The sequence below is a fragment of the Anser cygnoides genome, chromosome 2 (genome assembly GCF_040182565.1).
Source record: "Anser cygnoides isolate HZ-2024a breed goose chromosome 2, Taihu_goose_T2T_genome, whole genome shotgun sequence".
NCBI classification, from domain to species: Eukaryota; Metazoa; Chordata; class Aves; order Anseriformes; family Anatidae; genus Anser; species Anser cygnoides.
The window spans coordinates 139,905,638-140,193,995 of NC_089874.1; the positions used below are offsets into that span (position 1 = coordinate 139,905,638).

General features: G+C 41.5%; 1 protein-coding gene and 1 long non-coding RNA gene across 9 annotated transcripts; both read left to right on the plus strand.

Annotated features, from left to right (window-relative positions):
- Window positions 1-9,243: 9,243 nt before the first annotated feature.
- CPQ (carboxypeptidase Q) lies at window positions 9,244-194,524 on the plus strand. 8 transcript variants are annotated; one of them, XM_066990613.1, is made up of 9 exons: window positions 9,244-9,398; window positions 30,214-30,665; window positions 41,235-41,442; window positions 66,218-66,425; window positions 109,050-109,161; window positions 125,472-125,563; window positions 136,765-136,966; window positions 169,612-169,768; window positions 177,436-177,767. In XM_066990613.1, exons 2-9 carry the CDS (start codon window positions 30,239-30,241, stop codon window positions 177,539-177,541), a joined length of 1,512 nt encoding a protein of 503 aa, XP_066846714.1. In that variant the 5' UTR covers window positions 9,244-9,398; window positions 30,214-30,238; the 3' UTR covers window positions 177,542-177,767. The 8 variants fall into 8 exon arrangements, 6 of the variants coding, with proteins under 6 accessions (XP_066846714.1, XP_066846715.1, XP_013035414.3 ...); XR_010828728.1 differs by lacking the exons at window positions 9,244-9,398; window positions 136,765-136,966; window positions 177,436-177,767 and adding exons at window positions 13,435-14,360; window positions 193,382-194,524; XR_001206680.3 differs by lacking the exons at window positions 9,244-9,398; window positions 177,436-177,767 and adding an exon at window positions 141,775-141,931 and having other exon boundaries at window positions 169,612-169,753.
- A 50,370-nt stretch (window positions 194,525-244,894) lies between these two features.
- On the plus strand, window positions 244,895-259,357 carry LOC106035248 (uncharacterized). The gene is made up of 3 exons (XR_010828729.1): window positions 244,895-246,659; window positions 249,355-249,523; window positions 256,453-259,357. It is a non-coding gene; the product is annotated as an uncharacterized lncRNA (long non-coding RNA).
- The last annotated feature ends 29,001 nt before the right edge of the window (window positions 259,358-288,358 follow it).

Here is a 288,358-nt window from a genome sequence, read left to right on the forward strand (position 1 = left end):
TACTTCCTTTTAAGTTTCTTTGCTAATGAGGCCCAGTGCAAGTAGCCTAAAGCTTGCATTAGAAGGAGTCTCTTTACGTTAGGTGGAGTCTCTCACTTTTGTTTTATTTGTGGAAATATAAATTCAGAACTTGACATCCTGGTTCCTCTTCTTTCTGACTTTAAAAGTGTATTGTAGCTCATGTTTCCAGGCTGCATTTCCTTTTTTTTTTTTTTTCCTTTGAGCATTACAATTCATCAAAACTTCAGAAATTAAAAACAAAATTGTCCTCTTGTCAATAACTGATCTGCATATCAAGAGAATTGCATATTGCATATCCATGACTTTGGCTACATGTTGCTTATTTTCCCTCGGATTTGTGTATTGAAATGATTATGGAGTGTGGTCTTAAGTGACAGACGCTGTTTTTAAGCAACTTAACAATACGGGAAATTTTTGTTAGGGAAGAATTATCCAGATTTTAAAATATTAAAACTATAGGTCTTATTAATTTTAATAGAGATTATGACAGTATGCTTAGTATAGTTTGTTCAAGTAAGCGAATGAGATGTGAAAAGGAATCTGTTGGGGGACAGATCTCTAAGAAAACTGTTACTCTGATGGATGGAAATAATATAGCAATTATTTTTATATTTTTATATATGTGTATCACACAGCTCTGAGTCTTGGCGCGAAAACGTAGTGCTGTGAACTTTCAGATCCCTGCCCATCCCTAACTTTCTTCTGGTTCAGGAAGCTCGACTCTGATGCACAGCTTGTCTGAGAAGAGATAGAGCAAAGTGTCCCTCCTCCTGGCACGTCCTCTGGCCCTGGGATTGCTGGTGGCTGTAGCAGAAGGGCTTCGCTAAGGAGCTGGAACAGGAGCAGGACTGCTGACATGTGCATCTCATTTCCTCCTGCCTCTTCCGATGGCCCGGCGCTGGGTTCAGCTGTGTGGGTGGGACGTGGAGGAGCTGTAACCCAACCCCGCCGGTGGAAAAGATGCTTTGCAGAGCTTTCTTCCTCTCTCAAGTCAAGCGAGTTGTATGTTTTTGCTTTAAAAGCAAACAAACGATAAAGCTTAGGCTCAGCGTAGCTGGAAATGGAAACGTGGTCTCCTGGCCTGGCTCCTGTGAAGCGATTTCTCACGTGCATCAGATGTGCAGAGTAGCCACTCTGTGTGGGTGGAAATGCTGAAAAAACCCTCTGTGTGCCTGCAGTATCCGTGCTTAGTTTTGGGAGGGGGTGAGGGGCATGTGTGGAGGAGACAGGGACCATGTGGAACCACAGATGTTAATTTGGGGTGAGTGGTCAGAAGGCAAGAAGAGAAACTGTCCTGACAGCGCATGCTTTCTGCTGCAAGTTACAAGGCTTTTTGTTTCCTTGAGTTGTTGCCGTCACACTGAATTTGCTCTTTGGAGAGAATCTGTGGGCAGGAGCGGGGGCAGATGGTGGTGGTGTTGCCTGAGAGACTCCCTGTTTGCATACAGGGACCCAGGACAGTGCTACCTGCTGCCGCTGTTGCCAGCCTCAGCTTCTGCTGGCTACCTGCCCCCCAGATTTGCAGAGGGATTACGACAGCAAAACACGTGGAGGGTCTGCAGGGGTGACCCCTGCACCTTCTGCTGTCCCCAGGAGGTGCAGAGAGGGCAGCAGGAGGCGAGGGTGATGCGTTGCACTTGGGACGGTCTCATCCCGTTGTCCATGCAAGGTAGGACGTAGAGGACGAGACGCAACTGGGGCCTTCCAGTTGGGGTGTGCTGTTGAGCACTGAGGCAACTTTCCATTTCTTTTTCATGCATGGGAGATGTTGAGCCTTCACTACCCCCAACTCTTTTGGAATCAGATGTATTTATGGTTGAGTTTTTTAATTCATATTGCAGCTTTAAAACTGTGCTGGAGTTGGGCTGGGGCTGAGGCTGCAGGTCAGGCCCGTAGAGTTCTTCCAGCATGGCAGTTCAGCCTGGAGTGAGAGGAGTTAGGAAGGCTCGTGGAAAAAAATTCCAGAAAAAAATATTACAAAACCTGTAATAGTTTGTTTAAAATAAACAGAGCCTAAGCTCTCCGTAGGAGGTGACTTCATTTATCTTTCTTCTGGGGCATTATGCAATTTTTCTCATGGAACTTTTGTTGATTTGTTGAATGCAGAGGAAGCTTCTGATTTTTTATTTATTTATTTATTCTGTTTTTAATCCTAAAATGAACCCGGCACTGACGTATAAGAAACAGTAATTCCACCAGGCATGGCAGCTATTTGAAGCTTATCTAGCGGTGGGAAACTCAGCTCTGCAGAGGAAAAATGTGTGTCCTAGTTACTCACACCCCCTTCGTACGGCCATACGTGGTCCTAAAGTCCAAACAAAGTTTGGTGCCCATTTTCCTGAACTCCTGTGGTGGAACTGGAGCTCTCTGTAAACACTGCAGTTCTCCAGAGGACACCAAAGAGAAATGGGAACAGACTTACTTTTGATGTTTTTGTGTCATAGCCCATAATACTAACGCTCATCTCCCTCCTACACCCCTTTCTAAATATAGCAGCCGGGGAGAAGTCAACAACCGCCGGGCTAAATACTACTGAAAGAATGTAAAACAGCCCAAAGTTCAGTTTTCCTCATTCATCCCTGTAATTTCCAATACCGCAGAACTAACCGAGGAGCCTCTTGTCACAGAAGGAGCAGTGCAACATGCGCGTCCTTCGGGACCAGCCCACGGTGCCGGCTGAGTTAATGCTGACCGGGGAAGAAAAGCTTCTTGTGAAGGAAGAGCTCTTGGGGCCGAGGCCCAGGCTGCTGATGGCACGGTTTAACTTCTGTCCAGGCTGAAAAGCTGGAAGGGAGGGCTGTGCTCGGACCTGGTGCCTCACTTCTGGGCTGTGATATTCATGCTGTCGATGCAAGGCCTGAGGAGCAATTCTAGAAAATCTTTATCATCTGAGCTCCATCTCGGAGGAAAACCTTCCCTGAGGATCACAATCGGTTTAAGTTATTGACTATAACTAAAGCAGCAGCAAGAAACCTTACTTTAAAGCATCGGCTTTTACCTTGCTTTGCATATGTTCGGTTATTTTCCTGAGGAAAATTAGTTTTCATTGGTTTACTTGTAACTAAACATAAACTTTATAATCAAATTTGTCCTTTTTGCTCTGCAGGAGCACACACTATTTACATATTTATATTACCACAAAACTTACCTTACACTCTTTAATTCTAGTTTTGCCTTTCTGTTATGCTAAAAATGGTAAATAAATATTTATTTACCAGCTGACTCAATTTATAGCTGTTATTTGCCTTATTGACTGAGGGATTCAACCACAGTGTCTTTTAAGCCTTTGAAACCAGTATGTCTCAATCTTTCATTTTCTATAGGTTGGAAGAGTACCAGCTTTCCTGATATTTTTTTTTTTTTATTTTAGCTTCTAAGTGATTTTATCAAAAAAGGACTGAAAATGAAGAAAAAAAAAAAGAGAGATTTTTATTCCTTCAGAAGAGCTGTCAGAGAGTCTAAAGTTTTCTTTTATCCTCTCAAACTGGTTAGCGGTGCTCAGCCATGTGATTTCTCCCAATTCATAGTTTGATTTTTGTAACAGCCCTGGCAGTAGAAATCATCATTTTTCTCTGCCAGTCTTTTTATAATGCATTCAACCACTAAAAGCTCAGTGGAATTTTACTTCAGCCTTTCCTGATATGACTTTTAATGTTGATTCTGAAACTCCATAGACTTGTTCAGGTCTGGTTCTTCTGGATTCCAAGAAATACCATACCTGGTCTTAAAAAAAGCAATATATTCCATACACAAGCTCTTAGGATCTTTGCAACATGTGTATCAAACCTTTCAAACTGAGGTCAGACAGACGTTTACAAATTTGAGTAAGAACCATGCCATCTTGTAAATATTTACTGTGGGGGTTCAGAAGAGGTGAACAAACTTTTCCATTGTACCCTGCAGATGGATGCCACATAAATATTTATTTATTTTTTAATTGTAACACATTGACTCTCTTGCAGAATCACAGTTTTTCTGCATTTAAGTGATTAATGATATACCAGCTCTTCTTGACTTGAGTGGCCAGTTTGGTTTATCTTGTAGATAAACCTAGAACAAGGTATTGGTAAAGTATGCAGCGTTGTACGGAGCTGGGAGTTTTATCTGTTTGCATTCAAAACCCACCAAAACCAACGAAACCAAAATCCTCTCACTTTTAGGTATTTTTAGGTGGTAACAACCTATTTTGGCACTCAGGTTCTGTCCATCTGTCTCATATCTGCCACTCCAGGAACTCTCTCTCTCCCAGTCTAGCAGTTGACCAAAGCATCATTACCTACGGAAGTCAAACTCCTGTTCAGCCTTCCATCTGCCTCCAGTAGATGGATATTTTCTTGGCTCACCCTTCATGAAGACAGTCTGTACCATGTTCAACACAGCTCAACCCAGTCCGGAGCCCAGGGAGTAACTGTGTTTTCATGCAGGACATTGGGGTTGCAATGAACGTCCTTTGAACTTGGAACTCACTGTTGCAATTAAGGTGTCATGAAAAAAATATTGCTTTGGTACGTGGCAAGACAGAGAACACCATTTACTCTAAGTCCATATAACCAAGAAGAAAATACGTATTTTATTTGCATTTTTAGAAGAATCAATGGATTTAAAGACATTGAGGACAGTTATATGTTGAATAAGTTGAACCTGGACTTTATAATCATGAAAATATTGAGATGAACAAAGGTCCATAGCTTTAGTGGAGAGAGCTCCTGAGAAAAATTGCTCATAATTGAATTCCTTCATAAGGAAAGTTATTTATAGCAGTATTATTTAATGTATATTTAATGCAAATATATGGTAATTGGTGTTAGATATCCATATGCCTTTTTTTTTGTAAACACAGGAATGAAGGAGGACTCATGTATTACTGGCCCAACTACTACCTGAAGACTGGAGATCCATAGGAATGAACAGAGCAGGCTCCTTGAATCTGCGGTTTTACACTAGGTGCCCTTGCCCTGCATCAGTGGCAGCACAAGTAACCCAGGTAATAAGGAGATTCAAATGGGAACAGATTCTATCAGCGCTTAACAAAACCTTTCTGTAGTATGGCAAATGTATTGCCACTGTAAATAGTTTTCTAGTAATCTACAGGAGAACTCGCATTGCCAGGCCGTATCTTACTAGCTGGTTTTGCTGCCAGAACTTTTGTCAGGTCATGAGTTACTGATATTTTTATGTCCCTGGAGCATGTGCGCTCATCGGTGCTTCTTCGAGGTGCTGCATGCCCCCACTGCAAGAGGTTGTAACAGCAGAAGGCTGCTGCACACGGGGAAAGAACCCAAGGCTTGCAGCTGACAACTTCGGTATGTCCTTGGAGAATGCACGCAGTGGCATGTTGCTGTTAGCTATATGTTGCCTTGTGTTGTTCAGAGAGGAAATTTAAGGAAGAGAGGCTGGATTTTGTTGGCTTGTAAATCAAATTAGTTTGAGAACGAATAGACACTTGGGGCAACTAATGCCAACTTCTGATGATAAACCTGTATAGCACATGCTCAGCTGAGATATCTCCCAGGCAAGCATGCCCTACCAACCCACTGCCTTCAGGTGTTCTGCTCTCTGCTGATCGTCCCAATATAGGAAAAAAAGTCTCCAACACAGCAGCAGAAAAGCTAGAAAAATGAAGAACTGTGTAGAAAGATAGATGCCAGAAGGTGCTTGCTGTTTTTTTTTTCTTTTTTTTCTTTTTTCTTTTTTAATAGTGTCCCTACATTTTTCTCCATTATATGCACAATTAGGCTATATTAATTTGCTGCCATGCTACATGTATAGAAAGACATACAAGCCAGGGTTAAACTTGAACACTTTTTCCTAGGCAGAACTGAAAAACAGCACTTTTTGGGAACTTAAGAATATTTCTTTTCAGCTCCTTTAACTGAAAAAAAAAAAAGGAAAGAAAAGGTGAAGTTTGCATTAATTAGTAGTCCATGGTTATCTGCCTACAGTGGAAAGAAAAAAAAAAAAAAAAACTTTAAATGAACAAAACATCTTCTGGTGGTACTGAAATACGATGTGGACCTAGAAGAGACTTTTGGGAGAGTGTCAAAAAACGGAAAATACTTCAACAAAGTAAACAAATGTCATAAAATGAAAGTAGAGAGCACGCTTATAAACACGGGGAGCTGGTATATTGGTAATTCCTTCAGGCTGATACAGTGTGCTCCCACTTCAAACACCTTTTGTGTTTGTACCTGCACTGGCAGCTTTTCAAAGGAATCTCATACTTTCCTCTCTTCCCACCCCCCCACTTTACATAATAATTAGTATGTGAATATGCTTGTGATTTCTTCATATTATTTTAATATAGTCACAATGTAGAGACTTCAGTGAAGTTTGGAATGCCACGGAAGCAGCCCTTGCTCCAGAAAATATGCAGCCTAAACAGACTGGAAAAACAAAGCACCGAGAAATAACATCACACCGATCCCATGTGGGGAGAAGCATAATACCAAGCAACTGTCATTTCAGAAGAGATTCAAGATATTTTCAGCCAGTTTCCTGTGCCTAACAGCAGACTGCACCAGTTGCTTCATATACTGTGTAGTAAAAGGTGAAAAAATCCAGCAGTAAGAAGCGTCATCCTTCCTCACATTTGGTTTCATTCCCCTTTCTAGGAGTTAGATACTGGCTTATTCCCTGAAGCACTAAGTTACAATCAGATAATTCTGATTATTTTTGACATTCTTATATATCCAATCCCTTTCTTGAATATTAAGTAAGTTCTTTATTCTGACACTGTTCCTACCAGTGTCATCATAGCAGCCCTGTAAAGATACATCCATATGGGTGACTTCAAGCACTTGAATTGTCTAAATCAGTTCAAATCTATGCAAGATGGATCACATGGGTGATTTGGAGATTTCAGGAGAGGGTTGGGGGCTACGGTTTTGCCCAGTGTAGCTTATAAAGTCTGGGAAAATTAATGCAGGTCTCCTCAGCTCCAGCCTCTCCCTGATTTGCAATTACAATCCCTAGGAGGGAAGAACAGTAATCTGAAAGTCCTAAAGCTGCTAAGTGAAGGAAAACAAAATTATGCATTTAGTGAATAATGCAAAATATGAGAAAATAATGTAAGAGATGGGTGTGATGAAAATACCTTTCCTGAGGCTAAGTGGGTATTGATGTGTTTCAAACCCATAAACAGATTTGTGCATGTTCCTGGCTGAAGAGGAGTGGGGTGGAGCTCTAGGTTGTGTTATTACCTCTCTTTACATGCTCTTATTTTTTGCTTCACAAGCAAAGACAGCAGCAGACATGAGCAGTGTGTTTTTTTTTCCTTCTGATCCGGGATCAGTGACAGCCATGGCAAGATTTCTCCATCCATCTGACTATTTGATGACAGGGAAAAAAGATGGCTCATTATCATCACTCATTCTTCTAAATCCTTGGCTGGAGAAGCATTAATAAAGGAAGCTAATTCAGGAAAAAATAATTGGAAGCCAGGTTTGGGAAGTAATGTAATTGAAAAGGGGGAAAATGGAGAGAGAAGGAATTACTCTCAGGAGTCAACCCAGATTCTAAATTCAAATACAAGTGCATTTTTATGTGAGCTCCTTCACGCAGATCTGTCCTATGTTCCATCTCTCATTGGAAGCAAAAAGGAAATTCATACATTGGTAGTTAAGTTTCAGAAGTTGTGGTGGCAATTCCCAGTCTCTGAGGATAGGTGGTATATTTTCTTGCAGGACTTAGAGCAACTCATTTATAACTACTCGTTCACTGTGTATAATCTCTTTACAAAGTCCCCGACTCTGATGCTTACAGCCTGTAAGGCAGGGTATGTAAAGAATATACATAACCCACAGGGAGAAGACAGAAGGACAGGCAGATCTGTAATAACAATTTATATGTGTAACAGTTTCATTTAAACAGTTATTTTGCCACCCTCAGTGGAGCAGGGCTCTCAAGGACTGTGGCAGTTTGAGTGGAACATATTACTGCATCCCACTGGAGTGCTCTGTTATCTATGGAGAAGAGGACACAGCCAGTGCAGCAAAAAACGTGTTATCTAGATTGTCCACTGAAAAACACAAGTGAAGAAATACAAGTGCCTCACCTCAAATAAACGGGTGGAAGAGCCAGGCTAGCAGGGACAGCCATTTCTTATAATAATGTCTCTTCCAAATCCCCCAGCAAGGTACTCACTGGTGAAACTTACTAGTATTACAGCCTTTTCACTTAGGGAGAAAGTTCATGAATACTAGAACACTGCTGAACATTAGAGGGAAATTCTTCACCGTCTTCCTGCTAAAGCAGCTTTTTGGAAACATACCAAGGGCTTTGATCCCCAAAACACTTACCTGTAAGCACTTGGGTAGTCCCATTGACTTAAATGGAACTAATCAAGTGCTTAAATTCAAGTGTTTGCAGATTAAGACTTATGTTTGAATTTTAAGATCTTATCTACAGAAGAAATTGCACCCATTTACTTAAGTGTTTTCATAAACACACCTTTATTTAAATGAGTGCAATGTTACTCGTGGATGAGGCCCTAACGTGAAGAGTGGTGGCCCTACATCAGTTCGCAGCAGCGTGAAGACAAGTGACAGCTCTCAGTGCTGGAAGCCATCAGCAGGCGATGTGATGCTGTTATGCTCTGAAATACCCACCGAGAAGGCGATTGCCACTGTGCAGGAGGTGTGAAAGCCTCCCTGTGCCTTGTCCCTTTGCCACACGCCCTCACACAACAGACACAACGAGCCATCCTACAGCCATCCTGAAGCTGGTGAGGGGCCTGGAGCACAAGTCCTGTGAGGAGCGGCTGAGGGAACTGGGGGTGTTCAGTCTGGGGAAGAGGAGGCTCAGGGGAGACCTTAGTGCTCTCTACAACTACCTGAAAGGAAGGTGTGGGGAGCTGGGGGTCGGCCTCTTCTCACAGGTAACTAGGGATAGGGAATGGCCTCAAGTTGTGCTAAGGAAGGTTCAGGCTGGAAATGAGGAGACATTTCTTTCTCAGAAAGAGCAGTCAGGCACTGGGACGGGTTGCCCAGGGAGGTGGTGGCATCACCGTCCCTGGGGGTGTTCAAGGAAAGGTTGGACGTGGTGCTTAGGGACACGGTTCAGTGGGTGACATTGGTGGTAGGGGGATGGTTGGACCAGGTGGTCTTGGAGGGCTTTTCCAACCTTAATGATTTTATGATCCAGAACCGCAGACCCGCATAGCAGCGTAACTACCGCGGTGGGCTCAGCAGGAAACTTCTGAAACTGCAGGGACAAGAAATTTCGGCACCCGGTCGGGTTCCTCTCCGAGGCCCTGCCTGACCCCGTCTCCGTCCCCCGCCCCGCGGCCGCTCCTCCTCCTCCGCCCCCTGCGGCCCCAGCCGGCCCGACGGAGGCGGGGGCCGTGCTGGCGCCGCGGCAGCCCGGTGTGCTCGGGGAAGGTGCGTGTTCGCTCCCCTCCTTCTCCTCCTCTTTCTCCTCCTCCTCCTCCTCGCAGGGAGCCGGGCGGGGCGGGGGTTCGGGGGACATCCTGCGGGGAAGCTTGCCTGGGCACCCTCGCCGCTCTGCGGGGACCGCTCCTGTCGCTGAAGATGGGGGGGGCGGAGGCCGCCATCTTGTCCCGGAGCCGGCTCCCCCCCGACATGGCGCCCCTGGGTGCTGCCGTGCCCTGCCCTGCCTTGCCCGGCCGGGGGGCAGTGGGTCGGAGGGGGCAGCCGTCAGCCCTGCTTCCCCCCACACAGCCAGAAACACGTTCCTCCCGCCTCCTTCCTCTCATAGGAATTAAAAAAAATATATGTGGACGTCAAGATACAGCTGGCACTACGCACGTGGGACGCGTGGTCAGCGCCCCTGCAAAGAGCCGGGCACGGTGCTGCCCCCACAGCAGTGGCACTGGAAACGAGGGCGTAAATTAAATGTTATGTTTCATGGCACATCATAGCGGAGAAGTGCAAGCGTGCAAAGTGGTTTCGTGCTTCTGAGCAGGAAGCTTCAGTAACCAGTGCCGTTTAGGTTTGTTTTGACAGGAATTTATTCTTCAAAGCCTACCTTTTCCAAGTTGATGCGAAAAAGTATAGAAGGAGAGAGGCAGTTTTACATAAGTATATACAATTTTATGTACGTATATACATATTTTATAGGACTACTCCATATATGAAAGAAAAGATATAAAAACCTGTAAATTCTGCAAACTAAATCAGATTTTTCTAAGGAACTATTAGATACGGAGCAGCATTTGAATCTCATGGCTGTGTCTGACAAGCTATAAGTCTACTTCGAGTACTACAGAAGTGAAAGTTCAAAATACAAGCACTGGATTTGTATTGGGTTGTTGATTACCAGCTTTTGCCTTCAAGCATTTTTTGGGTCCTGACTTTTCCAGGTGCTGAATGAGCACCCAAAAGGCCTGTTCGTCCAGCACCTGGAATCCCGATTTTGCGTTTTTTTAGGCCTCAGTTTTAAAAAATCTGTCTGTCTGGTTTTCATTCAGTTCAAAATTAGATTAATTTTTACTGTTTCTGGAAACTGTTCCACATCTGCTCTCCTTTTTATATCAAAACGCTGCGAGAGTGTATTAATCTGTCGATGAAAGGGGCGTGCGTGGGTGTTTTCTCTTATAAAGCAATCTTTGGTAGGACTGTAGAACAGATTCCCTGTGAGGGAATTGGAAGGACTGCTTACATCTACGTCTTTATCTAGAATGTATCTTTCTCTTTTAGCTTGAGACATTTGTAAGATTTAAGGTATGATGACAAAGGTTGGCCTTGATTTTGCTTCAGTTATTTGTCTGCAAGGACGAAGCCATTCTCATGCTTATCTACTATCACTCCTTAAAAACAGATCTTCTAGTCTTGACTGGTGTTTTTTTCTGTTAGATTATTATTTTAAATAAAATCTACAATGCTTCTGTCCCCAAGGAAACCCAGCAACACCTACTGTATCTGTCAGAGTTTGTAAGTCTCTTGTTTTCTTGTAAATTTTTACACTCGTTTCTTCAGACATACCCGCTCTGTCTTAATAGAACATATGAGTTGTGCCTTGCTGTCGGTGTTGCTTTACCCAAACTGCAGTCTTTTTGATGTAGTTTGTAGAGAGAAACTTGGATCAGAGCTGCTGCAGCTTTACAGATTCATACTAAGCCTTTGTCTTACCTGATCTTGTTTCTTGGTGTTTAAAATGTATGTAATTCTTCTGAACAGCAGAACAATAAGATACTAAATCAGATAAGAGCAGATTGCAAATCTGGGCTGAGGAAGAACAACCTGGCATTGACCCCTGTTGGGAGACATCTGTCAGTAAAAGCTCATATAAATTCTTATTTGGTTTTATAACATGGTTTTGCAAATGCCTGCGTGTCTTTAACACCAAAACGGGAAAGGAAACAACTTAGTCTCTCATTGTTGATATAATTGCACAAACTCATAATGCTCATAGGATTCATTTTTCTGTTCCTGCTATAGCATATAAACTTTCTTGTTTTAAGCTTGAAAACTTTGTCATGTCATTTCTTCCTGCCTTTCCAGTTGTGGGAGGATGAAGATGAAGGATGGCAGTACATCTAAGAGATAGCAGCTGCAGGGGTGAAATATTTTGCTTAAAAAAGTACTTTGTGCGTAGAAATGTACAAAACGATTACAATCTTGAAGCTCTACAGTTCTTTCTGTTCTGTCTCGACAGGAAATATTATCTGTCAAAAACTGCATTGCAGCAATCTTTCACGTTTTTGTTACCAAATGTCTACAGTAATCTCAAAGTACTGAAATAAATGTAAGCTCTTTCTTCATTTGACCCCCAGTCACTTACATTTTTCACTCTGATGGCAATAGTGAATTTTTAGCTCTGATTTGTAATCTCCTAAATGCCGATTTCTTGATTAAGTCAGAATTTCAGACAGAATCTGTGGAGAATGTTCCACTCCTTTTTGTTTCGGTTTTACAATAGAAGACAAAACTGTATGTCAGCTTGAGAAAAATGTTAATCTTGTTAGCCTCTAGTTTTAAAAATGATGCTTTGGGTACCTTGATTTTACAAGAGGCATAATTTCTTTTTGAGACAGAGAGAATGGACCCATGTTTTTATTATTGTGGTGGTTTTTGTTTTTAACAGAGAGCATTGAGACGTTTGGATTTCTTAATTCTCATTTGGATTTCTTAATTCTCATTTGGATTTCTTATTTCTGTACGGGTATTAAGAATAGCAATGTTTTCTCAGAGTCTTTTAAATCTAATTAACATAGATCTGTTTGAAGAATTTTCTCCACAGTGGGTGTAAGAGAAAAAAGTGAAAAATCCTTTTGGTACTGTTGCTGTCAAGGAGGGATTCAGCTGAAGTATCTAATGAACAGGCATTCGAATTAAGACACGTCCCTGAGAAGCTGTTTGTACGTTTTGTCAACATGTTTCTCTGTACTACCCACTGCAGTGAGAGGTGTGGTAAAAGATCCGCGATCTTTAAACATGACTTTAAAAGATGAAAAATTTGTTTTAGAAAATAAAAATTCTAGTCAAATTGTTCTCAGTTCTTAATCTCTGAAGATGAATTCTAAATCAGGAACCTATATGTTGTAGTGAGGGCATGTTAATCTTGGGTAATGTATCATAGACATTTCTTACATCATAGGAAATACAAGCAGCTAGGAAGATTTACTTTAAACTTTTCCAGGTGACCATTCTGCCTTCAGTAGAACAGTGACACTTGCCACCACTTCAAGATTTGCCCAAACTTGTTTTTCGACCCCACTGATTTAGCATCTCGTGCAACTGAGAATTGTTGTTACCCTCGTGAAGTCCATTTTAGTACTGACGTGAGGAAACAGTTCTGGTTTTAATCTATTTGATTTTTTTTTTTTTTTTTTTCCAGTTGCTCATTATGGTGTCTGATCTTTTACTCAAACATAGCACTAGTACATTTCCTGCTGGAACACTGTGTATGAAAGGGAATGAGATCACTCTTCTGCCCTCCCCCAATTTTTCTAGCTTTCATCTGTTACATGTATATTGATATCCTGTGTCTTTAATTTTTGTGTTAGTTTTTTTTTCAGAGGAGGCACTTGACTGGGAATTTACATAAGACAAGTGAGTCGAAAGTAATTTTGTGTTTCAAGTAGCCCCACAAAAGGGGCTTATGTAATATTGTGCATGTGCCAATAGACATTTGAGAAAGCACTGTGCTTTTTCGAGGCCTTGAAGTGAGATCTGAGGCAGTAGACTCAGTTGGGAGAGCGGGCACTTTTTTATCCGTAGCTGTCGAAAACCAAAACATAAATTTGATTTATCTGTAATGGTTTCCCCTTCTACTCTCCACAGGTTTTGAGATTAGCATTTCTGGTCTTGCTGATCCTTACTATTCTGAATCGCAGGGCTCACCTTCTAGGGCTCTCTGGTTGTGCTCTCCCATACAAAACGTGAGTGCTCTTCCACGGCAGACTGCAAAAACACGCCTTGGAGTTCTAGTTTGTTGAAATTCTTTATTGCTTGGGAAGCAGAAAGAATTCTAAGTTACTAATTTCTTTAAGATTGATCATGTAGTGCAGTGGGTTGTTAGTATTTCCTCTTATGACAACTAGATAAGCCAGAAAGGTGTACTGCTCCTCTCAGGTAATGTATTCAGCACTGCCAAAACATGTACAGAGCAGACAATTTCTACCTTGCTGATGCACTCTGGGATACCCTAGAAGGAGAAGTCAACTTAATTTTAATTACTTGTTCAGTTTGGTTGTCTTGAAAGAGTTGTTAGGTAAGGAATGTATAGAGGCTGTTCAGAAGCAAAAAAAATGTCTCAGGAACAGGCTGGAAAAAAATTGTGTATAGGCTCTGAGTTACTGCCCTTGTCAAATTTGGCTGCAGTTACTGCAGGGGTTTCCACCCCAGTGCCAGAGGAGGTGGAAGGAGCAGAGTTTTCAGGATGCTTTTTAGGATCCAGGCACTGCACAGTCCAACCAACCTTCCTTTGAGTAGTACGCCCCATTTTCTCCTCGGCAGTCACCTAGTGGTACTAATGCTCATGATTAATTTCTGCAAGCAGAGAATCAAGATGTTTTTCACTGGATTGGTTCCCAGAACCGACTTGTTGCCTGGCCACATGGGCAAGGTTCTGGTGTAATTTTGTGGAGGGCAAAGCCACAGCAGTGCTGACCTAGATGGACTTAAGCCACCACTGATCCAAACTTTGGTGCACCATCCGTAGACTGTTAAAATACACCTACAGTGATTTTAATACACATTACTACTGCAGCTAACATCTCTGATTCATGCTTTATTTTGGAGTTACCGGTTAGGGCTGAAGAAAAAACTTGCAGAAAGGGTGGTGATGAGCAGGAGTCTCTCCATGGCCACTCTTCAAGGAGTAACCGAATGAGGATGGATGTGCATGTTTCCAGCAAGTCATGCTGCCCAGGCCAGCAGGTACATCTCGCAGTGTTACCTCGTGTACAGTACAGTCGTAATTACTAAAAAGACTTGGCATAGCCAAACCCAACACGTCTGGTGCAGGTGGATCATATGGGGCTGTTGGGTGGTTGTCCAGTTTTGGACTGCTGCAGAACCACTGGGCACCTCTGGGTCCTTCTAGCAAATCTGGTGGAGAGAGAGGAGAAAGTAGCTGACCTGGAAGAAATTTGGAGGGAGCAGCTTACCCTGGAGGTTGAAACAGCTTTTAAAAGTCTGCTGTGCTTGTAGCAGGTGGCAACAGTGTCTTCAGCCTCACATCTTAATTTGGCTGGGACAAGAAGATATGGGCAGAATAAAATGATTGTTCTTTTTTTTACATATGGCTCTAGGTGAGCTGAAAACTTATTAGCAAGTCTTTTCGCCTAGAGAAAAAGCTATTTCTCAGTATTTTTTCAATTTGCGATTCTCTCATTGCTCAAAGTAGGTCTATTTTTTTTTTTTTTTGGCCCAGAATATTACTTTTGAGTAAAGATAATCCTATTGACACAACAGCATGAGTTATTTTGTGTTCGTAAGTGAGCAAGACTTTACGCTTTCCCTAGAATGGGAATTTTGGCATGGCTAGAAATGCTGATTTTTTTTTTCCATGTCATACTCTCCTGTCTAATGTTGTTTGTACTCTAACAATCCGTGAAAATTGCTTTATGGCTTAAGCTATTAGGCTGAAAGAAGTTTATGTGTGTGTTAGGCTTTATTTGAAGAGGTATCGGTTATCAGTGGTGATAGATCCCACGTTTCTTTGATCCAAATCATAAGACAAATTTTATTTAAAGTAGAAGGGTAAAAACTAAGCCTACAAAGTGAGTCCTTTATTCGCGACCCTAATATTAAGGCAGAAAGTGAACCCGGCAGTTAAAAACCATTTGGGCTGCGATATGTGTGCCTGTGAAGCAGATCTGGACTTTATGTGCTTGTTTGTTTTTCTGAAACCGGATCTGTTTCCTTGGGATTATGGCGCAGCCCTCCCAGCTGGCTTAGCACTGAGCTAGATACCACACTCGTGTCTGAGCTGCCACCGTGCTTCTGCAGCTCTCGAGTGTTTACCGAAGCCAGAGCAGTTACTTGTGCGTGTGTGTGATAGTAAATAGGCATTTGATTTTCCAACTCTTTTCTTCTGTCCTTTCACATGCTGCTCTGTCTTCTTTGGCATGGCAGTTCTCTGTTGCTTCTTTTCTCGGTGCCTTGGTATTGGAATTAAATGTAGTCGGGCGCCTGCTCTCTGAAACCCAGAGCATGCAGCCCAGTTGAGTAGCGTGCAAACAGGAGTGGGAGCATGGGAAAGTTCCTTTGAAGAATGCTATATAAAAATAACTATTGCAAGCTTATCAGTATGTGAACTGTATATAAAAAAACAGATGCACGCTGGATAAATAATAATAACTAGAGCAGGCATCTAATACAACCTCCCCAAACTATCAGAGCGAAGCATGCTGTCTAACAGCTGTCCCTCCAGAGAAGCGGCACGGGAAGGATCGAAGTCAGCTAACAGGAGCCTTTTTTCCTGGAAAACATTTTCGGCTGTGGTGCGGTAACAGCTGGGCTGTGAGCTGCAAGCATCTCTGCAGCTGTGGGTGGTGGGCTGCGCAAGCTCAGCTGCTCCTCTGACAGCAGCAGGTAACTTCACTGCAGCAAAAGCTTTCATCCGGGAATTAAACGGGAAAGGAAGCTTAAGAAATGCAGGCTTTCTGCTGACCTTGCCTCTCTCCACATGTACCTATCAAAGTACTTTGTATTCAACGAGTAGGGCTGTGGTAAGCGTGGAGTAAGGGGTGTAGGATTAGCGTTGCCTTTAGTCCTGTGCCAGTGGCTAACTGGGAAGTTGTCAGAGTTGTCAGACTGCTACGTCCTGCGTTGACCAAAGCACTGCACGGGGCTCAGCCCGGCTTCCAGGTGGTTTCAAAGAAGAGCTTTCTGAGGAGCGGCCCTAGTAGGAAATCATGGAAGCACGGGCAAATGTGGTGAGCTTGTCATCCAGCATGGAACGCTGCTTTACTTTTGTGTGAGCTCTACCTGATGGATTGACCCTGCTAGCAGGCTAATATATGTGATAAAATCTAAACCACAGTTTATGTAAGTGATTTCTAAGGGGTAATTTATGTATCCCCCAATATCAGTTGTGTTTTAATTTGCACTTGCAGTTCAGTTCGTGAAGGGACTGACATTTACATCATCTGGATTCGCTGAAGGAGGCAGAGGCCGTGTTTGTTCCTCCCACTAATAATGCCAGACCCCCAATGTCAAATAGTCCCCCTGTTCATGCCGTGGACAAAGCCCCCTGAATTTTACACCATGTGTGACAAGGCAAATGAGTGGTTTTGAAGATCACTGGTCATTTATAACTCAATCAAAGTGCTCTGAGTGGGTTGATTCTGCAAGCTTTTGTCTCCTTAATGGTTGGCCTTGTGACTAGAAGCACTTAAAGGTGGCGTTCCCAGAACTGTGTTTGCAGAGAGCTGCTTAACAGGTAGGGTAAAAGCCAGAGGTGTCCCAGTACCAGGGGACCCTGCCCAGTTTGATAGCACCAAGGCTAAAAGCAATTTAAAGAGGAACTGGCTTCGCTTTTTAGCGTGTTCCAGGCCACTTTACATTTCTGTGGGAAAATCACAACCGTAAGCAAACCTACAGCAGACCCAGGAGCTTTGGGCTGTCACGTGCGAGAGCAGAAGGACAGGGTGTGCAATTTGGGGCCTGGCTGTGGAAGTGAGGGCCCTCCGGGCTCTGTGTGCTTCCTGAGCTCGAGTGCATCCCTTCTCCTGGGCCTGGTGTGTTCATGGCAGCAGCTGGGAGCTGGCTTTCTCTAAAATAACCAGTGTAAAAGCTTCCTTCGGAGTGTGGGAGCTGACACCTGCCTGTCACCTTCCTCTTACACAGTCTGAACGATGCAGCAGTGTTTAAAGCCTGGGAGGAAACCTTTAGCTGTTTTGTTTCCTCCTGTATTTCCTTGGCATCATTTAATCCGTGAGTATTACCAGTCAGGCGCAGCGGTAAAGTCATGTCGGCGTAAAGACAGAGAGATGTCTTACCATAATATTTGCAGAAAGAGGGCTGATCACCCTGTCTTTAATAGCGCTGCAGATGCCGTACAAGGTGTGCCAGATGCTGTACGACGCGTGCCAGACAGTGACACATCTGTACACCTCGTCGGCTCCAGCCTGCTAAGATCAGTATCTTCCCTTCACATGATGCTCAAGTACAGTATCAGCTTTTGTGCGGTCGCATTCAAAACTGTGGTAAATATCTGGGTCGAGGAAGTGGTATCACAGCTAGCTGGACAGCTAGAACAAAGCTAGGAAAAAGAACCTGTGAGTATTTTAAAGGATGGATCTCTGTTTCTTTTTCCAATACTGTGGGATTCAAACAAGAACTGTGTTGAGAAAAGGCGGTTTCATGGTTCATTAAACCACCTTCCTTCTCACAAATATTTTTTTGCCATTTTGGAAAGCCGTTTCCAGTGTAGCTCATAAACATCTTTTGGCATTGGTACTTTTTCATGTATTTTGAAGCTCCTGTCAGTATTTGTGTGTGTACATCCTGTGTTACCTCTGCAGGTATACCTATGCAAGAACAAGGCATTTATTTTTGCTTGGAGAGTTACTCGTGCTAACAACATTGTCTAAGTTATATTATATTATATTACATTGCTTTTGATCTTTTTTTCTAAAGACTTTTTGATGAAACTTTGAAAAAAAAAATTTCTGGAAACCAGTGGCTTCTCTTGAGAAATGCTACTCAAGGGCAGGGGCTAATGATCCTGAACCTGAAAACTGTACTGTACACATATTCTGCATTTAGCTTTAGAGACAATTTGTTATGTAAGCATCTTACTAAGTAGCAAATGTAGTTTATAGTAGGTGATACCATTAGTCCAGTGCTGCTGTACTGAAATATTTTAATTTGAGCACACGGGTGGGATTTAAACATATAAATTGGTAATGCAACTGCTTCTCCTGGTGATACATCTGTGGACTGAGAAATAAACATAGCCCTCCAAAAGAAGCTTTAGACTCTTGATTCCACTTTGAACATCTGCTCAGGCTTGTGCTGTTACTTTTGGCTACTTCAGAGAGAAGTTTATTCTGTTTTCAGCCTTCTGCTGAATGGTAATTCGTCAAAAGGTATTAAGAAATTGGTGTTCGTTCAGGTGTCAGTTGTTTCTTGGTTCTGAGCAGTGTGCTTCTGCCTTTCTCATTAAAAAACAGAGGACGTATAACACACACCTTGCTACTTCCAGCTACAGTATCTTTGAAAATAAATATTCAAAACTAACTTCAAATTTTGCACTGATGTGCTTTCACCTGAAAATTTTATACATCTAGGCTTCGCGGTATGTATTTTCCCATCTTAAAATCTTGTCTACGCATAAAATGTTTAAGACTTAAAGAAGTTTTTCTAACGTGTAACAGCTCAGCTCAGTGTAAGATCTTCCACAGATCACCTGCCTGATGAATCCTTGGAGCCCCTGCATAAGAATTCTGGATAGAAACATGCCAGCTGTGTTAGTGCTTGAACAAAAACAAATGGAGAACAGGCTTTTTTGGGTTTTTGATAACAGCATACTAGAAACTGTAAGTGTTTACCTTTAGAAATATTTTGCTCTGCCCCATAAAAAAACTTAAATACATCTTTAAAAATTCGTTTTTGGAAATAGAATTGCTTGACTCAGAAAAGCATGAATCGCCATACGCAGACTCACTTGTGTCAGCATTTGTTACTGTTATCTCTGTATAATTGGTGTGTTTACTCCATGGTATGTTCTTTTATTCTTTTTTTTTCTTTTTTTTTTTGCTTTGATTTCCAGTTGACTCTTTGTACTCCGACCATATGTCTCACTGCAGCAAGCTTTTGATCGGCTCCTCTTGATGGTGTCAGCAGAAAGGGCTTGAATGATCAGGCTAATTGGAACGTCTTTCATGTTGCTACTGAGGAACTTGGAGATGTCGCTTTTGGGTTCCTCCTCCAGTCGTTTATCCATTTCGTCTGTCTGTAGTTTTAAGTTTGTAATGGCGTGCCTATCGCAGTGCCTCTGCAGTGGCTAGTGCTGTGAACCTAATCCGAACTGGGACTTAAAAAAAAGTAAAAGAATATTTACGGTGATAGATATCTTCTCTAATAACTGACTTTTTGTTGTTGTTCTGCAATAGCAAAGTTGTTGAATAACTTTTGTCTCTTAAATGGCAGTGAAAAATAGAAGTTTTATCTGGAATCAGAACCTCCTCGTGCATAGTAGCTGTACTGAGCAGAGTAGGCAAACGTGTGCTGCACTGGGGAGTAGCTTTGGCTAAGAAGTGGTGTTGGAGCTTTCCTCAGCATCAGAAAGAGGTCTGGCTTTGCAGTTTGTTTCTCAAAATTGGCTAAACCCCAGCTCTGTGTGTCAAGCTCTTGGAGGAAAGTATATTTATCTTGTTTACAGTCTGTTCTTTTCCTTGGTTCTTTACATTTAAACATGCCAAGCTTTCTTCTGTTTGTATATTGCAGTGCAGTCTGCTCTGGCATGGTGGCCCCAGCCGTACATCGCTGCTGAGCTGTAGCAATTTATGTCTGATGTTGATATGTTGGACTACAGTGAGATATTTGAGCACCCTATATTATGCCCTTGTGAGCATGACAAAATCATAAACGACATACTTCATAGCATGCCTCGTTGAAATTAATATCCTTTTCCACCCTTAATACGAGCAAAGAAATGTGTACATCATAAAAATCATTTTTCTGTCAAGTGTAGTGAGCAATTCTTGATGCTGCCCCCTTTCATATGGTTAGTTGTATTTACAAATTCGCCCTTTGTTGCTCTGGAAAGCGAAGGCTTGGTGGATGTATCTCACAGTGAGGAGGCAAAAGACTAGAATATCAGTTTCCTTAGCAAGTCTTAGCAGTATGTTCACCGCATTTATAAGCTTCACAAAACCACTTGAATGTTGATACTATACTATGAGGAGCACAACTTTTCTTGTGACTACAAAGACTATGAAAAAACTTCAAGATATTCAGACAAGTTACAATAATTTTAATTGGGAATTTTTGTTTATTAGTTTGGAATTGTGGCGCTAGCTATACCTGTAAAATTAGATTGTAGGTGTATGGAGAAAATTAACTAAAGTGGTTGGATGCTTTTGAATATATTGGTCTTTTTTGTCCTTTTCTTCAAAGCATTTACAATTTGCATAACTGGTTGACTTAAAATGAATATATTTTTTCATATTCTTTGTAGGTATGTACTCACAGAGGAATGCTGTGTCATGTAAGGAAAAGCAGAGAGTTTAATGTAAGAGTTTGCAAATCCAGAGTGATATATGATGAATACAGTTGAGATTATCAGCTGGCATAACTTTCAGTAAGGCCAGACAGGTCACTTCATCAGAAAACGTGGCCAGTTACACTCCATTACATAATTAATAACTCAGGTTACCTATTTTGTTGCTTCATTTTGGCAAAAAACAACAACAAACCCCAACCTTAGTAGCGTACAGTCACCCTCAAAACTCAGATTTAATTGTCAGGAGGCACCGAAAGTATTTTCGTTTCCTGGCCCAAATGCGGAGCAACATGAAGCACACACGTGTTCCCTAGGACTGAGCAGCCTTTTGCTGGCCTGCTGCTTGGAGGAGCGCCAAGAGGCGCCTGCGTGTGCCAGATACTTGGCATTTTGATTGCTTTCGGCTTTCACAGGGGTCGCAGACCAACTTGTGACGGTGACAGCCCTGCGCTGGCTGCTGGTAGAAAAACTCGCTTTGCTCCTGTTATAACTTCGACCCATCAACCTCAGCAGTTTATGCTAACCAGCGATAAGGACTGCTCAGTTGCTCAGAGGTCTTACCTTCTTCATTTAGGCTTTGTCCTGGTATGAAGATAGATTTCATCTTTTGGCCAGATGCAATCTGCTTGTCTTTGAGTAAAAACTCAGAAGGAAAATATTCAGCATCAGAATTACTGGAATTAACAGTAAGTGAAGCATAGAAGATGGCTTGCTGAACATGTTTTCAAAAAGAAGCTTGGTTTAGGGTGTTGGGTGATAGGTATTGAAGTATGAGACCATATGGGCAATTTTTGTCTTTGCTGACCCCTAATTTATAGCCTTTTGTTTCTATCTTGGTCCCGTTATCCTTTTCCATAGCCTAATTCACCTTCTCAGGTAAGAGAATAAGAAGAGGTTGTGAGAGAAGATTCCTGTGCTTATATTGTCTCAAGAAGAAGGGTGTGTTTTTCTCCTGTAGGAGAGGCTGAAGACACAATATGCAGCTCTGAAGAGTTTATGTCTCAGTTATATAGGAATTTTGTGAAAAGATACAAGATGTACATCTGTCCAGAGGACCTTCACAATCAAGAAAGGCTCACTGAATTAGTAAGAGGCCACCAAGGTTTAGTCTTGGAAGGGGTGTGCATGAATGTACTTCTTTTTCGTGTGTGTGTTTCTGTGTCTGAAGACAACATCTCTTGTTTTTTACACCAGAACAATACTGACGAGCTTGAAGGAAATGTCACCTAAGTTGAGCATCAAAATACCAGATAAATTTAATTACATCCCTGTTCTGTTACATTATGATTTAACTGTCCAAAATCTGCCCCCCTCATTGTCTTTTAATGCCATCAGCTGGCGTTGGCTCCATACTTTGGCATTCACTGGAGTATGAACAACATTGTGTACTTCTTTATTGTTGCTTCCGTGCTGTCTTACTTCCATTGAATGTTTCTGCTCTATTCAGTTATTCTCCTCTAAAAATCCCACTGAATTCTTGTCTTTTGCCTCTGAAAAGATAATGTTCTCCCTTTTGTGAACTGTTTGTGTTTTGAATGCTCATTAAGAATTACATCAGCTGCTACATGGCCTAGGCATTGTTCTGTGCTAATTTCTTTCTTTTTTTTTTTCCTTTTTAAACTTTTTGTCTTGGCTGCCACTGCTTCTTAGGGAAGTTGCAGAGTGATTGTTTCTGGAGCTTTGCTGGGAGGGAGCTCTGCACATGGCTTGCGGCGTGATTCTTTGGGGTTACTCTCTTCCATTTTAGCAGCATCTGCTGAGTGTATCAAGGTACCTGTTGCTGTTCTGAGGCTTGGAGGTGCAGAAAGAATTAAGTGCAGCTCCTTTTACTGCTTCCTTCCTATGTTAAGCTGGAGGACTTCTCACATGGAGTATAAATATGGGTTGACCGTTTTCCTTTGCCAGATTGGGAGCTACATCTGTGGTGTCTCTGAGCAGATTTGGACTTTCTCTGTTTTGATCCTTAGACCTCTTTAAACGTTTTCTTTCCTATTGTGTTCACGGAAGTCAGTATCACTAATTGGTCATACGTGGTCATGCACAACTAGGCCATTCTTATCTTTTCAAGGATTTCAGGATGTATCTTGAGTTGCAGTAAATCTGGATAGTTCTACTGGAGTTAGCAGAGGTAAAACAGCTCACAATTTGTTGTTCTCTGTGGACTTCATGGTCAAGTATAATAAGATCTGGTAATGTTTTCAAAGTCTTGTATCCATATTGTGTTACGCTCTTTCTTTCCTTAGCTTTAGGTGTAAAAAAGCTGATTTTAAGGACTTAGTAATATAAAAGGGAACTTTTTGTCTGTTCCCTAAGCCAAGATCTTCTAACTGACTTGTGAATAAAATGTGCTCCCAGATGAGGAGTCTTGACAATCCTGCAAGAGCAACCTTTGAGGAATGTCCGCTTTCCTGCTTCACTCTTCAAGATCATAAAGCCTTTTTTTTTTTTTTTTTTTTTTTCCCGTTTTTTCCCCGTTGTCTTTCTAAGTGATGGAAGAACTCAGTGACTTTATTTTTAGGCAGAAATCTCCTCCTCACTTTGCAAGTCCACCTAGCCTTCCAGCCATCCTACTCCACGGCTGTCACAACAAACTTCCTTTCAGATGCTGTTAAGTGCATGAGACATCGCTGTGCAGCATGTGAGTTTGTTACCCTGGGGCTTCTCAGTCTATTCTAATGTTATCAAAACTCCGGTGTGCTTTCAAGGTTTCCTGCATTCCTTGGAGGAAAATCAAATGGTACATGGTTGGGAAACTGATAGATACTTCACAGGTTTAGCAGATTTTACAGATTTTCTAGAGAGAAATTAAGTGGTTAATGTCATCGATTTAATGTTTTCTTTCCTCGTTTCCCATAATCACGATTCTTGTGAACTCTCTCTACCCTTTTGTCTGTATTTTCAACTGGGATTTTGGGAAAACTTTGCCCCACTGGAGCAGAAGCATTGCTCTAGCTTTGTTTATCTTATATCTGTTCCCTCTGCCCCTCTTTCAGTTATCTGGTTGCTGGAGATGGAGCTCTCAGCTGAGATATTTATTTTTTTTATCCTTTCTGTTGCGCTTTTCTATCTGTTATGTGTAAGTAATTTGTATTACAATGATTATAATGGAGGTAACGTAGGTAGTCTGTTTACAGATCAGTTGTGCTAACGCTCTTTTATATAAGGAAAAGAAGAAAACCACAAAAGATGAAGATTCCAATGATCTTGCTCTTTAACATCAAAGACTGTAGTTTGCTGTGGACAAATGGATCAGTCAATAGGTGGAAGCATCTTTAAAGTAGCTACTTAGCTTCTGGTAAATGCATCTGTTACATTCTCTGCACAAAGAAGGTAACATTGTGCTGTACATTTTATTCTCTCATACTACTCCTTGGAGCTGTAAAGCACTTAATTCCTGCCTTTTATTTCTCTTTTACTTCTCTAACCTTTTCCCTGTGATATTTCAGTCCTTTCAGCTTGTGTTTACGGGTTCATCTCATACATCATCTCATTCGGTCGCAGATTTAGGCTGAAAGAGCCTTGAGCTCATGTAGTCCATACCCACCTACTTAAGCAGGGTCAGCCCATAGTTCTTCAGCTTCCCTGCGAGGATCTTATGGGAGACTGTGACAAAAGCCTTACTAATGTCACGATAATCCACTGCTCCTCTCTCATCTACCAAGCCAGTCATTTTGTCCCAGAAAGCTCTCGGGTTAATTAAGCATGGTTTCCCCTTGGTGAGATTATGATGACTATTCCCAGTCACTTTCTTGTCCTTCATATATTTGGAAATGGTTTCCAGGAGGATCTTCTCCCCTCACCTTGCCAGGGATCGACTGGCCTGTGCTTGGCCACATCTTACTTCTCGGGGTTAGGACTGACATGACCTTTCAAAGACAGCTGAGGGTGGCCTCGCAGCGCCGTCAGCCAGCTCTCTCAGCACTTGGGGGAGCAGCCCATCAGGCCCTATGGATTTACAGATGTCCAAGTTGTTTTAAGTGCTCACTAAGTGGGTGCTCCTCCACTGAGAGTAAGTCTTCCTTGCTCCGGGCTTTCTCACTGAAAAGTTTCTCAGCTTTTTCTCATTGTCTTTTGCTTCCCCCCCCCCCCGCTTTTTTTTGATTAGGATTTTTTCAGGGAGAAATCTCTCTACTCAGACTATATTCAGAACAAATCCATCCCTCTGCATATGGGTTCCAGGTACTGCCTTGGCTGGATGCCCCCTGTCTACTCCACCTGAAGCTAAAAGAACCGGAACCCTTTTACCTTACTGCCTTTCAGCTTTGCCCCTCATTTTGGACCACAGAGTTGCCATGGTGGCTAAGCATGCTCCTCTACCCTGGAAAGCTAGGAGCCTGTATAACCCTTCGAGCTGGAGCTGATTAAGCCCTGAGCCGTGCTGAAGTTTGAGAAACCGAGTTCATCTGGCAGAAACCTGCAGTGCCTAAGTTCTGCTCAGACCCTCAGTTCTGCTCAAAATGGCAGGAGGAGCAGTGGTGGCTCCCACTTTTTGCTTCACATGCCAGCGATCAGAAGTCCACCTCAAGAAGTGAAAGGTGGGAGTTGTAGGTTTCACACCTCCTTGAGAGCTTCGCTCTTTAGAACACCCTAAAGACGAGTGTGGGCAGGGCTGGAACGGGACCCTTCTGTGTCCTTGCCATGCTTGCAGGGTTTGCAAGGTCAGGGAAATAAAGCAGAGGAAGCTTAACAGTAACGCTCTGTTGAGCATCCATGCCTGCTAGAAGGGCAAGGAGAATCCCAGATGCTTAACCCTAATTTAGAAAATGCTTATTTTGCACTGAAGACCCACGGAATGAGTTGCATTAACAGGGCTGCGAGAAAGGACAGTACTTCCTGAAAATGTGTTTTCTTCCTATCTCATTTTGCTCTAAAGTTTTACCGAAGACATAGAATGAACCATTAAAAGCATTGAAAATTTGTGCCTGTCCTATTATTTATTTATTTATTGAATTCGGCTGGCATGGTGATGTTCATTTGCTAGTGAAATGTGCAAAAATCAGTACTCTTTTCCCAGCTGACTCAAAGGGGTGACAAACTTGATGCTGCAGAGACGGAGACGACAGATGAGCTGTTCTCTCTCTGAATTAGCAGTGGAGTGATTCCTGTATTGCAGTGCAAGAGAGTATGACACTACCTAGTAAGGAATTATTTCTGAATGCTACTAGCCATTGGCTATTTTGCTATTAGACTATTCAAAGAAGGTACAGTAAATGATATTCCTATTCCTGTGTCTTTGCCCAGGATTTGAGGCCAGGTATGTGCCCTACCACAGGGCAGAGGCAGGGTGCTTGTGGTGAGTATGTTGCATCCTCAAAAGCCCTGGAAACACGTCTGTGCTCAGTGTTCAGGAGGAAATCCCTGGAAGAAGAGCAGCTCTTAAATGCAGCTCCTCTGGGGCAGCCTTTGGAGCGAGGATGCTGCTGGTTTTGAACGAGGCCAGGAAGAGCGAAGGAAACATTTCTTAGTTAAGGAGAATGTGATAACTGTGTTTTCATTTCTCCATTGAAAAAAACGCGTGAAGTTGGTAGCTCGGGGCTCTTTGAGATTTTAAATGCTAATTAAAAAATCCCCCAGTGTTTTCCATTTAACAACCTAAGTGCATCAGCATTGTCTAGTAGATTTTCAAACCCTTAAACAAACAAAAGCCCAAATATAAAATTTTTGAAACTAATTCTACAAAATTGTTGTCTTACTCCACTTGGCAAGAATTTGTCTTTCGGCAGAAATCAGATTATCTTGCTTATTTCTTTGTGGATGATGAGTCTGGCAAAAATCAGGGAAGGAGCATGGTCATCCTGAGAAAATTACTGATGTCACTTGCAGAGGATGTCTGTGAGCATGTAATTAACTGGTCCAAAGGGAAGGAGCATGGGGAAAGTACAGAGCTGAGCAATAAAAATACACCAATGCTCTCTCTGTGTAGTGTAACCACAAATGAGCAGTAACTCAGACTGTCACAGGCTTTTTGCAGTTCTCTGTCAGTGTCCTGAGATAGCCCCGGAGCCTTCTGCTCCTGCTGGTGTAAGACCTTTGCCCTGTCTTGTGGCAGTGAGAGAGGAGATCTGTGCTTTATTGTTCATGGGTAAGATCGCAGGTGACTTCAGAGAATCAGAGTTACAGAATGGTTTGGGTTGGAAGGGACCTTAAAGCCCACCCAGTTCCAGCCCCCTGCCATGGGCAGGGACACCTCCCACCAGACCAGGTTGCCCAGAGCCCCATCCAGCCTGGCCTTGAGCACCTCCAGGGATGGGGCAGCCACAGCTTCTCTGGGCAGCCTGCGCCAGGGCCTCACCGCCTTCATAATTTCTGTTCCTTTAGGAAAACAGCACTTCACCGTGAAGAATCTTCTCCTGCCTCCATCTCAAGTTTAGGAGACATTTGACTAGTTGAGGAGAATAGCTTAATATTATATTGCTCAAGCTATTAACTTGCTTGACGTAACTTATTTAACTTGCTCTTTGTGAAAAGGCCCATAAAGGCTTTTGAAAGGCTGGCAGTTCGTACTGATTATCATATGAACTGGGCTTGGTGGCTCCAAAAGTCTTGTGTACATTTTTATTTTATTTTATTATTATTTTTTGTTTGTTTCCTGTGATTTCCTGGATTCTGATGAATCTGAATTTCCATGATTTTGATGAATCCTGGAAATGTGCTTTAATCTTTTTCTTCTTCCTATGTTTTAGTTCTACAGATTTTTTATTGTACCAGCCGGCGTTTGAGATGGTGTCTTATGAGTGCATGCCTGGTGGGTCTGCCCTGTTTCTTGGGAGCTGATCAGAGCTCTCAATCCATCTTGTGGGTTGCTTCTTCTGTTTCCACTGATGAAGCTGTGCTTCTAGGTGCACTAATACGCGCAGCATGGGGAATACACCCAAGGAATTGGAGATCTGTGAGCAGGTGCAGGGCTATCACCCTGTCGGCATCATGGAGATGTGGTGAACTATCTAGCTCACGTGCCTGGTATGCTGCGATGGATGGATACCAACTCTTTGGGTTTTATGGATTTGATGGCCTCCAGGGGTCCTTCCCAGTGTCACCATCCCGTGATTCTGTGATACTTTCCTCACTTTCCAGAAGTTATGCTTTAAAGTTACAAGTGGTTTCTTATAGCAATACATAGAGACTGGTACCAACTAGACTCTTCACTGTAGTTGATAATTCAGCTTTTCCTAGCATGCTCCGTCACTGTTAAGGTGAAGCTTCTTCGGAAGGACAAGGTGAATACAAAAAAGGAGAAAAAAAATCAGAAGTGGCCACTGTACAAACTACCAAACTTACATCTGCATTTCCTAGATTCTTGTTTATCTCGTAAGTTTTCTGGAAAGAGGGGAAGACAAAGGAGTAGCTCCTGAACCTTACACCAAGACAAAGATTTCTGGGTGGAAATATAAATACACTGAAGCTAAGAGAGGACAGGGGAGGAGATGGGACACGACATATATTAGCTGCGATGCCAGATTTCATTGTATGTTGAGGTAATTTCATTGTTTCAAAGGCTTCTTTTCATTCATTTATTTATAGCAAACGCTGGAAAATGGTCCAGAATAAACTTCTTGAGAAACTGAGTTTGGCTATTTGTGTTTAATTTTAACAACCATAGACAGAGAGGTAGTTTCTTAGCTTAGATCATTCAGAGCGGAGCTTGCAGAAGCTCTGGACACAATTGTGGTGTGCTGTCCCTGGGGTATGAAACTGGTGTGCTCATTTCTGCTCTCTCACGAATTGGCTTGGCTGCTGGCTTGCTCTGTGGCTTTTGGTAGTGGGAGCTGATTCAAGAATATCTTGCAATCAGTGTTCTGTGGTGGTCGAACGAGACAAACACTCTGCTCCTTTCTGACGTTTTGATTTACAAAGTTATTTGTGAAATATTCCTGCTCTGTGAAATGGCTGGGAATTGATGCTCTCAGTTAAAGCTCCCGTAGTGTGGAATGCTATGGAAATAAGAGCAGTTTTCTTTGTACAACGCATGAGAATATCATATGTGGATATAATATGTGCAAATACATGGATATATGCTTACACACTCACTGCCTTCACCCTGCTTTTGTACTGGATGCCTGTAACATCGTGAACCAAAACCACAAGCTGAGTATATTATCATAATTCCTCAGGTCGGTGTTTATAAAATGAAGGGTATAACTCATCAGAAATACTAACTAAATACAAATAGGAAAGAAGGATATCTTGGAAATCTAACAGTGAGAGGTTTTAGCAATACTTCTGCTGTACGTGTCTGCTTTATCTGTCTTTTATCCACGTTACCCAACTAATTAGTCCTTGGCTATTTGTAGAAAAATTGTTTCAAAGTAAAACATCTTTTGTAGAGTAAAGTTGAACATTAGCCTTTAGTATTACTATATTTCAGGGGCAAATTTCATTCTTTTTGAAAAACATCAATGTGTTCATGAAAATGGCAAGAGTGCTGAATCCAAATCTTCTCTGCCTACTAGTAGTTGTCACTTCCCTGGCTGTCACTAGTCACTGTTTTTTAAGTTTCTTAGTAGCTGCAGGTATAGGACTGATTTAAGGGCCTTATTTCTTAGTGTTTGGTTTTAGGTGTTTAATGTTGAAGACTAATATTTAATGTGCAGATTTCAGGCTGATTTAAATTCAAAGGAAAATGAGACAATTACATTTCCTTTTGTGTATATCAGTAAAGACCTTTATATTTTGGGTTTGGATAGTCATGCTTTGTGTGTCGTAAGAGAGCTTTGCAGCTACTCCAGCTGATCCAGAGGCTTCTTTGTCAGTTCAGTTACTACAGATGAAGTGCAGAAAAACTTTCTTTTTTCACAGGATTGAAAATTTAAAAAAAATCTTAAAAATGAGGACTTTTAATGATAAAATGGATACACTATAAAGTTAATGAAGCTTACTTCTGGTATTCAACATGGAATCAATGCCTCTGGCACTGCACCTCTCTGTGGTGCTGCTGGCATCAGTCCTGAAGAGATACACCAGATAATATGAAATTTTGTTTCTTTCTTAATTATTTATGCACTGGAGAAATGAATACTTTCTTCATGGGGAGCACTGGGCCTAAATTCCTTCGACATCTTTCTAGGACAAGAGAAAGTGCTTTCCTGATCGTGAAGACAGAGATTAAGAAGGAGTTTTATTCATGAATGGTTTAAGAAATGTTTTTGTCCGGATGTTTTGTGCGAAGGCATCCAGTTCAGCACTTATGGCAAATCCTGCTTCTAGCAGAAAGGACTCACAAGGCTCCTGCTGGATGGAAGCAGCACCGGGTTTTTATTCAGTGGAGGGTATGATTATTTAAAGAGATGCTGCATTCCACAGACGTTTCTGAAGACCACAACAAAGGTTGTGTCCAGTTGTCTAAGTATCTTTTTCATTTGCTTTCAATAATTGTGTCCTCTATTTGAGTCTGCTTTCCTGCCAGTTCTGATCAAAGCATTTTCATGATAAACTGATTTCTTTTCATTTTGCTTTGTCTGCCAATCTAAATAACAAGAAAAGAATATTGCTGATAACTGTATGATTTTTTTTGTGTGTGTGTGTGTTTTTTAATATTCTTTTTCTCTCTTCCAACAGGCCATCTGTGGAAAAGAGGGAAAAAATGAAATACCTATCCTTAATATTTTTCATGAGTTTATTACCACAATATGCTGGCAAGTCTCTGAGCGGAGATGGCAGTCACCCAAAAACATTTGAAGATATTAAAAATGAGATAGCCGGCTATTCTGATATTGCTAAAGCTATTATTGATCTTGCTGTTCACGGAAAAGCTCAGAACAGATCCTACGAAAGGTTAGCGGTTTTTGCTGATACCGTAGGACCTAGACTCAGCGGTTCGAAAAATCTAGATGCAGCCATCAAGTATATGTTCAGTGCCCTGCAGAAAGACGGGCTGGAAAATGTGCACCTGGAGCCTGTGAAAGTGCCTCACTGGGAAAGAGGAGAAGAGTTTGCCATGATGCTGGAACCGAGGAATCACAGCATCGCTATTCTGGGACTCGGGAGCAGTGTTGCAACTCCTCCAGAAGGTGATATTTCTTTTTGGAATTAAATATCACTTGCTTTTTGACACCAAACTATCATACCCCAACAAAATCTTCTCTCAGTCAACAAACTGAAGTTTTCTTCTGGCTGTAGTTGCTCTGTAAGACAAGACACTGATTTTCTGGGATTTTTACGTCTGACATGGTTGTGAACGATGCAGTTTGGTGGAGTGCAGTTTGGCTGAACTGTAAAATTCCAGTCGATTCCTGAACCCTCCATTAAATCTTTAACCTTTGCTTTAATGCTGCTGAGCCTTGCTCACAAACACCCTGCTCCTCTGCTGAGGAGGGTGGGCAGTTTGTTTTGTGATCTGGGCTTCTCTGGCCCTTCTTTTTCTTGGCCAGAGAAAGTCCCTCTCTCCATGGGGTGCTGAGCTGACGAGTGATTTCTGCTCTTCTTGCCATGCTCTGCCCTGCCAAGCTCAGCACTGAGCTCTGGCAGCAAACAAGACAGCAGGAAGAGGAGGAGAATCTCATGCTGAGCTTGGGGAGTGCTAGCCCCTTGCTAAATGTGGCGATCGGTATCTGTTTGTCCTTTCCTTCGCCCCGCCTCCTCCCCCTTCTTTCCACTCGCTGTCTTATTGAGGCATCTTTGGCACCTGCTGCAGGAAGGTGTGCTGCCTTTTAGTAGATCATACATGACGTGTTACTTGAGGAACATGTAGGGCTCAGCAAAACTCAGGTATTTTGAGCCCCAAAATCTTACCTTCCTTGCTAACAAACCAGTTTGTAAGATTCTCTTTTTGTGCGTATCATTGAGGGGCCTGCTCAGGATTGCTGTGTAGAGCCTGGATGGCAACCTTCTTCTGGGACTGCTCTGCATAAATAACAATAGGCTTATTCCTAGATGGCTTCAAAAGCATTCATGTTCCTTTATGAGAAAATAAATCTAGTTTAGGACATAGAAAGTAACATCATGCTCGTATTTTGTTAGAAACTGTAATTTTTTCTGATAGTGAGCTTTCTGTCTGAAATGAAACAAATCGTGTATATAAGCTGTTCGGTTTAGAAAAAAATTATAGCCCTTCAAAATACAACAGATTCTAATATATTTAGAATAAACCTTACGGGCTCTGAGAAGCTGCTCCTTTAAGTTTTGTCAGAGATATTTCTGCATGTTGAGGTAAATGTGCCTAAATGCAAACCAACTAAAACATTTAACAGTATCTGCTTACCCCACGATATGTCTAAGGCTTAGTGGTTTGACGGGAGAATATTTACAGCAAAGGTTGAACCTACAGCTTATTTTGCACCCATTCCACTCCTATTCTAAGCTTTCTAAAACGGAAGCTAAAATTAAAATGGTGTTCTGGTGTTGTGCAAGTAGTACTGAACCTGCAAAGAGAACCTGCAATTAAATCGTGGTGAACGTCTTTGCATCCTGCAAAGTCTGTGCTGCTGCCCTTCCTCAGCTGCGTGGTCGTTTGCACTTGCCTCGTCTTACTCCTAGGTTTGCTGTTTAGAGAGATGCCAAATTTACATGCTGAAAAATGCTCACAGTGGCTAACTATGTCCTTCGTTTTTGTCTGTGATCTTACTATGTTGATGGCTGAGATCGACCATGGCTCTGAAGAGGTGTATGCAGATAGGAGAGAACTGCCCGGTGGTAAGCTCCCTGATGAAGAGCAGGCAGCTTCTCATACCCGGTAGAATCACCTTGCCTGAATTACTTTTCTTTTACTTAACATCTACATTTCTGTTTGTGGCTGTTGAGATTTCTTCTGGTCTCATCTTGCTCTGTCCGAGCTGTGACAGGTTTTGGTGCAGGAGGAGGGCACGCAAGGTTGCCAGTCCCTGGTGAGCTCTTGGCTCTCACTCCGCCGGACGGAAAGGCCCAGGCAGAGACCTGGGATATGTGCTGCTCAGAAGGCCTCTACGGCTCACACTCATCCCAAGCAAGGAGTAAAATCAGTGTGCTTTGACTTTTTAAAATGGCCACTTCATCGTTTCTGAGGAATTTCTTCCCAGGTTCGTTCCTTCTGCTCTAGCCAGTGATTCTCACTCTGCCCTATTCTTGATAAAAAGGGATAGGCGGCTGCTGTAAATTGCATTTGAAATATTTGAACCATTTCCCTCAGTCAGGGAATATCATCAGTTCTGATTTCTCTTGCTTTAGCCAAGAAGCTGTGGGAATGTGAGTCATCCTGTAATCAAAATAATGCAACTTGATACAAGATGTTTAACGCTGATTGTCCTGGCTTTGCACTGCTGTTGCTGCACAGAATCCGATCGTGGAGATCCACTGGTGCTGCGCCGAGCTGTGCCAGAGGGATGCTGTAAAGGTCGAGGGTTAGCTGCTAGATCTGGCCATTAGAGCCTGGGCTCTAACCCAGGAGTGCAGACACCCATCAGAGCTGCACCCAGAGCGGACTCTACAGGTAATCCCAGAGGTGTTTGTTACTAGCTCGGTGGTTGTCATGCTTTTTTAATCACAGTACTCCAATTGGGATATATTTCAGACCCCTCAGTTTACAAAGCACTGTCTGTGGAGCCTTGACAGATCCCTTCCGTGACACTACTGATCCCTGCTGGCACCCAGAGGACAGCTCTGGCCGGACTTTCCGTCCTTCAGGATCTGGGGACAGGGTTAAAGCAAGGCGAGGGACCCAGTGGCAGGCACAGGAGACCATTTCTTGCTTTCTCAACCTCTCAGCCATGTTCTGAATTCCTCCCTGCCCACTATGTGCCACCAGTCTTGAGAGCCGATGAGCTAAGATAATAGGAAACATTGGCAGATGTTTTAAGACCTGCTTCTCCCCTGGTTGTGACGAGAGCTTCACTCTGGACTCGGTGGCCCCACTGTGCCCGCAGAGCTGCGAGTGGAGCTCTGCTCCTACAGCTAGCAGTCTGAAGGGCTCTTTATTAAAATGGCAGTAGCGTAACAGTGGTTAGAAACCTGGCTTTGGATGCTGGAAATTCAGGGTATATTTTATTTTCTCTTCTAAGGAAATTCAAGCCCATCTTTCCTAAGAGTGACCCAATGGCCAGAGCACACGCTAAGTCTGCTCACTTTCCATTTCGGCATCCGCTGTGAGCATCTGGAAAAAAATCCATGATACTTTGGGGCAGAAACAGGAAGCTCTTAATAGTAGCAGTATTTTAGATTTGGATCCTAAGGCAGTGTTGACTCTGGGATACACGGAGTGTCTCGCTTCCTGCAGGTTTTTTATCTAACCCATCCCTGTGAGGTTGAAAACCTTATGGGACATGGACAGAGCTTTGCCACTTTCTTGGATTTGCCTGGATTTGCCACACTTTGGCCCAGGTAGGAGTTTGGCACGCATCTGGTTGGCTGGCTGAAGGTTGGAACGGTTCTGATGATGTGCAGGAAGCTTTTTGGTACCTTTTGATCTTGTGGAGAAAATCCACATTTCCATATTTTATTCTTCAGGACTGGGCGACATGCCAGGATGACGAGTTTCCAGATTCGATCTGATTTACAGAACAAAAAGGGCAGGACAGAAAAGATTAGAATTTTTATTTAAGAGGAAAAACCATATTCCCTTTTAAATTTTTTAAATTTCAAATCCCAGTGTTTAAAGGTGTTGGGTCAGAGAGAAAGCTTTCTCTTCGTTTGATCTCATTACAAGGAGGGAGTAACTTTCATGCCTGTCTTAGTGCCAGGGAGAAGAGAAACATGAAATGCAGAGTGACCTGGATTTGCAGAAGTCATCAGAGATTGAAAATGGTCACCGTCTCAAAGAAATGGATTCCTAGGTAACACACGGGATTAAATGTTAGAAAGCGCTCAGTTTAGGGAGCTGAGAAGCTAGAGGTTTACCATATTTAGTCAAAGTCCTTGTGTCATTTCCAGTGTTTCAACACTGGCAAAACATACAGATATATATAGAGTGGCTGTGTTGATTTCTGGTAGTTCTGATTATATCCCCGAAATTCTGAGGAAAACAGATATAATTGTTGCTTTGAGTATCCCATAATTGAAGAAAACTAGTAGTTCAGCAGATGTTTGACCATAAAGTATCAAAGAATTCATATTTTTTGCATGTGTTTTAAAATGCACATTATTTTTCCTGATGGATGTCTGCCTCTGACATTTCATTTTAAAGAAATACTGACAAGGAGAATAAACCCCAGAATGCAGCCTGCCCTAAACGCCTCCCCTAGAAAGGAACGTCCTCTGGTTTCTATGTACTGTTTGTTGCAGCGAAACTGAAGTAACCCGAATATAAAAATGATGTATTGGCAGACTTTCTCCTAGTTTGTTTGTTAGAGTCATGGGATTTTTTTGTTTAACTATCAACAACATTTGGTCCAGTCTTGCTCTTACAGAAGGTGGTGGGAGTTTTGCCACTTACATAATAAGAATATAATTCCATCCTGTTACTTATGAAATAGGGATGGTAATGTGTCACGAAGCTGTTGAAGGAGTGTGGTGTCGCCGTAGGCTTCACAGTCTTTCTAAGCCAGGGATGCTGCTGAAAGAAGTGGTCTGGCCCCAGTCCTGTCTGATGTATTTTTCCCTAGTGCTGACCCTCCTTTTTTGTTTCTCAGGGGTGATGTGGATTAGGGAATCCAGCTGGATTAACAAAAGGCCAACAAAAAAGTTGATTTTAATGTGTAACAGAGGAATTAACCTTGAGATGCCAACATCTTAGGTGACCACTGACCTACTGGGAGAGGACATTTTTCTGGAGGAAGAGTAGAATCATAGACTCATTTAGATTGGAAAAGACCTCTAAGATCATCAAGTCCAAGCATTGACCTAGCACAGTACCCACTTTGATGAGGGCTTCAGTGCTGACAAGCACAGGGTGGAGAGAACAGTGCAAGGCAAAGCTCTCCTTCCATGTTCAGTGGATCCCCGTTTTTCTGTGCGTAGGATTGACATTTCATTTTGAGACCGTGAACCTAAATACTGGATGCCTGGATTGTTGTTTTTTATTATTATTATTATTATTATTATTACTTAGAGCAATGCTATTTGCAGAATGATAATTACACTGCTGTTTTTCTTGGAATGTAAAAGATCATGTCCATTAACGACCTTAGACGCTGTGGTTTTCAGTGGCCTGGCATCTGGGCCGAAAGCTATTCCAGTGGCATTTTAAAGATTTAGAGAGTGGGAGTAGCTCTGTGGTTTTGAGGTGAACGTGCTGTCTGGGAAGGACGTGGCTTCCAGTCGCTGCTTTAATGAATATTCAAATGAACTGTATAGACCAGCAGCAGCAGAAAATTGGATTTTCAGGTCTTGACCCTTTTCAGGGTTGCAGAATTTAGGGCGATTATCTCAAAGCCAGGAAGCCCAGGCTGAAGCTTCTGCCTCGCACTAATGGTGTCTGGTTTTCCGAGTGCACGTGGAAACACACGCACAGCAGGGTGCTGCCACCTTCCCTCCCATGTGTTTCCTGTGCATTCGGAAAATCATACACCAGTAGTGTGAGGCATCCAGGAACAGGATCCAGACTCCCCACAGGTTGTGTGGCAAGCCCGTGTACCGTTCAGAGCTGCTCCTGGGAGCAGCAGATGCTGCAGTGCTACCGTACAGCCCTCCCTGCATCTACTGCCCTGCTCGGCTGGCTTCCACGGCGTCGTGCTGGGGGTCGGATCCAGCCCCCTGGCTGCTGGGATTTACTGCCGCACAGTAAGCTACACGTTATTGGAACCAAACTTCTGTAATGAGATCCAGTACTTGCTGGAAATTGTAACTCATATTTGTTGAAAATGTAACTATTATGTAGTGTTTATTTTTCTCCGTGTTCTTCTTCAAGAACTGAGTAGTATATTTAGTCTCTGTGCCGTGCATCAGAGCTGCATAGCCTCATATCCTTTTGGATAACTCTCCTATGTAATTTTAGTTTCATGAAGTAATTCTCTTTGCTGTTCCATGGAGTAGGTGAGGTCACATTTTCCAAAAGTATATTCAGATTTTACAAAATCTTTCTTCCTGATAAAAGCCCTCCTCTTCGTTTCACAGTTTCCCTTAAAATATTTGTTCTTCATTTTATAATTGTTTTCAACGCATTGATACGTGTTGATAGAGCAAAGATGTTGCTAGATGCTAAGAGCATCTTAAATTTTCAGTAGATGCTAACAGTTTTTGAGGGAGGAGAAAATGTGGTGATGTGAATCTTTCATTTGCTTCACCTTGACACCAAGCCTTAGGCTGATGAGATCACTGTGAACACAGAATTTGGGTTAGTTTTTCTGAAAATCTTGTTGAGTTGTGTGGGACTTTTGGAGAAAGCTGAACTAATTCCCAGAGAAAGCTGCAAAGCAACATGCCCTTAAAAATACATAAAATTGTGACAGGTACTGGCTCTTGTTCATAGCTTACAATTACAGAATTGCACATGCAGGTTCATTCTTCGTTGGAAGCCATTCCATTGGAAAGCTTTTGGCTTAGGCCCCCTTGCTAAGTGATAACCTGCATAAACCTTTGCTCTTCTCAGGAGTCCCCAAGAAAACCTTCTCCTAGACATTTAATATGATGAGCATAACTACCATGGACATTGAGTGCTGCTGCAGAGTAGTTTTACTTTTGTTTTCTTTAGAAAATAGACCGAAGTCTAGGTCTTCATGTCATCCAGACCACACTTCCTCAGTTTAGCTGCAAGGATGCTGTAGGAAACGGTGTCAAAGGCTTCACCGACATCAAGATACACCGCGTCCACTGCCTTGCCGTCATCTATCCACCCAGTTGTATCCTCATAAAAGGGTATCATGTTGGTTAAGCACGACTTCCCCTTGGTGAAGCCATGTTGACTGCCCCTAATGACCCTTTTATCCTTGATATGTCTAGAGACAATGCCAAGGATAAGTTGTTCCATCACCTCGCCAGGGATGGAGGTGAGGCTGACCGGTCTATAGTTACCCGGTGTCTCTTTCTTGCCCTTTCTGAAGACCGGAGTGACATTTGCTTTCCTCCAGTCCTCAGGCACCTCTCCTGATGCCCACGACTTACCAAAGATGGTGGAGAGTGGCCTAGCAATGACTTCCGCCAGCTCCCTCAGCACCCGCGGATGCATCCCATCAGGACCCATGGACTTGTGGATGTCCAGCTTGGTTAACTGGTCCTTAACACAGCCCTCATCAACTAAGGCAACTTCATCTGGGGCCTCAGGGGTATGGGGCTCCTCAGGAGAGCCTCTGGCATTACAGACAGAGGCAAAGAAGGCATTCAGTAACTCTGCCTTCTCTTCATCTTCTGTCACCAGGGCACCCACCTCATTCATTAGTGGGCCTACATTGCCTCTAGTGTTAGTTTTATCCACAGTGTATTTGATTTTTCTGTTGTCCCTGACCCCTCTTGTAAAGTTTAATTCTAAGGAGGCCTTAGCTTTCCTAGTTGCCTCCCTACATCCTCTGACAACAGCCATATATTCCTCCCAAGTGACCAGCCCCTCCTTCCATGATCTGTAGACTCTCCTCTTCCACTTGAGCTTGCCCGGCAATTCTCTGTTTAACCATGCAGGTCTCCTGGCGCTCTTTCCTGACTTCCTGCCCCTTGGGATGCTCTGTTTTTGAGCTTGGAAGAAGCAGTCCTTGAACACCAACCAGCTGTCTTGGGCCCCTTTTACTTCAAGTACCTTGTCCAATGGGATTTCCCCTAGCAAATGCTTGAAAAGGCCAAAGTCGGCCCTACTGAAGTCCAGGGCTGCAATTCTGCTCAGTTGCCTGCTTGTTCCCACCATTAACGCTTTTTCTGTACCTTAATTCTCAGAAACAGCATGGTGTGGTTCACTGTTTAATGCAAGAAACGGGAGGAGAGCCACAGTGCTGCCTGGATTCTTCGTCTCCCTGGCCCAACCCAACAACGTGCATACTGTTTGACGTGGCGAGAACAACTAAATGGTCTTCAGCTTCATACAGTCAGCCAAGCCGTGTTCATAATTCTGTCCTCTAGCCTTCGGGCCCTTTGCTTAGCTAATTCACCAAATGTTATTAATCTCCTGGACAGTGCAGGTTATAATTTCTGTATCTTGCCTAAGTAAACAGGCAGTTCAGCTCCCTCCTTACATGGATTTTCTGAACCACTTCTGTTCAATAGCATGCAGCCAAGCTCTGGGTCAGGTACTGATAAGAGTAAGAAAGAAATAGAACAGCGTTGGACATGGGAAGCAGAGCCATGAGGCACTGAATTGGTGGGTGATGCCAGGAGAAAAGTTTGGTTAGTTTGGTTAAAGGCTCAGTAAGGTGAGGCATTTCTCTTTTTTAAAAGCAATAACTCACTCTCCTTTGAGAGAAACCGCTGGGCTTTTTCTTTCGTTTCTGCCTTTGCACTGGAGGTCTTAGGGTGGTTTGTGTGTGTTCACGTATTTATTTAAAACAAACATTGTTCTTGTCACTTTAATAGATGAGACTGAAATGGTATAAAATGGGACCAAAATGCAAATGAGACATTGAATTAGTCAGGAGTTACACAAGAGTGAACTTCTGTTTTGTTATGGAAAGCACCGTAATTGATGCTTTATGTATAGCATGCTGCCATTTAAGTTAAACTTGCAGAGAGAACCTTTGTTCTGCTTTGTCAAAGGATAGCTTTATTTAGCTGCTTTGAGAACACTGAGAAGTAGAGAGATCCTGGGCTGGAGTTTGCAGCTCTGCACTCTTTTCCATAACTTTAGCTCCCATAAGGCTCCCTGCATGAATTCCTAATGCCTGCCTTCTAGGGAGGGCCGTAAATGAACCGGTCCGTGACATTTCGTAGGGATTATAGATAGTTGGTAGCTGTCTGTGGCATTCTTTAAAAACCATCCAGAGTGGGTGTTTGTTCATTAATGCAGCAAAGCACTGCCAAGAACAGTTACACTCCTTGCTTCCCTTGACGAGCAGTCAGTAACACAACGTCTGCCCCTCCAGCGCGTGCTGCACAACCCAACGGGAGCGTTGGGCTGAGCGACTCTCATCTGCTACGAGAGCTGCTGTGAAATACGGATTGCAGCATCAGCCTACTGAGACCTTAACTTGTCTTGTGGAAAATGAAATTTTGCAGCTACCTGGCTTTATTTCCAGTGGCACGGTTCCACGCGCAGAATGATCCTGTCACTGGGATGCTCCTTAGGTAGGTGGTTGAACCTCTAGTTCATTAGTCAGCTGGGGACTGAGGTTTGAACTGAGGTTTGAAGGTGAGTCTTGGTTTGGCTTTCTGCGCCTCTTTTTGTAAAGCTAAGAATCTGAATAGTTATTCACTTACAATTTTTACACCTCTCACACTAGCTTAGTTCTGTAGCTAAAATCCACTGGCCTTTCTTGTAGCAGTAGATATCTCATGCCCTCTTAGTGGTGCACTCTTAAGAAACCAGACTTTTTGTGTGAAACAGTTTCTTTAAGGTTTTGATCTTAAAGAAGCCATGAGCCGGATACACAAATGCCGGGAGAGGTGATCTTCCCATTTTTTTCTGACAGTTCTTTTCATGTATCACAGTGCTAAATGCAAGGCTAAAAAACTCTGCAAATCTTATACCAAAAAAAAAAAAAAGGGAATTTAAAGGAGGTACATTTTCCTTTTAAAACCTGATAGTTTGACTTCTTCGACAAATCTTTACTAGACCTTTGTTACTAGTTTAAGTTTTCGCTGACGTATTTTGTGACTTCTAGGTGAGATGTACAGCACTAAAATTTCAGGCATCCATTACTAGTTCTATATTTAGAAGAGAAGTCCTAGCCTACATTGTTCAGGAGTTCCGACTTATCTCTGTAATCAATCAATAAAATCGGATTTTAAGCATAATGATAATTTTAATGAACTACTTCTTAAATGGCGTGAAGTATAGCTCTTTAATTCATGTCCTGAAAAGTTAGAAGCATTCTCTGGCCTTGGGAAAAGCTAGTTATGTGTAAATTCCTTTTTTTTTTTTTTTTTTTTTCAAGCAGGATAATGTAGCAATTTAAAACTATTCCAGCTATTACAAACAACCAGCTGGGTGGGATCTAACCATGTGTGAAGAGTTTTCCATATGTACCTGCCGTGTTCCTGTATCGTAGCTGGGAAAGATAGGTTCCTGGGAAAATTCCCCAAAGGAGTTGCAGTAGAATTGTGATATTCTTCTGAATGAAATACAAAGATTTTTTGATACATATAAGCATACTGCAACATTTTTTTGAAACTGTAGAGCCTTAATTTCATTTCATTTACGGACTTAATCATTTTCTAAGTGTTTCAGCCTAAAAATATGTGCTTTCATTTGTCTGATGTTAAGCTAAGTTGTTTAGCAACATATCAAAACAATTCCGTGAAAAGATTGCTATCGTTTTTATTAATCCCATAGGCAGCTTTTGCAAATGTTTTTGTACTGTAAATGATTGCTGTGAGGCATTAAAGCACATTTAGAGAACAGAATTCCCCCCGTGTATCCCTCTTGCCCTTCAAGATATGTTTTAACACCAGCCTGATAGATAGCACTTGGAGAACCGCGTGTGCTTGGTTCAGGGTGCTGTTACAGCTATTCGGTACCAATCCCCAATGAAGCTTTTTACGTTGTCTTCCTTTTCCACTAAGAATTTGGTTCAGATTTCTTCTATTCTATACAACCCATGTTTTTTAGGAGAGTTATAGGAAAAGCAGTGTAAAACCACTGGAATACTTTCTTTCAGGAATTACAGCGGAAGTCATAGTGGTAGCCTCTTTTGATGAACTGCACAGAAGAGCTCAAGAGGCCAAGGGGAAGATTGTTGTCTACAACCAGCCTTTCGTCAGTTATGGTGAAACTGTGCGGTACAGATCGCAGGGAGCTGTGGAAGCTGCAAAAGTCGGAGCAGTGGCATCCCTCATTAGATCCATTGCTTCTTTTTCTATCGATAGGTAAGCATTTTCCTCTTTTCTCCCCGTGTCTCACGTTTCAGCCTTTAGTTCACATGTCATTTGTGGGCAGGCATTTTTGTTCTTTACAACCTAAATGTTGCCAGTTATGAGTGGGTGTTTGGTTTTGAAACCATTGGCTGCACAATAGTTCTTTTCCCCTGTGCTTTGTCATTCTTTCAAAATGTTTTCATTTTTTGTTACTGATCCAAATTGTGTGATTTTTTTTTAAAGAACTTCCTGCATTCTCGAGGCTACCATAAATATTCTGAGATAACCACAATCAAATGGCTGTGGTGATAACATGTATCAGACTGTGAGTGATATCTATATATTTGGCTGGAATGGAGGTGCGCAGTTTTTACTGTATTGGTATTTTCCCAGCACTAGGCTGACTTGTAGTAGATGAAGCAGTAGTCTGACATTACTGAAATAAACATGTTTTAGTTCTCTGATTGGTAACAGAGTTCTTTATTTTATCAGGTGATTATTTTCTGACTCTGAAAGCTTATACTTAAAGTGCTCACCTGGGCTGAAAATTACGAGCTGAGGCGTAGAGAGAAAATGGAGAAGAGTCCAGGCATCAGCTACACACAATTTTTTAACACAGCATTTTTAAACTGCGATGCATTTCTTTGTGAGCTTAATGCCTGTGGTGAGCTTTGCCTACGCTAGCCTGCTGGCTGAGAGGAGAAATCCCAGAGGCTCAGACCGCAGAGCTGGACTGAGGGCCATGGACGAGCCAGAGCCTTCTCCCTGCCCTCCCTCCTGAACGTGAGCCGCAGGCTGAGCTCCAGCCGGCACGACTGCAGGCAGGAGTAGCAGGGGCTTTCGCTGGTGTCAGGCACAAAGCTTGGCTGCCTACACTGAAGGGCTGTGGCAATAAAACCCCTTAGGTAAGACAGCATAGAAGAGATGCGTGAAGTTTAGGAAAGGAAGAGGCGCTGTATTTTGTGATGTTGATCTGTTTGGCATACGTGTGATCAGAGCAGTGCGGGTCATCCGTCCCCACACCCCCAGCTGCCCGTTAGGTCTTTACCCAAAGAGGAGTCGTTGGCTGCAGTGACCCTGACCCTGAATGTCATAAACTGGAATTGTGTCCTGTTTGGATAATGGCATGAGTCTTTTTGGTCTGTGCTCCTCAGTTTTCTTTCTACAGGAGTCTTGGGAAGGGGCGGTCTGGCTTTGGGTCTTGGTTCAGGCTGGGACTGGGCCGTGGCTGGGATGGGCACTTGGAAGCACGCTTGATTCCACCATTTGAGACAATGTAAGTGGTCACATTTCGGCAGTATCAAGTGTGCAAGGCTCACCATTTGTGATGCTTCAGAAAGCCTGAGAAATGCAGTAATGCCAACTGACTGAATTGGTCATGTGCAGAGGACAGCTCTGCTGTCAGAGTAGTTTGATAGCATTTTTATATGCTTCATGTTCCCCTGAAGGAACATATTAAAAATATATGCTCCATATTCCCCTAAAGAAGCTGACTTTCTCAGAAATAAAGTATTTTGAATTCACGTATTATCCAAACTATATTAGTGTATTTCTTGGTGCTCCACAAATGTAGGGGTTTACAATATATTTTCTAATACTAATACTTTTCTAATAAATTTAATAATATTGAACAGAGACTAGAATATATTTCAAAACAGTTTTATGAAGGAAAACTTATCTTTTGAAAATAGTCTTATTTGGTATCATCAAAGCATATTGCAACCTATAATGTGTTGATTGTCTGAAAACCAGAAGGTGATCTGAACGCTGTTCTTTCCAGTCCTTACTGCTGTTGCCCTGCAGAGGTGTCCATTTGGAAGTTACCCTTCATATCTTCTGTTTGCCAGACTATTTCTGGAAGTGTATTTTAACAAGTAATGGAAAATTCAGAGCTGAGGAGCAGAGGTGGAGGCTGAAGGTAGTCAAGCCTGTGTGTAAGGTCTGGGTACTGGCGTTACAGTTATATCAGAATTGAATGAAAAGAGAGGAGAAACAGATGCCAAATGCATGTTTGTTTAGAAGTATTCAATCCTTAATCTAGGCTGGGGGCTGAGGTGTCATTCGCAAAAGCAAGTTTGAATTTAGATGCTGCCAGGAAGCATTTTTTTATGAAACGTTCTTTCTGTCTTCTCTCCATTTACCTTCACTTAGGGTTTTCTGGGTGGGGGGAGGAACTGGTTAATCTCCTTTTGCCTGTAATAAGGGAAGTATTCAGTCAGGTCTGGTGTGCCACTTCTGCCCCTCTGTGATGCACAGGTCTGTTCGTTGTGCTTCTACCAGAAAAGAGGCATTGCTGTAGGCAAGATGGGTTCTCTTGCCTCCTGTGCCTCCTCCTGTGTTTTCTCCTGTTCACTGTCTGTGTGTCTCCTTGTCTGTCCTGCTGACGTGCTGTGCTGGCGGACTCTGCTGGACGTGGTGCCTCTCCTCAATCAGTGTCAGAGGCTCTGCTTGTTCAAGTTGCTGTTGCCTTTTGGATTGATTGATGGCAAATGCTGCATTGCTGGAGGGAACAGCGTGCTAGAAGGGTGAGAGATGAAAGGTAAAGAGCTGATAAAAGGCTTCTTAGTGTTGTGAAAGAAACTCTTGCATTCTTGCAGTTTGCCTACTGCTATTTTGTTGACCAGAGCTTTTACTTTGGGGAACCTGCGTGTGTACATTCACACCTATTTATGAGTAGCTGATACATGGCAGTTTTCCAAAGCATCCTGGAAACATGTTGAAAGAAAGTGTCCTCCTCCTCCTCATACTACACTGTTCCTCTTTCCTCAGGTCAGCGAAAGGCAAAACTTCACAATCTTTAAAAATTATATATATATATATATTTTTTTTAAGATTGCAACCTGTTTTGGACAGATCTTGTCACTTATTCTATTTGCAAGAAATGAAATGGGCTGGAACAATGGAAACTACTTCATGGTGTGACTTCTAGGTGATCTTGCAATGCAAAAAAAATATTGGCAGGTTAAAAACAGGTACATTCTAGTAGATTAACATCTTGGGCTTATTAGGGCAGGTTATTAAAATTTACTGACAAGACAGAATTGGTAAAATTCCAGTGTGAATTAAATCAGTGTTCTCTTGCTGGCAGCTTGCTGGCTGTTCCTTGTTCCAGAGATGGCAAGCAGCTGCCATGTTGTCAAGGGCAAAAACTGTGCATCCTGAAAGAAACCTTTGAGCAGAGGTTATGCGGGCAGCTTATTTTTCTTCAAGGTATGGCAGCATAGGTATGGAAGCTATGAAACTGGTAGGGGTCTCAGGCACACCAACGCTGAATGAGGGCAAGAAGGAATGAACTCCAGTATACTCAGGAAAACTCACTGCTGTGTTTCTATTAGGGCTCATGCCAACTCATTGGTGATAGTGAATGAAGTGATGGATTTGTTGCTGAGTTTCCAGGAGTAGATTCATTTATTTAGGAATGAAATGGTAATTGAATAAGAAATAAAATTGCCAAGAGCATCTCTTTTGGCCTGTGCAGAGAGGACAGTAGTTGCATGGTTTGTTTTATCACGTTGTCCAGCTGTTGTGCCTCCTTAGGAGAGATCCTGGAATTGTCCCCATGTTGTTTTAGAGTCAAATAGTTCTCTTGCTACTTTATAGATATCAAGTTATGAGTGAGTTTTTCTACTTAAGAGAAAGCCATAGTAATAGGCAGGTAATTTGCCTTGCCCTCCCTGCAGATGGTGTGTTTATGACAACCTTCTTCCCAGTAAGAAATTCCAAGGTGGGGGCAATTTGGTGGTGAGAACACTTAAATCTGGATATTAGGAGTAAAGAATGACAGAACTACTTTTAATGAACCTTCAATAACATGTTATTGTAATTAGTCAACGTTATCCGTGGTGTTTGGCTTTTTGGAGAAACCAGGATGTTGACTTTTTTGGCTTTATAACTTCGCTGTACTGTGATTAATGGTCTTGTACAAGCTAATGCATGTAATACACACATTTGCTGATGCGTACAATGACTGGATGAATTTCTCAGTTTGTAGCAGACATTCTTATGGCAAAAATACTCAATTTACAAAGTGTGGTTAAAAATGTGGTTCTAATAAACTAGCCCTAAGTCTGCTTTTTTGCTTCCTAGCTCTAAGCTTTTAGAACTTATAGGTAAGAGGTAGCCTTCTGCTGTTGAAATGGCCCAGTAATATTTGTCCTGTGGTGAATGTACTCATCACTCTGAGACTGTAACAAAATCTTTCTGTTCCTCAAGAGCCGCAGATTAGATAAAGTCATAACACGGCGTCTTGTAATAATAACCCTTCTAGAGGCACTAGAAAGAAGCAAAATGGAGTGTTTTTCAAGAACTCAGAAAGTTTCCTAAACTTCTAAGACATAAATGCCAAGGGCTCAATTACTATATATATTTCTTCTAATGCTGCAGAACAGTCTCTCTAATATATATGAAATCCACTGAGTAAAAGGCCAAAATAGGCCAAGTAGTCCTTTGACCTAGTGTGGAGGCTGTTAACAAGGACCCAGAAGTCAGTCAAGTTCTTCTCAAAGGTTTTCTTGGGGGGCTGAATTCAGCATCTTACATCTGCAAAAAAAAAAGTAATTTCCTTCACTTTCTCTTCCCTTCTTCAGGCTACATGTGGCCAGGACACAGTATCTGCTCTAGTGACTAATCAGAAGCTGTGTCTGGATGAAAGCTGAATGCGTGAGTGGCATGTTGCAGCTCAGGATTTATTGCAGAGGTTGCACGGATAGCTTGAGTGGATGCGTATGACACAGCCAAGTGCAAGCATGCCAGGGCTGGAATATCATTTTGTGGAGTGTATGTGAATTTGAAAAGTGTTGCTTTTCCTCTCTCTTCATTTCCCATTTTTCTATCCCTACTCGGTTTGTTTTCTTTTGCCCTATATTGTAACGTACACCATTTGTGTATATATGTTGTACCCTCAAAAATGTATCTTGTATTTTATTTCCCTCTCCTGCTTTTTCTTTTATTCTTCGTAAACAATTCTTTCCCTTCTCAATCTCTCTGTCAGTGAGTGTGTGTGTCATTTTTTGGCTCTCACGTGCTGGCACGGTGACTTCTTACCACGTCACCTCTTCCAAATGCTTGGTCTGCTGCCTTTGGGTCCCGATGCGAAGCTTGCCTGCTAAGGAGAGCTTCCTCCTTCCATTCAAACTCCGGGTCTAAGGAAGGGCTTCTTTTCAGAGATACTCGACGTCTTCTACTTGTTCTGCCAAGTTTTCTGAAATCTGGAATGGTACAGTAGTTTTGATAGGATTTCTTTTGCCTTTTTTTTTTCTTTTTTTCTTTTAGCAAGGAGATGCATCTGGCCTTTAAAACTGGTGTATTTTCTTTGCGTTGCTGTCACTTCTGATTGTGCCATGAGCCCTGGAGGCTCCTTTCCCTCCTGTTCTGCCTCTCCTTCCACTATGTATGCCAGTACACTTAAATTTTGCTGTCATCTTAGGAACCTTTCCTCCTATGACCTGTCCTGCTCTCATCCTTGTGCCTCACCACGAAGGCGGAGCACTGCTGTGTCTACGTGGGATTGAATTTCAGCTCGTAAGCCCTCCTGAGCAGCACTAGGCCAAGACCCATGTGTTAGCAGTTTTCTGGTAATAAGAGAGTTGGTGTGACCTGAGTCCAGCCTGCTCATGAGCCGTGGGAGGGTCCCTCAGCATCTCTCCAGCTCTGTGTAGGGGTAGTCTAGCTGAGCAGACCCCTGTTCTCTTCCATGTGTCGTAGCCTGGAGGTGAAACAGATGAGAGAAGTCACTTCGCCCTAGAAAGCTGCTCCTGTTGCCCATTAAGTGGCCTGGATCACCATTTGGATTTTCAGCCAAAAAATCTTAACCTCTGTGTAAATTTCTAAAAGCTGACCTGCATCATAAAATAATTTTGGGAACTCTGTGGCTAACTACTCCCTGTTTACTAACCTTTTTTTTTTTTCATTTTAGGTATTTAATAAAGCAGTCGCTGCAAGCAGGCAAGCCTGTGGTAGCCCAAAATAGGAGTTAAGTTTGCCATCACTTTTTCTTCAGTAACACCATCTGTTGTAGAGTGAGACTGGTCATCCAGATGGCTCTTCAACTGAAAAATTTAGCTTTTCGGGCATTAGAGTTTAACTATAATTTTTCATTGCCTCTGGCACCCATTGAAAGGAAAATAATGAAGTTTCTTTATATATACAAAATGAAGTAGGATTTTTGTATAATTAATTCTTGTAAGCTTTTGCTTCACTTCCCTTTGTCCCCCCAGTACTCATTCACCCTATTTTCTGATCTACAGATAGCATCCTGGTAGTTACATGATCTTCTGGGCTGCTGGAAGCGTGTGGCCTCCGTGGCATCTCTGGCCACGTTCAGGGACCAGGCTGATGCCTGCAGGATGTGTGATGGAGAAAACCCAACACGTAACATCCCTGGCCAGGCATACAGGCTTCGTGTGTGTGAGCTGTCAGTACCCTGGGTGCTCCTGAAATTTGGTGCCCTCTCCTCAAGCTGTGCCAGTTCAGGAATTTGCAGTTACTCCAGCTTTTGGTTTGTTAGCACGTTTGGTTAATTTCCTGCAGCTCTGCTCAGACCTCTCAATTTCACTTTGCTTCTAATTAAGCTAGGCTTGGGTTCTCAAGTCTGCAGGTGTGGGATATATTTTAATTCATCTGTAAACCTGCTTCCCTGTTTTTTGGTTAATGAAATAATCTTGTGTTTTGTTCTCTTGGGAGTAGGGAAAATATTCTATTGGTTATCTGAATTTTTTGCTCTTCTGAGCGCTCATCATATTGACATCTTCCAAAACACAAATCTTTATTCTACAACCTGATTTTTATTTGATTATATAATTAAAATAAAAAATAATATATTTTTTTAATAAATCTGCAATTAAAGAATTAAAGTTTATTATTTTAGTTGCAACAACTCCGACTGAGCATGTGTTAGCAGTCGGGCCATGCTAGGTGCACTGATGTGCATCTTCTGGTTTAGTTTCATTAGGGGGGAATCCAGCACTGGCACCCTGGGAGGTTCACGTCTGTCAATTCAAACTAAAGGGCTGTGCAGACACACCTTGTGAGACCTTTAAGACAGTCATATTATCTGCGCAGTGCTTGAAACTGTTTGTAGTGGTCAGAGATACGTCTTCTGTGATACCAAGATTCACTTCCCAGGTGTGGGATGTCACTCGTCATTATCAAATGGCAGTTCTGAGAGGGGACAGGGACAGAGCTGAGCCTTTCTGTGCGCCAGGAAAAGGAACTTCAGGATGTTTGCTGTGTGGCAGCCAAGTGTGTCTCCTTGATGCTGATGTGTATGTAAAATCCAACAAGGATTGGAAGGACTGAAAGTAAAGACTTTGCATATATTACTTGTGGGTATGACGCCTTCATTTATTTTACTCAAGAAACTTTCTTTGCTCACCACTACCTTGCAGTGGCGGAGTACCTGTTGTTACTGTTGCCGTGTTTTTTTAGGTAGCTTTGTTCCTTCCTAGCATGTGAATTCTTTGCTCACGAGGTGAAGTGGTGGATGCGGATGTTGAAGAGTTATTTTCTTGCGTCAGGGAGGAGAATGCAGCCTTGGTCAGTTTAGAATTGATCTCTGAGGGAGCTGGGAGACTGATGAGCCTGGTTCTCCCCTGCCCAGTACTGAGTGTGCTCGCTTTTGATGCTGCAGAACTAGTATAAAAATAGTCTCCTTGTGAGCAGGCAGTATCCTTTGTCTGCTTTGCACGGGCTTGAGGAATGCACAGGGAGTAAAGGCAGCAGGAAGCTGGCCATAGCTACACCCAGCAAGAGTCGTTATGTAGCATGAATGAAGAAGAAATCAGAAAGTGCCACCGATTATCTGGGAACACTTCTCACAGATGGATTAGGATAGCAGCAAAAGCTGTTCATAGGAAACGTTGCAATTAGAGATCGTCCTAGGGCAATATCCTATGGTAATGGGATACAGCAATGTTGTCTTCTGTTCTACCGAGGGATGAAGGAACGAGGATAAAACCCTGGTTTGCGGTGTAGCACGGGGGAGTAAGAACATAACATGTTTTGTAAGTCTCTGGTGAAGTTGTGAAAGATTCTAGTTATGTTCCTGGCACTGCGCACGTAGCCTTGTTTCCCTCAGAGGTCTGAATTGGTGGTGTGCTGTGGGATTTATTTCCTTGCCCTTCACTTAGGGGCTTTCCCTCCAGGACATCTCTGTATGTCGTTGACTGACAATTCATTAATTTTTACTTTGCTTCCTATGTTCCCTGAAGGCCAACATGCCAGACCACATTCTGCAGTGCAGGCTTTGTGCTCTCTTTTGGGCAAACCCTAGCTGTCAGCCAGATAACTTAGATGTCCTTAGGAGAAAAGGAGCCTGTGCTTTAGGAGGTGATTGTATTGTACCGTGCTTTCATGTTGTCTGAGCAGTGATTAAGGAATCAAATTTCAGGAAACTTCACAATGGTGAGAAATCTGTAGATGATGGTTCGTAAGTCCTAAGTTCTGTTTGCTTGGAACAGTGTAACTTTATTTTTATTTTATTTTTATTTATTTATTTTTTCCAGTAGGCGTATTTGTTTTCTTACAAAGTCAGTAAAATGTCAGTGAGACTAACAAGGGCTTTCTCTACCTCCACCTAGTTTTGGCTACTGATCTTCAGGAATATATACTTCTAACAGGGAAGAGTTTAATCCATCTACTGTCCAGTAATATAAGCAGTGTCCTGCTTATAAGCATATAAGCAGAAACAGGTAAAAGACTGCTAAAATCAGTGTCAATAGGCTTCGTTATCCAGAAAGATGCTTTGAGAGTAATGGTCCTTTTGAAATCCATAATTCCTCACCAGTAGCTTCCCAAAGCAAACCTTGGTCAATGTAGTATTCAAGTTTTTTCTTCTCTTCTGGCCCACCCACTCTCCTAACTCATAGGTTTTGTTGATGGCTAGATGGCCACCCGTGTCATGAGTAACAAATGTTAACTCTGGCCCTGTTCGGGTACTCTCAACACCCACTGATAGTTTTCCAAATATTCTTCAGTCAAGAAAATAAAAAGGAACAATTTTATTCTGCCTTTGCATTACTGGTTGACGTATGTAAAGATGTTGACCTTAAAAAACTGCCAAGTCTTGGGTTTCTTGTAGTGAACCTTAAGGAGTTATGGCTGTGCTCGCTGTGGGCTGGGCACCGGGATTTCTTGTACTAACGTCTTGCTCCATCAGTCGCAGGTCCTGTTTTAACGTTCTTGCGTTATTCAAATTTCTTGATTAAACTGAGAAATCTCTCACCAATATGTGGAGACCGTAAATACAGAGGATAAAAAGAAAACCTGTCAAAACTGCAGGTAAGGATTCCCCAAAGGGATCTGAGTAATACAGTGCCAACAAATTATTTTCACAAGGGGTGTATTTATTACTTAGCTGCTGATAAGATGTGAGAAGCGTGCGGGCTGTCATTTCATTTCACTATAATTCTCTGTGATTTTTCAGTGGAAGTATAGCGCTGAGGACTTTATCTGGAGTGGTTATCTCCAGAGCTTGTGAGCACATGGCTGTGGACGACTGCAATAGATTAAACAGTAACAGGGTGGTTGTGTCAGAACGGTACATAATTGGTATTTGGGGAACCCTAGCCTAATACTCTCACTTTTTCAACAAAAAAATAAAGAAGGTCATGGGAAAGGCTGTGCTGTGCTGCTTCTTGATGTGTTCTGGGATTACCTCCACTAATTTCAAGATATACTGCAATTCACTTTTTGATTTTCATCTAAAACAGGTTGGATGGATGCCTAGTTTAGAGATTTGCCTGCATATCCAGTTTTGTTATTTTCACGTCTTGTAATTGGTTTTCCAGTTTGTACTTTCCACTGAGCATTGCTTCCACTTCCTATACTACTCAAGGTACTTTTTCAAAATCTATTTGATCTAATGATTTTTTTTTTGAATCTACAAATTACAGAAGTTTCATTATGTTTTAGTTAAGTTTCATTAAGTTTTGTTTATGAAACATTTTGTGTCTGCACTAGAAGATCTGAAGTATTTTTTTTTCAAGGTTTACTACTGATGTCTAAAAGTGAACACAAGTTTACGTGGGACTGGGGCTAGATTTGTGTTTCAAAATCTGTTTGATGGATGCAACAAAATGTTTTATTTTGATGTGTAACCTTTTACTTATGTCCTGTAAAACAAACAAGCAAACAAACAGAGGTGCCACTTGTTGAATACACTTAATGCACTAGTCAACTGTTAATTTCCACAGTCTCTCTGCTTTATGCACCAGGCATGCAGGGGATTTGGAAGTGCTAATTCCTCGTTTTGTTTTGCCTTGTTTGCTCAAACACGTGAGCAAACATGCATTGTTTGCTCCAACAGATTATGATTTCTCTCTGGAAGAATGCTTGCGTTGTTTTTCAGGGGAAGGGGAGCTCTGGTTTTGCTGGTTCTTCCACTTCCCACAGCCGTTCTTGTGGCTTGTCCATATGGTAGGATATTTCTGCGTTATTTCATTAAATGCTGTCTTCACATAGGACGGTCTCACCCTGCTGCGTTAGCTATAGTGTGATGCATGTCAGGCATTTGGGTATGATCAGCTAGACCTGTTTGTATGATGAAAACATATTTCTGGCACAGAAATTTTGACTTGCGTTTCTAGGAAGTCAGAGCCAATTATTACATGGTTATTGTTTAGAATTATTTTCTAAATATATCCCGTTGCTGATAGCCAACAGTAATACTGGGCTCTTCCTTATAGAAGTAATGTCTTGTGCCTCGTAAGTGTAACCGTTTCAATTACTCTAATCTTTTTCTCCAGCTTTGTTTTCCCCTTCAGATCCAATCAGTCACCTGAGCCTCTCTCATCGTGTCCATCTTGTTGCATCAAATACTAATTCTTTGATCTTCCTGCAGGGTAAGGCTAAATGGTGAAGATCCTTCTCCATCTGGTTTATTAAATGAGCGGTGCCAACTCTTGTCTCTGCTCTGCCGGTGATGCCAGCTTTGATTACTTGCCTCTTGTCTTCTCCTTCAGGCTCCTTATACTTTCTCTCATCCTGCTTCTATATTTAGGAGGATGGTGCAAACCTAAAGCTGTAACTTTGCTCTCTTCCAACTTTCCTTTTTAAACCTGACCTTTGGTTTGATATTTATAGATCATTCCCATATGTCATTGGCTAGGTAGGTGAAGAGGGTTTGTGACTTCTGCTAAACTGTTTCACCAATACCTTGTTTTCCTAGTCACTCTCAGCAGTATTTCTGCATTGGCTGTCTAATGTGAATATAGCAAATACTCTGTGACACAGTGGAGTGTTGTCTTTGATATGTTTCTATTCACTATTAAGCAGGATTGAGCTTGGACTACAATTCCTGTTTTTTTGTCTACTGTGATCACAAAAAGAGAATATTTGTTCTAAGAATAAGAAACAGAAAGGATCCACAAAATTTTTGATTTACTATTTCTATTTGGATATCATCACATTAGCAAGCTGGTGACTATGGAGTCAAAGTATACCTCAGTAAGAAACATTTGAAACCATTGCACCATTTGATTCTAGACGTTTGTGCACAGGACAACAAAATAAACTTGTGTCAGATGGCGGAGAATAATCACATGAATTAATTTCAACCAGGGATTCTGCCCTTGGGTTCCCCCGGGATCCTGAGAAGCTCACTGCTATTTCTCTGTTTCCCTGTATTCAAGCAGAGGTAATGTTTTTGGAACGTCAACGTCGTGTAACATTGCATGTTGTTTGCTGAAGAAAGACATCATTAAAAGTTGACTTTTCTAAACTGTGATTAGGTAGTCAATAATAAATTCTGCTGTAATTTGCCTGCACCAAAACCAGTTACAATCCTATCATGCCGTAACAGCGGGTGGCTACTTATGCTAATTAATGCACTATATAACCATGGGGTTTTATTAAGAAATAAAATATGGAGTGTGTGATTGTTAACCTCTGCTGGGTTGAGATTCCAGGTTGCCTTAGCAGAGGTGTGTTGGAAGAGTCTGGCAGGAGGCGAATGGCAGAGACTACAGGTCATTATTTTGAATACCTTATTTTCAAATGTAAATACTTAAAAGCAATTGGTTGACTGTAGCTCAGATCATTTGAATTTTGAGTTCAATTCAGTAACAACTCGCCATGAGACTTGAAGCCTCTGGAAACAGTGTGAAGGAGCTGGAATTTCATAAAAGTACAAGGCTTTTCGTAAGTAACAGCTCTTTATTATCAAGGAGAACATGAAGTTAGAAATCAGATGCTGGGATTTGAAGGTGATTGAGCCAGAAGTCTGAGGTCTGGAAGAAGTGAGCTTATGGGAGGGATGTAAGGAAGGCTTTAATAGTTGTTCTATAACCCGTGTACTGCTTGCTCCTTTTCAGGGAGTAGACTGTGGTCCTTTGAGAAGGGTCTTCGTCTCTCTCTCAGTATCTCCTTCTGCAGTCTCTAAAGAAGGAAACAACTTCCAGGGCTCCCAGTTTCAAGCTCTGAGACGGCTGCAGTTATTGCTGGGGAGGCATGGGAGAGCCAAAAAGAGTTTGAGGGGACCAGGGATTCCCTTGAGCAGGGATTCAGTGCTGCCCAAATGCAGCCAGCACCTCGAATCCAGTATGCTGGTGTGCTGGGTTCATCTGAGAGGTCATCCAAGGCTGTATGTAACTCCATGAAACTGTTTGTGTTTTCTCTCTCTTGCTCTATTTAGCTTATAATGCAGAAAATTGAGGAAAACAGGAGTTGTATGCTGCAGTGTCTGAGAGAATTCTAATACTCGAGTGTTGCCAGAAATGTGATGTGAATGGGCGTACCCATGAGAAAACTTAGCAGAGCTACTTGGAATAATAAGTGCAGCTGCAATTTATGATTTTAGAAACAAATGTTTTTCAGAACCTAAAATTAGGCTTCTATCATGGTAAATCTTTGTATGGTACTTCTCAGTAACTCTCAGTGGGGGATTCTTTTAACCCTTTCCCATTTAGAGCAGTACCTTTTATTCCTCAGATATTTTCAAGTTACTGTTAGATGTAGGAGTTAGAGAAAAGGTGGCAGAATCCAGGAAAGTGGGAAAAGGTGACAGGGAACTGGAGAACACCACCGTGAAGCATCAAAGACATTCAGGTAATGCTTGCCCTTCAAAGTTTCTGGAGAAAGGAAAGGAAAATGCCATTTTTCCTCTGAGGGTCTTCCCCATAAGGTGTCTAAATTGAAACAGCTAGTGTAACTGGTCATACATATAAAATAAATAAATAAATAAATAAAAGAACACTTTGAAATGTGTAGATCAGTGTGAGCTCATCAAGTGATGTGCTTGGCTGTATATCTGTCTAAGCTGAAGATATTAGAAAGAGGATGCTGTTGCTGTCAAGTAGATCTAGCTGAGTAAAGAAAACGTGATGGTATTTCAAAGCCCTCAGAACAGTTTGATGTGTTTTGGAAACTGGGGGATATTAGTTGAAGCATCTGTGGGACTTGAAGGGGGTTTTAATGCAAGTTTGTTTTTGGCTGAGAAATTCTAACCACAGATATGCAACGTTTTCCACCTCCACCCAGGTTTTTCAGAAAGACTTGACAGGGGTTAGCAGGGAGCGGAGCTCAGGAGCTGTCAAGGTTTGCAACCCAGCCTGGCCATCGGGGTTTCAGAAGGATGCTGCCAGATGGGTCTGTCTCACCCAAATGTTTCAGTGTTGTCAAAACAGGAATTTCCAAGAAAGAAAATGTTTTATCTGCATCTTTGCTACCAGGCCATTCAGTATGTTCAGAGCTCTGGTTTTGAGGCAGCAAGACGTGGCACTGTGTGATGTGCCATGGGTCATGTCAGCCATCGCCTGCTCATTGCAGGTGAACAGCTCGGTGGTTAAGTCATGGATCGAGCACTGTGCTGTTAAACCAGGAGTTTTGTTAACTCTGTTATTAATCAGTGTATGGGGTCATCGTAACATTCACCTGCAAGTCAGTGAACCTTTGTGTTCATGTAGATGAGTATTAAAAACCCACTTGTGGGGCTGCGTACAAAGGCTTTGCAAGCTGCAAGTCATCTTTGGGCTGCACTTAGAGAACAACCGCTTTAAACTACATGATGAATAGTTATGAACTGCATACATTCAGAGTTGTTCTGTAGCATTCAGTGTTTGTTTATAGACAAGCTAGGTTTGATAAAAATACCATTTCCAGTGAATTATTTAAGTAACTCCACTATGCTTACACATAAGTGTAGTACAGAGTATTTTACAAAAACAACTTTTTGCTTGACAGCTGAAACTGAATTCAAACTCTATGTACTAGGTTGTAAAAAAAAAACAGTTCTGCCTCTAAAATTGTATGCTACCCTTCTTTCTGAATAGATACGGTTTTTAACAGATTTTCTATTTATAAAGTAATGTATGTGGTCTCAGTGTTAACACTAGCCATGAGCAATCACTAACATAATTTTCCTGCATAATGTTCTGTAGGAGCTAAAAGTTATTCCTCTTTGACATTTCAACACCAGAAGAAAATTCCCACTTGTAATTGAGTTATTGCTCTGCAGCGCTGCGCAAGGTGGGCTTCAGCCTTTTCATGGCCTGACCTTTAAGGCCGTACGTGGTGCATGGTGTGTGTATGTGTATGTGAATGCAGGTGACTCGCTGCATGCCCTTCCTCGTGGAGGCTGCCTGAACAGAAGTGACACCCGGGACAGATCGGGGAGGAGGAAGCCCATGGTCCCCTTGACAGCCCTCTGCTCCTGCAGCTATTGGAGGTGAGCAGGGAGAGCTGCAGCTGTCACTTTTCAGGTAGTCTGGAATCTCATAATGTTCCTAAGTCCAATTCACCTTCACAGAATCACAGAATTGTAGGGGTTGGAAGGGACCTCCAGAGATCATCGGGTCCAACCCCCTGCCAAAGCAGGTTCCCTGGAACAGGCTGCCCAGGTAGGCGTCCAGACGGGCCTTGAATATCTCCAGAGAAGGAGACCCCATAACCTCCCTGGGCAGCCTGTTCCAGAGCTCCGTCACCCTCACCGCGAAGAAGTTCTTTCGCATGTTGGTGCAGAACTTCCTGGGCTCCATTTTGTGGCCATTGCCCCTTGTCCTGTCCCCACAAACCACTGAAAAGAGGTTGGCCAAATCCCTCTGTCTCCCACACCTCAGGTATTTCATACACATTGATGAGATCCCCTCTCAGTCATCTTTTCTCCAGGCTGAACAGACCCAGGTCTCTCAGCCTTTCCTCATAGGGAAGATGCTCCAGGCCCTGTATCATCTTTGTGGCCCTTTGTGGACCTTCTCCACCATTCTTCTGACACGACTGTCCGTGTACTCGTGTCTCTCGATTAGGGCCCAGAAGTGTGCGCATTTAAATTTACTTACAGACTGCCGAAGTCACGATTACTGTTGGACCTTCTGAGTAAAGCCTCCAGCCTGCTACCTTTTATCCAAAACCATTTTCCTTAGCAACCTGGATGAACTAATGAAACGGAAAGAAAATTGTGTTGTTTCAGGCAGTCTCTCTTCCAACAGAGACTCTGATAGGCACTCTTAATTAGGTTATAAAGAGATCCATAAAAGCAGAGTGGAGAATAATCTTCTCTCTCCCCTTTAGCAGATGATGAAGGAATCATCATATATACAGGATTAAATAGAGAGCAAATCCTCAAATAATAAGCAAAATAGCTTGAATAAGTAGAATATATTGAAGAGCGTGATAAACTTGATATTTAAAACAAAAGAGCAAGAGAGGAAATGTTGCCATTTTACAGATGCTTCTCTTTTCTTTTTGAGGAAGGAAAATGCTTGACTTCTTAAGACTGAACCATTTTCTTGGGAAACCCTTGCATTTATTTCCTGGTAGCAGCCGCCATGTGCTGGGTATTCTCCTGCACATTCCCAAGGTGACTGGCAGTACGGGAAGATCCCAGAACGGATTCAGTCATTCTCCCTCCTATGCTTTGCACTGGAAAGATTTCTTTCAGCCTGACGCTGTTCATTTACCAGGAATAGCACTAATTGCGGGGAGAGAAGCTGTTCAGGGGTAATATGGACCTACTGGGGGATTTTGTATTTCATTTGATTTAGATGATGAAGCTTTTGGGAGAATCTGCCGCAGTCAAAAAATACAGCTGGGGAATGAGTGCTCATGCTTGGCATGACGTTTTGCCGTGCTGCTCAATGTTAGAACTAATTTTGAGGAGTTATTATAGTGTTGTAATAAGCTTTAAAAATATGTTCTGTTGCTGAAAGGGACTTTTCTGCTTACAGTGGATTTCAAGCTTCAGACTGACAAATTCAGATTATAACTACGCAGTGACAGGCAGACTTAGCCTGAGTTTTGAAAATAAAAGCAGACTGTTTTATTTGTCAAGTCAGTGTACACTACTGGATAAAGTAACCTGAACGCTCAAACATTTACATTTCATTTTGTGTTTCATGAATGTCACTGTATAATGTATGAACTGCATAGGCAAATAGAAAGATCAGGTGATGCTAGAATAGTTGCTTTCATGTGGAACTACTAAAACCTCTTACTTAAGGAGAAAGTAAGTGGTGTCTCCTCTGTACTATTTTCACTAAAATACTTTTTGTTCTCTCGCCCTCATTTTTATTTTCCACTTGAACACAGAATGTATTGGATTTTATTTCTTGTTAAATGGAACATCAAAAAGGAGTTCACTATTCTATAGAAATGAAATCTGTGGGAGTAAGAAGAGCATTTGTGTAGTGAAGATGTTTCAGAGTTTCAGTTTTCTTCAGAAAATAAAGGGGCTCAATGAGTGTCTTCTGGTGGCTTTTGGTTTGCTCACTGCTTGAGACTGCATCCAGTCAGGTCCTTTGCTCTTTCTTTTCATATCCCTTCAAGCAGTCAGATTTTAAAGCCTGTTTTGTTTTGGTTTGTTTTGGTTTGTTTTTTTTTCCCCTGCTATTGAATTTCATGGAAACTTTGCCACTGATTTTCAGTGAAAACCCCACAAACAACAAAAAAGATCACTAGATTTCTCTATTTTCTCTCTTGTATTTCACTCGTGGGATTTACTTCTGTACTATCTATGGAGATAATACTAAAGTTCTGCTGTCTAGTTTTTCCAGTTAAAAGCTCTCCCCTTTTATCCTTCTAAATGTTTGCCTTTGGTGCTAAGATACAGTTCTTTCTTCTGCAGTCTTCAGGGGCTTTTCCCCCCTCTGTCATTCACATCCCTGTCTTGTGTTTTTTTCCTAGACTGCCCTTGTATTCCTGTTGACCCTTAAAGCCTTATTTTTCAAACTGTAAAATATCTCCATGCGACTTTGTGTTGCAGCACCAGCCTATTGTAGAGAAAAGGTATTCCTAAATATATTTCTGTTTAATATATTTCATTTGTCTGATGGAGGACGTTGCTTGAAGAGTATACTGCTCTAAAGGATGTGAGGTGTAGAGAAGAAAGGGAGGAAGAAAATCTCATCTTTGGTTTTGAAAGTTTTCCCTGACTCTCCTCTACCTTCTTCTGCAATTACCTGATTAAAAGGAAGAAGTTTCATTGTGGGTAAGTATCCTCCTTCCCTACCCTTTCCCTTCAGTTCACTGGAAGCTGTTGGCTGTGCGCCACCCTTTACCATGACCACGTTTTGGAAGGATGAGGAGCCTCCCCTTAACATCCCCTAACGCTCTGCAGTCCGTGCCAGAGGAAGTTCAAGTTTCCAGAGTCACTTCATGTGCGTGCGTGAGTGTGGGAGGCCTTGGCCTTCCCTGTTCCTCACTGCAACGAAGCAGAGATTTGGAAGCACTGATACGGTACTTGGCCCTTCCCTGAAAGCCGAGATGCTGCTTCACACCTGTTTGTGCACGAAAATTTTATTGTGAGCATTCATTACCGGTAGTAATGAACGTCATTAAGTGGAGAAGGTAGGAAGGCCAGATAAGTATTCTAGACAGCTGGCTGACTATAGTTTGCTTATGTATTGCTAGCCCCGTGGAGCCTCTTTGATTCTCTGCTTTCCAAATAAAGAAATGTATTTTTTGTGTGTGTGTGTTTGGATTTATTTACATCCTTCCTGTAGGTATAAAATACATCTGTTAGCACTGAGGTTTTTTAGTCTGTCCTGTGTGCTTGCTAGACTCCGGCGATTGTGGGGTCACTGAAGATATAAATACGGATTCCGCTCAAGGTTGAGGAGCCAGGAGTTCAAGAAGAAAAAATAAAAAGAAACCCCATGAAGCCAGAAGTCTTGCAGCTGCTGGCGATTAGGATTGTCACTGGCGTCCCCTCCAGGAGCCCTCCTCTAACACAGCTATGGTAGCGTGCGGCAGGCAGCTGCGGTCCCACAAGGCAGGGATGTAAACACGGGAGGAAGGAGGTCGGCCGGTCGTGTTGAGCACGAGGAGGCCAAACAGGTGTGTGACTTCTGTGTTCCCTCAAGGTATTGTCAGCTGCTGGAGAATTGGCCTAATGCCTTTAAGATGCAGAAAGCGTCTTTTTTGGTTGAAGAGCAGCTGATAAAAGCTGATATCCACTTTATACTGAAGTTTGGAAAGGGTTGTGCAGGCTGTTCCTCTTTCAGTCTTAACAGTCCCGGGATGGAATTCATTGGATTTGCTTCATTTGATCATTTTGCCATTAACAGTTGCTTTCTGCTTCTTGTTTGACAAACCATATCTAATCCGTGCAATTTTTTAAAAACTTTTGTGGTTTTTGGAGAATTCCCATGGTGTATGTGTACTGAATATTATAATGAAACACAAACATATACGTGTTAGTTGCATTCTGCAGCCTAGCGCATATATAATTATGTCAAAGCTATTATGCTTATTTGGTAAAGCTTAATTTTAATGAATGCCTAGTACTGATTAGATGCAGTTTTCCAAATGTTGATTTAAATGGAGTCCATATGGTAGCAGAGCGATGCTGTTGTCTTTTTCAAAGGGAGTTTTTCTTGGTAAGGCCAGCGGTCTCTGCAATCTCTTGTACACTCTGTTACACTTCTGCAGATGCTACACCAATTAAAGGTTGGTGCAAGTAACCTGGAAGAGTTTGTATAACTAGACTCCAAATATTTTATCCCTGGTAGCAGACAGCTATATTATCTTCCATAGTTGTACAAGATTATACTTTTGCTTCTTTGTTTCTCCCAATTTTCTGTGTGTATTCTTATTTTGTTTCCAATTTAACAGTCTTGCTATTAATTCAGCTTGCAGTAAAACAACAAATGAAATCCTACAAAGCCAATATAAAAAGCAAACAAAGCAAGAGAATATTTGGGACAAATGATGACAGAAACACAAAATTAGACTCGCTTTATTCCTTTCATATTTTGCCAAGTGGCTGTAAATGGGGAATAGTCTTGATTTTATTTTTAAAAACCCAAGTTGTCTCAGAAGATTAATAATACTTTTGACATTTTGACTAATTATGTTACAGTTTAGGACATTTTGGCCTCTCTATCCAGATAATGGTGAGGCTCTTGGAAGAATGTACACAGTCTGAGTGTGCACAAGGACATGCTTTGTTTTGTAAGGCCTCTGCTGCTGTGTACTTCATGGTGCTGGAAAATGCTGGAGTGGAGTTCAGCTTTTGCCATGCTGCTTTTGATAAAGAGAAAGATAACTGCAGTGAGGCAGTCACGATTAGCTGCTCTCCATAGCTAAGCGTGAGATCGAGGTGTACGGTTTCCCATCTGTTTTGCTACAGGATGTTCCATCATTCCTTCAAAACGTAAAGCTTTGTTTGTCAGGGGGAGCCAAAGGAGGAGGAGGACGCAGTCCTATTACCACCAGTTAAGGCTGTGATCTTGCTATGGGTAAGCTAGGGATTAACGCAGTCATAGGGCTATTTAAGAAAGCATTTTGTGATTTTGGTCAATAATGAAATAGCTGATCTAATACGAATGTTGAGTTTACATGTGTTTGGTGTAGTGAACGTGGCACGGGACCTGAAGAAAATCCATGGTCCTGTATGTGACTGGAATTTCACAATTCAGTGAAACATATGCTTAGTGTTAGTATAAGGGCATAAACTAAGCTGCTCAGACAACCTAGATATTGTATTTCCCAGTCCTGTATTTCTGTACAGGGTTAGTGTGAAGAATTGTGCACTGGGAGGTGTGTGTGTGTGTGTGTATGCACGTGATGGCTGAAATAGATCTTTGTAAGCTTTGGTATTAGAAGTTTTTTGTTTCTTTGTTTTAGAATCATGTCAGAGTTCTTGTAATGCCGTGCTTGCTTTTCCCTTTAGGAGAAAAAGTTGTCTTCACCTGAGGCTTCAGCTCGAGACGTGTTTTCTATCAGAGCATCCAGTTTAGCTTAAAGCACTGGTTCTTCAGTTTATTTGTCCTTAGGCATTTTAGCTTATCTTGGGGATAAGGGTCGGTAGGCAAGGAACAAAATAATGAACCATGCGAGGTCAGCTACCACGGCAAAAAATAGTTAGAACTGACCTGACACCAGCAGCACATCCTTTCATCAACAGCTTTTAGTGTCTCCACATTTGATTATTTTACTTGGAAGAGAAGCTAATTAGCTAGCAGCCTCTTGACTGTTCTTACCCTTTCTTTGCACTTTCCTGTAGGATGCGAACCACATCTGTGTCGTGCTGCTTACTTGACGTGCACCTTGAGCAGAGAGAATGTTTTATTTGTGGGAGCCTCTCCTCTGCTGTTGTTATTCGTGCTGTGATACTTCTCTTAAATATCTTCCAAGATGTGAAATCCAAGTGTTTATCAGAAGCAAAACCCAACAGCTTTATTTATCTGACTCTTGACAGCTGTTGAATAGGAATGTCAAGACCGAATGATGATGACTTTTTATTACCATGAACAGGTTTATGAAGAATGATTCTAGCTCAGTGTGTTCAATTTCTTTAAACAGTTTAAACATGGAGATGAGGTAATCCAGTAGATCTAAAATCTGAAGAACAGGTGCTTTTGTTAAAAAACAAAATAAAAAAGGACGTAAAAGCCCAACCCCCTCTCCACTACTGAACACCAAGCTATGGGATTAGAGTATGGGTATGTTAAATATTACATGATGTAGTTACCCTTAATGTTTTCCAAAATGAATTCAGGATGACAGCATCAGGACAGTGTACTTTCGAAGCACCAGAGGCTGGCATCACCCCCAGGTGCGCAGGAGACACTGAAGGTGCACGGTGCCTGCCCGCAAGTACAAACGTTGCAAAGACCAATGATGATCCTGAGTCAGGTTTGCTTTGTGATCCCCCTTTCAAGCTGGTTCTCTCTGGTGCTTTCCTTTCTTTTATTTTTCAATGGGGCAAGGAATGGAAAGTGCAAGTCTGATTTTTTATTTTTTTTTTGTAAAATCCTTTTTCTTTAGAAAGAATATCCACCGTCATATTTGTTTAGACACAGTGAAAGAAACCTTCCTTGTCCACCACTACCCAAATTCTCTCTCCCAAACCACTTCCTCTTTGCTCTGTTCTGAGCCAGACGTAGGGCTGCTTCTGTCCATCTTCATCTTTTCACACACAGGGTCTCATTTCTTCTCTAGTTTGTTTGGCTAGTTCTTGCTCAAGTCTTGCCATATGGTCAGCAGCTGTTAAGTTTTTGGTTATCTCTGCATAAAAGGGGTGTTAATTTACTTTTTTTTTTACTCTTTGACACTTTTTAAAGCAATTTAATGAGATATACTGGACACACGGTGTGTTTTGCATGCATGTAGGCTTTAATCAGGTATATCCCAAGACGCTCAGTCTCTGCTATGGATGTTTCCTAGTATCAGAGTATGCGAGTTGGTCTTCTGGCAGGAATATACGGTCCTGTGATACTGTAGTGGTAATGCTTAGTCTATTTTCCATTTTGTAACGGTCACTTGGATGGTCATTCATTGCCTTCAGATCCTGGTATCATCTGAACAGTTGCTGGCTCTACCTGCCTGTGGCAAAATCTCATGATTTGGGTACTTGGGTTTACCGTAGTAATCTTGGCAGGGTAGTGGTTCGAGCGTAAAAAAGACAAGACTACCAGCTGCCTTCAAGGTTTAATTTTTGTGCTAGCTAAAGTAAACTCTCTACCTGCAAATGTCCATTCATGTGAGTTATGTTAGCACGCACGCATCTCCAGAAGTTGTCAGAAGCTTTATTCACAGTTGCTGTGGAGCACTGGGACCGAGCATCTGAAAGAAATGTAATTGCTCCTTACATTGGAGCAACAGTTTTAGGGGGTTCTTTTGTTGAGCATCTGGGAAATAACGGGAGGAATGAAATCAATACAGGTGGTGATAAAACTTGAATTACTGTAGTTCAGCAGTTCCACAACATGTTAGTACTGAGCCATTATCTTGCCAGAAGACACAGGTGAATGGGTTCATTTAAAATGAGTGGAAACTGCTTGTTTCTGCACCGTTGTTGAAATATAGGGTTTTTCTGAACATTAATACATAAAATTGTCATATCATGGGGTGGTTTTTTTTCCAGTGTGTTGTTTTATTATTTTTTTTGGAAAGTCTACTGGTTTACATTCTGTCTATATCCCCAAACACTCAAATATTAAACGTATGCAGTAAAATGTTGTAGTTTAAAAATTGGGGCTGGGGACTGTTACAGGGGCAAAGGGAAAGGAAAAAGTATGTAAGATCTGAACTTGTAAGTCCCTGTGAGTGCATCCGGCTCAGGAAGGATTGCATGGCACAAGACATTCTGCCTACCTCGATGTTTGTCTGGAGGCTGGGGAAGCTTGGTTATTTTAAAGGTGAGCTTCTGGTTACCCCATCTGCACAGCTGATGAGGCAGAGAGGCTCCAGCCTTCCTATGATGTTCAGCCATAAACAGCAAGGAACAAAAACTTCTTGAACTGTTTCCACCTAATAAAGAGATCTGTCCACACTCTGGGGAAGCTCCTATGGAAGCTCGGTACATGATTTGTAGTATTTTCTTTTCAAATAAATGTTTTTGTATATCTACTCTGCTGGTTGTGTTACTGATTACAGTATGTCTTAATATTGCTAAGCTGAGAAGGATTTATTCTTCTAAACAACTAGAACTGAATAATCTCTCCCATTTTATCTAATCATTTATCCCTAGAAAGTGAATCTCTCCACACATCTCCTCCAGGAGTATCTTAAGTATTTTTTCCAGATCAGAAGACTTAAAAATCACAGATTTTTTGATTTTGTTTGTTTAAATATGTAAAAATATGTGTCTTTGTCTTTTTTAAAAAAGAACTGTCTAATTCTGTTGCATTACGTGTCTGCTTCTGTAAGTAGGTTCATAGGTGAAGATTTTCACATATTGGGCAAGCAGCGCTGGGTGTCCCTCCTTGAGCAGGTGGTAGGACCAGATGGCCTCCAGAGGTCCCTGCCAGCCTCAGTCATGCTGTGATTAATATATGGATAGCATATAACTAATATACGGATAACATATAATTAATATATGGATAGCATATAATTAATATATGGTAAAAGCTAATGTGAAGAATGTCTGTAATCTGGCTTGAAAGCTTCAGCTAGCCTTCCTTTGTAGGTAACATGTAGGTAAAGATAGGTAAAACTATAGAAATTACTTTTGGAAACTTCATTCCGCAGACATTTCACTGACAGTCATTATTTAGTAACTGAGATAAATGGCATATTCATAAGGGTACTGAGGAAGCCTTTACATGACTGGGTATTTTATGGATATTGGAAATGCCTTTCCTGAGTAGTGTCTGAAATCTGAGAATTACAAACTAGACCTTAACTAAAGAGAGAGAAATCTGGTCACAGATGTGTTATTTCAGCTTAAAATCTCAGTGCAGAGGATGGCTAGTACTGAAGAGCTGCTCGTGCAGAGCTTTGCCCTAATATTTCTATGTGCACTTCTAAGCTTACTTTAGGATTTAGGACATGTAATTGTACCCCAGTCCATCTCAGGTCATTCCTGTGCTATCAGAATGGTTCTCAGGTATTCCTTGAGTCTGTCCTCATCTCAGGCTCCGAAGCAAGGAGAGGTGTTGTCCCCAATTTATTAGAGGGAAGTGGAGGAAATGAATGGTTTAGTATCAGGAATTCGGGCATACATCCACATCCTGATTTCTTCCTTTTTTTCCCTGCATACAGTTTTTCAGCAGATCTGCTCTAAAGATCTCAACCCAGGCACCAGAAAGTAAGAAATAGGTAAATAATGGCTAAATGTGAAAAACAAAACAAAAAACAAACAAACAAACAAACTTGGAGGAACTTGTTAAGGAACTTGTCCATTTACTTTTTTTTTCTTTTTCTTTTTTTTTTCTTTTTGATTTAAAATTTAATCTCCACAAGGCACAGCTATTCCTATATAGAAGAGAGTGGGGCCTTTTTGTCTAGTGGGGCATGTTTTTCTTCATTTATGCATAATTTGTTTAAAGTTTACTGATTTTTTTTTGATTTCATTTATTTCATCGACAGTTAGTGGTTGGAGTCTCAAGTTTGTAGAGAATGAGGAAATGTACATTTAGTTTATGGTCTCATTGTCTTATTTTTTCTGAAGTCTGTCATATTAATGCTCTTCAAAATAGGTGTGTTTTAGATAGCCAGTCTGATATTGAAATAAATGAAGTAGTGAACTTTAATTTCATTACTTGTCATAGGAAAAAAATGCACTTCTTACACTTACTTCTGCTCGCTTACCGACTTTTTGTTGTTTTTTCTTCCCGATGAAGCAGCGAAGGAAGTGTGCTATTGACTAGTATCAAAGCATAATGTTGATCTAAATAGTGCTGACACAGAGTAACTTCCCAGACATACAGAACGGGGACAGTCAGATATACTGATTTGTATAAAAACAATTCAGGTATTTTATTGAAAGATATATTTCCACATAGTAACTGTACTCCTTTTGAAGGTATGCTGGGGGTGGCAGTGAAAGTATGCTTTTTAATAATTCTATAGCGGTGATAATAATTTACAAGCTAAGCTGTTAACACTGTATTTTTATTTTTCTTTTCTATAGCCCACATACCGGGTGGCAGAGTTATCAGTCTGGCATACCCCGGATTCCCACTGCTTGCATCTCTGTGGAAGATGCTGAAATGATGTCACGGATGTCTTTGCGGGGCACTAAGATTGTTGTGTACCTGAAGATGGGGGCCAGGACCTATCCAGACTCTCCTTCCTTTAACACTGTGGCAGAGATAGTTGGAAACAAGTACCCAGAGCAGGTGAGTGAGAATATATGAGAAGAAACTTATTTTGCTCTTAAAAAATCAGAAAGAAACATACCCAGAGAACATCACTTTTAAGAAATGCCTCAAATAAGCACCTTTTAGTCACCTGTTCTTCCTCATTTCAGATATCTCAGCATTTCATTCTTTACCAGGTAGCAGGTTTGAAACAACCAGGCTCAGTCCTGATGCACTAGGATGTACTGATGTAGTATTTCACAAGACTTGTAAGAATTATTGTCTTCTAAGAACAGGAAATTCAACTAAATTGTACACAATTTAACCTCCTACGTTGTTTCCGTAGCTTGAAGCTCGCATTAACTAGTGCCATCTGCACAGATACCACAGAGCATGTATGGAAGCAGAAGTGAAATCCTAGCACTGCAACAATACAGTTATTATTCTTAATAACTAAAAGAAAGTTATGGTTACCATAAGGATTTTTGCTCTGAGTTTGCATGTTGTTCTGTTTATAATCTGTAAGCGGTTTCTTTATCAGACAAATAAGCCAGATTCTGCTGTCTGGAAATAAAATTGTGTGTCCGAGTTTTTCTTCAACGGTAAAAGTGAATACAGAATGTCAGTTTAACTTTTTTTAAAATATTTTTTTTTCTTATGCAGACCATTGCTGCATTTAGCTGTAATTGTATGCGTGTCAGGTTGGAGCAATAAGCCGTCAACACTAAAAAGTAGCTACTAGTTCTGTTTGAACATTGGTTGATCCTAAATTGCTCATTTCCATTTTAAGACTTTCTTCTTGCTTTCTCTTTTCTTCCAATTTCCTGGCCAAAAATCATACAAACTAAATTTGTTGTGCTGGAGGACTTGTTCTAGTATGCGGTCTCTTCTATGTCAGCTTACAAGACAGAATGAATTTTCTGGCAGTGTGGTATATCATGAAAATGCTGATGCAGCCTCACTCACAACAGCACTAGAAATTGCTGCTGAAGTACATCTACTGAGCTGTGATTCTTTTTTGTAAACATTGTAGTTTTCTAACTTAAATAGAAAATAAGAATGACTATCTCCGTCCTTTAAACCAGCCATAGTTCTTACAAGGGTTTACCTGTTCTGAAATAGAAATTTTGTGGTTTTGGCTTGTGAGGTCTCAAAATCCTCAGTGTTAGCACAAATGCACAATTTCTGCAGCTTGATCACTGGGCAAGAAAAAAAAAAGTAATGATCATTTGCGGTTGATTGGTTTAGTTTTATGAAACACGTGGACCGAGTTAAAGACGGTGCCCAAACTTTTAAAGTAGGGAACAGCTAATTTAATTATATGTCATCTGAAGTTTTAGTAATGCTTCTAATCAGCTAGTATGCTATCTTCCCTGAATTATGGTTGGTGGATTTCAAAATTATGGCATTTCAACTCAGATTATAAAGTGTCCAAATGTAACCTTCAAGTATGCTTAAAGATGCTTGCATGTGCTTTATTTTCCCTTTGCTATCTGACTCTTGTTTCTTTAAGTAATGAAATTGGTTGTGATCGCTTCACTTCTTACTCTGAGAAGCTCAGGTTTTTGAAACACTGGGTGAAGACTTATTTACAAGCCCCCTGCTGATGTTAATGGGAGTGGTAGTGTACACACTTTGAAAAAGTAACCAAGAAACAGAAAAGTAAAACAAGTGAATGCTTAGTTTTTTATAGTACTCAGTTCCTCTTGGAACCTTAATGGATGCTTCAGCACGCTAATTCTACTTTGTTACTCCATTAAAAACTGGAACCATCTAACTATTCAGGCAATAAAATACACTGCAGACCCAAACTCTTACAATGTCTTTTATACCAGAGTGTTTGGAAATGCATTACAAGTCCAGTGGAAGAGAAAGGTGCTGTTTCCATGGGCCAAAATTTCAATTTAAGGTTTGAACTGAAACAAAAGCAAATCTGGATCTCTGAACTCGGGGTGAGAAATTAGCAGCGGGTGGAATAGCTATTACAAAGGTCTGAAGTCAGAGAGTTGAAAATTAGGCTGGAGTCTGTGAAACATGATCACAGATATCACAGCTAATTATAAGTTAAAAAACTGAATCGTAATTGAAAACGAGGGTCACCGTGAAGCCTGGTGAGAAGTGACACACTTCTGGATGTAACTGCACGTTAGGAATGTTTGTACTTGTCCATGTATTGACTAGAAGTTAATATACTGCCTGGGTTATAAATAATTCATTAATTCCTCCTGTGAGATTTTAGCATGTTTATTAAATGTAATCACTGAGAACCGAAACCATAATTGTCTGCAAATTCCATCTGTTGCAAGCGGAGTTGATTATTGTTATTATTTGACCGCTCTTGCGGCATGACCAGTTCGGTGTCTCCTTTTTAAGTCATTTTTCCAAGTGTTTTTTGTGTTTTTTTTTGCGTGTTACATCTGACAGCGGAGGGAGGAGGGAGGGGTGTAAAACTAGAAAAAAGTTACTGAAAACAGAAAATAAAGTTGAAGTACTTTTGACATATTTTCCTACAAATTTGCTGTATTTTAGACTTAGTGTTCTTAAACTTTTGTAATACTTACTTTTTTTTTGCTGCTGCAAGAAATGTTTGCTATCATGACAACTGGTGGAATTGTTGATCTTGCAGACCTCTATTTAGGCTCCTGTGCTTAACTTTAATACATCTACGTTTCTGAATAACTTAAAGCAATAAGAGAAATCTAATTACTGCTTTGTGGAAGCATCAAGCTCTCAGGAATGTGTGCATCTTCAAAAGCAATTGACGTGACTTGAGTGCAGGTGTCCTGTTGCTTTTTGAGGAAACTCTGCTCCCAGTAACAGTTGGCTGAACAGTTAGCCCAGAGATACTTCAAGTTTCTGCTCTGATATATCCTTTCTGTTTGGCCAGCCAGTAGCAGTAAACAAATGCTTCAGCATCAATTGCTCCGTTCCAACGTGGCCAGCCAGTAGCAGTAAACAAGTGCTTTAGCATCTATTGCTCCAACTAAGATAAATGTACTTTGAAACCTACCATAAGCTGCAACTTTGCACTACCAAGTTTTTAAGTGGTGTATAAAAAATCTGAAGAGTAAAAGTAAGTGCACTTTATCACACTGCCAGTAAAGTCGCCCATCTCATCAGTGTCTCAGTTCTATTTCTCCTTGTATTATCCTTTCTAAGCCAGGGAAGGGCTGCTTTCCCCGGACAGCACCCATAAAGTCACAGCGGGCATGACTTTGTGTTCTGAGCAGAGACATCCAGCGTCCTCACTGTCACTCCTGAGGTGCTTGTTTAGTGCTTGCTGAAGCCTGAATCCCTTTAAATGCCCAAAGGAGGTGAGCCTGTGCCCATAAGATAATGAATTCAAGATCAAGCTTTTCTACATACAAGTAGTTCGAAACAGTGAGAACAAACATGCTATGACTTGATGCCCTGGCAACCTTCCTGAGCTTGGAATCACATTCTCACGGTGCTTAGGACAGCAGCAAGAGTGGAAAACCTGTGGGTTGTGGGACTTAACATATTTCAGCCTGTATGACTCCTGAGAATTGAGCCAAGGAGTTTGTGAAATGAAAAAATATGGTAGCAGAGCCTCCTCAGTTCCAGGCTATTGCAGAGGAGATACATTTACAGCCTGATCCTGCCTTTTGTTTTGGGAAAGGAGTTTTTGAAGCACATTGTTGAACCTGGGACGATGCTGCTAGCATCCTTGTGTACTGCATTGTGTACTGGTGAGATGTTTTGTATAAACTGTGTAAGCTGACACTGGAGACTGGCTGACTGAGAAATTCACAAGTTAACTAGTGTGGTTTTCATTTGAAATTCAGGCAGAGCTGGCAGTAAAACATGTTTGTCTTTTCAGTTTAGTACAGATGTAACATGATTGGTCTTAAAGTGCAGAAGCAACCATTCCCATCTCTGGGGAAATGATATAAATAGTGGCTGTTTCTTGTTAGTCTGGCTTCAATGTACCTAATGTGCCAAACACAGAACCACAAAATATTTGATTAACTGCAAAGGTATCAAAGTGGATAAAGATATAACTCATCTATAATCCTGACTTTCCGTATCTTTCTGTACTGCATATTTCTTGGTGTGCAGTGCTGTTTTACTTATCTTACAGTTACTAAGTGATGGGAAAACTGTTTCCTAAGCACCCTACAAAGTACATACCTTTAATGGGTGCTCATTATTCTGTGATCTTGCATAAATACCGTAGAGCACAAAAAGGGGGGCTTATGAGTGGGTTTTTTAGAATCCTGAATAGCTGTTCCAGGAATTCTGCACTGCTTTCTTGCCTCCTGTTTTTACGGAGTGCCATATCTACAGAAAGTACCATTTGAAAAGTGACTCTATTTTGAACAACACGGGCATAAAAGACCATTAAAGAATGTGCTGTAGCTCTGAGCCAAGTTTGGACAGCACTTTGAAAGTAGAAGTCCTAAGAGTGACCTGAGAAAGAGAGATGCTAAGGTAATAGATTGTGAATTTTTTTACCTATTTGCGACTGGTGGAACAGAATCTGTTCTACAAAGGAAATAGCAGCTTATTTACTTTTTCATTCTTCTTCCTATCCCTTCTTCAAAAATCAGCCCTCTCTTGGAATTTATGATACTGGGCAAAACTCCAGGGAACAAGAGAACATGAAAAATGTCCAGGCTTCTGAGTCTGTTAGGCATTCGTGCACATAAGGAGAGAAATAATTTGTAGACCTCTTCCCCGCCCCCCTCGCCCCAAAAAGAAAAAAAATTAAAAAAATAAAAGAAACAGGAAAAAAAGGCTTCTCTGAAGATGTGTAATACTCAGTACAATGTTGTTTTATGGCCTGGCATCAGTTCTACACATGTTAACAAAATGTCTATCCATTAGCCCTTTGATGTGGCTTCCAGATATCCCTATGCTCAGACTAAACCATGCATACAATGGAGTTTGGAGTGGAGATGTTTTCAGAGCCTGGTGCCATCACGTTATGGCTCCATTATCACATTTTCTCCATGTGGTTTGTTTTGCTGTTCGTTCCAAAATGTTGAAGGGTTTGTAAGTGCACTTCTGTGAGGCTGTCTTGAGTGACTGTAAGTTGATGCTTGTCACAGCTACCCTCAGAATTCAAGAGGTGATTATGGAGATCGGGTTTTTCAGAGTGCCAGCCCATTACTTTATGATAGCATACTAATGGGAAAGAAGATGAAAGAGAAACAGTGAAAAAGAAACCGGAGAAAGGGTGAAGAAGGAACATTGCCATTGTTAGGAAATGTTGTATTTTCTTTGAAAATTTTGGGTCAATATTTGATGAAAGAAATAGTACCCTGTATATGTTTGTGTGCATGTTTTATCAGCAATAGGACTTCGTACTATTATTTGGGGGATAGTTTTTATGGTGTGCCTTGCAGGAGGGGCAATACTGCCATCACTTGTTCTTAAACAGAGGCCTTGTCTTGGTTAAAACAGGTAAATTAATGTGAAACTGATACGGAGGAAGACTTTTCTTTGTAACCTCACCATTTTTCAGATGTTTTCTTCGTTCAATCTGCCGGAAGGCCTACAAAATTGTAATTTTAAAGTGCATGCTAAATTTTATGGCGTATAGAGCTTGCCAAACCTTCTAAAACTTGAAATGCCCATTTAAAACTCAAGATCTAACTAAAAGCATTTAATTCTTCTGGGGAGAACTTGGCAATAGTTTTTCTTCTGATTCTGAATGAGCAGTAAGCATTTAAGTAGGCATTTCTTTTAGAAACCTCAATATCTGTGTATGCAACAAATACATCTTACAGGCGATTTGTATGGACATGATTGATGCTGTTAAGGGGTAGTGGTCAAAAAACATTGTACCACTTAGATTGTGTTTGAAATATTGGTGGAACAAGTGAATGTGTATATGTGGACGAAAGATTCAGAGTGGCTTACATCTTTTTAAAAATGATTCTTCTGATAGTTTTGCTGGAAGGCATCAGTTTACATTCACCAGTGCAATGTGACCGTTGTAATGTTCAGATGTTACCACAATGACTAGACCATATGTATAAACAGGGAGCTGAGAATAGGGAAAAGGGCCTGGTCAGCCATCATTGCTGATCTTTGGGAGGTCTTAGAATCACAGAATCATTAAGGTTGGAAAAGACCTCCACGATCACCTGGTCCAACCATCACCCTACTACCAATATCACCCACTAAACCATGTCCCTAAGCACCACATCCAACCTTTCCTTGAACACCCCCCCCAGGGACGGTGATTCCACCACCTCCCTGGGCAGCCCGTCCCAATGCCTGACTGCTCTTTCTGAGAAGAAATGTCTCCTCATTTCCAACCTGAACCTCCCTTGGTGCAACGTGAGGCCATTCCCTCTTGGCCTATCACTAGTTACCTGTGAGAAGAGACCAACCCCCAGCTCCCCACACCTTCCTTTCAGGTAGTTGTAGAGAGCACTAAGGTCTCCCCTGAGCCTCCTCTTCCCCAGACTGAACAACCCCAGTTCCCTCAGCCGCTCCTCACAGGACTTGTGTTCCAGGCCGTTCACCAGCTTCGTAGCCCTTTCTCTGGACACGTTTCCAGGGCCTTGATGTCATTCTTGTACTGAGGGGCCCAAAACTGAACACAGTACTTGAGGTGCGGCCTCAGCAGGGAAACTATCACCCTCCTGAAGGAACAATATGTTAGCCTTAATTGTCTTCACTGCCGGTGTCCAGTGGGGGCACGAACTTCTTAAAATGGGCTAAGTCAACCTGCTGGCAGGCACCTGGTTATAATCTAGGTTCCTGCAGTGACAGTGTTACAGTGACCAGGGATGAGGACATCTTGGTGGCCTTCTTCACCAGAGTCAATTGGAGTCTGGAAGAACTGAATGCTGCCCCAAACTCCTTGTCAGGCCTTCCCTCTGTACAGTAATCTGAGCATGGGTTTTAGCTACTCTGCTTCCTCAACTGCAACCTACTAAATTGTGACACTAGAAATTAAAATGTAACATTTAGGTTGCTTGTTCTGTGGGCTAGCAAATTTATCTAAGCCCACAGTTTTGTAGTCTTTTTGATGATACTAGTATAAGCAGATACACTGTAATATTTTTTCTTCCTACCTATTCCTTTGTCTTTACTCCCACACAGCAGCTTGAAGAATTACTATGGGATTTTATTTCAGTAATAATTTACAAATACGCACAGGGTTTAGAGAACTATTGTGAAAACTTCTTTTTTTTTTCTCCACGTTGAAAAAGTTATCTTCTAAAATTACACTGGATCCTTGCATTCTAATACACGAGAGTATCTAAAGGGTAGTCGTGGCTTTGGCAGATGTAGTACTGGCCTGAGGCATGAAGTAAAAAAAGCACAATATTGAGGAGGAAGGAGGAAAGAAACTATATTGTACTTTTCACTATGTATAAGTAGGTGCCAGAAATGCTAGTGCCAGGTGTCAAGGATTAGTGTAAAAACATCTGTTCACTACAGTAGTAGTCAAATAGCTGTAGTAATATGCTTTTATTTGTTAGGTGCAGACTGTGTGCTAGACCTTGTACAAGAGAAGGAAGACTACCAAGACAGTTTCATGTCCTAGTGGGTCTGCAGTCCAGGAGATGAATGCAGTGCTAAAAAATTTACATGTTTTCCATGCAAGTCTAATGGAAAACTGCATGTTTAAGAACATGTGGGTTGGATGATCTGTTCAGTGTAGATTCAGAGGTTCCAACACATGGTACCAATGTGGAGGAAGATCTGGTTGATGGAGCTAACATTGTCACTGGAATAGAGGGGAAACACTAAAAGCAGTGAAATCTAAAATGTTCAGGCTGGGGCTGAGGTGAAAGTGGGAAAGAACTTGGTCAGTCACACTGAAATGTTAACCAAAGTGGTTCAACAGTAGAGGTATTATGGCAAGAAATGTACGGTTGCAACAGCTGAGAGAAATGATTACTCAGTCACGTAGGGTTCATAGTTTTGATGGGCACAGACATGGTATTCTTGAGAAACATTGAACCAGCTGCAACAATATGGGTAGACTTCACATACTGTGAATTCAGTTGTTAGGATTTCATGCTTCACATTTCCGCTTTATAAGAACAAGTAGAGATGGTGAAAATGATGAGCTGACCACAGTTGCTGTGCTCTTTAAGAGAATTAGATTCAACTCCTTGGTTTGCCTCACTAGTATGTGCTTCAAAACTCAGATACCATTCATTCTTATTATCTTAAACCATTGTTATACAGTTCTTTATACAGTTTCATCAGCCTAAAAAGAGTATTTTGGGCTTCTAAGATGTTAAAGGCCTTCCACTTAGCCACTGTTGCTTTATTGTACACGTAGGCACAACAATGCAAAATCATTCATTGTGGTTTGTCAATGCAGAATAAACTGTAAAGCACATTATACCAGTAAGGTTTATTCAAACTGATTGTATATGAAACATTAAAGATCTTGTAAGGCTGGCATAAAATCTTAATTATGTCAAAGAACAAGTTTTGTTTATAGAGTTTCTCAGTTACTATTGGTGCTTATACCAACAATATATCATGAAGTAATATGCAAGTTATCTAGAATTTCATTGAGAGCAAATATACTTCTAATTCATTTTAACAGGTAGAAGAAAATTTTTGACAAATTTCTGATTTACATGGTTGACAGATAGGAGCAGCTTCATGTTTGCAGGTCCTGGTCCTCATGAGGGACTTCAACCACATGGATATCTGTTGGAGGGACAACATAATCTAGACATAAGCAATTCAGGAATGCACTGCTGATAACTTCCTTCTCCAACTGACAGAGGAAACAATGAGGAGAGGTGCTCTGCTGGGCTTGATTCTCACCAGCAATGAGGGGCTTGTTGGAAGTATGTAGGTCAAAGGCAGCCTTGGCTGCAGTGACAGAGATGCTGGAGTTCAGGGAATGGGGGCTGCAGCCAGTCCCTGACGCTTTGTCTCCTCCGCTCCTTCATGGTCCCTCTCTGCCCCTGCTCCACGTGGGGTCCCTTCCCACGGGATCCCGTCCTTCCCTAACTGAGCCTGCGGGGGCTGCCCACAGGCAGCAGCTCTTCAAGACCTGCTCCCACACGGCTCCGTACCACGGGGTCCATCCCCCAGGAGCAAACTGCCCCAGCACAGGTCCCCCACGAGAGGCAGCTCCCCCCAGACCCCCTGCTCCTGCGGGGGCTCTCCATGGGCCGCAGCCTCCTCCAGGCCACATCCACCTGCTCCACTGGGGGCTTCTCAATGGGCTGCAGCGTGGAGATCTGCTCCGTGTGGGACCCATGGGCTGCAGGGGGACAGCCTGCTCCACCTGGGGCCTCTCCACAGGCCGCAGGGGAACTTCTGCTGTGTGCCTGGAGCACCTCCTGCCCTCCTGCGCTGACCTGTGGGGCTGCAGAGCTGGTTCTCACTCCTCTCTCTCCCAGCTGCTGTTGCACAGCAGGTTTTTTCCCTTTCTTCAATCTGCTCTCCCAGAGGCACAAACAACATCGCTTATTGTCTCAGCTCTGGGCAGCAGCAGGTCCCTTGGGAGCCGGTTGAAACTGGCCCTTATCTAACACGCGGCAGCTTCTGAACTCTTCTCACAGAGGCCACCCCTGCAGCCCCCTGCTACCAAAACCTTGCCACATAAACCCAGTACACGTGTATAAGAGGGACATGGACATAGCAGGCAGAGTCCAATGAAGGACCATGGAGATGGTGAAGGGCCTGGAGCAGCTCTCCTTTGAGGAGAGGCTGAGAGCTGGGACTGCTCAGCCTGGAGAAGAGGAGGCCCAGGGGATCTCATCACTGTCTGTAAATCCCTGAGGGGAGGGAGCAGGGAGGACGGAGCCAGGCTGTGCTCAGTGGTGCCCAGTGCCAGGACAGGAGGCCCTGGGCACAAACTGGCCCCCAGGAGGCTCCCCCTGAGCACCAGGAGCCCTTCTGTGCTGTGCGGGTGATGGAGCCCTGGCACAGGCTGCCCGGAGGCTGTGGGGTCTCCTCCTTGGAGCCCTTCAGAAGCCGCCTGGACGTGGTGCTGGGCACCCTGCTCTGGGTGTCCCTGCTTGGGCACGGGTGGCACCAGGGGGCCTCCAGAGCTCCCTGCCAGCCTTAGCCACACTGGGATTGTGACTTCTTTCAGTCATACTTGTCAGAAAAGTTAATTGCTTTCTGTGTTTAAGACTGAGATCCTACACTGACAATGTGCAAACTGGAAATGGAAGTGTAAGCATATGAATTAATTAAAAAACATCTAAAATAAATACCACACTTACTTGATTTTTCAAATACAAAGTAAATTTCTTTTTTTTTTTTTGTATTTTTACTTACGTTTCTTTTTTTTTTTTTTTTTTTTCAGGAAAGTTATTCATGGTTAGATATTCACCTTTAGCGTACAAATTCAGGGAGTTTCCAGTACTCAGATTACACTTTTTTATTGAAGTTACAAAGGAATAAAAGCAAAGGGCCTGTTAAAGTGCCTTTAACAGAAAAAGAATATTTGTCCTACAGGTTTTTTAGGTTTACATCTTTAGACATGCTGAAAAGTATGATTCTCACTGTGTGCATTTGGTTTCCCCATTAGTTTTTATTCTGTCATTTATTCCATAGGCCGATTTACACATTTGAACAAAAATAAACGAAAATGCTTGTTCTTCTAATAGCTGCACAGTCCCTTGACATCTGATATCTATTGCAATGTTGAAATTTAGAACCTCTTTGTGAAATGTTGGTCTCAAGACCAGTGTATGATGTCTTGGTATAAACTACTTCACCCTAACCCCCCACCCCAAATCCCATTTCATCTATTCATATTTAAATTATCGTATACAGGGTGGAGAGTGGAATAACAGCATGATGTAAGATGAATCAGTAGTCTGTAAACTATACTGATTTAGAAATTGCATCAAATCAGTGTTTTTTTTCCTCGAGTGCAGAGAAGCAAGCAAATAAAGTAGAATTTTACTTGTGGTTTAAATATTTTAGCTCAGCAGGGATGGATGTTAATGCTGTCTCAGTACTTCTGTATTGTTTAATATTCTGGGCTTTATGTTTTAATCGTGTGCCTGGTCTAATGCTCATTGTGCTTAGTTTGTGCTTTCAGTGATGTTAACTGGACAAAGGCTTTTCTCATCCTTTATGTGTGCCAAGTTTAATGTACTGCTTGTGAGAGAAGGTATTTCATGAAATAATATTCCTTCACTCTAATGGAATTTGTTGCTGTAAGCTATATATATGACAGTTTCAGGACACCTTCTTCTGTGGTGTGCTGCTCAGCAGAGTAGAGCATGTTCTGCCATTCCAAATGGGAAATATCTGTCATCCAGCTTCTTGCCAACAGAGTGATTACTGAGCTCTAAAACGTGATGTCCTCACCACTCTTCCCCTTTCAAATAATCAGGAAGAGGACCTGAGATCACGTTATTCATTGTGAAGGAAAGGAAAAACAAGATCTTGAACTGTTGACAAGAATGTTCCTCTCTGTCTTATCTTACAAGCAGATACTACAGCTTGTGGTCTGCTGGCGTGTGATTTTGTTTCTTGGCATTGCAAACCTGAAGTCAGAGATTTAGATGTCTTGGATCTATGTTCTCTGCTTCTGTCTCAAGTCCACTGACCTCAGTTTATACGCTAAAGTGCTCCAGGGATCTATTCACTTAACTGGAATTAATGCTCAGATGATACTTTATTTGACTGTATCTTAACACATTCTGCAAGTTGCTCAGCAAGTCTTTCTGGAAGTCTGCAGCTGTTACGCTGTGCATATAAATAGCCTATAGTTAATAAGCCTATTTATAGCAAGCCCGAGTCTGAAGGTTTTTTTTCTCATTCATTAGAGTTTCCAACCTTCAAATAAGTTAGACAGGATAATTGGATTGTACCCTTACCCACCAAGTATGGTGCGTCTACTTTTTCATTGATTAATTTGGTAGTTTAATTTAAAATTGCCTAGACATATTTAAATGGTGAATTTCAGGAAAGAGATGCAGTTAAGTATTAAGAAATACAAATGAGCTGGCTTTGATGGGTTGGTGAAATTTCAACACGTTTGGTAATGATAATGTTCTACATTATATTAAAATATAATGTATTTTATATTTGCTTTATATTCTATATGCTTTATATTCTTTATATGTGGACTTAACCCTCTTCATCCCTGTAGAATAACCAACAGGCCATTCAGAATGGTTGAGATTATTTGTTGCAGAAAGTCAGCAATGGCTGACACTCAAATTACTTGCATTTCTATTTATCTGTATCAGGTTTTCCTGTGAATTAAGAAGTAAGGGGATGTTCTCGGTCACACTTCAGTGCAGGCTTCCAAATCTGGTGATGGCTGGAGCAGCATGAGGGAAGGAGGAATGCGATTACAAGTATTGCCAGGGTCATAAAGTACTACATAATCTGGAGGACAGAACAACAATTCAGAATAATCTTGACAAATTGGTAGAAATCGTAATTACTCGGCAGAATGAAGTGTGATCTACTTGTCTTTGGGATGAAGAAATTGAATGTACAGTGTGTGCCTGATAGGGTGGCTCATACAGGGTCCTTGCCGTATTTGCTGAGAACAGTTGTGAGGTACTTAGGGCTCAGCAGGTGTGGTAAAACTTGCGACACAGAAGTGAGGAGATGACATCCAGCTTTTCTTGGAAACACGCGTCCTGCCACGTGAGCAAGCATGTTTCAGGCAGATCCACAAATTGAGGGGTTGAATGGTGGCGCTTGGAGAAGGTGTTCGTACAGAGGCAGGTGGAGGCACTGAGACAGTCCCCGGGAGTGCCTAAAGCTGCTGAGAGAGCTTCTGATCGCTGGGCATGCTGTAACTGCTGCAGAGGTTTTGTTTTTCTAATTGTCTGTGCAGCACATTTAAAGCTGTTTTAGTGACCTGTAAGCATAGGATTGTGCAATATCATAAAGCATGAATGGTAGTGATTTAAGATCCAGACAATAAAATGTAGATGGGAAAATACATGTTTTTCCTGTCTGTCAAATCACTTGCTGCAAGTTTGTGTTGAAAGCACAAAGAAAATTCAGTTCTGTTTCCCAATTAGGGAAAAAGTATGTCTAAAGGAAAAACAAAAAATCCCAACAAAACATTTCCCTGCTTAACAGAGAATTGTTTAATACATTTAATTAAGCCACCAAGAAGTTGAAGAGAGAGCAGCTAGTTGCAGTAATTTTAACTGCTTGGATCCAGTGGCATTGAAGATGTTTGAACTGCTGTAAATAATTTTTGTGTGTTTTTAAAGAATCTTTTTTGTCTATAATTGCATTTTCGTTTACATTTGTATCTTAGGAATAGATAAGGGTTTCTTCTCTCAGGGTGGTAAAAAAGATAATAGCGTGGTTTCAATAACTTCATTTTGCTTCCTTGAGCACTTTAAAATCTCTTGATGAATCTTTGAAGCAGAGAACTGATCCTTTTTTCCTTTCATTTATCTGAAACCACATATTTAACTGTAATGTGGATTATAATTGCTAATACCAACATAAAGCTAGGATGTAGAACCAAGCGGAACCAGAGATCGAGGGACTATTGTGTACTGCCATGAATAAAGACAGCACGTTGCTGTTCGGATGCAGCACTGACCTGGGGTACGTGTGCAGTGAAAGTAGGTAATGTGGTGTCTTTCCCATCACGTAACTCAAAAGCTTCCACCTCCTGTGGTGTAGACTGAGAGTCAGCTTTGTCCCTGTCTTCCCTGGTGAGTGAGCTGCAGTTATAAACTCTACCCTATAGTAGGATATAGTTTAGTATCCTATAGTAGAATACTAAAGTAGGATACTAAGTAGGATATAGTATAGTATCCTATAGTATCCACACAAATTATTTATCTTAAACAGCGTAATACTGTACAATTAGTTTAAAACTAAATTCATAATTAAGAAACCTCAGTTTCTCTAAGGCTCTCTAGACAGTCATATGTGAAGAACCTCTGTGTTTTCAGAACTCTCTTCATTTTTTGCTGCAGCGTCTCAGGTTTAATCAAACCTTTGCCTTTAAAAGAATATAAAATGATTTTCTGCTACAGCTTTAACAAACATGCCCATTTGAAGGTTTTGTTCTGCAATCGAGATCAAAATTGGTTGGATGTGTGTATCAATACGTAAGATCAATACAAAAGTAATAATAATAATGTTTATTACAAACTTTGAACATTTTAAAAGAGATCTGGAAATAGCCTTTTTAAAGAGTTTTCTTACACTTGGTTTTTATGCTTTTTGAAGAGAATAAAAATGAAGGAAAACTGATACCACAAAAAGCAAAATCACTCTTTCACATTCATAATGAATGGCACAAAAATATTTAACTGTGATGAATAAAAGCACTCTCTATGTGACCTGCCTATTACAAATTTACTAAAGCAGGGTAAATGAATTGAGGATGCCACAACGTGACCTACTGCTTCAATCTTTGACCAGGTACAATCTTTACCGTGGGAACAGTACCCCCACAAGAGATAACAAGCTGCAGTGTGAAGACTGCATTGGTGGAGATGCCAAATTTCTTGCTCCCTTTCCCTCCCATCCCATCGTAAACCACCAGCCTTCCCCTGGCCTTAATCCCGGCCAGCTGGATTACTGCAGTCCCTTTTTGAAGTGGTGCAGATAGTCTTTCCTCCTTCTCCCATTCGTTTGAAATTAAGTACAGGGATCATTTTATTTTTTTTTTTAGCTGTGCTGCAGCAAGAGACTTGCACTGTGGCCTGCAAAGTGGCAAATGATTGAAACCCTTTCGGTGGTCGATGAAATGAGTCGGCTCAGTTTAGGGAGGAGGAAGGAAGTGGTGTGCAGGTCTGAAGGCTGTGACTTGCAGCTCCGTGGCTCAGCCGTGAACAGGCTGTCATGTCATGTGCTAGGAGCACGTTTTTGAATGAATACATAGTGTGGAAAAGCTGTATTGAAATACTCATTCTGTGTTTTTCTGTCAACTTGATGTACTTTTGTGGTATTTAACTGTAAGCCCGCTCTGCCGTCACCCTGCTGAGTGCTCACATGTGCGATGGATGTGGCTTCCCCGGCGCTGCTGCTTTGTGCTGGGGAGTTCTCATCCTGCAGGGGCAAATCCCAGGAAAAACTGAATGCAGTATGAGGCTGGGGCTTGCCATTGATTGTTTCTAAAGAGATTTTTCCTCTTCAGTTGACCACTTGATGTAATCCGTGTGGTGCTAGTCATGTGAGGCACATTTGTTTCGGTTACAAATGTAAAGTAATTGCTCTTGGATTTTGAGCTGACCTACAGAGTTGCCTCTGCTACCCAACATCATTACCTCAGTTCTGGGAAGTGGTTAATTATGAAGTGCAAGACAGAAATATTCAGATAATAGTTTCTTGTTCAGGTGGTTAAGCATTAAACCCCAAAGAAACTGAACGTGCCAGCTGCCACTTTCTACTGAACTTCTCACTCCCAAGCAAAGTCATGTAGACAGTACTCAGAGGCTACCGTAAGCTCATCGGATTGAATTTAATGTTCTGGAACTGGCATCGTCACACCCAGGCCAGAAGATGATCCACCTTTGTTGCAATGATAATGTTTAAGAGAGAGACAACATTTATGCCTTCCTGAGTTCTCTGCTAAAATGTGCCAGGTTGTTCCTGATTCAGCACATGTGAGTAGTGATGAAGCTCTCACCATTCAGTGCTCTTTTCCTACTTTTAAACAACCTCATAGAATTTTTCCTACTTTTAAACAACCTCAGAGAATTGTGGGGTGAATTGTTAAGACAACGTGGACTCCAGTATAATAATAAGGGGGTGACACAAAGTCTGCATATTCTTTCTTCCTTAAGACATACTTCTGTAGCAATAGGACCAAGATCGTGTTGATCTGATGCTTAGATGTGGTCAGTTCGTGAATGAAGAGCGGCTAGATAAAGGTGAACTTGACAGAGCATAGTTCTGATGGGAACGAAAGAAGTTCTGCAGATCTGGTACTACCGTTTGATAAATTTGATTTAGTCAGATTCAAGGTAAGGAACCTTCTCTACTGCTGTTCCATTTTATGGGCCTGTGGTATCTAAAAATACAGGATGAAGACTGTAAACTGTGTATTACGCTTCTTTGGTATTATGGACCACATTCTGACAAAGCTGGTGTAGGAGTCATTATTTCTCAAAGGTGGTCCAAGACTGTAGAATTAAATTCCTCAGGAAATAAGGACTTTCACTGGCTGCCTGTTCCAGAGGAAGGCAGCTTCCTTTGATCTCTCTTTCTCTTCCATGGAAATACTGCATCACGTACATCTGCAAACACTGTTTCTCCAGCAAAAGTAAACACAAGTTTCTAGAAGAAGAGATTCCAATACAAGTTTTTTTTCCCCGTGTAATAAATTAAAGGACAAATAGTATGGGACAGATATTCATCCTGCAGAATGATTCACTGGCAGTGGGTGTTTAACATGTGCTGATTATACCAATTAATAGATGGCCAGGATGTACTCTGATGCTAAAGCTATGAATAAAGATATTTTAAACTAACTATTCTTGAAAAAAAACAGCTAAGGATGGACCCAGTATTAGATTTTAGTCCCTTGATTTAGATAATAAGTACGTCTTAAATACCAGGGAAAGATCAGGCTTTGGGAATTGGTGGTTCTACCTGATAAAAGAGGCACCAGTTCCACGAAAATCTCTACCAAAATTTTAGGGCCTCCACCCAGCAGGTTGTCCGGTAGGTGAACTGATGGTAAGAAACCAAAAATGAAATACTGGTTGAAGTTTCCTCAGTTTGCATCTGGTCTGCAAAAGCATTTGAGGGAGGCATTGCCTTCTTCCTGCCACTTGTGTCTGGACTGATCAGGCACTTGGCAACAGAAAATCACTGGGGAACAGCACGGCATGTGTATTCCCCCCTGCAAAGAAACGTATGCCGTGGTGATACACAGTCCAGAGGAGCCGTCCCTGTGAGGATTCACGCCCATGACCCATCAGGTAAAAGAAATCCAACTTCTCAGTCCACACATTCAAGTTCTGCCCTTGGGTGAAGTCATTCCTTTGCCTGGGGATTCTCTTGGATTTGGGCATCCTCCTCGATGCCCAAATATTCATGCTGCTAGTATACACTGGCCTAAACTTAGTTTGCCAAAAGATGCAGTAGGCCAGATCCATGACTCATGATGATGTGTATTTCTCTTTTTAACTTCTAATTCTTTTCAATTAAGCAGCTTCTCCAAGACACAGCAAATAACCAAATAGCAGTAGTCTGCATGCTGAGCTCCCATTTCAGTCTTCTGCTGACTGCAGTAGTTCATTAGCGAATAAAGAATCGAGATCTGATGCTAAGTACCTTAATTTTAATGCTCTACATGTCTCCACCGTCCATTTTTAAATACATTCGTCAAAACCTCTACAGTTAGGTTGTCAGCCATTGGACAAGTAGGAGATAACTGCCAAGGGAACTGAAAATAAATGACGTGGATTCTTTTGAGAAGAAGATCAGACTTCATATCCATTTATTAGGATTGTAACATTCCCTTTCTGCTTGCATGCTCCTTGTCCCAACTAAGTATGTCTCTGAGTGAATGGGGTTATATTTCTTCTGGGGCTAGGAGAAGGAGTTTTCTATTTTTGTTTTCATGGGAATGTGTTGGTACAATGATGAGGGGGACCTTAAGTACCAAGGCAAATGTATTCTAAGTTTATTTTTATTTAAAAAAATAAATTAATGCCATATGTGCTGAGTCCCCTTTTTGGTTGCTGGAAGTTTTGTGTTGTACAGCCTGGCTTGCAGAGCTTTGAGAGAAGTCTTTGGCTGGAAACGCACGTTCTGCACCGAGGCAGGAATATTTTTGTTCGGTTCCTCTGCTCATTCCAAGGAGAGCTGGAAAATTTTGCGAGAAATTTTTGCTGTGTAAGATGCTTTGTTTCTGGGTGTGACAGCGCACAAATAATATATATCTGACTTACTTGGGTTTGGAGTTACGTTGCTTTTGGCGATCTAATCAGGAAGATATTCAGTGAATGTTGTCAGAGCTGGGAATGGACCAGAGCACACATAAAACAATAACTAAAGCAACTCACTTTTTCTTGCAATTCTAACCCAGCTGAGCTTCTTAGTAGACAGATTTTTAAAATTATATCTAGTAACCAGAATTATATCTGCAAACTCTGTTTTGATAAAGGCTTATAAAATATTTATTTAAGAGGCAGTGCAGAGGACAACATGCAGTGACTGAATCAAACAGATTCTGTTTGTTGGGGCGTATTTTTATTCCCTTACCTCTACCACTGTTTACCCATACAGTGTATTTTCAGCTGGGAACTGAACATGCACTCAGTTTTTAACTGCACAGAGACATCTTTTGAAACCTGTGGCACTGTTTTCGGCTTTTTGCTTTGTCTTACGTGGCCGAAAAATAGTACAACCGAAAGCAGATTTGGTACTTTTGATTTACTGTCTTCCTTGAAAGCATGTGTGACATTGCATTCAGGAACTATAACTCTTCTTAAGATAAAAGAAATTGTTATAATCCTTTCACTAGCTAATTTCTGTGCGCTGCAGATGGATTGCTGTGTATCCAGGGAAAATTGCTCAAGGGAAAAAAAGACTTTGTGACTTTTATTTAGTGCATTTTGTGCAACAGTTACCAGGCTAGACAGAATGATTAATAAATTACTGGTTTAGTAACTCGGAGGGAATCACTTTTGCTGTAACTGAATTACTAACAAAATCATACAACAACAACAAAAAAAGGGTTTTACAGTGAAATTAAATATTTTGAATGGTGCTTTCTGTACTTGACAAGCTAATGTACCCGTTTTATGGAATAAATCATTTTGCTGTGGTTTAGCAGGGGTAGAGTTGGGATATCACGCAGGATTTGAACGTTTGTGGAGCACTAGATTTATTAAGATGCCACAAGTGATTCTGCTGAAGAAATATATGCCCTTCTATTTCAACACAGTTTTAGTACTGAAGTTGCCTTAGTATGCGCTCGCACACCCCGCCATGCTGTGACAGCAAGCCTGCGGGATCAGCTTGGTGAAGTTGAACCTGAGCTCCGTGAAGCCGAACGGAGAGGGGAAGAAGGCCGCCTGGAGATGTACCCAGCCCCAGCCCTGCTCCAGGCGTGGTTTGGAAAAGCCCGCGGCTCTGCCAGCATCTCCGTGAAGCTGGGAGGATTCAGGTAAGCGCTGAGGAAGCAGCAGGCCGATAACTCCGTGATGGAGGTGTGCTTCCACCAGCAGTGGAAGTCTGGCTTTAAAGTGCCTTTTGATCGTATTTATTTCCCCACCCAGAAATAAAACGTGAGGTTTCTCAGACTAGCAAATAGGCCAAGCGTTTCAGGACTCCTCAATAAGTGTCTAATGCAGAATTGTTCTTCCCCCCGTGTGCTCCAAGCTGAGCAGAGGCATTCTGCTTTTTAATTTCCTGACTTGCTTTGTGTTGTTTGTGTTGATCACGTTTCCTCTAAGCTTTTAGCAATCCCGGCTAAAGCTCCTTTGTACGCACAGAATGCTTAACATTTGTCACACAGAGATTTTTTTATGTGCACGCTTGTTGTTTAGGGTGTTTCTTTTTGAGGGACGGCACGTTTTTGTCAGCAGAAAGTGGACTTAATCATGAACTGTGCTTTTTTGTGATATTTCGAGCAAGCAAACATGGTTCATACAGTTTCCTTCTGTGTTCAGCAGTTCCGGAAGAGAAACCAAACAGCCGTATCTGTTTAGACTGCCTCCATTCTGCCGGTCCTTTGTAGCCCTGCCAAAGTTCTCCACATCACTGAGCCTCCCAGTTAAAAACAGAGCCCACTTCACTTTGTTCCTGGGGCTGAAAGCCGCTCACAGTATGGGATTTGGGGACTGAAATTCTTTCAAGAATGAATTACACTCTACCAGCTAGAGTAGTCAGAGGAGTAAATCAAAGGGATTATTTGTTTTGACTGGTGCCTGATTTGTTTTTGCCAATATTATGCTCAGTCAGAAAATTAAAAAAAGCCCCTTAATTAAGTGTGATGTTTTTATAAGTAAAAAACAGGCAGAAGAATCTGGCTTAGCTTTCACTGTGTCCTCCATGCAGGGACTTTATCATCTGAACCATACTGGATGCTTTCTGTTACAATCAATCACGTTTTAAAAATTGGGTGAGAGCATTATGGTTTGTATAATACAGTGATTATGCAGGGGACAAAAGATTGTACCTTTATCTAACAATCTGATCATGGGAATTTCTCTGCTTCTATAAATTGTTTATAAAGAATTAAAAACAAAATGACAGAAATGCAGATGACCGTGATATGAAGCAGCCAAAGCAAAATGATTTTAGGGCAAAAAGAAAACTTTTTTTGTTCTGCAGTTTTCTGAGCATTTGAAAGGAACTGTGATGAGATACGACTTTAGATTTATTTATTTTTAATTGTTAGCAAATAATTACAAATGACTGCTGGAGAAACTACTACTCATCCTGGGACTATTTCCAGCAGGTTTTAAAACTATTTAGGAGATTTAAAGAAAGAGAATAGGAATGAACTGTTGCTTTCAATGTTATAAAAATATGTTAAAAATTGTTCTGAAATAGTTAATGTTACTAGCTCAGAATTCTTGTTGCTGAGCTTCAGAAGTCTTTCTTTGATTATGAACTTAAGAAAAGTTGGATAGGGCTAGTTAAATACGCTACGTAATTGCAAGTGAAAATTATGAGCATTGTTACCGTATAGCCTTTGGTAAAAAGATTTCAGGAGATAAGGCAGGTAGGTGTCTCTAGCATTTTATCACAATACCGGAACAGTTGCACATGCAGTGAACTTATTTGCACAGGCAAATAAGGAAATCTACCTGATTGATATTTGTGGATTGCATTTTGACACTCTTCAGTTAAGTTGCAGTGTTAATAGTTGGAAAATACTGATTCTTTGGGTCCTGTAGGACTCAAAATAGTTTTATATGCTTAACATAGTTTTAATAGATAAGGTAAAATATTTCTGAGAATACTTTTGAAAATTAGGTATTTACCCAGGAGCAGTGCTGAAGGAAGGATGCTTGAAGGATGGGAGAAAGCAGCTTTAAAGATGCGATGGATGCCACCTCTGAATCTAGACATAAGTGGTAACCGTATCTGTGTGAAATTACCGCTTTCATTCATTCAAAATTGTTTCTCTTGGAAATTCATTTGGTGATGAATATTTCATAGCTCATGCATATTTTTATTGAAACAGAAAATGTTTTGAACAGTGCTAGTAGGTGAGCTTTAGAGCTGCATTATTCATCTATTTGGTATGATAAATGTGTATATATAGACTGTTAGTTCAGTACTTAGTAATAACTGCTTAAAGCTTTGTACCCATTGCGACTTCAAAATTGAGTGCAGGGAGCAAAACCTCTGGGTCAGGCACTTACATTCTTTCTCTGGGAGAAAGTTTTTTTTTCTGAAAGTGGTCCTGTTGACTTGGGCAAGTCTCTGTTTTATTTAGGGGGATGTAAGTTAGCTGTACGTTAGCCAGTATCATTAAATGTCCCACCCACCGAGCGATGGATGCGGCAGCACCTGCACACCTCTGCTGTTCTCTTGTGTCTTCTGGCAGACTGACTGCAGCTGTGGCAGAGCACTGACTGCGAGCTTTGTAGGATTCTTGGAGGTTTTTACATTCAGGTCACAGAGTTTCTTAACATACAGACCTATAGTTTGAAGCTGAGTGGATGTTCTAGAGGAACGAATGAAGTGGGTTAATTGCTTTCAATGAAGTCTGTTGCTGAAAAGCTACTGTCTTGTGCTCGTACAATGGTGGAATTTCACAGGCACTGAAAACTGGGATCAGATATCCACATCTTGCAGCCCAGGTACAGTTAGCCACATAATGTCATCCTCTGTGAAAATATTTAGTGCCTGCTAAACATGTAAATGAGACCAAGTGGTGTTTTCATCTAGATGGAACAGTAACTTGATTGCCCTTCTAATTTTGCTAAATTCAAATAGCTGTGGTTGTGTCCACAGTATCCCAAGTTTTCCGGACGTTTAAGCAGAACAGCAGGGTAATTACTCTCCCAAAGATTTTACAGTTGAATGTAGGGGTGAGTTAAGTAGATGACACATAGGAAGCAATTAAAATACTGCTTTGTAAAAGTTTAGAAGTACAGAATTTGAAATAAAAGTTCCAAAAGTTCAGAGCAACTACAGAAAGCTGTTTAACAGAAGTGGGTGAAGCAAGGGGATTAAATTCACTAAGAGGATTTTGAGGCATGGGGAGTGACATGGTTGGGCAGTAGAAAGAGAAATCCTTTTACTCGGTCATGTTTAACTGAGGAATTAGGAATGCCAGGAAAAAAGAGGTCACAAAGGGGAGGCAGAGAAAGAGGATGGACAGAGGTGTGAATCGCAGTATGTGCACAAGGAATTAAAACAAAAATTACTTCACAAGATGCTGAGAGAGAGGAGACCCAAGCTTTTGAAATCGTGACACAGAAAGAGAAACAAATAAAGGCAGATAAGAAATTTGAGAGTCTCTTTAACTATTCAGCTCCACTGAAACCATAATCTGTTCTAATAGCAAGCATTTCTTGCAGGCTCTTGTAGGTCCTAGAGGTGTCTGTCAGTTGGCTGCCTCTGGCTCTCACAAACTCTCCTTTCCAGTTATTTTGTTCCTGATGGTCACACCTGGATTTAAATCCTATGTATGCAGTATTTTTTCAACCCTTTCTATGATTAATATTGTCAAGAACTCCCAGCTAACCTGCTTTTAATCCCTTTTTCCCCAGCTTAACATAGAGAGGCTGGAACGAACTTCGTGGAGCTGTCACACCACTAAGTAACACAGTTGTAGGGGTTTCTTGCAGTTCAGTTGTGTTAGATGTGAATTCATCTGGGAGTCCATCTTTCTCATTCAGTTTTAACTCCTGTGGAGGAATAATATTGAGTACTTTAAAGGAATTCAGTGGAAAGAACACAAAAGGTAGGCACAGGATGGGGAATGACAGGAGAGAATGACTGTGGGGTAATTACATATTCCAGAAATGAGTGGGTTGGTGGGGGAGGAGGACAAAATGTCTGCATACAGCATGAATAATTGCTTGAGATAAACTAAGAAGGGAAAATTTAGATTAAATACCATGAAAAGCTTCCTTAGAGAGTAGTTTAGGTGTCTACAGAATGGCTGATTGGTTAGCTCCCAAAGTTTCCCCGTTTCATGTTTTAAATGTTTCAAATACTGCAAAATACTGAAAAGAAGACAAGTTTGCTGTCACATTATGCCTCATCTGTGTATAATTTTCAGTCTGTTTTTGTTAGTTTCACTATTCTATCAAACAAACTTCTACTTAAAAAAGCAAAACAAATCCTACGTGTGAATGAATAAGCAGCTGAGCTGAGCTTTGCTCAGCTGTCTTCTTACTGGAGAGGCCTTTGGATACCCCAGATCCAAAGAGGACGCAGGGCTACTGGGCTGTGGTCTATCATATCCAAACCCCCAGCCTTGGGTTTGTGAAACGAGCTCAAAGCTGAATTTCCCCTTTTCATTTCCTTTGTTGTTTTTGGCTTACGTTCAGTCAGTGAAGGTGACAGAAGGATGTCAGTTGGAACAATTGAGGAAGGTGTTGTTTTTATTTATTTATTTAAATGATTTAGGATTGTTTCTGTGACCTGGAAAGTTTGGGAGAAAAGCAAAAAGGAAAAACAAAGGAGCTTCTAAAGTAGCTGTATGTGCAGCCTGCAGAAGGCTGGTGACCTTCATTTGATAATTCCCCATCCATGTAGCAGACAGTGAATGAGTCAAAGGTAATAGTGACAGAAATGACACAGCTGTTGGGTGAAGACTCCATTGTAGTTGTCTTTATAACAGACTTTTGGAATTGGCTGAACTTCTGCTGGCCTTGCACTTGCAGCCTTGTACATCTTTGATGCTGCTTTGGTATTCACAGTGTGTCGTTAAGATGTTTTCCTCTTGCTCATCCAGTCCTTTGATCTCTTTTGTTCTGATAGAAATTGAAATTAGCCTGGACTCTTTCAGCAGCTTTCTGGACATAATGTCATCCACCTTCTGAAAAATATCCATCTTCTCCTAATATGCATCTTGGTGACCTGTTTTTAGGGCTTTTTTCAAATGCTTCTTGTGTAGTAAAATCTAGCTCTCAAGGCAAGGAATTTTGCATTTTATGTCAGTGCTAACAGTGACTTGACCAAACTGGATGTATTTTGCTGAGCTACATGAAAGCAGCTCCAACTAAATTGTTTTAAAGTGAATTTGTCCAACATGGAGATAAAATGGGATCTAGCCGTATTTACATCTAAGCATTTCATGGAAAAATGAGATGAATTGACTATCTGGTAAGAAGCATCATTCCCGGAGGACAGCCCGTTTGCTGGACAGGGGTCTTAATAGCTGGCTATTTACATGGGACATTAATGCATGGAGTATGTTATGTAAACCAAGAGAAATTATAAATACTCTAAGCATGGCTGGGTTCAGATGGCTGCAGCAAGACTAATCAAAACTATATTTAAACTGTTAGCTGTAAGTGTTTAGACGTGATTGAACAAATTGTTTCTTGGCTGGTGTAGAGAGGGCTTACGTTCAGCTTCAAAGGCTTTCACACAGGGTCAGAGTTTCCTCATCCTTCTCTTATATAAAAGCCATGAGAAAAGATCTATGCCCTTCTCTGCTTTCCTGCTCTGTTGACTTGTGTGTTCATACTTGCACTGATGTCCTTAATGCATTATCCAGTAGTTGTCTTTTGCATCTCCTTTCATAAAAAAAAAGTGGCTCTCATCCTCCGCCATGCTAGTCCAGAGAAAAATGTTTTATTTTATTGTGCTTCTTTTAATAGAATTTTAATTCTGTAATCTGATGGTACTCTCTTCTGCTTCTGTCGTGTTTGTTTTGTTTTGTTTCGTTTGTCTCTTTTTTTTTTTTTTAATCTGTCAAAATGTTGTGTAGGAGATGTTATTTACCATTGCATCTATTAAACAATTCAGGTGTGTGGCAAGTGTTCAGTTGCTCCAGACACTGTACGAGGATAGTTCTTAGAGCAAGCACCGAGAGGAGAAACTTCAGACCCAACCACCAAGCACACACAGTGAATGGCTCCTTTGTGCATGTGGTTAACATGTTCCAACTAATAAACCTCGCTAGCACTTTCATTTATAAAGGGTGCTCTGCCAAAGCCCTTGACACTGAAAACAGCAATTTTATTCAGTAAATATAAATTTATTTTAAATTACAACGTAATTAGTAAAATGGGAGCCTTGCAGACAAAAGCAGCAAACCACGGTCTTTGTTTACCAACCTGCTTGCCACAGACTATTGCTTTAAGTTCAAAATATCAGTCATTCTCTGCAGAGACTCACAACTTTCTCTGGCAAAAGCTTGTTGTGGTAGACATCTTCATTTGGAGAGACATGAGGATATTGTCTGTATATGCAGGGAGCATCCAAACTGCACCAAATCCAATAACCATCCATTGCAGATATAAAGCACACATTTTTTACATTGCTTCAAATCAGAGCGTGACGTATGCAAACCGGGCTTTTTCATCAACAAGAGATTTCCCACTGCGATGGGTAGAAGGAGGGCATATACATGGATGCTGGACACATCACTGAACACCAGGGAAGTTGTTCAAATGCTGTGATGGGTTCTGGGGTGGAATGAAATGAAGTAATAGTCCTAGGTTGTAGTTTCAATTAGAGAAAAAAAAATAGAAAAATATATGAACTCAGAATACAGTCCAGGCTCTGTAGATCATGTGGAGGGAAGAATTGGGAGTAAAGTATTTTTAGCTCATACATTAATTTCTTAGGATGTCTCTGACATCGTGCCTTGTCTGGATTAAAAGCATTTGTATTCAAGAGTTCTTTTGTCTCCTAAATGTAAACAAACAAACAAAAACAAGTATATGTTCCCTGGAATTTCAACCACTGGTCATATGTTCACTGCTCCATACTTCTGATGAGATAGCAATATACTTGGCAGTTATTTCCTTTCTACTGAGAATCCTGGAAAAGCACTTTTTCTTGCTATGTCTGGTTGACGCAAGGAAAATGCCTTTACAAATATTTAATAGTAGGCTGGAGACGAGAAATATGATTTAATATCCAGTAAGATGTGGGTTTATGAAAAACTGTGTATAAGGTCCTGGATTTGGGGGAAAACAAACGCTTTGTGATAACAGAAAACAGAAGCATTAAAGGCAGATCCTTTGTTTTATTTTAACACATTGTTATTGCTGGCCTAGATAATCTAACCATCGGTATTTCCCCTCAAGTATAAGAAAATGTACTTCTCTGGTTTTGGTCTAATTCTAGGTTCCACAACGTTACTTCAGAAAAGGAATTTGCTACAAATGTCACACTAAGTGAACTTTAATCTTGTAACACTCCATTGTGTTTTGTGCATGCATGCATTTTCTCATATTGAAAAACATGTGCATCTCATTTTACATATAAACTGTTGTTGATTTAAGTCTTTGATGATCTGAGATTAGATTCTGAAAACTAAAAATTTAATAACTTGTGGGGCATTTAGGGGTACTTGAAATGTTCCATGTTCTGGTTAGAGTGCATACACACATCGTATCTGAAGATATATGGTCCTTTATGAAGTACTGAAGATGTATGGTGCTTTATGAGGTGTTTTCTGGTTTTCTTCTCTGCTTCCTTCATGGTGGTCAAACTGTCAATAAATTGACTCTAGTGGCTGAATTAGTTGAGAGGAAATTGAGGTTGAATATTGGAGAGGCAGCAGAAAACAATGAAATGGGACAATAAAGTAGCTTTCCAGGAACGCGACGTCTCATTTTCACCATCTCTGGTTGCTGAGTGGAGGTTACCCTCTCCCCTCTGTCCTTACTATCAGTGCTTGTTTTCCTTTCTTTCAGATAAGGCTGCTCTGATTCAGCCCAAGTCAGGGCAGTGGGAGAGGAGAGAAACATCGTGAGAAGAGCAACGCCGTTTCTTTACGGTTTGGTAGCCACAGTTACACACCAAAGCTGGCTGACCGCTTATATCTGTAAGAGAAATCGTGTCAGGATGGGGAGACGGGGAGGGAGCTTTTAGTTACAAGCTGGTAAAGTTTTTCTTGCTCATGAAAACCACTGTGAAAATAGGGATGTGACTGCTAATCAAGATAGTCTGGAGAGTGGGTGAAGGAAGGGCTCCAGCCACTGTTAGAGCAGCCGTGGTGAAGGTGGTGTGTGGGGACACTAAACAACCTTGGGATGCAAAATCATTGGCACAACTTTTGTTACTACTTAAAATGTCACTGCTTAAGAGGTACCTTGAGCTTTTATTGTGCTTTATTCTTATTCCCAGAGGAAATTTAGGTCCCTTATAACCATTTAAAATCTTTTCCTGCAATACATTTACAAGCTGGTCCTGGTTCTCAGTGTTTCATGGGGGTAATCTGGAGAGATTTCCTGACTACAGGAATCTGCTATAGCTCAATAGACACAGATAGATCACTGTTGAGGCAATCTAGCACATTTTTTGTATATGTTTGTGTGTGTTTTCTGAACTTCTGTTATTCAATTGTCTTCACTGGTGACATTCTCAGAGCAAACGACATTACAACACAGCCACTAATACATGAGTTGCCAAGATCTGTTCCCAAGGAGCTGTTTATATAAATTTCTTTCCCTCAAACCTATACTAATTTGATGGTACTGGCAACAAGTGTCATGGGCAATTCTGGTGACATGCTTGAATTTGAGTCAACCCTTTCTACAGAATTGCAGAAACTCTTCATCTGCAGCTTTCTCTGTAGCTCATGTGACTTCTTCACTATTTCTGCTAAATTCTTCAGTAATGCCTTTTTAAAGAAAAAAACATTAGCTTTTGTAGGAAAACATGTTTACTGGGAAATGTAGAATAGCACTGTATCAGTTGTGGAATAGAAAGTAACAGTAAGCTTGCTTGTTGGATTGCAAAGTTTGTAGGCAAAGCCCTAGAAATACTTGGGTGCTGTGTCTTTTTTACTTAAGCGTGTCTCAGTTACAGTTATAATGGTGTAATTATGGTAGCACTGTTAGTATCGGATGTCCTGCAGCTGGAAGGGAATTTACCAGGGTGAGATCTGCAAGTACACTGTGGGCTATGCGGACATAGGGGTTTCAGAAAATGAGCGTGCAGCTCGCATGTTTTGGGGATATGTGCATTGCAGGGGAGCTGTTCTTTGGAGCTGCTTTCTCCAGCCGAGTGTCTTTGACACCTGTTGTTCATGTAAGCCATCCTGCCAAGCTGAGGTTTTTCAGTATGGCAGGAATAGCAGCCCATTAGCAGAGCAGTTTTGTCTTTTTGGATCGTAGTAATAGAACAAGTTAATTTGCATTATGTTTCATTTGTTACATGCAAACTCCAAGAAAATGCTTGCTGGAAGACCAGTCTAGTAAAAGATCACATTTCCTGGTTGTCCTGACCTTATTTTGTCGTCAGCATTTGTCAAAGCCATAATTTCACTGTCCTCCAGTGTTACCACCTTTGAAGCAACCCGTCGCTCACATTCCCTTCTGTCTGTCCCTGCCATATGTAAACAAAAAGGGAACTGTCTGCATAAAGGCTTAAGTCCCTTGAGGAGATAAGAAATGCTGGCCATCCTTCAAGCATCTTTTCTTCTTTCAACGGGAGTGAGGCATCCAAGAATGGCTTGGGAAGTCAGTAGTAAATTTTATAAGACATCGGTGGGAGAAGAGTTTAGAGAGAGCTTACAGATTCCTATCAGTTATTCTGAAATTGTTGTGTTATTAAACCCACTAACATGGGAATAAAAATTGCTGAATGCACTGTAATGATAAACATATGAACAGATTTTCTAATGCAGCTACTTCTGATAACAAGGACTGGAGCTGATACTTTGAGAGAATCTTATTCCTCATGCCCCTAATTCTCTGTGTGCCATTTTGTTAGAGCTTAATTTAAAGGCTAGAATTAGTTTCTTTGAACATTCAACCATTAAAATATTTAAACAGGTACAGTCCTGATACAATCTTAACTAAACATGCCTTTCAGACTTACTAATCTGGGACATAAAATCAGTTTTGTGTACTGCTGTGATAACCATTGTGTTTAATTTTGAAAGCTAAAGGTACAAAACCTAATAAAATTAGAATAGGAGCCTCCGAGAACAGTGCCTGAAGGAGAAATTAAATTCATCTCCATACAAACAAATATGAAATGAAGTACAAATAGTACAGCAATAATAATTTTAGTACGACACAATGTTTCATTAAAAAAATCAACCATCTTTATTGCACTTTAGTGCGAGGGTTGTGGAGGCTGAGTAAATGTAGGGTCTTTTCAATGCATATTTTGGAGGTGATTGAAGACTGATATCTAATAGCGCTCAGTAGAGCTTGTCAGCTGGTTAGCCAGTGCTATAAAGATGTCAGAATTTCTATGAGCTTACATTCCTCTATCATGTGTGAAATTGGGGGCTGCAGGGACAGTTAAGTAAATAAGGTATTTCAACCTGCCGCCACAGGAAGAGAAACTGCAGGGGGATGGCATTGGCAATGAGACACCAAACCTTTCAGATGAAGGTCAGGAATTCGAGTGCAAGGTGAAGTGACAGGGAGTATTAGTTAGCACTGACAGATTTTGAGAGGCCTAGGGACATAAATTTGATGATAAGTCCAAGCAGACAGAAAACCACATCACACAAACCCATCTGTATAACTTGGACCTTGCTGGTGTTTCTGGTCTTTTTCTTTCGTATTTCCCCTCTGTAGCTGGACACAGGGGGAAAAAAAATCATGCTGCCAACATGTTCACAAATTCAGAAAGTTTCCCGTGCTGTGCAGGACGTACAGAAATTTGTGCTGGTGAAAAATGTCAAATGACATCAATCTGCAGCCATTCCTAAGGCACTTGACAGGGAGGAGATGGAGACCCGTATGCAAAGCGTGGCTCAGCTCAATCCCCAAATGTGGCCACGAAGACACCTCTCCCACTTTCAGGATGAGTCCCTTCCAGTGGATACACAGATGTTTCATACAAGCTGGACCAGTTCATACAAGATAATTTCCACTTTCTGGTATTCCAGCCTGTGGTATTTACATCATGATTTTGGAATGAGGCAGGACGAGAGGCTTACTTACCTCGTCCCTTTCTGTTACTGCAGTTGACTTGCTTTCCACCTTTCTCCAGGGTTTGTCCAGAGCCATGACTTACCTATCTGCTGTTATCTTCTGTGCAAGGGAAGCAGTGTTTTTTGCCTGGTATGTGCATATGATAAAAGATGGCAATAGGCAATACCCATGAAGTGCCCAGATGACTCTTGCACTTGAAACACTTCCCAGCCTTGTGGTATGCCAAACCTGTTGAAGTGTGCGTTGCCTCTGTCTTCTGTTTTGCCGAAACTGCACTTTACACCAGGTTTTCTGAAGTCCCCTGCACTCCAAATGAATTCCAGAGCTGTTGCATTACTGGTTCTAGTAATAAAGTGAGACTCATCTGATTTTCAGCAGAAATTTCACCCTGGGAATTATCCTGACAGCTGTTGTCTAATCTGTTATTTTCCAGAAGTTGTTTGATAAATCAACGTATTCTCCATCTTGGTGAAAACTTTTGCCAAACATACTGTAAGTTTCATGATAGTGTATAAACAAAATATTGGGGACGGATGAGCGTGAATGGGGAGCTATCACTTTGTATCGAAAGTCATGGCTTTTGAAATACACTAATGGGAATCGAGTAGGTAAATAAAGTCAGTGTTATTTGCAAGTACATATCTGTGTCTCTGTGAATATAACTTCTGATTTGCTGGAGTTGTAGACAGGTACTAGAAATTGGTGACTGAGTTTTCATTTGTGTAAGTAGATACAGCTCCAATATTTTCCAGTAATATAACGCAGGGATTTTTTAGTACTTTCTGTGAACACTTTCATTAAAATAGGAATAAATGCTAATCATCTCTGAATCTCTACATAATATACAGTTGTTTGGTCCCATTTCACTGATAAAGAGATCAATACAATATAATTAACTAATTTGAATTTAGAGTTGAGAAATTCATGATTTTCTAAGCCTGCATTCTACCTCAGAAGTACTGTTTTAATTTTCTGAAAATAAAGGAAACCAAAGGGACTGTTGATGCCGAAAGAAGAATTGTAATCTGAAAACGATGTTGAGACTTTGAAGACACATCTCATACAATATGTAAAGCAATTCTTTCAGGATCAGTATAAGATAAAGACAGTTTGATGTTGCAAGCCAAATAATGATCTGTTTCTAAGGGTTCTTGCATCAGTTCATAAAAGTGTTAGATGAAAATTGCAAATAATTCCCTGAAATGGATTTCGTACCAACTTTAATTTTTTACCATGATTCTGACTACCCTAAGTAGAAGAAAGGTCTTTTCTTCTTGTGCCAGTAAAATACTGTATTGAAGATTACAATTGTACTTCAGCTGTCTGGATACTGAAGGACATACTCGAGTTTGGTAGAATTGATTTCCAAGTTGTGTTCTGCTTCTTGGTCTCTTTAATGAAATATTCAGAGCCAAAATAAATGTGGGTTATTTATAGTGCCACAAGAAAATGAGAATTATTAATTTTATTAATTCTGGAATCAATGTTATAATTAAAAAAAAAAAAGGGGGGGAGATCTCTGGAGATGATGTAGTCCAAGCCCATGCTCAAAGCCAGGTCAGTTAGAGCAGGTTTCTTAGGGCTTGTGTTTTGCATATCTCCAAGGATGGAGGTTCCCTCACAGCCTCTCTGGGTAATGGTTTCAGTGTTTTAAAAATCTTGTTAGAAAAAAGTTTTTTTTTTTCTTATTTTTAAATGGACTCTCTTCTGTTTCAGTGTGTGCTTGTTGCCCCTTGCTCTGTCAGTGGACTCCGCAGAGGAGTGTACAAACACACTTGCTGAGTGGAAGAATCACCTTCCTTGACCTGAGGGCTGGTACAGTTGTGTACAGCAAGGCCACATTGCTGGCTCATGGCCTCCTCTGCCAAGCTGTTTCCAGCAGGTCAGCTGCCTGCCTTCGTACACAGGAGTTTTTCCTCCCCAGATGCTGAATTTCACATTTCTGCTTGCTAAACTTCATGAGGCTCCTCATGGCCTGAATTCTCCAGCCTGTCAAGGTTCCTCTGAATGGCAGCAGAGCTCTCTGGTTTATCAGATGCTCCTCCCAGTGCTGTATCTTCAGTGAACTTGCTGAGGGGGTGTTTTGTCTTATCTCCCATGAAGATATTTAACATGGTTGGACGCAGTATCGATGCCTGGGGCACAGCACTAGTGACCGGCCTCCACTTGACTTTTGTGATGCTGTTCATGACCCTCTGGCCCAGCAGTTCAGCCAGTTTTCAGTCCACATTACTGTCCTTATAGCTAATTCATACTTCATCAGTTTGTCTATGAGGATATCATGGAAGCCAGTGTTAGATCCTGTGGTTCCCAGGATCCCCCATTTCTGAGGAAAGGTGTTACATTCGCTTTCTTCCGTTTCTCAGAAGCCTCACTGCCATGACATTTCAAGGAGTGGCCCATCAGGACCTAACTCCATCTGCTAACTCCATCCTCCTACACTGAGGTACATATTCCTCACTCCAGACTTTCCCATGTTTCTCAGTAACCTAGAATTCCTGAATGCTGATCTTGCCAGTAGAGACTGTGGTAAAGAAAGCCCTGAGTACCTCAGCCTTCTCCATGTCACTGTGTCACCAGCCCTGTGTTCCTCTGCCTGCTCCCCAGGCAGCGTGGGTTACTGCGTCCCTTACCACTTCTCAGTAACTTCCAACCCCCCCATAGCTGCCCTTCTGGAAATGCATGAAGTTAGTGCTGCTTTGAAAAGTTTTTAAAGATAATCTTAACTAGCAAAATACTGAGGAAACTTGTGCAGATGCCAGGAACGTAGGATAAGCCATAGAGATAAGAAAGGGTTACAGTAATCAAATGAAGGACTAATTGGGTGTTTTAGTATACTTCACAATGAAATCCTTTAAGTAGCCAAGGAAGAAGTGGCAGGAGCCTGGCCTAAGAGTGGATTTGTGGAATAAGAGGAGAGCATCAGAAGAGCCTCCTTTATGGCTGTAATTATAGCTGTGAATGTAGGCCTGTGAATCTGTGACCACTGAAATACTTCATGCTGACAGCAGAAGGTTTTTGCCATCGCAGCAGAAAGGTGTGGAGCCACCCCTACTAGAGAACCAGGAGCAAAAGCGACCATTGTCACTTTTGATAGATCTTTATGACTGTAGAAGTGGGATTGAGACAGTTTTGGAAGAACTGATTCTAATGGTGAAGGACAATAGTGTGGTAAAAGGCAAAAATTTCATTTTCATTGTGTTCAGCTGGTGGTGATGAATTAAGTAAAAGTTTCTAGAGATGTAAAATTATGAGGTAGTCTTGTGAGCTAGCAACATTTGAATCCCAATTTAGCTTCTGAATGCTGCAATGAGGGCTCAGTAGGGCACATTTTAAAAAAGCTTGTGTTAACAAAGGTGTTAGAAAAACTATTTTCCTAATAGCAAACTTTGAAACAGTTTGTCCAGAGAAGTTGTGGAAACTCCATCTTTGGAGATTTTCAGAAGTCAACTGGACAGTGCAATCACGGTGAAGTTGACCCTGCCGTAGGCACGGTGTGGAAGAAGACGAGCACCCAGAGGTCCCTTCCAACCTCAAGTGTTCTTTGATTCCAAATGTCTGGCACTGGGACATAAATGTTATGTTTTATAGCCTCCTGCCTTGTAGTCCTCTGATATTATTATGACCATATAAGGATTTATTTGACTTGCTTCCAACAGCAATGTTGGGAATTTGGAAAATGAAATGTACTTTCTTCAGGATATTTCAGAGCTGGCTACTTAGGATGGCTTTCAGGACATTTTGGGTCATCCAAATGCTCTAAGGCAGTGACAATGGGGCATGGGGTCTGACTTAAGGGGTCCTCTAGTGTTCTGAAAAGAAAATAGCTGTGTAATGTTTTGCAGAGAAATCTACAGTTTCAGAAAGTGATGCTTTCACAGTAGTGCATAGTACCATAGGGTACAGATAGGACGGTTTGGGTTAATACTTCAATGAAACACTAGGCATTGTTAGTGTTTATTTTAGCTGAAATTAATTTAAATATCTGATGAAAGAAATTTCAAAGCTATAACATTTGTGAATATTGCTATATCTGTAGTAATGTGGTAGAATCATATATTTCCCTAAAGTGAAAAATACATAAATGAAGACTCTATAAAATAATTAATTTCTCCATACATAAATCATCTGCTACATATGTAAGGGAAATCTTCCATTGGTAAATGTAGAAAAAGGGTTGTTACTCTCTACACATCAGGTCGCACATTTTCAGCTTTGATACAGGGACATTTGCAGAGTTTCTTTGCTAATCTTTGATCTGTAAACATGGCTTCTACATCATCATCTTTATGCAAGTGTAGGTGATATTCCAGTGGTAGCTGATTTGTTTAGATGTCATTATTGGTATGATTTTTACTCTTAAAACCTCTAAGAGGTGGACTTAAATGTATAAATTGCAATCCTTATTTTTGAAACAGCATTTTGAAGAATGACATTATTTCTGAAACATTGCAGCTTGGGAAATAGGAAATAAAAAATAAAATATTCTAGGAAACTTAAATAAGGAAATGCTAGGTCTAAAAATCCAACATTTAATAAGAAAATGGTAATCATTTCAATTCTTGGTTATCTTTTGAATATTCATGTAGTTTGTGTGTCTTTCTACCTTTACTACAGTTTCCTTATCAGTAATAACTTATTTTCAGACTAATTTCTCCTTCACCATCCTATGCTTCATAAATGCTATCAGCCCATGCTATTTCACTACTCAGTGGTTTTAAGATTGACTTCAAACAGGAAGGTTTTGTTGCAGTACTTTCTGAGTACACTTTATTTTCAACCACTTTTGCAAAATACAGATTCAGCTTTAAAGAGTTTACTGTATATTCTGACACACAGGCTCTTTGAAGGTTAATCAGCTTTTTACCAGTAATAGGGTTTGATTTTTGTGTGACTAAGTGAGTTGCTTCTGTTTCATGTGCAGATCTATCATTTAATCAGAATCCTGGAAGTTAAGACTTACTACGCTGCCTATTAAGTAGAAAAGACAGTTTTTGTTTTAATAATTTTTTTTTTCTTTCTGAACTTCACTGTATCTTTAGGACTGTAAATTAGTTGAGACAGCAAGACTGATTATTTGAAAGCCATTTCTAATGTGCATGAAATCTAATAAAAGGAAATGTACAGTGAAGTCATATTATTTGGACACCAAAGCTAAAAACTAATTTGAAGAAATATTCTTATATACACGAAATAAAATCCACTAAATGTGGTAATGTTCCTGATTTACATTTAGAGCATGATTTAATCCAATTGCAGTTTAACTGGAGGCAGTTAGTGTTTTCTTAAAAGGCAAGTACAGAAACTCACAAATCTTTTTTCACATATTTGTAGCCCAAAACAATTATTTAGAAAATGGTCAGGGTAAACTTTCACAAAGACTTTTTATCAAGTAAGTGTGTTGGTTTTTTTTTTGCAGCTGAACATCTCTGATACAGTTACATGTTTGAATTTAGCTCTTAAGTTGATGGAATTACACATGAAAGAATAGACTTCTGTTTAAACATAACTGGATATTTCTGGTAGTAATGAGCTATGCTTTTTAAAATAGAGTTTATATTCAAAAATATTCATATTATATATTTATATATCTAACCTCACATGTAAATCTAATTCTAATTTTGTGCCGTATAGTGCTATGTTGCTGATGGGCACTCTGCTTTTGCAGTTCTGTTTTCCTCCCATGCAGAGTTTGAAATAATTGCAGTATTGATAACAAATTCAGTGTCCCTGCAAATGCTATTTAAATAATTATTGTTATTATGCTGTGCTTGAGAAGTTTCCTTCTAGTGGCTGCAGTGCCTCTGTTTTGGAAGAGCTGAGTTGGATTCCAGATGGGGAGATCAAGCCAGACAAATTTGCTGCAGTCTTTTAAGCAGATAGGATTAAAAGTGCTGATTTGTTTAGATTTAGGAAGGCCTTTGATGGAAAAGACAACAGACTGATTTACAGAATGTTACTGGATGATACAAATAAATATCTATCATAAATATTTTAAAACTTAAGGAATGTTGGCTTGTGTAAAGGAATGTGATTCTGCCTGGACATGAAGTACTGAGCAGGAATGGTAGATAATTCTTTAATTTGTCATTTGTTTTGCTGCTTGATTTGAAAGGGTGAGTTGAGGTTTGGAGTAGAATAGTGAAGAAAATGGGTCAGGGTAAAAGACCTAATTACACACCAAAATTTCACTCCATTAAGATGACAGATTTTTATTTTTTTTCTTCTAAAAATGCAGAAGAGAATACAGTCTGCACACGAAGAATTACTTTGAAAGAGGGAGGTGACTGTGGACAGTGCTACCAGTTTTGCTATGTGGGTAAACTGTAGAAAAACATACTGCTTGGTGTCGCCATTTTCCAGACCGCATTTGAAAGTGCTTCTATAGATGATGCTAATACATTCTAGGACTGAGAGCCATGCCAGATTTACTATGTGAGTTTGCAAATCGGTGTATGTGAAGACTTAGTTTAATCATAGTTTTGAAGGCAAGGTAACCATGCTGGGCTTAAATTTAGGACTGCCAGCTGTTTTATTTGTCCATTAGGTATGTGATATGCTGTCTTCCTCTTTTCCCTTGTTCTCTCTCTGTTGTTAACACAGTGAAATGAAGAAAATCTTCAGATTCTTATAAACTGAAGCGATCTGGCAGTTCATAGTTGTTATACTGCCCAAATGGGCAGATTACTCAAGATGTACTCACTATACTTAGGAGCACAGGACTATATTACATAGTGGATTCCTCTGTCTGAGAAGTTGGGATTAAGCATTTTTAAGTCGTGGTTTACTTAGTGTCAGAAATTTTGTTTTAGTCTGGGGAAAACAGAAAATAGTGAAGTGAGAGAATGTTTGTATGTGTGAAGAGTAACAAATGTCTGGGGAAGGAGAGAATTTATAGGCAATTTTTGGATTGGATTGAATTTAGAATACTAATTGTTAACTGATTTCTGCCTTCCATTAATTTTAGTCCAAATATGGATCAACTATATGTGGTGTTCATATGTGTAGGTTATGTATTGTACAAATACCCCATGCACTGAAAGGAGGTGATTCCTGCCGATAAAATATCCAGTCAAATAGTGTAAGACCTTATTGTGCTACACAGAGCTAATGATGGTCCTATTTAGAAGCAAACTGAAGAAGAAAGAACCACAAAAAAAATTAATAAAAATGCTTCTCATGAGTTTCCAGGTAATTCATCAACTGGGTTGGAACACCATAGACTGCCTGAGCAAACAACTAAATGGTGGCCATAGTTGGCTGAAAAAGTAGACAAGCAGTTGAAAAGAACTTAAGTTACAGTCTAGACTGCTTCACTGTTTTAGTTTGAACTTCAGGCATACAGGCAGTTGGAGTTTGAATGTGTCTTGGCTAAAGATGTTTGATAAAGGTCCTACTTTATTAAAGGTCCTAGGACATTAACCTCTCTCCATGAAGTCTTCTTCACCCATGAAGGGCAAAGATGAATGATGGCTTCATTACTCTTCCATTACCATCTATCTACCTGAGTGGCATGAAATAACATTGAATGCTGGCTTTTACAACTTGATGCAAATATTATTCTAGATTGGATTCCATGACTGAAAATGTTTCCTAACATTTATCATTTATCATCTCTAATGTTGCATAGAAAGAAGCCTTTGCTTCGTACCTGTAGAGGAGCAAGTGAGTGTACGGAGACTTAACTAGAAGTGAAATGGACTTTTCCTAAAACACCCTCTAACCAAGCAGAACTTAGTTCATCTACATTTTATGGAGTCATTATGTGACAAATTGAATAAGCATGTGTGAATACATATGGAATGGAAGATTAATTTTAGTGGCAAAAACCATCATGCTTAAAAGGATAACCCTGTGACATGTGCAGAAGTGTGTGAAGGGGTGGTTCCTCTTTCTGATCTTATTTTTAAAACATAAAATACAAAAATACATAGTTTTATAAATATATAAAAAATAATTTAAATTTTAAAACATTTTAATATGCTTGATTGAAATGCTGGGCATGACTTAAAAGCAACCAATCATCATCATAATGTTAGTGCAGATGAAAATAGAATAATTCATCTTCTATTTGAAATGTTACCTGAAGTTTCACTTCTCCTATTGCATCGTATCAGGACTGTGTCTATGGTCTTATTTTTCTAGCTGTGTCACTGCAGGAATGCCAAATCTGAAGTTGTCATGTGGCACGTAAGCTATCTTATCTTAATGTGTTTTTGGTCCATTTGTCAAATGTGTTTTGCTGTATTTTTGCTGTCTTATACAAATGCTTGTGGTTTCTCTGTATATTTAGAACAAATACTTATACTTACATATACTTCCTTAAATTGCTTTGCAGTGATTACATTCTGTTGGCATGTGCTGACATTTTATATGGGTGTTTTGTGCAAATGTAAGTCATTAGCCTGTGTGCAGATTTGGAGGTGAGAGCCACGTAACAGATTTGAAAGCAATGTTAAAAATATAACAATCATATTTCCTTGTTCACTGAAACTGCCCTTCTTGCTATCCCACATGTACATACAATTATAATATTGTCTTAAATAATATGGTGGTTTAGCATGAATTTCATGAATATTTCCATTCATTGTCCCAAATATATTTTATCTCCCTAAAGACCAAGATAAACACAGTGTTAGTGTTTTTGTTGTTTTGTGATAGTGTCTTATTTTAAGAATGTCTATGGCTAGCTATCAGCCAGATCACTGAAACTTTCATTTTAGTAGGTGCTGCAGAAACATGATCGTTAAAAAAACAACAGTTCAGCAAAAGCTTTCACACAGAAGTACATTGGTTGTATTTATGTAATTGCTCTTGGCGTCCATTTAAGTCACTTTAAGTAAAAGTTCACCCGTAAAATTATCTAACTTTCTCAATCTACTTGAACCTTGATCTGTTTTGGTGTAATGTTCTGGAGCTGGTAAAGATGCTTTGTGATTGGAGTCTGTAATCCCAAACAGGATTACACCACCTTCTTCTGATTCAAAATTTCCTGCTGTTGCAATATGTGTTGTTCACAGAAATAAGGAGTAGTTCCCTATCAGACACTCATGTTGAGGTTGTTGCCAGGGAACAGCATTAGTGCCGTCTTCTTTCACTGCTAAAGTCAAGGCATTGTTTCTATTGTAAACTTGGTTCTCAATGAGTTTATAAACTTGATGTAAATAGTTCACTTCAGCTTCAAGTTGCATTTCCCAGGAGAGTGAATAGTTATCTTTCTAAAACCAATTTTTGCTCTAAGTAAACAAACCACATGGCAATGTTTAAGTTGTGGAATAGACATCTTTTATACTGCAATTATCCTTTCACTCAAAACCTTCTCTTCTCCTTTTTCTTTTCTTTTCTTTTCTTTCTTTTCTTTTCTTTTCTTTTCTTTTCTTTTCTTTTCTTTTCTTTTCTTTTCTTTTCTTTTCTTTTCTTTTCTTTTCTTTTCTTTTCTTTTCTTTTCTTTTCTTTTCTTTTTTCTTTTCTTTTCTTTTCTTTTCTTTTCTTTTCTTTTCTTTTCTTTTCTTTTCTTTTCTTTTCTTTTCTTTTCTTTTCTTTTCTCTTTTCTTTTCTTTTCTTTTCTTTTCTCTTTTCTTTTCTTTTCTTTTCTTTTCTTTTCTTTTCTTTTCTTTTCTTTTCTTTTCTTTTCTTTTCTTTTCTTTTCTTTTCTTTTCTCTTCTTTTCTTTTCTTCTCTTCTCTTCTCTTCTCTTCTCTTCTCTTCTCTTCTCTTCTCTTCTCTTCTCTTCTCTTCTCTTCTCTTCTCTTCTCTTCTCTTCTCTTCTCTTCTCTTCTCTTCTCTTCTCTTCTCTTCTCTTCTCTTCTCTTCTCTTCTCTTTTCTCTCTCTTTCTTTCTTTTCAGAGGACAACAGAGTCTGCAGCAGTTGGCTGCAGAATGCAGCGTTCTTTGAGATCTGTCCTCCATGCATGTGTTGCAGTGGGGCTGCAGGTGTCACAAGCTCTCGAAGCATGGTTCATACCAGTGCTAGTGTGTGTGTGTGTGTGTGTGCTCTCAGTCCTCCTGTATAAGAAAACAAAAAGACCAATGAGTAACATAGTAAGCATAGCTGTTTTGCTTTCATTTCAGAAAGGTTTCTACCTTAAAAGCTGGCATGGCTTTTTTTAGATTATCTGGTTTGAAGCTATGTTGCTATTGTGGCAGTGGCTGGCTACAGAGTAAAAACTTCTGCAGTGAAGTGTGCCTGAAAGTCCTGCTGTTTGCAGGCTTTCACTTGCGGTCTGGGGAGGATCATGGCACTACACTGGAGGAATACCTCCTGAGTAAATCTGAAGCTTTTGCAGAGGATCCTGCAGTTGAAATTCAAGCATGTTTGCAGGAGCAGAGGTTTTGGAATAAAGGCTGCAACCTGTCTGTCTACTACCAAGAAAATCGTGGTGGGCTGCAAAGCAAAAACATGTTTAGGCAAGGCTGGATAAGCACAAAAGAGAGTTGAAGCATCTGAGAAGGAAAGAGTAAGTCACTCTCAGATTTTGATCACAATGTTTTCCAGCTTCTAAAGCATCACAGTTCTGTTTTTTATCATACACACATTTATAAACATTTCATGATGCATTTTCTAAATATAAAGGGTTGTGGTGCATTCTGATTGGAGCCGTGGCAATACAGTAGATATGACTGTAATTTATCAAGGCCCTTATTAAATACAAAGAGGAGTTTTAGCTGTTTTACCTGAGATTGCATTTAGTTGGATGAAAAAATGCCATGATTTGATGAGCACATTTTTGTCTTGCTGCAGTCCATGATCTGTTTGTGCATTATTTTTAATAACCAGTGAAAACTTACTAAGATATCTCTCATGCGAGGAGGAAAGTAGTTAGTTAGTTCCTTGCAATGTTAGCTGCGCACTTAGCAGCATACGCTCTCACCCTCCGGGGCTGGTAACAGGAAAAATTGTTCTCATTATCTGTGCTATAGTAGTTGTCCTGTGATAAATGAAAGCTAGGATGAAAAGCCAGGAGATTGTCATCCCTTAATTCTTCGGGGAACAGAAGGTAGCAGGAGGAGTAAGTGTTTTTCACCATCTTCTACGCCCCAAAACTCTGAGACCCTATTGACATCAGCTGACTGGGGAGCTGGAAATATCCCCTCATATATGGCCAGTTCTGGGCAGGACATGGGTGTGTGCTCCAGGGTCTCCTTCAGTTTTTCCTCAATGTTGAATTGTCATAGGATGGACACTTCTGCTACATCCCGCAAGTGCTCTTTGCTGGTGCCTGTTCTTCAAAGACTCCTAGGACATGGTAGAGGTTTTCTGCTCTTGCTTTCGTCCTATAGCATCATTTCACCACACTTAATGCCCTGCCTGCTCAGCTCAGATTTCTTTTCCCTCCTTGACCTCCTCATTGCAATTAGAGATTCATCGGCCCTTCAGCTGCAGGTCGAGCTAGGGAAATGTCTCAGAGGCAGCCCCAAGGGCCAACCCTGTCCTGGGCCGCCTCAGGCCCAGCACCGCCAGTCAGTCAAGGGAAGGGATTGTCCTGCTCTGCTCTGCGCTGTGCAGGCTCACCTCAAGCACTGTGTGCGGTTTTGGGAGTCACAGTATGAGGACATAAAACTATTAGAGAGTGGCTACAGAGATGGTGAAGGGTCTAGAGAGCAAGGTGTATAAGGAGCGGCTGAGGCCCCTTGGTTTGTTCAGCCCAGAGCAGAGCAGGCCGAGGGGAGGCCTCATGGCGGCCTGCAGCTCCCTCACGAGGGGAGCGGAGGGGCAGGCGCTGAGCTCTGCTCTCTGGGGACAGCGACAGGACCCGAGAGAACGGCATGGAGCTGGGACAGAGGAGGGTCAGGCTGGGTGTTAGGGAAAGGTTCTGCACCCAGAGGGTGGTCGGGCACTGGGACAGGCTCCCCAGGGCAGTGGTCACGGCACCGAGCCTGCTGGAGTTCAAGAAGCATGTGGATAATGCTCTGAGCCATGTGGTCTGAATTTTGGGTAGTCCTGTGTGGAGCCAGGAGTTGGGTTTGATGGTCCTTGTGGGCCCCTTCTAACTCAAGACATTCTATCATTCTCTGATTCCGTGAGTTCTGGTATTGGTGTGATTCTGCTTGTCAACATTTCAAAAAGAGTTCAGAGTGTTTCTGGAGACACATACAGTGCTATCATCTACTGTAGTCACAAAAGTCTCTTCACAGAAATACCATCTGGGACTTGCTAGCATGTAGTTTTTAATTTAAAATTGCCTTATGGCTAATGGAACTATAAAATACCTTGTCATTGTTGTAGCACATAGGGGATCCAGTAATAAATTAGAGGTCCTCTGTGGTAGGAGCCACAGATATATAATAAAGCAACAACCTCTGTCTGGGAACACTTTAGTCTATGTTCGTATTTCTTACATATGCACCCAGAAATAGGGCTAATCAAATTTCATACTTAAGGGCTTAAACAGTTCACGGCTGGAATGTGAAAGAAATTTTCCCCATTCTGCAATATGGTAGTCCTGGAGAGTATGGACTTTGTTAATGTACAACACAAAACTCTTCATTTAACGTTTCCTCGCAGCGTACCTAGTTTGATTTAGGCAGTGGTTTGAGACAGTAGGATGCATTTGGCCATCTCAGATTTATGTTCAGTGACTAGAGAACAATGTTTTAGTTTTATGTGAATGTTTTTTTCCTCCTGTTTTGAACTAAAAAGTCAAATTTATGACAAAGTCATTAAAATGCATAAATGCTGAACTGACTTTTCTGATTTACTGTTTCCATATAGATATATTTTCTCATAATTGCTTTTCCAGATTGTATTGGTCAGTGGACATCTGGACAGCTGGGATGTTGGGCAGGGAGCTATGGATGACGGTGGTGGAGCATTTATATCATGGGAAGCATTATCACTCATTAAGGATCTGGGTAAATATTTAATTTAAAATATTTTTAATGCATTTCATTTCCAGAACATTTTGTGTGTTGTCTAAACTGGATTTTCTATTTTATCCATTCCTCTGAGAACAAATATTCATACTTAGTATAAATATTTTGCAAGTTTGTCTGTTAACCCCCTTCTTTCATCATAGGGGTCATCCAAAAGCAACACATCAGTCAGTGGTCTAGAAAGTACTTTGAGCCTGCATGGTCACCATTATCAGAGAATGGAAGCACAGTGTAGTGTTACTGTAGTAACTAGGTAACATAGAAAGAAGTCAATCTTTTATTTTTTCTTAATGAATTCCTTCCTATTAAAGATGATGAAGCTTCATGAAATCACATGAATATCAGCCTTCTCATATTTTTCTCTGCCTTTTAAGCAGCACTGTCTTTGAGCACATTCCTAAATCTTTCCCTGTCTTACAAGTCGCTTTTCCAGTGGCTGTTCAGTTAATTTAATTCACAAACTCTTTCCTCACTCTTGATAACTTCTCATCTACATCTCTCTCAAGAAGATGCATCTGTGACTGGATCCAGACCATGATGCTGCCTCTTGATTTCTTTATTTTTCACCTACATATAGGGATAATCATCAAAACTGAGTCTAAACTTAACAGAAATTCATATTTAAGAGTCCATTCTTCTTGAATGTTCTTCCTAAACAAATTTATATCCTGCCTAGACTTGTTCCACCAAATGCTGATAGATACAGCTAGACCATCAAGATGATGGGCTCTTAGGTTTGTATTTTAGGGCTGATTTCCTGATCATTCGCACTTCTTTTATGTTGCTGTGTTCGTGGGCTTTGTTGTGTTTTTTTTTTTTGGACTGTTGCAGCTGATTTCCTTGTCAAGTTAATCCAGGACAGAGGAGGCTCACACTCGAGTTTCCTCACTACAAGGATATAGTTCTGTAAAATTTAACTTAACCAGAGTGCCCTGTCAAAACATTTTGTCTCATCAAGTAATGCGATGGTATAGTTCCTCACAGACTGGAGGGTGAGTGTGGCACAGCCATTGTAAAGGGGCTCCAAGGTCAGCTGTGGGAATGCAGTTCATCCCCAGCATCTCCCAGACTGTGGTCTACAGTCAGGTACTGCTGCCAGAGATCATCTAGACATTGACCTAATTGGCACTGTATTTAAATTAGTCATGAACGAAACATCCAGTTCATGTGCCTGTGTTCTCCATACACCTAGCCTCTCAAAATTTGGTCTGGCGTCCTGCTGTTCTTAGTCTGCTGTGTGATTTCTGATCTCTGAAGTGCGGATTCCAGTCTTACTCCTTGATCTGCAGTTTTTTGCTATTTTTACTTCCATATGGGCTTTTGTCACTACACCCCTCAAAACTAGATCAAAACAGACTTCTTAGATTGTTGCGTTGATATCCATGGATGCTTTCATCAGATGGAACCTATTTTTCCTCATCATTCCTTTTTTCCAGAACTGTAACCTGTGGTCAATAGGAATGCTCTAAGTATTCCTTTAAAAAATAAAATCAGCTGCTGTTCCTGCTCTTGGCTCTGGCAGAGTTTAAATAAGAAACTAGCCTTTCCTGCTTCTAATCAGAAGGATTTGTGCACTTGAACAATCTCAGTGTTTCTTGAAGAGCTCTTTGTAGACAAGCTCTGTTATGAGATTAGCCACTCTCGTACTGCAGTGATGAACATCAGACATCTTTGTGTATTGCTGTGTCTTTATTTTGCATTATTTGAGCTCGTTATCTCTCGTTTTGCCAGCCTCAGAATAACTGGAATATCAGTATGTGACTGAAAACAAAATGCATGTGTTTTACTTTTTGTTCTTTAAAAGTGAACTAAAAAGGATTCTTCTACAGAAGAAACCAGGCCTACTCTTTCTTTTAGTGTTTTTAAATCTTTTTTTTATGATTCTTGGGAAATTGCCTATGCTCCCTCCACCTCCAGGAAGAAAAATTGTGTCTGTATTTGCTGATTCTATTCTATTCAGAACAAACTGTTTTGCGTCTCTTAAGGGCAAATTCATGGTGGCATTGTATAATTCTTATTCACTGGGTTTCCTTTCAGGCATGAATGAAATGCATCACTCTCTGCTTGTTCAAATATTTGGTTTCCTCTAGTAGTAGCTTGTGTGTTTGCTGTACAACCTATGGTGAAATGCTGTTTTCTCAGCTGGGAAATGTCTGAGCCTTTGCTGGTGCCCTCTGTTCTGGTTAGCTGTTGCGTCAAGCTTTTCTTGTTACACCAGTGTTCTGCGGGAACATACAACTGGGAGAGAATATCTGGGTCATCCAATCTAACCTGTAGGTGTAGCCACGTGGGATAGCGCCTTTCATCTTCCGTAGCAGATTGGTTAGTGCAGATTTTATATCTTACGGTGCATATAAAATCTGACCCCAAAAAAATGATGGCAAAGTGACTGATGTGCAGATTGTGTGAGAAGTTAATTAATTAGCTTTATCTACAGCCGATTCCATAAGTTGTATTTTCAGAGTGCGCTATTTCCAAGCATTGTCTCTTGAACTGTGGAGGCTTGGCTTCGTATCCTTCTGGACCCCAATAAAGTTAGCGTCAGTCCATGCGTGGCATGGGAATAAGCCAGCTAAACGGGCTTGTCTGATGCACTTGTCGAATTTTTGGCTGTTTACTGGGACTCTTAAAGTCATGGCGCATTGTGTAGCCATGAAATCTGCGTCTGTGTGTTGTATAACTGATCTTAGAAATACAGATATGTGATCTGAAAGCTGAAGTGAACATTCTGAAATACAAATTTTACAGTATAAAACTTCTGTTACGTGTAGCGAGGACTACTGTTTCCATGTCTGCTGTAGCCCCTTGGTTCCATAAAAGCAAGATACTGCTACGCTATTTGAGCAAGTCTTTTCAGAGGTGATCTAATGATCTAATAGCACTTCATCATGATATCAACTGTGACCTTCGGGCATGGCGAGTGGACACAAGTTACGCCTGGTAATTTGGATTTTGGTAATTCCATTACTTGAAAAATGGTTTTAGTTTGAATAGTATTCTGTACTTTAACATAACCCCTCCCCAAACCGTTTAGTAGCTATTGGCGTAGGACCAAATACATGAAATTCATTTTAAAATCATTAAAATTATTGCTTAAATGATTACATTTTAAGTGATGAAGTTTATTTTCTTGCTCTGGTTAAAAGTATTTAACAGCTTTTACTTTTATTTCTAGATAAATCAAGTACTGAATGTGTTAAGCTTTATATTTTCTGAATCTTCAGTGTTGGCTTTTATTTTTCTTTAATTGAGCTGACAGCTTCTGTGCTATATTCATATCTTTTTTTTCTTAATGGTGTTTTTGTAGATTTCCAGACACTAATAGTTAGCTGGATGTTCACTGTAAGAACACACAACAGTAGCACAGTCTCAAGTAGCTTCACACAGAGACTTCAACACTTCAACTTTTTTGAGGGAAAAAATGGAACCTATTGCTTTTGGTAGGATTTTTTTTTCCTTTTCACTCTTTGGTTTCATGTGGATGTTGCTTCTTTTTGAGACAAAAAGAGTCAGCGTAGAGTCAGATGAAGAAGCATCTTCTGGGGGCGAGTTGTTCTGCATCTTCCGCACCAAGGTGATGAGAACGGGCATCTTCTGGAGGTGCCTTTGTCTCTCCTCCTTTTCCAGAGAGAAAACAGAGGCAGCAAATTCAGACTAAATGCCTACTTTTAGATGGATTACAATTCAACAAGGTGAATCTTGCTCGAAGTGGCTATTCCACTGCCGCTCAATGCAGAAACTGAACCCCACATTTCTGTTCTGTAGCTTCTGTGTTTGTAGCTTCACTCTAGAAAAAAGAAAGCTTTCTACAATGTACTGATAAATGTCTGCACTCATCTGTGCACATGTTGGTACCAGCACAGCTTGTAGGTACCTCCTGACCTGAGCGAACAGAAGCATTTCACGCAGTGCACCCATACCAATTTCTGCTTGGTGTTGTGCCACGCTATGCTCTTCCCACTGCTCGCTTTGCTGGAAGCCAAACTCAGAAACATTCACCAACTAGTGGCCGTTCTGGCTAATGGTATCCAAATGGGTCTTTTCTCCCAGTAAACACTGAAGTTCAATGAAGCACAAAGGAAAGAAAAATACGTGCTTTTTTTTCTAGCGCTCTTGAAGCTTATATATGCCACTGATGGGCAAGAACACTGGCAAGCTACTTCGTGGTTAATTTGCTCAAAAAACAAAGAACTGGAGGCATTTTCACAGAAGTTGTTTATGTGAAGAAAGATTAAAGTTTCAGCCAGTTGGTGCTCTTTATTCTTTTTTTTTATGGGAATAGAGACATCTTTAAAGGCACCAAGGCGCCTTAGCTGGTCTGAGCTGGAAAACTCCCTTTCCATCAGTGGGGCTGTGGCTGTTACGATTATCTGAGGACTTCTGATGCTCGAAAAAATGCCCTTCAGTACTGCAGACAAGGTTTGCAAGGCAGTAAGCTTGTGCAACTGTGCTGCAGTTTGCCTGCAGCTGTGTCTGTCAGCTGCCGCCTTCCCCAGCCCTCCTCAGTTTTTAACCTTTTGATCAATTCTAACTACATTTGATAGAGGCATAGAAATATTTAGAATATGAAGTTCTGATACGTTCTTTGCAAATGAGTGATTGAGGAGAGATGGATGAGTGCCTTTCTGTCCCAGCTGAGGAAAAGGCAGGAAGAAACTCTGCTTTTATCCTTTTTTGAATGATGACAAATGCCTGTTTAATCAGCACACATGTAGCTTTGGAGTAAGCACCAGGTCTTTTTTCTTGTGCCTCTGCCACCAAGTTCTGTGGGGTAGTAGCAAATACTGCTACCGTTGTGAGAGCATTGTTGGGGGTAATTTAGAGATAATGGGAAGGCACTGGGGGTATTTTGGGGAGAAGCAGCTGAGGGGTTCCTGTCTTTAAACAGATGTAATCCATAGGGTATTGCATGAGCTGTGATGTGGTGTGAAGGTATTTGGAAATTGTAGAAGAGACAGCACACAAGCAAGTTGGGGATTTCTCGTTTTGCAGAACAACTCTGTTACTAATTACAGTCTCGAAACCTCAAACCCATCCTGTTTTCAGGTTGGATTTATAATTTTCCAATTTTACATATGCTAGTTCGTGTGCAAAAAAAGGTGTCTTTGGAGATACCCAATGCCATTTGCCTCAGCATTTTGATGGTAGAGTCATTACAGCTCTGGTGTCATTTGAAACACAAGTTTTCTTGTCCCTGTGTCACATGAGGTTTACAAAAGAAGTTGGCTTTCCAGGTGAGGTGAAAGACTAGTTAAACAGCTATTCATAAAAAGTTCCTATAAAATTACCCCAAGAATTATCTTGATGCCATATTGTACCTTTACCTGGCTCTACAGGTTGCACCGACAGCCTGTGGCGCTCTGTCCCACTGTGGATGGTGATTGCCTGTTTCCGTAAAGGAGGAATTTCTGTTCTCTCACCATTTCAAGCCTTCTGCTGCCATGGAGGCCTTGCTCAGAACTAATACTTGCTGCTGGCATTTTTGAGCATGAAGCAGGTGGCATGTGTCCAGTGATTTCAGAGCTCTAGCCGTTGCTTTCTCTTTGCTCCTAATCTCGCTGTGTTCCTGCATCGCTTGGCCCAGGTAGGCAATTCCCACCCGAGGCCGCAGGTGCCCTCCCTGGGGAAAATGTGGGTGAAGCTCTCTGGCAAAGCCACCTTCTCCTCCAGCTCTGGAAACACAGGACTTTTATCCTTAAAAGGAAGCTTGGGGAACTGAAAAACAAGAGTAGTGGAGAAAAGAGTTTAGCAGGTGATCATATGGTGGTTTCCAAGCATAACACTTTATGCCCCTTAAATGCTGTAGAGAGCCCACTGGAGTGAGAGATGCAGTTGATTTTAATTGATGAATTTCACTGCTTTCTTCTGAAAAACTTCAGATATTGTATCTGTTGTGTCTGTTTTTAATTGAAACAGCTGGAGCCAAATTTCTGTTTGTTTGTTTTTTTTTTCCAGTGATTGGAGCTGCTACTTGACACTACAGTCTAACTTATTTTCAGTCTCACCTCTGCTAACAGGGGAGGAATCAAATAGTCTTTTGATCACATCCTGAGTTTCTTTCAGCAACGTTTATGCAGAGGCTCTCCCTCCTTATTCAGAAATGTGCTTTTTGCCTTTACATGGCGGTGTTTGGATCTCAACACTCCTTTGTTAGTCAGCTTGTGTTGTTCTCTGAAGCCCAGATGTGCACATGTCCACCACTGCTGCCCAGTCGTGTGTTTACCTGGTGCGTCCTCAGAAGAAATCCATTGACTGTGCTGTGAATTTGCCAAATCACAAACATACCCTCAGCTACTTGAACAGAAACATGTTGGGAGTTATCACTATCTAAGATCTTGCCCGTGTTGAAGTAGCTGGTAGAGACTTCATGAAAGGCACCTGCATTCCGAAGACAGCTATAACGATGGTTTGTGGCACAGAGTAAATGTTTCCCAGCTTCTGGTGTTGTCTCACGTGCACTGAGCTCATGTCCCGTCATGTCTGCATGGCACATGAGACCAGGAAGTCTCCTGCTAGGACTGGGCCTCCGGGTGCTTCTGGGAATCCTGGTTCTTCCATATAAAAAATATTTGCTATGGGGAAGTGCCAGAGACAGCGAATACCAGGAGTCAAATAGATGAACCAGGCACATTTTCCTCTTCTGCAGGCTAGGGCAGGATGCACGATGCCGTTGCTGCTATAGCAGCCTGATGAAGGAAGGGTTATTGTTGACAAAGTCTAATCCCAGCCATCACACCTTTTACATGGCCTTCCTACATTCCTAGACTATGATCTGTACGCACTCAAGAAAGGGAGAAATTTATGGTGATAGGTTCGGTGCATACTTCCCCCTCTTCCTCTCTTTACCAGTGTTCGAAGGAAATGGGAGTTTCCTGAGCTGACTTCCCTGTAGATGAAGACATGGATCTGGTACAACCAAATTTCTGTTTCCTAGCATAAAGCCATAGAAAACTTAAGTGTTTTTAAAACAACACGCATAAGGATTTCAAGGTGCGACCTGAATTATATTTTATGTAACTCATAAGGAGTTGATTAGGCAGTTTTTTCCACCTTAAAACTTATTTTAAACAGAACTTCTAACTCTCCTCTGAGTTATACCCATGACTAATGTGACTCAAAAACCATAAGACAGATTTCGATTCAGTTCTCTGTAGTCTTTGTATGAAGTTACACTTCTCTATTCTAAATTCACTGGCTAATATATGAGGACTAAAGATACATTTTATTAAAAAAAATTATTGGAGTCATTCCTTTTCTGCTAGTTTAATTGAAGTCATATAACTGCGATTTTAACTTAGTTTATAAAAATTTTGTTGAACGTGTTTTGGAATTTCCTGTAGCTCTGGTGGTGTAGTTGTTTGCTGTCTAGGAGATATGTTGTGAAACATCATTAAATGACTGCTTTTATAGTAGGCTTTTTTTTTTTTTTGATTAAATATCCCTGATAGGAGCTCCTTGTTCTTACATTCTTTCCGCTTCCCAAAAGTTGCACATTTTATTCTGGCCTTCATATTTTGCAAATCTGTTACCTATACTTGATATGAAGTATATGTGTATGCTGGTACACTACAACTACATTTAAACCTTGATTTCAACAAACAACTGAATGCATATTTGACAAATACTTAAATCTTCAATTTCCTTACTGAGTTGACATAGCAGGGGGGTGACTGCAGACATATAAAGTTGTTAATTGAGCAGTAAATTTAGGCTTACAGCTCTCCTTAACCATGCTGCCCTGTGTCCTGTGTACTGCTGCTACTCTGCAAGCTGTGATTTAGCCAGTAAATTCAAGTTCAAAAATGTGCTTTATTTATCTGTGAAAATCTTAAAAACCAGGTGACAGAAGCTATTGCGATTTTTTGTCCAAATCTGTAACTCCGCTGGCGTGGTGCAATACTGAAATCCTTTCTGGATGAAGTCAGAGTCATCTTGTCCTTGCTGTCAGGTCTTCTTTTGTTGTTGTTGTTGTTGTTGTTGTTTTGTTTGTTTGTTCTTTAAGGCATATATTTTCCATATGGTGAGACAATGGTGGTTGGTGCATTTTCTGAATCATCAGCTCTGAGGACAGTGTAGATGCTGCAACAGATTTGGGCTTCTGCCAGTACAAACAGAGGGACAGCAAAAGCAGAAGGTAGAGCCACAACACAGAAAAGGTCAAAACACGTTTTATGCTTGTAACACCAGAGAGAGAGAGGGAGAGAGGCCTGCATTGCCTTTTTAGCTCCAGAAGAATTTTATGAGATCTCTGAATACCTTTCAGGAGGGAGTTTTTTCCTAAAGAGGAAGAGGGTACATTTTCAGGGTGTCCTTTTTAATGGGATGTGGAGGAAATGGCAGCAGCAGCAGAAGCAGTGTAGGGAATGGAAGAGTGCTCTGCTTTCATGTTCTGCTGGTAAACAGGCAAATAGAGGATTTATTTATTTATTTATTTATTTTTGACGTGCCTTTGACTTCATGACACTAGACTAATTGGTTCTTTGTCACAGCATCCAAGAATCCCAAGCACAGAAGAGCACGTTTCTCAGTGCTCCTCTTCCGAGCTGTTTCTGAGCTATGCAGGTTGGTGGCTCGGAGGCAGGCACCTGGCGAGCGCTTGCTGCAGCAGCTCTGCCACCTCACCCAAATGCAGCACAGTGTACGGAGCTCCAGGCAGAGGCACCCTCTTCTCCCCATCTGCCCTGTTAGAAGGCTTAATATGTGTTATTTTTAGTTACTAGACTTGCAAATCACTTGCAGCTTTCCCCTCTAGTCTTGTATATACAGCTCCTTCCTTAACGTTTCCTCTTGGATATTACATCACTTTCTTAAAATAAATCTACCTAAAACTTTTCATGTTCTCCACCTTTATTCTTCTGTAAATCTGCCCTTCCTATTCTGTCATAAGCTTATACTTTCCTAAAAACAGAAAAAAATGCTTTGATTAATCCCAGATTTAATTAATACTGCTTGCCTGCTCCTCTAGCTCTGTAAAACCCAGTCCTTTCCAGATATGAGTCCTGCCTCATATCCTGCTTGCCTTGCAGTTTCCACTCCCCCTCTTTTCAGAGGCTTGTCCAAAAAGCTTCTCCCATTCTGTGAGTGCGGCAGCTGTGTCCTCTTCCCACCCAAAGCACAACATCTGAGCCCTTCACTGGCATCAGTTGTGGTGGAGCTACTGGCCCTTACCTCCAGGCACTGTCTGGCTTGGCTTGTCTCATTTCCTGCTTTCCAGTGTCCTGCCCATTTTCTGTCTTTTTCTTCTTGTGATTCCAAATCTCTTCTCCAGCTGACCCGTGTACCTGTCAGACAGCCTGGCTTTCTCCCAGGCCTGGGAGACCTCATTTTTCTTTACTGCAGAACTTCAAGATGAACTGATTTATTCACTTGCCAGCATCCTGTCCAACCAACATCTTGTCCTCAGTACTACAAGCAAAACCTGTGCAACAGAACAAAGAAAAATCAAGTAGATTACATTATACCTTTTTAATGAGAAAGCAAAGGCAGTTTCTCAAGCAATAAGCTGTTGCCTTTCTTTAACTTTATGCTCACTAGAGAATTAGAAATATATCATAATCATGGTTTACATAATACTAACATTTTTTAAAGTGTGCTTTGTCTTCTCAAAGCTTGTAACTTTGATAGTATTAAGATTTTCTCTGTTAAATCAGTGTTTTTCACTCAATTTTGAAGAAGAAAAAAAAAAACTTCTTTTAAATGAAATGCCTAACTAGAATTTTTTAATGCAATGTCTAACTAGACAAACACTTTCCAGCACAAAGAGCGATATTAGCACTCTTAATCATGGAAGAGTTTTTTCTAATAACAGAACGAATGCGCAAATCCTTCTGTTTTAAAATGAAAACTTCTTCATATTCAGAGGAAAAGTCCGGACATCCTAATTTGATTGCATTATCATTTACAATTTATAAAATGTATCTTTACATGTAGTCTTTGAAATTAGCCAGAGAAACAAGATGCTAAGGTGAAGAGAGTTTTCTCTAAAACAGGTCTTACCCATTCCACAGAATACAGAAATTAGGTAATGGTCTCTAAAATACTTGGGAATATTCAAATATTTGTCTTCTTTTCAAAAGCTATCAGACCTCTCTCAGACAAGTAATAGTGATGGGTAGCAAATGTTAGGAATTTGTGCATTCTCAGCTTATTGGGACCTTAGGCTACATATATAGCAGAGGCCAAAACTGCACAGCAAGTGTGGGCTCCTCCTGTGGAAATACTATGGAAAATAAGACTGCAACACCAAAACTGTGTACAATACATTAGAAGGAAAACCAGCTTAAAAAGTTATCATGGCTTGGTGAAAGTGACCTTACTTGATAGTTCACTTGAGGTCTAGACCGGAATAAGGAAAATTAAAACTAAAAGTATCAGTGGTATATAAAATAGGCAGTGTAATGAGAATGCAACGAGAGCTAAAATATGTAACTTGCCATGAAGCCCAGCAGTTTAATTAAACCAGCAAATAAAGCATTTGCTGAGATTCTGGAAATTTCAGAAAATTGCCTGTTTCCCAATCTGTAAATGGTTGAAACACTTTAGCAGATCAAATCTAAAAGAAAATGAAAAAAACTCTGAATATTTGGCCAGATTAAAAAAAATTAACAGAGCATTACTAGATTGGATAGGATTTTAATGATGCATAAAGGGACTGCTAGTGTGTTGTAAGCAAAACAGAGCAATTAAGAATGAGTATTGATACAGCTAATTTGACCCTGAAATATATACCAGAAATTGCTTTTTTTTTTTTTTTTTTTTTTTTTTCTCCTGAAGGCTGCCAGTAAAGTCACAAGAGACTTGGGAAATTTCCGTGTTAACTGCAACAAAGAAGACATAGCAGGAGAGAGAAAAGAGAAAGCAGGACGCATAGCATGGGAGAAACTCAGACTGGCTGTGTTCATTGTGTTGTGTATCTTAGTCCTTTTTGTATATATATCCTTTTAAAGAAATTTCAGGCAACAGCTAATAATGCAGAAAAATATGTAGCTCATGATGTTAAATACAGCAGTGGGACAGTTTTGGGGATGATATATCTGTATGTACCTCTCCATAGAAGCTCCTGAAGCAAATATATCAGCATCTTAGGCAGTATGAGACAAAGGGATAGGGTAGTGCAATTTGTTCTACTTTGTGGCTCAGTTCAAGGCTTTTTTAGGCCATTTATGTGTGATGTGGGGAGGGTAAAACTGGCAAAGCCCTAAAATACCTAATGGTTTTCATAGTTCCAGAGGGCTTGGGGGGGTTACAGTCATTTTCCTTTGTGTGCTGTATACCGATGAGCTTCAGTCCCATCTTTATACTGCTGAGGAGCTTCTCCTCTCTTCAGGTAATGCAACTTATTACAAATTGTCCTAAAAATCATTAGGGGTGGGAAATAAATGCAGCCCATATATTGAAGAAATAGGAATAGGCTATAGAAATTCAAAACAAAAAGATAGTGTAGGCATGCATATACAGGCATAGCCTGCTTTCCTATGTACAGGCACATCCTAATTGCAGCATGTGTATTTTATCACTGAATACTGTGTAAATGCAAGTTAAAAATGTTTTTTACCTGTTAGTCTAGTAACACAGAATCATAGCATATAGGACGGACAAGGATCATTGAGTCCAGCTCTTGGGTCTGCACAGAACCACCCAAATATCAGGCCATGTATCTGAGATCATTGTCCAAATGCTTCTTGAACTCCGTCAGCTCGGTGCTGTGACCACAGTGAAGGGTGCAGAACCTTTCCCTAACCCCCAGCCTGACCCTCCCCTGTCCCAGCTCCATGCCGTTCCCTCGGGTCCTGTCGCTGTCCCCAGAGAGCAGAGCTCAGCGCCTGCCCCTCCGCTCCCCTCGTGAGGGAGCTGCAGGCCGCCATGAGGCCTCCCCTCAGCCTGCTCTGCTCTGGGCTGAACAAACCAAGGGACCTCAGCTGCTCCTCGTAAGCCTTGCCCTCTAGACCTTTCACCATCTTTGTAGTCCTCATTTGGACACTCTAATAGTTTTATGTCCTTATATTGTGACTCCCAAAACCGCACACAGTGCCCGAGGTGAGATTGCACCAGCACAGAGCAAAGCAGGACAATCTCTTTCCTCAACCCGCTGGCGGTGCTGGGCCTGAGGCACTCCACCACAATGCACATCCATTTGCAGTGTGATAATATGCCTCTTGTAAGCTGAACAGCTATTTGATTTGTTTGCGGGTGATACCAGTGTCTTGGTTTGCAGAGTAAAAAATCCTTTGTTTCACTGTTTTCAAAAGATGATCGGTATTACAACAACATGATGACTTCTCTTGAAGAAGTCTGATTAGCTATCATACACTGTCTTCTTAGAAAACACCGTGTCTTCATACTTAATCCTCCCCATCAGTAAGAATTTATGTTTATAAAGTGGAAAAATATGTACTAAAGGAAATTCAGTATTTAGAATACTGATCTTTATTTTGATTAAAAAAGACACAACTCAAGTTCACCCTCATGGTTTATGTGCTATCATGAGGGTGGAGCACATTTATTTATTTTTTACATAATATGTGACAGATTATCATAATTTGTATATGCTTATACCAGACGATACATTTCAATTTTGCTGTGTGGGAATCTCTCAAGCAGGAGCAAGATGTGCAAGATATAAAATTCAAGTTTTGCATAGTGTCCTGGTAAGTGCCTTATCACAGGGAGATCATCCACTGTCGTACGAACATACGTGGATTAAATCAACACTATCATGCCTAAAAAATACCCATTTTAAAATTATTGTAAAAGTGTGTATATATATACACATATATATATGTACATACATGTGTATACACATATATATATACACACTTCCATGTTATTTGCTGGTAATTATCTCTTATGTAAAGTATGAAAGAAAGGCTTTTGGCAAAGTACTTTATTGTAGTTGACAGTTGACGTCAGACTTCTTAGTTAATACCTCTTTTCTAGTACGATTACAAATCCGTTTTTTCTCAAGCATTTGTGTTTTTTGGCTAACCTAAGCTTGCTGCTGACATCTGCAAGTCTGAGCACTTTAGCATAATTTAAAAGAAACAGAATATCAAATCATTAAGAGCTGCTTCAAAGTATTACTGAAGTGGTCAAGCAATCGTGAAGTACAGCACCTGGAGACAGTGAAACCGCAAGCAGCTACTGCAGCACTGAGGGTGTATAATGCAGAAGTAGCCTGGGATAAATGTTTTCATTTCATCCTTTAACTTGGGAGCCCAGGTGCACCGTAGTGTACCTTTCACTTGGGATAAACCATAGGAGTGCAGAGGCTGATCAGTAAAATGCACCTTTGTGCTGTACTATGACTACGTTTCTCAGTTAAGGGTAACGTAGAGAAAAAAAAAAAGCTGCTTCATTTTTTTAAAAAATAGTGGAAGTATGTAGATTTGTAAACTATTCTGTAGATGGAGGGAGATCTGTAGATGTGTTGGTTTTGGTCTTAGTTGCTTGAGTTTAGAAGGGATAATCTGAGTACCAACTATAACCTTTTGAAGTTTATCCTACTGTAAAATCCCTGCTGTTCTTTTTATTGGGATGCAGCGGTAGGATGGAAGCTGTAGGATTTGGGTGTTTTTGAGTAGGTGTTGAGCTCTGCAACTTCCACTTGAGTTACTTAATTTCAGATCTGCGTGACCCAGGAAAGGCACAGTAGGATCCTTGCACCAGTTATAACTTACTGCACTTTTCCAAAACAATCTATGTATTTAAATATTCTGTGTAAGTTGAAAAAAAAAATCTCTTCTATCCTTTGCTTTAGAATATGTAATATTTCAAAAGGGGGAGGCACTATTTTATTTTGAAACAGTTTTCCTTAATTTTAAAATTTGCTTCACGCCCCTGACACTCATCACAGAACATAGTTTTCTACTCCAAGTGTTTTTATCATGTCTTTTCAGTACGCATTTGGGCTGTGATCTGCAAGATTTTGTGGCAATGTTTTGTTCCTTAGGAACCAGTAGGTTTTAAGAAACAAACCAAAACTGGTAATTTTAATTTAAAAAAAAAAAAAAGTTGTAGCTTAAGTATAGTAGTTCGTATTTTTAATAAAGGCATGCATTCAGAATATTCTTGGCAATTTTACTTGTGAATACTGGATTTATTTGATGTACTTTGATCAGAATAGCTGTGTTTTTAATAACAGGTAGATAAATTCTTATCACTTCAAGATAATGAGGAAATTAGATTTTCCTCTGTATACTTTGTTTTGTTTTTAAAATAAATGCCTCTAGACTTTATAACTTTTTTTTTTTTTTTTTTTTTTAAGATTTCCTATTTAATTTCAGTAGAGCACACAAGTGAATCTGCTCATGGAATTTGCAAAGCTCAGCAGGGCTTTTTCTCCCCTCCATTTTAATAGAAAGATGCTATGACCAGCTACAAAGGGGCCGTATGGACCTCAGAATTCTTCAATGTAAGTGAGCTGAGACCTTCTCAAACTCTGGCAGAGAATCAGAGAGCAGCCAGGCTTACAGCCTCTAGGGGTTAAACACCAACAGGCATCTCTCACCCTTGGTCCTAGCCCCCTGTTGGACAGCAGCGTGTTTATTTTCAGACTAGCAGCGCTTCATCTCCGATGGCTGGAAGGAGGCAGAAGATGCTGTTCCCCTGTCTCAGACATCTCCCACCCAAGCCACTTGCACAGCCGTGGTGTGGTGGGCTGGAGGCTGAGCTCCAGTGCTTTGTGTTTTGTGCTAGGACAAACAGCCTTTTGCTGGCACCTTTGTTCACTGCTAAAGCTACAAATGAAGAGCCACCTCTTGTAATGGAGCCACTGACACATTTGTGGTTATTTTGTGTCTAAATTCTTCCTAACATCAACATGATTACTATTTTAGTATCTTAATTTTCTCTCATTGGCCATCTGGCTGATTTGAAATGCGAAGGAGGCTAATCCTGTGCTGTAATGATTTAGGAGAAGAGCAGGAAATCCACTGGGATGAAGGGGGGGAGAGGGGGAAGAACTGTTTTTAAAGTAATGAGAGCTGATGACCTGTCTGTTTACAGACAGCAGGTCAACATTTAGAAAATCCACTTTTTAATCCCTTGATTCTATTCTTTGTGCTTCTTTCATTATGAAATAATGGACAAGCCAAGGTGGTGTTTTTTTTCAGATTTTGAATATAACTTTTACACTCTGTCTTCAGTTATTAGGATTGCTAACGTGTAATTTCGAGAAGGAAACCTTTGGTTGATTTTCTTTGGGTTGAGGAAGAAAATTAATGAAGGTCAGGTCTATTTGTAGACTTCATCCATTTCAGCTAGGAAATTAATTCAGTTTTGACAGTGATACTGATATTATTTCTCCTCAGCACAGAAGTGTGTGGGGTCATTTATGCTTTATTGTTTGTTATATTCTCCTATCTGGCTTATTTTCTTTCTAATAGTTTTGAGGAGGGTATTTTTGCTGAAACATAATTAGCTTTACACTGTACAGAAAGCACTGTTTATTCTTGGTCTGCTTGCTCTTCAGTGCTCTCAGATTTGATGTCTCAGATGTATTTGTTTATGAGTACAATCAATCAAATAAATAAAGGGCAACAACATCTATCTGTTTGGATGTGCCGTAGCAGAAACAGTTTCAAAATATATGTGAGAACTTATCTTTCTTACTGAGCTATTGTAACAAAATACAGAGTGGCCTTGTGTTTGCCATGTTTTAGAAAGCTTTGCATAGATTCAGCAGGCAGTTGTATTTCAGATTCCAGAGTACAGATTGTCTCTTTTCATTGGTCTGTTAAAAAGCAAAATAATACTGTAGTGCCTCTCAGTTCCTGGAAAGGGGAAACATTTCTCTTGAAAATCGAGTAGCTCATTTCCAATTAATTGTAATAAATTAAGCATGACAAGAAAAATATTAATTCTCATGAAAATTGCATTTGGATCTGCTGAAAGCATACATACATTATTTACTGCAGACCACCAGGATGGCAGCATATGTATCAGAAATCTATCAAGGTAGTCATTTGATGTTACATTTTGCGGACACCTACGTTGTGTCCCCCAAAGTTTGCTCTTCCTCTGCTACTGCATCAGAGGCCTGGTAGCAGCACCACAACAAACTACCTCTTTCTCTCATGGTTTCTCTCCTTGCACCCCAGTCCTTCCCAAAAACGAGCCCAAAGCACTGTGGACAACAAAACCCACACTAGAAGTAGGTTGCGTTTGTTGAAGTTAGACCTGACTGAATGGAAACTGGCTTTTCTGCAATTGGGAGATGGAGACAAATGCAGACAAATGCTCAAATAAACAAATACTTAGTACTAAAACCAACATTTAAAATTATTTTTTAGGACTTCGTCCAAAAAGAACTCTGCGCATGGTGCTATGGACAGGAGAAGAACAAGGAGGAGTAGGTGCTGAGCAATACTACCAGTTGCACAAGGTAAGTAATGTCTTCAGATGATTTGCTTGACAGCACTTTTCTCTATAGTTTTGTGATCTACTCATTATTTTTGTCAGAATGTTCAGCTAAATATCTGACTGGAAATAGTGATTCCAGTTCTGCCCGAGAGTATGTTTTCTGTCTTCTATCATAAATGTAAACTTCGTTTTATATTTAACATAATGTGACGTGTACATACATACACATGTTCCATTTGATTTAACATATTCTATCACAAAACTTCTGAAACAGCTATTTCATGAGGATAGCTGCCATAGCTTTCAAGCGTAGCTAGCTTTCTGGGGATGAATGAGGAATGCTCCACATGTGTTGGTAATATAAATAAATTTTGTTTGGCTTACATATTTCTGCTTCATTGCATTTTCTCATAATATTTTACAATGTAAAACATGAAATAATACAAAGAAAAATCTTTGCAATCTTAACTTATTTTAATGTTGTCTAATCTAAAATACTCTGTGTCAATTATTAATTTTATGGGATCTGGAATATTTTAAATGCTTGATTTCTGATGAGGCAAACTCTGTGACTGGTTATAAGGGTAAAAATATTGTATATTATCACATCTGATCCATCTGTGAACAACGGCATTTTCAAAGTACAGCAAGACATAAAGGACAGTTGCATAAAACGTTTTTGGAGATAAGTCTTTGGAATACTTATCTTTTTCCCCATAAATGTATCCTGTATCTGCATAACTAAGCTTAAGTATTTATCTTTTATTCTGTTCCCTAATGTAGTAGTATTTACTCTCAATGATGGTTGGTATATCTGAGACAAAGATACGGGACAAGTAAGAATGTGTTTAGGAAGTCACCTGCTGTATGATCGTAGGCAAGCAGACTCACAAGAAAGTAATAAATTCCTAAAATAAATTTTTAGTGGTAAACAGCCTAACAGAACAAATATGTGAAAGTTTCACTTTGAATCAACCTCATTGTGATGAACAAGACTAAACCAATTTTCATCTTCAATAGAGTGGTCAGAGATAACATCACAGTGGTTTTGGTTTTGTGGCTAATTGAGGAATGGTCAATTATTTCCCACTAACTTGTTTAACATTACTAAGAACTGTGTTTAACTACCCATGCATAATGTAGTCTCCTTTATACTTTTACATTATAGAGATAGCTCAGCTCTCTCATTTGGAAGAGGAACATAGGAGTTTGCTTTTTCAGATTCAGGGAGGTGACAGATTGCATTTTACCAAGTATTAAGGGCTCCGGATTTACCATGGATACTCTGGTGTTCAGCAGAATTAAACTAGCATGAAATATTCTGGAATACATAGCAAGGGAAAGAGATGCTTCTCGTTTACAGAAGTGCATTTTAGAAGAGCTGGAAGGGACAAAGCAGATGTTTTGTGCCTGGTGCATGCTGCTCGTGAGAAGTGTATCACCTCTGTAGATTTTGAAAAGAACAGTGATTTCCGTCTTGAAAAACCAGCTCCATCCTATGGTCTTAGAATTGTCAGCAACACGTGAAATTGTCTTATCCACTTCTCGTATTTTTCCAAAAAGTCTGTATTTCAGTGTTGTCCCTAGTATTTATATTCAGAATTAGTACCAAAAAATAGGCTTAAGGATCAAATAGGAAAATATAAAAGAGATCTGGGTGTTGTTTGAAAGATATTTGGTTACTTTGCTTTTAAACTGACAAAGATGTGTCTCAATTTTTGCTGTGCTGTTGTGATTCCATCTGGATGGTGTGCTTTGTGAAGAAACCACAGTCTAACTTGACATGAATTTGTAATTTGCATGGAGAATTTAAACAGAAATTACATCCGTCTGTTGTTTGTTGTTCTTGTTTCCCCCCTGCCATGTGATCTGGCATAATTATAAATTGATACAACTCTAGGACATCGCATTACTCATAATAACAAAATAAAGCAGATTAATACTGTACATTATATTTAGCATGAAAAATATCTTAACCTTTTAATGATTCACTTGTGCAAATTTCTGGCAATTAGGGTAGTATGGCACAAAACATTGCTTCTTGATGTTAATGAGTACAAGTTAAGTAAGAGTGGTATTTAAAGATGCCTTGTTAAATGAAAGATGGGCCGTATGACTCATCTGCCTGGCTGGGCTTATTATGACTTTAGTTCACTACAAACAAGTAGAAATATGAATGCTGTAATTCAGCACAGACAGACATGGATTTCCTTGACATTGTAAATTACGTCCTTGTGTCAGTGGAAATGTGGCAGAGGAGAAGAAATGAAGACAATATAGTACTGGACAAGTACAAATACTCTTACTTTTGTAGCTTATTTATTTTTTTCCTTCAATTTAATTTCAGGTCTTTCCTCCTCATCTGTCATAGTAGGTTGCCACTGTTACACAAGTAATAAGTTACTGCAGAAATAACAGATAGCAGCAACGTGGTGATTTTACTATGGTGCAGATAATTAACTCATATCCCTGCATAATTGTGTTATTTGTATCACTCTCAAGTATTTCTGTAGAGCCCAGTTTTGCAGTGTCTGTTTTTTAAAACGAGTCATAGGGTAGGTATATCAGCTGTTGAGAGCTTTATCAGAAAGTAAGAGCTGCCATGTTGGGTTGACCAAAGCACAGCCTAACCCTGTCTCCTGTTTGTGACAGCATTCAGTGAATAGATGCTTAGGAAAAGCGCGTTTGCCCAACTGCAGTTAGAGTAAGCTCAGTCACATAAATTACTAATGCAACTATTTTTTTCATTTTATAAAATATTTTTCTGGAGAGACTCTCACAGTCCTCATCTATTGCTCCCTTTGTATGATTTTTCCAAGACACTTCCAAGAGCCGAGAGCCAAATATCATCCAGCAGTGCCAGTGCCTCCGTTAGTGCCGGGGTACCTGCCACCCACCAGTACATCCCACAAAACCTGCCTGGTTTAGACTGGGACAGAAACCTCCCAGGGGAATCACCAGCATCTTTGCTCCCAAAGAAAACACCCATTGATGCGCTCACTGCTTTTAATTGGTGGCCAGTACTTAGATTTAAACCTAGGCTGGAAATAGACCTGATTTTCCTTTACAGTAAAGACTCCCTACCATGATGAAGGGTAACGAAATAAAAGGATCTAAGTATAAGTCAGGCTCCAGATCTTGGTGTACAACACTACATTTAAAGCCTTTGCCCAGTGCTTAGTTGCGTGACCTGGTTGCTGAGGAGGGCTCTAATGTATAGACAATATAAATAACTATAAAAATAGGAAATATTGGAACTGCCACTTTCCTTTCCAAGTTGCATGGAAGAAACAGGAAGGTGGTTTAATAATTCTGGAGGGATTCCCATTGCACCTCTTCTGTACAGACTCTACTACACCCTTCATCAACAGCACCTGAGTGCCATCCAGTAGGGTTTTAAGTATTTCACACGTTTACTCTTATGTTTTCTTCATGAAGGGAGAAGGAAGTATATGTAATGAAGTGTCTTGCCTTGGTGGAGACTTCTGCAGTTTGTTGTTTTAAATGTATCTGTCACTCTACGCTTTTCAGAGGGAAAGGTCGAAGATGCGCACCTTGCATTCATCTTGCAAGTTGCTGCGACTGGTGTTGGCCCTTTGTTCTGGCTTCACTTCATTGCTTTGGACTGGTCTCTGCCAAAGATACATGTACCACGACCACAAGGTTACCAGTTTTAACCAGTTGAATTAAGGGACTGTGAATAGCAGGTAATTATTTTGGAATAGAAGTATTGAATACAATCTCCCAGGAAAGCAAATACGTGTTGTAATTAGCAGATAAAGAGATACTAAGCCAAATTCAAATTTGCTTTAGTAACTCTGTTACCATCATTGGAGGCATTAATGTGTTATAAATTTATTTAAAACTGTATTAGAGAAAGCGTTCTTACAATATGTCTGCATGTTTTTATTGCTGCCTTAATGATGTTTACAGTACTTACTAAATTCCTCATGCACATACCATATACTGCTTTAACATTAACATTTAACTTTAGGAAAGGTTTGACCTTATGGAAGATATTCATCATCAGTGTTTTCTATGGTTTCCTTTTTGTGTTTATTACCTGGAAGGTCTGCTATTTTGCCCAAGCTGGGTCGGCATAAAAACAGGACTTTCTGCAATTTGCTAATATAAATATTCTTTGTTGATGCTCACACGAGGTTTATCCTGTAATTTACTAACGACTTACTTTCTCCAAGAAGCAAATATCCAAAAAAATTATTGTCGCTTTCAGGTAAAACAATTCTTCCCCAGAACAGATTGGCTCCTCAAAACCGGAGTTTTCAGAAAACTCATGGATTTCAACATTCTGATTATTTCCCAAGATACTAAATACTCTGGTGAAATGTGAGATGTGTTTGTGAGTGATTTGAACCAAACACATCCAGGACTTGCATATGGATTCTTTTATCCCAGTGAAATGTGTTGACCATTTGGCTGTTAACTGTTCTCGGGAAATATTCTCTGTAATCAGAAGTTAAAACTGGTGCTTTTTGTTTTGACCACTGCTGTCCTGATGTGCCCTTACTCTCTCTCCTCTATTTCCATCTCTTGTCTTACCTTCAAAAGACATGGGAGGCTCTTGGGTCTACGACTAGCTTTTTATGTTGTGTTTGTGCTGGAGATAGTACCATGAGTTGTTGGACATGAGGCCTCCTGTGGACGCTACCACACATAATAAACTTCATTAATGCCACCTGATCTTTGTGGGCAAGTCTGATGGTTTTCTTTTTGATTTGAATTGAAACAGGATGCAAAAGAATAATTGAAGCTTTTCAGGATTTGGAAATTATTTCTTGTCCAGTTTCACTGCTGGTCTTTCTGGATGCCTTCTTTCATGATGAATGTGGGATGTGTTTAGCAAATTAACAATAACCATGTTATTTTTTTCTATGTTCTATTAGTTTAGATTTGTGCAATACAATGCCTAAAAAGCAAGAAAGGTTTAAAGAAGAGAAACAAGAAAATGAACAGAAAACAATTTGTTTTAGTTATGGATACAGGTTTATTTCAGCAAAGGGAAAAACACAACTGCACAGGACGCAGAAAGATAGAAATGAAAAAAGAGTCTCTGAAGCCTCAAGCCCTTGGTCACAAAACCTCCTTGCTTTTTGAGTACTTATTTTGAGAATTCTTTGACTTCCCTGTCATTTTGTTGTCCTCCATTTTGATTTAGGCAAATACCCTAATGTGGAGATCTCTATGTAGGAGATCGGGCTGATAGCGCTATTTTAACATTCTGCCGTGAATCACCAAGTTGAGAAATGGAAGAAACGAATAAAAAGAGAAGGGTTCAGTTACAAAACACCAAGAGAAAATAATTGCACTGTATTCTTCAGAACTTCAGTTAACAGCCAGTAGCATCCTTGATTGTATTCACCACAGGAAAGCTAATATAATTATACAATTATATTTTATACCAGTTCTAGGTCAGCAGGATTTCATAATTCTTAATATAGAAGTGTCATGCTGCTACTGAAAACTGCAGAGAAAATCAGATTTTGCTAAAACACAAAGAATTGTTGATTCCTTACCTTGCCTGAAGCAGGGAGGACACAGAATCAGTCATGGCAGCGTGTCTCTTGGCTGCCTGATCTTGGTTCCACCTGAGCAAATTTTGTACATGTCCAGTGTTCAGCAAACTTCTGTCTTTGTATGTTTTCTCCCTTTTCTTTCCCTCATAGAAGTAGCAGAGCTGCCGTCTGAAACTTCAGAATTGGTGGGGTGTCTGCCTGTACTGTCCAGAAGGAAACATTAGGCTCCTTGTATTACATCAGGTACACAAAATGAACAGCAAGCCAACAGATGAAGTCCGTAGACTTGTTTTAATATTTACTTAGTACAGTGCCTCCACAACTGTCACTTGCTTTGCCTTAAAAATGATGTTGCTCATCAAAGGATTGTTTAGGCCTTATGAGAGCAATAATTCAGTAATTAAATGTATATAACAACTAATTTTAAACAGTGTAGAGAGAGAGAATCATATATACACATACATACACACACACATACATGCCTACTAAGTCTTTATTATCTGTAAGCTTCATCTGTGAAGCTAGCCCCAGTATGTATGGGAATGGCCTCCAAGGCCAAACTGGCAATGTAGGTGTCCTTTCTCCTCCTCCAAGTGAACATTCAGTCCTTGGAGGAACCCCTTCTGCCAGTTCTGTCATTGTTCAAGGCTGACTGGAGTTCTTAAAGAGAGACCTCTTTTGAGGATAGCTGTTCCTCTGTCTTCATATTCCAGACCAACCACAGGTCGTCAGTACTTTGGGACGTTGTGCTGTAGGAAAGCTGGGATCCTTCTATCCAAACTCCCCGCAGCTGTGCAGGACACAGAAAACCGTCACCTCCTGTTGGCTCACCATGATGAACTTTCTCCTCAGTGACCTCTCTTCTTTTTAACATTTCACCTCTTATCTAGATCAGAACCTAAAAGCATTCTGTGTAAAAACAAGAAACATTAAAGATCTGCATGCTGTGCTAACTTCTAAGGTGTTGCTGATGTATTTTAATCAATCTGTTCTTGAAAGTTACACAAGTAGTCATTTGCTTGCTGAAAATGCATACATCAGGAAAAATCATCTTTGATTTAAACCACAACCCTTAATTACAAGATACTGGCAGTGTTGCCTGTTTTAAATGAAAACCTGAAACTTTTCAAAAAGGGATCAGTCATTCAGAGTCACAGGGAGTGTGTGACACCCCTGTATTTGAACAGTAAAAGGCTTTAAGTTATGGTATGTTTTCCAGGAAGAGCGCTTCTCTTTGACATGCCTCTTTGTCAAAGAAAAAAAAAGTCTGAAGACAAGGCTACAGGTAATCTGGTGCGTACCTTGCGTGGCGTGCTGCTGTCTTCAGAGCTGCCTACTTTTTCTTGTATATCATCCCTGGGAACTCACAGTCCTGAATGGTGATCTCTGTGACTGCTGGCAAGTGGTTGCAGAGGAAACAGCAGCGGTATTGTACAGGGCAAGACGTGCTAGTAGCATGTTTGTAGTGAGTGAAATGCTAATAAGTACATGACCAAATGCTGCTCCAAGCCTGTTGAAGTTACTGGGGCTTTTGTTGTTGGCTTCTCAGAGGTCACTGCCCTGTAACTCTAAAACTAGAGAACAACCCATAAAATCCTCGGACTGTTTTTCTGGACAGCTTTCCCACAAAGTGGGGCAGGAAAAGCATGGGTCATGTTCGTACCTTATCATCTATCAAAAGTGGTGCTAATCTTCATCCTTACAGCAGCTTTCTCCCATAGAAAGACATGGTGATTTACAAAGATTTCTAACTCTCAGTGTTCCCGATTTTCCCTGTCCTCATTCAAAAAGGGTCTGAGCTGTATGATTGTGCTCATAGCTGTGTTTATTACGTGTGGATGCTGGCGCATCTCTGCTCCCTAACAGCTGGTCTGCTTTTTCCTGTATTTTTATTTATGCTGTTGGCTTCATTAAACAATCTTGATCCTAAACAGCAACTCAAAAATGCACTACACCATGTTTATGTTATTAAATCCTTACGAATATTATCTGTTGTTTTTTTTTTTTTCTTCTTTTCCAGCTGTCACATCCACTTAGGTGTTTACAGTGTTTTCTCTTGACTTTCTCATTGTCCAAGTTGTCAGCCTAACAAACTTGGGTGTCGATTTAAACACACTTCTAAGTAATGCAAGCGGGACGGCTGTCGTTGCACCATAAGTTTTACATCATGGTCGTTGCCTTGCTATATTTGGCTTCAAACTGCTGTGAGTCAAATACTGGAATACATGTGTTGGTGTTTCCTAAGGTGTAAATCAATAACAGAAAGCTGAAAATGCACTGTCAGATTAACTGATGTCTCTTATTACTGGAACAAATTAACCATTAGTCAAGGACAGTGCTCTGCCATTGAAGACTTCAGGATTTTTTCTGTAAAGTGATGATTTTTCTCAGTGGAATTAAAAATAAAACCAGCAATGGGGACAAGTTATAACACTCTGTTTTAAATAGCCCCAAATTACCAAAGGCTTTTAGATAGCTGTTCCCTCCCTTATCCTTACAGATATCTCACTGCTTTAGCTGGGTAGGAGGAATTGCCATCAGTGACTCAGGTTAGTCATGAGATGTTGGAGTCTAGTTTTAACATCTGGTAAGAATTATGGGGATTTTGAGGGAATGAGTAGCTACCTGTATGACTGGCATTCCCAGCATCAACTGTAGATGGTACGTATTTCTCACCAACAGAAGTACCAGTAATTGTTTGTCATGTGTATAGCAAGGTGTTTTTTTCATAATTGAAAGGATCTTACTGCAGTTTCATGTTTTCACGTGTTTACCTTAGAGATGAGAAACACCTATGTTTTGGTTTTGCTTGACAGATAAAAAAAAATCATTTTATAGCTAAAACAGAAATTAAAGAAAATAAAAAATAGGATAAGTATAGGCAAGGATATATGCCTTTTTGCATATTCAATAAAAATAGCAACCTGTAAAAAGCCAATTTTCCTGTGCAATATTTACTGTAATGTTTCATTTAGATATTTAGTCAAGGAGCTAAACACGATAAGATAAAGAGAAGTGACCTATTCTGTGACCAAGTCAGAAGAAGATAAAGAATAAAAGTCTGGTTTGAAGTTCAGAGAATTAGGTAGCAGGTTACGCCACTGAGATACAATTTTCTGGTATGTGCCAAGAGAAGTGGCAAAGTACCAGGATGCAGAAAATGGGATTACTCTCTGAAAAAAAAAAAAAAATGTGTACTGAGTTTAAAATGCTTGTTTAAATGATGCATTCAGTATGGGGAAAAATGAAAGAAACAGCTGAGCCTACAGTTATGTTATAAAATCTTCCTGTTTTGTTCTCCTGTTCCCTTGAATTAGCCAAGGGAGCACTGTACTGTCGCAGCCTGCTTTGATAAGTGCCAGTTATCCCTGCACCGTAAAGCGCAAAGGACAAAAGATGCATCTTCCCTGTAGCATATTTCTCAGTGTGTATTTCTTTCTGTATAAGTAGAAATGCTAATACACATACACAAAAGCAGGTATAGTGAAAGCAACTCCCCCCCCCCCTTTTTTTTAAAATTGCAATACCCTACTTTCATACTTGACAGTGAATAGATTTAAAATTAATCCTATCTTCCAGTAGACAAAATAGGGAAAAAACTTTCTCAAGGACACATGGTACTTCAAGTAGTTGTGACCTGTTTCTTTTCTGTCCCCTAATGAGTCAAGTTTCTTTCCCAAGAGCATTTTGTTTTCGTGTCACTCCCGCACGTTCTAAGAATTGAACAGCTTTCTTCCAGAGCAAGAATATGGTGTAACGTATCGTGGGTGGTTTGCTTTCTCGGTTTCATATTAAAAACACATGTGAACATTTATATGAGAAAGAAAACTATCGAAGACTACAGTAATAATACTAGCAGATTATGAAGTCTTGCTATTCAGATTTATTACACAAAGATGGTTTACATTCTGAAGTATTCTTTCTGTTGTACCTGCAATTTTTTAACATCATTTGTCCCATTTACAATACAGTGTGTTTTTCTTGGCCAGCTTCTCTCCCACCACATCGAAAGAGCCAGCGAATCACGATTTCATGTTGAGACTCATGACCTGTAGTACTGCATTTGGTGGTAGGCTTAGATGTATCCTAATTCCTTACACGTACTCTTTGAAAAAATTTAGGGTTTTTTTCATTGTATAATAATGGTGATTGCCAATTTGGTGGCAGTGTTAGTTATTTTCACCTTGATTTCAAGTAGTTAGATGGGTGGGTAGATAGATTGGTTATTTTAAGTTATTAGAACATTGATGGTTGCTTCTTCTTTTGCGAAGATTTGATATTAATTCTATTAACTGCTGTTTCTAAGTTAGAAATGAATTAGTGAGTAACCTCTGCTATGTTAGAGCATATTCTCAAAAGAGAAATGTCCAGGTAAGGATGAGCATAAAACACAACTCTTGACAAATTCTATAACGAACTTTCGAAAACTTGCAGGGCCGGGTTTTGATACTTGTGCAATATTCACAGCCACGTGTACTTCATATGTGGTTTTATATCCAAAAAAATTGTGAAGAAATTCTTTACTGAATTGTAGGCTTGTATAACCTGCTAATGACATGGATCTGCTACTCATCGGTATCACGTATCTCTTGTAGTGACTTTTTTGTACTAACCTGTGACAGCCATAAAATTTTAGAATCAGGCCTGGGCACAGGAGTAAAATCTACAGTCCCCTACATGTATGAGTAGGTTCTCTTAGTCACATTCAAGGTAGTCTGAAGTATATTTTTTTTTCATCCTGACCTGGCCTATTGTACTTTGCAAAAAATGTTATGTAGCTCTCAAATAGAAGGAAACTTTCCTTTGTGTAAAGTCTGTAAGTACTTTATTCCAATTAGACCTTTGTGATTGAGTGCTCTGGGTGTACAAGAGGCAAATAAATGGTTCTGGATGCTAAGTTTTATTCTTTAAGCTAAAAAGAATCTACCAGGTGTAGACTAAAAGCAAATGTTATTATGCCATTTATACATGAAAACATAACATTTCATGTTTCCTGTAAGGGCTTACCTTGCAAAACGCTAACTTCCCTTAAAACAGACATGACTCCTTCAGGTCAGGAGGAACCTTGGCATTTCAGTCCTCTAACTGGAGTCAGTTGACTACATGGTATATTGAAAATTAAATGTTTCTGAAGAGGCAACAGCTGTTTTTGTCAAGTGGGATGTCCTTCACAGTCTAAGCAAGCTTTGCATGCGTCTAATTTTAAAGCTGACTGGGCTGCTTACCCTCACCTCTGCACCAGAATTTCTGGAGTTGCGGCTCTGAGAAGGAAGTGAGAGCTGCAAGTGAAAGCTGAGATATGGTGGGAATGACTTACCCAACTGGTATTTAGGGACAGGGTTTAGTGGGTGACATTGGTAGTAGGGTGATGGTTGGACCAGATGATCCTGGAGGTCTTTTCCAAACTTAATGATTCTATGATTTTATTTCCTAAGTTCCCAAGTAGCTGGGGACAGCTGGCCAGTCATGTTGTGGCTTCTACCACGTACTGATGCCTCATAACTGAACTTGAACTGTTCCAATGTTATATTAGACCCCTTCGTTTATGCTTATGTACAATCACAGGAAACATTTCTCTGATCCTTAAACAGGTGTATGTTATGCTGTCACAGTGACTTGTAGAATCCAATATATGCTGCCACTTAAAATAGAAATCGCAAACCCATATGTTCTTTCCTTACATGTTTAGGAAAATATCTCCAACTTCGATATCGTCATGGAGTCTGATGAGGGCACCTTCAAGCCATCTGGGCTGGCTTTTACTGGAAATGCTAAAGCTCGTGACATCATCAGAGAGATCATGGCTCTGCTGCTGCCTATCAACATTACAGATGTTTTCGACAACGCAGATGGAACAGACATCAATTACTGGATGAGGGACGGGGTGCCCGGTGAGAGTACTTTGCAAATAAAACCCTTTCCATGCAGTGGCACATTGGGAGGGAGTTCCTGCAGGGCTCTGGGAGTTTGGTGTTTTGAAGATAGTAGGAAGCACTTCCCCTCAAGGAATAATATTTACCGTAGATAAAATGCAGCAATGTCAAAAGGTAGCCAACAAAAATAGGACATAATGGGTATTTGAGCTTCAGTTTAATAATGGTATAGATTATACATAGCATAACATGCCTAAAATCTTCTTTTAGGCTTTAAGGATTTATAATAATTAATCCCAGACTGGTGGTTTATAAATAGTAAACTAAGGCAGAGGGGAATTCTCCAATGCAAAACAAATAACTTTTTTATTATTACCATTTCAACTTTGAAATACGGGGCTTTTTTCCACTGTTTTATATTTATATGAAGAAACAATATTTTTGAGACTTGCCATTTAAAATGTTATGGGGCATTAAGGTGTGCTAAAGAGGTAAAATTCTGCAAAGTTCAAATTGTTTTAGGGATTTATTCGGAGTATTATATCTGTGTCCTGGTAAGGAGAAGCTTGTCGGTGAAGAGGCTTGCAAGCTGGGAGAGAGGTCCCCCACTGGCAGCCTCCCCAGCCAGGAGACCCCATGCTGCATAGGGTTTTACAGAGCACGAGAGTCCCAATTAGAGGCCAGCCTGAGTAAAGCCTTAGTGAATTTCCATGGTAGTTTCCACTCTGAAATAATACTGCACAGAAAAATGTTTCATAACACTGATACTTAAAAAATTATGGTCAGTTTTAAATTTTTAAGGTTCTTTTTTTTTTGGTGCTTTATGACTGAAGTAGGCTGGTGCATTTCTCATACCAGTTTTACTGGTAGTTAATATATGCTTGGAATGTCTTAGTAGTTGGTTAACTGAGTTGTTTCTTACCTGGTCTTATGGAAGACACAGTGAGTTGTGGATTTTATTCTTTTTGTTCAGTGGCAGAACTCTTTTCTTCTTGCTCACGTTGGGTGTACCAAGATACCATAACGTCGACTACCTCATTAAAGGGATGGAAGTCTAATTTTCAAAGCAAAATTTCTATGCTGGACAAGAAGTATGGATGAATGGATATTGTTAAACAGCCAGAGGTTCATCTTCAGTTGGCGTGCTGTTTTGCAGATGATGTTCTAGCTGTTCAGTGCGATGTCATACAGCTGTGACACGGATGTGCACTTATGTCCCTAGGCTCTGCTTGTGCATCTCACATGTGCATTAGGACCTTGTGCTGGGTTGAGAGACTGTAGGCACTGCTGAGAGGCTGTAGCTGTGACGTGCATCGTCCTCCATAGCCTGTAAGTGCCTGTGCAAAGACACGTGGCCCAGAATTTCCAACTGACGTGTCTACACTGTCTTTACTCAGCTGGTACTCAGAAAATGCAAGTGTGTCAGAAGAAATTCCTAGGTAAGACACTGGGGACAGCACATTAGGGATGGCACAGACAGTAACTGGGGACTTCCATTGTAATTCCAGCCAGTGGGTGGTGGATCATGGAAGAAGATGCTAAATAATGGTGTTCAGCTGTGTTCAATAAGACCCTGCTCTCAGGAACAGGACCCAGGAAAAGAGGGAGCCCAGATCTCTCAGCATGGGTCTCAGTGGCCAGATAAGACTCTGGTGTCTTCAGAAAGGATAAGCTATGAAAAATACCATACCCTATTAGCTCACTTTATACACCTTAGGTCTTAGAATATAAATACACCAGCACTGAGATGTCTGTTTTAAAATGAATATGATTTGCTTTCCTATTAAAAATTTGGCACATTAATTGATTGTGGGGTGGGGTTTTTTTTCTGTCCGAAGCTTTGATTCATTTAACTTCCTGTTAAGCAAATAACAAAGTGTTCTTACAGCATAAGGAACAGTGATTCTTTTTTCCCCGCTGAGCCCTGATGGAAAGGAATTAATTCCACTAAAAACGTTTCTGCTGCTTTGGATTGTATTTCATACTGTACCAGGCAGAAGTGTAAGACATCTTGTAATCTTCACGCCTTGTCTGCAGTATTCTCACTGCTCGAATGAGTCCTTATGGTATATAATAACATTGGAACAAATTGAACAGCTTCTATAATTTTGTCCAATTCAAACAAGCAGTCAAGTGTTGACACTTCATCAATTTTATTTAAATATTTTCTTGAAAGTACACTTGGTGGCTTTCTTTCTGCAACAGTTAGAGAAAATATGGTGTACTTCTTGAACAATGAGAATGGTTTCTGACATCATTTCTCTAGCGTTTTGCTCTTTTGCTGTATTAAATGGATTTTCAGATTCAACTTTTTAGATACTATTAAAATTCTGCTCCTCCTGCTCCATTTGGTGGAAAGACCCGCAGAGCACAACACTACGTGTGGCTCTCAGAGCTGTTTGTAGCTGCTTCTGAGACAGCCACAGCGACTCCAGCTTCTTGCTCTCTGAAATTTCCAACATTTTTATTTTTAATGGACATGCAGTGAGATGTCCTTTGTAATGTTCTGTAAATTTTTGCAAGAAAAAGGTGGTGACTACTCTGAGAATTTAGGATGAAAGAGGCCAGATGAGTTCAGAGCACTTTGCAAACCGTAGAATGAAGTTTAAAAACCATCCCTAAAGTACAAGCAAGGTGATCTGCACCAAACACAACATTTTAATGCTTTGTGTCTGCAGGGTATTAAATATATTTCCATCAGTGGCCTTGACATTTGATTATTTTGAGAAGAGTTCAGCCCAGCAATGAGGAATGTCTGTAGCTGTGTTTTTGTAGTGATAGCCAGTTTTTGGCTACTGAAAATATTTGTTTAGCATTTGTTTTGCTTTTTCATGGAGCAGACATCAAATGAATTTTATTTTTTTTTTTGTGGTGGTATATTTTATGCTGTGGTTTTACATTTAGAGGTGATCATTGATCCTAAGACCACTTCTTTATTAATTATGCAATTAACTTCCACAGTTTTCTTTTTAGGGGTTCAATTATGTATTTGTTTTTAGTTCGGCATGCATCTAAACTGTTGCACATACAGGTGTTCCTTTCCCACACTATGACCTAATCAAGTTTGACCAGGATTTGCAAATATTCTCCGGGTGGGGAGACAGGTTGATTTCTTAATTTCTTTTTGGTTTTGGCTTGGTTTGGCTTCTGTACATGCTTTTTCACAGCAGACTTGTTCAGTGTCTGAAAGGGTTAAAAAGCCATTCAGCCAGCCCAGCTAGACCAGTATTTTTGTTAAAAAAGCAAGACCCAATGATGGCAAGGTTGCCTCTAAAGTAATTTAAACCAGTTCCTAAGGTAATAGCATTGAGGCTGGGTCAGCTGTCCCTGCAAGCTTTTGGAAACTGAGAAGGGGGAATAAGGTGATTATGTTTGTATTATGGTATCCAAAGAACTAGTTCAGCTTCAGGTACCAGAGGAGAAGAAAACAGGTGCTGCCCCATTTTGGCAAAGGGAAAGGTGCTGATGAAGTATTTCCAGAGGGTTGGTTCAAGGGTGCAAGTTCTGCAGGGCTTGTAAGGGAGGTTATATGTTGCTGCAGTGCTTCTGATGGGAACACTTGTCCATGAGGAACTGAGCTGTATTTGAGACCAAGCTGACCCAGGACATCAAACAACTCTCAGAAGGCATGTGGCAACTCATCTATTTAAAATTCAACCAGGGACCTAAAGGTGAAACTCCCTTTTACGGTGTCACTCTGGACCTTGCTGGTTGTTCCTGCTCTCTCTGTCTCCACAGTGACAGGGTCTTGCTTTTTTGTTACATTACATGAGAGGAGGAATTATTCTTCCAGAAATGAATAAACCAGTAGTTCATCTAACTTTAATGTTTCTACAAAAATCAAAAATTCATTGCTAACCCAATCTATTAGTCATTTTCCCAGAGCTGGCAAACAAATACTATCATACATCATTTCTCTCATTTTTATATTTTTCTAGTGCTTCTTTATTACCTCCATATAAAATAAGATTTATTTTGGCCCTTGGATGCTAGACTTCGACATGCACTATTTCCTTTCTTATCACGTAAGAGGTCAAGTCCTTCGGTTCCTCTCCTTTTCCAGACCCTCGCCCCCTGTCCCTCCCATCCCCACATGTCCTTGTAGCACCAAACACCAGCACGTGCCTGCCTGCGTGCTTGAGCCAAGCCTGATATTCTGCATGGTGTCAGCCAGAGGCATGCTTAAGAAAGTGGTGTAACAGGAAAACTCTCTGACATGGGCTTGCCAGCTGGGCACAGAGTTGGATAGGCTGTCTACTTCCCAAATTCTAAGTGGGTAGACTCTGTTAACTCTTGGCTGTATCACTGTTTGGAAGAAATACTCCTCTTGAAGTCTTGTCCCTCAGCATACCTGCTTCATAGTCTCTGCAGACTTGGGCAATCTTTGGATCCACTTTCTAAGCTTCTTTTTATAGCCAGAAGAATAGCAACTGTAAGAAAAAGGAAGAAAAATCAGATTCTCCTAGGCTAGGACTTCACAGACCAATGCTGAGGAGCCTTTGTTTTGACTGCGCAGGGGTAGTGAATGTTTCATTTTACAAAGATCTTCCTATAATATGAGGGAAAGAAAAACTGGTTTCCTGAAAAAATACAGACTTTAAACATGACTTCCTCACTTTGTCTATAATATTTGTGTGATTTGTGATCCAAGCTGTTTAGTGCAGAGCATCGCATGAAGAGCTCCAGTTATTTCATCAAGTGACTAACACAAGCGGAAAGTCTCCTGCTTGCTTATGGAGCAAAAAGCTGAACAAATCTAAACGCTACTCGTGAAATTAGCTTACCCATCATATCCAAGTACTTAGATCATTTTCGATACTCCATAGGTGCTGCATTCCTGTACTTGCCGAGTTAGTTCCAATGTGCTGAAGCACACCACTGCCACCAGGAGCCAGCCGCCACGTGCCTGATTCGCTTTCGTGTGGAAATGAAGGGGAAGGGACTTAAAATATGCGTCTGTGTCTTGCCTGAGTCTGGATCTTAGTAAGTCTGAGATAGATCTATCAGCACTGTTGTATGATAATTAGCAAAATCATATTGCTTTTTCCAGGTCATTCGTTTCCTTTTAAATATTTTATCATTTCAAAGGGAAATAGCGAATGAGTGTGTTCCTCTGCAGAAGTCAAATTTTCTGCAACTTGGGAGGTATTAAATTAAACCGGTATGCTAAGAGAACAATTTTAATTGCTTGGCACTTAAAGAACCTACTATAAGAGCTACAGCTATTAGAACCATTTACAGTCTTGATTGCAGTTCGAACCGTGTGTATTAATCTGTAAAATAATTCAACTATGCTCTAATTTATCATTGTTCCATAAAAATAGGCTTTTCAAATTAGAAATTGCTCTAGAGTAATTAAATGAATTTAATATGCTGCAAATTTTTATGAAGGTGGATACCTTAAAACGCTCATAGTTTAGCATAATATCTCAGTTACATTAGCCTTTCATATGACCTTTTCTACTTTTAATAAAGTTAATAAAGTCTTTAAGGCTAATCGTTTAATGAAAGGACTGGTCTGTAGATTATGGTATGCTTTCTTACTAGCTGTGCTATATGACTACCAGACAAGCTTGATCATACTTTACATACAGTTCTTTCCACCTTTGTTCTTCTTGGACGTGATTCTTGTTTTGGCATATTGGAATATTGAACTGCTTCTAATAATTAGCAGGAAGCATCAGAATTGCAAGTTGGTTTGTTTGATGTAGACTAGACACAAGACATGCAAATATTCAGCTGGGATAATACTGCTGGAGAGAGGGATTGCGTTAGGAGATTAGGCATAGTGCCCAAATGCAAATTTTGGTGGTAGTTTTAACAGGGCTCCTATAATCTGTTTCTCATTAGAGCATGTACATTTCTAATACGAGGGCACAGGGTGGTTCTGTTAGAGCAAAAATAATGTGTCATTTTGGGGGCAAAATATTTCATGATTACAGCTAACACTTGAAAACTGCTCATTCACATTAATTTTACCACAAATTAAGGCTACTTATAAATGAATTTTCTTAAGTCCACTTTAGCTATGAGCTCCCACTGTATAGTAATAAGTTTTAAGAGTAGTTTATTAGAGACAGATAGAAATATTCAGAAGAGAAAGGTCAACTCAAGCAAGGGTGAATGCTGCTGTTACTAGCAGGTAGCATTAAGCCGTTTTACTACATGCAATATAAGAGGCATTTCAGCGAGAGCAAGATCACAAAAGAACTGCGGGAAGACCTGAAAGTCTAGAAATTGTACCTTACAGTGAGAAGCTGGAGATGTTAAAATCTCTTTCAGTTTATGCAAAGGTATGCCAGTTTATGCAAAATGATGACTCAGGCACAGCATACATATTAGGCTCAGATTTTTCTAATGAGACCACCTTTTTGCCTTGTTTTAAAAAATAGTTCATTAGCAATTCAGTCCGAGTCCAAAAAAATTCAAAGTGAAAGAAAGCAAACACCTAGCTGTAAGGTTAGATAGCTACAGAAGCCACTTGCAGTCGTGGTGAATTCTCTATCATTTTGAATGTGTAAAACAAGACTTGGATGTCCTTCAAAAAGTAAAGGGTAATTCAAGCAGGAGGAATGGGTTTGAGGCAGTAGTTACAAGGGGAGGTTCTGTGCCATGTGCTATTCAGAAGAGTTGATTAGATGGTAATGGGTCTTGCTGGCCTTAAAAAAATCTGTGGATCTGCCAGTAAATTTTATGAGCACTTTCCATAGTGAAATGCCTCCTTCCTATTTAAATCTCACTTATTTCAAGCAGCATAGATTTTTCAATATCAAAAGCTCTTGTCTTTAGTTTGAACACCATTTAGGTAGTCCCAACTACAATTAAAAATATACAGCTGTTGTTAACTTGCCAATTCCAGAATAAATTTGAATTGTGAAATAAAAAAAAATATTTCCAAAGCTCTATCCTACATTGACGAACAGCTTGAATTTCTTTATTTCTGCTTACTATCGTTTCTTCAGTATCTGTGATGCATTTTATTTGACAATGTTTTGTTGGTTGTCAGAAGCTCTGAATTGCTTCACACTGGCATAGCAGCTGATACTACATAGCACTTATATTTATCTTTCAAAAAATGAAGGCAAGGCAGCTTTAAAATAATTTCATATGAGTATTACAGTAAATTATCTAGAAACACTGGCATTTTGATTGTGTTTTATAAATCTGTAAGAAGTAAATTTTTTTCCAGCTCAGCACTCTACAAATACTAAATAATGCCATTAATATAGTAATTAAAAGTGAAATTAAGGTGTTTCAAACCAAATCATAAATTCTAGTGGTTATTGCATTTTTTAGCTAGTGGACTTCTTTTTCTTAAAGATATTTGGACACTGTTACTTCTGTGAATATCAAATGGTTGATTTTACTTCCTAGTTTTAGTTGCTTGCTCTTCAGAAAAGTTACAGGAGGTGAATTGAGGTAAAAGACCCCATCATTATATAAGTTCCTTCTCTAAGCAGACAAAATTCCTAAGTTTCAAAAATCATCAATAAATTTGTTCCTGCCACTCACCTTTTTTTAGCAGGAGAATATGCTCATTCTCAGAAAAGAAACACTGAAAAATATCTGACTGTGAATCTCATTTGGTTTTGGGGTGTGGTTGTTTTTTTTTTCTGGCTTTGTCTCTGAGGGGCATATTAATTCTCTATTGTTTATTGCTTAGGAAAGCTGAATTCTGTTTCTGTGGGTGGGAATATTCTTCTCATATGGAAGCATTTGCCATTTGTTGATCCTAAAAAATCAAGTGTCCTACATTAGCACACAGAGCTCAGTGTTAACATGTTAAATATGCAGTTTGGAAGTACAAGTTACTTAAGCCTTATTCCTAGAACTGTCCTCAATTTCACCGAAGCTCCAGCAAATAATGAAGTAAATAGGAAAAAAAGGGGTTTAATTTGTGTTTTGTAAGGAAGCTGGAGGTGGAAAAGTGTTTGCCAACGAAAAAGTGTGAAAGTTAGATGCGATTCTCTCCACTTTTTTCATTTCTTTCTGAAATCTGACTGTATGAAAAATGAGATACATTCACAAGGTGGAAATGTAGGGAGATTTCTAGCCAAATGTGTAATGACTGAATGGTTGTTCAGAACAGCAGCAGCAATATCTGTGGATTTCTGGATTTCATTCCTGGAAAACAGACTGTAATGGCATCAATATTAAAAGCTGAATAAAAAATAAACTGTTCAGTAGTTGAGCATTCCAGGAAGACCACTTGTAAACTACTCCTGATGGGAAGGGCACAGGTTAAAAGGATTAAGATCTGGCTTGCAGCTCTCAAAGTAGTTTCCTACATGAAGTCATATGTTGAGTGTTTCTACTAGGATTCTTCACGGATTGGTACATCCTCAAGTATTCAGAGTTTCCATCAGTGGTTTGGAATCAAGTTTAAAATCACAACTTATTTAAAAAGCGCACAAAACACAGCTGACGTAAATACTATTGGGATGATGAGAACAAGCTGATATCTGGGCAGGGCTTTATTTTTAGAAGGCTTTTTTTTTTTTTTCTTGGTAAAATAGACCCAACCTGATCCAAGGTGTGCTTACTTGATGCCTGTTTTAAGGAAGAAAGGAATTTCCTTCAGGTATCTTTTTCTTCATTGCCCACAGAGAGATCCCAGGGGACTATCTTAGAGTAGATACCAGATATGCAGGCTGTTGATGTTAGGTGTGATGAACCTCAGCTCAAGAGAAGTTTTAGAGAATTATTTCGGTTGAGCAGGATGTTTGGAAGTCACACTGTCCAACCTTCTGCTCCAAGCAGGACTGTCTTCAAAATTAGATAACATTGCTCAGGGCCTTATCCATCTTGTGAAAATATCTGAAGTAGGGGTCCCACAGCCTCTCTGAGCAACTTGTTACATCGCTTAAACACCTTTATTGTGGGGAGGGGAAAAAAAAGTTAGGTCTAGCTGGAATCTCTCTTATTTCTGCTTGTCCCTATTGCCTCTTCTCTTTTCTGTGTGCTATTTTGAGAAAACTTTGACTCCATCTTAATCACTCTTTAGACAGTGGAAGACAGGAAGGGGGTGCCCTTTGGCCCTAAATAAACCCTCAGCCTCTTTATATTTCATTTGCTCTAGTCCTCTGGTCACGTCAGACCACTCTGTCCAGATGATTCACATCTCTCTTGTACTGGAGGCCCCCCAGAAGATGCAATATTTAGAAAAATCACTTCCTTTGACCTGTTGGCTACCCTGTTGCTTATGTAGCCCCACATTACTTTCATTGCCTCAACATCTCACTGATGACTCTTGTTCAGGGTGACCTGTTGAATTTTCTTAGGTCCTTCTCAGGCCACTTCTCCTGGGTTTTGAGCTCTCTGAGCTTCCAGCACATGAGCTGCTCTTTCCACAAACTTAACAAAGATGCTTTCCATTCCTGTTGACCAGGTCACTGCCGAAGAGGAGAAGGGTATTGACCTGGTATAGACCACTGAGCACCACTCACATCCAGTCACCAGTTAGCCCTCAATCTGTGGGATGGTTATCCGTGGAGCCCAGCAGTCTGGTCAGTTTTCCACCCACTTTTATTCCACCTCTCCAATCCATAATTTTCCTGAGGACAGAGGTTGGTTAGTTTGCCTGACTCTTAGTTCTCCGAATCCTGCTGCTATGTGTTTTTTGTTTTGTTTTGTTTTGTTTTTTTTTTATGATGGGCATAACTTTTGCCTTTTTCCAGTTACTGGGGACTTCCCCTAATTGCCAAAACTTTTCCAAGATGATAGAGAGGAACCTCTCAGAGACATCGACCACTTCCCTCATGCAGCCCATCCAATCCCATCAATTTGTATATGCCCCATTTACTTAAACAATCCCTAATTTGGTCTTCCAATACCATGAGTAGCACCTGTTCCCCTTTCCTCCTAACCCTGCTACCAGGCAGAGACCTGAGAGTTACTTTAAAATAAACCGCACTGATTACCATTACCTTCTTACTATTCTTTCATTACTCATGATAGCTAATATTGCTAATAATATAGCACTTTTTTTCCCAAGCAATCTGAAAGTTTTACATGGAAAGAAGGCTGTAAAGACATCTTGGCTGACTGTGCAGAGCATGTTGTGCATTTAAACCAAGTATGGTTTTGATCCAGGATCGGGAAGCTTTTTAGTGACAGAGCTTTAGATATTACTCAGAAAGCTCATCCCCTCCTTAAGCGGCAAACACATCTCACTTTCATTTACAGGTGGCATTTTAGGTGTAAATGTCTGAGGCTTCTGAAGAATGCTTTTAGTGGTAGACCTAGCTGAACAAATACAGAGCTCAGAAAACATTTACAGAGACATCTTCCTCAGAGGAGCAAGTTCAAAATTACTTCAGTGGTAGTCTCTCCAGGAAATCTTCAACATTTATAAACTTCAGAATCGGAACCCTTCTAACTGTTCGTCTTCAAAACAGATTTTGCAGATGTGGTCTGCAGTGCTACTGAATTTCTGAGGAGCAGAATTTATTGAGCACCATGAATCTTTTTGACCAATTTTTCCCATTGGATCTCTCTCTTTCCAATGACGTCATTTGTGTTTTCATATAATAATTCCAGTCAATTCAGCCGTGGAAGAGTCACAGAAAAACACTAATTTTGAAAGAAACAGAATGCATGTTTGTATTTTGCAAATCCATGAGAAAGGACTGTGGGCTGCATAGGACTGCAAGACAGAAGGTACTGGGTTATTGTTCTGGCTCTGACATAAGCTGCCATCCTCCCCAGTTTCATGCTTCCTCAGTTTCTTTAATGATAACAGTTACCTGAGAGGTTCTGAGGAGCTGCTTTTGTCTGTAAGGTCCAATAAAGAAAAAGGAGTCTTTATTACCTTCCTTAATAATTAATCTGGTCCATCTTTGGCTTGAATCATCAGATCCTGCATTTATTTAAGCACAAGAATAGCTCTCCTGATCAAACAGAATGTGAGTGCATGTAAAGAAAATAGCAGCTTATGTGGAAAGAGCTTCCTACAGATGTATTTTAGGGGCACATAAACAAATCTGTCAGCAAGGACAAAGAGTGCACCTAAATGTGAGCAGCAGTTTATTCAAGTCCTCCATCCGAAGAGCCAGAAAAGCTCATTAAGAATTATTATCCATCAGGGCCTCTCCGTCCACAGCTCTCGGCTATTTGCAGCGCCTGTGACAGAGCGCTGTCTCAATCACCATGTAGGGCTTGGAAATCCACCAAAGAAAATGGGCACTTTTCCTGTTGCTTAGCTGGCTAAACTGGATTTTAAAACAGTTCAGTTCTATTAACCATATTAAACCCGAGCAATGACCTTCTGGGACAGCACAATTTCCGTAGTTGTTGCTGCTGTTTTTAAGGAAAGCTACAGTAAAGAAATAGCTGGAAGCAGGGATGTTCAGACTCTGGTATCCAGACTCCTGAAGGACTCTGTTTTACTCCTGAAAACATACAACTTCGTCTGCAGCAAAGAAGAGAGCAGGTTCGTTGTCAGTGGGCTTGGTTATCCATCTGTTGTTGGTAGGGATCATCCGTGTGTAAGAAAATGTTTATGGATATTAAAATTGGAAGCAGTTGAAAGCTACTGATGTGGCATTGTGGAGGAGAAAAAACATTTAGCAGTTTGGTTTTTCAAAGGTTAGATTCTCCATCCCTACTAGCAGAGACTTGAGGGTTTAGAGCATTGGCATTTTACAGCTATCCTGAATTCCCTCAGGGTGGGTAACGTGCAAACACGTCACCGGCTGGAAGCTACTGGAAGCAGCTTACAGAAGTAAATTAGAGATATGAGACAGAAAAACTAAAATTGTTTTTATATCTGAGGACAGAGGTTATAGTGAAGAATCATGGAGTGGTGTTACCAGAACGAGGACTGGATGTCTGCATTGCCTGTCTGCTTCCCCGATCCCCAAATCCAAAACCACAGCCACAACAAACAAAGCACAGTGGAAGGTGCTGGGAGCGGGCTGAGAAACATCGGTGTTCAGCTGCCCTCTGTGACCAGACAAATGGGAAGAAACAGAAACCAAACTTAGCACCAGTGAAGTAACTGATGTGTTTTTCCAAAATGTTTATGCTTTGTACTCCCTAAATGGGAAACTTCTAGAGGTAAAACTCCTAGTGTTATTTTCAATGCACACACACATAGCTGTTTATATGAAATATTTAGGAGCAGGACAAATTCTTGATGTAAAGTTCTTATTTCTAGGCTGTTTGGGACATGCAGCATGAAGTTATTCCAGAAGTTTGCCATGCAGTGGAGTGCTGCATGCAAGGTCCACTTGGGCTGGTGATCCTGAATTTCACTCCACCTTGCAGGCCAAAATTGGCCGTAGTCTTGGGTCAAGATGAGAGCCAGATAAAGTTTAGTAGACTGTAGTTATTTTAGAAAGGCATCCAAACAGACAAGATTTCAAAGAACCACAGAGCTGGCAAGAATGTCTCAAGAGATCCTCTAAACGTCCTTTCCAGCGCAGTCTCACAGATGCCTGGGTTGTTTCTTTCACGTTTCTTTGTGCTGTTCTTGAAGAGCTACTATAATGGAAACAGTCTCACCAGCCCGTCTGTCCCCGTGCTTAGGGAGGTTTTTCTAGTACCTAATCTAACTCTTTCCTGCTGCAATTTAAGTGCATTAGTTCTCTCTCTCCATTATGAACCCAGAGACATGGTTATTTCTTTCCTTTTGCAGCAGGCTTTTGTGTGAAGTTGATTTTTTCCTTTTGTGTTGCACTATTTTATACTTGCCCTTGCTGAACAACATCCTGTGTTTTTTTTCAAGCATCTCCACTTTATGAAGATCACTTAGCAAATTCTCCTCTTGCCCTCAGTGATGCTGCTGTACGTCCCTGCCTGATGTCACCCCCGTAGCACAGGCAGACTCTAGTCCATCATTTTGGCCTATGGGGAAAATACCAAACAACCTGTGGTGCCCCACTCCATGCAGCCTTCCATTCTTCTCTGTCCACGAGCACACTGTCCACCCTTGTAATGTACAGCATTTTCTCCGTCTCTCGTGGCATTATCATTAATAATGGTGCATTAAATCTCTTCTAGTGTCCTCAGAGATCAACATAACTTTGAGCTTTTGTATGTGTTTTATGGGATCAGAAAGTAAGTTCAAAGGGAGCCATCATGTGTATCGAGGACACAGGCTAAGGTGCTAGATCATACTATATTCTAGTAGCATCTGGATGTCGCAGTGCTTTTGTGACTGACATTAAAAGTATTGATCCTAAATTTATGTTTTGGTGTTTCTTCATCTGTAGAACACATTGCAGAAGGAATTTCTTTAAGTAGGTTAGGTCTTTATGATCTTAAGGAAAGAATGATATTGTAAAATACTGATTTCTATAAACAACATCTATTTTGATGAGATTGTAATAGGAAGTAACAGAATGGTGAGTTCCACTAAGAACAAACATTTAGTTAAAATCTTGAGCAAAGATAGAAACTGTTTTTTTTTTTAAGTTTTTGTTTCACATATGTATCAAGTCATACAAACGTGCATGGTTGGACTTTATGATTGGTTTTACTGCTTTATTTCACTTTGTGAGAACAGTTTGTGGTGTCTTTTATTTTCATCTGTTTGGAGTTGGAAAGAATTAAAAAGCAGAGTTGTGTCATTTATTGCAAAATGAAAAGCCCAGCTTTCCATTGTAAGGATGCCAGTTCTCTGCAACACGTATAACTGCAGCAGTTTAATATGGGATACAAATTATTAATTTAATCAAAGCAAACCAATCCTTACACTGTAGAAGCTACTCCAGAATTTGTTGCAAATGCGAACATACACCACCAAGCTAGTTACAGGTTTTATGAGATTGACCTGCCGTGTGTTAAGGTGGACATCTCCAACAAAACATAACCATCCTCTCTGGAAAAATAAATTAAAAGAATATGAAAGATGTATATGAACAGCACAGGAAAGGAAAATAGTCATCCTCTGTAGTACTGTATTATAGATGATGCTCTATTATATTATAGAGAATAACTGTTCACCTTTTCTTATACAACTGGAGGATCAGATTATCAACACCAACCAGAGAACTGACATAAGACAGAAGGACAAGCTCCTCTGGGCAATGCGTAATTGAATGGAAGAAATCAGCACCACAAGATGTCTTGGAAACCATGATCAAACATCAATTTTAAAAGGATGGACTACTGCATGGGAAAAAGGCCCAGCAAGGGGTGTTGATGACAATGATATGAATGCAACTTCCTTTTCAAAAAGTCCCTAAATCGCAGGTGGCTGGGCAGATACACTGAAGGAAATCCCTCTGGTTCTCCCATTCTTTCTCACAGCACTGGCTGTTGCTACCAGGCTAATTGAAGCTGTGTGGGATTTTTTTTCCCCAGTTAGGCTTTTTTAACGTTCTAAGTAATGATAGTCTACATATGGTCTACATAGTGCCAAATAGTCTGGATAACCAGACTCAGCGGCCTTTTACAGTCAGTACAGTCAGTGGCCTTTTAGATGCAGGAATGTTTTGCTTGTTCTTTCAAGTGTTAGCATGTTAGCATGCTTCAACTCTTTCCCTTGAGCCTTTGACTCTGTACCGTGCAAATCTGAGGCTCTCTTTCTGCAGCTGGGTGTCTGTGGGCTCCACATGCAAGATCTGGCCCAAGCTGAAAGGCAGCATGAGGCAAATGGGGAGGGGAAGGAGAGAGGGAGGATGAAGTGGCTGGGGCGGTGCTCGATGGATTCGTAGGCTTGCAGCTTTGCAGACTGTCTGCTTTCAAATGAAAACACCTTTTAGTTTGTTTCCAGATTTAGGCCAGAAATAAACAGGAAATGTGCATTATATCAGTGATTGATATTGATTCCTTGCTTATTATTTCTGTTCCGTGCTTTAAAAACACTAACCTAATCTGCAAACACATGAGACCGTGCAGCAGTACACCTTCACTTCAGAATTACAGGGACTCTGAAATAAGCTGCACGGGTTTGAAATCACAAAATCACAGAATGGTTTGGGGTCTCACGAGAGCAGAGCAGAGGGGGACAATCACCTCCCTCACCCTGCTGGCCACGCTGCTTTTGGTGCAGCCCAGGATACGGTTGGCTTTCTGGGCTGCAAGCACACATTGCCAGCTTGTGTTGATTTTCTCATCAACCAACACCCCCAGGTCCTTCTCCTCAGGGCTGCTCTCAACCCATTCCCTCCCAGCCTGTATTTGTGCTTGGGATTGCCCTGGCCCAGATGCAGGACCTCACACTCAGCCTTGTTGAACCTCATGAGGCTCACACAGGCCCACCTCTCAGGCCTGCCCAGGTCCCTCTGGATGGCAGCCCTTCCCTCCGGCGTGTCAGCCACACCACACAGCTTGGTGTCATGGACAAACTTGCTGCAGGTGCACTCAATTTCACTGTCCATGTCACTGACAAAGATGTTACATAGTGCTGGTCCCAATGCTGACCCCTGAGGAACACCACTTGTCACTGATCTCCACCTGGACACTGAGCCATTGACCACAACTCTGGGTGCGACCATCCAGCCAATTCCTTACCACCAAGCGGTCCTTCCATCACATCCACGTCTCTCCAAGACAAGGATATCGTGGGGGACAATGCTGAATGCTTTGCACAAGTCCAGGTGGATGATGTCAGTTGCTCTTCCCCTACACACCAGTGCTGTAACCCTGTCATAGAAGGCCACCAGATTTGTCAGGCACGATCTGCCCTTAGTGGGTTAATAATAAATAAATAAATAAATAAATAAAGTTGTTAGTATCTTTTCATTCGTATTTCAGAGCTGAATTAAATCCTCCTGTACATGGTACAGATGTCACCAAAAGAAGTCTTTGGAAAAACACTGCTGAAGGCTGAGCATTGTTGTTTTTCTTCCTCTCAGACCCTATCTGGTGCATCTTACAGACTAACTCAGGCTGCTCATCACGTTAACAGTAGTCCCCGGAGACACCAGGCAGCACTGGTGCAGGTGGTACCTACCTGGTTTGTACCATTTTCAGACAAGCCATAGTGCTTAATCCTTTTGTCATCTGTTCACAGCCTGTACACAGCAAGCTGCAGGGAGGCTCCTGAGCTGCTTGCACAGAAGTGCCACTGTCAGCCTTGAACAACGCACTTCAAGGCTGGACATTTCAGGACTTAGTCACCTGCAGTAGCTTGTCGTCTCAGCCTGAGCGATTTTAGCCCTTCTAACGTCTAACTAGGAAGCAGATTTCATATGGCAGCTAAAGCTGATCAACACGTTTTGAACATCATGATGTTGAAAACATCCCAGATTACACACCTGTAATTTTAACTCCTTAAGATGTGCTAAACGGGAAGCATTGAGAAAAGTTAATTAGTCCGCCCGCCTCTTCCTTCACTTGCTAATTGCTACGAGTACTGTTCCTGTCCACCAAAAGCTGCTGGCTAGCTTCTAGGGCAGGTGTTCATGTGCATCGCAATTAAAAGCACATAAATTGGATGCTGCTGAAGCCTCCAAGTGCTCTGCATTTATGCCTCTTGTTTTGGAAGATTTGGGAGAAGGAAGGGATCATCACTTGTCATGTGATGTGCAAATACCATTTGCTTGCTTTCTTTTTTTTCCATGCAGATCCTTGCTTTTGGTCAGACAAGTAGCTACCAAGAAATCTATTCACGGTAAAACAGTTTTGAGACATGGTGCAGTGTTTTTGAGAACATTACTTTGGGGCTTTTAAAAGCTATTTCACTCTGTATATTCAGCCTAGCCACAACTTAATGGCACTCTCCCTTGGCCCAAGGGGTGACTTCAGGTCTCTTGATCAGTGAGCAAGCAGGACGGAGCTGCGTCTGGGACGTATCCCTGGCGGTCACGTCCCTCTGCCAGCAATCCTTGGGGTTCAGCTAAGAAAGCAGAGAAACTCTTCTTAATAACCCAACAGGTCTGGACGCTCCTGGCTCTGCCTCCCCCAGCTGTGAGCCTCCTTCCCCGCCGTTGGCCAAAGCTCCTGCTTGCAGCTCGCCTTCCCTGGCTCCCTGCACATCGCCCGTGCTCGCCCCCCTTCTGCCTCAGCAAGCTGTGCAAAGGAAAATCTGCATCCCTATTTTAGGGTTCAGCTTAACTTCAGTACAGTGGAGAGAAAGTAGAGCATCCTTTCTCCCGAAGAGAAATAGGGCAGCATTCAATGTGCATCCTCTTCATGGATAGCGTTATTCCAGGCCTTTTGCTTCTTTTCTGTGGTCGTTCTCTTTTTCTTTTTGATTTGCAGTGCATTTTAAATTCATTGAGACAGGAAAAAGTGTGATTGCTCTTTCACTGCTTCAAGAAAAGGATATTTGGCTGCTCCATTCACTGAAATAGATTGCTGTAGAGGCACTCTGGGTGCCTTTTCTAATTCCAGTTAAGCCTTGGGCTCTTGGTACACAGCGCAAGACAGAATCTAATTATTGAAATAATTATTATTGCCTTCTCAGCTACGGTGTGGTTTTTAAAACCCTGAGCCACATTTGGAGTCCCAGTTCTGGACCCTGCTGGCATCGGAGGGAAGCGATTGCAGTCTGTCAGCCCAGAACAATGCGACTGTACTCACCTGCAATGAGCTACTCATTTCAAATCTTCCTTGTGTATTTTTTGACCCTGAAAAGAATATGTGACAGCAGAAAGTTTCCCGTTCTTCAGTCAATGCGTTGTGATTTCAATGGCTGCATTTTTGAAAAGATGGCATTTTTTTTTCACCTCTTCTGAGGAATCTGATACTAGCTGAGGTTGAGCTTGGGCTACACAGGACTAATGAGACCTACCTTTTTTCTTCTATGTCAGTCCTTGTAGGAGTGGGAAATAGAAAGTATTCAAGCAATAATCAGGCAAAACTATTTTTCAAAAATGATTTTGCAACTACAGATCCTAAAGAGACAAAAATCAACCTTTTTTTTTTTTCTTTCTTTCTTTCTTTCTTTCTTTCTTTTTTTTTTTTTTTTTGTTATCAAATGCCTGACAGTTTTAAAGAGAGGGTGTAAAAGTAAAATAAATATTGGCAAGAGCATTAAAACTTTTTCATTCAGATGTTATTTTTAAGTAACACCTTTAGTTCTAGCTTGGCTGAGTAGTCTTTCCAGTCCTTTGAGTTTATAGCAAGATACAGATTTAGCATTCTCGGCTCCTGAAAGGTTTTTAATTATGTGTGGGTTGGTATATGTGTATGTGCTTGCTGTGTCAAAATATGTCTTCACTGCATGGATTTGAGAGGAACCAAATGCCTTACTCATATCTGCTCTTTTCCAAGGAAACGTGAATGTTTGGCACGTTTTGGTAGACCGTAATGTTATCTATATTCTCAGCCTTTTCTTAATGGTGAAATTAGAATAGCAAACCTTTTCATCGATTTAAGAAGTGTAATCAAAATCAAGGTAAGTAGGTGAGGATAGGGATCTAAATCCATCAAATCTGGGTTTAATGTCCCAGCTGTCTGTCAAATTGGATTCTGGTTATGAAAAGTTGCACTGAAAGTTGCACTTTCTCTCCTGTGAAAGGCAAGTACAGCAATGCAGAGATTAAGATTTTTTAATGGAGTGTAATACAGCTTTCTCCATTAAAATAATTCTAAACGTTTTATAATAATCTTGCATAGGTCACATCACTTGTTCTGGGCTGCTCCCAATCACTGGCTCTTTTTCCCTTCTGCATCGGGCTGTGGATGGTTTTTGAAAGCAACCCCATAAAAAGCTTTACAAGAGGGCACTTGCCCTTGATTTCTTTGTCTTAAACTCAAGTCCAAGTGTCTTTGATTTATACAGCTGTAAACACTGCTCTAAGCTTTAGCACCGTCACGGTATATCAGAAGGGTGCCAGGGAGTGTTTAAAGTAATAAAGGTTCGTTTACTTAGCATTGCACAGAGTGTCACTGTTATCAGATTAGCTACATTTATTGCATCACATGTAAAACATCGTGCCATTTGGAGCTACGCATGAAATTTCTGTAAAAGCTGCACCAAGGAACGTTAGCGTGTAATTTAAAATGGGATCTTGGACATTTTTATTCCCAAATGGTGAAAAATATGTATTGATTCTTGATTTGCGCAATAGTATAATTGCGATGGAGATAATTAGATTGTATCTGGAGGAAGATTTTCCAAGGTGGACTCACAGCTCAGCATGCAGGGGTGGCAGGATACACGAGTGCCATCTTCTGCTTCTGTACAGTTTCACCCAACCAGTTTTCTTTTTTAAAATAACAAATTAATAAGAAAAAAAAAAGGTAGGTCCAGCATGTTCTGGGCATGGTAACATGAATACAGTACACCTATCTTTAGGCAAATGATATTTTCATTTACTGCTGTGATTGAGTTTCTGTCAACAAAAGGAAGCAACCTTTCAACTTAAAATTAATTGTCAGTATCTCTTAGGGATCTCTCTGAGCTTCATGACTTATCTTTTACTCTTAATATATTTGCATTGTGACAAATGACTCAGCCTGTTTATGCCATGGTAAACCAGCTGTCACATCAACTCAGACTTGCAGGAATAAAGAATCATACTAGGTAGGGACATTGCTTTATTTACCCTTTGTTTTTCTTATATTAGTAGTGCTGTGTGGATTAATCAGCGGCCACATTCAGCTAGTGATATGCTGCAGAGCCTGAGCAGGTGGAAGGAATTTCTTTGTTCCCCCCCTTAAAGGACAAATATCCTTGAATTTCTCCGTGTCTTTTCTGAGTGAAGCCCTGTGTCACTCCATGAAACATGAAAACAGAGAGATTTTGAAACTGCAGCCAACAGTGTTGCAGCATGTGTCTTAACTATACCTGGATTCTTTTTTTATTTTGTTTTTAAAATATGTTGTTTCTTTGTAGCTTTTCTGAGAAAAATAGGAAAATTATTGGTCAAGAACATAAAAACATTAGTTTCAGGAGTGTGTTTTTTTTCTTTCCTGGTTCTTGGTGTTCACAGCCCGTGGAACAATGCCATGTGTGTATCAGAATAGGGAGAATTAGTAGGGCTTTGGTTTAGAAATGGCACAAAACCCCAGATCTGAACAACCCTGAACCTTGCGATAAGATCAGATCTGAACTTTGTTTCAAGTACCTCTCTGTTTTTCTATTAATAATGAACTAGTTAGATATACACGGGTTTGTAGATCAAATGAAAGAGGGATTTCATCACCAATATCTGGAGCATCTAACATTTATTAGGAAATAGCCTATATTGCTTTAGTATGTACTGTAGCTTAGTATGCATTAATCAGCATAACAATAGATAATATTAAGTATGTCATAGTCATGTTAAGTGTTGTCATAGTCATAGTTTTAAGTATTAAGTGTTGTCACAGTTAAGAGTTGTCATAGTCATAGTATTCTACCAGCCTTGTCTCGTGGTCCTGCAGATGAAATCCACCATCCCCTTCAAGTGTTCAGAGTCTCAATGGGGTATGACAGCAGAGAGGCAGCAAAAAACACTGCTTGTCCTGCTGGTGTGATAGTATAAATACACAGTTTTTTTGTGCTGTATAAAATATAACCAGCTTGTAGTTTGCTTAGGGTGTGTTTTCCTTACAGTAGGGTTGGCCATTTTTCTTCATAACTAGTTCACCACCAGGATAGTCATTAACCGGCTTTGGTCATCATCTGGACAGATCAGAGCTCTGCTAAGCCATGTGCCATGAACTTTTCTAGGAGGTAGCAAATTGCTAGAGAGACCCTGCAGGAAGTTTGTGATCAAGCATCCAGTTGTGTTCGTGTCCGGGGCAGGTTAGAGCCCGCAGGGAACTTCAATGGAAAGCTGCACGTTTCCTCTGAATATGATGCCTCCTCTGGGAAGGCAGACCTAAAGGCTTGCATTAAATTGAGCTGCAAATTTGGCTTAGGAAATACCTCCGTTAAATGTGAAATACAGGGAAGCTTCCTGAACTGATTGCAAATGTGAGTATAGATGATTCCTGCAGACACATATGCTGCAAAAACGCTGATGCACAGCTCATTCCCCTGGATCCAGCCCCCCACATCAGAGGTTCAGGCCATCTGGGGGCGTGCGTATCTCCCCTGATCGTCTGGGGATGTTCAGAGGTCGGTAGCACAGAGTTTCTCCGTGCAACAAGTGTCTACTGCTGAGCTCTGACAGCAAGCTCCGTGGCTAGCAGAGGGTGGCGAAGAAAGGACTTTAATGCTTTGGGTTTCTAAGCAGGTTTGTGGCATCGGCTACATGGTGCAGTTGCACAGCGGGTATAGAGATTTTGAGAAATGCATGTGGTTAGGAAAGATGGTTCACGTGGGTCTCAGTCTCACTAAGCACTTCGCTTGACCCTCGTGTGTGACGTTTAAAGGCTAATCAGTAAATCGCATGCTCAAACTTCAACTGCTTCGCAGAACTGAGGCACAAATAAGTGCATGAAGATGAATCCTAGATTAGAGAAACTGTCAATTTTGCAGTGACTTTCATCCATCTTAAGCAGTGTTTAAAAGAGAATGCAAAATGTAAAAGATTTATAAATTCAACAACCAATTTAAAAATATCAGCTTTAAGTAGTCTCTACATAATATATGTAGTCACATACCTCATTTTAAAGAAAGCAGGAATGAAATAAGCTGTATTAAAATATACAGAATAGATACCTACAGTTAATACAGGTATATAATCCCAAACTGAAGTGCCCTGTCTACGTAAGGATCTGTGAGTCATTGAGCAGGGGGGTGACAAACCAGAAGGGCAGACCTTACAGCGGCCTTCCAGTGCCTAAAGGGGGCTACAGGAAAGCTGGGGAGGGACTCTTTGTCTGGGGGTGTAGGGATAGGACAAGGGGGAATGGTTTTAAACGAGACGAGGGGAGATTTAGATTAGAGTTTGGGAGGAAAATCTTCACTCAGAGGGCGGTGAGGCCCTGGCACAGGCTGCCCAGAGAAGCTGTGGATGCCCCATCCCTGGAGGTGCTCAAGGCCAGGCTGGATGGGGCTTTGGGCAACCTGGGCTGGTGGGAGGTGTCCCTGCCCATGGCAGGGGGTTGGAATTAGATGATCTTTAAGGTCCCTTCCAACCTGAGCCATTCTGTGGATGTGTGATTCTATAAGGACTCCAAGGACAAAAAAATACGAAAGTAGTAGAACGGTCAGTGTGGCTTATGAAGAAAGAAGTCATGACTCACCCGTCTAGTAAAGCTTTTTCGGAGGAGTTTATACCCATTTTTGTAATTGGATCTGGTCAGCAAAGTACAGTTCAGTTCTCAAAAGCCCCAGCATCAAAGACCTTTAGAGAAATAAATTACTGGGAGGTAAGAGGTATTTCCCTCTTGCAGAGTAATATCTGACTGAAAGGAGGTAGAAATAAAATGTCAGTTTTCAGAATGGAGAAAGAGCTCTGTTAGGCTGCCCAGCAACATTTTCGGAAAACTTTGGGTGATCGCCTAGCTCAATGTTAGCCACAAATGGAGCGAATAGCAAGTTGGCAAAATTTACTGGTGCCTACTCCAAATGTTTCACGTACAAACTGAAGCTGTGAAAATGTGACAGTGATCTTGTAATAGGAAGTTCTTAAGTGATAAAACACCCAGTGGCATTTCAGTGCCACCAAACGCAGAGTAGTGCGGTTTGTTACGCATGTGCTGTGCATACATGAAAACAGGATCCAGATTAGTTATTTTCAGATCTGCAAAATCAAATCAAGATAATCGTCTGAATTGTCAGTTCAGTAGCCAGGCACAGTGAGAAGCACTGAGCTGTGTGCTGCAGGTGGAGAATCGGCGGAAAATATCAAGGGGTCTGTGTTGTGGGACGCTGCAGTTACATCGCACTGACTTTTGTAGGCAGTTTTGGGCTTCTCGTCACAGGAATGATGAAGCAGGATGAGAAGAGGGACAAGAAGAGTCACGGCAGCCTGCATCCTCAGAGGTATTAGTGGTTTCTGTGTATGAGGACTCTTCAGATTGGAAAAAACTGCTGAGGTAGTGTATGCTAAAAACATATGAAAGCATCAACAGTATGAAGAAGGTCGAAGAGGAAAGGCAGGGCACCGCTGCTGCAGCTCCCAGCACAAGAACCACGGTGTGCCCACATGACACGATGGGCACACAGTGCATTGCCACGGGGAGCTTTGGGGGGCAGAGGTGTAAATAAGTTCAAAAATGGGATTGGTAAGTCTGTGGAGGATCACTCCAGCAGTGGTGCTCAAAACACACTGGGCTGCATGCAGCTTTCTGAGGTTATAGTGTCTGGAAACATCCAGCCAAATGGCATGGGGTACTTTCCCTACAGGGACGATAGGTGGAGGAAGAGCTTCCAGTGACCTTCATGGGTGAAGCTTCGTCTGTTTATTCCCCATCGAGGGCAGTTCAATGTCAGAAACCGGTCAACCTGCGTAGAACTAGTTCCTTCTCTGAAACCTCATTTTCTAGGATTTTATGCAAGTGTAAATTGAATCCCCAGCTGCCACCATTCCTCCACCTCAACGAGTGAAAGGTTAATACGCTGCAAACACAGCCGTGATAATCCTGAGCTGTAATGTAGTCTGTTTAGTGTATCCAGAGGATTAATTCTCAAATGCATTAAGCAAAATAAGAAATAGTGCACACTTCATATTGTCTCCCTTACACTGTAGTCTCATGTAATTAGCCACTGAAACAACTGACTGAAAGATTTCCCTCTGCCTTCTTGTTTGAGTCATGAATTTTAAAGACTTTTGAGAGAATGACTCAGGAGGTGAAACAGCAGGACTTCTGATGTTATTTATAAAATCCGTACAGGAAAGTATTTCAGTGTCTGTAGCCATGAAACTCGGGCAACTTAACCTGTAATATCATCATTTGAGACTAAATGACAGGAGAACGAATGCTGTCAGCGCCTCACTAAACAGCATTAACATTCTCCATTGTCTCTGCCTGCTTGAAAAATGGATAATGAAATAATTGACATTAAAACCAGCTATCAACTACAGGTTGTCCCGTGAAAGAAGAAGTTGGAGTGTACACTAAAACACATGCAGGAACCATCTGCACTAATAGGATTTTCATTACAGTAATAGCTCTGAAGACTGCGTATAACTGAGGGCAGCTCACAAAGCATCTGGGCAACACCAGCACGAGCAGCAGGATACTCCTCAGGGCTTGGAGCACAGGGGATGCAGTGGCATGGGGTAGCCCTCCAGCCAGCCCATCCTAAACAGAGGTAATATTGTAGGAGATTTACTGCCTTAAGACTTGTGATGTTGCTGGGTTTTTAGAAAGACATCAAATGAAAATAAAAAATAGGCTAAGAAGTTTTATTCCTGTTCAAATCTTTTATCTTTTTTTTTTTTTTTTTTTATTTCCTTGCTAGCTCTTTGACACATACCCTTTTGAGGAAAAATTGTGTCTCCCCACCTCTTCCCTGCAGTTTTGACCTTTCAAAATGTCTAGGGCAGCAATGCTCCAGCTATGAGAAGTGAGAGGCTATTGATTCTGTTACTCTATGGGCATATACGTACCCCCACACCCCCATTTCAGAGGGAATGTGGGAGCACAAAGCAGAGTTAGCACTCTGGTGTAAGTAGGAAAATGCTCTTGTCTTCAGCATTTTATATTTTCCTGGTACATAGCAGTTTTTTATCTGCATAATGATTGTGATGTGTCCCTTTGCCTCTTTTTTTCTGAGTACTCAGTGTAAAGAACATATATGTATTTCATCAGGTCTTGCTTTATTTCCAAGGCAGTGTATTTTTTGTACGTTTCTGAATAGTGCCGTTAATGTTAAAAAGGTCTGAAATTGGAATAAATTTGGTAGTCAAGGAGTTTTACTTATGTCTTCTGGAAAAAACAGGAAACAAAAGCAATCTTCAATAGATGAAAAAAGGAGCCTGTCTTTTGTGGACAGGAAAATCAGTGCAGAAATAAAAATAAAGTTTCAGATCAGGTATTTGTATTTACATCTTGCTATCAGCAGTTCTTTTGATAGCTTGCAGGTTTGTCTTGACACTAAGATGAAGCTAGAACAAGTAGGTACTTGGAATGTGTGAGATGTGCACATACAAGTAATCTTGCAAAGCTTTTTTTTTTTTTTTAGCTTCATAAACTTTTGGAAACATTGGACAAAATATCCTCTGTTGAGGCATTTCCAACTTTGCTGTTAGGAGGTAGTATAGCTTGCTCAACAGGGCACTGGTCTAGGCTCAGATGTTTAACATTTATTCCTTTCTCAGCTGCTGTGAGAAAATGAATGTGCCATTTCATCTCTGCATGCCTCTCTCACCCTGCAGTCCCTCTGGTCTATTTAGAGTGTATGCTCTTCTGAGCTGGAGTCTTTCTTTTTTTTTTTTTTCTTTTTTTTTTTTTTTCTGGAGAGGTATATATGCTGTGTGAAACAGTGGAGTGGCAATTCTGTCATCCCCTCTAGGGACTACTGTAAAATGAAACCTAAAAAAGTTACACATTGCTTATATGTTGTTGTAATTCATTAACGTATTAACTTCACTATATATGGCAATGTACACGTAGAGGTCAGTATCCCAAAGATCTAACCGTAGTACTGAAGACCCAGCACACCCAAGAGACCTTACACAAACATTGGGGAATTTCCAATTTTATCTGGAAGTTTAATGGAATAGTTGTGTGGCAAAGTTTTCTTGAAAGCAAAAACAACTGTGAGGTCATTGACAGGGCTGTACAGCAGACATACTGACTTCAGGATTCACATTTGGCTTCCTTCGGCCAAATTCTATGTGGTGTATTTATAAAAATGAAAACAAATGTAGGGAGGAATTTAATGCAAAATACTTTGCATTGAAAAATTACTCTGTAGATATTATATGCTTTCCCCCTTGAAGATACCTGGGTTTTATGGAAACTACCTTTCCAATCATGCTCATAATAACTAATTTTCCAGTCATCGTTTGCACAAATGAAAAATAATTTTAATGCTAAAATATCTGGCCACAGAGTAATTCCAGTGATGACTTATTACAGCAATGTATATGAAGGCAGCAGTGTGTCTGACTGTGACTGACAAGAAGCAGTGGTCATAACTGACAACGCTCATCATTCATTTTGTGATTCATTCATCCTCTTCCTGCTACAGCAGTGTGTCATCTTATTAAGTTGGCAAGAAAAAAATGTGCCATACACTTTATTAACACGTGAAGAATTGGTGTTTAATGTAGGTACGTTGTAAGTCAGGTAAATATTCCGCTCAGCAGCCAATTAATATTCACAGTGTGCATTTCATGCTGAGATCAGAAGCCAGAAAGGCCGGGCTGCTTTTCAGAATTCCTCAACGCATGTTTGTGGATTTTCATCAAGATACTCTTACACAGCTGATTACTGAAAATACATTGTCAGTATCAATTACCAAAGCAGCTGCTTTTACCTGCCTTATGCAGTGCATCAAACTGTGTGTAAAATAGCTGGTTATGCAGAGACTCGTGAAAGGAGTTTAAGACATGAAAGAGAGAACTGAAGAATTTCACAGAATCACAGAATTGTAGGGGTTGGAAGGGACCTCCAGAGATCATTGGGTCCAACCCCCTGCCAAAGCAGGTTCCCTGGAGCAGGTTGCCCAGGTAGGCGTCCAGACGGGCCTTGAATATCTCCAGAGAAGGAGACTCCACAACCTCCCTGGGCAGCCTGTTCCAGAGCTCTGTCACCCTCAGCGTGAAGAAGTTCTTTCACATGTTGGTGCAGAACTTCCTGGGCTCCATTTTGTGGCCATTGCCCCTTGTCCTGTCCCCACAAACCACTGAAAAGAGGTTGGCCAAATCCCTCTGTCTCCCACACTTCAGGTATTTATAAACATTGATAAGATCTCCTGCAATGGGACACACCATTTGTTTATGGTGCGTCCATTGTAGGAGATGCCTGAATTAGCCAAGGAAATGGCACCAAGGGTTACAGAGTCACACAGAACGGGTCAAGCTGGAGGGGATCTCTTGGGACCATCTGGTCCAATGCCCCTCCTCGAGCAGGGTCTGCTACAGGAGGTTGCCCAGGGCGGTGTCCAGTCAGGGTTTGGGTATCTCCAAGGATCTCCAAGGTACTCCAAGGATACTCCACAACCTGGCTGGATGACCTGTGCCAGTGTTTGAACACCCTCATAGTGGAAAATAAAAAATAAAAAGGGGGATTCTCATGTACAGATAGATTTTCATGTGTTTTATTTTTCATGTGCCCATTGCCTCTTCTCCTGTCAGTGGGTACTACAGAGAAGAGTCTGTCTCCCTCTTTTTCATCCCCCTTCCATTTGATACTGAGGAAATCTCCTGAACAGTCCCAGCTCTCAGCCTCTCCTCCCAGGAGAGCTGCTCCAGGCCGTTAATGATCTCAGTGGCCCTTCCTCTGACTCTCTCCATCAAGGAGCTCCAGATGGATAGATGCGGTTCCTAGGGATGATGCCCCCGGTGCAGCAGCACAGAAGGAGGCGGATATTACTCCTACTCCATGAGGTAACCACCATCTGGGAGCAGGAACAAGATCCCGATGGCATATTCGTGACAGTACCTTAGGCAAGTCACAAACAGAGCAAACAGAGAGGGCAGTAGGGTTTGCAACGGTAGCAGCAGCAGGACGGCAGACAACAGTTGTTATATTTGGTTGTTGCTTCTGGTAACAGTGACCGTAATTCACATTAATTAAATGACTGCTTTGGTGCAGTTTTACACCATTGCCTTATTTTTCTCACTACTGCATGACAGTGATTTGATTCATGAAGAACGGCTTGTGCATGGTGGCAAGGCTTGGGAGATGGCTAGTCTTAAAGGAAGGTGCAGCACCTGGGGAAGGTAAGACAGGTTTATATCTGAGGGGCTGGTTGAACTGTGTGTAGCAGGCCTGCAATGCTTAGGATCAGTGTGCTTCCTAGAAGTGGGGGTTGGATCGCAGGACACCCGCCTGCTGTGCTAAGGGAACCCCTGTGATTAATGATTTTGCCAGCTCGGATGACACCTGTATCACTCTAAACCCTCCAATGCAATTTGGGTTTTCAGCAGGCGTTTGATCACAAGAGACCATATGCTGGTTGTACATGTTTTTAAAAATATTACCTTTGTGGAGTAAGTTGGGCAGGTGCTGCACAAGGGACTCTGCTCTGCAACTGAGCACAGAATCAATTTCAGCAGCAGCTCGCTCACCTTCACTAATAGGCCAGGTATAAGGAGGTGATCTCAGGAGCTGAAAGCAGCAAAACAAAACAAAAAACCACAGCCCTCACAACAAAGAAAGCCAAGCTGCGAAGTTGGAGGCATCAGGTGGTTATTTGCATCTGACCAACTTCTGCGAGCATTTCCCACAAATGTCAGCCAAGCAAGGCAGTGCCTCGCTGCATCGAGAGAAGCAGGCCGAGCGTGCTGTAGTTCCCTAAGCACACTCATGGTCCTGCCAAAGGGCAGGCTGCTCCAGACAAAAGGCATTTCTTCCATGGCTCCTCCATCAGACCCATGCCAGTGGGTCCCCCCAGGCACTGGGGGTCACGAATGGCACTAAATATCTGCCTTTAGGTAGCTGAACTGCACCACTGTCCTAAAGAGGCATTCCTGCTACTTTGTAATGGAATTATGAATTAACTGGGTGTTATCTTACTGAAACTGTAAATGATTAATTATTTTCAGCTTTTGATTTCCAGTATTTCTGATTCAGTCAAACAATAAGTACAGCATTTTTGGCAGCTGCTTTTAACATTCCCTATTTTCATGCCATAACATTTACTACATCCAGCTAGAAGTAATTTCTCAGTAAATTCTTTATTGGCCAGCAGTGTTCCTCATGTGATTTGCATCACTGTAAATGTGAACAGACTGCAAAAGGCCGATTAAAGGGGGTTGTTTGGCAAACATCCCCTTTTCTCTTTATGGGTGTTCTTGCTCTGCAATCTGGAACACAAGGAAAGTAGCAAAGACCATAAAATGGGATAGTGGAGCACCAAGCCCATCACTTGTTTTTCTGTTTGAGTATTGTTTCCACCTGGAAATCAGAATTAAATACGTGATGCATACCTACATAATGCCTCCCTTCTGAGGATTTTTAAGTACTTAATTAGACCTTTCAGCACTCTTGTAAGGCTGTATGCTATTCACTTTGTAGGTGGCTAGCATGGAGATGGGTGAATAATTTATTGGCAGATTTATGAGGCATGGCTATTCATCTGTTTTACTTGACTGCTAGCTTATGCAGCTCGCAAAAATAAACCTCCATTTGTTACTATCTGTTGTTCCTGAGGGAAATGTCACCATCTAAACAGTAACAGCAACAACAAAAACTTAGATCATTTAAGTGAAAAAAGAATTGGCAAATGGAGTTTTGAACTTTGTATCTAGATTTTTTTTTTTTTCTGAATTCTCACTGTGTTTAAAACTTCTGGAATTGGCAAATTTGGCTTCCAGATAGACTTTGTTTGAGAAAGGTTAATAATATAGTGGCTATGTGGGATCCAGTATGGTCAGCCAGCCGATCTATGTTGAAATCTTACTGTCTGAAACATTATGCAGAATTCTCTCCCTTTCTCCTATATTCTGTAGGATGACTGTTTATATTCTAAGCATTTTTTCTTTTGTTAGTGTTTTAGAAAAAGGGCTGTAGCATCCTGCTGACTTTATTTAGGTAATTCGACATGACTGCAGTCTGCAGAGTATCTCAGAACTTCCCTCCTCACAGTCATCTGCACAGGTTCATCTCAGTCCTGGATGCATTTGCTGGTGAAGGGGCAATATTCAGCATCTTCCCACAGCCTGGCGACCTCTGGAAGCCATAAATATCTTCTGGCAACTCACATTAGTACAGGGGAGCCTCAAGTTTGGAGTAGGAGACATGAAAATTGCTTGCAGTTATACCTGTGCCTGAGGGTGTATCATGTCTAGAGGCTTGTGTGAGGTGCTCACCTGTGAGCTTCTCTTGTATTCAAAGCTAAGAGTATAGATTTTCACTTTTGTTTCTGATTACATAGGATAAAACTACTTTTGTGGGGTCTTTTCATTAGTTTCATAAGATGTTTACAGGTCAGTGGCTCAAATGATAGCCTAAGACATCGAAGAAACAATGTGGCCAGTTTCGGAACCCTTCAATATTTTCTCTGCTCACACACTGCTCACACACTCCCTGACAAATCCTTCTGCCAGAGTTCTTACACAGTAATTGCTGATGTCAAAGTTAGATCATTTTCTGATTTTTAAATCAATTTAGAGAAACAAATCTATTTCAGCATTTTGGGGAGTTAAACATTACAAAGGGAAGGGTATTTATCCTTGTACCATTCGCAGAGAAAAAACACTACTCTCTAAGTCCATAATTACTATGATTAGTGGAATGTCTACTACAAATTCCAGACAACAAATTTTTACCCTGAGTCTTATAAAAATGCTCAAAAACTATAATGGATTTTCCTCAGTGACTTAACTCATAATGCATCTGTAGGGCAGAATTCCATCAGTTAAAGAATTTATCATAGTTCAATTACTTTATGGTTGTATATATTTAAAAGAATTCAGAATAAAATTTTAAAAGTGAGTATGAGTTGACATAAATTCAATGCTAAAATTATTGGAACATATTTCAGCACCTGTAACCAACCCAGTGACTTCAGTGGGATTGCATTGGTTCAAGTCGGTGGCAAACAAGTCTCTTAAGAGCAAGAAGAGACTCTTAAAATGAAATCACAAACTGTATAACCATATGCTGCAGCATTTGGTCTTTCTCTCTTATGAAGGGATCTTCATTCCATATGGGATGGACTTATAAAATGTGTTACCTTTCTTTTCTTTCGCCCTAAAATAGCAGTGAAAGAAGCAGTCCAGGTCAGTTCCCATCATGGCAGTAATTGCGTAGCGAGAGCTGGACTGTGTCCAGAATGACTATGTGAGCAATCAAAACATATGTGTTGTAGGAATGTATGGTTATGCTGTGAGAAATGTTGGTTTCATTCTCTTCAAAGGCTTCAGGAATCTCAGTGAAACCAATAAGGATCATAATAGTAAGTCTTACAAACACACGTGAATTTATCAAAGCCCTCATCATCTGATGCTGATTTTCTACTCTGTGTAAATAAATATATTAATATTTATTTATTTATATGAATAATTTATTTCATCTTTATAATCAAACAATCCTGTTTTTTTCTGTATTACTTGACAGAGTAGGAGTAATCTCAGTCTGTATTTCTGACTGGAGCCTATAGCTCTTACTCTTGAGCTTGTATCAGAATTTGTTTTCTCAGTTCCACGACTAACCAGGGAGTAGGGATCTTCTGTGCTAGGTGCTTCCCACACAGAGAGCTGTGGACCTTCTAGCCCTGATCAGCTTGTAGAGGAAATGAATCAACACAAAGGAGTTACAAGCATTGAATCAGAGTGGTGTTGGCAAATAGCATATTTTCAAATTTTTGTGTGGAGTTCTGTTAGGATGGGAGGGTTGTTGAGAGAAAAACAAAGCAGATGGAAGCTGATAAAATGGAAAGATGGAAGCTGTGTCCAGTAATGGGCTCTTTGTTATGTGAGACACGGAGAGTCCACCAAAGGGCCATGAAGATGATGAAGGGCTGGAGCAGCTCTCATAGAAGGAAAGGGGCTGGGACTGCTCAGCCTGGAGGAGGCTCAGGGGACCTCATCACTGTCTGCAAATCCCTGAGGGGAGGGAGCAGGGAGGACGGAGCCAGGCTGTGTCAGTGGTGCCCAGTGCCAGGACAGGAGGCCCTGGGCACAAACTGGCCCCCAGGAGGCTCCCCCTGAGCACCAGGAGCCCTTCTGTGCTGTGCGGATGACGGAGCCCTGGCACAGGCTGCCCAGAGGCTGTGGGGTCTCCTCCTTGGAGCCCTTCAGAAGCCGCCTGGACGTGGTGCTGGGCACCCTGCTCTGGGTGTCCCTGCTTGGGCACGGCTGGCACCGGGTGGCTCCAGAGGGCCCTGCCGGCCTCAGCCACCCTGGGAGTCTGTGATAAAACCACAAAGAAGAGGCAGAGATAATGAACTCAAAGGAACTGGAACGAGAAAGGAAGTCAAAGAGGGGCATAGGAGGTTGGACCAGGAGATTGGCCAAAATGAGAAGCACAAATACCACACCAGCATCTCTGCTGCAGCCTCTGGTGGGGCAGCAGCTTCTGCTTCTCTTGCCTTCGGTCTACTTTGAGGCTTTATTTGTGCTGCCTGAGCCCACACAGCTTGAGGCAGCTCAGTCCTTTCTGTGCCCGTGGGCCCCAGGGGGAGGCAGCTGTTCCTGACGAGGAAGAACTGTGCCTTCACCCAACTTGCCTTGCCCCTGTTTGACAAGGGCTCCTGACAGCTGCTGGAAGGTAGGCCCGGCTTACCTCGGGCTATCTGGAAAGCTGCAGTGAAACAGCACAGCGTCGTCACGAACTGAGGCTCAAAAGTAAAAGCAGATTCCAAAAGCTTTCCTCAGCGCGGATCCCAGCAAGGAAAGGATTCATAACGAAGCAGTCACTAGCCATCTGAGCAGGCATAAATATTGATATTGCTTCTCACAACTAAAGACACGGTTTCTGCGGGATTAAGAACAGAAGGAAGTGCTGCCACGTGGGGGTTATTGCATGGATTTTCCTGGTTGGACTCTGGTAATCGTAGAGGAAAATGGATGTGTACTGTTACTGAGGAAACAAGCCTCTCAGGGAAGTGCAGCTTTTCCCCGGTGTGAATTTTTGCTGCCTCGTGCTCCCTCAAGTCAATTAACCTAAAACCTACAAATGGCACATGCCATGGCTCCGCACAGTTATTATATGGAACTTTATACAGTTGCATGTGGATTCAATAATAAACAGTGCAGGAATGGATTCAAGTTTATATTCCTCTTTAAATATTTGTGTTCCTATAATGGAATATTGCCCATTTTTCTCCATAGGTGCCAGCTTGCGTGATGACCTCAGTAAATACTTCTGGTTTCATCATTCTCAAGGGGACACGATGACAGTTCAGGATCCAAACCAGATGAATCTCTGTGCTGCTGTTTGGACTGTTGTCTCCTATGTAATTGCTGACATGGAAGAGATGTTGCCAAGGTAATAAAACAGCAAGAAATAAGATTTCTGTTCTTCAGTAAAGGTTGTGAGTCCACTAATGCATGTGGTCTACAGCTGTAGGAAATTCCTTTTTTTCACCCTGATTTTGCACATTATTGTATCTGTTTCCCTCAAAGTTACATACTCCTTTACACATTCCTGATTCTTTTTGCTGTTTTAATGTTTTCCATTTGTGATTTTCCATTCAAATTTATTTAAGTGCTTTTTAAATTTTCGATGAAAGTATGATACCTCTCTGTCATAGTAAAATATTCATTTCTATACAAACTGATCCTGTGCAGCAGGAAAAAATGTAAGGAAATAAATTCATTGCATCAGAATAATTATTGTATTGAGTTAGTGAACATGTTTATGAGTTAATTTTCTGCCTTTCAATCTGTGCATTCATATGATATTCTATTATCAAAACAGCCTTTTCTACTTACTCTTTTAAGGCAATACTGTATTTTTCAGGCTCTAGGACAAATTAATCATAGAATCATTAAATGGCTTGGGTTGGAAGGGATCTTGGAAGATGATCTAGTTCCAGCCCTTCCCTGCTATGCGCAGGGATGCCACCTTAGCTGTTCTAATGGTAATATATAGTAAAATGGTCAGTTAATTGTCAAACTGGTAAAATGGTATGGCTTTAGATAGCTCAGTCAGCCCCTACTGCTGAATCTTAATAAAGGTTGCTTCATGCAAGACTCGGATAAAGCAGGACCTAGAGGATAGAAAGTCAATAACGGGATTTCCAGCTCTCCAGACAGCAGCAGCTCCTGTGTTTCTTTGGTCACCTCCCCATGGAAATCTGTGCCTGTCCTTTTCTTTCTGATGGAAAACTCACAGTAGTGACATGCAGAGAATTGTGTGTGGCAGTTTTTCTCTGAAATGCCATGTTGTTTCAGAGACAGCCATCACAGCTGTGATTTGTGACCTTCACTACTTGCCAGCTGATGTCCAAATGAAGTGTAAGAGCAGATTTTGGTTCATGCTGCTGAAGCCATTCACAGAGCTACCCCTGTCTCTTTGCTGGGATGCTCTTCCCTGCTGGAATTTAGGCAAGAGGACGCTGGTACATGAGCACTTTTAAGGAGGAGTGAACCTGGGAATTTGATTATTATATACTACCCTGTGGTTTGGTTTTGTTTGGTTTGGTTTGGTTTGTTGTTGTTTTCTTTGTTAGTTTGGTTGGTTTGGTTTTGCTTTGTTTTTGCTTTGTTTTGTTTGTTTTGCCTTCCTGCTGAAAGATGTTTTATATTCAGAGTTTTGGAAGTTTCTGTAAAGCAGATAAAGACTGGTGTTGGGGAACATTTTAGAGCATATGATTTCTTCTCATTTCTTTGTGACATGGTGCTTGTTTGTGGTTTTAAATTTTACAACAAGTAGACTTGCTGATGTGACTAACTGCTGCAATATAATCAATGCAAAACAACGGATGTAACAAACAACACAGAGTATTAAACCAAATGGCAGGCAATCTCATGTGCTGTTGATCAGTTCTGTAGCTGAGCAATAGCTTAGTGATGGGCCATTCATTTTTATGGAATTAATAACTGTGATACCTGTTTACCATGATAAACCCCCTAATAGTGGTTTTACATCACATTTATTAAATATTTCAATTTTCCCTCCAGATCATTTCAGGAACATAAAAGCTGCCTGAGATACTCTGCTATTTCTTTTTGAAGAAACAGTATTGAAATAAAGTTGGCAAAAATGTCCTATGCTTTCAAGGCATGTCGTGTGTGTGTGTGTGTTCATTTTTCCTTACTTGTTTGGCAAGAGCAAAGCTAGTGATGCTCACTGCTGACATGCCCTCAACTGTCTCTGAATCCAGCCTTTTGACCTTCATAGAATACATCAACTCTCTTCTGCATCCTTTTTCCTCAAGGTATGCTGCTGTCTACGTCAGAGGTTCAGAAGGGTTTTCAGTGAAGTTAAATTTATTGTTACAAGTCTTCACCTGTGCTCACCTGAAAACAGGGTTTATTTGTGTTTTTCTCCATTGGTGAAGGAAATCCTTAATTGCCTTAAGTCAGGCAGAGCATCTTTGGAATCAGGAGTGCTCTCTGGAGCGAAGAACAATGATGCTGTATGCACGTTGACTCCAAAATACATCCCAAGACGTGCTTGTTGGCTCATAGGTTAAATAAGATAGATAGGCCATAAAAATTAAAACCATAGTGCCCCCAAAGAAAATTTAACCTTCACAGCAACTTCAGATACGTAGTTCAGGATAGAATACTTGCAGAGCACATTTTGAAAAAAAAAATATATATATATATATCAAGAATCAAGATTACAATCTTATTTTTATATTAACTGAAATTAACTTTTATATATAAAATATATGTGTATTATATACATATATATACATTTTATATATATATAATAACTTTTATTTCTGGATTTGATTTTTCAGAAATATTTTTTTTTTCCTTATAAAATCTGGTTTTGATTAAAATAAGACATGGTCTTTTTGATTCACCTCTTCTATTTGGTCTGATCTGCAGTAGTTCTCAGATCTTAACTTTTGGCTGTTCACAGCGCTCTCCTGATAACCTTGCCTGTTCAAAAATTTCCATAAATGGAGAGATGTTAATAAATTTCTTTCCTTTCCCAGTGGGTTTTTGTACCTGCTGTGCAATGGCTCATCATTATTCCTGCTCAGTGAAGCAATTCTGCTGTATCAATTTATGGCAATTAAACATATATAAGTTGATCAATTTTCAATTCAAAGAACTTCTTAAGTGATACAGGTCTACCAACATAATTTTCCCTTCCACTTGTACGCCACCTCTCATCTTTGAGTAACCTGGTTGTCTTACTTCAGTTGAGAAAATAGTAGTTGAGAATATTATGTGTATATCATTGTCAGGGTCACCTGTCATAAATTTGTGCTTTTGGTAAGTATTTTGACGTCGTTCTAAGATAAAGAGACCATGTGTATGTTTCCCACTGATAAAATAAAATGTTGTCAGCTTTGGACTAGATTGCTTTTTGCCTGCAAAGGTCTGTGAGCTTAGAGCTGAAAAAAGAGCAGTAGTATTTAAATATGTGTCAAAAAATTTAAATTTCAAATAAACATTTTCCTGAAGGTATTACAAATCTCTTGCATCTGGTGAGAAGAAGGGAGGCCCCTGGGTAGGCTTCCTTTCTGCTACAACTCAAAGCTTTCAGACACAGTTACAGAGGGACGAGTCAGATACATAATTCATTTACCCGACCAGACTATAGCACAAATGCTGATGAAAAGTCTCTTTTCAATACTGCATAAAGTAACATAGGTAATTTTGCCAGTAATAAAAGAAAAATTATAGGATTGGGAACAAATTTGCTGCTTTTGTCCTTTGTGTGTCAAGACATTATTGGAATTTCACTGCCACTCTTTGAATGATTTAGTTTTATATGATCCCACAAGAGTTTTACTCTCTTAAAATAATTAAAACCAAAGGAAGGGAGTTATTTCTTTGGGCCAAGAGATGAAGCTGTTCTTCTGCTTTTACACTGCAAACATCTCTGGCTGCATATTTAGTTAGTATGCTTCCCCCATGACAATTTGAGACACTTCCATTTACCATGAGTAAATATCAAGCTGATCTTGATATCTATATCTGTCTCATGAAATATACATACCATCTAAATGTGCCCAAATGATTAATTTACTGCTGTGTAATGATTAGCATAAAAATCTCATCACTGCACAGGATAGAAATGTTACCACTAATCGCTGGTTGAAGTGAACAATGTTTTCTGCATAGAAATTAATGATGCATGCATCGCAGCTTACCCTCGAATGGGAAAATTCAAGACTTTCTGGAAGAGAAGCTTCTTGAATTTGTTTCTTCTCTTTTCAACTAAATGATATGAGAGCCGGATCATGTATGATAGAAAGGAGTAATATTTTGTGCAGTTACTTCTGGAAGTTGCAGCCCCTTTGTATGAAGGTTTGGCCAGCTACAGAACTGTGATACGTAATCACAGTTGTTTCATAAATACATTCGGCTAGCACCTGATGGAGGCCTTAAGGCACCTCCTTTCTTATTAATCTGCTTTGCCCTTGGAGCGGGGACCTCCGTGACAGCTTAATATCCAGCTCTGTTTTTGGCTCGCAGTTTGATTTCACTTCAGGACAGACCAGCCTCCTTTATTTATGTTACATTTTTCTTTTCCAAGGCTTTTTGGTCTTTCACTCTGTCTTTCTCAGTGTCTGTACAGTGATATGGACACTAGGAGTGACTGACTGACTGAGAAAATCTGCACATTTTATGCCTCGGGGCTCAAGAACTGCAAGGTACAGTTGAGATGACTCTGAAGAGCACATTGGTGAGAGCTCCATCAGGGCCACCACTTGCCCTTATCACTGGCTACGGTACTGGCAGGCAGAGCTTTGTATGGAAACTAAAGAGGGAAGCTCCAGAGGAGAGACCACAAAAATTAGAGCAAGATAACACAGAGGCAGGGACGATGGCTTCAGGTACTGGTTTTTACTCTGCTGTGCTGGGTGAGCAGAGAAGCACTACCTGAACCTGCCTCAGATTCAGTGGTCAGTGGTGGCAGTGATGTTTGTCCTATTCTCTCATGCTTGGGGTAGCCTGAATTAACAACCCAGTATTAAAATTCACGATGCATGTGAAATGCAAGTTCGTAGCAGAGTTGAGCTCCCATTGGAAGACAAGAATAAGACATAAGGGATGTTTAGCCACATGAGAATTCATCTGTAAAATGTGTGTGTTTTAGGAGTTACTATTTGCATATGCATTACTTGTATTATTTTCTTTTGCATTGCTATTTGCATCTGCTATTTGTCATGACAAACAATAAGAAACATTCCTGATAATGGTATTTCGAAATAGAAAGTGGTCGTTACGTGTATCTGTTTTAAAGCAATGGCACTTTGCATCCAGGAGGGACGTGGGACAATTGTGTGTGTGTCCATTACACACATAGCGCTATTTATATATTTCATTTCACAGTTGTGCACTGTCACACACGGACCAAGTCTCTTTCCCAGTCACCGCAGACTACTGGTGATTTTTCAGTATTATTGTGGGAAGCCTTTTTTAATGGGAAAAGAGAGTAAGTCATTTATATTTTTTACCCCAAAACCGCACAGCCAGTCAGTCCTAAAGCTAAGTTTAGGGTACAGAAGTTCCTACATTGCCCAAAGCGTACTGCCTGTAAATGAGATGTCACTCTCTTTTTATACTGAGATCATTTTGAAGCTGAGGTGTAAAATTTTGTGCAAAAATGATGTTTTTGAGTCAGTACACAAATTCAAGAGAAAGAGATGAGAAAGTCATTTTTATGTTTTCCATCATCTGAAAAACTTACTAACTTCTGGAAGGAAGATAAGGAGGTCTACACCCTTTATATGAACCTTAAAAGCTATTCAAACATAGCAACACCCCTTTCCCTCTCTATGCATAATACAGGAAAGCTTTCTTATCCTGAAGGTTACATCTTCATTTCTGCTTTTTATCGAAGTATATATCTTACCTGCAGAATTTACCAAAAAAATACAATAAAATAAAAATCTGGATTAAGAGAGTGGCAACTATATTCTTTAGTCTTAGTTGGAGCTGAGATAAAAGTACTTGCATGCATCTTGGTAAATACAAAAAGTCTTGTGAATGGACTGTATATTTAGGAGTCTTTAAAATGTGATTTCACTGCGGTTCTTTGTGACTTGTGTTATAATTTCTGGAATTTTTTGACTTCAGTTTTGTGAATATGATTATTCAATATTTTACTTACCCTAAATCATCTCTACCGCTGCCTTTTCTGGGTGTATTATGTCAGTGATACAGCTGCAGAGAATTTGTGTCTTATTGCCTGTACTTAAAAGCAACTTTCCTGTTTCTTTTATAGTTCAAGTTGTCATGTTTGATTTTGCTTTAAATTTCTATCACTAGGACAGAAAAGTATCAAGGCTTTTAGTATCATATACAATGTAGAGAGGCTAATGATTGCTCAAAAGCAGATAACAAAATATCTACATTTTTAAATAAAATTGCCATGCTGTTGTTTCTGTGCCTGTTATCAAGCTTTAGCTCATCAGTAAGTTGAGTTTAATAAAAGGAATTACTAGAAAGCGAGTCATGGGACATTTAACCATGCAGAGTTTAACAAGCATAAATCACTGCATAGTTTCTGAATGGAAATAAAATGTTGACTGCTCTACCCCTCCAAATTGCTCCTCGTAGAAGCAGAGAAGGCTATAAATATCTATAGGGAAGTGCATGCTTCTCTTCAGCAGTGATTCTCAATGCTGAGCTCTGCACAGTATTTATTTTAAGTCTTTATAATGTAGCCTGAACCTCGACCATGAAATGTCGAGAAGCAAATGCACACTAGTTGTGAATTCCTATATGCCCTTTTTGGCATGGTAAACAGGATATAGCTCTGCTGGGAACGGAGCCTGGCTTTAATATTACTCTCCCTCCATGCAGGGGTCCTTTTGGCTGTAAGGGAAGCTCATTGGAAGGATAAGTATGAGCAGCAGAATTAATTACCTTAAAATTTTGTCTTGTTAGTTCTTCATAAAATGATGAAAATGCATTTTTATGTACAAATACCTTTAGCTTGTTTAAAAGCTGACCTTAGTTCTTGGCATGTGAAGTTGCTGAAACCTGTCTTTGTTCATCTCATAAAGAGTAGTGTTTCCGTAGGTATAAGATCAAATATTTCAGTAAACTCTGTGTAAGTACCATATGCATTAAACAGCAACCTATCAACGTTGTAAAAATGAGACTATTAAGAGACATAAATTTCTAATTATAGAGGATTCATTTGGCAAGTTGATAGAAGGGACTGGACTTGATAGAAGGAAGTCTAGGCTTTTGATTAAAATCTTCTTTCAGATATGTCACACTGAGCATTCACTTGAACTCAAAGGACAAATTAGAGCAAATCTGCGTCTACTTGTCTGTCGATCAAACTCCCAGCAGTGCGTGTTGGTATCAGCAGGGGCTGCTCCGCAGGAGGCTGGGTGGTTCCAGATTTCTCCATCCCCTACGTGTTTGATAACACACTGCGTGTGCTATATTCCTGGCTATAAGTACTGTGGAAGCTTGAATTTATGGGGTGAGGACCACAGGCATTTGCTGGGAATGTTCTGCAAGAAAAGAGTGATACAGCTGTGCCCGACACCGGGTCTTTGTGTTATAAATAATAAACCAGCCGTTGGTAGCTCAGCCACTCGTGTCAGCCTGGGTGGTTGCCCCATATCCCATGGTAAGGGCGATCACCCCAGGCCTCACGTAGAGAAAAGAGAACTGAAGATTGATTGACCCCAAGCTCCTTCCACACAGCTAATGCGGGATCACCACAGAGACCCCGCTCAGCCCCTGGGTGCAGAGGGCTGTTGCATCCATGGCACTGAAATGGGAGGAGAGTTTTCATGCTTGGTGACTGTGTGTAGGTGAAAATTTATTTATTTATTTATTTTCCACTCCAAATGGTTGAAGTTCAGGAAGAGCTTGGGGTCACAGGCTCTTTTTTTTTTTTTTCCTCACAAATAGCCTGAATTATAGTTCAAACTGCAGCACTTGTATGTGTTTTAAACTTGGATTCGCAATGGATTTGTAATATATGACATTGTCATCACACTGTGAAATCACTGAAGTCGAATACTTTTCATGTTCCGTATCTCTGCGTTTCAGGCCTGTGTCTAAACAAGCAGGAACAGGAATGGCTGTCAGTGGAGTGCTTGACGGTATCTTCAAAGCAGAAGAACTGAGTAAACATTTGCTGTGTGTGCTTTATTAGGTGTCAACGAAAACTTTATCCCTCCCATCCTCATCTGTGACGTGATGGATGGGGAAAACCTTACTGCTCTGTGTTTCTGCCATGGTTAGTCGAGTTGCTGCTGCAGTACTTCTAAATCTGTTTGAGGTGTGAGATTATACAAGACATCAGGATTTGGCAAACATCAGAGGGGTTGCAAATGTACTAACGTTGTTTATTGCACGGTGTTTATGATCCTTTAAAACAGAAGTTTTGGAGTTTTGCACTATCTGCAGAAATGTTATAGTGACCGGCTAAAGCTTTCGGAGATCTCTGTTAGTTGTAAAATAGCAAAATGAAATTAAGACCTGTTTTTTTTTTAACTTATCAATTTTAGATTCCTCTGTAGAAAAAAAAAAAAAAAAAAGAAAAAAAAATCAGCACAGTATAAAATAGCTGTAGGAAGAATTCCCAGAGTTCTTTTGATTTACACTGACTAAAAATATGAAGAAATGAAGATAGAAGCTTCAGATAAGCATTGGTCACGTCAGTAGGAATTTCTTTTAAAATATTTGCAAATGTGCACAGATGGTATTGGGTGTTCTGCACTGTAGCAGGGAAAGCAGTTTTCCCAAAGTTATTGTGATTTCTACAAAAATCCTTCTGTTGCCATTAATCCCCAGCATTCTAACAAGCTCCAAATTTACTGCCATGCGGTAAAAATCTGCTTTCTGGCCACTTTTTTTCCTTCGGATCAGCTCAGTCTGGTGGTTTTAACATAGGACAATAAAGCAGGAACTCCCAAGCCCTAATCCTGACTCGGTAACCATCTTGCTGGGTGGTCTTGGCACACCCTACAGGTACGTCTCCTGTGTGGATTTAATCTGTGAAAAATAAAACCAAAAAAGGTCTATTTCCTAGACTGGATGCTATCAAAAGCACGGAACACTGTTTGTTCAAATGAGGAATCCTTTATCTTTGGTCATAACCCGAAAGCAGCTGAGGTTTTGGCATCACGTAATTACGGTCCATAGGTGAGTTAACTTTGCAACTAAACAATAACAGCTTGGCTAGAATCTAAATACCATTGTGGCCTGACTTCACTGTGACTGATTCATAGTTTGGAATGGAAAACATACCAGAATTTTGTGGGTTTTTTTGACCTCAAAACAGATGAAACCTTGGAGTTGTGGAGTGTTTTCTGTTGGTTAAAAAATTGGATCCTCTGCATGTGAAATTGTAGACCTTTCCCTTCAAAGACCTGAGCAGAGACTTCAAGAAAGTAGCATCAAGAGGAAAAAATAGAAACGTTTAGTACAAAAATCATCATGCGTAGTAATACCGTGAGCCTGTAAAGAGGGAATGTATTCCAAAATTGAAGTGTTGGTTGTTTGGCTGTTTCCAAAAATGAGAGTTAGGTTCCACCCTTCTGCGTTATTCTGGACAAAAATCCACACAAAGCTTACATATGCTGCTTCTGTTCATGGTGGTTACGGAGCCTTCAGTACAAATAATTAGGAGTCATCCCTCATAAAGTATTACAAGTTAGTGAAATGTCAGAGGATTTCCCTCTATGTTCAGTTTTATTACAAATTCTTTTACTTTCCTTTCCATTTCCTTAGTAGATACAATTAATGACACTGAAGGCTTCTCAGGGTATAAATTAAAGTGAGAATTTGAAGTAATGCCAGTGGCTTAAGAAGACTGTTTACTGATAACTCTGTTTTCAAGCTCCTGAATACATCAATTACTTGCTTTTTCACCTGCCAACCCCTGCCTCCAGATTTGATACGTGGTATTAACTGCATCACTTTGCTAAAGGAAATTACAACAGAACTTAGTTATATAAAACTGCTCTTTGTACTTTAGGTGAAACTAAAATTCAAAACGACTTCACGGCTTCAAATACTTTTTTCCAAATGCTTTCATTAAAAGTCAATTTCAATTTGTGTCACTAGCAATGCGCATATTCACAATTCACACAGCCAAAAAACAAAGCAGCATGAGGAGAATTTATTCCTCCTGCAGGCAGTCAGGTAATCCAAATGTTTTGGGGAATAAAGTCGAACCAGCAATTACGTACAATGGATCTGAGATGCTGCTCCCCTCTAACTGGAGTCAGGCTCCAGATTTCAGAAACCACATCAGTTTGCCAGCAAGGACCACCGAAACCAATTTAATGCCACATGACAAAGAGAAGGAATGAACACCGTATTTATGTCTTGCATTTAGTGTGGAAAAATACCTCGACATCTTTAGGGAAATGGGATGTATAAAGTAAAATGCCAAGAAGTGCAAGTGGGAAGATGAGAAATTTGTAATGCGCCCACGTACAGTAACATAGCACTATCGTACCTGAGGCACTCAACTGTTCCGTGAGCTGGAAAAAATAAAGAGGAAACTGAAGACCAAAATGCCTACTTTTAGTGCAACTACATAAGAAGTTAGAAGTTTGAATCCAGGAAACACTCCAGTTGCCTCAGATGTTGTTATAGGACCAAGACTTGGGCTGGCTGATGGCAGGCTTGGAAGTTTAAAGCAGCTTTAAGCAGACCTAAGCCAGCTGGAAGGAAGAAGTGTACAAGTGATGGGTTCGTTACTGTTCATCACCCAAGTAGGTGAAAATCAGCTGATCTCGGTGCACTTTTATTAGGATTCTGGTTCAAGGGAAATTGGAAACAACAACCCTTGGTGCCAGAACTCTTGTACGAAGTTGTGGTTGGAAACTGCAGTGTGTAATATTGCTGTAGCAGGGCTTTTCATCTTTCTTTTTCCTTTCACAGAGGATTGTTTCATGCAGTCAGTTCTGAGTCTTTTGTCAAGGTTTACTTTAAAGTTTGGAATTGATGGGCTTCCCACTATTTCCCCTGAGCAAGTTTTCTTTGCAGCGAATCTCCTCTGCAAACTTCTTGGAGCTTGTAACTGACCAGTGGGATAACACTGGTGGTCAATGTGCTTGCACAATCTTCAGGCATAAAAAATCTGCCCTTTGATTTGTCATCTAGGAGAAAATGGAGTTTGTGTGACTGCAGATGTTGATGATTTATTTATATTGCATGCAGTGATTCTTAATTGAAGGAAGAAAGGGAGAAAAGCCCAACTGTTTTGCTGCTTCTCCAGCTCTCTGAGGTCAGCTGCCTTCGTGGGATTTCAGCAGCAGCAGGAGGATAACAGGTGGAAGGAAAACTGCTGCATGGATCATGGGGGCAGTGCTCTTCGGCCGTCATATCACTGTGCTATTTGCCTTCAGTATGTCACTAAAAATTCAATATCTCAATAACACATCCAGAGCAGGCTTGCGAAATCCAAAGGGCATTTCTGGCTCACCTGTCATTATAGAGGAGACTCTGAAATGTCCAGACTTGCATCCCTTCCCCCCAAAGGGCTTTAGGTAGGACTGTAGGTTGCTATCTAATACTTCAGTGTAAACAACAGGAATAAGAGTGCATCAAAGATTGTTTTTACACTTTAATCTTTAGAAAGAAAAAAATGATTGCACATTTTTGATCATGGGTGAAGCAAAATATACTGCACAGTTGAAGTGACACGTTTTGCAGCAGGAGAAAGGTGTGGTTGTGGGAGATAAAAGGAAGGTGCACATTTTCTCACTACTGAATTTTTCTGATGATGTATCTTACAGCAAATCTCTCTTTCGTGTTTTAAGGATTCATAATTCAGGTCAAATTAAATAGTCAGCTGATTTGCATTTTAAAGAATAGTGTGGTTAATAAATAGAAAGAAGATCAGAGAGCTATGATGTAGCATGTCCTCTGAAAGTTTCTTAATGGCAGTTAATGAAGAGAACTTCAGAATCAATACATGACTTTCCTGGGAGCCGACGTAAAGTCATTAAGACAGGAGTAATATAATGCAAGCTAGGGTGCTTGCAAGAATTCAACCATTTGCATCCTGGGCACTTTGCGTCTGAGGTAAAAGATCAAAACTTCTGCGAAGCAAAGTGTTACAACAGTCTAATTTGTGCAAAACAAGAGCTTTCACGAGAAACTGAAAATCATTCCCTCAAGGTGGCTGTATCATTTTGGCAACATTTCACAAAAAGTTGCATTCTCTTCTTGACTGGCTGCAGAGAGATAGACGGAGTTTTGTTTTGTTTTGAGAAAACTCGCTGCTATCTTCCTTTGTGCTGTGTGAAATGAAAAGACTGTTGCTGGCACAAAGGCCAGCCCTGCCGTGAGTGCTGTATACTGTTTTTCATTGTGTCGCTTAAAGTCTTTTATTTCCCACCTCTCCCCACCTCCTAGACCTAGCTACGAAGCCCAACAAGACCTCAAAGCAAACAAGATTTTAATGCAACAAAAACAAAACCCAGCTATATTTTAAGACTTTAAAATATTTTTCTTTCTTCATTCGCACAGCTACCTATTTACCCTCAAACCCAGGCAGTCTCTGTGGTTCAAGTTGTTTACATCAAGAGACTCCTCTCCATCCCCATCTTCCAGTGGTGCTTTCTGGGCACTTGTATTAACTGTCATGTACTGGTGCAGCTTCGTGGTGTTCTGGTGCAATGTAGAAAAGTCTCATTACAACTAGAAAAGCTCTTGAAATTTAATTTTTAGAGTTTTTTTTTTTTTCATTTTTTTTTCCATGTTGCTTCCTTTGGGTTTGGATGGTGATAGGCAGCGAACATCCCTTTAATCCTGACTGTGTCTTTGGGGAAACAATAAAAAATAAATAAATAAATAAATAAGTAAATAAATAAAAAACACAGAGAAGTTGCCCAGAGAAGCTGTGGATGCCCCATCCCTGGACGTGCTCAAGGCCAGGCTGGATGGGGCTTTGGGCAACCTGGGCTGGTGGGAGGTGTCCCTGCCCATGGCAGGGGGGTGGAGCTGGGTGGGCTTTAAGGTCCCTTCCAACCCAAACCATTCTGTGAGTCTGTGAGTCTATGAAAACAACCAGAGGAAAGCCTGTCCCTTGAGACTTGAATATAAACAAGTGCTCCCTGCTGGGACTTAGATTTGGCATGGCACTAGGGCTCAGAAAGGATCAGCGTTACAGCTTGCAAGCCAGTGACTGGCATGTGTTGCTCCTCAGACTGAGGGAACTTCCACGAAGTTGGACACTGAGCACAGCTTTCTGTGCTGTATTTTCCTCTGAGTCTCAAGTCTGAAGAAACCCCATACTCTCAAAGGAAACTCAGTTATAAAACTGCTGTTTCTCTTGGCTTCATGGTGAAGATGTGGTGGAAAAAGTAAGTTCCTCAGTGAATTTAGGTTGTTGCTATATATAGACCTAGTTCTGTGTAAAAACAGAGGAGATTTGGGAAACCTGATAAAAAAATTAGAAGGCACAAAGCCAGTTACAATCATTGTGATTTTGGGTTTTGTCGAGGAGAACCTATAATGTATTTTATGGAGTATTTAGAGCTGACATTTTAGTAAAGCCAGTTGCAGATCTTGAATGCACAGAGCCAGGCTAGCTCCACTCACTGCCAAATTCAAACACCTCAGCTGCTGGGCCTTCTCCACAGTCATCTTGCACTAATGTACTGTAATGCCTACCCTTACACAGAGTTGTAGAAAGTGGTGCAAGATCACACTAATATCTCCAAAATCAATATCTGAGTGAACTGTATCCATTTAGTGGTATCGGCTGACCCTTCCAGCTGAATGGCTGGAAGCAGCCATTTGTAACTGAAATCCATGTTTACCCAAGATTTTCTACTTACTTGAGAAGCAATTGTAGGTTAATGGTGCCTTTGGCTGGCCAGCCCTGAAGCAATCCCAAACGGTCCCTGGCATTGGCTCCTGGTCCTTTGGAAGGACCACAAGTGAGGGCTACCATCGCCTGTGCAGTTTCTGAAACAGGCTACAGCTGTAAGACACCAGGGCTGGAGAATAGGAGTTTGCTGGCTTCTGGCCATGGGATTTGTTTTCCCAATAGGCGAGCAGCTGCTTTGGCTCCACATGGAGGTGTAGGAACAGCAGTGGGTCTTTCCACAAGTCCTGAGATAACCCGTGTCAGCACGGTGACAGACCAGTGGGTGAGGCACAGCCACCATCCCAGTCTACCCGTTTGTAGTCTGAAAGATATTCCTTGGCATTGCTTCCTTTCCAACACTGGTAAAGGGAATGTTAGCAGTTTCAATGTTAATGAAATATACAGCAAAGTACAAAAGTGCCCTCTGTTTGTTAGATGATGCTGTAAGATGTGGAGTGTTCTTATATCAGGTGTATTAAACATAAAATACAGATCTTGCTTGCAAATGCATATTGCAAAGACTATCATGTTTTCTATCCTGTGCTAAAGCTTATTAGATGCACAAGGAAGATATTTAGAGACACATTCCTGACTTAAAGTCACTGGTACCTATATGGAGGGAGGTAAAGCCTGACAAAAATCAGACCGTGCAGTTCTAGAAGTTATTAATTGCACAGGTTGGTTTAATTTAAATGCATTTTAAAAAAAAAAAAAGTGTTTTTTTACTTATTTTTTTTTGTAAGAACATGAGAGTAGGTCTACCCTTTTATTTATTTACGTATAGGAAGGAGTTAGCTGAATGTAGGCAGCAGCTGCTTTGATTGGCCTAGTAAACTTTTTTCCATGTGTAAAAGGCAGTGTAGAAAATATACCAAGAAGTTCTTGGAAGAGGAAAGTAGTAGGGAGAGGCATTGTGAAAAGAAGCATAAAAGAAGAGCCAGAACAGAGTTTATTTGTCTAGTTCATGTAATTCCCCAAGCTACAGACTCCTGCTTTGCAGATAAATAGAGCCAGGGTCTTCATTCCTCCCCATACGAGCAGGAAGAAGCTATGCACCACACAGAGCCTTCAGCAGCATCCCTGAGCTCAGCTGCACCCACACTACATTTGTGTTTTTGTTGTTGTTGTTGTTATTTTCATATACAGATGAGAAGGAGAGGATTTTCCTTCTGCCTTCTGCATTTGACTTTTTCTTGTGTCAGAGATATAATGGACATCCAAGTGAAAACCAGGCTGCAGTGCAAGGTGATTGGCTGTGTTTAATAAAAATAAGTCCTTGATCTTTCATTTTTATTTTACTTGCTCGTAGCAGATGCTGTAGAAATCACAGAAATTTGACTTCTTCCAGTTTCTTCTGCAGTCCTTTGGAGAAGGAATAGAGCAGACCCTTTCATGCAGCTTTTCTGTTCTTCACAGCAGGAGGCCCACATCTCACTGGATCATCTAAGAAATATTGCATTATCAGCTCCTAATCATGATTCTCAAGTAAATAATTAATCTGAGAAGTAACTGAACATGCTGGAAAATTTTGGCCTGTGCAGTGGTTGGAAATAAAGGCAGATCTTATTGGAGATCCCTAGAAGATGTGACATTTTACATATGCACGTGAATGTAGGTGGTGACTCCCAAATGAATGTTGAATTCTTTAAAGAAGGAACAAGTAGTATTAGTTATAATTAAGTAAATGGATCTGTAGTGTGTTAAGGCCTAGTGTTTGGGATTTGGAGTTCAGAATGGATGCTTTTGTTTGACTGCCGATGGTTTATTTCCCTGTCAGGAGTGCCCATGGCTGCCCTGGGAAAGGATTCCCAGCTGGGGAGAGCCCAGGCTGCTCGTTTTGCTGGGCTGAGGTCAAGAAGTGTCCTCTGTCTTGGGCGTAGGTCGAATCCCGGAAATGAAGGATGCTGGTGAAGGAGAGAGGGCAGTTCTTCCACCTGCAGAGAAGTTTTCCACAGCAATAGAACTTTCCGGAAGAAAACAGAGGCTGTGAGCCTTTATCCAGTCACCTGCCAAGAGCCCACGTTCTCATCGCAAACTCCAAATTTCTTTTTGTATGCTCTGGAAGTGGGTATGACTGCGATGCATCACATCATGGGAGCAGCGTAATTTAACATCTTTGTTGGTGACATGGACAGAGAAATTGAGTGCACCCTCAGCAAGTTTGTCCATGACACCAAGCTGTGTGGTGTGGTCGACATGCAGGAGGGAAGGGCTGCCATCCAGAGGGACCTGGGCAGGCCTGAGAGGTGGGCCTGTGTGAGCCTCCTGAGGTTCAACAAGGCCAAGTGTGAGGTCCTGCATCTGGGCCAGGGCAATCCCAAGCACAAATACAGGGTGGGTGGGGAATGGGTTGAGGGCAGCCCTGAGGAGAAGGACCTGGGGGTGGTGGCGGATGAGAAGCTCAACATGAGCCAGCAATGTGTGCTTGCAGCCCAGAAAGCCAACCGTATCCTGGGCTGCACTAAAAGCAGCGTGGCCAGCAGGGTGAGGGAGGTGATTGTCCCCCTCTGCTCTGCTCTTGTGAGACCCCACCTGGAGCCTGCGTTCAGCTCTCGGGCCCCCAGCACAAGGACATGGATCTGTTGGAGAGAGTCCTGAGGAGGCCATGAAGATGACCAAGGGGCTGGGCACCTCTCCTATGCAGACAGGCTGAGGGAGCTGGGGTTGTTCAGCTTGGAGAAGAGAAGGCTCCAGAGAGACCTTACAGCGGCCTTCCAGTGCCTAAAGGGGACCTGCAGGAAAGCTGGGGAGGGACTCTGTCAGGGGGTGTAGGGATAGGGCAAGGGGCAATGGCTTTAAACTAGAAGAGGGGAGAGTTAGATTACATATAATAAATAGATTCTTCATTGTAAGGGTGATGAGGCACTGGCACAGGTTGCCCACAGAATGCCCCATCCCTGGAGGTTCTCAAGGCCAGGCTGGATGGGGCTTTGGGCAACCTGGGCTGGTGGGAGGTGTCCCTGCCCATGGCAGGGGGCTGGAACTGGGTGGGCTTTAAGGTCCCTTCCAACCCAAACCATTCTGTGGGTCTGTGCTTCTATGATTCTATGCATGCACTGATCAGCTAGGACCATGTTACAGACAATAATTTTGTTCCAGGAATTTCTGACAGCATTTGTTGTTGTCGTTTGTTTTTCACAGCACTAACATATTAATCGCATTAGGGAGTGTAACAAAAACCTCAGCTGAATTGACCCAGTCTTCCTGTCTTTTCAAATCTCTCCTACCATAATGCACTGAAAAATAAAATAATTTGAAACAATAAACTTTCATCTCCTTCCCACACCTGCATTCAAAATTAGAGTAGGCCTGCAGGTCCTAATTATTATGATAAGCAATAATTAATTTAGATACCTATGAGTCACCATTAAAACTTAGAGATCTCTAGCACAGTAAGTCTGTGTATGTGCAGGTAAATGCCATACAGAAAATCCAGTCCTAGCGGCGCTGAAGTTCTGTAAGCAAGGGAAAAACTTTTAAACTCAAATGATCATACTGGACCTGTGTTTTGTGTACTTGCTGTATAAGGCAAGCCCTTATACAGATTGCATATACTATTGGCCATACCTGTGAATAGCCAGATACGATCTCAGCTAAGTTTCCAATTTGCTTCTAGCCTCCCTGTTTTTTTTTACTTAGACAAACATTTCATTAACTTCAATGGGAGCACAGTCCAACCTTAGCATCAGGCCCTGGGATTTAAAACTGCAACTCTATAATTAAACATACATTAAAACATCCACTAACAGTTTTGGTGGTGATGGTTGTTTTGTTAGTTTTTATGATTATTTTTTTTAACGTTTTGTTGTTGTTGCTTTTGTTTGTTTGTTTGCTTTGTTTCTAAGTAGTTGCACAAAGAATACTGATTAGAAATCTGAAATGCCATTGATTTGAACACTGTTTGGGGAACGATGGGTGGGAAAGAAATTGCAGTGCAAGCTTCACAGTGTGTACTTCCTGGCTTGCACAGTACATGCCTATAAAGAGAAATTGCTGTGGAATGCCTTTCCTGCAAAATAGCTCCATTTTCATGCATTGTAGAGCTTCATCATCTTCTCTTCCTGGGCTGTATTACTTTACATCCATATGAAACATTTTCAGTATGTAATTTCAGCAGGATCTCCACAACTGATTTCCTTTTTATTTGTCAAGACATTACTTTTTTAATCATCTCTGTTAATGAAATATTCCTACAAGATGATGTAAAATAAATTAACCTGATATCAACTCATATTCTTGTATGTGAATGGCTGAGTTCAAGGTTGCATTTTTTTATGACATAAGTATCTATAAATGGATATAAGAATGCGGTTTGATTACATGCCACTTAAAATAGCAAAGATGTTACAACTGGACCTGGTGGAAATTTTCTGCATGAATCATCTTCTTTTTTCCCCAAAGAAGGAGTGACATTTATGGAAAGAATTCATTTCCTTCTGAAGTTTGGGAAGGAAAGAGAATCATCACAAATAATCACTTAGGTATTTCCAGATTTGAGACTTAAATGGTTTTTATTCCTTCATTTTTTCTTCATTCATGGGGATCTTTCTTCTCCTTTGCAAATGGCAGAGTAGGTCTCTGGGCTATGAGATTCTGAGGTCTTATTCCCCTCTCACCAACTTTTCAAACAATGAGGATATAGAAGGGAAAGTTCAAAGGTAAGACTCCTCAGATATTATCTATTCTAATGAGTTCAGGAGAAAACTTACAAAATCATTTTCAAAATTCTTTTTTATGTATATTGGTTTGTGGTGTTTTTGGATGTTATGTTTCTTTGAAATTGTCCCCTATCTGTTTGTTTCTTTTTCCCTTTATTCAGCTCAACCTTTTGACAGTATCTTGAAATACCAAAACACAGCCTAGCATTAAATTATGCTATGGTGAAATTATAAATATAATACAACAGATTAAACACAGGTGGACTTAGAGTTGCAGCAAATCTCTGCATTTTAAGCTGGATTTCAGTCATATTTAGAGCTGTGATTTGAGTTGCTACATGATAGGCTAAACTTTTCCCTGTTCGTCATCTCGTGCTGCCTGTTTGCAGTCTGTAATTACCAGCTGCATCTCTGCCTGCCTCTCCCAGCCGCGTGGAGTCTGAGCGTATTGCTGATTCTTCAGAGCTGGAGCAGTCACAAACTTCAGGCTATTCCTATTACCTTTGCCCAATATCCAGTTCATCATCTGTGATGACCAGTTGAAATACTGGGTCCCAAAATACAGCCACTCCTCTTCTTTCCCTCCCTTCTCTCCCTGAGGGTCCCTCTCTGATCAAGCAGCCCTCTGCACTGTCCTGGAGCTGAATGTCTCTACCCCCTGCTCGGACCAAGCCCATGCTGGCACAAAACAATTCAAGGCTGTTTTTTCTGACAGTCTGGGCCCTTTGCACACAGCACAGAGTATTTCCATTGCAACTTATTGATTTCTGGTAAAGTGTGGCCTCCGTTCATAACCCTTTGCTGTTTAACAGCCCACATTAAAGGCCGTGTAAATTCCTTCAGAAATACCAGTGGATCAAAGGAAAAGCCAGAGTGTTGATTTATCCTATGGAAGACACAGGGAAGGGACACAAGCTGCCTTCCCGTCCTCTGCAGAGGAACTGGTCACAATCTCTCTGTCCCTAAAGGGCTGGTCCCACCACCACCAGCAGAGGCAGAGCCTTCAGCTGCTCTGAGATGTGGATGCCTTGTAGAGAAACACTGGAGCAGAAGAAATTCATGAAGGGGGATCGTTCCTAAAGGCCTCAGCCAGACCATACCCAAGTGAGTGTGTGATGTGCCCATGTTGACCCTTCCAGGCACCAGCAAGCCCCAAACCTGCCCCCAAATCCAAGATCCACATCTAAAAACACACCATAGAGCCTGCAGGGAAGTCTGCTGCCTTTGCCTATATTCCAATATGTTTCCATTGTTTGAGTTCCTGGGCTTGTGACAGTTTTCTGCTGCGGTTGGCCTTATGGCTGGTCCAAGACAGGGCCTGAGGGGCTCAGTCATCCCTCGGAGCTTTGGTTTCAACTGGATGCAGCAGAAGCACAACCTGAAGGTCTTATGGACAAAGACAATGCTTAAGCTTTAGTCTTCACTCTGCTCTAGCCAGCACCCGGGAGGAGATGGGAGAAACCTCTCTCTCCCCATCATGACCACCAGTGGTCAGAAACAGGAGGGCTGGAAAAGGAGGCCCGTAGAGCAAGGGTATGTCCACTATCCAAAAAAGTACTGCTACCCACAGAGGCCATTCTGTCCAACAGAGAGGAGCAAATGTGGTGTTTGGAGATGAAACCACATATTCTGAACTAGATTTCAAATACGGACTGAAGACCAGGCTAACCAGTACCTTATTTTGAGATAAGACAACATTTTTCTTGTTGCATGGGCCTGCACACATGCACATCACTGTGGTTTATCAGTCTTTAAGTTGGTCCGAGAAATGGGGAGGTGAGGCCAGGATGGAGAAATAAGAGTCAGAGATGCCGTACAGCCAGAAGAATGGTCCATGAGCAAACCTAGCTGTTGCTGCAGTCTTTTCATATGTTGTCTTCTGGCAAATCAGTCAAAACCAGAAGATGGTGGGTAGCCTTGCTGAGCCAGCCAATTCTGGCATCTTCTGATTTGTAGCTGTGACCACAGTGTAGTAGCTCACACATCACTTCTGTGGAGGGAACATCACCTGGGCATCCATGTGGTAGTGGAGGGAGCATGTTTCCTGCAGGCAGTCTGCAAAGGGAAAGCCAAAAGGGCAGATTCTGTCACGATACCCTCAAGAGCACGGTGAAGACAATGTGTTGGGTTTGGCCTCTGGGACACTGCAGGGGCATTCTTACTGTGCAGCCACAGCAAAGACGGGTCAGGGTGGGGACGTGGCTTTGGGGTAGGGTGGCAAGAACTTGAGCTGATGGGTGGGACACAGCATGGGTTGGAGGGAAGCCGTACAAGCAAGGAATCAGAGCAGTGTTTCTTTTTAGGACTGTCACAAGTGCAGCGGGGGGTGAGTTCTTTTGAAAAGTGCCTTCCACTAAAGTGCTGATGAAGTATTTCAGAAGCAAGCTAAGCAAAACCAAACTAACTAGCACTGGGAAATAGGAGATCCTTATGGACTGCCCACATTCTTATTTCACCCAGCACTTTAGCACCCAGATATCTGATATTTTCTCAGTATGGATGGTCCATTGGAGGTGGAGGGAGACATAGGTGGAGAGCTCAGCCTGGTGGCCAGGAATCCCCTGTTCACCTCTGCTCCATTCTCTCCTGCGTGGCCACGGGCAACTGGTTGACCTGAATTCCTGTCTGCCTTAATGGGGGACACCTCCCAGTTGAGTTATCAGGCTCAAGTCATGTAGAATTTGTAGAAATGCAAACTGTCTTTATTTCGTGTTTATAGGATGGCAGGAACCTTCACTGTTACGTGACTAATATGGATGGCTCCATGTCTGTGGGTTGCCTGAAAGGTGGATCCGTTGTTGACCAGCAGCAGCACTTATAGGAGATTTGCATCTTGAGAAGAGTTGAGCTTTAAGTGAATCATAATTTACCCTTGTTACCCTTGGTATAACACAGAGTTGTGTGCTGCTACTTAAATATCTTTAAGTAAAAGTTTTGGTGCAGTAGATTCGGCTTAAAACATAGCGAGTTGCTGTGAGGGTATGGCATGAAAGGGAAAGTCAGGGGCTTTCCCACCAGCCCAGTGCTGTCTATAGGAGGCGGCTCAGGAGAGGAGAACCTCTTGCTCTAGCACAGCCAGGTACAGAAAGAGGTCTCCTTATATCACACCTTTTCCTGGGCTTTTCTGGAGCCCTCTCAGCTTTTGCCACTAGCCTCATGCTGACATCCTGAGGGATGCGGAGGAGGGGAGCCTGCTCTCCTGAGCATCCCCAACGCTGGCTGGGGAGAGCAGTGGGCCCTTCCCCTGGGTTTCACTGGGAACTGCAGCATTGCAGTGCCCAGCTTCCAGGTTGGAGACCTAGGGCACAGCTTGGGCTGCAAAGGGGATTTGGGGCAATGAGCCGGGCTGTCAAGGTCCTGGTTGGCTCCCTGGCATGCCTTGTGCTGTGAGATGTTTCTGTTCTTCACGCAAAGGCTCTTATTAGCAATGGAGGAATCAGTCTTCATTCATAGGTGGGAATAGACACCTGGAAGAGGCCAGGAGGCTGCAAAACACTTCTGAGCATCTTCAAGGTAAAAAATACTGAGGCAGTGAGTGTTACGTGCTGGTAACAGAGCAGAGAGGGAACACAAAACCAAGCGGATGGGACAAGTGCACTGTAGTCAGCTGAAAGTGTGTGAGGAAATAGCTGCATTATTATTAAAAGACAGATGCACTGGGGAGTCCAAAGCCTAAAAGTCCCTTCATTATCAACCTAAAGGCTCCAACGAGCTGTGGCTAAAATATGAGATATCAGCCCAACAGGTCTGTTTATACAGACTTCTCCAAACAGATCTCCTGTCAGAGCTTTTGCTCCTGCAAAATCTTTCTTTTCTCTTGTGTTTTGATTTCTTTCATCTTAAAGGACATTCTGCCATTTCCCAATCTGTAAATAAAACTCGCTCTGATAAAGGTCGCCAGCTCAGTCTCCGGGAAGAACTGCCCTGCAATGAAAGGCAAAGCCAATTCGGGACTTGCCAGCGCTGCCCTTTGAAGCCTCTGCTGCCAAGGTATAATGAACATTGTCCAGCTCCTGGCACCTGCTAAACCTGCAGGAACAGCAGATCTTCCCCGTGCAATTTTTCTGTGCAGCAAAATCAGGATTTCTGGAGCTTTATAATGGGTCAGGAGAGTGCCATGGTGGGCAGAGTCGAAGTGCACCAGGAAAACATCCCTAGTGGATTTGGTGGTGCGTGTTTTGCTTGCCATGCATGCTGCGTGTGTGTATGCTGGAGTGCAGCGATCCCCTGCCAAAAGCCAGCTCCTTTGGCAACTCCTGCCTGAATTCCACGGGAAAATATTTGGCAAATCACACGCTGACATGTTTATCTTGTTAGCTGTCAGGATGAGTAAGTGTGCAAGCTGAATGCTATCATTCAGCTTGAATGGAGAAATAGCTACTGCTCATGAAATCTGACACAATAAACATATTTTCAAACATGGCTTTTGTCAGATGGGTATTTATCCTGTGTTCAGCCCCTGTCATAAGTGACCCTAAATGGACCTGTGCTCACTGGCAGCCCCAAGACCCAGCTTAGGGCTCGCTTGGTGACACTGTGCAATCCCGGGACAACAAAGCGACCCTGTTGCTTGCTTATAAATGACGGATTGAGTTAGCTCCTGCCCCGGCAGATATACATTTACATGTCTTCTAGCATCTAATTACACAGAAGCATCCCACAGAAAGCTCATATTTGGGCTTTTAATGCTAATCCAATAAAAAAAGCAATGCAGCCATTTCAAGATAATTATGGCATCAGCAACCCCCTGCCTGCTTGCAGGCAGGCATTCATGGGAACCCCTCGTGGGTGTTCAAGCAGTGTGAGAAAATAGCGAGCGCATTGAATCCCATTTCTGGGGCACAACCATTTCAGTGTGTTAGAGTACCTCAGAGCTAAGAAATCTCTGAAACATCAACATTTGGTTTCCTGCTTGATCTGAGCTGGCCTCGCCTGAGGCAGGGTGTGATACCATACTGCTCCGTTGTTTTCCAGAATTAAGAATAGCGAAGCTTGTCCGATCGGCTCCCTTGCCAGCAATATCAAAGTGCCTCATTCACATTAAAAGCTTCAAGCTTTGGCCCATTTCCCTTCTGATATTGACTTAAAGAGGAGCGGGAGGAGGAAACAGAGGATTGAAGGTTTCCTCATCTCTGGCCACTTGTCCTTGCTCTGCAGGGCGAGTTTTTAAAGGGATGGCTTGGAAAGTTCAGTGCAGTGCGTGCATGAGAATGAATGTGTTGCTCAAAAACCTGGGCCAGCCTTTTAGGGCTGCCAACATTAAGCAAGCAAGGATGGGTCTAAATCAGAGGTCTGCGCAGTAGGATAAGACCAGAAAATCAGCACAAGCTCTGGGAAGGCAGCATGGAGTCACACAGCTCAGAAAGAAAAATGTGGCATGCCGATGTGAACTGGCAACGTGGCGAAAGATGAACATTAGCAGTGCTGTGCTCTACATCAGCAGTGGCAAAGACATGCAAAAGACAACTTTTTTTTTAAACTTGTTTGTTTGGTTTTTTTTCAGCTCCAACCACATCTGATGTTCTGAGAACCTGAAGGGTGAGAGACCAGCACCTGGAGTCAGGAGAGGCCTGAGATGTCAGGATGGTATGGAAACCACAGCTCCTCCCGGCCTACACCAGCAGGGCCGCCCTCCTCTGTTACCCCACTGCACACCCCCTGCGTCCCCACCTGGTCCTCTGCAGAGGAATAACTCTTCCTGAACGAGCAGCTACTCCACATTTTTTTTATCTGCAGAGGTCAATGTGTGGCCTGCACCATGCAGCACTGGACACCACATCTCCTGCGGCTTCCCTTGTGAGATGTTCCTCAGCCCGGGGACAGCATCCACATGAAGCAGAGCATTACTGGAAGCTCTGAGGAGCTTTTTTATGTTTGCCCACCTCAGTAAATCAAAGACAGCACCGTTCCTCACATGGATGTCATTTAAATTAGGGTAAAGTCATGCATGAGGTTTCTGCAGTAGATGACACCATGGTTGCTTCGCATCCCCTTCAATCTTTCTCAGCAAAAGTCTGCAAATTTACCCAGTTCAGCTTATGAACTGCAGGACTGAGCAGCACCTACACCTTCACGTCGCTCAAACTCTCTTTTCTCTCTCTGGGCATGAATGCTAGCCCCTTGTGTGCTACTGAATGAGTAGCAGGCAGGAGACTATGGCCTGGTGAGTTACGCCGGTAGTCCTGACGTCTGACAGCTAGCGTGGGCTTCAAGGGAAAGAGCAGGTTGTGCTGGGACAGGAGGGCAGATCCGATGGGAGAATCTACTTTTTAAGCTGAAGAGACACGGGTTAACGTGTCTGCCTGAGCCCAGGTCGCTCCTCAGTCCAGATAAAAGATTTTACATAGAGTAAAGCAGAAAGCAGTAAAGCCAATTATTTCACAAAGGACTTCTGTGACTAACGTGTTCGCTCTCCTCTTCCAGTGGAATGACCTATATTTGCTTTTGATATAAAATTTTTCATAGGGAGCAATCTCACCTTCAGGTGTTTTTACTTGCACTCGTCACATGCATTTCACTGGCAGAAAAGTCTTTCTTTTAAAGTACGCCTTCTGTCTATCTTTCTTTCTGTCCTCATTACTCATTCACAAAGCTCAGAAAATCTTTCTAGAGCCACAGTCAGCTCACTGGCATTTGAAGAATGAGCATTTTCCCAACCAGAATAACCTCTACATTTTCATTTGTAATTTAAGCTAGGAAAAAAAAAAAAAAGCATTAATCCATCCCTCAGCCTTCGTCCAGCAAGTATTGCACCTGTGTTTCGCACCCTCCATAGATGCATGGTGAAGAATTAATCCCAGAGGCGGGCAGGCACTTCTATTTCTAGTTTATGAATATTCACAGCTGAAGGACTACATAATTAAAAAACAATGTCAGTACAGCAAGGGGAAGGAGGTGATGTTCTGCTGGTGGGACAAGACCCCTGCTCTGCCCCAGTCCTTTTAATGATATTGAGTCTCTCTTTTCAGCTGTATCTACCCAGTTGGTAGGGGCATGTATGATCCCTGGATGGCTTCCTTGCCCAGCTTAGGTTTCCATGTGGCTATGAAAAGAAGTCCCAGAGCATGGTCCCTTCCTGCCTGATTCCTCTTGGGGAGTGTTGTGGTTTAACCCGGCTGGCAGCTAAACACCACACAGCCGTTCGCTCACCCTCCCCCCTCCCTCTCTGGGATGGGGGAGAGAAACGGGAAAGTGAAGCCTGTGAGTTGAGATAAAGACAGTTTATTAAGACAGGAAAATAATAATAACAATAATAATAATAATAGTGATAATGGTAATAGTATTAACAATAATAATGTGTAAGAAAACAAGTGATGCACAATGCAATTGCTCACCACCCGCTGACCGATGCCCAGCCTATCCCCGAGCAGCCGGCCCCCCACCCCGGCCAGCCACCCCTATATATTGTTTAGCATGACGTCAGATGGTATGGAATACCCCTTTGGCCAGTTTGGGTCAGCTGTCCTGGGTCTGTCCCCTCCCAGCTCCTGCTGCACCCCCAGCCTGCTCGCTGGCAGGACAGAGCAAGAAGCCGAAAAGTCCTTGGCCTGGTGTAAACACTGCTCTGCAACAATTAAAACATCAGCATGTTATCAGCGCTCTTCTCATCCTAATCCAAAACATAGCACCCTACCAGCTACTATGAGCTACTTAACTCTGTCCTAACTGGAACCAGGACAGGGAGAAACCCACAGTCACAAAAGGTTTCTGGAAGGACAGACAGCTTCTCCAGGGCAGCCATCCAGGTGTGCTGTCCCAGAGCTCTCCCTCTTCTCAGCAGGTGAGCACTTAGAATCATAGACTCATAGAGTCATCCAGGTTGGAAAAGACCTCTAAGATCATCTAGTCCAACCATCTAGTCCATCTAGCCTTCTTGGCCACCTGGGCACACTGCTGGCTCACATTCAGCCGACTATCAACCAATAACCCGAGGCCCCTTTCCGCCAGGCAGGTTTCCAGCCACTCTCCCCCAGCCTGTAGTGTTGCTTGGGGTTGTTGCACCCCAGGTGCAGGACCCGGCACTTGGCCTTGTTGAACTTCATACAGCTGGCTTTGGCCCATTGATCCAACCTGTCCAGATCCCTCTGCAGAGCCTTCCTACCCTCAGGCAGATCAACACTCACTCCTCACTTGGTGTTGTCTGCAAACTTACTGAGGGTGCACTCGATCCCCTCATCCAGATTATTGATAAGGATATTGAAGAGAACTGGCCCTAGTACTGAGCTCTGGGGGACACCACTAGTGACCGGCCTCCAGCTGGATTTAAATCCACTCACCGCGACTCTTTGGGCCTGGCCACCCAGCCAGTTTTTAACCCAATGAGGCATACACCCATCCAAGCCACGAGCAGCCAGTTTCTCCAGGAGAATGCTGTAGGAATTGGTAACAAAAGCCTTACTGAAATCTAGCCAAACCATATCCACCGCCTTTCCCTCATCCGCTGAGCGTGTCACATTGCTGTAGAAGGAGATCAGGTTCGTCAAGCAGGACCTGCCTTTGACAGACCCATGCTGACTGGCCCTGATCGCCTGGTTGCCCTGTTAGTGCTGTGTGATGGCACTCGAGATAATCTGCTCCAGGAGCTTCCCCACCACCAAGGGCAGACTGACAGGCCTGTATTTTCCTGGATCCTCCTTCTGGCCTTCCCTGTAGATGGGCATCACGTTTGCTAGCCGCCAGTTGACTGGGACCTCCCCTGATAGCCAGGACTGCTGATAAATGATGGAAAGTGGCTTGGTGAGCACTTCCACCAGCTCCGTCAGTTCCCTCGGGTGAATCCCATCTGGCCCCATAGACTTGTCTACATCTGCATGGTTCAGCAGGATGTTAACCGTTTCCTGATGGATGATGAGGGCTTCATTCTGCTCCCTGTCCCTACCTCCCAGCTCAGGGGACTGGGTACCCAGAGAACAACTGGTCTTGCTGCTAAGGACTGAGGCAAAGAAGGCATTAAGTACCTCAGCCTTTTCCACATCTCTTGTCACTGTGTTTCCCCCCACATCCAATAAAGGATGGAGATTCTGCTTAGTCCTCCTTTTCTTGTTTATGTACTTATAAAAATGTTTTTTACCGTCTTTAACAGCAGTAGCCAGATTGAGCTCAAATTGGGCTTTGGCCCTCCTAGTTTTCTCCCTGCACAGCCTCATGATATCTTTGTAGTCCTCCTGAGTGGCCCTCCCCTTCTTCCAAAGGCCATAAACCCTCTTTTTCTTCCTGAGCTCTAGCCACTGCTCTCTGTTCGGCCAGGCTGGTCTTCTTCTGCACTTTGCTCTCTGCAAAGGAGCAATCCAAACCCAGGCTTCCTCCCTAAATTCTCCAAGCAGCTCAAATGTGTTTTCAGTCTCTTGGGCTCAAAATTCAGCTTCTCTTTTAAAGCAGCAAATGTGCACCCTTTAGGGCAAGGCCTGTGCCTCTCTCTGTGTGTTTACAGACAATCAGTGGCAGCCTCAGCCGTAGTTTCTAACAATATCCAAGTGATTGGGTGGGCTGAAACAAATCATCTTTCTGTCCATTCATATCTAAAAGAAAGAGACATCCTCAGACATCCTCAGCTTCCCAGGAACCTTTGTCTATGATCTGTTTTGCTGGTGCTGCATCTTCCCAAGATGAACTGTGCAGCCTGGATCCAGCTGTGGGGTCTGGCACACTTCAGAGAGAAGTGATGGTCGTGCTCTGTCACATTAATCTGGCTAGCAAATTGATGCAGTTTCCAAAAATCCTTGTAAAATACACTCTAATTAGGCAATTTTACAAAGCTTACAAATGGTGCAGGGAGGGTGTGTGTTGTTGTTTTTGTTTTGTTTTGTTTTGTTTTTCAAACCTGATGGAATATAATGGATCCTAACAGGGTAGTTATGCTTTAGTGTTGCAGTCTTGCTTAGTTAGCTGAATTTGGCCTCCTGTACTCTAAATGTGCCTTTTGGTTAATCCATCAGCTGCCATTAATTTATGCTAACTGAGCAATCTGAAATATGCAGACGTTTTCATAGAAAGTCCTAAGCAAGAAAAATTCAGTCAGGTTGATGTTCATTTGGTACCCACCAGACTGACCAGTGTGTTCACAAGAAGCCCCTGGTGTGAAGCATCAAGAATTGGACAAGTGTGCTCTGGTACAAGCCTAGGGAAAACCCAGACATGCTCAGGGCACCTGGGCAGAAACACAGAGCAGCTGAGCTCTGCCAAGTCCCTTAGGCTTTTCCTCACAGCTCTTCCAAATAAAGAGGCCTGGAAGTGTGGGTATTGGGCAAACACTGAGTACCCCAATTTTGAGGCTGATGGATGCTTCTGAAAGGGTGCCTCATCCCAGTGCTATGAACATCAACATCATGCAAGAAGTTCTTAGGGCTTAGCCACTACAACGATCCTATTGCTCTTTATATTTTCACTTTTGATGGGAACATCTCTTTGTCTTTTCTTTTTTGTCTTGCAAAGAAAGAGACGCGCCAGCTGTGACAGACCAGGCAGATCCTCGCTCCGCTTGCTCCCATTGCCCAAGTACAAGGCGATCATCACCTACTGCTGTTCCCAGCTCTGCTTTCCTAAACCTTCCTTGCATAAGGCATAAATGCCACTTTATATTTGAGGTTTGGCAATAGTGTTAGTATTTCCTGTCAGGAAAAAAGGAAGCAGCATGCTCCCACAGCTCCCAAATCTGCCCTGTTTTGAAATGAGAGCTCACCTCTGGAAAGACAACTGCCTCCACTGGTGTTCAAGTGCAAACTTCACAACATGTTAAAACAGAAAAAATGCAATCATTCTCTTCGAAATCAGGGCATAGTTGGTGCTTCATTCACTGGGACATTAAGTATTTTGGGCAAGTGAGAAATCCCTCAGGTTTTGGAGGAATCCCTGTGATTGCAGCTCATGTAGGTATGCCTGAGGTCAGTTGTGGCTGCTAAAAATGCTGTTAATGCTGATATATAATGTAATTATGCTGATAAAAACTACCCAGTGTTTGTCTGTCCTCAGTTTACACCTGCCTGGTGACCTCGCTGCTATCCTAGCACCGCTTGGCTTTAGTTTTGGTGGTGGAAGGCACTGTTCTGCCCCAGGCCAGGGGCAGAGCTGGAGGCAGCTCTGGTCTGGGGTTTCTAATTGCAGCCCAGTGCCAGCAGCCCTCCATAGATCCTCGTCACAAATGTACAGATGGATTTGCTAAGCTATTTTCTTTTTCCTTTTTCACTTCTGTAAAACTGCTAAATCATTAACATGTTAATGATTTTGTAAATTGGCAAGCACATTTTAATTGAATTTGCTCCTCAAGTGGATGTGAAGAAGGGGAACAGCATTAGAGCAGTTAGGAATGGAAGAAGTCTATTAGATCTTGCTTTTCCCTCTGGGACACTCACTAAATATAAAATTGGATTCCACTTGCCAGTAGATTGGTGGCCATAGAGAAGATGTTGTTTTGAGAAGACAGTGTTTTCACTTGCCTTCAGAGGCCACTAATTCTTTTATTTTCTTTTTTTTTTTTTGCAGTGGAGATCTAAGACACCCTCCGAACAAACTTGGGAGGAGTCAGTGGTAGGTAAAAAAAAAATGATCTCCACATCCAATGGTCCTGGAGGCCTCTGTCTGGGAACTGTTGGCCTTGTGCCTTGGTCCTTCCAAGAGCAGGCAGTGCTGGTCTCCTCTCCATGGCAATGAGGCTTGAAACTGAATTAGGGCTGAGCTGGGGCATAGGTCTCAGAGCAGAAGTTGTCCCCAGCTCTGCAGCTCCGGGCTTTGGTGGGAGGCTTGGCGTGGGCTCCTACGTCCTGGCTTTGAGGCGTCCCTGTCCCTGTGGCCTCCCCATGTGGCTGGCCTGAGTGCTGAGCTGATGGAAAGGAGCTGACAATTTACTTTATGATTTTCATGAGCAACTATTAATCATCCTATTTCTCCTCATTCTGTTATTTTCAGAGACTCAAAAGGAGCATTAAACAAATAATAAACTTCTTACGACTAAGGAGGATTAGAGTCAAACGCTCAAACAAAGGACAGCAGGGACTTGAGCAAAATTATATTTTCCATTTGTCTTTCTACACCAAACCCCAGGGCAACAATCTCAGACTGCACATTTTGTAACTTTAAAGGAGCCTCAGCAGTTTTATTTCATCTCAAGCATGGTGGAAGCAAAACTTGTGAAAAGGGACCCAGACAAAGCTATTGAAGTTCAGTTCAATCACGTGCTTTGGAGGAAAGCTGTGTGATACAAAAGGAAACGTTCTCAAAATCATCTAAAAAGTGACTCTGGAGTCCAACACCATGCTGGGGACCTGTCCTTTACAGCCGTTTTGGAGCTTTCGGAAATGTTAACCATCCAATTTTGTGTGGATATTTCTCCATCACTCAGGACTAGGAGATATTAAAGGAAAAGTGAGAAGATTGCTTTCACAAAGCTCTCCGAAAGATGAATTCAGCCTCAGAGGCTGGAAGCAGCCAAGGATGTACCTTTCACCTAGAGAGGAGGAAGGTATCATCCCAAACTGAACCTCCAGGCTTCCTGCAAGCATTTGCTTTCTGCAAAAGTCAACCTGAACCTTATTCTCAAAGGAATTCAGCTGCTATCGGAAATCCCACACCAGCCCAGGAAGGACATTCCTAAATTAATACAATTTTAAGAACTTCCAGCTTCAACAAGTTACTGGTGGTGAATTGATATAATAACATGAATAACATTGAAAGCTGAAGAGCTTTCAATTACCGTACATATGCCAACAGGAAGAATGAAAACTACGAATTGTATGTGGGAAAGCTGAACTGGGATGAGTCAACAATGAGTTGACAAAATGCATATTTGTAATGGCGATTCACACACCTCTGTTTACTACTGCTGGGTCTGCTTTTTGCCATTCCTCACACCGCCCCTGTCTTTTCCTTGCATGTTCCTGCCTGGCCAAGAGAAGTTCAAGGGCAACTGCTTAATGGTACAAAAGGGAATGAAGGAAGTGGAGAAGGAGTTTGAATGTGGCTGATCCTGCCAAAAGGATGAGCTGCGTTCTGGAAAAAAAAAAAAAAAAAAGATGCAGAGTCACCAGCCAAAGAAAGAGATGGAGGAGATGTCTTCTTCATCCTTTTGGCATACAGGCTGTCTTAATGCTTTCCTGCCTTCCTTTGCATAATGGCACCGGAAACCTGTAACGTATTTACTGCCATTGGAAATGCTGAGCCTGAGCACTGGGGATGTGTGGGACAATGGAGACACCACAGAGCTGAAGCTGTGAATGCTGACACTGAATGAGTTGCCAAAGCTTGCCATGAATAATGTAAGAATAGCTCCAACACTTTTCCTGCCCGAGCGGGTAGGTTTGAATGAATTCAGTGCTAATGTGCTCTCTGACAGCATATGCTGCCAACTGTATTTTCATGGGGTATAGTGGGAAAACTTAAAATCAGCCATCAGAGCTAAACTGCTCCCCATTTCCCTGCAAGATTGTTGCTGCTGAGCATAAATATGCATATGATAAAAATGGTCATTTTTTCAGGGCAGAATGACTGCAGGTAGCTTACAATCAGTGCTGGATGCTGGTAGTGCAGTGAGAACTTCCCCTGCATCTCCCCTGCTGGCATCTCCCAATGGAAACTGTATTCAAACCCACTTTTGCAAACAAATTGCTGTCGCTCTGTGAGCAGCACTTTTGCTGGTGCTTTCAGAACGTGCTGTGGTGTGCTGTCATCTCTGTGGAAATACACAGAAAGGGGCTGGTGTGCCTCTATCACACTCTGCCCTTTTCTCTGGAAATAAGTGGAAAATTGACCAAAAAAAATATGTGGAGATATCAAGATTAAAGAAGGTACTCCAGGTGTCATAGTTTGGCAGAACAGTGCTTTGGGTAATTGGTGTAACTAGAATCGGCCAACTGCTCCCAGACCAGAGGAATCCCATTCTGGCCATGCAGGGGGTCAGCCGTATTCATGCAGTGAAATCCGGGCATGCTGCTTTCAGGGGGGCGTACAATGGTGCATGGAGGGAGGATTAGCACTGGAGGGAAGAAGTGGTGCTGTTCCTCATGGGAAGCTCTCATTTCTCAGTGTTTTCCAGACAGATTGAGGAGGGTTGGACAGAATTCAGCTCATTGCTCTTCTCGGTGGCTAAACATTATTGCAAAACCTGATTGGTTCACACAGTTCAAACCAAATCAAGGTTGGAGTGGTGTGTTGATTTATTAATGATACATAATGAACTGGAAATCACTGAACTACACATCCAGGACTGGTATCAGCAATACAACAGATAACCACAGTGCCAGCCACTTACAAAGTGCAACTACATCCGATGACAAATTTCCAGCCCTCCTTCTGCAACTGATCCCAACACGCCCTAGGTACACACACAGACCTGTGATGGTGGAGGTAAGGTCAGTTTTTCACATGACATCTTGCAAACTGATTTCCTAGTTAGCACAGGTACACCACCACTAAGAAGACCCAGGACCACTTTAGGTTTGGGTTCTTGAACATTGCAATAGAAATGGAAAGGTTTAATAAATGACCTGCCAAGGAAAACTCCAAGGGCTGCTTCATGCACTTGCAGTAACTCCTCCAGCCTTGAAGGGGAAGACCCCTCCTCTTTGTTCTTTGTGTGTTTTTTGTTGTTATTGTTGTTTTGGTCCTACCCTTAAAGAAGGTGCTCTCTCCCAGAGAAACGTGTTACACCAACCTACTGCTGAAGTTTAAAAAGCATCTATGTCTGCCTGACCCTCCAGCCCTGTTACTGCAGTATGACAACTTGGAAGGAGTTTGCTCATCAAGAAGACAGCATAGGGCAGTAGACAGTCGTGTGTCAGAACGTGCTGTGACACTTTTGCTGTGTGTTGGTATAACAGGCTTCTGGGAAATCACCTTTTTAATGATCTGTAGCAGTCTTAGGAAAGCATCAGGTTTCACTGAGGGGGTGAAGAAGCAAAGAGCTCTGACCTGCACACAAAGTCAAGAACATTGATGTTTGAGAGACGGTGAACTGATCTGACCCACATAAATAAAATACCTTTCATCATTCATATGCCATCTTTAGGGATCCCTCCTTTCTGCTAATGTGTGTTTTCAGATGCTGAGTTACGGATTACCAACTTTAAGCTCTGAAACCAAGATATATTTTAACAGGTTTTAAGCTATGATATTTGATTCTTCAGGGGGCCCAGAGTCAGAAAGTCAAACAAACCGGAGCACAGTTCTTTCTGCAGAGACCTTGGGTTGTGGTTAATGAAAACAGCAGAGCTTGCAATACGTACGTACTGCCCTGGCCAAGTCCTACATTTTGTTAAAGTCAGTGGTGATGGGGAAAAATCATCTGATCTCCAGAAAGCTTCAGCTCTTCTGTGTTTTTGGAAACACTTGCAGAAGTTATCACAGTACTATATAGCATCAAGGTCTCAGTCTTATTCCTTAAATGAAGAATAAGAGGATAGTGAATTTTGGAATGAAACTAAATTTTACAGCACATGAACTCATGATGGAATAAGAGCTTGGATAAACATCCTCTTTTCCATGAGCTCTGTCAGATCTGCTCTGTCATTTTTCAGAAGGGAGAAGGGGCAGTAACTGGTGTCTACTTCTTTATGCAGACCACGTTTTACAAGAACAGGTAATTCATTAAATTTAATTTTAAATTTGTAGTTCATTAAATCCTAGTTTTACTCACAAGAAGGCAGGGGAGAGAAAACTCATTTTGTTTGTCTTTTCACTTCAGCTCCCATGGGCTAATTGCATTGGAGAGTCTGAAGTAATTCAAGTATTACCAGGAGCACAGTGGGTGAAGAGCATCATATTTCACAGACGAGAAGGAAGAAATTCACCCTAGGCTTGAGCCTTGAGGATGGAAAACCAGGAGAAACACACAGTAGCCGTTCCACTGCAAACACCCTGACATTTCTGTACCATGATAGACGTTACAGCTTTTATAAACAGATACTGAAACTGAAAACGTCTTTCCTTGTGTGAAGAGTACTTGTTCTCTAATTCAAATGAACTAACACAAACACAAAATATGTTTCAATGAAAAGCTAAGTCAGCAGTGCTATTAAGCTGTTTGGGATTTGCACCTAGTCCTAGCCTGGGATTTAAGTGAATAATGTGGTCCAAAGGAGTTGTTAATCTGAAGTAAAAATGTGTGAAAATGAAACATTGCTTTACTTTTTAAGGAAAAGGTCTCGTATTATAAAAGATCTGTTGACACTTATTCGAATACTTTTCTCAAAGTATACTGGAAGAAATTGGCTGTCTTAGTGTCTAAAACTGGCAGTGTCTTAGTATCAGATGTTGTTGGATTTATAATAATACCAAGCTTTAATAATATAAGGAAAATAACAGTTTTTAAAGCATAACACTTTTTTGCTTTTTATTCCACATGAAGCACCAAAATCACATTTAACATACCTACTGCTTGGAAGCCAGTACCTCTGACTGTCCTAAAAGATAATCAGATCATGTCATTAAAAATCCCATGCCTTGTTTCTGCATGAAAATTTGATCAGGAACTGTATTTAGTCAAAATTTCTAACATCTCAACAAGTCAATAGTCATCTAATCAGAAATGCTTTAGAAAAAGGTTTCTTTATGTAGTTCAGATCACCTTTGTGGTCTTCCATGGAATAAATATGGAGACTTCCAGGTGATGTTAAATATACATAATTGCAGCTGAGTTTATTGGCAAGTAGCGAAAACTTTTGAAATGTTTTGTCTGTATCAAATACGATTTATGCGACCTCTTTAGGATGAAGTGGGCCCTGACCCCAAATCTGATCTGAGCTTTTCTGAAGCTTTTACCTTCAGGCTTAAGCTTCTTGTAAGTCCTCCTCATAGTTCTTGCTAGGACAGCTAACATCTGTCTGTATTAGTTCTATACATCTTCTATAGACTGAAATGTTGCCAAGCAAGAAAAATAACTGTGCTTTATCACTCTCGCTTCTCTTCACTATGAGGCCCTTGAGTGATGCTTGGCTTTTGGTTGAGGAGAAAGGAGCTCAAAATGCATTTATGAGGCATGTGAAAGGATGCTCTTGTGACTGCTCAGTCTGCTGACGTTAGTCTTGCTAAACAGGCATCTTGATGCATAGACGTGAACCCTGGAAATTATGGGTCTGGTATTCATTCCAAAATTCAAACTGGAACTTCTGACAAAAGGATTTCTAATATGGGCCCATTCCAAGGTGGGCAGGCTGATGAGTGTAAATAGCCTGATGGTACACAGCTGATCAATGGCCAAACAAACACACACTGGTCTTTGTATTCACAAGGAAAACTCATCACTCTACCTTCTGATTGCATAAAGAGCAGCCCTACACCTCAGCATCACACTATTTGATCACACACCTCACTGAAGGGAAGAGCTGACAGAGGGCCAAATCTCTCAATGATCCAAATGTCCTAATTCTCAAATGCTCCAAATACCTTCCTTCCTCCAGGGCTTCAGTAATACTAGGCTCTGTTTGCAAACAGAATCCTAGCAATAAGCCTCACCACCAAATTCTATTTGCAGTGAAGCAAATATCTGTATAAAATGCAGAGAACTAAACAAAATGTGAAATGGAATGAAACTTATTTCAGAAATTAAAAATAGCTACTTTACAGGGTTCAGACTTATCCAGTGATGTAAATCAATTTAATTTAGTAGGATTATGTAACAGAAATCTAGCTTAATACATCACAGTGATAATACTTACCAAACCCCTAATCTTTTGTTAATTTTCCTAATTTGTATTCCTGTAATTTTGTGTTCTTGTTAGCTATTTCTGGTATACTCTCTATGTAGTATATCAGCTCTCCATGTAGTATATCAACTTTCTGTTGAGCTAGCTACTTATTTCTGTAGAACACAACAGCAATAAAGATAGATAGTGACATATTTGTCTAAAGCTTGAAAACCAAAATGTGTCATTCAGCGCAAAGAAAAACCTTAGTTTATGGCCTTTCCTTATTAAAAACCATTAAAGTGTTAGCTTTATTGATGTTTTCCTGAGAAAGAGAACAGTTTGAAAGGGCACATCTGGAAAGCTCAGTGGTGTTCAGTGACAGCAGGTTCTCAAGGAATTCCCTGTGAAGAAGCGGTGCCCACGCAGGGATCATCCTTCTGCCAACATCCACCACTTTGCTACAAAACCTGTGTGGCATTTCCAGGAACGGCAAATTGCATGTGTCCACCTGAGTGTTCGTGTCCCACGTCAGTGACTAAAGGAAATGGAAATCTTCTTTTATCCAACCTAGCTGAAGGAGTTGTTCAAAGGAGCCCGTGGGTTCTGCCTAGGCTGAAAGGTAGCTCATGAAGTAGCTGGACGTGGTGGCTGAGCAGGAGGAGGAATAATGTGCTCTCCCGAAGGGATGCGAGCACCACAGTAACCCGCACAGAAAGCTGTGACAGGGTTTTAGAAAAGTGATATTTCTTTTGATTAAGAGCAGAATCAGAGAGTTTAGAGGCTACAGAGGGACTGAATAGACTTGATTTTTGTCTGTTTCAGTTATGAAGAACAACTTAATCAAGTGTCATGGGTAAAGCTGACAGGGATCCAGGACTCCTGCAGTTATAAACCTGACTCCACCTCTGAGCTGAGCAATTCAGGCAGACTCTTGACTCTGCCAGATAATCCTAAGGTTGAAGTAGGAGCAGTAATATAGACAGAACTTGGACAAACGTATTCACAGTGATTAAGCAGCCCATCATGTGCATTCCCTTGTGTGTCCTTTGGCAGCTATTTGCTCTGGAGTCTGTCAGCTGAGATGAGATGAGGTGAGACCCATCAGCAGCTTCTAGATGCTATCGGTGACAGTGAGGCCTACCCCTACCCACATCGGGGTTGGAGAGTACTCAGGGAGGTGGTGATGGACTCCAGAGCAAGCTTGCACTTCCCTGGCAGGCACACAGCCTGATCATCACTGCCATCCCTTTCTCCCTGGGTCAGTGCTGCCTTCAAGACATCATCATGGAGATACCATACAGGAGAGGGCCCTCCCTTGTCGGGTTTGACCCCTCCAGGCATTTTGTCAGTCCTAAATAGCAGCCTGTGCTACTCAGTCCGGCTTTGATTCTGCACTGATACGGGCAATAAGCCGCAGAACAGTTGCTCTGCAGTTGTAATCTTTCCCCTCTTATCTTCTCCCAGAAAAAAAATAATTTGCACATCTTTGCTCAGCTGATTTCTCCAAACTTACCTCAGAGTCTTATCTCCATTGAGTCAATACATAACCATGTGAAAATCTAAACAGAAAGCCGCTTTCTTTGCTGTGTAATTTGAGGAAGGGGAAAGGGGGGTTAATAGGTAATTTGCAGGACCCAGATTGGAGGGCAAATCAATTCTTGGTAGAACTCCATGGTTCAGCAGCCATGCATGAGATCTGACTTGTGACAGGCAAAAATGTTGATAAAGCTGAAAAGCCAGCGGGAGGCAAGTGATGGGTTTCAAGGCACAAGGGGAAATCAGCATCCAGTTGCTAGGTGATACGCATCAAGCAGGCCACGCTTTCTTCCGAAGAGATGAACATGTTTTTTATTTCCTTTGTTTTAACAAATATGATTACTTCTAGCAAATCACAGTACATGCACGTACACACAGCCCTTTCTGCTCTCATGCTTCTCCTGGCTGATGGATGGATATTTTTTTATAACCCAAGCTCCTCTTTCTGAGCTATTCTCTACAGTTAATGAAATCTAACTGAGACCCTTGTAGTGGCTGAAGAGAAAGTTTTGTGTCAGCAATGGAGACAAGTCCACAAACTTAGTTCAAATCTTTCCACTCAGCCAGGCTCTAAAGAAGTCTCTGTGCTTTCTCTCTCAAGAATGCCCAATAATAGCAATTTGATAGTACCTGCAGCTGAGCTGGCTTTCTTCCTGTTGCTGGAAATCAGAGCCAACCTTCAGCACAGTGTGCATATATTTACACTTCGTCTCTCTGCTTCTACTTCCCTCATTTGCAGGTAGGACCGAACATCAGTCCTGCGTTGTTTGAGTTGATGCCAATAGCTGAAGTTAAGTTAAAACCCAAATCATTTCACTGAGTGAAGGTTTAGCTGTTAAAATATTCAAAGTTTACTCTTTCATTCAAAGTAATGTCTTAACTGTGGGGCTGTTCAACGTTGTCTTAATTAGTGGAGTTGTAATAATTCAAACTTCTGATAGGAGGAGAGGATTATGAACAAGAACAAAGCTCCAGTTTCTTATCAGCATGCTTAGCTTTCTTTGTGTGGTCGCAGTACACAGCGCAGTGTATCTGTCTCTTCCCAAGGGTGTGCTTTAGGAGATAATGTCTGTGAGGGCTGCTTTTGGCAGAAAACTCCAGACATATCCTCGATTTGCCTGGGAATTAACCCAGAACTGGAGCAAGCCTAGACTCTTCCTGAAAAGGAGATGTCTTCCTTCATCTCTCATATCGTTATCCATTATTTCAGGCTTCCTTGGTTGGGTAGTGCTTATTATTAATCTAAGTCTCACTAACCAGGTCTGGCTAGGTCACACCAGCCCCCTAAATTTAGCCTAAAATTCATCCACCAGGTTGGTTTAGGTATGCTGTGCCCCCTGGCTCCATGAAGAGCCTGTGAGAGCTGAGTGCTTGCAGGCTCACCACGGCCACCAATGTGATGTGCAAGGCTATGCAACGTCTTCTGGCTTGGCTAATGTGGACTTGTGTGCCTTTGTCCATACCAACACAGTGCTCACTTTCCCCATCATAAATAGTTCTAAATAAATGTTTTCTTTTGTTCTCTTGGTTTAAATTTCTTAAGGAATGGGGCACTGAGCCCTTTATAAAGAGGCAGCCCACAGCAAGGTTCAGAAGATGGCAGTGACACGCTTGCATCCAGCAATTCGTGTGATTTTCCTCCCAGGTCAGGCAACAGGGATTTCAGCAGAGCCTCGCTGGCACCTTCTTGAGATTTAATCGTAAAGCAGTATTTGACTTTTTAAACTACCAAATGTGATTATCTCTCCTTACTAAAAGGCAGTTTTCTCTGTGCATGCTCATAGTTTAATGCGGAAAATGTGACATGACAAAGAGCAGCAATATGCCAAGAGCTCTCCTCAGGACAGAATACAGCTTAAAATTCCTTTTATGTTTTTTGAACGTAAGAGTGTGCCTTGATATTTCTATGATATTGAACCTACTTCTGGCTTTTTGTTCTGGAGCCCATCCCCGCAAACAGCCTCCTTCTGTTTCAGGTTAAGGTTCACAACATCACTGGAAACATCCTGATAATATGGCACAGCACCATCCATCAGGGCTGAAAAAGCATTGTGTTACTCCTCACACAGCAGCTGTGGCCAACTGTGCTGTGAAAGTGCATGTTTGCCAAGGACACGCAAGCATCCATGCAGCGTGACCACACGGGGAATCAGCTCGTGGGGCTGTGGGTGCTGTGGAGTTTGAGTCAGCAGCTCGGATGGCTGCTGGAGTTCCCAATTTTTACGTTCAGGGCCAGAAGCAAGTCTGAAGGATAAAGTATGGTGAAGGGCAGAGATATCAGGAAAGGGAATGATGGATGATGGTCCCATGAGCTGCTGTGGCCACCATGAGCAATGGTTGATACATGGAGCAAGTGATGCTCAGCAGCTCTGAACAACTTGTTGCAACTATTCCCCTTGGTTTATTTTAACAAATCCTGGTTCTTGTTAATGTGATCCTCTCCTGCATCTACCCCCATGCCCCAAAGCAGAGCCAGCTGCCCCAGGGACTTCAGGGACAGCAAAAACTGGGCCCAGGCAGTGCAGACACTGCCATGAAACAACAGAGCATCCCTCATCCAGTGAGGAGGATGCACAGCCTGGGTGATGTTTGATTGCCTATACCCCAGAGGATCAGCAAGGAAAACTCTTTCTAGGAAAGCAACTGTGTTAGAGGCTTAAGGGGGCATTTTCACAAAAGACAGCTTGTTTAAATGGTTTTTACCCCAGAAAAATAAGAGGTCAGTATTGTATACTTTCGGCATCCCTTCTTGTCTGATAGCATGTTTTCTCCCTGCAGCCCTCAGGCTTATATAGGCTGTGTCTGTTCTTCTGAACAGAGCCACCTGGGGACCATTTGGTAGCCCTGTGGCACAAGCGAGCTTGCCCCCTCTGCCCCACAACAGGGAGATTTTGGCAGTGGTCCTTGGCACGCACCATCCCCTGAGTTGTGGCTGGGCAGGGGCCAGGAAAGTGCTCATTGGCATGGCCAAAACTGGTGCTGGGGAACGTGCTTGGAGTTTAACAGTAGGGGAGACAATGGGAGAATGCCCAACCCAGGCCCTCCACGCTTTTCTTACGTATTAATTTAAGTACAGCCACACCAACACTGCAGCTGCCATGGCTTCCAGATAGAGTTGGCTGGCTGAAATTTCTTGCAGAGAAGGTTTAATCCAAAAAAAATATCCTGTATATGCTATATGCTCCTCCCCTTCCCCCCCCCCCCCCCCCCCCGCAGTTTAATTTTGAACACAATAGATTAATTTTGAACATTTACATCATTGCGCATTTCTAGCTTAGGAAAAAAAAAAAAAAAAAGATGAAGCCCCTATAGCTGAAGTATTTTTTTCCCATTTTGAATTCATTCTTAACTTTCTGAAGAAAGAGAGATGCTTCATTTGACATTTTCACTTCGCATTTCTACTGAGAGAATCTCAGTTTTCCAAATAGCTTTAGTTGTGTTTTGTTTTTTTTTTTTCTTCCTGAGGAATTGTCAGATATAACTTACAACTTACATTAAACTCTCATCTTCAACAGACGTGATATAAGCTCCTTTAGCTGTGAAAATGGAATTGGTTTTGCCTGAATTACAAATATATTAAAAACACTTCTCCATTGCCTGTGAATCAAATACTTTATTTCCTATTCAAGCAAAAAATATCCCACTCACATCACACAAGCAGGGCTGGAATAGCAGTACCATTATTTAGACTTGAGATCACCAAATGGGATCAATTTTAAGTAGTCATTGTCAGGAGCTGATAACTCCAGCAGCTACTGAAACTGCTTCTAACAACTTACAAATTCAGAATTTTTATTGTTTTTTATGCAAAAAGGTATGCGACTGTTTCAGCTCAAAGACCTCTTTCCCTGATAGTCCTGTCTGTAGCAAAACCAACAAACCTTTAGTGTGCATTGCGTATGCCTTAGTTACCTTGTTCTTAGTATGTGCTGTTGTATTTCCACTCCAGCTGAAGCCATCATCAATGGTTGTGGAGACCAAGACTTTTATTAGTACAAATTAGACTGGCATATTGCTTTGTTGTCTTTTTTATTTTATTTTTTTTTTTTATTTATTTTATTTTTTATTTTATTTTATTTTATTTTAATTTAATTTATTTTTTAATTTTATTTTATTTATCAACATGTTGACAAACTTTTCCTCAATTCGCTTTTCAGCTAATGAGCTTAGAGCAGCAGGAAAAAAACAAAAAAAAAAAAAAAGAAAAAAAAAAAAAAAAACACAAGGGTATGGAGACCAGCCACGCTCCTGGGACTTGCACATACTCTAGGATCTAGAAGTGCCGATCTATCAAGGCCAGCAATGTTTTAACCATCTACTGTGCTGGAACCAGCTTCACCCTCCTGTAATTCCCTCTACCCCAGTGTAATTACTCCAGGGATACATGTGGCTCCTGATGCTGTGTGCAAAACAAGCTGGCTGGGTTCTACCGTGTACAGACTCTGGAAAAAATAATAATAATTAAAAAAAAGACCTTAGAGGAAGATGATGTATATTGTGGCAGCTACTCTGGCTCAGGAAAAACATACGAATTTATCAAAAATAATGAGTTTATTTAAGATTAGTGTATCCTAACATTCTAGAATGAGAATTACCTAATTATTTTTTAAATAACAAGGCCACTGATTTATGGAAGAGTCCATGTGGCCTCTAAGAGTATAGTTCCTTTCTGGATGGGGGAGAGAGGATGTAGCTATAAGGCCAACACATACAATTAGAAAAGAAAAATGACAAAAACATGCTTTCAGGAAGGGGAAGGAGTTCTTCTGTGCACGGGACGTTTGAGATATAAGGCAATAAAAGGGAAATTAAGAGTCTACCGCAGCAGAGGCATCGCTCCCCCACTTGCCCAAGAGGAAAGGGCAGGTTTCCTGAGACAGGCACCAAACAAGCTAACAGAGACCCTGCGAGTGGTCTGTGGTCTAGGGGACATTTTCCTGCTGGAAATGCACATCTCTCTGCCCAAGGGTACCACAGGGCATTTCCCCTGCAGCAGAGCAGGCAGCGCTGACATCCCAGAAGGTCTGCAAAAAGGCAGTGGCTTTGCCTGGCAGCTTGGGCTTGCCAAAATCTCTGCTTAGTGGGGTTTTTAAAGCCTCTCTCCTTTCCCTGCTGGCATCAGAAGGGTTCTTCTCTAAGGACAATGCTTACACAGGTTCCCCTGTAAGCCAGAGCATTCAGGGATATGTTAGCTGTATCCAGCCTCCTGTAAGAGCAGTAGTCATGGGCACCTTCAACCCACCACATCAGCATCTCTGACCCAACCCATCTGCAGGCAGATTTTCAGCTGCTGGGGCTCTTATGATAGCTTATGCCTGCAGCACTATATCCCAGAGCTGAACCCAGCCAGGGGCCAAGGCTCTCGTGGTTTAATGTAATGAGACATTACCCTTTTGGCTACAGCAGAGAGATGACCTTGAATGATAGCAGGAGTTCTGATCCGCAGAGCGGTTATGTACAGTTCTGAATCAGATTAACATTTACTTGCATTGGGTTGTTTGGTAAGGATCTATCTGTTCGCTTTCCAAAAGGGAGCTGTAATGGCCAGGGTGATTTTCTAAAGAACACACAAAGTGATAAACCCAGAGATGGAGCAGGATTCTTGCAGAAAACCTGCTGCCCCAGAGACTGTGTGGTTATCTTTCACACCCCTTGAAAGCAGGCTTCAAAGTTTTTGGTGGGTTAGCTGTACTGCAAACACAGTGGACTCAGTCCACAACAGCCAGCATTCATGGTGTAAAACAGCCAACCTGATGAAGAACTGACATCTTGGTTATGAATAGCGATTATTGTGCTTAATTATTTAGGTTTAAAAAAAAAAAAAAACACCTTCAGCCTGACTCTATCTCTTAAGGCTTTTGTGTGTATGTTTTTTTTTTGTTTGTTTGTTTGTTTGTTTTTCAAGAAAATCTACTCCTTAAGTCTCAAGCCATGGCTGGAGGAATGCCTTTCATATTGCCAAAGCAGGAGGGTGCTGGCCACTGCTCGGTTCTCAAGGCTTGAAAAGACCAGTAATTGTGTTTTGCTGCTTGTAACGTGATGTGGTCTACCATTGTATGCAGCAATATATCAGTGTGAAAGGAAACCCAGATAGTTGTTGTCCATTAGCAGTAAGAGGCCACACAGAGCTGTCCCATAAGTGATACTTGCATTTCCCACGGGAATAGACCAGATGGTTTGATAAGCTGTCCTGCAAAGCACCCTAACGCTTTCAGACAACAGGGAAAGAACATGTTTAATTTTTGCAGCAATTTCGTGATCTCAGGAAGCGATAGCCAGAGTTAGCTGAGGTGATGGGGAGCTTTAATCTCACTGCTGTGTAAACAGTGCAGGGACATGCTATGAGGAGCTCTGGTAGTCACTGCCACTGTCGGGCTGGCACCAGGGTGCGTTGGCTTGGAAGTGATGACACCACCTTTGAGTTACAGATGCAGTGGAGACCTCCAGGAGGTCACTGTGCGAGCCAGTGGCTGCCTGAAAACGGCACCTTCGTGGAAACTTTCTGCCCAGACCTCTGTGTCTGCCCAGCAGGAACATCTGGATTTGCTTCTTTATGTCTTGTGCGCTAGGCACTGCTTAAAAGGCTCTTGATGCTGCTGCAGGATTTTTTAAATCAAAAAAACATGTGTGGGATCAGACAAAACTGCCTGTGCCTCCGTCCTGCATTTGGTCTTGTACGATCAGTAGTGGCTCAGCCCTTTGCTTTTTTTTCCTCTGCCTTGTACCTTGCCTCCCATACATACCCTTTGAGTGATGGCAATTTTCTGTTACATTTTAGTACCAAAATTGCTACCCAAGAGTTTTGTGACAGGAAGATCTGAAGATGAAAAAAATCTCACATTTTTAAAGTGAGATTTCTAAAATCTCACATTTCCATTTTTATTTTTAATTATAAAAACATTTCATATGAGTTGTTTTTTTTATCATATTCTAGCAGCTCTTGACTGAACTACTGCAGTTCATGGGATTTTTTATTCTGTTGCCTACCTTATTGCCTAAATGAATGGTTAACAGAACACAGAGAAATGAATGACGTGAGGAAGACAGATTTCTGTGTTGCAGGAAGGACACACATACCCTTCCTTTACTCTCATACTCTTGTGAGAGTGGGATGGACACGAAGAGAGGACAGATCTGGGAGTTGTTTCTTCCTGCCATGTGACATGGGTCACATACTGCTTTCTTCTAACGTGATGGAAGGAAGATCATTAGCTTAGGGAAAACAGTGCTGCCAACCCATTTTCCTGCATTTCCTTCTGTTTCCATGCAAGACTCCTAGTTTTATTTTCATTTTTCCTGCCTTTCCTATTATTTCAGTTTCAAAGGGGGAACATGTACATCCTGCTAGCTCTGAGATGTAAATGACAGGCTGGTGGCTCACACAGAACACAGGGCAGCAAAGCTACCGCAGTAGCAGAGAAATCCCTACACTTCTGGGTGATCAAATATTTTCATGATTAAACTCAAACTAGGTAACGTTTTGCTCTCACAGAGCCATTTATTTCTCCCACGCTGCCTTTAACAGCCTTTGGACTCTTCAGCCTTTCACGTGTGACTCGACTCTCTCCAAACAATTGCTGACACCTGCTTCAACAACAGGATCTCCTGGGCCACCTGAAGACTTAAAGCTCGCTAACCCTGAAGCAATTTCAGATTCTTGGCTCAAATGTGGTGCTAAATGCAAGTGAAGGAGCCCAGTTGCAACCGAGGTGCCGCAGCCTAGCTGGCTCTATTCCTATCACACCACAGTCTTGCAGATCTCCTTTCCGAGCACGCTTGCCTCTCCCCTCATACTTCACATTTAAAGCAAACCCAGAGGTTTGTTGTTGCAGTGTGATAGGGATGTTTTCTCAGGCATAAAAGTCAAATGGAAAATAGCATTGGTGGGTCCTTCCAATGCAGGGAAATTCAAAAGCACACTTAAAATACCTTTTGCAGTTTATTCTAGCCTCTGTGGTCATTTCTGCGCGTTTTTAGAAGAATGCATGAGCTTCCATAGGACTTGCAGCATCATGCCAGAGCTTGAAATGGAGCACATCGAGCTCTTCAGAGAATGCATCCCAGGAGAGGGTGTTTAATGTCCAGCCTGCTTCTGTCGGGCTTTGGTGTCTTTATGGCTCTGTTTACAAAAGAGCGAAATCCCCAGCCTCCAATTTGAATGCCACTAGTCATTTGTAACCTTAGAAAGCACAGAGCAGCAAAACATGAAATTTGCTCCTTTTTCATTTCCACTCCGCCACCCCCCTCTTCCTCTCTCCTTTGAAATGCACTCACCGCTTGCCAGTATGGTACAGCTTGTTAACTGGCTGCCACTCTGATTTTTCACAAGTTTGCCACGTCGCAGTGACAAGACCATGTCGGGGCCCAGATGCTTCAGAGTAAATAAATAGCACATCTGGGATTTGGAAATGGGCCGTCGCTATATTATGGAAAAAGCTGGGGTGGAATCACATCCAAAGAATACACAGCTGGAAACCGTTAAGTCTGGAAGGAAAGAGAGAGAGAAAAAAAAAAAAAAAAGGAGGCGAAAACTCAGGGATTACTACCGCTTGAGATCTTGTGCATTATAATTGCTGAGAAACAGAAACTCAGTTTACACAGCAGTTAAATTAATGGCATTCCTGAAAAATTGATAGTTTATAATAATTGACCTCAAGGAACATAAAGGCAGCACAGGGTGGGAGGCTCGACTCCTCGCTGTCTGGCTCTCCCTGGTGTGTTTGGGAACATCACAGCTATGTGGATCCGGGAACGAGCTGGTGGGAGCGCGGTGCTGCTGGAGCGAAGCGAGTGCCCCACGGAGCCGGGCTGCTGAGCATCGCTGCCTCCCAGCCCCTGAGCGTCCCACGGCTCTCAGGCTGTGCCCGAAGGCAGGGGACCACCACTGGGATGGGGATGGTCGCACTCCCCACATCGCAGCCACAGCCGGAGGAGCAGCGTCCCCGTAGATGATTCACGAGGGTGAATCAGCAGCCGCTGCTCCCACCCACTCCCCGAGCCAAAACCGTGCGCTGCTTCCACCAAGGGCAAGGTAAAACCAGGACAGGGGAGGCAAGGAGGAACCTGAAATAGAATGAAACTGTATCTTTGGGCTTTTTAAAAATTATTTTTATTTTGTTGGACAAGTTTCCTCACATAAAAAAAAAAAAGAAAGAATCAAAGCCCTCAGACAGTAAAGCGACTGTTAGCAATTATTTTAAGCACTGCTCCAAGGGAGGCACACATCATGCAGAAAAGCTCCTACGTCTCATGTGGGCACTAGTCCTAGTGCAGAGCTGCCGATGGAGCACCAGGCTCTGCCACTGCCCCCATGCTCGGAGCGCCTCTCCTTCCAGTAACTCTTTAATAGCTCTGAATGATGCTGTTTTCCTCGGATGAGATAACCACTGATTGCAGCTCAGAGCCAGCCAGGCTATGGCACCAAGTATCCTCTGTCCAAAGACAACGCAGTAGCCTCTGCTTGTGCAATAGGTTCATGGCACATCAGAGAGGGGAAAACATTTTTTCACTTTTGCCCTCTCTTGCCTGCCAGGCTCCCTCCCCCTGATAGGCATTAATACAGATTTGTCATTGCATAAATTTAAAATGTGTTAACAGAGCAAACCCCAAATTCTAAATCTAAATAATCCCACTAGGGCAGCTTTAGGTCTGTATCGTATGTATAAAATAGGGTTAATCTGCAGTGGAGGTAGGTGGTGCTACAGATGCTTCACTGTAGTCTTGTATGTTTAAGAAGCCTTTTATTTTGCTAGGACAGATGTCATTTCATTTCCTTCATGCCTCACAATGGGGCTTGAGTATTTCCTAGCATTTATTTTATTTACCGTACCACTTTTTCCATTTTACAGTTAAGAAAGAGGGTATTTTGGCAAAACACTTGAAAGTCTTCAGGCAGATGAACCTAAAAACTGTCTCTAAATGATTCTGGTGTTAGGGGTATGAAGTGAAGAGTCCCATGTTTGGTGCCTCTGTCCTTTACATGGAGCACAGGAGGGATGAATGCTGAAAAGTGTGTGTGCAACCTGCAGGGCATGGTGCTGCCCATGGCTGGCCACGGAGGGTCTGGGGATCAGGCAAGTCCTCAGTGCTGCCCCGTCCATGGTCAAACACCTGAGTCAGTGCTGGGGCTGCCTTCCAACTGGAGATGAGCAAATCGATTCTTCTGTCTCCAAGAATTACCCCCTTCCCAGTCAGACTATCATGCCAGCCACTGAGGCAGCCCCCTTGAACACATCCTCACCTGCATTTCTGCTGTGCCCTCATTTATCCATTACTTAATCCTAAACCCTCATTACATTAAGGTTAGGCTGAAGGCAAATGCTGGGCTGCATGCACAGAGAAGAAACCAAAAGCCTGAGGCTAGGAGCTTGATATTTCGGGAGAGCCAGAGTTAGATCAAGCAGACTTTGTTGTGTGTACCCATGTCAGAAAACCAGAAGTGTTTGCTCATTCTGCCACAGTGTGCTCTGTGTTTCATCTGTGTACTGCAGTTACACTTTTACTATAGTTATTTCTTGAAGCCCCAGGGAGGATTGGACATGAGCTGCTCTACAGGCTTAGCGGGTTATATGCCAGGTTATTGGGTTCAGTTGTGTTATTAAAAATTAACTGAAAGAAATCGCATGGCCTGGGCAGTGCAGGAAATACATACCATAAAACAAATCTGCAGGAATTTCTGAGGCTGCGTTAATCCAAACTAAACAAAATATCCCACAGAAAGCTGGAGGCAAGTCCTGGCTCCCCAACCACTCAGCACCCTCTTCCCCAGAGCTCTTTTGAAGGTGACCCTGTTTACCTCCTCAAAGAAAGGCCTGGGGAGCCCACTCTCAGGAAAGCATGCAGAGGGAAAAGTCCGGAGTGGAGAAGATGTCTCCTTGTAATGCTAAGTCCATTTGATCTTTCTGCAGCATCATACTTTCTATCGACCTGGCACCATGTTTTTAATGGTTCCTCTTTGAAGGGACTGGACCCTTCCCGGGTGAATCGAAACCTGAGTTCCCTTGTCACGACTGAGGTAAGCTTTTCATTGCCTGAGATTCACTGAAAGACTGCTCTGCAGTGCCATGCCCAACCTGCAGTGCCTGGCACAAGTGCAGCAGGACTATGCCTTCCATGCCATGTGTGCACAGCTCTGCAGTGCTACTACAGGCCGTGGGAGGGAAGGGTCTGGTTGTCACCGGTTAACACCATCACAGCCCCACTGCACCCACTGACATGCATGACCCCCTCACACTGACCCTCCAGCTGTGAGGCCTTAGTTCCTCCCTGCACATGCAGGTTTGTAGAAGACCCCCCCCCCCCCCCCTTTAGAGGGCCTACAAATGTGAGGCTTCTCCAAGTTGTCTGAAGAAGGCCTCATCTACTTCTTCCTCATCAGGTGGTCTGTAGCAGACCCACCACACTGTCACCTACATTGGTCTGCCTTCCAATCCAGCCCCATGAGCACCCAGCAAGTCACCATCCCAGCTACTGGTCAGTGGCTCAAGCCATGCTGTCAGAGAAGAGGAGCCTGTCTACACTGCGTCCTGGTTCAGTGCCAAACACCCAAAGCATTTCTTGTCCTATGGATCCTGCAGCATCAACTCCTCCAGACTGGGAGGATCGGCCCACAAGATGTCCTCTCTGCAGCCCCAAGGAGACCGGCCTAAAGATGAGCACCATAGGAGCTTGGGGTCCGAGCAGCAGCAGGATCAAGGGCACAGTGGAAGGGAACAGATTGTCTCTGAGAGCACCAGGCATGCTTCAGACATGTATGGAGTTTGTATGGACCAAATGAGTGCTAGAAATGCTCATGGTTGCAAAAGGTTGTAGAGCAGCTGTTGCGCACTGTGTGCTCTGAAGTATCTGCTCTGTCACAGGGTTCTAACCTTGAGTGTTGTGTACACAGGCAGTTCACAAAAGATCTCAGCAGGATTCAGTGCTGTCATCACAAATGCCAAGAGTGGTTTTGATTTGCCAAGCAATTAATTTTAGCAAGTGGAACTTTCTCTTCAATCAAATCCTAAATATTTTTGTGTAAACTACTCTCAGACATTAGAGGACTTGATTATTTTTACTCTGTGAATCCCTACATAGTGATAGTAAAAATAGTCTTACTTAATATAGATTAGTATAAACAAATAAATAAAAGCTCAGAAACAAACAACGACAACAAAAATGTGACTTTGGTAGTGCTAGAATCATCTCAGAACCACTTAGAAAAGTCAGGGCTGGTTTTGCACTGGTCATGCATCTTCCAGATGCTGACTGTTTGCAGTGGTGGGTCACGTTGTCACATTGCATGGGCTTGCATTCATCTCGCAAGCTGAGCTATTGCTTTCTAATGAAGGTTTAGGTTTTGGAGCACTGTTTGTCGCTAGTTAAACTATTGGAGAAGAGCAAAAAGCTGAAGTCCCTCTGAAACATGCCAGTGCCACTCAGTCTGAATTTGTTTGTGCTTATTTGAAAATATGCTTTTGGCCCATCTGGCTCTGTTTGTTTGTTTCCTTCTTGGGTTTTAATTGTTGTTGTTGCTGCCCATTTGTTGCTTTTTAAGGGTGATGTGGCTTTAGAATTAGTACAAAATGGAAAATTTTATGTCGAGCATTTCATTACGCTTTCAGTTTAATCTGTTAAAGATGGCGTCGATACACTGATTGTTTTTATTAAAAAGGGAGAGGCCCCTATTTCTAAATTTCTCTAGAATTCTATTTTGTTTATTTACAAAGTCCATTATAATAATGAGGGCTGAGCAGACTCTTGAAGTATCATTCTCTTTTTAAAACGTAGTGTTTTTCATTTTAAATCAGGTAAATAAGAAAGAAAAGAGAGGTCAGCAGAGGGCTCGGGCAGTTGCCCACGCTACAGGAGCTGCTGAGAGAGTCTCTAGGTTGGTGCGGGACAAGATGGGTTCTTCACAGGCCGATAGCGTGCTGCAAACATGCAGACTTGCAGAATCAGAGCACGTGTCAGAAGCACTGAGCATTTCAGACCCACAGCTTTGGGAAGATTTTCGCATGACTGTTTTGACAGGTCACGTCAATCTGTCTCTGGCACGCTCAAACAGCCAGGACTATGTCTGTCCCCAGAGGTTGACCAGACATTCTCTTGGCCAAATAAAATGGTCATCCTTGCCAGGTTTCGAGTGCATCATACGGCTGTATTATTCCCATCCACAGTCCCCTATTCATTAGCATATGCTGAGTGCCAGTGTTAATTGCTTTCTCATCCCATGTCTGTGTGGTGGGAGAGCTCACCCCTCACTGCGTGGTGGTCTGCAGCTTTTGTCTGGGTTTCTACCAGGGTTTTTTTTTTGGTTTGGGGAATATTAATTTCCCAGAGAGGATCTTGTAGCTTCTTGTAAAGCCTTACAAGGTTGTGTAGGTCAGGATAGTACAAGAGTTTTCTCAGTTGAGTAATTAATTTCTGTATTTAGGATTAATCTTTTCTCTTGTTACTCTCATGTCCCTTTTTTCTACTATTAGACTTCTGAAAGTGTCTTATCAACACAAGACTCTTATTAGCTTTGCATGTAAATTTACAGTGATGTATCTGTACCTGTATCTTCTACTAATCTATTATATTTAATTCTCACCTTGCCTTTTGTAGCTTTTACTGTACATTTTTCCCCTGTTGACAGCCTAACCCTACTACTTGAACTGAATCAAAACAGAGTATTTTGGGGGAGGACTGGTAAAACTGATGGAAGTTTTTGCTTATGTTACCAAATTTTCTGATTTTGCTTAATCTTTTAACTCAGGTTAATTTCTTTTCATATTTCATAATACAAACTGAAAAGTTTCATTAGGAAAACAGCTGTGTTAAACATTATAGCAGTTCCAAAAGTAAACATTTCATGTCAAAATAGTTCTGCATTGACAGCTTTATTCCCTCCTCAATTCTTCTTGACCTAAAAACCTTTCACCAAACTCAACCCAAGATCATAGTCACTGTGAGTACCATTGATATTCTATTTTTAACATATTCACCAATAATTAATATATATATGTATATATGTTCCATCTCTGTTTCACACATCTTGTATTCAGACAGTCTTTTCCTGTAAGCTTTTTTCTGCATCTTCTGGTCTTAATTCCTTGGCAGGTGTTAGAAATGTTTCTTCCAATGCTGAAATCTTGCACTGAGCCCATGATGTTTGCCCACCAAGTATTCAGTGTACTGCTCATTGTGACTAGCACTGTTTTTCGTGTACATTTCCCAGAGTGCTAATCAAAACAAATGGAATACTAGACAAAAGCACTGCCATGAAGGAGCAGAAAAAATAGCTCATGCAAGTCTCCCGTTCTGCATGGGACCAAATTGTGTTTTAAGCAGTAACTGGCTGTTGGTGCAGCAGGCAGCTCTTCATCACCACCAGAACACTGGCAGATACGTCCTGAACACCATTTCCATTCCTTCTGATGTTTCTTTTCAAAGGGAATACTTGTCTCTGGGCATTGTATTTTATTTACTGTGTCTTAACTGTCTTCTTTTTAATGCTTATTGGTCCATGCTTACTTTACTTCAAAAAACATCTTTTTTTGATTTTTTTTTTTTTTTTGTAGTAAGATATTCAGATCTGAACTGGAATGGGCAACCTTATGCAGTTAGATATCAGTGGTACACTTTTTGAAGGCTACTGATGAGAAAGTGGTTAAGAAAATATTTCTGGAGGCTACAGGATTCCTTTCAAGAGGAGAAGAGTCCTTTCTTCTTCATAAAAACTAGAAAAAGCAGAGAAGAAAGAAGGAAAATATTCTCTTTTGTGCTAAGCCAAACATATATAGATAGGTATTAAAATATATCTGGCTGATATTAAAATATGTTTGACTATTCCACTGAGTGGAAGAGGGGAAACATAACCCCCATATCTAAAAAGGGAAAAAAAGGAAGACCCAGGGAACTACAGACCAGTTGGTTTCACCTCTGTGCCCAGAAAGGTCATAGAGCAGATCCTCCTGGAAACTATGCTAGAGCTCATGGAAAATAAGGAGGTGATTGGTGACAGCCAGCATGGCTTCTCTAAGGGCAGATCGTGCCTGACAAATCTGGTGGCCTTCTACGATGGGGTTTCAGCATTAGTGGGTAGGGGAACAGCAACTGACATCATTTACCTGGACTTGTGCAAAGCACTTGACACTGTCCCCCATGATATCCTTGTCTCTAAATTGGAGAGACATGGATGTGACGGATGGACCACTTGGTGGGTAAGGAATTGGCTGGATGGTCGCACTCAAAGAGTTGCGGTCAGTGGCTCAGTGTCCAGGTGGAGATCTGTAATGACTGGTGTTCCTCTGGGGTCAGAATTGGGACTGGCACTATCTAACATGTGTGTCGGTGACATGGACCCACTGTCCATGCACCCCAGTGCACCCCCAGCAAGTTTGCTGATGACACCAAGCTGTGTGGTGAGGTCGACATGCTGGAGGGAAGGGCTGCCATCCAGAGGGACCTGGGCAGGCCTGAGAGGTGGGCCTGTGTGGATCTCACAGAGGGTAGGTTTAGATTAGACTTTAGGAAGAAATTCCTCACTCAGAGGGTGGTGAGGCCCTGGCACAGGCTGCCCAGAGAAGCTGTGGATGCCCCATCCCTGGAGGTGCTCAAGGCCAGGCTGGATGGGGCTTTGGGCAACTGGGAGGTGGGAGGTGTCCCTGCCCATGGCAGGGGGGTGGAACTGGGTGGGCTTTAAGGTCCCTTCCAACCCAAACCATTCTGTGGATGTGTGATTCTATGACATTTTTCAAAGATTTCTCTACTCTTGGAAAAGTGTCTTGCAAAAACATTTTCCCAAGTTGGTGTCCTTTCAAGATGTATTGAATCCTCTGTGTTATAACTCCCTGTCTGAAGGACAAACCAGCAATGTGTTGAGATGCAAACTCAGTCACCAGGCTCTCATTTCCATATCTGGCGGTGACAATACCTTATTTTCCTCTCCCTGATATACTGATAAATAGCCAAGATAAACAGAATTATATTCTGGAGAGTCATTGCCTGACAAAAAACACAGTGGTTTGGATCCCAAACCACTCCCTACTTAAATCCTTTCTCTTCTTTTAATTTATCTGTATCCTCAAGCCCTGAAAATTTAATTAAAATAGCTTGGTACTCCGAACCTTTCACTGGTTTTCCTGTACCACAGAAGGGGATGCTGGGTGTTTAAAGAAACACTGTTCTGACTTACCACAGGTAGTGATACTATCTGGAAACAATGAATAATATATTTATTGAAAATTTAACTTTTTTTTTCTTCTTTTTCCTCTGTTGCTAGTATTAATTAATATCTTTAGCTCCCAACACCTTATAAAAATTAATGTATAGTATGTTGTATGAGCACCATATCTTCTTTTCCTCTTGCAAAGACTGGCAGTATGGGTCAGGGTAGTTACATGCATTTCTGCCATCCTTGCCAGTTACCTCCCCAGGGTCCCATGAAACTGTGGTCACATTATGGGAAGAGGAGAGGATTCCCGCAATGCTTACATAGCAAAAATTGTCCATCTGACGAGCACAAATTTCAGTCTCTGCAGGGCAAGATCAGTTCAAGTTTACAAACAGAGATTCAAGTCACTGAAATAGAAAAATATCACAGTCAAAAATAGCTTGTAATGCATTTTTTCTTCCTCCCACTAGTTTTCTTGTTCCTCAGCACAAGGGCTAGGTAGAATTCAGTCATTCAGTGGGTGATGCCAGGCAGGAGCCATGCATCCATTCATCCATGGCCTCACAGCTTGCTGTGGAAATGTCTCCTTTCAAGGCACACGTTCCCCAAACCAAGCTACCCTTCCCACACAATGCACCAAGCCATTCTGGCTGCAAGGAAAAGCCTCCAGAAAATGTACTGATGCACAGCAATGTGCCACACCCCACAAGGATGCTAAAACAATAACTTCCAGACTTGGGAACTGCCTTATATTATAGTGTCAGGAGACATTAGGTCAAAGAGCTTCACTGAGATCATGACTAAGATCTTACTAGAAAAGGAAAACACAGTGAGAGGCGAAAATTAATATGACAAAAGAAATTCTAGGAGTTGCCCTAAGGTAATTGCACATTATCATAGTTAAATCATTAAATTTTATCTTGCCATAGCTTGCTTTACTGAAATAGTGAAATGCACACTCATGCACAACCTTGTATTTTTTTGTTGCATTTTGAATCTTTTTGCTGCAGTCTGAGATAGCTATAAAAAGATGTAATGAGTAAGAAGCTATTCCCAAATCATTCAGCCTGTCATTCATGAAGTTGCTTGTACACTTTCAGCCAAGAAAGAAGCTACACCTTGCTCTGCCAGATCAAAAAGTCTAGAGCTTTCAAAGTAAGGGAAGATGGGAGTTGGCATATAGGACATTTGATTTCTCACCCCTAAAACACTGTTGCTATTACTAAATTGGTTACTCATAAGATTGAAATACGGGGTTTTGACAGGTCTACTTTCTTACATAGCTTTGTGCTTTTCTGGAGATGGAAGCCTAAGCAGACTTAATCTGCATTTGTTACAAAGAAAAGCATTTATTCTTGTCAGAAAAATCAGAGAAAAGAAGACCTGAAGAAATATTAAAGTTGTAAAAAGGTTTGATCAACTGAAATAAGATAAACTCTTCAGTCTGATGAGAAGTCTGGAAAAGCAAGAGACTCAGTCTAAAAACTAGGAAATTAAGAGTGAAAGGGGAATTCAGGCACAGCTATTTCAATCAAAAAGTAATAAGCATGTGGAATAAATTATTGCTAGGTGAAGCTATTGAAGCAAATAACAGTAATGAATTTAAAAGACAGCTAGACATCTTTATGGAGAGAGCAGAAACTTCACATTTTTCCTACTTACATACTTTGGGTTAGATCCAATAAAGGACTTAGGTGTATAAAGAGGGACTTAAGATGACTTTAACTGCTTAAATCCAGAAATACATTCAAAAAAAAAAAAAAAAAACAGCTGACTACTGCAGATGCTGGAAGCACACAGGTTATGTACCCCATCCCTCACCCCACCCCCCAAATGCAGTAGCAGCTGCCTCTTTAACTTTACAGCTATGTGAAGGGTAGCACCAGTCTGTGCCAACTTTGATACCGTGACTTAATAATAACACCAGGGGGAGTGGAGGACCCTGCTAATTTTCCGCTCTGGGGGACTGAAATCTCCACGTCCCATGCAGCAGGAAAGGGTGAGTCCCAGTTCCTGAGAGAGTTTAATTTTGCAGAAGGGCATTTCAGACTCACTAAATCAGAAAAGAAAGAAAAAAAAAAAAAGATTTTTTTTTATTTTTTTTTATTTTTTAAAGTGAGAGGTTGCATGAGTACATCCTACTGGCTGGAAAGATGGGGGAAATCCCAAGATCTGGTTGCTCTTTCCCAGGACTGTTGCTGTTGTTTGTATCACGCTGTCTTTTTATTATTGGTGAATAGCCTTGATGGTTACAAAATTCGTATTATTATTCTGGGACACTTCTACCATGGCTTATAAAAGACTTTTATTGGACTTGCAGGTCTTAGAAAAACACTCATTTCTGTACTTGCTAGCAGCTTGAAGCTGCCAGGGGAGAGCACCACTGGAAGCCCACGAGGTAGTTATGGTTCCCGATCTGGAAGGCATGAGTCAACTGGGCAACGTAAGCCTCAGATCATAAATACATGCTGAGCTCTGACTAACATTTACACAAGCCAAAGAAAGGCCGTGGGCTCAAATTCAGAAGCTTTCGGGACATTTCAAGCTGTCTGCAAGATGTCCCCTTCCCTCTCCCCAGCTTCCCACCCACCTAAATTACAATCACGTTATCGGAGTGACTCCGACACGGCTACAAAGAGAAACCGCGTTGTTTTTTCATTCAGACTGAGTCACGCACCGCCGAGCTGCTGGGATGGGTGATCCTTGGGGTGCTGCCTGCAGGGGAGATGTGCTGTGTTCAGGGACTGGGGGCTCCGGGCAGCCCCGGGGAGGTGGCACCCCCGTTGTGCCAGGTCAGAGCTTTATAAGGACTTGCTGTAACTCACACTGCGTTCTGTCATCCCTGCAAACCCACACAATTAGTGCACAACCGGGGCTATTTTGCAAACAGTCCCAGCTGCCGAGGGAGTTAAACCTCTCTAAGGTTTACATTGATTTACACCCCTTCCCCTCTTGCTTTAAAGCTCTAAAAAAGAAAATCTACCTTGACAAGATTTGAGCTGATAAGGAAGTATCCTGTTAAAATTTGTAGTGATAAGCACACTGCACTGATTTTCTGAATTAACTCCCTGCACAGCCCAAACAAAACGTGCTCAGTGATATAATTATACCGTGCGTGGATCGCTGTGATAAAACTTTCTTCTTTACAGCTGGTTTGGGGGCGACAAGTGAAGGGAAAAATGTTGGGGGTGGGTATGCTGGAGTTGGGAAGGTGACCTGGTTGTTTGGATGTAGACCTAGGGATGGCCTGAGTGAAGGAAAAGGCGGAGGCTGTCACGAAACAAAGGGACTGGTCTTGAAAAGCAGGTGGGCAAGCATTCCTGGCAAACCGTGAAACACAGCAGGCTACTATTTTTACAGCAAGAGGGCTGTTATAATTTAGAGGAAAGGTGAGAAATTACTTCTGAGACAGCCAACTTTTATTTTTCCCCTTAAAGAATTTGGTTTGCTCCTATATCTGCATTTCTGTTGAAGTACAGCAAGTGGTTGCGCAAGTGAAGATCATGGGTTAAGCAGAGAACGAAGAGGCAAAAATCTGCTTCTGTCTAATCCTGTCTCTGAGACTGATTCAGGCTTTGACCTTGAGAACATCACTTAACCTCAAAGGAATAACTTGCAGATTCATTAGCTGGTCCTGGAGGAGTGCTTTGAAGATGAAAAGGGCTTTATAAGTGGCAAATATTATTATGTGTTCTGGGACCTGGAAATTTTCAATGTTTGTATATATAATCATTTTTACAGAGGATTTGCTACATAAAAGAAACCATAAATTTTGCTGGAAATTGCAAGATTGCAGATAAGCACTGTGTTTTCCAACTGAAAGGATTTTTCATTGAAATGGTTCTCTTCCTTTCCATAAACCCTTTACAACACGAGCCAGGATGACCACTTTGCTCAGCTGTTTGCCTGTGTTGTTTTATTTTTTTTAAGGGGACCAATTGCCTGGTTCAGCGAGAGCAAGACCAAGGGAGGCATTTACGGGGATGATGCTCTTGAGCTCCACGGCGTGGACTTGTCTCCAGCCGTGGGTTGGATGGGCTGTGCCCTCCCCAGTGCATGAGGAGCAGTGCAAGAGGAAGGCAACCCTACAGTTGGTAAAGCTTTAGCACCCTGTTGGCAGCAGAAAAGAAAGCAAGCGAGAGCACAGGTACACTGACTCCAAAGAGGTAGTTTGCTCCGTAGGCTTCAAAGGAAGATTTTGCATTACTGTCGTGTTAGGATTTCTCCTTTGAACCAGCTTTCAAAGAAGGCAGCTGCACAGAGCTGTTCCATGTCCTGTACTATAAGACAGATTTTGATACGTTTATGAACAGGATTAGGTGGCATGATGCCTTCGACAAGACGGGATTGAACTACAGTCCAGGAGGTCTCTCACCTTCACGTGTCCCATCTTGTCATGCACAACTGAATCTGTGATAGTGCTATTGACAGCAGCAGCATGAAGCTTGTGCGCTGATGAAAGGGAAGAATTATCCCAAAAGGGCTGGCTCTTTAGGGGTATCCCAGCCCTGCAGAGAGCTGCCAGAAGCATGGTATTGATCACCCAGCTGAGCCCACATCATGCTGCCAAGGAAGACTGCAATGCTCTCAGAGGCAGAACTTCTTTGCACAGCTTTTGGAAGACCTGTCAAAGACAAGACAGCTTCTTGCCCATGCAGTGTTATCAATTTTTCATTAGTGTTGATACAGCATGCATCATACATACAGGTTGTGTGTGAGTGCACAATGGGCATGAGCTTGCAACTTCCATCCATTTCAATCAGTTTCAGGCATGTTATCCCCTTAATCTGGATGAAATTGGCTGACTCAAATCCTATAGTCTCCACTTAATCAAATTGCTTATTGAAATCAATGGAGATTCTGCCTGAGCCAGCACTGCCTCATTTGTCCTATTGCCTCTGCAATGGTCATGCGCGTTTGTATATGTGAAACAGAGACGGGCGTAGTGTAAAGATGTACACTGCTTTGGAAATCACACAGGGACCTTTAAGGGATAAATATAACTGAAACTGGTTGTCCTGAAGGTGAGGGCACTGAACATCAGTTCTCAATGAGACCTTTTCACTTTTTTTTTTTTTTTTTGCTTGGCTGACAGTATTTAATTTGCTATAAGCTCCAGAAAACAGTTATTTTGGGATCATGCTGGAAATGCAAAGCTGCCATTAAGACAAATTAGAGATCCTTGAAGTCACAAAGCAGGTCAGAAATGTGAAGGTACCAAGTTTTAAGCTTTTTCCTCTGGAATAACCACAGTGACCCGAATATCCCGAGGGAAAACACTGCTGTGGGGGAAAACACTGGTGGAAGACATTACCCTTCAACCAGGTCTTGGTCTTCGCATGCAAAACGAGTCACTTGATTGCAGTAAGGAGGTTGGTTTGAGCCTATATCTCCTAACATGAAGAAATCTCCAGCAGATAAGGCCACGTGTTTAATGCTCATGTATGAATCTTAAGCAAGACTGAATTCCTGGACAAAACGGAAAAAAATGTCTGGAAACTTCTCCTGAAGTTCTCCTGCCTTCTCTCACCTCATGGAGTTTTCTCACTGGCCAGCACCAGGGATAACATCTCAGTGCAAAAGTGTCTTCTTCTGCTCCCCTTGCTACCTGGAAGTAAGACGTGCTTGTTTCACACTAGGCAGAATTACTGGCACTAGGACTCTGTACATACTTTTTCCCATTCTCACTCCTCAAATATCCCAGATCACTCTGCTGCAGGATGCTCTGAGCAGATGCCTGCTTCTCACTTGCACAGCACCCACCATGGTGGGGCTCTGCCTCTCACCAAGGGATACATCTTACTGAGTAAAACCCACGGAGACACTCGTAGCAGCACTGCAGTTACCTCAGCTCACCACTGCACGAAAGGGAATTTGTCGGAGAATCACATTGTGCACAGCAGGATGCAGGAGTAATCCAGCATCTGGCACAAGCAAGCGTTAATTACCTGATCTGGTTGGAGAGAGAACCGAAGCATGGAGAACATTTAATTACCCGCACTATCTTTAGCACGTCCAGAGTATTTTTGTACTTCCTATTACCTCTGTAGCAGAGATTTCATTTTTTCCACATAAAAGATTTTAATTACATAAAATGCTCAATTAGAACGTTAATTTCCATTTAAAACAATAAATACACCATTCAAATCACTGACTCGCCCATAATTTCTCTAACAGTCCTTTCAAACTTTTCAATAGATGCTCCCAGTTCTCTTCCCATTAACAGAGTCTGTGGGGATCCTGAGCATCAGACTTATTATGGCCGCTCTCTGCAGCTTTATTTAAAGGAGAGAAATCTGGATCCTGTGCCAGGCCCTCCTTCCCTCAGCTTCCCCCTCCAATATCTGTCCTGCAGACAGCCTGGAGGACAGCCAGACTACTGGTTGGAAAGGTCTGTGCTATAGGAACTGATTTTGGCAGCCAGTAACTGGACATGTTGCAGTGAAGTTTGTGTTACAGCAAATCTGGTTTCAAAGGAAATCATATTGCCACAGGCACCGGACAAAGGTGGGATTGTACGAATCCCTCCCGGCCCTGAGGCCCTCTCCTCTCACAGCAGTGTAAGGGATGCCTCCTGCTGCTCCCTCTCACCAGCATCCATGCCCACCACGCCACTGGAGTAAAAGCCTAAAGACGACAGCCTGCCCCGAAACTGATGCTACAGCTCTCTTTGAAAATTACTGTGTAGTAGAAAATAATGAATGAGGAGAAAGAATGGAGGACAGCCATCAGAGGTTCCTGTTGAGGAGAAAAGGAGACCCCGTTTTGGTTTCGCTGGTTCCCACGTGGTTCCCGCCTTCGGGATCTGGATCAGGAAATCTCTCCACGTTGTTTCTTGGTGTGGGATCAAAGGTGCTACTGTCAGGAGGGTTTGGGGCAGAGGGAAGAAGGATGGGGCAGGAGGGGCCCTGGGGCCTCCCAGCCTGGAGAGGGGTGCAGGAAGGGAGAGGGTCCAGGGGGCTTGTGCATGTGAGTGTGCTTGGAGGCTGTGGCTACAGGTCCTTCCCACGGGGTAGAGGAGTCTCTCCATTTTCCTGAGAGGGGACTGAAGCACAGGACAAGCTAAACGACTTGGTGAGAGGATCCAGCATCCAATGGCATATTTTTTAAATAGAAAACTGTGGTTTGACCACACAGATGTTGCCTTTCTTCAGCAGACCTGGAATTTTGATTTTTCAAGGCTGTTCTTGGTCTCCCAGTCACTGACGTTTCTGGCTGAAAATTTTAAATGGAAAAAAAAAAAACCATAGAAAATTCTTCTTCCACCATCTTCCCTCCAGCTCTTGCACTGTGGCTATAGTCACTCTGGAAATCTGTGGCCATGCTGGAGCTACATTCCAGATTAATGTCCTCTTCCAGCAGGAGCAGAAACCTATCCCTGACCTCCAGCAGAAGGAAGAGCCCCAGCTCTTTTTGCCTGTCCATACAACATCATGCAACATCAGGCACAGAAACCTGACCAAGCACTGAGCCGTCTTGCAGAGGTTCTTTGAGCAATGCTGCCCTTTTAACAGCACTTTTGTCTTGGCTTCAAGTATCCCACCTGTCTGCAGGGCTGATTAGCTTGAGCAGAGGCTTATCAAAGGCATGAAACCTTGCATTATGCTATTGCAAACCTCCTGCTACTGCTCAGAGAACAGCAGACATCAATCTATTTGGGGATGAAATTACAAATAAGCAGAAAAACAGTACATGAATAAAACAAAGTGAAAGCAACCTGCATATCACAGAAGTATGTGACAAGTGACACTCTTTCCCATGGATGATTGAAAATGGGAAAAAGAAAAATGAGAGGTGAAGATGAAGTACAAATGAATGAGCAAACTAGTGGGAAAGGAAAAAAAAAAAAGAAAGAAACTAGAAGAAGTTATTTCAAACTAGACATTAGGCAAGCTAAAGAGGTGACTGCAGTAGGATAAAACATTTCCTTGATGTAATATCACTGCCTACCCAGGATTTGCATCAGGGACTGGCATGGCCCTCTTATTTAATTACATGCTGATACACCATCATGAGACCTCATGGGAAATCTTGCAAGGTCTTGTGACAGGTATTAAATTAGTATTTGTCTTCACCATAAATATAATCTGATCAAAAAACACTTCATGTGTGCAAGGAAGCCAAGTCTGAAAAAGAATGAGCCAGCTATAAAAAGAAATAGCATCTATAAAAACATCCATTGTGGAAGAGAAGTTGCAGATGATCAGATTATTTTTTTTCTTTGAATATGCAGCACAGAAGGAGTCGTGCATGATTTCAGATGTAGACACATTCCCTACACTGTGCACAGTCAGAGTGAAATGGGGCTACTGTTCCTCAGATATTCTAAATATGAGCTGCCACCCAAAGAATTGAGTGACGTTGTCCATCAAGGGCTGGAGTGAGGGCCAGCCAGCCAGATGTTTCCACCTCCTCCCCTGTACCTGTGTTAGGGTCTGCACAGCCTGAGTCTATCTAACTCAGAGCACATCTTTCTCAGGGGTTTTCAGAGTGGGATCAGTTCCCAGAGCTGACTCTCTGCATGAAGGCAAGGCAAGGCCGGGCATGGCAAGGCATGGCAAGGTGGCAGGGGTTGCTCAAGGCTGTGCAGTTTCAGAGCTGCAGACAAACATGACTAAGTCCAGCCCTGAGTCCTAAGGAGATCCCACACAAAGCCCTCACCTCAGCAGAGGTAAAAAGCCAGGACACAGAGGAGCATGTGCTCTGTGGTGACATTGCTGGTGAATCCCATGACTAGCAGCAGAAGGACAGATGGAATTTCCCTTTAGATGCTTCTCTTCATTTTCATCATTTTCTGGAAGGTTAATATTGGACAAATATCTGAACACTTAGCTGTTTATTCAAACTACACATTCAGCCCTTTCAAGGTTTGCTCATTAACGGGGGTATCAAGTTTACTTAGCTTCACCAAGAACAAATGTGTATGATAAATAAAGGTTCTGGTGAGCTTCTGTTAAGGTCTGGCCAGTTTTTGCTAGGAGGGGAGTCAAGCTTTTCCACTGAGTGATCAGTGAATTAAAGCAACACTGTTTTGTTGTTGTTGTTGTTTGTTTGTGTGCTTTTTCTGATACATCATATGACTTGATAAATGCATTCATTTTTTATTAGAACTGTTTGCAAACAGAAGAAAAATAAACAGGAAAAAATGGACTGTTAAAAGTCAGTGACCTTGGAAAATAAATGGTAAATATTTTTAAGATAGAAAAGAAAGGAGCAATGCTGAAAACTTTATTAAACAAGTGGTATCATACTCTAACATCTAGCTTCTTTAAGCTAGCCTGACATTTTTGTTGTATTTCACATCTTCCTGTGATGATTCTTCTCATGCTGTATTTGTTATGGAGGAAGTTTAATCAGATTTCCTAAAGACAGTGATTACATTCCCTCTCTCGGTGGTACCAGAAGCTGTACCCTGTGAGAACCAAGTTCCTTATGACCTCCTACATCATGCAACCCTCACATTGCTTCCAGATGGAGCAAGAAGTGAGGGCTCCAAGAGTTGGGTTAACGTTTGGAAGAAAGCTAAGTGTTTCTTTTCTGTCTGCATTTACAGCAACAACACATTTTTTTCTCCAGGATTTAGTCCTTTTCAAAAGACAAGGTTGCCCATAACCCACGTTTTCTTATAAATTGGAGAGGAGACACCAGAAATCTAGGATGATTGCTGTGTGTGGTAAAAGAAGTGTCCTACAGCAGCTCAGAAGCTCCAATGAAATGTAAATAAGGTGTTTTTATTGATAGCACGTATGTTGCCTTTGTGTTATAAATCACTGCACTGGGACTGACTGCCCTGATTTGGAATTCTGCAGGCAAGAGTCTCAGCTGCAAGTCCAGAATAACTGATGGGATGCAGAAAACATCTTTCCCTTAAATCAACTTAATATCTACATACTCCTTGAGTTAATGCTGACGTTTGACACATCTTTGAGAAACCTCTGGGCTTTTCTAAATTCCTTTCAGTTTTGTATGCTCCCAGAGGTCATGCCAGGTAGAGGATCTTTGAGGCGTGGGGACATCCAGGTCATGCTTCTTCTCTCCACCATGGGAATTAGGAAGGGCACAGTTCAAAGCTCCCAAGCTTTACACGGCACCTGGAAATCTCTCTGCCACGGTTTTGCTTTCAACATACGGATGTCAACATACAGGTCTCGTGTCAACTGTTCTAGGATGAAGGACAACACAAGGACAGACAAAGGGCAGCCAGATGCCAGATTCCTGGTGTTTGTCCACCAAGAATTATAGTGTGGTGTTTTTTTTTTTTTCTCTGTTATGTGATGCTTGAGGTGTGCTACAAATAGCATTGCAATGATCCTATTGAGAAAAGGAAGCTGAATTCACTTTCAGTAGTTTGTGTCAACCTCTTCATGAGCTGTGCTGCACGGTTTATTTCTTTGGGGACATGGAGAGGGACATGTTTGGCTACTTGGGAAAGGGAAGTTGAACCAGGGAGAAGTGTTTTAGAAGGAAATGAAGACTTCATTTTTCAGTTTTAGGACATGACCAAGCACCTCAGAAAGTATTGACCACAGCTCCGTGCAGTTCTCAAGACAAGGTGATGGGCCAGCAGAACACCACTGCTGGGAAATAGAAGCTGTCTTTGTGAAGAGGCCCAGGGTGATCAGAGTGGGTACCACGTCCCCCCCTCTCCTTACTGCAGGTCTGCACAATCACCCCAAGGCTCTCCCTAAACAGGTGTCTGCTTCCACACCTGCACACACCAGGTAAGGTCTCAGCATGGGGCACATGGTGTCCCCCAAAGGTGCATGCCTGGGATGCTACACACCAAAAATACAGACTCAGCGAGGAAGGAGTCAGATGAAAAGTACATTCATCTGACATCTTTTGTGGCTCTCACAGGTGTTTTCTTGGCTGTGAGTGTGAGGAAATCTGTGGGAGGTAAGGTAGTGTTCAGGGAACTTTCTTCATTCCTGGAAAAAGATATCGGACAAACACTTTGGTAGTCTTTTTAAACGGTCTTTCATACTTGTTTCCTGCATTTTGCCTTTGAAATGAATTTTCCTGATACAGTTCTCATTGCCATGGTTTGTGTACTCACTTATGGCTTTGCCATCTGCAAACAATTTTGCTATCCAAAGCTTTCTACACCTTTTGGCCACACATATTCTCATTATATAAGCAGTAAATTGCTCTATGCTTTTTGAGGCCTTGACCTGTTATTAATAGCTTTGTTTTATAAGTGCAACTTAAAAATCAGGACATTCTTTGTGTGCTTACTCACCACACAGGCTCCTAGCCCTCAGATCCTTGCACAGGAGAAATGCCAGTGAGTTTGGAAGCGTCATTTTCTTTAACAAAACATATAGATGGATCTTTCAGTATCTCTGCTTTGAGAGGGGTTTGCTTTGAAATCCTTGATATGTATTAAGACAGGATTGAAATCTGCTATGCTGTTTTCGAGTTCTGCAAATAGTATATTTAATTAATTAGAGAAATACTTTTTTTTTTTTTTTTACTTTGAGAGGAAATACAAAGATAGAATATTAGAATTTTAGATATGATTTTAAGCCTTTTTTTTTTTTTTGAGAAGGAAAATTAAGAAGCTGACAAGGAAATTTCTAGGGCAATAAGTCATTGTAAATTGTGTGTGAGCATTAGCACTGCTGACAGAGTGCAACATGCATGTCCTTGTCTCATGTCATGTGTCAGATTAGGACTGCACCCTCTCTGCTCCATGCATGCTAAGGGTTAATCATGAAAGGCAAAAATCTATCTAGGCTAACTGAAAAAGAAGCAAGATTAATGACCAATGACATCCATCAAAAGAGAGAATACACTGTTGAATAATTAAATTAAGAGTATCCATAATGCCATTAATTATAAAAAACATTGAACAAATTCAGCTTTGAAAAATTGCTTTGGCAAATGACATGACTACTTTTCGTAATAATACATGCTACAGAAATAGTATATTCTAGAAAAATTGCTATCAAACGTAGCAATACACACATTGTATGAATTTCACTCCCGCCCAGAAGACCTCCCAAAGGTCAGTGTGCCATTTAAACCCTCTGAGTGAAATCTCAGCCCCATTGCAGTAATAGGAATTTTAACACTGACTTCAATGGAAACATGCTTTCCCCCAGATATTTTGAGAGGTAATTGAGCCTAACATGATGAATAGACCATCTGTACAGTCATGAATCTTAGCCACAGAAAACATTCAGAACTAATGGAGGAGGAAGATGTAGGACCTCTTTGAACCAGGCTCCAAAGGGCTGGTGTTTCACTGTCACAGGTAATAAGAGAGGACTTGTGATATCTAGAAAAAAAAAAAAGCATGTTTAATAAAAATGTTGAAAAATACTTCATTATTCCTAGAAAAATTCAAAAAAGTGCTGAAAAAGAACTTGATTGTATCCCAGTGAAATGCTCTTAAAACACATGTGTTTGTGTCTGTGTAGTTCAGCATGAATTACTGCACTTCTTTTCCCAACCCAATTCCATATCTGGATAAGAACCTCTATTTTTTACAATTCTGAATCAACACATGAAATTTACTCACATAAATAAAAGTGATTCAACAGAATATCAAGATGAAGATATTTGTATTTTTTCTTCTATCTTATGCATTTCTAAATTTTATCTTCCTGATTATAAGCAAAATATTTAAACCTTTACTCTGAGTTTTTACAATATCTTCCTCCTGTGAGGTGCTTATATTTCTATAGGCATTACTTTAGACAAGGATTTGGCTTGTGCCCATTTTATGGAGGAATGTGTAATAAGGCTATTTTTCAGCTATGTTAAATATTAATTGAACCAGCAGATAGTTTATGTTATCCCAAAATAGAGCTTCCTGATGAGAGCTACTACACTTTCTTCTGAGAGCATGTTTTTTTTTGTTTTGTTTTGTTTTGTTTTCTAACTTCTTCTAGTTAGGAAGAAAATTCCATATGAGCATATTTTTTCTAAAGCTGCCCATATTCATAAACTTTTCTTTTTCCTTGGTTTGCCCTGTGATTTTTTCCACACAGAAAAGCTATTGAACTATTTAATAATATTGTCCCCATTTTTTGCTTCTCTATTCGTGCAGACAAGCTGGTTGTGGTTAGCAGGAAAACATGAGTCTAGTCCTCATTCACATCAAGACCCTTGGTGCCATTCTGGTGGGGTAAGGAGCATCTCTGGAGGAAAGCAAGAAGAGTGCCCAAGCAGCCCCTGGAGGAGGCACCTCCAGTGCAGGGGCAGCACAGAGGTGGCCGTGGGCTTTATAAACCTCCATGACACGGAGGGGATTATCTCAGCAGTTGGAGAACATCTGCTGGGGAATGCAGCTGTAGAAGACAAAGAAGGCCGAAAAGGCAACAGGAAGGAATCTGTAATCTTATGATAATGCATTAGGAAGGGTTAAGGGGTGAACAGCATGACAGGAAGCATGACAGAAAGACCTAGAAATGTCCCAAAAGTAGCTGGAGGACCTTGAAGGGGAGGACCTCCTAGCAGGGAGGGCATGGAGCTTGGGAGCAGCAGTGGGGCCTGAGGGCACCTGGCTCTTCCTTCTGCAGCTGGGAAAGAGACCCAACGTTGTCTTCACCATCCAGGCAGGGAAGGGGTGTCCCTGAGCAGTGCCATCTCTGCAGAAACACCTTCTATTGCAAAACCACAACTTTGTTTCTCCCACTGGGCAATGGCGTGGGGACACAGGGCTGATCAGCCAAGCACTGGGGCTGGTCCTGCCACTTGTACATGGCCTGCCATGCGGTGCTGCTGTGTGACACTTACTCACAGCCCCTCGTTGAAGGATGTCTATAGGGTCTTCTCAGAGCAGGCAATGAACCTGCCCATGGGCCTGGGCACCCTGCTCTGGGTGTCCCTGCTTCAGCAGGGGTGGCACCAGCTGGCCTCCATAGGGCCCTGCCTGCCTCAGCCACTCTGGGATTTTGTGGTTTTGTGATTAAAATACGTGCGCTTTGTTTCCAGGCGTGCGTAGAGATGGGTACTGGAGCACTGGCACTGCCTAGGGGCAACAGCTAGCATGGGGCTCAGCATCTGCTCCTTCCCCTTCTGCTGCCAAATGCCCTGTCCATCAAACCACGGCTGCATGCAGCTCCGCACTGTACTGTGGGAAGCTGTAAATATTTACTTCCTCACAGCTTCTGCCTCACACGTGCCTCAAGAAAAACAAAATAAAATCACCGTAAAAACCATCCTGCCGTAATGGACCTTGCCTCCTAGCAGGGGCCCACCTATCCTGCTGGAGAAGATAGTTACAATATGTTTACCAGCCCTAAAGTGGATAATATTAGGAGGATATAGTACCCCATAGTTTTGCAACCTTATTTTTTAGTAGATCAAATCTGCATTATGTCAGTTCCAGTGCATATTTCTGCATACATGCTATGTTAGTACATGGAGCTAGCAATTTAGAGAGCGGGGAAGATGTTTAGCAGTGCAGGGAAGCACGCACATAACTGACACCTGTTTTATACAAACCTCACGCTCTGTATACAGGCAAAGTTACAAGGGAGGCATTTGTTGGGATCTCTGTTTTTATTACATAAACACTCTTGACAGCAGAAAAACCTGCTTTGATAGGCTGATTTGGAAATATTTTTAAATATCCTGCAGGCATATAAATTTTGGAAAGTCCACAGCAAATAGCAGCTTCCGTATTAAGCAGACAGGAATTGCTCTGTTTAAAAAACTCAAAGGCTGTGATACAAATCCATGTGTGTCAGGAAGGCAAAAGCTAATATGGTGATAAAGCATCCCTCTTAGCTTTGGTCTTGGTTGCTCAACACAAAGCGCAGCACAACCCTGATTACATCAACGATGGCAGCCCAAACACGGATTTCCCCTCCGTGTTTCTTTCTACCAAGTTTGTCCCACAACTTCCAAGTTATATGAGCTGCCACTTCTGTGTTTATGACTGTAAGCTTTATCCTAATATTTAAAAGGAGGCAATATCTGGTGGCAATGTGTAGGGTGGTAAGTCCTAATAAGGTGGTATGTTTGTTACTTCTTTCAGTAGCCAATTCAGCCTCTTTGAACTTCTTGTAAACAGATGCTTGAGTGCACCATCTAGCTGCTGTGGCTGAAATCCTACTGTAAATATTGTTTTCTCAGTGCAGAATATTGCTAGGTTCATAGTCACTGCTAAGATTTTCCTTGGCAGTAGAAGCATCATCTGAATTACAATCGGATGTCATTATATCATCTGCAACATCTGTAGTCAGGATATATTTGGCATGTCAAGGTTGGGGGGAAGGAGAAAGCATCCTCAGTAACACAGCAGTGCCGGAACTTGGGAAGAGAGCCACAAGGGAATTAGGTTGTGTCCAAACACAATGCTGCTTTCAAACACTTACTGTGTGGTGGGGAATGGCCTCTGGAAACTATTATTTTAGAAACAACAACAAGAAACATCACTGTTTTGGGGAAACTTAGGACAGTCAACTGTTAACTGCAGGCTCCATTGTAACAGCGATACTGCGAGGAAGGGACGACCTGGTTTCAGGTCATGCTCTCCAAGCAGACAGGGCTTCAAAGACCATTCAGGGCAGAAATGGGATCATCTGGGCAGGAAGGTGACTGTATCAGAAGAGGCTGTGTCTGTATAAGATTAAAAGGCCCAGCTGATTCATCTTTTGGTCTCCTGCTTCTGCACCGTCCATGTGCTCCCATCCTATGGCTGAATCAAAGGATGTAATGAAGAGTCTGGTCCTGCTCCTCTGGATTTATTGCTGCAGCGGGATTTCTTCCTCCTGCAGTCAGAGATAAGATTTTATTTTTGCTTGAGGCTCTTCGATCATAAGTCTGGCTTTGTGCTCATCTTTCTGTGTCATTCATGCCTGTTGCTTTCTCTATCCTAATAAATAACAAGGGAAAGAGAGTGACTTGTAAGCCTAAATCCGCCCCGTGACCATTCATGGTTAGTGATTGCCATTAAGGTATATTGAGCTTCTCTCTCGAATAGATGCAAACAATTATTATCATGCTGTTTTCCTCATTTTCTTGATGTCTGTTTTGAGTGGCAACTGCAATATATATTTTATAAGGCTCACTTCATTTCTAACCAGTATTAGTAAAAGCAGGATAGGAGAGCATGTGCGGAGAATGGGGGGAGGAATGAACTGTCAAGGAATGAAGATGAGAGGCTCTCCCAGACACTCAGCCATGCTGCTGTCAGGCAACAACCTGGTATATCGCAGATTTTTTCAGGAAATCTTCTATAACCCTTAGGGTAGAATATCCCTGCAAATAGCTCGAGTCACCTAATCTACTTGTGTTATGCTCTGAGTTTTCCAGACATACCAGAATTAAAAACATATTTTATACTTTTTTTTTTTTTCTACTGAGCCCTTTCTTTTTCCTTATGATGCCGTTTGGAAGACCCAAGCCTTCCAAATCTGAAATATCCCCTCAAAACATACCTATGGAGCTTCAAGGATGTTACAGAATGAAGCAGAGAAAATGAAGCTTTGACATAATGGGGGGTAGGAGGGTGGAGACATGATGAAGATGTTTCTTTCAATTAAGCATGTTTTTCAAGGTATATTTAATGATTTGCTGCTGGGTAAGACAGCTTAATTATTTCTGATGTTTGTTAACAGCAGAACAAGTGCATGAATGGAAACAGTCTGCTTTCTCAAAGGCACTCAGGTAACAAGAAGGATAAGAAACAGTGATAACTTCTTGCTTTGGAAATATATTTTTCTTAGCTTAAACATCAGGCTTTGCAGGTTATAACATAAACAACCCTGTTATTTATGAAAAAGTAACTAAGTCTTTTGCCACCAATTTTCTTTCAGTGAATAGCTACCAAGGCTCAGTTCCACACCAAATATGAAGCTCTGAGGACCTCACCTGCCCCAGTTACTTAAAACAGGTCCTTTCCCCCAGAGTGCAGATGTTCAATGTTCTGTCCTACTTAGTAAGTGTTAGAGCAAAACTCCCAAGCAATTAAAATATTAAATGGGCAAAAGAGCATACACCTGGGCAGAACCCTGAGGGGATTCCTTTCTAAACCAGAACCACCTTTGTCTATATTATTTCTAGTGGGTGTTTCTTTAGATCCTCTGTAAGAGATGGAGACTCCATGATTGGCTTATTGCAAAGCAAATTTTCCTAAGTCACCTCTGTGGTAACTCAGTCACATTACTCCTTTTCCAGTCCCAATTAATTCTATCACTCTTCAAATCAGCTTTTTACTTATCTGCAGACTAATAGTAGACTTCCCTCATGCTTCTCTTTTTTAGACTAAATTTTGTCCAGTGAGTCTTGTGGTGAGTACCACAGAGAAACCAGCTGGTCAAAAGAGGTGTTGTCCTATTGTATTTAGCATTGGTGTGGCCTAACCTTGAATGGCCAGGCAGTTGTACTCGATGATCTTTGTATCTGAACTATTCTATTCTTCTACTCTACTCTACTCTACTCTGCTCTGCTCTGCTCTGCTCTGCTCTGCTCTGCTCTGCTCTGCTCTATTCTATTCTCTGGGAGCCATCACTCTGCTCTGTTCTTTGCCCTTCTGCAATGAGGAAAGTGGATGCTTACTCCACTAAGGCAGAATTCCCATTAACAAAAGCAAGACCCAAACTAAATTCATAGAGGCAAACAACGAGTCTAACCATCATACACTGAGATAAATCCAGCACCTCCCCTCCCAGAGAGAGCACTCCCAAGAAAAAGTGCTGGACTGACAGCTTTAAGCTCAATAGGGAGGCTGGTCTGCAGCTCAGGCACTAATGCAAGATTTAGCAGGCAATCTTAGGTGCGAGGTTGGGTGTAACACCACCACCAGTCATTGTCCCAGCACAGAAGGGGCTCTGCGCCATTTCCTCGATAGTGGAGTAACGCAGCCTCGACAGCCATATGAATTTTTATGAAGTTGTAGAAACCACAGAACTAAAATATGCATGGATATGACTTTATATATGTGTCTATACAGTATTTGTATGTTTATTTCAATTAAGGGAGCTTAATTTCTCAAATAGTGCTAACTGTACTCTCAGTGTGATATTTTCTTAAACAGCTACTGTGCATTTTAACCCAAAGTTCCTTTACACATATCACACTCCCTTTCTCTGATACCATAGCAAAGAAAAAATAAGGAGGAAAGATGGAAGTAGATATTCGAAATGCATTACCCTGAATATAGCTTTTTGTCTGTGCAATTTTTCACGAGTATAACTGTGAAGCTACACAGGGGAGCTTTTGTTGAATACAAAAGCAAAGGTTTTACAAAGTCCCTTTTCAGACTGGGTTTGCTTTAAGTAGGCTTTGATGTTTATGGGATTGTCAGAAGTAGGCAGTGGTTCCTAATGAGAAGACTCAGATTTTGAATCGTGTTACATTTCTGAGACTGCTCAGCCTGGAGAAGAGGAGGCCCAGGGGATCTCATCACTGTCTGTAAATCCCTGAGGGGAGGGTGCAGGGAGGACGGAGCCAGGCTGTGCTCAGTGGTGCCCAGTGCCAGGACAGGAGGCCCTGGGCACAAACTGGCCCCCAGGAGGCTCCCCCTGAGCACCAGGAGCCCTTCTGTGCTGTGCGGGTGACGGAGCCCTGGCACAGGCTGCCCAGAGGCTGTGGGGTCTCCTCCTTGGAGCCCTTCAGAAGCCGCCTGGACGTGGTGCTGGGCACCCTGCTCTGGGTGTCCCTGCTTGGGCACGGGTGGCACCGGGTGGCTCCAGAGGGCCCTGCCAGCCTCAGCCCCTCTGGGATCCTGTGATACAGATATATGAATGTCCTAAAATTAAAAACAGTGCTGTGAAGCTGTGCAGTGTTGAGGATGGCTTAACTTCAATATTTGTATAGTCTATTATTATGATATATTTTTAAGACTAGCTATGATAATAATGTATGCAATGATGTGGTATCTTTTCATCATCATGCATCCATATAAATTAATTAAATTTGGATTTCTATTTGATATGTGTATTATATATATTTAAAATACTTGTAACCACAAGAGCTCAGTAATTTCACAATTAATATCTTTAGTGAACACAATATTTCTCTTAATAGGATTTAATTTTCTCAAATTCATTCAGTGTCTCCAAGCATTCAGTTTGTGCCTTTGTTATGCTTTAATTCTACTAATGGACTGCTTTTCTCTCAACATGCACAATATTTTTAATTTTCAAATTAAGTCAGATGAATCATATTGTTCTGAGGCCCTCTCCTGCTAATATAAGAACGTAAGTATTTCTGCATGAAGATGTTCTGGAGAGATTTCATGCTTGGTGTACATTCTTAGCTGAGCCTTTGAAATCCTGTTCATATCAAAATGCAGATATAATAGTTATACATGCATAAAAAATTGAGCTATTTCCTACATATATGTAGGAAACACTGCACACTCAAAGGCATGTTGAGCTTCAAAGTTATTTACAGCAACAGTTTTTTTGTTATCACCCTATCAATCTTGAAAGCTTTTGCTGATGGAGAGCGGGCAGGAAGCAGTAGAGCTGCATGTGTTTCTCTTTGTGCTTTGGGGAGTCACTGGCTGGTGGGATGTTGGCAGATATTGGGGTCAGGGACAGACAAAGCCAGCACAAGGCTGGGAAAAGGCTCCCTTGGCCTCTCTGCCCTGTGTCTGTGCCAAATGGCCCAGGGCAAGCACTAGTGATGGCCCTTCGGGGTCAGCAAGAATAAGTCCATCTCTTTGCTCACTCAGTAAGTTTTCATGACCACTTAAGCTGGACTTTTCACTACCACCCTGAAATTTTCAGTCCTTTCTTCTGTAGCCATTCATTTAAATGGCAGAAGGTTAATTCCCTAGTACCAGCAGAAGGTGACTTGCTCATAGAGCTATGACAGTAGGATCTTCACCAAGAAAAATTTTTGGCAGCCCCATGTTACACCATCCATTTTTGTTCTTGAGCTTTAATCATTCCTACGATTCACCTGCTCTTTCACCTCTAAATGTTTCCTGTAATATATGAGTATCCTTTCCTTGATGCCAGAAAAAGCCCTTTGAAATCAGTAGACCAAACTCACCCCATCACACTTGGGCTGTATTGCAGGTGGATCTGTGTTAGCAGCCTATCTCCTTAGGCTGCCTGTAGTGAGAGTAGAGCAGCAGGAGGTCCTGCACATCTCCGAGCTCCATGATCTTATGCAGCTCCTTGTGTCTGCACTGGCTGCAGAGGCAGTCTGAAGGAGTTCAGCTCCAAAATCAGTGAAGTCATCAAGTGAACCTCTTGAATTCAGGTCTCTTAATGGTCTCAGGTTGCACCAGAGGAAGTTTAGACTGGACATTAGGAAGTGGTGGAGTCCCCATCCCTGTAGGTGTTTAAGAAGTGCAGACGCAGTACTAAGGGACATGATTTAGTGATGGGACTCAGCAGGTCGGGTTGATGATTGGACTTCATGATCCTGAAGGTCTTTTCCAAGCTAGGTGATTCTATCGTGTTGTATCTTTGCACCTCAATTTTTGTGTTCGGTTTTGGCCCCCTCGCTACAAGAAGGATATTTAGTTGCTCAAGCGTGTGCAGAGAAGGGCAACAATGCTGGTGAAGGGACAAGAAAACAAGGTGAGGAGCAGCTGAAGGAACTGGCGCTGTTTAGTCTGGAGCTGAGGAGGCTCAGGGGAGACCGCATCTCTCTCTACAACTACCTGCAAGGAGGTTGCAGCAAGGAGGGGGTCAGTCTCTTTTCTCAGGTGACAAGTGATACAACACAAGGAAATTGTCTCGAGTTGTGCCAGGGGAGGTTTAGGTTGGATATTAGGAAGAATTTTTTCATGGAGAGGGTGGTCAAGTATTGGAAGTGGTGGAGTCCCCACCCCTGGAGGTATTTAAGACACATGTGGATATGGCACTGAGGGACATGGTTTAGTGCTTGGACTTGGTAAGTCATATTTGATGGTTGGAGTTGGTGATCTTGAAGGTCTTTTCCAGCATGGATGATTCTATGATTCTACAGATTTCAGCGCCTGTGGTTTTGCCATGCAATGGAACATGATTCTCCGAAGTACTGGAATCCCAACATTGTGCCAGTGCTGAGAGACAAGAGTGTATTGTTTTGGGCTCAGCAATATATACAACTATACTGCTCTAGAGAGCTGAAATTGCATTTTCTTTGCAGTTTCATGCTTTGGTGTGCTTTGTGTCTGTACAAGGTTTGGGGTTCTGTGAGGTGCCACTCGTAGATACATCCTAAAGAAGTGAATGTGCATCCCTATTTACTTTACACATGCTTTTCTGAGCCTTTCTCCTTTCAGCCTGTCAGACAGAGCCATTAAACGTCCAGCTTTACCATCTCATTTAATTGTATTCATTAGCTTGTGAAGACATCCATGCATTCACAGACATCAGCTAGTGAAGGCCAGTAAATTATGGAAAACTGGTGCATCGGGATCGGCCTCTTCCAGGTGTCTGGGATGTCAGAGGTAGGCAGGAGCCTGCAGAGGCCTTTCTGGAGGTAGCCTGCAGAGCCTGGAGGAGGCAAGATGTGTTTCAGATGGGCTTTATCCTGGCTCACTTGAGTACTGACATTGCAGAAAAGGACGCACAACAGCAATGAGGAGGATCGAGCAAGCCCTATCAACGCAACCAACTTCACTGCAAATTTATACTCTTTGGAGGCTCCTGCTCCAGCAGACAGCTGCCACAGCTCGTGAGGAGTGCAAATGCCATAAGAGGCTCTGTTTCCAGTGTCCCTTGCCTGGTACATCTCTGATGACTGTGTTCTCCAGCATGAGGACTGCTTCACCTTCACCTTACTCCAGAAGTGGAGACAGGAGGCTATGTTATCAAGGACCTGCTGACTCAGATGAGGTAGATAATCAAGAGGATCTGGAACCCCATGTTTGGCGTGAAATTTCAAATAGAAGATAATACATTGTAGGAAAATATCACAGAAATTTCCTCCCTTGAAGAAACTAACACATGAATGACCCCTGCCCCTTGGGACCCACCCAGATCTCCACCCCAGAGAGAAGCACAGCTGTCTGCCATTGCTCCTCCCGCACGGTTATTCATCCTCCTGGTTTTCTTCCACGGACACGTCACCCCCTAGTAGCCTCCCTTCAGCAGATTCCCAGTATTCCTGCAGGCATCTTTCCCTAGCTCGGCATCCTTTTTCCAGGCTCTTTGGGAACATTCTCCTGACTGATTTTCTGTGATTTTCTGTGGCAGTAGCGAGACCTTCAGTGCTCCTTGTGTATTTTCTGTCCTTCGCCTGGTGGCTCTGAGGTGAGAATTGGCACTGCTGACCGTGAAAGAGCTGGCAGCCATGGGCCTTGCTGCATCTAAACGTTTATTTCAGATTGCTCATGTCCATTGTTTTGCAGTGCCAGAGAAGTCTGAGTGCAAAATATGGAAATGGTGCCTAGTCACTGTCACGTTTTCCTGCCTGCCCTCTGAGTCACAGCACTCTGGTTAAAGGGAAATAAAAAGCACAGGTAAAAGTCAAGCTGGCAGAAGCAGCGTGCTGCAGCAAAGCATGCTGTGTTCGGTGCTGCCTCCTGTATCAACAGGATCACCAGGAGAGCTCCAGTTCCACGTGTCCCTCATTTCAATGCAGTGCAATGCAAGGAGCACTCTGCTTGATTTTCCAGGTGCAGGGGTGAATCAGCGTTTAGCAAAGTGCTCTGCCTTGTCCGATGGAGTACTGGAGATCTGGGGAGTATGGAAGAGGAATAAACGTAAAACAACATTTATTTTTGATGAGGTCACTTTCCTGACCACAACCACACAGGATCCTTTATGGGTGACTGTCAGCTTGGCGGGGCTAACACATTCTGCTCTCCCACAGCCTCACTTTGCCTCATCCCTCCTGCTAAGCATCTGGTGCAGACAGCGAACCGTAAACTATCCTCTGTCTGCTGGAATTTGGATGCTTCAGCCTAGCGACTGGTGCAGAAAATGAAATGAGCACCTTGGAGCTAACAAACATTCAGGGTCAGCAAACTGCCCGCCGGCTGCCTTTGGAAAGCAGAACGTTGCAGTCGCCTGGTGGGGAAGAGCAGGAGTAATTGCAGGAAGTCAACTAATTCATGCACAACAAAGCTAATCATTAACAGTGGGCTACATGGCCCTTCTTCTGCAGTGCTGACCAATTACTTCCAAGTCATGTTTTAAGGCTAATGTGTAACAAGTGCTGCTCAGTAGCTGGAGCAGAAGGCATCTCACCGGGTGCGTGGATGTCTGCTCCCTCCCTCATCCTTGAGCTGGAGCAAGTCTCACTCCTCAGGCTGCCAGTGCAACATTATTGATTACTGGTGGATATGTTGCTATTAAAAGCAGAAAGTCAAAGGGGCAGGCCTGGCTGGGATTTCTGTTCACTAGAAATTATCGTGGTTCAACTCCTTTGTTCCCATGTTTGTCCTGGAGAGAGAGAAACCCACAGACCTGGCCTTAAACAGGGATGGGCTCACCCAGATCACAGCTGCAGTCAATCTCTGGCCCTATTACCAGTGACAAAGATGCAGAAAAAGAGCACGCCTGAAAGCTGGGGGGAAATCCAGACGATGATCTAGTTTTGCCCTACAGCTCTTCAGTTCTGATTTACCTCCTACTTCACATCTTCAGGTAAAGTGTTGTAGGCACAGTTCAGTGCTAGTTGCTGCTGGATGGGAAAGAGAGTTTTCCTTCTGGCTAATTCCCATTTGAACAGCCAGTGGTAAGAAGAATGACGGTGTTAATAAGATGAGCTTGGCAAGAGATTTGAGTAGAGAATAAAACAACACTGGCTAAAGCAGGTGCCATCAGTGGCAGACAGGGAGACATGGGAATATAAGAGGGACAAGTTTTGGACACTTACAAAGGGGTGAAAACTTTGAATCTGATCTTAGTGTCCCAATATGCCACCCACTTCTGTAAGTGACTGGGTTTGACATATGTATTTGTGTGTATGTATGAAGGTGCAGTCACCAGGATGCAAAACAGTAATTGCATGGGCTTTAATGGGTTTTCAGTCTTCTTCCACGAGGAAAAACAAATCCTAAAATTAAGCCTCCACTTGGCACTTAAAGCTGCAATTTTTATGTTGCATTAGCGGGCACCTGGCACTAGCACGATGAATGTGCTGGGGGCACTGCTATTTAAGCCACGAGCAGGTACGACGTGACAGTGCCTTTCTGCTGGGTGCCTTGCTTACACAACCATGCAAATACTTCCTGGAGAATAAATTACCCAGCCAATTTCCTCTGTTTTCCTGTTTGTAAATTGCCTCTGAGTAGCTCCTGTTTTTCTTGAATGTGCTTTTAGTAAATACATCAGGCTATGGACAAGCAGCTTATTGTGAATGCTCAGTATTTAAGAGTCAAGTTGGTTTCGTGCATTTTAATTTTATACAAAAGTGATTTCTATTTTCTGGATGGATGAAAGTTAAGTCCCACAGAGTCTGGTTTCTGGTGTGAACACTCATTCTTAGAAGTCAACCTTGCATTTGTGTGTGCCTATTTGTTTTTCATTTAAAATTATTTCTTTGACAAAATAGCTCTGTCTGGGAGCTCAGTGATCCCAGCGGAAAGGCTGTGCAAACTGCAGTAAGCAAGAGATGCAGCTCCCTGGGGGGTTCAGAAATGGCTGTTTACCACCAAATGTTTGTGTTGGTCGTCACAGCATCTTTGGTGCTGCTTTGGTGCTCTGTGTAGCTCCTAGGAGCCTCACACCAAAACTTGAATGACACCAGCTGGGCACAGACCAGAGGCTGGGATACAGGCCACGTATCTGTGAGTGCAGGAAAAGGTCAGGTGAGGAGTAATTCAGTTAGAGATGGCTACACCAGATCTTACCCATTCAAAGATTATCCTGGAGAGGAGACACTGAAAATGTGAGTGCTACTATGGTTGTCTTTGCTGACTTAGAGCATTCAATGCAGCACCTTCAATGTTGCAGACCACAGTTAGCGCCAGGTCCTGTGCCTAAACCCTTGTGTGTGTTATCCAGTGACGTGCCTGCTCCCCTTTCCTATGGGAGTCACTCATTACAGTGCTGCAAAAGGGAGTTTTGGACTTTAAACCAGTCCCGTGGTGTAGGACATGGTTTTCTGTTTCACTTATATGAGAGGAGGTATGCCCATTGCAGCTGGACTTAAGCTGATCTGATTTAAACTGGAAAAGTACCCGGCACCACTGGTGGCATTTCGCCAATGAGTGTGTGAAATGTCGACATCTTTGATGTCTCATATAACCATTTGAAAAACATTTATTTTTTTTTTTTTAATTCTAGGAAAAGGTACAAATTCAAACTATTTCTAAGATTTTCTCCAAGAGCGCTTACATACAGCAACCAATGTTCAGGAATATTTTAACAAGAATATAAGAAGACTATCCCTTTGAATAAAAACTGAAGACTGGTTTTATGGCTATTCGTTACGCTACTCAGCTGCATTCCACAAACACTTGTGTTTACCAGAATGCTTGTAAAAAGAAGAAATGTTGTAAACATTTGAGTGAATGTGGATTTATACAAAAACTTTTGCCCCCAGAACATTAAAGTAGCTGTCTTAAAATGTTGCTTTTGATTTGGGAAGGATCTGGTGAGAGAGTAGAAATCCTGTATAACACTGATTGTTAGTAGTAAAAAATCTAAATAACTCCATTGCATTTGGTGTACTTATTTTGGATTTATAGACATATGCTGAAACCAGATCCAAGCTTTTATTTTTACAGACTTTTTTTTTTTTTTAATCTAATATGGCTTTCAGAGGAAGTACTTTGAATCAAGTTCTGTTGTGTTTGTTTGTTCTGTGCTTCATAAAATTGTATAAAGTGATTTAATCTCTGTCTGATCGTGGGACTGAAGATAATGTAATAATAAGGCTTAGTAAAATCGCATCAGAGAAAATTAGGCTCTTTTGTAAGGTCAGAAAAATGTTACTTTATCTGTGAAGATGTCTAATTTCCAGTGAAGTCTGCCAGAAAACCAGCAGGTATAGGCTGCTGCTGTGTGGGGTCTTTCCTTATCTGTAGCCTTGGCACACATCCCTGCGCTTCCTCTGGGTGTCCCGACACCAGAGATCTCTGTGCATCCAACAGCCACTGGTCTCTGTGTCACCCCACTTCTGTCGACTGTCTGAAAGCCTTAGGTCATCCAGGACCTGCAGGATATCGCACCATTGCTGACTTACTCAAAAAATAGAGATGTATTTCCTAGGCTGTAAGGTATGAAATGGAAATGGCCAAATCTCTGCAAACCATAGCTCTCGCAGGGACACAAAGATGTACCTCAAGAAATCAGGGGGCCACATAAATTAATGCACCTCCTGTGTCGTGTCTAGCCATCTCTGGAACAAGGAATCAGCAGTCCAAAAAGCTCTGGGAGAACAAACTCAGGCTGCCAGTGACTGACCTGGATTTGGTGGGACTCCCTCAACCAACCCAAACTCCTGGGAAACAGCAGAAGATGCTTGGAAATGGGGACACAGGCCAGGAATCTTTAGGATGAAGGTACATTCTTTATTTCCTTAATGAAAAATGGATCAAATGTTTTCAGAACAATGAGCGTTTGAAACACTAGTGCTAACTTAGAAGTTTCTCATGAATTTTTTTCCTGATTTGGAATCAAGGTGGTGGGGGTTTTTTTTGTTTGTTTGTTTGTTTTTTCATTCTAGCAGAATTACCTGTCCACCGTGGATATCTGAGTTTGAATCAAAGTATTACTTTAACAATTCTGAAAGACAATAAACCCCCCTCTCTTCTTTCTCCCAAATTTGCTTTTCCCCAGTGCTCCACTAGTAATTTTGCTGTGTCTCTTTGTGATGATGATGCATCATGATGGGGAAAAGGGAACTTGTAGCAGGTTTGCAGATTTTGGCATGAGAGATTTTTACCTGGCTTTACAGTACCTTCAGGGAAGTAGCATATGAGCCTTACTGCAAAGACTAGATTTTGTTCAGGTGACACATGATGGATTCCAGCTTTCTCCATGAGAACAGAGAGCATTTGACTCTGAAGTGTACAGAATTTCCACAGCTGTTAAATCTGCTTAATTTTATAGGCCAGGATGTTTGCCCACAGGCTCAGGTGTAACACTTACCCCTAGATCCCCTTTGTGAGTGGCAGAGAACTGTAAAGCCTGAAGAGGAGCTGTGGCAGGAAATCTGGAAGGATATTCTTGTCTGAACACTGGAAGCAGAGGGGTTGATCAAATCGGTCAAGTTTTGAGGGCTGCAGCACATGTCCAAGTTGTTGCTGCTCTGCTGTACTGTCTGGTCCGTGAAGATGCTAAGTTTGCCTTCTACATTTAGGTGTGTGGACCTTCAAGGGAGATACTGGAGGGGTGGATTTTCTGATCCTGAGTATTGGGAGCTGCAGTAATTCACTGCAGTTTATTTTCATTCTGACCACTAGAAGAACAGCCTGACAAGAGTTGGGCTTAAATTATCTACTTTATTTCCTACACCGATCATTGACTTTGCTGCTGAAAAGATGATAACTGTCGAGATTCACTAACCGCAACATGAGAAAGCTACAAACAGGACTCTGCAAGAAATCCTTCCCAGATTTCCACACTTCCAATTTCTTTATCAAAGCATTTGCAATTCTCATTTCAAAGTCATGGAAATAATAACCAATATTGAGTAAAAATAATGACAGATATTTAATCAAAAGTTAGAAAATGTGATGAATAGCCACCGGCAATGACATTTCTGATTACCTGACTGTGCCAGAACAAACAATTCACAAAACAAAGCTACCACTCCAGAAATTGCACGTTCCCAGGTGAGATCTGAAGCAAATCAAAAATGGGTCAGTGAATAGTAGATTATTTAATTTCTTTGGAGTAATTTTAAGTAAACCCCTGTGCCATGTGACTGTATCTATACATTATTCAGTGGCTGGGACATGCAGTCAGGGTGGTAAGTAAAGAAATCTACTCTTAACCTCAAGCCATTAATAGTTGGTTGATGAACTGAATCGCAAGAGCTCGTTGTGCTTCAGTGAGCTGAACACAAAGCCTCCTGTGTAAATATTCACTCAGATAAGTGAATTCACTCTGGCTGCATTTCTTCCATTTCCTGTCACTCATGCACGTGCTCTAGCTGCTGTATTTTAGCCACACCTAGTATGAGTATTAAACTTGAAAATAAGAGTAGTCACACAGACAACAGGTAGTCATCTGATCTTTAGATAGAAGGAACCATTCTATCTGGCCATAGGTTGTCAAAACTGATCAGCAGGCATGGTATTTCATGATAGGGGAACTTCAGTAAATTCTGTCTATGACAACTTATGGGGAGCTTGTCTGTCTGGAACAGGCAAAACAATCCTAACTGTATCACCACTGTATTTGTCCATGCATATCACCTCAACACAAAAACCATACTGGAGAGTCTGTGCAAGAAGACCAGCAAAGCAGCAGAAAATGCTACTGATGAGAGAATAGAAATGATCTTCTCTTTTGCTGGTAGTCAGTTATTTCTGATAGAAATCCTGGCAGAACCAAAGCTGCTTTAAAGAATTGGCTAGAGAGAGGGGAAGATGCTTCTCACCTTCTCTGAGAAGGAGTAATCTGCATGGAAGGAATCACAGAGGTGGGTATAAGATCTCATACATTAAAAACATTAACTTAAGCAGAGCTTTACATTCTCTTCCGTATTATAGCTATAAGAATGTATGAGAATGACCATCATCACAGGGAAGAGCAGAGCATCCCACCCTGGCTCTTTTTGGCCACACATTGTACGTGCTAGGAGAAATACTTTAGGATCAAGAGCTATTGGATTGCTCCTGCTCCTCCTATACGTTCAAAACATTGATTTGCTAATTGTGTTTGGAAGGCCACATCTGTCAGCTAAGATGCATGTTTTAATCTTCGAATTTCCAATCTACTCCTTTTCGATTGTATCTTGAACTATTCTTGCTTTCAATGGGAAAAAATAATTTATATGTCAAACTAAAGAAGCAAGGTTGACAGTTTGGAAAAAAAAAAAGAGGAAGGATGGAAGACAAGAAAGGAAGAAAAAGAAATAAAGAAACTATGTATGTATTTCTACCAGTTATTTGCATTATTCTAACCTAAAATGAGAGAAAAAGAAATAGAAGAAATGGCCGGTTTAATACAGGCTCCCCACTCACATCATAGCAAGGTTAATCAAAAGATCTCGGTAGGGACTCCTTTCACAGTCTGCTCATGTTACCATTTTAGGGTTACTCTGCAGGAGCTTTGCTATGTTTTTTATCTCTACTCAGAGGCAGCGGGTTTTTTCCATCTCTGTGTATGGTACCACTCAATAGACTGAGGATGTAAGAAATTTCCTGGCATGTAAACAGAATGCTATAGTGAAGATAGTAGATTTTGACTTTTAATATGTTTCCACTACATGTTATGAATCTCAGTTCTTACAGCATTTTTATTTTACTCACAATTTCTGGTCTGCTAATTCCTGATGGGCTCCTTTCCCATTTCATTATTATCGCCTATTTCTTTCACTTTTCTTTTGACCCTTTGTTCCCCCTTGACTCCTTTGTCTTTCACTTGTATGCCCTGATTTTCTTCTGCCTCTAGTTCCTTTCATTCCATTCTCTTGTATTAGCTTTTACCTCCATCTCTTTCTTTGTGTTGTCCTCTTCCTTGCCCTCACATCCTTCATTTTCTAGAAAATTGTCACATTGGCATGAATTACTGGGGAAAGGTTGGAGATACGAGTCTTTGGGGATAGAGGAATTTATCAACAATCAAGTTTGTGAACAAAAGCCAGTTCCTGTTTCAGGCAAAGCTAAGCCATTAGGAGAGAAGGAATTATTTTTGAAGACTGCAGAAGGAAGTCAGCCTAGGAGTCAAGGTGATAGGCTCCACGTTGGATATACTGCAGGCTTGCTGTGTGACCTTGAGTAAATTACCCAGCCTTCGTGTGCCAGGATGAGCAATTTACCTACCTGTTAAAATTACCATAACAATATTTCTGTCTTAGGAGTGCTGCAAAGTTTAATTAAGCTTGGTAAGCACTCGAACATTCTTCATTTAGTATAATTATTGCCATTATGTATTAACCCACTATGACATTTTAGAGGCAATAGATGTTTTAACTACTCCCTTTCAGTCTTAAATAAGACAGTATCCTTCCACTACATTTAGCCAATAATTAAATTGGTTTGGAATATATATTAATTGTGGCTGGAATTACAGTGATCGTTTGAAATCTCTAGATCTCTGAATTCCACAAAAGCCCTGAACAAATACACAGATGCTGAACTCACCCAACTCCTCTGTGTACCAGAGGCCCAAAGTCCCCAGCTGCCTGAGGAAGGCTGCCTTCACCAACCTTTACTTTTAGGGTAGGATATGCCGTATACAGTGGCTCAGATGTTTCTTGATTGTTTACCGTCAGTGAGTTTATTGACTCCTTGTGGACGAGGCTATGCTTCAGCAAAATTCTCTCAAAAAACCAGAACACCTCCAAATGTGAGGAGATGCTTCAGCATCTAAGGCTGGCCAGTGCTGTCTGACATCTTCTCGTGGTCACTGGAGAATGCACAGGGGAGGAGATCCATGCCAAGAATGAGACAGCAGAGCCCAGCCTGCTGCACCCACTCGGGATAGCTTTGTGTCACTGAAGGTGGTGGGGAACCCCCAGGTCTGGTTGGGTAGCTCTTTCATGAGTAAAGCACATCCTTTGACTTCATGGGAGAGTCAAGAGAGTGGAGTGCTTTGAAATTAGGCTTGCTATCCGTTCTCTGTCCTGTATAAGCACCTGTTCACCTTAATTCATTTATACAAATCTAAGAGAGAATGAGATTTCAACATAGCTTTGCACAAGAATTTTGCACAAATGAAATCCAGTTAATTCTTTTTATCAAAAGTGGATAAGCCTCTTTTGATTTATTCTTGCTAAAAATGCAGGCTGACATTTTGCTCATAACTCTAAACCACTCCCTTCAAGATATTTCCAAGTCACTTCTTTCCACAAAGACATGGATAAGATCTCATTTGTGAGACTCTCAGCTGACATGGCTTTCATATGAATTCCTCCCCCCTGACAAGGGAAGCTAAAACCTACTTCTCCCATGCATCTCAAAGTGAAATTCAGTACCTTTTTGTCTGATTGTTTATCATTTCTTGCAAATACTCAAATCCATTTCCTTTGGAAAAGGTTTGTCTTTGTATGACAGGCATACAAATAGGTTTTATTATAATACTCTATTCATTGGTGCAGCTTAGCCTGGAGATAAAAAGGAATTCATTTTCTAGATTTTCCCTGAATGTCATCTCTGCATTATCAGAGTTCTTAACTCAAGAAGAATAAGCTAAAGAAAAAAATATGAACTGACACATTGTACCTGACTTCATGTTAGTGACCAAGAGCCCAAGCTTCCCCCCAGTGAATTGAATCAAAGTGGAATCAAGAGTGAGAGATTAGGCAGAAAAGCACCCAGTCATCTGAATTTCAGTAATGGTAACTTAGAGTAAGCCAGTGTAATCTTTTAAATATTAATAGTGAACTCTGCTTACTTATCCATAATGTTGTATATGCCCTAAAGGTCAGAAAAAATGTATTTCCTTTTCACTTTTTTTTTTCTGACAGACTTTGACATGTATATCTGTGTTTCTTTCTAAAAACAAAAAATTACCATATTATCATGCTAGACCCCTTGCTGGTAAAGCAAAGCAGCCTATCATGACTGTGAAGAATCCGCGGATAATAATCTCTCGATTATTATCTTGCCTTTATTTTTTTTCTGCTGAGGCTTGAAGAAAACCAGAGCAGGAGTCCCTGCAGGCGCGTTTGCTGTAACTGTTCATGGCCATTAACCGTCAATGTGAGTTGGTCTTGTAGGGCTATTATTCGGTGCTGTACAACCAGCGCCAGATGGCCAAAGGTACATGTGAACATAACTCTCACTCACCTTCTGCAGAGCATAAGTCAGGGCCCTGCAATCCCAGCTGATGGCTGCTTTCACACGTGGTAGCTGCAATGTCCCCTTGTGCTCGTCAGTGGGTATTCCTGCCATGGGAAACATCCACACTTTCAAAAACCCTCACTGCAGCACTCTGTCCAATGCTCAAAACACTTCTGCAAGTTGTGCTGGCTGGGAAGTAGTCCAGCACTATGATTTGTGGCACATCGAGGGATTTAGATATGTATCAGCAACTGCAGAGGTTGTGCTGATTATAAGAGAAAGACAGAGGATGGGCTGAAAGCTTTATTCTATCAAAGTCAAGGAAAATATGTTTAGTAACAGAGTAGCAAAAATAAAATAAAAAAGCACTAACTGGAGAAGATTCATACTGCCTATCTCCACCAAGTTTCTCCTCTTCAAGAACTGAGCTGGTGAAATGAAGAGTGACTCCCGTTAACAGACATCAAGTAGCCCATGGCCCAGCCAGTATGTCCACGGAGGCATGGGCTCCTGGCATGGTTATACAAGCTGGGCAGGTCACAAGCCCCATCCTCTAAAGGAAGGCTTTCTCTTATCTTATGGAACCACTATATTCTTTGCTGTCCTGTTTCCACAAAGGAGATACAAAGAGATGCTCCTTGGAATTTGCCCCTTCTTTTCATCTCACTACTGAACTCCAGAGAAATTCCTTGAATGGCAAGTATAAGCTTAATTAATGATAGCTGAGTTGCAAGTAAAACTACGAAATCTTGATATGCTTATCAAAATGTGAAGCAAATTAAACAGTGTTGCTCTGAATAGTTAGGGTACTGCCCATCATGCTGCTGCTCTCTCTCTTATTGCTTCCTAAGTTCACCTATTGTCTGATTCAGTCTCACCAGCAGCCTTGTCCTACAAATTATATAAAATAATTTAGGAAATTAAAATTAAGACAAGAACTTCATCAAAGGGCAAGCATTAGCATGACAATAACATCTAAACACCAATCATGAGGGGCAGGCATGATATTAGAAAGGGGTTGTTCAGAGTGCCGCAGTTTCCAGGCTGGTCCCTTTGCTAGTGCTAAGATCTGTAGTAAAGTCTGTGGTCTGATCTGATTTTGTAGTGTCAGGCCTGACTTTAGGACAGTCAGTAGAGCTTGACTCAAACTAAGGAAAAAGCTAAATTCAAAGAGAATTTTGTTTGTTTGTTTGTTTGTTTTTTAAATTGAAGTCTGTCTGTTTCCATGTCTAGTGAGCCAGAAGCAGTTTTCATCAAATGTTCTATGTCTTCTGACAAAAATTACCCAGAAATTTGCTTTAAAATGCATCATGTAGCGTGGGCTCTGGTTCTTCTGTTACTGTATAATTAAGCAGGAGTTATTTTGCTTTCCTTGTGAGGAAGCTATGTTGTCTTATATGTTCTTTAAGGCTTGTTTCCCTTAGTATCTCATTCCTCTAAGGATCAAGCAGGAATTAGGAAGCACTGATCTCAGGGGCCCATGGGTCTGGGTGGAAGCCCATCCCACAGGCACTCAAAGATCTCCTGCTTTTCAGGATCCTGATGACATGGTGGTCCTGGAAAGAGGGCAGGCAGTGCTTCCATGTGTTTAAGTAGACATCCCTAAGCTGGATGGAAGAACCTAAAACCTCTCAGGGCTGCCCCGAAGGATCCTGAAATACAGACAACCTGGGACTTTGGTGACAGTGATGGACTTTGATTTCTTGAGCAGTACTGAATCTGGTGAGTAAGACAGTGTTGTTAATGATTTATGTAGGTTAAGACTGGCACTGCCTTTTGAGTTTCTTTCTTCTATAAACATTATTATTTGAGTCTGAAAAGTTGTAATGTTTCAGACACATGGTAACACTGGCAGAAGACTTTCAAGCAAAACTTTGAATGTAGATAGCAGTGTGTGTATATGCACATGTAGATACAGGAGGCAGAGAAAAAGACTGTTAAATATATTCTCTGTCATTCTGTCTCTTCTTTTTATAAAATCTAATTTGTAAAGGATCATTGAGCTCCAAGTCATTGCTATAACAAAGTAGAAAGTTTGATCTAGAGCAGCTGATCCATGAATATCTTAAAGACTAATTTGTGGCTTTGAATTTTTCCTGACCATTAAAACCAGGTAAAACTTTTTTTTTCCTTAAAAAAAAAATCTCCAAGAAGTTTTACCATATTATCAGACCTATTTCTAAAGAAAAGTAAATGTCTCCACTACTTATTCTTGAAGCAATGCTTGTGATCCAAACATAAACATGTGGTCCTAGATTCTGCAGTAAATGTAAAGCTCCAGAAGGTAGGTATGATCTTGAAGGCTCTATGGATCCTATTAGACATTTAATTCTGCCTTGAACTGTACAGGAACCCCAAGAACTAACCTGAATTGTGCATTTCAGTAGATTACAGTATCAAAACGTGCCTAAAGTCCTGTTGCGAATTCATCCAGCTAAGGATACAGAAGCTTTGAGAAAGCCCTTCATTGCATATGATAGAATCTATTTGCCTTATAATTGTAGTACTGGTTCCATAAAGAGACCCCCAGCAGTTGCTAATTGCATCCAGAAAACTCATTACATTATACCAATTGGATTTTTAATTAGAAATGCAGATGGCAACTCATTTATTACTGCTGTAAGATCCAACTGGGAGAAAAATCTCAATTCTGTTTTGGATTCATTCACCTTTTGGATGCTGGAAAAGAATGAGGAATGAGAATGGTGAAACTGTGACTGATTGTATGCCTTCCAATAAAGATGCATTATTGCACGGAGGCTGAAGGTCACAAGAAGTAAAAGGAAGAAGCATCTAGGAAGCTGGTTTCAGAAACATAAGGAGCTCTACAAAAAGTTCTGTTGGGATAGCAAGCTGAGAAGTTGAGAAGCGAAAAGTTAGCCAAACTGATTTTGCAGAGATACTGATACACCCTTCTCCCTTCTTCTCAGTGGAGAGGATGGAGGTGAGCATCTCAACCTACGATTAAAATTCCCTTTTGTCTGTAAGTCCTTCCCTCACTGTGTAGAAGAAACATGCCTCGTGCTGGCAGCGGTTAGCCTGTTAAGGCAGCAGCGCTGTGTGCCAAAGTGCTTGGAAACGACTGGGATTCTGCTCCTGATGGTGGTCACTGCAGGACCCAGCAGTCTCTTGACTACACAACAGGCAAGGTCATGCCCTTGCACCATTGAGGACTAATAAAATCCAAGACTGACATTTTTCTCTGTTTGCCTTGTCCTTTTGGACTGTGAATTCTTTGGGAAAGCAGCTCACAATTATACATTTCTGCAGCCTGGAGCAATGCAGTCCTTGAATCAGCATGAACAGACAGCAAGCTCAATGCTGCCCAGCTCTTTCCTCTGATGGTGTAAAAGGTGTGTGGGAGCCTATATGCCGTATTTCTGCACCTTTTTTTTGTTCAACTGTGTCTTCTCATTTTGTCCTTTTTGTTTAGAAACACCATGCTCTGTCTCTTCCACTCGTATGCCATCAGGAAAAAAGACAAGTGTTTCTCTTCTGCTGTAATGAAATCACTTGAAAATAAAATACTGTTAGCCCAAGTCAACGTGAAGAGGTGAATGCTATCAACGTGTTAGTTACTGTTTCCTCTATAGACACCTTCTTTTTTGTGTGTGTGAATCTCTGTCAAGTGGACAAAATAACATGTCTTCTTACCTGCAAATCCTGTGAACACCAGGCTATTGTCTTGGGTCATGAAAGAGTAGCACAGCAACAAGGACATGGATTCTCTTTTATAGTCTTCTGTTGCCCGTCAGAAAACTTCAGCATTGCTAGAATTCCTAATGAGAACTTGGGGGTAAAAAAAACTTGGAAGCTTTTATTGCAATTTTTAATTTGTGAGTTATTAGAACTACATATTCTATTTCTACTAATATTAGAATGTTATTATTCTGAAAGTTGTGCTTTCAGAAATACTTTTAATCCTTTATGAGTACATGTCAGAGCCTGCTACGTGTTGCTCTGGATAAATGAACAATTGCTGGTCTTGCTTTCTGTGATGCCAGAAAATTAAATGAAGGCACCAACCAAGAAAGCAATCCTGCTACAGCCTGAAAGAGGGTGCTTGCTTTTTCCTTTAACTCAGAGGGCAGCAGGAACAGCCTCACTGGCTGCACAGGGCCACCTCCTTTCATTCATAGTTGCTCATGCTATTTCATTCCAGGAAAAGATCAAAGTTCCAAATATAATTTATCTCACCTGGTGCATCCCATTTTAAGTTCCTGAGTTCATTTGCTTTAACGAGGACAAATTTAAGCCATTCAGGCTGTCTTTTTGCATTACATTCTTCCTGACTTCTTTCTTTAGTTAAAAAACACCTGCTTGGTGTAAGGTCTAACGCCAGCACAGTATTTGAACTTTACCAAAAGCAGACCTACTGTTAGGAATCCATTTTGCTGTTCTGTTAGAAAAAGATATCTTATATAAAGCCAGATGATGAAATTCTGCAATACAGTTGTTTAGCATGGGCATGGTGGCCATGCTAAATTTTGGCAGCTATATCTACCATGCTCTTTGTCAGTAGTATTTGAGCTGTAGTGAAAAACCAGTATAAAATTGTTCTGCATTTTAAGAAATTTGTTTAAGAATCCTGATAAACACTAAACCTTTCCTTACACTTCTCATAACTTGGCATTTGTCTTCCAAAAAAATAGATGACCTTGATCAATGAGTATGGTTACAAGCCTCTCTGATGGGAATAATCCAAGTGGGAACTACGCACCTTGGACCTAGAGGCTGCAGTAGCAAGTTGACAAGAAAGCCAAGGAGTGGGGTTAAGTGTGTATTTTTACAGAATTGTCCATTGTCTTGATTTCCCAAAAGGTCACTGGTACAAAACATGCCATTCGTCTACGTGCTATTCCAGGTAAATACCTAATTGTCACAAATATCATCCTGCACCAGTGAAGTCCAGCCACCAGGTAACAGCTCTCGTTTTCTCTGAAAAACTCTGTGAGTAAAAGCAAGAAAATATAAAGCATAGATATTGATATTGAGTATGTATGTATAAGTGTTAGCATGGCTTGGGTTTGTTTATTAGGATAATTTTGGAGCTGTAGCATGCTGTGGTACAGTTTAGAAGCTCACTGATGCAGCATGAATTGATTTACTGACAATAACTGGGGAAATGGGCTTAGCCCTGTTGCTACTCTACTATTTCAACTACAAAAAAATCAGAACAAAGTGGATGGATATCTTTTTCGGGTACAGGAGGCAGATAACTGCAGGTAGGCAATTATATATGGTCTTCTTCTCTACAAGTTTCAACACTGGAACAGGATTATTTTTAACTTTGGAGGAAAGGATCACCATGGAAACATAATGAAGCATGAGAGTGATCTGACTGATTGACAATGTTAGAGCAAAGGAAGATTGACATGAAAGGCAGAGATAAAATTTGCACTGCTCTAAGACGCAGTTCCCGTAGTAGCTGAATCATCAGGTCTCGTTTTCCAGACACTGATATTACGTGAGATTTTCTTGTCCTTATACATGAGGAACATGTTGTAGAGGTCACATTTTCTCTCTGACACATTGTCAGTCACAGGGATGGTAACAACACTGAAGATCTCTCTATTTATGTAACAAAAGGTTAACTCCTGGAAGAAAAGGTTTAAGTGCTACCTTGCTATAAATCCATAGATTAGTTTGGGCTTCTGTGTAATAAAGTTATGAAGCTTTGGCCACAATTCTTCATGCAAAAATATGAGGTACTTGTAACCTTAAAATGTTTTGCAAATTCATTTTGGTTTTATCAAATTTTTCGTTGTATGGAAAGGGCAAGAATGGAAAATGCTCTTGCAGAATAGTTATTTCAGCCTCTCAATTTGAAATTAACTTTTGTTTTGGAATGACAAATCATTTTATTCTTACTTATAAAACACTCCCATGACTGAAATAAAATATTTTGAATCATAGTGAATAAAATATTTAATTCCACCTGAAAGTATGTTTTCAACTTATTTGTTCACATTAAAACAAATCCAAAAGCTTATGACTATTTTAAATTTAGGTCGATCTGATCCCCTTGAACTGTCTACGCAGAGAAAAAAAAAAAAAAAAGATATTTCCAAGTCTTGAATTCACTATTTCAAGTGCAAACCTTCATTTTCTCCCCTTGCTGTAAAGCAAATTTTATAATCTTCTGTAGGAGTATTCTTCTAATCTCTCATGGTAGTTGTAACATCAGGAGATGCCTTCATTTCCAAGAACAACTGAGCAGGGGACAAATGCCATTAACCTAGTCTGTGATCTGCAGCCTTGCAAAGAGGGTTTTCACTTGTTCTGTGCTGCTTGCTCAGCCCAGCTCGTTTTGTCCCATGGCTCCCTCTAGCTCATGCCCTTCTGCTCGATAACCGACTCCCTCCTTCACTGGCACTTCAAAAAGTACATTGTGGGTATTTTTGTTTATTCTACAGTATATTGGGTGTATTTTTCTTTATTCTATAGTGTTTCCTTATATATTTATTTACTGACCTATTTTTACTCAATCTACTCTTTATTCTGGAGGGTTTTTCAGCCCTAAATCCCAAAGCTCTGGATACATGTTAAGTCTTTAAATTGGCCGAGAGCCACAGTTGGCAGAGTCAGAAAGAGTTCAGGAACACGATTTTCAGTCATCCTCCACGATTTAAGGACAAAGCATCTGATCTAGAGTGGTCACAGGAAAGCAGCATAATCACTTTTAAGATAGTTCAAGTACGACGTTGATGCAGATGTTAAAATAAGTCCTGACCACAGTGACCCTTCATGGCCATTTCTGTTTTTCACTTCAGCACAAAGCAAAGAATAAACTCCCATTACCTCATTGAAAAGCCCATAGGGAGCCAAGCCTGATGTTACATCAACTGCAGACGTTTGGTGGTTTATTGTGGTATGGAGACCTATGCGATAGTGCACATTCTTCCTGCAACAACGCCTTTGTCTCATGCTTGGTGCCAAGTCCATCATGGGGTGACTAACAGCAGATTGCCTTGTGGGGGAAAAGCTTTCTGCTGTTTTGTATCTGAGCTATGTCGATTCTGTCAGGAGAGCCAGCCAAAGCGCACCCGTCGGACTTTGCAACGTGGCCTCTTGGGAACACGAGCAGATTTTCTGCTGTATTAGCAACTGCTCTACAATAAAAGAGCCTGGAGTGGGAATCCTGGGGTCAGAATTTGTCACAGGTGCAGTGGGAGCACAGAAGGAGGAACTGCAGGGCTACTGAAAGAAACCCGTGGGACAACAGGAAAAGGAGAGAAGAAAGAAAGGAAAAGTAAGAGAGGAAACAGCAGGAAAAAATAATTGTACAGTCAAAAAGCATTCAGTGGGAAATATTTATTTACAAAGGTAGAAGGAGAAGATGATTGTTCTTAACTTATAATGACTACTTTGGTAATTAGCAAACTCTGTGAGCTGCTAGCTACTGTAGCACACATGGAGTAGCTTGGGGTGGAAAACATCTCCTGGGCATGCCACGATCCATGGGTCTCATCTCTCCTCTTCCGCAGCCTTTCTACAAGCAAACTGTTCAGGAACAGATTTTAAAATGTATTTGGATAACTATAACCTGAGAACTTGGTGTTTAAATACAATTGGTGTTTAAACAAAGATCTGAGCTTTAGAGACAGACATTTAAAGTCTTTCCGGCAGCCGAAGACTCAACAGCACCAAGTTACTGAGTTGCTGTTGAAATCAATGGGAGTCCTTGTCTTTTATCTTTAAAATGAGGAAAATAATAGTTTAATGAACACGGTTGCTAGGGCAGCTAGAGATACCAAGTTCTGCCATTTTGTACAGAAGCAGGCACATTCGATTACGTGTCTGTCCTGCTAATGCTCTCTGCCCTGCTAAGAGCTGGCAGGTTTTCCTTTGCCCTTCAGGGCTGGTGCCCATATTGCTGGGGCAGAGGATGCCAGGTGCCCTCTCCTCCTCCTCCATCAATTCAGAGGGGCCAGATGTGTAGCACGGCAGCAATCAGCCTGTAGTGGCTACCCGAGGATATGTCAGAAAACAGTGGCGTTGTGATGGCCCAGTTTATTCATGTCTATCAGACATGTTGATAAGCAGTATTATAACACCATTCAGAGACTTGAGATTAGCTTTTCTTGTTCCCAGTGCCTGGCTTCACTGGTATTGATGAATAGATTAAAAGTAATCGTACGGACTGACAGTTATTGAAAAGTCTCTGTGAAAGATCTGGTGAGTTGATTAAAGAAGGATCCTAAGGGTATTTCTCAGACATCTCCAAGCATGAAATTTCCTTGCATTCTCACCACATATCAGGGGTAAAATGTCCTGAAGAGATTTCTTGTTACAGCTGTGCTGTGGCCCAGTAGGTTGGTGTCTTCTTGTATTTTGAACAGTGATGCTGCAGCCTTCTGAATCAATGTCACCTAAGAAGCCTCCAAGTGACATTTATGAAAAACAGCGCTTTACAGATTTATGGGAGAAGTTCCCTTCAGATGAAAATGATTAGTGTGAAGTTTAGTTAGAATCTCGGTAGTTTATATAGATAAATCTAGGTCTTTAAGCAGCTTGCCTGCTGCCAGAATGAAAGAAGAAATGTGCGTTAAAGCTGCTAACACTCTTTGATAACCCAAATCCATAATTCTTCCTGAGGGAATATTTTCAGTCTGTAAACAGAAAATCTACTGTAAATGCCACACTGATGTTAGCTCAGTATGGCACTGAATCACTGAGTAGAGTACTGCAGAAATTAAATGGCTATTATGTTATGAATTAATTATATATCCTTGGTTGATTTTTTTTATGATTGTGATGGGTAATAATAATTACACAACTGCACACTGTGTTCAGGTATATAATGCAAAGTAATTGTTTTATTTTCCTTGTGTGTCTATGTTTCCAAATCCTAATTTTTTTAATGGAAATAGCTGGTGACATCTGTGATGGATGGTGTTTCATGTTTAATAGAAATGAGAAATGAAGAGAAAGAGCAGTGGCGCTAAGAGCTGACTGAGGAAGAAGTGTGGAGCATGTAGAAGCTAGCTGGGGCAATATTCTTAACAGAGGATATGTGGCACAAGGTAAGGCAAAAAGGTTTTGAATATTTTACGTTATCACCGATATCAGAGTATTTAATTAGGTGACGAATAAAAAAAAAAAAGTAGCTATCTAGATCATCTTTCTGTGAACCAGAAATCAGCAGAGGGAATGGCTGCTGATTGTCAGGATGTTTCATCCCGTATTAATGTACCTGGCTATACATAACAGAAGAATATTAACAAAGGAAAGCTTTGAGCTGAAAAGTTGAATGAAACACCCAAATACATAATGCAGTGAAGAGCAATCACCTTTTCTTGATACAATGACTTTAGCTTGATTTTTTCCTTTAAACTGGTGTAAGAGGACAAATTAGCTCTCGATCCTGCATCTGAATTGACAAGACTGTGGGGTTCATACAGTTTGTCCTGGGATACTGGGAAGACTCACAAAATCGCCTTCCCTCCACTCCCACACTGCTGGGAAGGAATTAAGATTGAAACTCCAGTGATCTAACACACCCTCTAAACAGGTACTGGCTTCACTGATATTCTCCGCATCTGATGGATTATTTATCTAAGCTGACCTTGCCACCAAAAGATGTCAAGGAGCCATGATGTGCCATCCTGCTCTCTGAGTTAATCTTATGGCCTGTGGGCTAACTAATTGGGAAAATCTAGGAGAGGTAGAGAAAGGCATCTTTCTGGTCAGACTTGTGCATCTTCTGCAGCAGGAGAGAAACCCTTGTGCAGGGGTGCATTAAGTGTACCAAACTACAGAGCCTGGTGGTTTCTCCAGGACCTCTCAGTTCTGGATATATTTTTTCTTTCACCTTTTGGTTCATACCCATGTGTGTTGGTTTTACTCAGTTGGGCTGCCGAGCTCCACCACAACTGCTCTCTCACTCCCCCTCCTCAAATAGAAAGGGGGAGAAAATACAATGGAAAGGGCTCAAGGGTTGAGATAAGGATGGGGAGATCACTTAAAAACTATCATCGCAAGCAAAACAGACTCAGCATAGGGATATTAATGTAATTTATAGCACATTTCTAACAAGCTAGAGCAGTGAGAACCTAGAAAAAAAAAAAAAGGCCACCTTCCCCCCATCCACCCTCTTCCACCTCCTGCCCCCAAGCAGCGACAGGGAACGGGGAATGGGGGCTGCGATCAGTCCCTGACGCCTCACCTCCACAGCTTCTTTATGGTCAATGTCTGCCCCTGCTCCGATATGGGGTCCCTCCCACGGGATGCCGTCCTTCCCGAACTGAGCCTGCGGGGGCTGCCACAGGCAGCAGCTCTTCAAGAACTGCTCCCACACAGCTCCGTACCACGGGGTCCATCCCCCAGGAGCAAACTGCCCCAGCACGGGTCCCCCACGGGCGGCAGCTCCCCCCAGACCCCTGCCCCTGCGTGGGCTCCTCTCCACGGGCTGCAGCTCCGGCCCGGGGCCTGCTCCTGCGGGGGCTCTCCATGGGCCGCAGCCTCCTCCAGGCCACATCCACCTGCTCCACCGGGGGCTCCTCCACGGGCTGCAGCGTGGAGATCTGCTCCGTGTGGGACCCATGGGCTGCAGGGGGACAGCCTGCTCCACCAGGGGCCTCTCCACAGGCCGCAGGGGAACTGCTGCTGCCTGCCTGGAGCACCTCCTGCCCTCCTCCTGCACTGACCTTGGGGCTGCAGGGATGGTTCTCACTGCTCTCTCCCAGTTGCTGTTGTGCAGCAGGTTTTTCTTCCTTCTTATATCTGTTCTCACAGAGGCACAGAAAACATGGCTTATTGGCTCCGCTTTGGGCAGTGGCAGGTCCCTTTGGAGCTGGCTGAAACTGGCCCTAATTTCTGGATTCTTCTCACAGAGGCCACCCATGCAGCACCCTGCTGCCAAAACCTTGCCACATAAACCCAATACACCATCCAATACAGCAAGACCTCACTGTATCACATACTCTGTTACCTTCCCTTTGGGACTGGCCAAGCTGTTCCTTCACAGAGGGTTCACTGGAGATCCTGGTGAAGTAGTTGGAAATTTGTCCTCATCCTGTTGCATTGCTGGATAGAGCTTCTTGGTCACATTCTTGGAACAGCTGGCATTCTCAGGAGTACTCTGTTTGGTGTATGACCTTCTATGTTTTTGACCCTTTAAAACTCATGAAACACTGCTCCCCTCCCCTTTTTCATTCATTATTCATTCTTAGAATATTTTTTTCCCAGCTCTCTTTTTCTCTCACCCCTCCATTCTGAAGAATAATCCATATTTTGTTAGGGACAGGCTGAGGCTTATCTTTAAAAGGAAAAAGTAACAGAAACAATTCTTAAGCAAATGTTTTGCTAAGGTTAAGAGCAGGGCAAAAACATACACCTTCCCATAAATACTTTCCTTACTGGTAAAAAAAAAAAAAAAAAAATCAGCTCATGAGATTTCCTTTAATTTTGTAGTTAGAAACACCCAGATAGTCTCTATACCTTTAAAATATTTGTCAAGTCTTCCCTTTATTGTATGGAGATTTCTTGCATCCACAATATTACTTAGCAAGGAGTTCCACAGATCTACTTCTACTTGCTGTACGAATAACCAGGTCCTATTTTTTGCTCGGACCCTGGCTCCCATAAGCTGGATTTTTTGAGCCTTACTTCTAGCATGTGAAGAGACGGTGGACAGTAAAATTACACATTTCCCTGTGATGATTCTGTAGACCCTAAATATATCTGCCCTGTAAGCTGTCATTTCTTCACGTTGAACTTTCAGCTAATTCAACTGTTGCTTTTACAGGAGTTTTCCATAGCTTTGATTATTTCTTTTGCCTTCTTCTTACCCATTCTAGTTCCTTATATTCTTTCTTTGAACATGAATGTTTGATTTGTGTTTCCTTAAGTACCATAAAGCACTGACTGATGTTTTCATGGAACTGTCAATAATAACACCAAAATGTAGCTGCTCATGAAAAGTGATGGTTAGTTCAGAGCCCTTGCATGAAACTAGAATTATTTTCTTCCGCATGTAAATCACATTACATTGTATGCATGTTGAGTTTTATCTGACATTTTATTGTCCAGTTTCCTTAGGTTGTAGGCCTTTCTGCAGCTCGCCTGGCTGTGCTCATCTGTACTGTCCTAAATAACTGTGCATTACCAGCAAGCTTTGTAACCTTGCTGCTCACCACCTGTCCAAATTACTTGTGAAAAAGTTAAACAGCAGAGATTCAAGTACAGACCTTTCTATTGATGACTTCCCTTTATCTTAAGAGCTGGACGTTTATTGCTCCCTTCCATCTCCTATGTTTTAGCAAATTATTTATCCATTCTGTAACCTTTCCTTTTATCCCAATGGAAACAAAAATAGAGTGAAGGGATAGCAGAGTTAAGTAAAAAAATATACATCTCTTGAGGAAAAATACATGAGGGAAAAGTAGAAAGAAAGAAGTGCCAGGAAAGAAGAAAGCTCTTTAAACAGCCTGTGAAAGTTGCTGTTTGTCTTCTTCCACTTAAACACATAAAACAAAAAACCTTCCTTTGTCTAAACTGCTTGTATCCAATTCAGTTCAATTGGGAATAAAACGTTACTGTTCTGAGGATGTGGAGAGAAATTGAGTACAACAGAGAACACATTATTTTCTTTGAAGACTGTCTTCATCAGCCCTTACTTGAAAAAATAAAGGAGAAAACCATAGAGAATAAACAAGCAGCCTAGAAAAATCTATATATTAAAGAAACAAGTACTTCTCAAGAGGTTCTTCCAATATTAAAATCTCTTCACCCAAGAGCCATGAAGAATCTTTCATTTCCAAGACTGACACTGACTCTGAGTGAGCAGCCAATACACAATAAAATGGGAAAAGACACACTTGTCAGCTTCCCAGAAGCTGACATCAAGAACAGTGTTTCTGAATCACAGTCCACAGAGCCTGAAATTCAAGGAGCAATTAAAGAGTTTAAAGATGTAGCAGAAGAACTAGCAGATGAAAAGCAGAATGTTGCACTGCTGAAATAAATACAGGGGTTTTTTTTTGTTTGTTTGTTTTTTGTTTTTTGTTTTGTTTTGTTTATTTGTTCATTTTTTTCTCTAGAATTGTAGAAAAGTTCTTCTTGACTTCCGGTCACTGCCATAGTAACAAATTGGAATGAACTTAAGGTCATATTATAGAAAATAGGTATAACTAATTATATTCAAATAGCTTTAGAACAGTGGGACAAAAATAAAAAATAATAAATAAACAAACAAGCAAACAAACTGTCCAGAAAGGATAGATGGGAAGAGGAATATCTGTAGTACCTATGGGATGATAAGTTACATACTGCAGCAGAGGTGAAATTATCCCCTCTGACAGACAGTTTGTGTCTATACAGTCAAGACTATAATGATTATATGTCCAGTTTTTCGTAAGTATGTAGGTATAATCATCTTTCCTTTCTTTCCTGAATGAGATGTAATGGTTAGTTGTGGCTGACATTTTTCTCAGCCCCTCCAGTAGGTATATCAAGGCGATTGGCATTGTGGTTGTTTGGGACCTGTGCCTGCTCTTCGGTTCTTCACGGGATAAGGAGCTGTGACAACTGTTACAGAGATCTCCAACTCACACTGCAAGTCAAAGACAAAGGATGCACAACTAAGCTCAGGAAAATAAATCCATGCTCTTATGACTCATTCAAAATCTGTCGTCTAGTGACTCTCCCATCCAAACCTGGTGTACTTGCACACTGAATACCAGCCCACACTCTGTTAGTAACTGATACACACCAGCTACTTCACATAACCATTTCTGAATTATTGTCATCTGATATGGTCAATGTGGAGATGAGAATAAAGTAAACGACTATTACTCAAAGTTTCCCTAGACTGAAGTTAAAGAAACCCAAGTTGTACAAATTCAATAACAAGTGTACACAGTCTTGGAGTCATGCACATATACATACAGAGTAACTAATTACCAAGCTTGATATCTACATTAATAATTTCTTGCATATGCTGTCCACACTTGTAACATGCCAGAAGTTTTATAGAATGTGTATATAACCAATAATTTATATATTTAATGTGAGTGTACTCCTACTGCTGAAGGGCTGTGATCTTCTGGGCAGAACAAGCAAAGTAGTTTTTGTGTCTGCCTTAAGGACAAGCCAGCAGTATCTCATTAAAACATTCAAATACCACTAGGATAAGCAAGAAAAGAGGGAGATCACCACAGGTTTCTACACATAAAACCATCATTTATACCTGAATCCCAAAACCTGACTCCTGGTAGTATCAAGAATGAGGACAGCAAAGAAAACAAGATTCAGAAGGTGGCAGGGCTTCCTAGGAAGGCATGGCCCCATCCTGATGGACAGGATCCCAGGTAAGGTTTACATTTCAGATCAAGGGTAGCTCAAAAGGTAAGCAAATATTGCTCTGAACACTGAATGCTTACATGTGAAAACAGATCAAAATCTCAGGATTCTAGGTGAAAGATAACGAGTAAATAGTATTTGATATATTTAAATTGTGTTGTTTTCTGCATGTGACCTTTGTATCCAAGCTTACAACTAAAATCCGATCTCAGGTCTACCTAATACAGCTTATATTTGCTTTACTATTGCGCTTGTCTAGTGATGAAAGCAAGAAGATAGAAAAAAAAAATACCCCATCTCCCTGGAGGCAGTGGATGCAAAGAAGTGTATATAAACAGCCTCACTAACTTGTACCGAGAAATATGCTGAGGAAAGAGGTGGAATTGAGTGTTTTCTACAAGGCTGTACTGCCAGGTGCTGAGCTGTGGGAAGACAGAAGCTAGTGTTCATTATACAAGGCAGAGATGTTGATGGATACTCCATGGCTCAAGGCTATCTATAATCCCAGGGTAACACAAAACCTGCAAGTCATCTGAAACGAACAAAATTGGTAGTCCCTCTGGTATCATTGACTGCAGAGTATGCAAGGCAGTCATAAGACGTCTCTTAGATGTGCTTCTGGAAAGGAATACTGAGGAAAAATGAAAGAAATTTGTGCCAAGAAAAATAATTTCTTTATATCATAGATACATAATCCAAGGCATGCCATGAAAGAAATTCTCTCTGGCTAGAAGGCAACTAAACATTATTTTCTGTGGTCGAACAGCATTATTGTAGACTAAATAGTGAAGCTGATGTTTGAAGAGTCTGAACTGAAAGAAGCAACAAACTTCCCCTCACCCCCCGCCTCCCGGGGTTTGTTTGCTTTTAAAATCAGTGATAGATTTGATAGAATCTGATGGTATCAAAGAACTGCTTAGCAGTAGGATATCTTTTCCTCTCTAACTACAAAGAGGCATAACTTACAAGAGAATTTGTATATTCTAGGCATGCACATATTAATGAACAGATATGCAGACTCAGAACCTCCAGATACCTTTTTGCAATTTAATCTTGCTGACTTGGAATGGTTCAAAGAAAGAAAAAGTTTTCTTTCGTAACCATTACTTTGTACTTGCACAGAATAAACAGGTGCAATATTGACATGACAAACTAGAAAGCAGGTGTTTTAATTAAAGCAGCCATAGGAAGGATCATTTGCAACATCTCTACAACCACAACTAAGTGATCTCAGTGTCTTGGTGTTAATGGAGCTCATTTAGGAGGCATCAGAACATTTAGAAAATACTGCAAGTCAATTGTTTTCTATCTCCTAGCTTGTAGGTCTACCACAGAATATTCACTCCACCTCCAGCATAGCTTGAGTCAACATTAGAAAGTCCCCTGCGTTGTAGCTATAGAGTTAATTGGCTTCATTCGCATTCGGTAGTTATTTATTATGCAAAGATGTGGACATTAAGAAGACTTCGCCATGGCAGTTAGTCAGTGTATAAGCTTCACAGAGGCTCCTTACACACTGAAGAAGTTCACCCTTAAGATGCAGGTCCCTGGAGGCATTCCAGCCCCATGTCAGGGATGCAGTCCACAAACCAGCATGATGTTCACAGCAGGTCATCTGGAAGGCCCCTCAGTGACAGTCTTTGGTTGTCAGGGCTCTCTCTAGACATGGTAGCAATAGGAAGAGAGGACAACCTAGTTGTGAGGACCTCACAGAAGGATTGCAGCTGCTCCTTACAACTCCAAGCATGGCTAAAGGTGGTGTGAGGAGCTGGACTTCTGTCTGCCAGAAAACAGGCAAGCAGGTGAGCTGTTCTGGAAGGACTGGACCAGAGATGGATATAAACTACAACCAAAAAGAAAAATGGTTGTTACTCTAATGCTTTGTTTCAAAGAGTGAGAGACTTTCTCCAACTGCATTTTTTCTCAAGTATTCACTCTTTTTGTTGGTCCCAATCCAAGCTGTAGTAAACAGGCTTCTGTGCCACAAAACCACCACCACTAATAAAACCCCACTGAAAAATGTCAGCATGGACAAGCTTTGAATTATCACAAAGACTGAAATAATAACACATTCTGAACATTGCATTTCTATTAAATAACTAATTCTGACAATACCAGTGAAAGAGAAATGACTATGGAAGAAATCTTGTAAGATTTACTCAAAAGCAGAAAGCTGTCCACCATGAGAATCAAGACAATGAGTTCAGATTCCTGAGTTATTTGCTTTGGGATGCTGTGGTGATTATGCCATGAGCTTTCCTGCTGACACATCCCTTAGGGGCTCTCATCTCAGTGAAAGGTCAGGTCTTGGTGAAGCAGAAGCAGAACTCCAATTCTTACAATATGCTGTCTTAATATAAATCAGCGTTAAAAATTGATTTTATTTAATGTGTCAAAGTGGTGGTGGCAACAGTCCAGTAACTATTACATGAGGTGGAGATTCACCTGTGGAGTGAGGCAGGACAGGTGGCTAGGGACAGCACCACCGCAGCTGTCCCCAGGGAAGCCACTCTTGTAGCAGAGGGAACTTTCTGAGCCAGGCTTTCAGAGCGGGCATATCACTCTTTGGGTGGGAAGGAATGATAGGGAAAGTCATCATTTGCCATCTTAGGGCTCTTTGTGGGTTGCAGGTGTCATTGCCTGGGAGGATATTCTCATTAGCTAACCACCAGGGGTTCAGCCATCCCTGAGCGTTTAGTGGGAGACCAACTGGGAACAGGAACCTCATCATGGTCGTGCCCAGCTCTGCAGTCCTCCTTTGTCAGTTAAACATCCTAGTAAACATGTAGCATGTTGTAGCCATTTAGGATCTGATTTTTTGGTGTGGTTGTCACCTGCCCTTCCCTTGAGTTTCAGCATAGGATTGATTAAATATTCTTCCTACAGAAAAGTGGTGTTTCAACTTAAGTTAAAATGTTTGGAGATGGAACCTTTTTCTTTGAAAAAAAAAAATCATTATTTTTTGTTGGAAAAGCAGTAACATTCAGCTGTAAGACTTTTTATCCAGGTTATTTGATTTTCTGACAAAAACTCAAAGCTCTCTATGGGGCAAGTTCTCTCCGTTTTATAACCAGATCTGATTATTTGATGCCTGCCTTCTCTGGAAATGTAGCATATTCTTTAAACCCTTTTGTCCCACAAGTATTTCTGTTGCACTTTAAATTATCTTCCTTTTGACTGCCTTTTACTATAGGAGTTCTCAGTGCTGTGATGCTCATCTCACCGTTCTCATTCCAGGTCTGAGATCCGTATTAGAAACTTCCATAACAAGAACCTTTTAAGTAGCTCAAACATTTGTTACCCTCTGAATCCCACTTTTCTGCTTTTTGCAGACCGGTGTTGCTTCATTGTCCCTTTCAGTTGCACACCTCCACAAGGATCTCCCTCCTATTATAGCTGTGCCACCTGGGTTACTTCATCCTCCAAAATCAAATGGTGTAATTTCTCTCATGTTTTTCCTTTATTAGTATTTATTGGTGATCACCAGTATGTGAAGTGACATACAAAATAGAAACAAGCTCATTCAGTTTAAGGTGGTAATCTTATAGACATGTCTATTTATCCTTTCATATTGAGTTTGTATCTTGAATTGAATGGGATTACACAAGTGTATATAGTTGCTTACCTGTATAAGAGTTCCAGCCAAAATAAAGGAAATAATTATTCAGACTTTTTGCAACAGAACCACAATATAAAAATCTCCTGAAGACAACTCTTTCTCCTTCTGTTTTCCTTCTGTCATCAGCTGCCACCTTCCCATTGCATTGACTTTTAATTAGGGCGCTCTGCCTGTGTAGGTTAGCTTACCAGTTTTGTGGAACTTCTTGCATGAGAACATACATGAGAACACTCTGCTGTGTTTGCAGGAAAGGGGGATACTTCTTCATTAGGTTGGGGCCATCTTTCCTTTTTTTGTCCTCTAATATGTTTGAGACATCTCAGAACACTGCTAAAACATTCATGAAGAGACAAGATCAGGATATTAAGCATACAAGTTACACATATTTTCAGAACAGATTTTCCTAAAATCTGCATCCCGCATATCTGACACTATCAGAAAATGTTTCTTTGTTTAAAAATTGTGTGATAAATGACAATACCCAGCTGGGAAACACCAGGCAATGTATATTGCTAAGACCTTCCAGGGTACAATCAACCACATGCAGAAAAATGAGAGGGAAACAGAGGGTGTTGTATTCATGTGAAAGCAAATGTGTGTGTCTGTTTATCCACCAGCATACCTCTGATTGCACTTCAAATCATCAAATAAATAACATGACCCAAAAGGTAAATTATTAAATAAAATACATCTTCAAGTGCACCATTTTTTTTTCAAATGTACAAAGAATATAGACCAACCACCATCTCACTAGGACAAGAAGAGCTCAAAGCAAGATTTTCCTATCTTTAAGAGGGTAAATGATGACAATCTGTGAGAAAATGTTTTTTTAAAGCATCCTTGACACAGCTGTCCTTGTCACAGTGGTGGTTTTTTCATTGTTTCTCTTTTTGTCCAGAACTTCCCTGCATGTAAAGCAAAACATCTGCTTATGGATGTTTCATCACTGATGACACCTATAACTATTGGCAATTACTCTTTTCCTGTTCATAACTGTTTGGCATTTATTTTAAAGGTGGCAACCTTAGAAAAGACAAAAATGACTGATCTCTTGAGCAGGCTCCAAATGTCACATTGTGAAAGATGTTGTTTTATCATCAGCATATGGCATCTGTCTGGGCTCCTTAAAGAAGTCTCTAGATGGAAAAGAAATGCTCTCTTAGCAGGATCTTTGTGTCTCCAGCTTTTAGGCAGCCTTGACTGAAACACCATTCTGAACATTATTTACCTTCAACTTAATTTGATCCTCAGGAATTTACACATAGTTTAAAGTTTCAGAATAAATTCCTCAACTAACTCCTCATTAAATTTACTTGAAGGGTTCTTTTATGATTAAAACAAGCTGGTTCCCAGAAGACTGTATCTGCATAAATGTACACATTAGTCTTTAAGACTACCCACATCCTGGTACTGTGGTTGCCTGTGCTTTTTAATGAAGAGTGAACTCTGCAGTATATTTGCTGTGCCAGGAATCAAGATATTTTCAGTATGCTGCCAGATAAGGAATTTATCTGAGCCTTTATTAGGGCCTTCTTATTTTGTATTCTGTGTTTCGTTCAAAACTACTTTTTTTTCCTCAAAAAATTATGGTGATAGTTGATAATGAAACAGGGACAGAAGAGTTGCAGGACTGTGCAGTGATGGATGCTATGGCAACTAGAACAGGTCTGAAAAATGCTTTCATGCAGAGTATTTAAGTCAGAAAAATTATAACAAGAGAAAGCTAATTAGCAATTTAAGCAGGCACCTTTGACTCAAGAAGTGAAGGGCTCTGGAATGCTAGCAGCTGATATTGTTACAGCTTATTTGAAAGTGCTTTTAATTTGTTGTGGGTTGTTTCACTGCATTTCAAGGAATACAAATTGAAATTCATGCTAGCTTTTTGCCAGTTTCTTCCAGGGTAAATCCAGGCTCCTACAGCAAAAAGTCTGCCAGGAAAAGAGGCTGTGGCAATGGAAAAAAATAACCAGCCAGCTATGGCCACACCATCGCTGGTGAGCCAACTAATGAATAGAAGTTGTAGTTCTTTCAGGAAAGAGCCATGGTCAGGGAAGTTGAAGGAATGATGTCTTTGATGTGTTCATCTAACAAATGTATCCCAAAGATTTTCTAACTTCTTTAGCTTCAAAAAATCCAGTTTAGAGTGGCAGCCTGACTCATTTGCTTTTCATGTTTTCTCCAAGCACAAGTGACCAGGTTAATCTGCAGAAGTACGCCTGAATCCTCCTGATATGACTTGGTCTCCTGTATTTTTCTGAGAAATGATCTGCTTGCTTCTGTGGAGCAGCAAATTCTGTCTCTCCTATGGACACAGACACATGCATGTACCTTCATGAGTTTGGATTCCTTCAGCTCTTGATTTTCAAGATGTGTGGGGCAGCTATCCTGAGCTGATGCCTAGTTTAGCCTCCTTCCAAATAACACAACTCTTCTTTCTTCCCCTTACAATAATACTCTTGACTGGTAGACTTTAATGGCTTGGCTGAGCTACTGGAGACACCCTCCAAGCATAGCCACCTTGGCATGATGACATAGTTCTCTTTGCAGACCAAGGCACAGCTTGCAGGGTGGTTACAGGTGATGAAAATGGCCTGAAAGCGAAGGGCTATTCAGAGAAACATATACCTCTACTTCCTGTTGATTTTGTGTGATGAGGGTCTGGGATGCTCTGTGTAATAGGAAACCTCAGAAATGGTTAAAAATGTTGCTGTCAGTCCTGAGCTTTTTCCCTGAAAGTGCCAGGATGCAGGATGCAAAGCCATAGGAATTAGAGGAGGCAGCCAGGGGCCAGTGCTGTCTCTGAGATGGTGAGTCCTGCTGGAAAGTGCCCAGAGGACAAGCCTGATGCAGAGCCATCTGTGTGGCCCTTGATGAGACAACTCACTGAAAAGGGTAGAGCTGACTTCTGGAGGAACGCTATCCTCTAGCTTAAGTAGACTGAGTCTGCAGTGGAAGAGGAGGAATCGATTCCAGGACTTGGAATGTCTTTGTACCTTTGCTGTAAGGCTCTAAGACCTCTTTTATTACCCCCAGATTACAGTGAATTGGTTCTCAGTGGTCCTGCAGATTTTTAATAATCACATCCCATAACATGCGGCAGCACAACACAGATCAGGTGAGTCTTACACAGAGGGTTTGCTGTGCTGGCTGAAATATTTGCTGGTTCATGTCAAAGTCACAAGGAACTGTTCTATAGTCAGTATCTCAACAACAACAAATTACAAGAGTGTTTCTGCAGAGTCCTTGTAACTGCATCAAATTTGGCCTAATATAAAAGACTATGGAACAGAGACAGGATTCTATATAGATCACAAGCCCCTCTAAATTAGATGTTGACCTTTTGCTTCCAGAACTTCAGAGACTATTTTCTTTAAAGTTGCCTCAGCGGCTACTCTTTCTAAAGAAAATAAATGTTGTTTTAGTTCAGCTCCTGGGGGCTGCACACTGCTGAGGTGGTAACAGCTAGCTCAGGTGACACTGAGTGAAGGTGAAGAACTAAAATGCCGTCTTTGGTAAGAAAATGTAGGTGATAGATGAAAACACACTTCTTGGTCGTGTCCTGTACTGAAAGTACATGAGAGTTCAGTAAATTGATCCTGGTTTATTAAGAAAGCAATATTATTTTTAGAGGCAAAAGTCTGAAAAACAGCCTCTCAGTCTGGTTCTGCAGTGACTCAGAGGCACGGAACAGAGACCAGCTGGAGACCCTTTGCTGTTTTACCACCGCAGCTGCACAGTCCCACGCTGGTTGAGAGTCATGGTGCACTCAGACACTGTCCTGAAGGTTTGACTTCTTTTGCAGTTCAGCTGGAGCAGTTCAGGCAGTTCATGAGAACAGGAGTGTACACATGGACTGACAGGTCACCAACAACTATAAGGTTCCAGCCAGGGAAAACAAGGGCCTAAATGCATCCAGAAGCACACATAGGAGGCCAGACCCAGGATGAGGGACATCAACAGTAATGACAGGGCCAGCATTAGGCAAGGCAGCTTGCGGAGTGGACGGGGCCCCTCCAGAAGCAGAAAGATGCTCCCCACTTTTTCATCCTTTTCCTCACACTCTGAGGTTAGTGGTGACCAGGAGATGCTAACCTGGAGAAGCTGTTAGCTGATTACCATGCTCCACCTTTCAGGGGGACTGAAAAGATCAGTCAACCCCAAGAGCAGCGAGGCCAGAAAAAAACACAGCGGTGCACCTTTTTAGCCAGGTGCAATTCCCTTTAGCTAGGTGCAGACCAGTTCTTTCCCCATAAAAAAAATGTATTGACATGTAAGACAACATGTTGTCTCTCACAAGCCATGGTGACTCAAGTCCCCCACACCCTATGGTTCACATGTCTTGATTGCTGGTCTCTGTTATTGAATCCATCTGTCACACCATAACATTGAACTGGAAAGGGTGGCAAATGGCCAAGGAACTTTTCCAGAGCTGTAACACAAGATATTCAGCAGTTCCAGTAAGAACCTCCTAACCCTCATCTAATTGACGTATGAAACCAATGAAAAAAATGTAGGACTCAAACCAAAATATGAAACCACAATTTGTTTGATTTTGTTTTTATCAATTCACCGTACTGATTCCCTCTTCATTTTTATTTTTATTTTTTCTACATGGAGAGGCAGAGGTTTTACAAGTGTGTGCCCAAGACACCTCCTGGGTCTAGGCAAAATATTTGCCTCCAATCTTGCTGAAACTGAACCTGAAGTTTGCTTTGGGGTGTTTTCCTGAATGTCAGCCTACGGACATGAAAATCTGGCCAACAGTTCTGTTGGTTGTAGTTCTGTGCTCTCAGGTTTATGTCTACCCTTTTCCATGGAGTATGATGCCATGTGTCAATGGCAGTGAGCTAGCTTGGAGCCAGGGGCACAATCATTGTTAACAAACCAGCACCATTGTAGTGCCACACTGATGTGTCTCCCTTGCTTTCAACACCCAGATAAGTATCTCTTCATGGCTTTGTGCTGTGCTATGTAGATTCAATAGCTTGCTCAATGCCTTTTGGCATTCCTATATTCCTATTATCCTATTCCTATTATTATTCCTATATCATTCCTATTTTCCAGCAACTGCTCCTCATTTTCTCTCTGTCTCAAAATATGAAGTGGAGGGAAGAAATGCAAAGGTCTGTTGAAAAACTACTGTTTATTTAAGGTACCTCCATCCATTGAGGGAGAGCAGATTTGGCACAATGAGCTTCCATAGACTGTCGCAATTCCATGCTTGCAAGAAATTCTCCTGGGTGTGATCTATTTGCTGCTAGTGTTTAACTACTCTTAGGTTGCTGGTGTGTAGTTGCTGTTGACATTTTTTTTATTTCCAAGATAATTTAAAGCTAAAATTCCGGCTATGTAGATGGAAGAGGTTACACATTCCTTACTTGGGTCAGGTTTCTAGTGACAACTGTGGGAGATCTGCATGTGCACTGGCTGTTGGGTTGGACCCACTACTACTGGCTTACAACAGAGTCTGTTCTGCAGTGTTTACTGGCTGCTACCTGCTGCTCAGCAGCCAACTGAAAACGTGGAGAACACAAGGCCAAGCTCCATTCCTGGTGGAACCCCAGTAGATTTACGTAAAATGAAGTTGGCTCAAACGATGTTGTAAAATCCATGAAATGAAAGGCTGCTGTTTTTGCAGAAATAACTTCAGCAATGATGATACTTTGTTAGTTAACAGCTGCTACTGCCATCCCAAAATCCATGAGCACTGTGATTTCTTCAGACTGTGTGTTATTGAGGGCTCTTAACTTCTTTTGAAAAAGCTTTATTGATCAAATCAGTGTACTTAATGCACAGTAGTTAGCAGCTCTGTATTTGGTTTCCACATCTTAATACATTTAAATTATGTCTATCATTTGATTAAGATACTGAAGTATTCTCTGGAAGGGACAGATAATAACTTTGGTGAAAAAAAAAAGAAAAAGAAAGTCCTGTTATTAAATTTTAATATCAGTCAATCTCTGGGATTAAAATACTGTTGATATCAATATAATACTACAGTAGTCCTCTAGCTTGTCAGCTCTCTATGCTCCTGTGCCTCAAGATCTGTCTGTGTGTGTCTTTTTTGTCATTAATATGTCAAAAATGCCTTTATTTCTAGGCTTAATAAAGTTGCTTATGGAAAAATCTTTCTCAGAGGAGTAGTTAATTTGATCCTTTATCTTAAGCCAATGTTTTTCATTTAGTTTTCTAAGCAAGTAAAAGGTCAATTAACACATATATAATAATGGAACAGTGTCCACATATCTTCCTTGAAATCTCTAAGGTATCATTGAATGTGATTACGTAGAAACATTGCTAATATCATTTGCAGCTCTCCATTATCTTATTTGAAATGTGCCTTAAAATACATCTCTAACTCCCATGTTCAGCAAATAATATTCTATTTTAACACTAAAGTATAACACAAAATGATTATCACACAAGTACAGTCATAATTAAGTTCTAGCTACAAACTGGTCTATGCACAGATGTCCTTCTCATTTTACCAGTCAATATAAAAATGGAATATTATTCCAGTTTTATTTTCAATCAGAATGCCATTACCAAATACTTTAAGAAATAGCGTTTGCTAATTAAAAACAAATACTACCCTTGAATGCTGAAAGTAGTTCTGATTTTCTCTCTTTTTCTCCCCCAGAGCTTAATATTAAAAATTAAATATTCTGTAAAAAGAGCATATATATATTCCTTTAGTGATGTCCACACCTACTCACCTATTACAAAGAGCTGTTTTCAGGTGTCTTTACTACTTACATTTACGACTTACATTGCAGTTGATTTAAATCTTAATTGCCAAAGTTTGGAAGGAAAATAGCCTACCTACCAAGGGCGGGAAAAAAAATCTCGTGCTTATCTTTTCTTATACATTCTTTGAAGAACTTTTTCTCTGTCAGGGAAAGATTGCCTAGCTTTGGTCTAACCCGTTCTTTATATTTATACTCATAGGTGATGCACAGCTCTAGTGCCAATAAACTTGAGCCAATAGCAGGTAATCACTGATTGCTTCACTTTCTGGTACAGGACTGACTTCACTGGTGGTATTACTAAACACAGTATCTCCAAAATCTTTCCAGTTTTATTTTCGTGCTGTTCCTTCTTTGTTATATTAAATTTCTGACATCGCTGCATTTTCTATCCAGGACAATTGTCTTGCTGAAAACAGAGCTCTGGAACTAGCATTTGTGTTGTGCGTGGCTAACTGAAAGGCTTCAACTCTTACAGGAATAGTTTATGTATACAACAAGCAAATGTTGTAAATGAGAAACTGGAACCAAATCAATACTGTAAAAGGAATTTGAAAAGTTTCATCAAGTTGTCTGTCAGCAGTCTCATTCTCTTTAATTCCTTTATTAAAACCAGCATTTAGTAGTTTATTATATGAGATCATTTAGGTTGAAACACTACCCCCATTCATCCTGTGGCCAGACAGTGTCCAGGAGTAGCAGAAATTTTTACAATTCCACTTTAGATAGCGAGGAGCTAAAAAACAGCAAGGTAGCATAGAGAAATCCATGGCTTCCTTTTGAATCCTATACCCGTGTCACATGAAGGCATTTTCTATAAGCATGTGCTCTGACTATGCTGTAAATCAGTACACAGCTCTTTACTCTTTCTTCTTGAAATAAGATGGATTTCATCCTTAGATGATGATTAGTACTTTATTTATTCATTCCCTGCCATCTGGGAATATAAATCCTTTCACACTGGCATTTGAGTAGCTTTTCAGTGCTTTACATCCTTGAGCACTTAAGAACTAATCACATCCTCAATACGGTTTTGTGCTCTGGATTATCTATGGCAGCAGAAGAGGAACAGCTTCTCTCCTGGCAGGCGGGAACACCCTGTTGGTCAGCTTTTATTTCCTGGTAGGAAGGTGAAGCAGAAATTTCTTGCAGTTTTGGCCTTTATTAGTTCTGCTATTCCTGATACCCTGAAGAAACTACTCTCTGGGTTTGAACTGAAAGAAAGCTTCCCCCACTCCAGGGCACACCCCAAGACTGGCCAGACTGTCAAACACAGTTTGGGTTTCTAATGCTGCCACCTCTCCCAGTAGAAACTGTAATATTGCTTCAGCTGCTTTCTGGGTGGTGGCATTGTCAGTTTGTCGAGAATACCGATGGACAAGCATCAAATGCCCAAGAAAAAAAAGTACTGAGTTTTAAAAATGTTGTATACTGTCTGGGGACAACTTCCCTAGGAGGCTCTGGGCAGCCACAGAAATGAAGAGAACATGTAGAGATGGGCCCGAAGACATTCTGGATGTCGTTGGTGACAAATCAGATATTGTTATGCTCATTTTACGCCAAATCTTTGCTGGCTTCTGGAGGGAGGGGAGATAGGCCATGTTGGCACTCACAACTGCCAGGAGCTGGGGCCAGCTTGGGTCAGGAGGTGGTGGAAAAAGGGAAAGTGATGCCCTTGAGCTGGGGACATGAACCAGAAACAAGAAATTAGAAAGTTCAGAAGGCTAGTGAGTTACCCCATTTAGCCCAACAGAGTGAGGAGCAAGAGAAGAAAAAAGGAATAAATAAATAAAAAAAAAAAAGATAAGACTAGCAATTTCAGGTAAAAAAGAGACTGTTCAAGAGTGGCCTCATGAAGCCAATTTGAACAGGGGAATGTGATCTTCAAAGGCCAAAGAAGCGGCATGGTAGTGTGGGAAGGTGCAGGGCTGCTCTAATAGACATTAACTCCCATTTTATCTGAAATTATTTTTTCCCAGGAACAAGAACAGGCAGCTCACAGTCATCCTCTCCCCCACCCTCAGCTGGGCTGAGCACAGCCTTAGCACAGCTGACAATATAGCCCTTAATCTTGTTTCTCCGGACAAATGGATGAAAGCCATGTATCATCCTTCCCTTGTTGACTTTTACTTCTGGCACCATTTGTTTCCATTTCATTTTAAGGTCAGTATGAATTGTCTTGGGCAAAAATGACTTAATAATGAAATTAATAAAATGAAAGAATGTTAAAGTAATACTATAAACACATACTTTGGCAAACAGTTCAGCAAGAGAGGCCTTAGATCTGATTAATCTATTATTGTGTTTTGTAAATATACCTAAGCCATTCCTCAGCATAAAATTTAAGATAGCACAGTCCCTTCTAGGCTGCGGATTCATAACTTTTATAAAACTCATCAAGGTTTGCTGCATGAAACTCTCCAGTCTAGAGGCTGTGATATAACTGATTGCTTTAATATAATTTTCTAGCAAAATGTTCCATGAAACACTGTGTCTTGAGATACCATCTGAAAGTTGTTTGGGAGAAGTGTGGGAGGACCAGGATTCAAGACTGTATGGCAACTGACAAAATAGGGTCCTAAAGTTGTAATAAAAATGATTCCTTGGAATAGGAAGTTCTGTTTGCTCTTTGAAGCTGAGAGTAAGAGAAGCAAAAATTATATTTGATATTTAACCAAACAGAACAGGTGGGGCTCTTTACACTCCAGTCAGAGAAAGCAATTATGTGAATCATCCTGCAAGATAGCAGGTTAAGGCAACAAACAGAAAAGAAATATAGCCCATGGAAAGAAAAAAATAACATTGCCATAAAACATGACTTCTTACACATAGGTTTACTAGAGAAGAGACATGGCAAAACACATCGTAGGCCATGAAGCTACTAGCAACTAGTAACACAGGGTCATATGGAGGAAATGAAGGCAACAGAAGGCTGGGGACACATCACTTGAAGAAAAAAACAACAACAACATGGCAACACCTCAGTCAAGGATAACTAAAAATCTGGATCTGGAAGGGATTCATGAATGAACAAAATATGAAATTATTTTTCAGAGCTTTGCAGATTGAGCATAATCTTATGCCTATACTGAAATGTGCAGAAAGTGCTGCTGTTTTGCACAGATGTCTACCTGAGGAGCAAAGCCCTCATCAGGCCTTCCATCGTGACAGAGGAACAGAAGAGATCCGATGATTTTCTACTAACGCCATGACACAACTTTTTCTTCCACAGAAAAAAACATTAAGTTCACTCTGTCAATTAACTTCTACCCTTCTCATAATAAACAGTGAAAGACTAATTTAACTAAGCACAGCAGTAAATCAAAGATGTGTGTATACAGAGTAAAATTGCTTCTTTTCTTTTTTCAGTTACAAGACGACCATCTGACTCCAATGATAATCAGCCACTCCACATGATCCCCATTAGCTCAGTCCATGGAACACCTGAACAAAAGCCAAAGGAACTTGGATGTGTTCCTCATTCTGCCTTTTCTTTATTTTATTATTTTTTTCGTCTAAACATCTGTTTTCCCATGTTGACACATGAGCTCATAACTTGCAGAACAAAGACAACCCGGGCCTTCATGTAACAGCATGTTTGTGTAGGTAGCATTGGGCTTTCTGACGCTTTCTAGATACCAGTCCTGCCCTTTAGCCTGCTGCCCAAATTCACCGGCACTTTGTAAGGAATGAGCAAGAGCCACTGAATACTTCTTGCGTGGGGTATCATTTTCAAAACATAACCAGAAGTTACAGCATCGTTTAATGAGGGGTATTGGTTAAATATAGCATTATAAGGAAAACATGACCGTGATTACTTCACGAATAGCAATGCTGTGACCACTCTCACAGATCACTTCTATTTAACTGCACAGCACCATAGCATTTTCAAAACAAATGGAACACACATGCCCTAATCTGAAGCTCTTACATTTTAGGGTCACAGTCCTGTAAAAACGTGCACTTTTCCAAGACCTCCTGCAACACTCAATGCTGAGTATGTGTGGTACCATCTCAAAGGATCAGGGCCTCAGCCTCCAGTCTTTCAGTCATGTGTTCTCCACGTGGAGAGCTATGAAAAGTGTAAGTAAGTGCTTGCAGATCGAATAAGTGAATTTAGAAACGAGATGAAAGATAAAAAGCTAGGGATTACAAAATGGAAATACAAAGTGGAGTTGCTTTGGAGCGTGATGAGTTTTGTGCTTATCCTGCTGGTGTTGGCTTCTCGTTGTTTACATTATGAACTCTGTGTACCAGAACACAGTTCCGCCCCCGTACATGTATCCTAAATGAAGGTGGATTCAATGTTAGGCGTTGAAACATTTTTAAAGTTTTAGCAGTTTACAGTATTAAAGGTCTTCTTGCACTAAAGCGATGAGTATGATTTTTTAAAAGAAAGTTTGGATAAAGGCAAATACTTTCATTTCATTGCTTTGTTCTTGGTTGTATAAGGAGAAGATGGAGAACTGGAATCAGGAAAGTGAAGGGGACACAGGATGATGACAAAGGACACAGGGGTTGTTGCAGGAGGATCTTGGAAATGAATGAAAGAATGAGTGCCATCAGTAGGTTAGGAAGGCAGAGCAGCAGTGGTATGGTTGTATGGATGGTGGTCTTTTAGGCAACTTAGTTAACTGTGTCAGGGCACCAGCACCAGCTCCAGAGAGCTGGGAGGTTGAAAGCTCCTCCAGACGCTGGTGGCACAGAAGTGGAGAAGACCCTGGTTCACAGAGTGGCTCTGTATCCATTGGAAGAAGTCCAAGCTGAGGACCAGCAAATGTGTTTTCAGTGGACTTTGGGTTCATTCTGTTTTCTTTGTGTGGTGATTCTTCAGGCACAATTTTATTTCTCTCCCTTCAGCTCACTTCAGGGAGCCTGGACTTGCCACTGTGGATTTCTGGAAATGCCTGTTTCCATCGTGTTTATTGTTCAAAGGTTAAAGATGTAGCCACAATTACTACTGTTTCAGCCACAAAAGATAGCCGTAACTTCGAGTATTAGCCACCATCACCCATCAGCTACAGGAATGATCTCACATGTCTTTCCCTTCTAGGAAGAGTGTTCAGATGCCAGTTTTATCTGACTCTGGCCCTGTGACAAGCACAAATAACAAGAGTTGTGGATTCTTAGATCCATGTACAGCAGGGGCAAAGGAATGCAGTTTGTGTCTATTTGCGTCAAGATGTGTTGCATCAGAGGTAAAAGCTGTGTGCTGTCTGTACAGTACAGACTGGATGAGAGTTCCTGCTGTCCAGTTTGAGGGGAAGGCTGGGGAGGGCAGGCAGTTAAAATCAGGACAAACAGGGTCCCTATAGGTTGCTTTAGCTTCTGCACAGGCTCAATGTCTGTGCAGCACATCTGGCCAGCTGCTGCTGAAGAGAGCAAGAAAAACTTCTCAACTCCCCCAAATTTCTGGACCTGCTTTTTTTCATACCTTCTCTTCCACTGACTCCCTCAGTGACCCCATAATGAACCAGGCCAGGGAGCTAAACCAGCACCCAGCTATTTGTATTTCTGCTAAGTTGGGATCCAGCTGATCCAGCTCCCTGTGACAGATCAAGGGATCTCCCACTGCAGTGATGGTGAGCCTCTGCACATGCTGGGGAGACCCTGGGCCACCAAGCTATGAAAAAACCTAAAGTGCTTTGGGATTTACACTAGTTTTCCAACCTCTCACTCTGCAGAGACTGTTTTTTTTAAGCACATCTCAAGGGCAGGTGACTGAGGGCAGCTCATTCCCACCAGCAGCTTCTCCTGCACAGGAAGCCCTGGAGGGTCCTCAGTCCACCCCAGAAATCCCCATCAGCATGCTACAGAGTCACAGATTTTGGTCACGTGCAAATGCCAAGCACTTCTGCAGATTTTTTAGGAAGTAAGCATCTCAGTCCTCAACAGGGATATGGATATGGAAGTAGGAAGAGGCTGTAGCTTTCTCCCAGGTAATCTGGCAGGGTCAGGAAGGATTTCTCAGCAGCAGTGTCAGAAGTACTGCTTTTCTGCTGTGACAGGAATGCGGAGCCTTGATAGGTCAAGTGAAGATGAAAGCCACCTCTATGAAGGCTCAGAACCTTCTGACTGACCTTTGGGCTCACTACACAAGCGTTTTCACACAATGATAAATTGTCATATCATCAGCTAAGTAGTGCTGCTGTTGTGCTTCTGAATCAGGGCTCTTCTGAAGGACTACTCTCATCACTGTGCAGGGTGCTGGGGTGACTCTTCATTATAAGGTCTTTCAGAGAGAAAGTGTGATGGCAGCAACTGGCCCATGCACCAGGGGTAAATGTTGTGGGCCCAGAAACTCAAGAGGTCTTGAGTCATGTATACCCAGCTATAGAAACCTATCAATCTGCTAGTAGCAGGCCCTGCAGAAACACAGGGCTGGATGCTGCCCCAGACCTAAGAGACTTGCAATCTAATCTGGGAGAAGACCAAACGGAAAAGGAGAAGGAAAAACATTAAATAATAAGAGCAAATATTTATATAGCTGCTTGCACAACATAGTAACTACAAGCAGCTAAAGTCTTAGAGATTCAAACAAGATTAAACATTAAGAAGAAACGCTTTACAACTGCAGGGAGAATCTGGGAAAGGTTGCTTGGAGAGATTGCTTGGACAGAAAGATTGTTTCATGCAATTCCATGATTCTGCTGATTTGTATCATGCTCAGCTGTCCCATAGGTTTCATATCTGAGATCTTCCTTCAAAGAGAACAGTCGTTCTCAGAAATCCAGTTAGAAAAAGCTATCCCAGCCCTAAAGTGCAGGTGGTAAACAGGCAGCCACGACAGACTGGATTTTTAAGGAAGAGTAATGTTACAATCACAAGACACTCAGAATTATGAAATGTCTTCATGGAAAATTTGCATGCAATGAAATTCAACAAGAACAAGTTTTACAAATCTGCTTTCATGCTCTGCATTTACATTTAGGGCAGATTTAAGCATGTATTTCAATTATAGCAGTTGCAGTACAAATTCATTCACACAGCTTGGTTCCAACTGCTTTATTCTGATTTGTAAAAACAACATCGTAAAGAATGAGAAATATCTTTCTAGGTCTTTTAAATAGCTTTCTGTATTGTAAACTGAGTGCCTCACAGTTATCCTCACAGTTCTATTAATTAAGAAAATGCTGTTACCCTCAGTACCGTGAGAAACCAAGGTGATGATACAGAAGACACAGACCTTTAAAGTTTTCAGGTACCCATGGGAAGGTCCCATGGGAGCTTCCAATGAAAGGGAATGTGGGTGTTTGATGATCAAAGTGCTTTGCAGCATGGCCGAGAAAATCAAGCCTGCCTCTTTGCAAACTCAGGGACTCTAACAAGAGTGGCATCTTTCCTGCACACAGCATTGTTCATACTATGTGCTTGGTCATAAGAGGGTTCAGACTTCCCTTTCCCCACCCTTCCTTGCTCTTGTGTACATCTACCTGAGAAATATTGTACATAAAGCGCCAGCAATGCAGGGATAGAGGAACCTTGTGCTTAGGAGATCCTATGCCTAAATAAAGAGTCCAGGACACAGCCAAATTCCAGATCACTTTTATAAATCAGATAGTGTAAGCAAATTTATGTAAAGTAATGCTGATTGTAATCCCACAGAGTGGAACTGCCACAGCAGTGCTAAATCATATTTAAACCTCAATAGTTTCTCTTTCTTACTGCTGTTTTTCTGCCATATTCTTTCATGCCATGGTCTGTATAAATGAATAGAGGTGAAATGATACATGTGCTACATACAGCTTTATTTATGTCATACCAGGCTTATGCATTTTGATTCTAGAATAAAGAAAAATTACGTCTCCTAAGGTCGAGATTCTAAGGAGAGGATTGTTATTTCACTTGGTGCATGAAAACATTTATGTTTCAGACTGCCAATACCTACAGCAATGAAGAGGGAAAAAGGTAAGATAAGGAGTGTTTAGTCAGGCTTTATCTTCTTCCCACTTTTGTCTTTCTCTCCTTCCAGATACCTGAAAGGGAAGGAGCACACAACAATTAGCTCTTAACGAACCAGACTAAAACCCAAAAAAGTCTCCCGATTCTTATCAGAGCAGTGACACAGCAACACAGAGTGTTGAGAAGAATGTATGAAAATATTTTGCAAATAAGTACACTTGCTCCTGAGACACCTGCTTATGACCAATTGTCATTTGCTTCCAATTCTTGACAGAAATTTTATTATACAAGAAATTTTATCATACAAGAAATTTTATCATATAAGAAACTGTATCATGCAAGAAGACCAACGCTGCATTCACTGCCACTTGAGTCACACATCTGACTGCACAGATAATTTAGAAATACTGTTTGTCTTCTTATCCATCTTTGAAGTCTAGCAGTCCAATGTTACATTCTGATGTAAGTGCTACTAAATACTTCATGTCATATTTCACATTGGCCTGGAAGCTAGCCTTTGCGAAGTGTTAAATTTTCTCCTGGATATACTTATCCCTTCTAGTTACAAAGCAGGAGACAACAGGACTTGCTAAGGGACAATTTCAACACCTAGCCCTTGGCATACACCTTGTAGGAAATACCTTTAAATCAAATTCTGAAAGTCTTAGATTAAATTGCCTTCAACGTGAATAGCTGGTGTGTCACCATGGGTTATACTCAATAACAAATGGAAAAAATGGTCATATATTTGCTTTATGACACCTTCTGCTGTATGGAATGGCTTCAAAATTAAGTGTGGGTAAAAATTCTATCCACATAGTAGTAACATCAATAGTAGTAATAGTAATAATATCAATAAAACATTATCTG

Bases quoted from the DNA above. Each gene is read 5' to 3' on its own strand.
- CPQ (XM_066990613.1), top strand. From the start codon at position 30,239: ATGAAATACCTATCCTTAATATTTTTCATGAGTTTATTACCACAATAT. The intron at 136,967-169,611 runs GTGAGAGTACTT...TTTTCTCCATAG, and splicing joins GATGAGGGACGGGGTGCCCG to GTGCCAGCTTGCGTGATGAC. The intron at 169,769-177,435 runs GTAATAAAACAG...TCTGCGTTTCAG, and splicing joins ATGGAAGAGATGTTGCCAAG to GCCTGTGTCTAAACAAGCAG.